We start from the raw sequence: 271,467 nt of genomic DNA on the forward strand, positions 1-271,467 counted from the left end.
AAAAAAAAAGAAAAATAATCTATTCCACGTATGTTTGGGGGCTGGGCACAGGGGCTGGCTGGAGGGAGGGAGGGAAGAGAGGGTGTTCTGGGGGTTGTACAATACTGAGTAACCCAGATGTGCAGGAGATGGTGATTTCGAGACCTGCTGAAAGTTCTGCTCTTCTATAGCCTGGTTCCAAGGCGCTTTTCTGTCAATTTTTATGGAATGCAAAAGGGGTTTTTGTTTTGATTTTTTGGTTTTTTTTTGTAAAGCTTAAATTGAATCTACATCTGATACTTGAGCCTCCATACTAAAAAATGGAAAAAAAATAAAAGGAAAAAAAAAAGACTAAAACAATAAAAACAACCAAAAAAAAAATCCCAGGAAGATGTTTGTGTGATCGTGTCCTCCTTGTTTCTCTTTCCTTCCTTGCAGGGTAACTTGGGGTTTGTTTTTTGTCCCACTCCAGAAATGTTTGTGTGGAAGGGGGTGTGATGTCCCCTTCCACGTGATGTTTATATTTATATATAAATATAAATGTATATATAAACAAATTCTTCCTTATGGCAGAGGTTCTTTGCCCAGGTTTAGGAAAAGCCAGTGTGACAATTATTCAGTGTTGTGAGTGGCAGAGATGAGGGATTTGCTCATGCTTTGGATTAAAACAGGATCTGAATTGTTCTACAGGACAGGAAATGCTGCTGCTTCAGGATGAGGTGGGCAGCCCCTGTGCCTGTGGATCTGGAGGGGCAGAATTGTGAATTCTTTCCTATTGCCAGAGCAAAACTATCCTGCAAACCCACTTTCAGTTTCAGCCAACTGAGTTACCTTGCTGCACTTTCTTGCTTTGATTTTCAGTAATTTATGTGAATAATTGGAAGAAGAATTAAAGGGGAGAGGTCCTACAAATTTCCTCAACACAGGAACCACATTTTGTTGTCCATCCTATGCAGGTACCTGAGATAAAGTCTGTTTGCAGAGATATGGGATTTGTGAGGTTTGCTGACTCTTGAGCAGGCCCATAGAAGTGCTTGAAGTTTCAAATGAAAATGCCCTGAAATGTCTGAAATCCTGCAGCAAACTGCTCCTGAATTTTAGAAGAATCTTTGGAAAAGTTCTCTTTGTAGTGCCACCTTCCTAGACTCTATCAGTGTCCTGGAGAACAATTTGGCCCTAAAACAGGAACAGCCCCTAACCCCAAAACACATGCTGGGGTGCAGGGTGGATTTTTGGGATCACAGCACCCAGCAGGGCATCCCCACCCAGACCTCTCTCCCATCTCCCAGGTTTAGGAGCTGGCTCACCTTTGCTCCAAGCTCATCCCCAGGAGCTGTGAATTAACCCAGTAAAAGCTCACTCACTTGTTTCAAAGGGCTCAGAGAGTGTAAAATACATTTCCTTTCTGAAGGCAGCTGGGTCAGCCCCACGAACTGCCCAGTTTGTGTCCCCATGAACCTGCAGCTGAAATCCCATTTATGTGAGATCCATGGATTGGTGTCCTCAGTGTGAGGACAAGGCAGAGGAACTTCCTTGGGAAGCACAAATGGCATGGACTGGCTGAGGAATCATAAATTAATGATAAAGCCAAAAGGGACACAATGCTGGATATCAGGAGGGGAACTGGAGAGGGGTAAGGGAAGCAAAAGGAAGAGCTGATAGGAACTGCAGGAAAAGGAAAGCTCTGGTTTTCACAAGGCCAAGCTGTGAACATTTTCCTGAAGGGTCTCCAAGCTTTGGTTGCTTTTCCTCATTTTCCCAGGGAGACTGAGCTGCTCATCCCCAGCAGAGGAGCTCAGCCCAAGGGAGGGAGCCTGGCTACAGCTCCACTCTCTCCTGCTGGGCACACAGCTTCTCCCAACCCAGCCCTGATTCCTGACCTTCCCTGCTCCAGGAGGGAGCACTGGCTGAGCTCAGGGCCCCCAGAGGGGATAAACCCATCAGTGTTGCAGATACACTCAACAGGTTAAAGATAAATTCATCAGAATAAGGATAAATTCATCACACTGAGGATAAATTTGTCAGGTTGATAAATTCATCAAGGACAGAGGGCAGGAACTGAAAAGCAGAGTGAGCAGCTCTGCTCTTCTGCTGGGGAACAGCAATGGAGCAACTTCCCCAAGGAATCCATGCAATTAAAACATGGGTGAGGCAACAATGAGAAGTCAGAGAATGGGACTGTGAGACTCATTAGGAAAGAGGCAGGAGCTGCCAAGTAAAGCAGCAAAATGAAACCAAGGCAGGCAGGTGGGGAAAGATGTGTTTTATAGATGGGTGAGCCATGCTAATTAAAACAGGTGTGGATTGAAGACTTTGGTTCTGCTGCTCCTTCCCCAATGGATCCAGCCCTGTGTGTTTGCAGAAGGAGCTGAGGGGGCAGCTGTGAGGCCACAGGGCTGTGTCTGTGGCAGGTCAGTCTTCTGTCCCCTCCCCACATTTTCCAGCACCAAGGAAGCTCCAGATCGCCCCTGGCAGACACAGCAGTGCCCAGGCTCAGCTGTGGGGCACTGGAGCAGTGAAGAGCAGCTGAGGTATCCAAAAATTCCCTTTTATCCTGAAAGCATCATTGGTATCAAAGAGGCACCAGGTGTCCCAGCAGCATCCTCTGCCACCGCCTTGGCAGCACAACGTGTCACCCACGGGCTCAGAGCCTCTTCTGCCAGGAGCCACCAGGATGGAGGGGCTGGTCTGGCCAGCCCTAAGGCACGTGCCTTCCTCATGTGCATCCTCCTCCTCCTCCTCTCCGGGCAGGGCAGGTCTCTCTGTCAGCTCTCTGGGCTCTCCTCTGGCTCCCCCAGGAGAGCCCCCCTCTCCTCGAGGCTGCCAGGCCGTCCTTTCCTGTAGGCCAGGAACTGGAAGGAGATCTGGGGAGGGGTCAAGGCTCTGCACACTCACAGGGGGAGCTGGGGATCACTGGGGGTCAGCACCCCGAGATTGTGCCAGGAGAGGTGGGAACAGCACAGGGAGCTCAGTGCAAAGCAGGGGCTGAGCATTTCCCAGGCAGAGCAGCAGCACACATCCCCAGGAGCAGCACCACCCTCCCTCCTGCCCAGCCCTAAATCCCACTCCCTGCAGGCCCTGCAGGATGGATCCAGCCCAGGGGAAAGGATACAGCCACATCCAGGGCCAGCACGCCCAGGCTGCCCACCAGCCAGGGCAGGTGGTGCAGGATGTAATCACCTTGGCCCTGGCCTGGCTCTGGGTTCTTCAGGAGCACACTGAGCCCATACAGGGAATTGCCCAGCATCACCAGGGCAAAGAGAGAGTAGGAGACGCCACTGGTGGATTTCCTCTTGTACTGGGAAAAGAGGGAGAGGAGAGGAGCTTGAGTGCAGCTCTCCTAAATCTCTCTACAACTATTAATTTAATCATGCTATTAATCATGCTCATCCCCAGCAGTAAAAAAGAGAAGTGGTGACGCACTGGGAGTCATTTAGTTCCCCTTTGGCTTGTAAATGAGACAAAATGAAAGCCCCACCCTCAAAACATTGGTAGGTTAAAGGGAGGGGAGAAAAATAAATACAGAGAAGTGGTCCCTTATGGAATGATCAGAGATGGGGCCTGGGACCTCCGAGCAGAGGAAAAAGGAGAACTTCCCCCGGGGAGAAAGGAGAGTCCCCAGCCCCCAGGGTGAGGAGCCCCAGGCTGGGCACTCACGTTGGTGCAGATCTGGGGCACTCGGGAGCACAGGTAGAGCACGGAGGAGACGGAGCCGATGGTAAATCCGATGATTTCGGTCCTGGAGAAAGGCTGCAAGGGGCGGGGACAGGGACAGGGACAGCCCCCAGCTCAGAGCCCAGCACGGCCACTCCCACCCCGCGTGTACCCCGCTCCCCTCCTCTGACAGCCGCTGATAATTACAGCTGCTAATTAACATTTCACCCTGCCACAGGAAAACACCCAGGGCAGTCTGTTATAACGGGAATTCGCTTTATTTGCTTTGCTCAGAGATCCTTTTCTATTACCAGAGCAAAACTATCCTGCAAACCCACTTTCAGTTTCAGCCAACTGAGTTACCTTGCTGCACTTTCTTGCTTGTTTGATTTTCAGTAATTTATATAAATGTGGATAATTGGAAAAATAATTAAAGGGGAGAAATCTTACAAATTTCCTCAACACAGGAACCACATTTTGTTGTCCATCCTATGCAGGTACCTGAGACAAAGTCTGTTTGCAGAGATATGGGATTTGTGAGGTTTGCTGACTCTTGAGCAGGCCCATAGAAGTGCTTGAAGTTTCAAATGAAAATGCCCTGAAATGTCTGAAATCCTGCAGCAAACTGCTCCTGAATTTTGGAGAAATCTTTGAAAAAGTTCACTCTCCAGTGCCACCTTCCTAGACTCTATCAGTCTCCTGGAGAACAATTTGGCCCTAAAACAGGAACAGCCCCTAACCCGAAAACATGGTGGGGTGCAGGGTGGATTTTTGGGATCACAGCACCCAGCAGGGCATCCCCACCCAGACCTCTCTCCCATCTCCCAGGTTTAGGAGCTGGCTCACCTTTGCTCCAAGCTCATCCCCAGGAGCTGACAGCAGAGATCTCCCCTTGAAAGCCCCTGGAGCCTCGGGGCTGGCACTGCCCAGGAGGGAGAGGCTGGGCAGGGCCCCCACGGAGAGGAACACAAAGGCTGCATTGATGGGAGCAGGGACTGCAGAGGGCAAACAGAGCCTGGTCAGGGACTGCAGAGGGCACACAGAGCCTGGTCAGGGACTGCAGAGGGCAAACAGAGCCTGGTCAGGGACTGCAGAGGGCACACAGAGCCTGGTCAGGGACTGCAGAGGGCACACAGAGCCTGGTCAGGGACTGCAGAGGGCACACAGAGCCTGGTCAGGGACTGCAGAGGGCACACAGAGCCTGGTCAGGGACTGCAGAGGGCAAACAGAGCCTGGTCAGGGACTGCAGAGGGCACACAGAGCCTGGTCAGGGAGAGCCCAGCAACCCCAACAGCCCTGGGGCTCCCAGAACCCTCCTGGGGTGAAGAAACCTCCAAGCTCCCCCTTATCTCACCAAGGGACTGAGCAACCTCTGATCTCTCCCTTATCTCACCAGGGGATGGGGCAGTGGCTGCTGTGGGTGCTGGTGTGATTTATCTGCCAGGGATGTGCCCAGTTTGTGCCTTATCAGGGAGGAAGCTGCTCCTATCTCGGTTTCTTTGGGTTTAAGGCTCTATAGAATCATCCCCACTAGAAGATTTCACTGTCTTAAGTCACTCTCAAATCCTTGCAGGGATTCATACTCCTAACCCTAGCAACAAATAAGCCCTGCTGTGGCTTATTTGTTAGTAGTAATTTGCTATTTTTCAGTAATTTTTAGTGATTATATTCAGTAAGCAAGCTCTCCAGCTTAACAAAACCATGGATCTGATGGGTCAAATACCAACTGGCAATAACTTTACATGTCTTTTCTAAGTTAAACAATCACCCCAGTTTCAAGGAGCCTGTTTGGGGTTCAGCAGTGCTGGAAAGGGGATTTTCTCTGTCTGTTTAAACCCTGCAAGAATTGCTCAGGTTCCCTTTTCACTCCAGTTGAACAGAGAGGAAATTCCCTGTCAAGTTTTGGCCTGAAACAGTGGGCAAAACTTCCCCCTTTCCCTTCCAGCACTGCCTGAGTCAGGAGCTCTGTGATTCCCAGCTCTGAGGTGGAATCACCACGTAACTGTGGGGGATTTATTTGTTTCTGTGCCCCCTGAGGCTCATGGGGGGGTTGTTTGCAGTGGGGGTTGCAGGGCCTGCAGAAGCCCCAGGCCCAGCCTGTAGGGGTTTGTTGGCTTTGCCTCTCCTAGGGGCTCAAATTATCCAAGGAAAAAAAGGAAAAAAACCAAACCACCAACCCAGAAGCAACAAGAGGCATCATCTGCTGACTGTGCCTGGAATCTCCCAGGCTCCCAGAGAATTCCCCCTCTCTGCTCCCAGTGCCCAGGGGAACAGAGCCCTCCCCTGTGCCCCAACTCACAGGCTCTGCCCCTGTTCTTCACCCGGTAGTAGCAGTACAGGGACAGCATGGCCAGGTCTGCCAGCACGTAGTAAATGGCTGTGTACACCTGTGGGGAGGGGAGGGGACAGGCTGGGGACACCCATGGGGACATGGGGGGCTCCCACAGGGCTGCTCCCTCCCCCCTGGGGGAGAGGGGAGTGTCCTGGGGTGAAGGGAGAAACCCTGTGAGAGAAAGGGGTCCTGGGGTGGAGGGAACACCCCAGAGGGAGGGAAAGGAGGAACTCGGGGGTGAAGAAGGGAGAATCCCTAGGACAGAAGGGAAAACACCAAGAAGGGAAGGAAGGAGCATCCCCAGGGAGGAAGAAGGGAGCATCCCCAGGGAGAGAAGGGGGGAGCAACCCCAGGGAGAGAAGGGAAAACCAAGAGGGGAAAAAGAGAGCATCCCCAGGGAGGAAGGAGGGAGCATATCCACAGGGGAAGGAAAGAGGGAGCAACTCCATGGGGGAAGAAAGGAGGGAGCATCCCTGGGAGAAAAAGGAAAACACCAAGAAGGGAAGCAGGGAGCATCCCCAGGGAGGAAAAAGGGAGCAACCCCAGGGAGAGAAGGGAAAACACCAAGAGGGGGAAAAGGGAGCATCCCTGGGGAGGAAGGAGGGAGCAACCCCACAGGGAAAGGAGAGAGCATCCCTGGGAGAAAAGAGAAAATAAGAGGGAAAGAAGGGAGCATCCCCGGGGAGGAAGGAGGGAGCATTCCCACAGGGAGGAAGGAGGGAGCACCCATGGGAGAACAGGGAAAACACCAAGAGGAAAAGAAGGGAGCATCCCCGGGGAGGAAGGAGGGAGCATTCCCACAGGGAGGAAGGAGGGAGCATCCATGGGAGAAAAGGGAAAACACCAAGAAGGGAAGCAGGGAGCATCCCCAGGGAGGAAAAAGGGAGCAACCCCAGGGAGAAAAGGGAAAACACCAAGAGGGGAAGGAGGGAGCATCCCCAAAGAGGGAGGAGGGAGCATCCCTGGGAGAGAATGGACCACACCCGAGGGGAGAAGGGAGCAAGCCCAGCATGGGAGAGGGGAGCATTTCTAGGGGGCAGAGGGAGCATCCCCGGCAGTTTTGGCTCTGCTCGGGATACAGCAGCTGCCAGCCCCTCCCTCCTCCCCGGAGCTGGGCTGTTTGAGAGCCAGCCCGGTACCTGCAGGGGCAGCTGATCGGCCAGGAAGGAGCCGATGAGGTTGAGGAGGTCTCCGCCCAGCCATCCCAGCAGGAAATAGATGGAGAGAGCCTGGTCCATGATGCCCGTTCGGCAGGCCTGGTAGAACTGCCTGCAGGGGAACAAACATCACCTCAGAGCGCTACTGGGGAGCCATGCCCAGGATTCTGCGCATCCCCAAGCAGTCACGGGAGGAAAGGCAAGGCCACACGCTGCCCTGGCCCCAGGGACAACTCCCGAGCCCCACCGGCGCTCACTGAGAGCCCAGTGGGAGGAGCAGGAGGATGATCCCAGGGACGGGAGGATGATCCCAGCTGCAGGATCCTCCCCTCCGCTTGCGAAAGAGCCGTGACTCCTCACGTGCCTGTCTGCCACCCCTGTGTCAGCACTTCCACGTACCCTAGGGCTCCTGGGGACGGGACATTCCTCCTGCAGCGTGACCTGTCCTGCCGGCCCTGCACGTGCCTGACGTGGGACATTCGGGCACGGCGACAACACCGCGGCCACCGCCGGGCTCCGGGGCTGCGCTGCTCCGGGGCTGTGCTCCCCTCACCCTGCCGAGCCCTCGCTGCTTGTGCCGCGGGGATTTGAGGATTCTGGCACCTTGTGCTTGCCAGAGGGTGTCTGCCATCCCCGGGAAGGGCTGCCCGGGATGAGGGGGCGATACTCGGGGATTTGGGAGCGGCACTCGGGGATTTGGGAGCCTTACCCAGGGATCTGGGAGCGGTCCCCATAAATTCGGGAGCGGTACTCAGGGATTCGGGAGCGGTATCCAGGGGTTCGGGAGTGGTACCCGAGGATTCGGGAGCAGTTCCCCATAAATTCGGGAGTGGTCCCCATAAATTCGGGAGTGATACTCAGGGATTTGGGAGCGGAACCCAGGGGATTCGGGAGCCTTACCCAGGGATTTGAGAGCGGTCCCCAGAAATTCGGGAGCGGTACTGAGGGATTCGGGACTGACACTCAGGGATTTGGGAGCGGTCCCCGGGGATTCGGGAGCAGTACTCGGGGATTTGGGAGCAGTCTCCATAAATTCGGGAGAGGTATCCAAGGGTTTGAGAGCGGCAACCATAAATTCGGGAGCGGTCCCCAGAAATTCGGGACTGATACTCAGGGATTTGGGAGCAGTACCCAGGGGATTCGGGAGCCTTACCCAGGGATTTGAGAGCGGTCCCCATAAATTCGGGAGAGGTACTCAGGGATTCGGGAGCGGCACCCATAAATTCGGGACTGATACTCAGGGATTTGGGAGCAGTCCCCAGAAATTCAGGAGCAGCACTCCGGGGATTCGGGAGCCTTACCCAGGGATTTGGGAGCGGCACCCGGGGATTTGGGATCGGTACTCACGGGAAGGCTGCGGCGATGAAGCAGCCGATGGAGCCCAGCCCCAGGACGATGCTGGCGACATCCCGGCTGTCCTGGGCACACTCATGGAACACATCCATGATCCAGCGGGAGCCATTGGGACAATCGGAGAGATTCCCCGAGGGGAGACCCCTCCAGCGCCGCGCAGCCATGGAACTGCCGGGATAACGCTGGGGAAAAGGGAATAACACAGGGAAAAATTAATAACAATGGGGAACGAAAGATCTGCGGGAGGGACAGGTCTGGGGATGCCCCGGGTACTGGCTCATGTTGGAAAAATGCATCGTTAGTGGATAATTCACCTTTATTGGGTTTGATGCCAGCCTAGCAGCGTCTGGCCTCAAAGGAGAAATTAAGGAAGAGGAAGAAATAAAGACGAGAAGGGAGAAAAAAAGAGGAAAAGGAGGGGGGAAGGGGAAAAAAATAATAAAAAAGAAACAAAAAAGAAAAGAAAAAAAGGATAGGAGAAAAGGAAATGGAAGGGGGAAAAAAAAAGAAGCAGAAGAAAAGGAGAAGTGAAAAAAAAGTGGGGGGAGAAAAATAAAAGAAGCCGAAATCGACCCAACCTGTCCCCGCAGCACCGGCACTCGCCTCTTCACCGACGCGGTTCGGAACTGTATTTTTCCTTGAAAACCCGCTCTTTTTGAAACTTGGGCTGTTTTTCTTTGCGAATCCACAACTCCTCAGACACCGCCGGGTTTCCTTCGCCGCTGTCCCAAACCCTGCCCAGTTTCCTTCGCTGCTCTCGCAAACCCTGCCGGGTTTCCTTTAACGCTGTCCCAGACCCGCCGCTCCTCTGCTGCTTTCTCAAGAAGTTGCTGCACATCGGCAATTTTTCACAGCGTGAAATCAGCGAGCCTTTGCACAAAGTCGCTGCATTCCCCCGCGGTTTCCCAGCGCTGCCTTTCCCAAAGTTGCTGTTTCTTCCCGATCTCGGTGAGCCGGGTCCCGGCCCCGCCGTGTGAGGGGCCGGGCGGGGCGGGGCCGCGCAGGCGCGATGGCGGTGCGGGCGGCGCGGGCAGCGATGGCGGCAGTGGCGGGCGGCGGGGCCCGGCCCGCGGTGGTGCTGGGCGCAATGGAGATGGGCCGGCGAGCCGGGCCCGAGGCGAGCGCTGAGCTGCTCCGCGCCTTCCTGCGTCGCCGGTACCGCCTCGTCGACACTGCCTTCATGTACGCGGGCGGAGAGTCCGAGCGCATCCTGGGCACGCTGCTGGCCGGCGGCACCGAGCCCGGTAGGGCGGCGGGGGGTGGGCTGCCCTCGGGGGAGAGGGGCTGCCCTGAGGAGAAGGGGCTGCTGTGCCAGGCTGACACTGTCCTTGAGGAGAAGGGACTGCTGTGCCACGCTGACACTGTCCTTGAGGAGAAGGGACTTAGCCAGGGGTCTCCATCTGTGAGGAGAGGGGTCTTTCCTGAGGAGAAGGGATTTCCCTGAGGAGAGGGGACTTGCTGGGAACCGTGCCCTGAGGAGAGGGTGCTCCCTTGAGGAGAAGGGCTCATCTCTTCTGCCAGGCTGACACTGTCCTTGAGGAGACGAGCCTTGCCCAGGACTCGTTCCCTGAGGAGCAGGGTGTTCCCTGTTAGGCTGTGCCCTCCCTGAGGAGATGGGATGATGGGGCTTCCCTGTGTCTTCCCTGTTAGGCTATGCCCTCCCTGAGGAGATGGCACTTCCCTGGGGAAGGAAAAAGGGAAGGGTCTTCCCTGCCAGTCTGAGGCCGTTCCCAGGGACAAGGGCCCTCCCCAGAGTCCATTCCCTGAGGACAGGGATCTTCCCTGCCTGGCTGACTCCCTCCTTGAGGAAAATGGAGTTGCCCCAGGCCCATCCCCTTAGGACAAGAGTTTTCCCTGCTGATTCCATGCCTGAGGGAAAGGGACCCCTGTGCTAGTGCTGAATCCCAAAACCTTGAGGAGCAGATCTTCCCTGCCTGGGGCAGACCCTCAGTCCTGCAGAGAAGAGCCCCTTTCAGAGAAGAATCCCCTGATGGGATTCCTGAGCAAAGGCTCCTTCCCTGAAACACCTCAAACACTTATGTCACTTATCCCCACTCTCCTCCTCAAGGTAGAAAGATCCTTGCTCATTCCTCCTCTCTCTGCCAGTGGAAGTGGCCACCAAGGCCAACCCGTGGGACGGGAAGACGCTGAAGGCGGAGAGCGTGCGCTCCCAGCTGGACACGTCCCTGGAGAGGCTGCAGAGGACGAGTGTGGAGCTCTTCTACCTCCACGCTCCTGACCACGGCACCCCGGTGGAGGAAACCCTGCGTGCCTGCAACGAGCTGCACAAAGAGGTGAAGTGCAGAGTCCAAGCCTGGACAATCCTTGATTCCCTCCTTCCCACTGCTTTTTTTAAACCAGGGCTGCTTGTTGTGCCCGTCTGCAGCTCTGGGTTTGTCCAGCTCTGAGAAGGGGAGCAGAGCTGAGCAGCCACTGCTCTCTGTGTGCTCACGTGGTGCACTTTGTTCCCAAGAGCTCTTGGAACATCTGGACTTTGCTTCCAGCCCTGTTAACAGTCTGGGTTAAAATTAGTGCTGGTAATGGGTAGAGAATTGCTGAGTTTCATTTATCTGGTTATATCATTTCAACTAGAAGGTGTGAATTCCAAATGAACAGAAAATGGGGAATATTTTTGTCATGTCTTAATAATTCATAGTCTGTCAGAAAAGGTGGACAGGAATTAACCCTTCTGGACTAAAATTTGTGTCCTTTTCACTGTACCCATCTTGTGCTGTCTGGGTCCAGATGAACTTTGAAACACTGGCTGTGAATTCCCTTTTATTCCTCTGCAGGGGAAGTTTAAAGAGCTTGGCCTGTCAAACTACGCCTCATGGGAGGTGGCAGAAATCTGCACCATCTGCAAGTACAACAACTGGGTGATGCCAACTGTGTACCAGGTGAGGGAGCAGGGAGGCTTGGATCTGGGCTTCCCAAATCTGGCCCCAGTGTGTCAGATATAAACACAGAAGGAATCTGCTGCAGTTAGTCTGGGAAGTCAGAGAGTCACTGAGGCTGGGAACAACCTCCAATCCCAACTGTGCCCAGTGCCCACCTTGTCACCCAACCCAGAGCTCTGAGTGCCACATCCAGGCCTTCCTTTGACACCTCCAGGGATGGGGACTCCACTACCTCCCTGGGCAGCCCCTTCAAGGCCTGAGCACCCTTTCAGTGAGGAAGTGCAGGAAGCTGAGGGAGGTCACTGCTCAGAAACAGCTCAGTGTGTTCATTGCTGGAGCCAGCGACTCCCCTGCCATGGAATTTCAGTTATTTACAGTCCTTCAGCGAGTCTGTTCCTAAACAAATCATCACCTTGTGTGACCTGAGGCCGCTCTCTGGGATGGGCATTGCCAGGGAAGGGTGGGAAGGGGCAGCTGCTGTGCCCTGAGCTCTGTGTGAGGCCTTTCCCACCCCGTGCAGGGAATGTACAACGCGACCACGCGCCAGGTGGAGGCCGAGCTGTTCCCCTGCCTCAGGCACTTCGGGCTGCGCTTCTACGCCTACAACCCGCTGGCAGGTACAGGGCCAAGGCTTGGGACAGAGCTCTGAGGAGTGGGGGCTCTGCAGAGCCAGCCCAACCCCGAATCTGCTGCTCGCTTCCCTCCCAGGGGGGCTGCTGACCGGCAAGTACAAGTACGAGGACAAGGACACGCGCCAGCCCACCGGCAGGTTTTTTGGGAATGACTGGGCTCAGGCCTACAGGGACAGGTATGTCCTGAGCTGACAGACAAGCAGGAGTGGCTGCATGAAAAAAACACTCCGATAGTCAGCTGAGAGGGAGCAGAATTGACCAGAGCTTGGGGTTGTGTCAGCACACGTGGTTGGGGCTGTGGTGTGTGACTGAGCTTTGCAGGGTGAGTTTTAGGCTCAGCTTCCTCACAGCTCCCAAGGGAGCCTGCAGAAGTCCTCAGAGGCTACAAAGAGTTGTATGAGGCTTCCTGAAAGCCCTTTGATTGGAATATAGATGTACCACTGACTGGAGATCCCAAGGGCAGTTACAATGATTATTTTTTTTTTGGCAGGTACTGGAAAAAACACAATTTTGAGGGAATTGCACTGGTAGAAAAAGCTCTGAAAGAGGCTTATGGCTCCACTGCACCCAGCCTGGCCTCTGCTGCTCTGCGCTGGCTCTACCACCACTCCAAACTGCAGGTGAGAGCTTGGCTGGGCACTGCTGCCATGACCCACAAACAGGGAAATTTCAGCATAGGTGTCTTTTAATCCCATGGCATTGTGGCATTCCAAAGTGAATATTGCTGTACAGACTCTGCCAGGCAGCAGGAGAGAGGCAGCTCTGCCTTCTCCCATGTGGTCAGAGCTGGAAGCTTCAAGTGGAAGATTTTAGATGCCAGTTACTGGGGTCTTGGCTTCCCTGCAAGGAGAGGACTGACCTTTCACTGGACTAGGAACCTCATGCTTAGAGTTCCTGATGTTCCCCAAATGTTCCTCCAGCCCATCATAAAGTAGGATTTGGCAGCTTCTGAGGATTTGGGGTGCCTTGGGAATGTCCTGGCCTAGTGAGCAGAATTTGTGGTGTCAGTTGCTTAATTCCTGGAGCAACTGTTTGCTTAATTCCATCAGAGCACTCCAAGGAGATGGGTGAGATCAGCTCCAAAACCCCACACCTGGTTCCTCAGTGGGTTAATCTGAGCTGTTTCCAGTGGAAAGGGAAGGCATTCTGCACAAATCTGGGGGCTTTACTCGGCCTCTGACACGAGCTTGGGAACAACAGCACAAGGACAGAAGGAGTTCTAGCCCCAGCCCAACAAGGACAAAGGTGTCCCTCAGGTTTTCTCCAGCCCCAAATGCTGCTCTGTGTGTAGCACTGTCCCTCAGGGATCCCAGCTGCACAGCCACCCACCCCAGCCTGGCCCTGCTGTACCTTTCTTCAGGAGTTCTTTAGTGGAAAGAAATGCTTTGTTTGGCCCACGGTATTCAGGAGGTGAACTTCCTTTTGGGATCAGCAACCCTTCCCATGTGTTCCTATCAGAATATGAATCCCAATATTACCATTTAGATGGTGCCTGGGCCAGTCTGACCCTCACTGCTGGGCCAAAGGCAGCAACTGTTGTGTACCACCCCAGAGACACCTTTGGCTTGCTGGAGATTGCAGCTGGGCACTCAACGAGTCCAGGCTTGGTAGGAACTCCGTTTACCTCAGGAGGAAAGCTTCAGGTGATGGTGAAGAGAAAAGGAGATGGATTCTGCTGGAGGGTTTATATCCAGAGGTTTATTCCATGGTTACAGAGGGCTGAACGTGAGCAACAGCTCCAACAGAATCCCGGCCGCATGGCCTGATTCACCTTTTAAGCTCAGGGACAGGGGCAGGGGAGGGGACAGGTGAGCACCAACCAGATGGAAGGGGCAGGGTCTCAAGGGACGAGGGACACCCAGACAGGCCAACGACCCCCAGGCCTGAGGGGCATCCTTTGAACTTGACCAACCACACATTCCTTGCTGGAATGTTGAGCCTGATTGACAGGACTCACTCAGCAAGGGGCGAGGGGGAAGGGAGAGGGGGGTGTTGGCACACCTGGGGAAGGGACCCGGGAGTTCAAAAGAGGCTGTTATAACACACTGCAACATGTTCCCAGGGCTCTCTCGGAGATGCAGTGATCATTGGCATGTCCAACATGGAGCAGCTGGAGCAGAACCTCAACTACAGCGAGGAGGGGCCCCTGCTGCCGGCCGTGGTGCAGGCGTTTGACCAGGCCTGGAACCTGAGCGCCCACGACTGCCCCAACTACTTCCGCTAGGGAGGGAGGGAGGCACGCCTGGCACAGGCTCAGGACAGGTCCTGCCCACCCTGCCCTCCCACCCACGGCTGGAGGGCTCTGGGGGTTTCCTGAATCAGTGAAGCTTTGTAGGATCCACGCCCGTGCCTTTTCCCTGCCAGCCCCTCACTCAGCTCCCCCAGCACAGCCCGTGATTCAGGATGCAGCTGATCAGGAAAATGAACATCAGAACGAGGTGAAGCCCCTGTTCTGCTTTAATGTGAAATCTTAAATGATTACATAGAAGAATAAAATCTCTTTCTAGTGCAGAGCCCATGTCTGACCTGTGCCTGGAACATGGCATCTCTTTGGCAGCACTTGGGGACTTTGAATCACAGAATATCAGGATGGATTGGGTTGGACAGTCCTTAAATCCCATCTTGTTCCACCCCCACACCTTCCACTATCCCAGGGTGCTCCAAGCCCACCCAGCCTGGCCTTGGGCACTGCCAGGGATAAGGCAAAATTCCAAGGGTTGAGCTAAGGATCTTCTTCTGTCTCAGAATAACAAACCTCAGCATCTTTCCCTTTGTGCTCTATCAAAATTCCATTTCATTTACACCCTTCCTGCCCAGTTTTCATGTTTGAGCTGGCATTTCTTCAGATCCCAGGATCCACCATCACTAACAGAAGCAACAGCAGCAACAACTGTCTGAAGTTTCACATAGATATTTATATAAATATAAAAAAAGCATAGCTAGGTCATTTTCTATAAAGATCATGCCAGTCCAGGTGTACCCAGGGAAGGGAAATATCCTCCTTTTTTTGTCCCTAAAATAGAACTGTCTGGTGGCCAAGCTGTTAGTCCTCATTGCTGTCATCATCATCATCATCATCATCCTCCTCTTCCTCCTCCTCTGCTGCATCTCCCACGAGCTTCTGGAAGTCTCCTGTCTCAGAATTCCACAGAAACTTCATGGTGACTTTAAATTCTGCCATCTCATAGCCAAAGAGTTTCTAGGAGAGGACACAAATCCATCATTCCTGCTTTACTGTCTCTGTGCCCAGCCCAGCAAAACAGTAAATTCTGCTTCCAGGGGGGAAGTGAAGCAAAGCAGGAACCAAAATAATTGCTGCTGGGTTTTAGGAGATGTGTTAATGAGTTATTTTGTGTCAGGGCTGCTGTTACTCACCAGCACTCGGGCCTGTTCTGGGGTGAGAACATCCCCTTCCTTGCACACTTCATAATCCGACAGCAGTGTCACCACTCCTGCAAGCAACACCCTGAAATGGGATCCCAGGCACTGGGGGACCCCTGGAAATGGCATTCCAGGCACTGGGGCTGCCCTGGAATGGGATCCCAGGCACTGGGGGACCCCTGGAAATGGGAACCCCTGAAAATGGCATTCCAGGCACTGGGGCTCCCCTGGAAATGGGATCCCAGGCACTGGGGGACCCCTGAAATGGGATCCAGGCACTGGGGCACCCCTGAAATGGGACCCTAGGCACTGGGGCACCCCTGGAAATGGGGTCCCAGGCCCTGGGGGCTCCACAGGAAATGGGATCTCCTGGAAATGGGGTCCCAAGCACTGGGGGCTGCCCTGGAAATGGGATCCCCTGGAAATGGATCCCAGGCACTGGGGGACCCCTGAAATGGGATCCAGACACTGGGGCTCCCCTGAAATGGGACCCCAGACACTGGGGGTCCCCTGGAATGTGGGGGCAGAGCCAGCACTCCCTCCACCACCCCTTGGAGCTGACACCTTCCCATGCAGCCTCAGAGCACCCCAAGGAGAGAGATCAGCTCCAAAGCCCCACACTTGGTTCCTGAGTGGGTCTTGAGCTGTTTCTGCTGGAATGGGAAGGCATTCTGCAGAAATCTGGGGGCTTTACTCAGCCTTTGACACGAGTTTGGGAACAACAGCACAAGGACAGAAGGAGTTCTAGCCCCACCCCACAAGGACAAAGGTGTCCCTCAGGTTTCTCCAGCCCCAAAGCTGCTGTGTGTGTAGCAGTGCCCCTCAGTGTCCCCAGGAGCACAGCCACCCCAGCCTGGCCCTGCTGTACCTTTCTTCAGCGCCGTGGGCAGCCCCAGCTGCCGCAGCTGCGGCTCCATGGAGTGGGGGAACTGCTCCAGGGGCCCCGTGTCCAGGCTGACCCCGTAGGGAGCCTTGTTCCCAGCACGGGCAAAGTCCAGCTCCCGGAACCTGGAGAACCACCTGGGACACAGGGGGGCAACAGGAGCTTCAGCTGGGGCAGGAACAGCCCTGGGCTCACACAGGGACTGGGGCACAGCCTCCTGTGACAGTCTGTCTCAATTTTCCCTCATCTGCCTCACAATCGTCCTTGGGAGACCAATGAAGAGAAGACCCCCCCGTCTAGAATATCTGGCTCTGAAGGAGAAAAGTCACACACCAACAAGGCCCTGAGATCTGAAAGCTCAGTGTTAAGCTATTGTTTTCACAGGAGTGTTTGCTGTATGCTAACAAGGGGGCACCGTGCCCCGTTTGCAACAACAGCAGCTCTGGAAGCTGTCCCAGCTCTCGGCCTGGCTGGACTTCTCCTGAGTTTCAGGTGTGTCCCACAGAAGGCCCTCACCTGTTTTACAACCACCATCACAGACAGACTGGGATGTAAGGAGCTTCTCCATCAAGGACTGAGACATGAAACTCCCAAAAGACCCCTCTGCTCCTTCCAAGGACTGGGACTGAGACCCCAAACCTGGGGGAGGTGTGTGGAGAGGCAAGCTGACCGAAGCGAGATGTTTGCCTGCAGGTTGTGACCACTGGACCAGGAAAACAATGGCTCTCATTTACTGCTGAGAACATGGACTACCTGTTACATCTGTTCCCTATTGTATCTGTTTCCTCTCCCTCACAATTTTCAGTAATAAAACCCTCTGAGTTAGCTAGAGCCTTTGAGATCTCCCCAGCGCAACAGGCGGACTCTCGGCTGGACTGGACCAAAGGACTTCATCTCTGCATTGGTAGCTATATCCTCTCCCTCCCTCTCTCTCTTTATCTTTTCCTCTCCCTTAATCCCTCTATTGCATTTCTGCTGTGGTTATTTCAGTAAAACTGCATTTGTTTTGATTATCACTGCAAACCCCCTTGTACCATGTTGGTTTTTGCACTCTGAGATCATTCCTACGAACCATCAGGTCATGTGTTCACTAGGACGGACCCTGACACCTCCCCAGGGTCTGCTGCTGCTTAGGGAGGTTGTGGCTGCCCCTGCATCCCTGGAAGTGCCCAAGGGGGTGGAATGAGGTGGGCCTGAAGGTCCCTCCCAACCCAAACCCTCCCATGGTTTCTGCTGTCACAGGTGGGGCTGGGAAAGGCCCATGAGAGCATCCCTGCTGTAAGGGAAGCAGCAGGGCCTGCTGGGGTTGTGTGGCAATGAAAAGGCTGTGCCAGGCTGGTACTCACTCATCCACCTCGTCCCTGGTGCGGTTGGTGAAGAGCAGCCCGACCTCCCCTCTGAGGTGTTTGCTGACCTGGAGGAAAGGAGCATCCATGGGGACAGGGGAACAGAAGGGACTCACTGCAGGGCTCAGCCTGCACTGCTGCACCCAACAGAGCCCTCCTGGCAGGGCATGGATGGACCCAGTTAGCACCTCCACAGAAAGGTGACCCCAGGATGTTCCCCAGGATGGGGAATGCACCAGGTGAAGCTTTGGGGCACCCAGAGGAGCTCAGCAGGTACCTTGTGCAGGTTCTCCTTGTACTCGCTGCTCGGCTCCCGGCCCAGCGCCACCATCATCACCTTGTTCTTCCCAAAGAAAATCCTGCCCGGGAGGAGGAGGAGGAGGAAGATCAGCCCTGGAGCTCCCCCCTTGGCCATCCCCACCCCGCAGCACCCCTGCCCACCTGCTGTGCTTCCAGGCGTTCCGCACATCCTTCAGCTTGTTGTTCCTCATGTTGGCCACCGAGAACACGAAGATGTACTTGTAGGTGTCCACACAGCGCCGCAGCTGCGGGGGAGCCGTTACCGGGACGGGCACAGGGCACGGGGGGAACGGGCAGGGCAGGGGGAAGGGGACAGAGACCCGGGCTCGGGGCCAGACTCACCTCGGCGATCAGCGCCTGCTTGGCTTCCAGCCCCTTGCGGGGCGTCCGCGTCAGGGACACTGCGGGGACAGGAGGGAGAGAGCGTCAGGGATGGAGGGGGAATGGAGGGGGAATGGAGGATGGGAGAGGGGATGGAGGGGGGAATGCAGGATGGAAGAAGGGATGGTGATGGAGAAGGGAACGGAGATGGGCAAGGAGATAGCGATGGGGTAAAGGACAAGGGAAGGGGACGGGGAGAGGGAAGGCGGCGATGGATGGGGCCGAGACATGAGAAAACGACGGAGAAGGGGACAGGAGTAGGGAAGGGGACGGCGAAGGGGGCGATGAGGGATGTGATCCAGGAATGAGAAAGCGACAGGAAAGGGGGCAGGAGTAGGGTATGGAACAGGAATGGGGAGGACAAGGATGCGCCCCTCAGGGGCTCGGCACAGCCCCGCTCCGGCCCCGCTCGCACCTTTGCGGTCCCGCTTGGACTTGGGCATGGCTCCGCCGTGCTCCGAGGCCCCCGCGCCGCGCGCGGGCTGCCGGGAGCGGCCGGGGCTGTTCCGCGCGCTGCCTGCGCCCTCCTCGCTGCGCTGACGCCCTTTCCCCGCTCAGGCGGCGGCGCGGGCGGCCCCGAAGCGCAGAAGGCCCCCGGGCGCCGGGGCCGCTGTCATGGCGGCAGTGCTGCAGCCCGTCCTGCTCCTCTTACCTTTCCTGCTCCTGCTGCCCTTGGCCGCCGCCGTCTATGAGGACCAAGTGGGCAAGTTCGACTGGTGAGTGTCGGGGTCCCGCTGGGTTCGCTCCCCGCTCCCGCGGACAGGCCCCGCGCCCGCCCCGCCGCTCCCGCCCCTGTCCCATTTCAGCGTTGCTGCCGTTCCCTCTCGCAGGAGGCAGCAGTACGTGGGGAAACTCAAGTTCGCCTCCTTGGAGGCCTCGCAGGGCTCGAAGAAGCTCGTTGTGGCTACGGAGGAGAACGTGGTGGCCGCCCTGAACTCGCGGAGCGGCGAAATCCGTGAGTGGCCGCTTTGAGGGTCCCTGAGGGGTGCCGGTGTTTAACTCAGGGTCACTGAGAGGTGCCGGGGTTTAACTCTGAGGGTCCCTGAGAGGTGCCGGTGTTAAACTCAGGGTCCCTGCGGGTGCCTTTGGTTTAACGCTGCCGTGCGGCCCCGGCGGGCGGGAGGGCTCGGCCGGCGGGCTCACAGCCCCGTCTGAGGGCTGGCTCCGTGAGCAGCCCGGTTTAACCCGTGTCTGAGGGCCGGCTCCGTGAGCAGCCCGGTTTAACCCCTGTCTGAGGGCCGGCTCTGTGGGCAGCCCGGGTTTAACCCCTGTCGGTAAGGCAGGAACGCCTCTGCCGGCACAAACGCCCTCCCCTTGCTCTGCCTCCCGCAGTGTGGCGCCATGTGGACAAGGGCACTGCGGAAGGAGCCATCGATGCCATGCTGATCCACGGGCAGGGTAAGGCTGTGACAGATGAGTAATGCCGTGATTGACGCTCACAATTAGCAGACAAATAACATGTATACATGCTAAGAAAAGTTTTATAGATTTATAGTTATGATTTACCCCTTTGTGTAACAAGAGGGACAGCCAGGGTTGGGACATTTGGGGGGGTTGTCACTATGGAGCACCTGAGCTCAGTCAGGATTTGAGGGTGATCTCCACCGCTGGACAGCAAGGAAGGGGTCAATGAACAGAACTTTGGGAGGGGTAAAAGGGTTAAAAGGCCAAACCCCCATTGTATGGGTGAGCACACTGTGGGGAAAATCCTCTGCTCCAAGCGCTGTAACCTTTTCTCTATTCAGCCTTCTCTTGTATTTTTGATAAGGTTTAATGAACCTTTCTCAATTTCTGCAAAGTGAGTGTCTGTTTCTCACAGTGCCAGGGCTGGGGGGGCTCCTGGGGTGTGGAGCCAGCCTTGGAGCACAGGCTGGGTGTGCAGAGCCCATCCATTTGCTGGTCCCTGCTGGGTGCCAGCCCCTGTTTGTCCCTCCCCTCCTGTCCAGATGCCATCACCGTGTCCAACGCTGGGCGGATTCTGCGCTCCTGGGAGACCAACATTGGGGGCTTGAACTGGGAAACCTCCCTGGACACTGGCAGGTGGGAGCTCCTGTCTGCAGGGTTTGCTCTCCTTGGAAGGCTGCTCTGGGAAGGGAAAAATGGGTCATGGACTCAGTCTGGGTTTGCATTAGTCAGATGTAAAGGTTCCAGAACAAATTTTGGGTGAATTCTTTGTGAATGGCTGAACCTTGCAGAGAATCACTGAGGTGGGAAAAGCCCTCCCAGACCATTGAGTCCAAGCTGTGACAATCCCCACCTTGTCCCCAGCCCAGAGCACTGAGTGCCACATCTGGGACACCTCCAGGGATGGGCACTCCAGACCTCCCCAGGCAGCCCCTTCTAATGCTTGACAGCCCTTTCCATGCAAAAATTCCTCCTGATGCCCACCCTGAGCTCCCCTGGCCCAGCCTGAGGCCGTTCCCTCTCCTCCTGTCCCTGTTCCCTGGAGCACAGCCCGACGCCCCCGGCTGTCCCCTCCTGTCAGGAGCTGTGCAGAGCCACAAGGGCCCCCTGAGCCTCCTTTGCTCCAGGCTCAGCCCCTTCCCAGCTCCCTCAGCCCCTCCTGGTGCTCCAGCCCCTTCCCCAGGGTAAAATAGGAAAAGAATTCCCTAACTGCTGGTGCCTGTGCTCAGTTTCCAGGGGGCTGCCCTGGTGGGGCTCCCTGAGGCAGTGAAGTACGTGGCAGTGCTGAAGAAGGCAGCCCTGTCCCTGCACTACCTGTCCAACGGGCACCAGAAGTGGGTGGAACACCTGCCTGAAAGGTGAGAACAGCTCCAAGGAGAGCTGTGAGCCCCTGGCACAGGGCTGCACCTGCCTTGTGCTGCTGCAATGTGAGTGGGAGGGTGATGCTTCCTGCCTACTCCTGTGTTGCAGTGAGAGCACTCAGTACGAGCTGCTGTACTCCCGTGGCACCGGGGTGATCCACGTGGTTGGCATCGTCCCCCAGAGCCACCTGAGCGTGCTGACCTTCAGTGTGGAGGATGGGGAAATCACCAGACAGGTAGGGGAGCCAGAATGCTTGATGTAGGGGGATAGAATATAGTAAATAAAGGTAGTATAGAAAGTAATCTCACGCTCTAAAGAGTTGCAGCTGGGTTAATTATTGAGGATTAGGAGCAGGCCTGATGTTAACAGGCCACAGCTGTAGCCAATAAGAAGAGTGTTGTAAAAGAGTGGATTGGTTGGTTGAGGGGCCTGGAATCAGTTTACTGCAGGGATAAGGAAGAGTCAGTGCCTAGAGGAGCTGCTTACAGGAAACATCAAAACTCTGGCAATATGGCACCCTTGCAATGTAATGACAATAGAACTCTTGCACTATCGTGACAACAGCTGGATTTGATGTGAACAAATGCACTTCCAACCCTGTGGTGTGGTGGGCAGAGAAATCAATTGTTGTGCCACAGAGACCCCTCCCTTTCCCTGAGGCATTGCCTCCACACCAGGGATTCCGTGGCTGACTGCCCTGGAAGCCAAACTGAGCCAGGCTGGCAGCTGTTAGCCAAGATTATCCACAACCCTCAGGCTGACGGGTGGCTTTTCTCAGCTGTGGCTAAAAATAACTGACTTGCCTTGCCTGTGTGTGCCCGTGGGTGCTGTGCAGGCTGTGTGCTCTGTGCCGGCTGTGTGCTCTGTGCCGGCTGCGTGCTCTGTGCCGGCTGCGTGCTCTGTGCCGGCTGCGTGCTCTGTGCCGGCTGCGTGCTCTGTGCCGGCTGCGTGCTCTGTGCCGGCTGTGTGCTCTGAGCCGGCTGTGTGCTCTGAGCCGGCTGTGTGCTCTGTGCCGGCTGTGTGCTCTGAGCTGGCTGTGTCTCTCTGCAGGTGAGGGTGGCAGCCCCGTGGCTGGGGGCTCTGCAGGGCCCCTGTGCCGTGGTGGGGGAGGCTGTGCTGGTGTGTGTGGACACAGCCACACATTCCCTGCACGTCTGTGCCCTGGACACGGAGCAGGACATGAGGAGCATCCCCCTGCAGGTGAGCACTGCTGGCATTCCTCACCCAGCTGGAGCTGGTTCCCTGTGGTGACAGCCTGGTCACAGAGAGACAAAGCTAGATAAACAAATATCCCCAGAATCAGCCTGGGAAACAGGAGGGAGCTGGAGAGAGAGAATTCTAAACAATCTGCACCCGGTGTTTGTAATGAGCTGTATTAATAAGGTGTAATAAGGTGTTTGTAATAAGTTTCTTTACCAAAGGGTGGCTTCTTAATTAGGCAATGGGATGATGTTTTAATTAAAGGCCCAATCAGGTCCACCTGTAGTGAATTAGGGTATAAAAAGCACTGGGTTTCTTAATAAAGTGAATTAGCCTTCTGGGTTTCTTAATAAAGTGAATTAGCTTTTTGAGAATGTCTTGGGAGTCTCTGTCACTCATTACCTGGTCCTGGCCCATTATGGTGACATCTCCCCAGTCTGTTGATGAATTGAGGGGTGATTGGAGGTGGGGGATCATGCTCTGTAAATTGAGGGAGAGTGGGAAAGCTTTTTGTCTGTTCTTCCTTTTGGATCAATGTCTTCTGAGCTTTGCTCCAGTGGAGCCTCAGCCTTCCCTGCTCCTGCTCTGCCCCCTGACTCAGGGGCTCTCTGGCTGCTGCTGAGGGGAGGGAGCTGTTGGTCCCACTGCAGGATGGCTCCCCAGCACGTGTGCTTGTCTCCCCTGCAGTCCCTGGAGCTGGAGTTTGCAGATGACTTCCAGGCCAGGATCTTGGCCACTCAGCCCAGCGTCAGCGGCGCCTCACGGACTCAGTTCTTCCTGCAGCTGTCCCCAAGCCACTTCTCCCTGCTGCAGTACAAGCAGGGGCTGCTCAGCCACCTCCGGGACTTCCAGCAGGTGAGAGATGGCACAGGGGCAGCTGAGCGTCCTTCACCCTGCTGGGCCAGCTGGCAGCTTCTGCAAGGCTCAGGAACTCTGGGCACTATGGCTCAAAAACTTTTAGCAGCTCAACTGCTCCCATCTTTAGGAGAAGTAGGATTTTTCCTGTATATACAATTTTAAATTTGGCTGTGACAGTTCACCTGCTTTTAATTTCACTGTGGTTTTACTTACTTCACAAGCAAGTACTTTTTGGTGAGGTTTAGGGGTTTCTTGACGGTGTTTTTAATGATTTCTTACTATTTCTTTTTCCTTTTCCAGGCAGCTCTAGTGAGTTTTGCAACGACTGGGGAGAAGACAGTGGCTGCTGTGCTGACATGCAGAAATGAGCTGGTGAGCACAATTCCTGTCCTCTGGGAGCAGCCCAGCTCTGGGGCTGGGCTCCACTGGAGTTTCACAGGCCCAGGGATGGGGAGCCCCTTGGGGAAGAGGAGGATTTGATAAGTTTCAGTGATAACACAAGCAGGGCTTGATTATGTCCAGCTCAGGCTGTGCCTGGCTCAGTGAATATCCTGTTTCAGCCCTGTGGAAGGTGGGTATGTGCCAAGGAATTGGCTTTCCTGATCCACAGAGGATTTCAGTTCTTGGGGATATCAAACATACTTTATTTTTATCAGAACAGGGCAGAGCTGTTTCCTGCCTGATATCACAGGCAAGCTGAGATTTGTCAGGCAGTTAAAATCCTAATTTTTTTATCCTTTACTGGTGTCTGAAGCCATGTTACAATCTCCTCTCATCCTCACTTCAGAAACCTGGAATCTCTGATGGGCTCCAAGCTGGCAGCACTCTGGAGGATGCCCGCAGGCAGGTATGGGCTGCTCTTGTTCCCAACTTCTTGTAAGTCCATTTTATTCCTTCACCTGCAGGAGCAGAATGACAGAGCTCTTACACCAGGTCTACAACCTAAAAGCACAGCCTAAAAATATCCTGAAGCCCCAGTTTTTGGTGGGCATGGAATCCTGCTGCAGGATTTGGTGTGGTGTGGGTGTAACCCCTGTTTTCTGCCCACTGCTACAGGATTCCTTAACCTGCTCCAATCAAACCTACAACATAAACCTCTACCTGGTTGAGACTGGGCAAAGATTGTTGGACACCACAATCACCTTCACCCTGGAGCAAGGAGGGGCCAAGCCACAGCAGGTGAGCAGGGAGGGGTTATTTCAGTGCTCCTCCTTCCCTGGCTTGGCAGCCAAGGGGAAAAGCATTCCAGGGATCTTGGAATTTTTCCAAGGGGAAAAGATTCCAGCATTACAGCATCTCTTTGCTCTGGTTTCACCTGATTTCTGCTGTCTTCAAGAAGATGATGTGATCATTAATTTTGCTGTTTCCTTGCCTTTGTTTTGTTTTTTTCCCAGCTGTACATCCAGGTTTTCCTGAAGAAGGATGACTCCGTGGGCTATCGAGCCTTGGTGCAGACAGAGGACCACATGCTCATGTTCCTCCAGCAGCCAGGTGACTCCCAAAAACAGCTTCCTCTCTTTGTAACCAGGAGAAAATTCTGTGTTCTCAAGGGTTGTATTTTATCATTACTTTCCTTGGAAACTGAAAAAATTAATTTGACTCTCCTGAGTCCCATAAAAGACACAGGAGACTCTTTCACCCTCACCTGGACAGACAATTCTGCCCTGCTTTGTGTGGGCAGAGCCTTTGGATTTCAGAGGCTTTCTGCAAATTTCAAAACTCCTTTTGTAGGATGAGAGTGTAAGTTCTGTTGTGGATCTTCCTCAGAGATTTTCAGAAATCTCATGGCAAAAATGTTAATTTGCAGAAAGGGTTGAAAGTCTCATCTCAGCAACAGGAATTTTGTGGGGCTCTAAAGGAATCCAGGGGTTCACACTGTGAATCTCTTGTTCTAAGTAGACTTAATGACTGGAACCCTTTTAAAGCACCAGATTGCTTTAAAATCCTGAGGTTTTCTTCCTAGAGGTGGCTCCTGTTGCATGAAGTATTTATCTTTTATGAAATAATTAAGTTAATTATAGTAGGTATTTGTATACTGTTTTACATTTCATTTAGAGGTGATTGCATTTCAGGATTGCACTGAAAGATACTCTTATACTGAGTGAGTTAGTTCCCAAATATTGAGTTGATTTTTTTCAATATTCTGCTCTTATTTCTTTGCAGGAAAAGTTGTGTGGAGTAGAGAGGAGTCACTGTCAGAGGTGGTGAGCTTGGAGATGGTGGATCTGCCTCTGACAGGAGCACAGGCTGAGCTGGAGGGAGAATTTGGAAAAAAAGCAGGTGAGTTTAACAGAATTATCTCTGTGAGTTTGCTTTCCTTCCTAAATAAATGTGTTTATTGTTTTTTGTTTACTCTGAGCTGAGAGATTAATTTAAATCTCTACTGATGCCAATTAAAATGAGCAGAAATAAACCCTTTTCTGTCTAAACTTTGGAAATCCAACCCAGATAACATGAATATATTACATTGTTACATTAAAAAAAAAAATCAGCAGCAGTAGGAGGGATTTTTGGTCATGTCTCCTGACTGTTTTCTGTGGCTCTTTCTGGAAGACTCGTTTCCAATAGGTTTTTTTTTGCTTTCTTTTGTCTTTCCTTGCTATCCTGGATGCAGCCATCCAAGGTAACCCCACCCTGCATGGAGTGTGCTCTGCTCCTGCCCAAAGCTTCTGGTGCCACTGCTCCCCTCTGCTTGCTCTCCTCAGGGGTGAAACAGAGTTGAAATCCGGTGTTTTGGTTACTTTAAGAATTTGAATACAAACCCTGATTGGGCCGAATTAAGGATTTTTAATTGCTCTGAGGGATTTTTGTAGAGGTGGGGGAGCTGTGGGTGGGCACAGTGAGAAGGAACACAAAATCCTCTGCATGAAGGTTTGCTTTCAGTTGATCAGGGCATATTTTGCAATGAGTGTGGAGTGGGAAAGGTTGGGAAATGCTAGAATCTGTGACAGAAATGGGAACTGTAACTCACTGCAGAGGGGGAGGCAGGGAGCCAGCGCAGGTTTGTGCATGGCAGCGTTTGACAGCACAGTTTCAGCTCTGGGGTGGGGTGGGTGTGATTTCCCTCCTGCTCTCACTGTGGTGCCCCTTGCAGATGGTTTGCTGGGAATGTTCCTGAAAAGGCTCTCATCCCAGCTCATCCTGCTGCAAGCCTGGACTGCCCATCTCTGGAAGATGTTCTATGATGCCAGGAAGCCCCGGAGCCAGATTAAAAATGAGATTAACATTGACAATTTGGCCAGAGATGAGTTCAACCTCCAGAAGATGATGGTGATGGTCACTGCCTCGGGCAAGGTGAGGAGGCCAGGGCAGGAATCTGTTTCCAGGCTGGAGCAAAGAGTCTCAGCTCTGAATTCTCAGCCAGGCTTGGGCAGAAATGATGGGGAGATGCACAGGATGTTTGTGGTGGCTTTAAAGGGGGACTAAGACTCAGCTTTCTTTGGGATGTGACAGAGAAGGATGTCATGCTTGAATGGGAGAGACGTTTCCTAAAATTTGGCTTTCCTATGTTTCCCATGTGTTTTTCCTCAGCTTTTTGGCATTGAGAGCAGTTCTGGCACCATCCTGTGGAAGCAATACCTGAGGAATGTGAGACCAGGCTCCTCCTTCAAGCTGATGGTGCAGAGAACAACAGCCCATTTCCCACACCCTCCACAGTGCACTCTGCTTGTCAAGGACAAGGTGAGGCCCTTTCCTGCCCCTCCATGGGCATGGACAGGGCAATAAAACCATCTTCTTAGGCATCATCTCCTTGTCACTGATGTGGGGATGGCAGGGGAGAAAGATCTGGAGGGAAGCAGACACAGAAGCCTTGGTATGATTGTGGTTGTTGTGGACAAATACAGGATAAATGTTTGGACAAATGTGTGTTTCCAAACAGAATATTTTCAGGATGGAGTAGCTCAACACAGAGTATGAATAGTCAACAACACTAGCAAGTAACAGTTAAAGAACTACTCTTTTTTTGGTCTTAAAAAGAGGCAAAACTTGCCCTGTTTTTCAGGAAACCAAGATGAGTTTTCTGTACGTCTTTAACCCCATCTTTGGCAAGAGAAGCCAGGTAGCTCCTCCTATTCTGAAACGTCCCATCCTCCAGACTTTGCTTCTGCCTATTATGGATCAAGACTATGCCAAAGTGCTGCTGCTGATTGATGATGAGTACAAGGTAAATTGCTTTGCCTGGAGGCAATTTTCTTTACATTCAGGTTAATTATTCCCCTCCCTTTTGGAACAAGATGGAAAAAATGCCATTGAGCCACATTTCACGCAAAACTATGAGGTTATTCTGGTAAGACTGACCTTATCTTGATAAACACATTAGAAATGATCTTTCTGGTTCATTCTGGGGTGGAGGTTTTGTCTGTATCAGTTGTTTTTAACTTATTTTTTCTTTTCCAGGTTACACCTTTCCCAGCCACTAAAAATGTCCTTCGCCAGCTAGAAGAAATAGCCCATTCCATCTATTTTTACCTAGTTGATGCTGAGCAAGGAAAACTCTCTGGATTCAGGCTGAAAAAGGTATGGAAGGCCCATTGCACTTCCCTCAATGCCCTGTGGATAATGGCAGATCTCAGTTCCCTTCGTGGAGCTTTGCTCAGCTGAACCTTCAGCCTCAAAACGCAGCAAAGGAATTGGGAAATCCCAAAGCAAGGGGAAATCTGCATCCTGCTGGTGGAGATGGTGTCCTTGGAAGGTGAGATCCAAGCTCCCACATGCTTTTCCCCTGCAGGACCTGAGCACAGAGGAGAGCTGGGAGGTGGCCATCCCCACGGAGGTGCAGAGGATTGTGGCTGTCAAGGGGAAGAGATCCAACGAGCACGTGCACTCCCAGGGCCGCGTCATGGGCGACCGCAGCGTCCTCTACAAGGTGCTGGTGGCTTTTTATTGAGGGTTTATCCCATGGGAGGATCCCAGTATACCATTCCCTACATTGGGATGAGCTGCCCTGTGGTGCCAGTTTTCTTTCTGGGCAGCAATGTCTCTGTGGAAGAACGCTCACTTTGATATTTTAATGCAGCAGTTAAGTCAGTCAAAGTCTGAAATTGTGGAAATAGCAGCTTGATTTCTCGAGGTGATTTACCCTAATTGGTTCACAACATGCCCAATGCCAGATGAAGAGAAGGAGGGAGGTGTCTGTGGCACTGACAGGGGGTCTCAGCTGTTTCTCCTCCATCCCTAGTCCCTGAACCCCAACCTGCTGGCCGTGGTGACCGAGAGCACGGACACGCACCACGAGCGCACCTTCATCGGGATCTACCTCATGGACGGGGTCACGGGCAGGATCATCCACTCCTCCGTGCAGAAAAAGGCCAAGGGGCCCGTGCACATGGTGCACTCTGAGAACTGGGTGGTGGTAAGCTGCTGCTTCTTTGGGGTACCCCTAAAATCACCTGCTGGAGAATGGTAAGGTGGTAAAAAGCAGTGACCTGTAATGAAGGTCCTTCATGGTGCAAATATGACAAAATACACCTGTAATGGCAGATCTGACAGTTTTGTAAATTTAACAAATTAGCATACTGCCACTGACACTGGCATAATGCCAGTGCCCCCATGGAAATACATTCTCCCTGGTGTCTGCTGTGAGATGTGACCAGGAATAGAGCAAAGCAGGCTCCAGCTTAGGAATAAAGAAAAAAACTTTTTTAACCTACAACTATATGTAAAAAGCAACACACAGAAGAATATTCAAATCTGAGCACCTGTTGGTTTGACTACAGCATCCCAAAAAACTCACTTCCTCTCAAACCAGGACACATACTTAAAAATCATCCAGTTAGAGGGTCAGTGAATGAAGTAATCCCCCCTTTCAATTCTGCCTCCACTGAAGCCCCCCCAGCTTCTAGCTCCTCATTTATTATGGCTGTGATAGAGAAAATGAGATGTCCTTGGCTCACTATGTAGCAAAGACTAAATAAGATTCCAGCAAGATTTGCTTATTGTTCTAAAATCTAAGGGAGGGGTAGGAAGGTGCTACAGTTGCTTAAGGAGCTGTGTAACTATATAATAGTAATCTACAGAGCTACAAATGTATGGAAAACGGATAAAAAGCAAAAATCTTTGTGGCATGGAGGCAGTTTTTATTGGGATTATTGGATGCTCCCTGATCCCCCTGAACTCCTGCTTGCAGTACCAGTACTGGAACACCAAGGCCCGGCGCAACGAGTTCACGGTGCTGGAGCTCTACGAGGGCACAGAGCAGTACAACGCCACAGCCTTCAGCTCCCTGGACCGCCCCATCCTGCCCCAGGTGCTGCAGCAATCCTACATTTTCCCCTCTGCCATCAGTGCCATGGAGGCCACCATCACTGAGAGGGGCATCACCAGCCGCCACCTGCTCGGTGAGTGCCTGCTCGGGGAAAGGGGAGCTCTGAAACACAACCAAATGCTGCCCAAAAGTCCTGCCTGGGGTTGTGCTGGACTCCTGCAAGTGCAGGGATGAGCACCAGGAGTGTGTCTGTGTTGGCTGTCAGAAGATGCTGGCAGGAATGGCCATGAGGTGCTCCTTCCAGAGCAGCAATGGCCATAAACTAAAACCCAATGAGCTTCACCCCAACACAAGGAACAGCTTTTCCTTGAGGGTGGCAGAGCAGTGGCACAGGTGCCCAGGGAGGGTCTGGAGCCATCCCAAACCCACCTGGATGCATTCCTGAGTCACCTGCTCCTGGTCCACCCTGCCTGGGTGATCCCTAGAAGACCCTTCCAACCCTGGCTTTTCTGGCGTTCTGTGATTTTTGAGATGCTTTTCCTTTAATACACAGTTGGGCTTCCCTCTGGGGCCATCCTGTCCCTTCCCAAGGCCCTGCTGGACCCTCGGCGCCCAGAGATCCCCACGGAGCAGAGCAGGTAGGGAGGGATGAGAACCTTCTGGGCTCTGGGGAGGGATGAGAACCTTCTGGGCTCTGGGGAGGGATGAGAACCTTCTGGGCTCTGGGGAGGGATGAGATCCTTCTGGGCTCTGGGGAGGGATGAGAACCTTCTGGGCTCTGGAGGGGGATGAGAACCTTCTGGGCTCTGGAGGGGGATGAGAACCTTCTGGGCTCTGGGGAGGGATATGAGAACCTCTGGCTCTGGAGAGGGATGAGAACCTTCTGGGCTCTAGAAAGGGCTGGATTTGTGTGAAAAGGAACAACCTGTCCTGCCTGGACTCAGAGGAGTCTTGGCACAGAATGAAGGGAAGCTCCTTCAGCTCAGAGGTTGGACTCGATGATCTTGGAGGTCTTTTCCAGCCTGAAGGATTCTGTGCTTCTGTTCCCAGTCTGTGGTGATGGGATGCATTTGTCTGTGTTACAGCAGGTCAGTGGTTAAACCAGCCTGGTGTCTGTATTCTCAGGGAAGAGCACTCAGAGGAAATGGATTTTTGAGTTACACTTACTTGTAAAACTTTCCCTGATACATCTGATTTTCATCATGCAGCACTAATGAACCTGTACTGGGAAAAGCTCCCAGATTTGCTGGTTCAGGGTAGCTTTTGGTAATCAGGAGACAGTGGTGGCCTAGCTGGGGTTTGATGTCTGGTGGTGCCTTGCAGGGAGGAGAACCTGATCCCCTACTCACCAGATGTGCAGATCCACGCTGAGAGGTTCATCAACTACAACCAGACCATCTCCAGGATGAGGGGCATTTACACAGCCCCCTCTGGCCTGGAGTCCACCTGCTTGGTGAGTGCAGGGGGAGGGAAGGTGCAATTTGGGGGTGGATCTGAATTCTGTAACTCCCATAACAGCTGCTCCCAGTGTAACCATCACTCCTTCCTGTTCTAACTGTCACCCTGAGGGGATCATTTGGGGTTTTATGCTCCAAGCTGTATCCCCAGCTCCTGCTCTCCCCCTGCAGGTTGTAGCCTATGGGCTGGACATCTTCCAGACCCGGGTGTACCCCTCCAAGCAGTTTGATGTGCTCAAGGATGACTATGACTACGTGCTCATCAGCAGTGTCCTCTTCGGGCTGGTTTTTGCCACCATGATCACCAAGAGACTGGCCCAGGTGAAGCTGCTCAACAGGGCCTGGCGCTGAGGGAGGGATCCCAGCCTCCCCAGGGATGGACCCACAGGCCTCTGTTCCACTGGGCTGGAAGAGATTTGTGAGGAAAAGAGATTTGTGAGGAAAAGCTGCTGGAGGAACGAAACCCGCGCTGCCCACGTGTGTCCTGCGAGGAGAAACGGATGAAAAATAGAGACTTTTTTAATCTGGTCTGACTGAAAAAGGAGCTCCCAAACCTCCCTGAAAGCCCCTAAATCAGTGTCTCCCTGGTGTTGGTGAAGAGAACCCTGAGGATGTGTGTCCTGCTCATGCTCAGCTCTCCCTTGCTGCCAGCTGTGCCCCACATCTGACAGAGAGAGGAGAGTTGTTTGTGCCAGCTGTGCCCCACATCTGGCAGCAAGGAGAGTTTCTCCTGCTGTGAGGAACAGACCTTGGGTGATTTCTATAGGAAAATGTTGGGATTTGGGTGGCTGGCAGTGGGAAAGGGTCTCATGGAGCCACTGACAAAGCTGCAGAGCGAGGGGAAGATTTTGTAAAAGCCTTTCCATGTTCTTTATTTATTATGACAACATCAGCTCCTTGCCATTTGTTTCTAAGTTTTCCTGCCTTTTTTTGTGTCCAGAAATGATGTTAAGGTGGGATGGTTCAGGGGGAGGAGCCTCTCAGCGTTTCCACCGGGCTCACAGCTCTGAGCACTGTGGGTTTGAATTGTTCAGGTCCAGTTTAACATCGAGTTTGTCCCCGGGAGTGGCCGTGTCCCCCACACCCCCAGGGTCCAGATCTCCAAATAAAGCTGAGGAGCAGGGAGCAGGTTTGGGCTGCTGAAGTGTTTCTTGGACTATTTGAGGGGCTTGGGGGCTATTGAAGGGGCTCGGGGGGGTATTTAAGTGGGCATTTGTGGCTTTTTGAGTGGGTTTGGGGGGATATTTAGGTGTTTTTTAGGGGTTACTTAGGTGAGATTTCGTGGGGATTTTTAGGTGGGTTTTTTGGGGCTGTTTAGGTGGGGGTTGGGGCTATTTAGGTGGATTTTGGGGCTATTCAGGTGGGTCTTGGGGAGCTGTTGAGGTGTTTTTTGGGGAGCATTGAGGTGGGTTTTGGGGCTGTTTAAGTGGTTTTATGGCGCTATTTCGGTGGGTTTTGAGCTACTTGAGTGGGGACTTTTGGCTGTTTAAGTGAGGTTTTATAGGTATTTACGTGGGGATGGCGTTGTTTCCTTATTTAAGTGTTCTGGGGGGCTCTTGAAGCGGTTTTTTTCGCTATTCGCTGTTTTTGGGGTTTTTGGCCGATCCCTCGGGCCGCTCCGAGCCCTCCCTGCCCCGGAGCAGTCGCGGGGGCGGGACGCGCGCACTGCGCATGCGCAGAGCCCAACCCCGCCTTCCCCGCGCCGCGCACGCGCCGCGCGCCAAAAGTTGCTGACTCACGCAGTGCGCACGCGCCCGCGCCGCGGGCCAATGGGGCGGCGCGACGTTGCGCGGTCGCCGCCCCGCCGGCAGGGGGCGCTGTGCGCGCCGCGGCCCCCGGCCCAGCGCAGCCCAAGATGGCGGCGGGCGGCGCGGGGGCCGCGGCCGGGCCCGGCTGGGACGTGGCCGTGCGGCCGCTGCTCTCCGCGTCCTACTCGGCCTTCGACATGAAGGAGCTGCCGCAGCTGCTCGCCTCGGTCATCGAGAGGTGAGCGAGCGCTGGCGGGGGCTGCCGCCCCTCGGGGTCGCCCGCTCGGGGGCAGCGCCGGGGGTGCCGCTGCGGGAGCGGCTGAGGGGCGGCTGAGGCGGGGCCCGGCCGGTGTGAGGGGCTCGGTGCTCGGTGCCCGGCGGGGCTGCGGCTGCCCGGGCAGAGCCCCGAGCTCGGTCCCCGGCTCCTGCCGCTGTCCCGGGGCCGGTGTTCCCGGAGGTGCCCTCGGGCCCCATAACGGGCTCAGGGTGCTCGCCCGGCCGCAGCACCTCGGACCGGCGCCCGCCGAGAGGCTTCGGGACTGTTCTTGCGGTTTTGCTTTTGTCCAGGCGTGTCACGGTTTGCCCGCTTGGGCCGTGGGAAGTGTTGGCTCACCGGGCTCGGGGCTGACCAGACTTCCCTCTGAGTCTTTTCCACTGCAGTGCTTCTCCTGTTTTAAGTCGAAATAAAGCAGAACCAAATCAAGTCTGCCTTGTCTTAACCGCACAGGTTGGAGTCAGTGCATAAGAGTACCCACTGCAGCTCCTTAATTCAACTTACAGCTTGTTTCATGAGCTAAAACACGAGATGTGAATGCCACAGCACCATGCTCAGTTACAGAGATATAACCCCGGCCACAAGAAGTTGTTAGAAAACATAAAATAACCAGTGCACTGAGGAAGGTGGTAAAATAATGCCTTGAGGTGTTTCGTTTAATGTCCAATGGCTGAGTGTGCAGTGGGTGATGCTTCAGGTTCAGAGTGAATTGCAGGATTTCTGTGCCTGCACACAGAGCAGTTGTTCCCCCGGGAGCTGCACCCTCGGGGTCGATGGTTTGGGCAGTTCTTTGGCCACTCTTTGCTTTAGGGACCGTTCCAGTGTCACTTTTCCCCAGCAGCTCTGCTGTCCCTGTGCCTGAAGCTCATCAGTGGAGTGTTCCATCCGAGTATCCTAGGGACACTGGAGTGGATCCACTTGAGTTCTGGGAGAGGGGAGAGGGCTGTTTCCTCCTGCAGAGGCAACCTTGGCTCTGATTTCCACTTGAGACAGCAGTGTGTTCCTCCAGGCAGCTCTGCCTGGGGCTGTGGTTGTGTGTGTGGTGGTCTGGCAGGATTTGGATGGTATTTTCTGTTTCATGCCTCGGTGGGGTGTGCTAAATGACAAAGGAATAAATACAACTTGTGTGTCTGGAGCTCTGCCTTTCTGTGCTGAACGAGAATCTATCTTTAGGTTTCTCACAGAAAATCTTTTATGTGCTCAAGTTATTTTTAGGAGGCAGTTGTTCAGCTCTTGATGGTGTCAGCCAACCCCAAAGTGGCTGGATTTCCCCTTAAATAAACTTGGTGCAATGACAGGGAAATCACCAGTATTACTCTTTTCAAAATAAACAATAAACTCCTTTTTTAACTACTCTGGTATTTCATTTATAAGTTTAAGCACCATGGAGTTACCAGTTAGCAGGTGTTATCAAGGAGTTACCAGTTAGAAGTTGTTACCAACTGACACAAATTGGGCCTTTATTTGACATAAATGATGGAAATGCTGGCTTGGTGAGGTGCAGTGGAGGGGAACTCCAGGTCTGTGAAGTCTCTCCAGGCTGGTTTTTGGGGAAGGGGTTTCCACAGGGGGAATTCACCTGGAGCAGTGCCTTCCCCAGAAGGAGGAGGAGGCTTTGTGTCCCCAAGGACAGGCTGTGTGTGGGGCTGTCAGGATTTGGGACAGGCTGTGTGTGGGGCTGTGTGTGGGGCTGTCCGGGCTGGGGAGCAGAGCTGGGGTTTGGTGCTGATTAACGTGTGCAGTGACACTCAGACCTCTCTCACTTCTTCCCTGGGAAGCAAAACCCCTCCAAGCAATAAAGCACAGTCCAGAGGCCGAGAAGTCATCATTAAAGCTCACTGTGTGCTCAGAATAACGCTCCAGCACATCCCAGATTGAGCTGTTACCTTCTGTCCGTGGTTATTTGCAAGGATTGATGGTGACTTGACTGCTGCCTTCCACTTTGCATTATCATAACATCCACAGTGTGTTTAACTCCAGCCTCCCATTGCCCAATCCCTATCTGGTGCTGGATTCTGCACCTCTGTGTTCTTTACACCCTCTGGGCACTGTGTGGTGCACAGCTTGACCTGTGCAGTAATTGAGGAGCTGTCAGCCTCTGCTGTACTCTGTTATTCCCAAATTGTTCTCATTTGTTCTCCTAACAATGCTTACATACCTCTGCTGCTGCCTTGGAGCTGGGCAGGGAGGAGGGTGAGCAGAATGAGAGTGTGAACAGAGGGAGCAGAGGCTGCTGTGCATGAGCAGAGCCTGGGCTCCTTCCTCACCAGGGAGGGTGAGCTCAGGCCTCAGGTGTTGGAACTCATGTGTGACTCTGTGAATATATTCCACTAAATATATTCCATTCTCTTCATTTTTTATTTTTCTGTTTGTATTTCAGCTTTTTAGGCAGACTAAATAAAACCTCAGACCTAAGAAATCAAGCTAAAGCTGACAAGTATTTATTTCTGCTCGTTTTTGCGGAGCAGTGGTTCTGTTCCAGAGTTGTTTCTGTTGTAGCTGCACCTCCTGTTCCAGCTGGGAACCGTGGCTTAGGGTGCATGAAGGGAAGGTGACTGGGCATGAACTGGGCTTTGTTCAGGTCAGCAGGGAATGGTGAAATCGTGGCTGGAGCTGGGTACAGCCTGTGCCAGGGGCTGCTGCCCTCCAGCAATCACCTCTGGCCTGAGGGAGAGCAGCCTGGCTGGGCTTGGAGAGGCAGAGTGACTCTGATAGTCTCTTCTTGCAGCCTGCTTGTTTCACTGTGTGGAAAAGGTGAAAGAAAGTAAATTTAATTGATTGATTAGGAGGCAGATATGCACATCCCTTTGACTTGTCACAGGAAAAACAAGAGAAAAAGTGGGTGAGGGGGCAGAGCAGTTTGTGTTGTGTGTCTGTGCAGCTGGGATGTGCTGGGACACCTTAAGGTGTCACCTCTGCCATAGAGGGCTGATCTCTGAGGGCAGTGGGTGTGGCTGAGAAGCCTCAGGGGCTGTGCCCTACCTGCCCACACCCCCCAGGTGGTGCCAGGTGGTGCCAGGTGCTGTGGCTGTGTGTGCTGTATGTGCTGTGTGTGTGCTGTGTGTGTGAGTGTGTGTGTGTGTGTGCTGTGTGTGCCTGTGTGTGTGCTGTGTGCTCTGTGTGTGTGTGTGCTGTGTGTGTGTGTTGTGTGTGTGCTGTGTGTGCTCTGTGTGTACCTGTGCGTGCTGTGTGTGTGCTGTGCGTGCTGTGTGTGTGTGCTGTGTGTGTGTGTTGTGTGTGTGCTGTGTGTGCTCTGTGTGTACCTGTGCGTGCTGTGTGTGTGCTGTGCGTGCTGTGTGTGCGTGCTGTGTGTGTGTGCTGTGTGTGTGTGCTGTGTGTGTGCTGTGTGTGCTCTGTGTGTGAGTGTGCTGTGTGTGCTCTGTGTGTGTGTTGTGTGTGTGCTGTGTGTGTGTGCGTGCTGTGTGTGTGCTGTGCGTGCTGTGTGCTCTGTGTGTGTGCTGTGTGCTCTGTGTGTGTGTGTGTGTGCTGTGCGTGTGCTGTGCGTGCTGTGTGCTCTGTGTGTGTGTGTGCTCTGTGTGTGCTGTGTGTGCCTGTGTGTGCTGTGTGTGTGTGTGTGTGTGCCTGTGTGTGCTGTGTGTGTGCTGTGTGTGTGCTGTGTGTGTGCCTGTGTGTGCTGTGTGTGTGCTGTGTGTGTGCTGTGTGTGTGTGTGTGTGTGTGCTGTGTGTGTGTGTTCTGTGCTGTGTGTTCTGTGCTGTGTGTGCCTGTGTGTGTGTGCGTGCTGTGTGTGTGTGCTGTGTGTGTGTGCTGTGTGTGTGCTGTGTGTGCTCTGTGTGTGAGTGTGCTGTGTGTGCTCTGTGTGTGTGTTGTGTGTGTGCTGTGTGTGTGTGCGTGCTGTGTGTGTGCTGTGCGTGCTGTGTGCTCTGTGTGTGTGCTGTGTGCTCTGTGTGTGTGTGTGTGTGCTGTGCGTGTGCTGTGCGTGCTGTGTGCTCTGTGTGTGTGTGTGTGCTCTGTGTGTGCTGTGTGTGCCTGTGTGTGCTGTGTGTGTGCTGTGTGTGTGCTGTGTGTGTGCCTGTGTGTGCTGTGTGTGTGCTGTGTGTGTGCTGTGTGTGTGTGTGTGTGTGTGCTGTGTGTGTGTGTTCTGTGCTGTGTGTGTGCTGTGTGTGCCTGTGTGTGCTGTGTGTGTGCTGTGTGTGTGCTGTGTGTGTGCCTGTGTGTGCTGTGTGTGTGCTGTGTGTGTGCTGTGTGTGTGCCTGTGTGTGCTGTGTGTGTGCTGTGTGTGTGCTGTGTGTGTGCTGTGTGTGTGTGTGTGCTGTGTGTGTGTGTTCTGTGCTGTGTGTTCTGTGCTGTGTGTGCCTCTGTGTGTGTGCGTGCTGTGTGTGTGCTGTGCCTGTTAGTGCTGTGGTTCTGCTCTGGCCCCTCTGCTCTGCAGCCCTGCTCGGGCTGCAGTTGGTGCCATGCTGGGGAGGGCATGCCCGTGCTCCAGGCCTGGCAGATCCTGCCAGCCTGAGCAGAACACACAGTCCAGGCTCTCTGGGCAGCTGAGTTTAGAACAACTTAAAGGTTAATGAGCCTCTGGCAGGGAGTGTGGCTGGTGGAGCCTGACCTGTCGGTGCTGTGGAGGAGAAGCACTGGCAGCACAATATTTCCTTCCAGTTCCTGTGTGGGCAGGGGTGCAGATGCCATGGTGTGGCTGCTGATGGAGCACTCAGCCCTGGGGACATGAGATTGTGTTCCCAGAGCTGTCACCTTGCCCTGCCCCTGTCATGGGGCACATTGGGGTGCTGGGTGGTGCTGCTGCTGTGCTGGGTCTGGCTGACCTCTGTCCCCTTCTCCCTTGCAGTGAATCTGAGATCCTGCACCATGACAAGCAGTATGAGCCTTTCTACTCCTCCTTCGTTGCACTTTCCACACACTACATCACTACTGTGTGTGGCCTCAGTAAGTGTTCCTTTGCTTCTCTTGCTCCTGTGGAATGACTGGATGCAGTAAAAGTAAATCAGATCTGTTGATTTTTGTATTTGTTTTTTACCCTCTTGCTGAATCAGACTTTAGGGCCAACATTGCTGCCTTTTGTACCATGAAATGTCAGCTCTGATGGAGAGGGAAGCTTGTTGATGGGAGTGTTTGGCCACCAACTCCTGGACAGCTTTGCCTTTTTGGCTGCTTATTCATTGACCTGACTGAATTTTTGGCCAAGGGTTTGAATCAGTGTTCAGGCATTTTAGATTATCCTTCAGCAGTTAGAACACTGCCATGGTTATTTGCAATCCCTGGAAATGTCCAAGGCCGGGTTGGATGGGGCTTGGGGCAACCTGATCAAGTGGAAGGTGGCCCTGGCCATGGCAGGGGGTGGGACAGGCTGGGATTTAAGGTCCCTTCCAACCCAAACCATTCAGGGCTTCTGTAGTTACGTTACTGTGTTGGAGTTAATGATCAAAACATTGTGACTCCAAATATTTTCTGTTATTTTGGCTGACAATTTAGCAATTTCAACAAAAAAATGGGCTTTGTGAACTTGTTTCATGTTCTTCAGAGCTGTCAGCATTAAATAATGTTGCTGGGGAAACTGCTTTATCTGTCTGCATTCCCCTGTCTGGCAGAAGGAATTATCCTCGCTTTGCTGACATTTCTTGGGTTACATTGTAATGAGGCTGAGTTTGTATTGCATCTGTGTTAGGCAGGAGAGATTGAGTGTGTACCCACACTGCAGAGCATCCTGCTTTACTGACACCATTGGGAGCTTATTACACTGGGCTGTTTTACAACTTACTCTGACTACAAGGATGTGCTTTTTTCAGTACCCAGGAACCAGCTGCAGTCAGTGGCAGCTGCCTGTAAAGTCCTGATTGAATTCTCCCTGCTGCGGCTTGAGAACCCGGACGAAGCATGTGCTGTTTCACAGGTGAGACAAGGCTGGGCCTCCTGGGCAGCCTCAGTGGCAGATGGACTTTGGGCTCCAATTCTGAAATACCTGCTCTGATGTTGAATGCATAGAGCAAAATTAATGAAACTCTTAAAATATTTAAGGTGTACACTTTGGTAGACTCTGATTCCTGTCCCTTGGCATTCTATAGTCAGAATCAAAGCTCGCTCACAACTTGAAATAAAGGTGACCTGAAGCCTTGGTTAATTCAGTTTGTTTCCTGCACTCTGGTTTTGTGCAACAGCCTGGGTCACAGCTATCTGTAGAGTTTTTAAAGATGTTTTTTGCCTGCTTGTATTTCTGTCTTGTGGGAAAGCTTAAATATGTTTGAAAGAGGGAAGGCCAGTGAGGAGTGTTCCCATAATGTTGTGTGTCACAGCAGAGAGAGCTTTTCCAGGTGTTTTCCATGGGGAGCACAGCAGTGTCAGTGACCTGGATTACCTGCATTCAGGGATGTGTGTCCATCCTTGGGGGAGATCAGAGTGGCTCAGAGCTGTTGCAGTGGCCTCACCAGCTGAAGTTGCTTTACTTTTAATCCATCTGCTTAGAGTAAACAATATGGAGGAGGGATTGGAATTGGGAGAGTTTGAATGGTCTTTGATGTCTGTGTTTTCTGCAGAAACACCTCATTCTGCTGATCAAGGGGCTGTGCACGGGCTGCAGCCGCCTGGACCGCACAGAAATCATCACCTTCACAGCGATGATGAAATCAGCCAAGCTGCCTCAGACTGTCAAAACCCTCTCTGATGGTAGGGAGGGGCCTCAGCTGTGTGTGTTTCACTGCAGCACTGGAGTGGGGCACAGAAAATCTGAGGTTTGCTCTCTTAAATGGGGGTTGTTGTTTTCCCTGCAGTTGAGGACCAGAAGGAATTGGCCTCCCCGGTGAGCCCAGAGCTGAGACAGAAGGAAGTGCAGATGAACTTCCTCAACCAATTGACATCAGTCTTTAACCCCAGAGTCTCTTCATCACCATCAATCGCAACAGAGACACAGGTGAAAAACCTTCTAAAACAGAAACAGCCTGAGTTTCAACATTATTAACACAGTGCAGGGAAGGACAGAGGGCTCTAAGTGGTACTTTTTGATACAGGTGTAAAGAGAACCTTCCTTAAGTACATAAATCCTGCTTGCATGGGATAAATGGCAAACAGCCAAATACTGATTGTGCTGCATTGGCAATACTGGATTTGTTTCCTCATGGAATGCAGCATTCAGTGACATCCATGGCTGTTTGGAGTTGTGCTGCTGATACATCTTGTTTCTGTATCAGAGACTTAGAGAAATACTTAGAGAAATTAGGATTACTTAAAGAAATGCTGTGTATTTTTAGTGCTTCCATAATATATTTAGTATGTTCTTGCTTTAGGTGGAAGGAGAGAGCGAGGATCAATCTGCCACAGATCAAACCTCTGCAACAAAGACCAAGAGCATATTCATTGCTCAGAATGTGGCCAGCCTGCAAGAACTTGGTGAGAATCAGCTTTCTAGCTTGGGGCCAAAAATGTACTGGAAAAATGTCTCTCCAGTGTTACATCTCACAGCTCTGAGTGGGAATAAACTCTGACCTGAAGGGTTCCCTGAGTTGCCTGTTCAGTCACTAAGGGACGTTGTGGCTGGAAGGGAGTTTTTATTGCAGTGTATTTGTGTTGGGAGGGGTAAATTAGGTGGACAGTATGAAATACCTTGTGGGATGGATTGAGTAGATGTGGATTAGAATCCCAGGATTCTTAGTGTTGGAAGAGACCTTTGGGATCGTCAAGTCCCGCCAGCTGCACCTGGTGTGTCCTGTAACATGGACACAGAGCTTGGTGACCCCCGTTTACAAGTGTGGGCTACAAACTTCAGCAGCAGCTGTCGCAAAGCACTCTATCCTATTCCCTCACCTCCAATGGCATTTTCTCACCCCCAAGAGCAATTAAGTCAATGTCTGAGGGCCCTTAGGGCTGGCTGAAGCAGTGACACAGCCCCTGTGCTTGGCAGGTGGTTCTGAGAAGCTGCTGCGCGTGTGCCTGAACCTGCCCTACTTCCTGCGCTACATCAACCGCTTCCAGGACGCCGTGTCCGCCAACTCCTTCTTCATCATGCCGGCCACCGTGGCTGATGCCACGGCCGTGCGCAACGGGTCAGTGCCACCCTGTCCCCTCATGCCAGGGGGAGCTCACTGGGTCTGCCCAGGGCTCACCCTGTGTCCTGCCCGCAGGTTCCACTCGCTGGTCATTGATGTCACCATGGCTCTGGATACGCTGTCCCTGCCCGTGCTGGAGCCCCTGACGCCCACACGTCTTCAGGATGTGACTGTTCTTGCTCTTAGCTGTCTCTATGCAGGTGAGTGGATCTCCAGAAGTTTTTTGGAGCTTTTGTTGCATGTTCAAGGCTCAGCCCACAAGCAGCCTTTATTTCTCATGAGTTTGAAGCTCTGCAGCACAGTGTGGTGATCAGGTTAATAGTGAAGTTGTCACTGATGTGTTCTGCCCCTGTTCCTGTCAGTATCTAAGAAATGACTGAAAGAGTGACTGTTCCTGTCAGTATCTAAGAAAGACTGACTCAACATTTTCTTAACAGCCTGTAATTTCTGCTCTTTCTTATTATATTCAGAGCATAATACATTTTTACTTTAGGCTTCAGCTTAATTTGTCATAGCCCCAAATCAGCCTTGTTTCCCAGGAGTGGTTTAAGCACACCAGAATCCTGAGTGTTTAATTGGTACGGGGGAGACTTTAAGGAGCTGTGGCACTCGAGTCTAACAATTGTCTTAAAAATGATATTGAATTACATGGTAAAACATTACCTCCTTTAACTGCTCCCATGTGTTTCTGTAGGGGAAAACTTCACTCTTTTGAGGGTACTAAAGATTTTTTAATCTTTCGCTGTAATACTGAGCATTCCCTACTCCATCAAGTTGATAGACATGTTCAATACACATGTCTTAATGTGCTAAATAGGAACATTTTGTGCCAAGACTGGCTCTTCCTAAGAATGTCCCTGCACTTGTTTTCCCTGAGGTGTGAGTGTGGCCACCTGCATGGCCATCCTGCACGTGGGCAGCACCCAGCAGGTACGAACTGGGTCAACGAGCTCTAAAGAAGAAGATTATGAAAATGATGCTGCTACTATTGTACAGAAATGTGTAAGTGAACCACAGAGTGTTCATTGTTTTCCTCCTCAGCAAGCGAAGAGCACAGAATTTGTGTTTATTTGCATTGCAATACACAGCTATGATTTTGGGACGTAGCCATTGCTGGTAAAGGAGTTAAAGGGATAGAGGGTAAAATACAATTGCATTTGGAGTTTTTATTTTTGCTGCTGTCTGGTGGGGTGCCTTACTACGGTTTTGGCTTTATTTGCAGCTTGAAATCTATGAAATGATTGGACAAGCCATCAGCAATTCACGCCGTGCAGGGGGGGAGGTAAGATTTCCATCTCAGTACCCTTTTCACCCTTTTTGCACCGCTGCCCTTTGGCTTTTGGATTGACGGTGTTTTGTCTTTTTGGTGCTTTTTTCTTCCCACTTCCCCACGACTTTGGGCACGATAGCATTATCAGAACTTCCAGCTGCTCGGGGCTTGGTGTTTGCTGAACAGCCTCTTCCTCATCTTGAACCTCAGCCCCACGGCCTTGGCTGATAAGGGGAAGGAGAAGGATCCCTTGGCTGCTCTTCGAGTCAGAGACATCATTGCTCGCACTAAGGAGGGCGTGGGGTCTCCCAAGCTGGGACCTGGCAAAGGGTAAGAGACACCCCTGCAGGGGGCACTGGCCAGGGGTCTGACCAGCCCCAGCAAACAGCTGCTGCAGGGTCTTGTTGGTCTTGTGAAATTTTACCTCTGTTTGCAATTCAAGTGCCGTGTCTTGGAAAGAAGAGAAGTTCTTGTCTCCAGTTTAGCAAAACAGTCACTTTATTGAATATTTATTATTTTCCCCCTGAAATGACATTCTGTCCTCTCTGTCTCTGCAGGCATCAAGGGTTTGGGGTGCTGTCAGTGGTGCTGGCAAATCATGCCATCAAATTGCTGTCATCTCTTTTCCAAGATCTGCAGGTGGAGGCGTTGCACAAGGTATGCAGGTAGCACAGACATTGTCCTGAGGCGTTCTGCCTTCTCCTCTGATGCACACTTGGAATTCTCCTACCAATTTATTTTTCTGTCAATTCAATTTGAAATTCTATCCTCCAGGGCTGGGAGAGTGATGGCCCTCCAGCAGTGCTGGATATCATGGCTCAGAGCACGTCCATCCAGAGGATCCAGCGGCTCATAGACTCTGTGCCACTCACTAATCTGCTGCTGACTCTGCTCTCCACTTCCTACAGAAAGGTAGGAACTGGCACACAGCTAGAGAACTTCTGGAGCTGAGCCACTCCCGATGGTCAGCACTTAACAAATGGGCTGTGCTGAGAACATACAATTCTGCTTTCAAAAGTCATCAGCCAGGGCCTTTCTCTTTCCTCTTTTCAGAAATGTAAATTTGACAAACTTGTGCTAATGGAAATGCAGTTTTTTGTAAGTTCAGTGGTACTTGTGATTTTAGTGGGAAGATGAAAAGGCTGCATTGGTAACAGATGATTTTATATTGGAACTGTTACTTCAAGTGTTGCTTACAAGCTTGGCATAGATTGTTTATTTTCAACCATCCTGTGTATTTTTTAGTACAACTTAAACCTTGAAAAACTGTTAATAAACTAGTTGAGACAAATTGTTAGAAGACAATTAAAAGGCACGAGGAAGTTACTCTTATTTTCAAATTATTCTGTTTTATAATCCCAGACTTTTCCTGGTTGTGCTGTTCTTTAGGCCTGTGTCCTGCAGCGCCAGAGGAAGGGCTCCATGAGCAGCGATGCCAGTGCCTCCACTGACTCCAACACTTACTATGAGGATGATTTCAGCAGCACTGAGGAGGACAGCAGCCAAGGTAGGAGAGTTTGCAGCAGCTCAGGATTTTACACTGCTTTTCACAGTTAATGGAAACCTGGCTACTGTGCTGTTGCCTTCTCAGACTATGGCTTGTAACACTGAGAATACAGAGCAGTTTGTAAGGTCTGTGTGGCAGGAGTAGTGCTGACTGCTCTTGTGTGTAAACTGAAGCCTGAGTGGCTGGGATTGACAATATTTGCTTAAGAGGAGAGTGGTAATAATTTCATTGTGTAAATTCCTGCTGGACCTCTGTGAAAGGGCTTTGCCTTGTGATTTGGACAGAAGAAATGTAGCTAGCTGACACCTTTAGGCTGCTCAGTGAAATTCTGTTTTAGGCCTTTCTCAGGCTGAGTAGTTTTGTGAAATGTTTGTTTATAACAGTATGGGTTTGTTGTTCCTGCCCTGTGTGCTAGATGACGACAGTGAGCCAATCCTGGGGCAGTGGTTTGAAGAGACAATCTCTCCCAGCAAGGAGAAAGTGGCACCACCACCACCCCCTCCACCCCCTCCTTTGGAGAGCTCGCCGAGGGTGAAGAGCCCCAACAAGCAGAGTGCTGGGGAGAACGGGAACATCCTGGCCAGCCGCAAGGACCCCGAGCTGGTACGGCCACAGCCTGCCCTGGGGGCTGGGGGGCACTGCTGGGCTGGGCACCCTGCTCCTGCCAGGGACTGCCCCTGGCACCCTGCTCCTGCCAGGGACTGACTGCCCCTGGCACCCTGCTCCTGCCAGGCACTGCCTGCCCCTGGCACCCTGCTCCTGCCAGGGACTGCCCCTGGCACCCTGCTCCTGCCAGGCACTGCCCCTGGCACCCTGCTCCTGCCAGGGATTGCCCCTGGCACCCTGCTCCTGCCAGGGACTGCCCCTGGCACCCTGCTCCTGCCAGGCACTGCCCCTGGCACCCTGCTCCTGCCAGGCACTGCCTGCCCCTGGCACCCTGCTCCTGCCAGGGATTGCCCCTGGCACCCTGCTCCTGCCAGGGACTGACTGCCCCTGACACCCTGCTCCTGCCAGGCACTGCCCCTGGCACCCTGCTCCTGCCAGGGACTGACTGCCCCTGGCACCCTGCTCCTGCCAGGCACTGCCCCTGGCACCCTGCTCCTGCCAGGCACTGCTGGGCTGGAAACAGCAGGGGCTTCTGCACTGCTCAGGGGAATCAGGGAGCGTTGTGGCTATGGAGAAGGATCCCTCTCCCTCTCCCTCTCCTCTGGAGTGTCTCAGGAGTTTTGCTGCCAGGGAAGCAGAGGCTGGAGATTGTCTCTGTTTGGGTTACAGAGGGAGAGGGAAAATGGGGGCAGAGCTGCAAGTGAATAATTTGCTGATAGAATGCCTTTAGCTCCAACTCCATTGTGTAAAGACAAAAATAAGAACTGCAGTGGAGAAGTTGGAGGCCTCCAACCCTCTCAGAGAGTTCTGGAATCAGTCCTGGTGCAGACCACAGTGCAGGGAGCTGGCTTGCCACCTTTCCTCCACTGCAGGGGGGTGAGGTTTAAGGGACTTGATTTATTTTGCTGGTGGTTTAGTTTAATGTTGTCCCTCTGCTTTTGTTGTTTCTATAGTGTGTTTCTCTTTTCTTTTCAGTTTTTGAGCCTAGCTTCAAACATTTTGAACTTTATCACTTCTTCTATGCTGAACTCCAGGAATAACTTCATTCGCAACTACCTGAGCGTGTCCCTGTCGGAGCAGCACATGGCCACGCTGGCCAGCATCATCAAGGAGGTGGACAAGGATGGCCTGAAGGGTGAGTGAGCACACCTAGCTCTGCTATAGCCCACAGGTGTCTCTGTTTTTTAATTTCAAGTCAAAGTTTTAGGTACTGGAGAGCAAAGGTGGTAAGGGCTCTCGATCCCTGTGTTACAGGCACGTCAGATGAGGAGTTTGCTGCTGCTCTGTATCACTTCAACCATTCCTTGGTGACCTCAGATCTTCAGTCCCCTGCCCTGCAGGTGAGCTGGGATTGAATGCATAAATAAAATGAAGAAGTGTTGGTGTCTGTTTATGCCTCTATATGGGTTCTCCACACCCTGAGTAGTGTGTTGGTTGTTCCATTTGGCCTTGAGTATATTCTGCAAAAGCAGGCTGGAATATCTTGAGTCCCATGATTTGAATGACCTTTGCAGTCATCCAGCACAAAACATCCTGCACAGTGTAAACTTAACATTTAGAATTCAGACTAATCCACTGGACTTTGAAGGTGATGAGAGCTGAGAAGGAAATGAGTTTATGTATTTTGATTGGAGAGTTGCCTCTATCCATGAGTTTATCAAGAGACATTCCTACAGATTTGCTCTGATGTCAGGACTCATGCCAAAAGGCCTTGGATTTTCTCAGGAGAGAATCAACTTAATCCTTTTGCTTTCATGTCCTAACTTTGTAGCCTCTAGGTTTCTTTGCTGGGTCATAGGCTGACCTGAGTTAACCCTGTCATGGAGGTTATGAATCTGCTTCACCCATCACTGAATTCAACTCCTATACTTTGTGGGCTGTTTTCTACTATATTAAAAACCACTCTGTTGTTTGTTAATTTTTAAAAGCAGTTGGACTTTTCATCCATGAGTCTTTTTATTACATTTGAAAAGAAGCAAATGTTGCTGTGATCAGCCAAAGGGCTGTTCTTGCAGATTCACAGGTTCTGAACACATTAGCATAGTCCCTCCTGCTCTGATATTGCAGTGAATGAGAAAAACTCATTAATGCCATTTTTTCTGCCTTGGTGTTGAGACTTTGTTGTGTTTAGGTGGTGAAGTGACAGCTTTGGGTGTCTCTCAGTAGCTCTGCCCTGTGTCTGAGACAGGAGAGGCATTGCTGTGTGAGCAGAGCTGAGAGCCCTGCTGGTTACTGTCAGCTGTATGCTCAGATCATACTTGTAATTAATTAAAGCATCAGACAAGACTTGGCCCTTTCCAACAAGCCTGTTTTGTTCCAGAACACCCTTCTCCAGCAGCTGGGAGTTGCTCCTTTTTCTGAAGGTCCATGGCCTCTCTACATCCACCCTCAAAGTCTGTCTGTGCTGTCCCGACTGCTCCTGATCTGGCAGCATAAAGCCACTGCCCAGGGAGATCCTGATGTTCCAGAGTGCCTTAAAGTCTGGGAAAGGTGAGATCATTTCATGTTAAGCTGGAAATCACTCATCTCTTACCTCTCATTTCCTGTCAAGTGAGAATTCTCTGGCCCCAGCATTCCAAGTGAGTGTGTTCACTGATCTGGGATCCCTGGGGGGAGCAGAGGGTCAGTCTGCTATGCTGGGAATCCTTCACTCAGAGCCCAGGAAATGATTCCTGCACTCAGGAGTTAGAGGGGAGGAGGCTGAATTGCAGCAAGGCTGGCTGTAAAAAGGGAAGGAGGATCTCTTATTTTTCAGCAGGTTTCTGATAGGTCCTGTTAGGATGGTGCTAAGATTGTTCCCCTCTGCCATTACCTGGCTTTCACTGATAGGGTTTAGGTGGTTTAAAGCTCTAATGAACAGGTTTGAATCACCACTTCTCCATTTGAATGATTGTTCCTGTTTTCCACTAAATATATTTGCCACTGATTTAATTTCTGTAGGTTTTACTGCTCATACAGTCTCATTCCAATACATAATTTGTGAAATTGCCAGTATTAGAACAGTAAGCAGACAAACAAAATTATTTCTAGTTAAAGAGATTTTAAAGAGGGATCTAAACTTGGCAAACTTCCTCTCCTGTTGCCAGGTTTGTGGGCACCCTGAAGCAGAACGCCTTGCAGGGCACTCTCCCCAGTGACACAGAGGATCTGAATGTGGAGCATCTCCAGCTGCTGCTGCTCATTTTCCACAATTTCTCCGAGAGGGGCCGCAGATCCATCATGATGCTCTGTATCCAGACCATCGTGGAGCTGACAGCAAACATGGAGACCCAGCAGTGCTCTGTGCCCCTCATCGTGGCACGGCTGCTGCTGGTGTTTGACTACCTGCTGCACCAGTACTCCAAGGCCCCTGTGTACCTGTTTGAGCAGGTAAGGCTTTGACAGTGGGATATTGAACTGGTCACCCAGCAGGAATCTGTGATGGGCACTCATTTGGTGTGTTCCTTCCATGACCCTTGTGGGTAAATCAGTTTTGATTTACCTCAGAGTTCCAAGGAATGATTAATTAAGTTCCTAGCAGCAGGTTCAGTTGAAGTGTAAATTCCTGGTGTGACTGGTGTCTTAATGCATCCTAGCAAGGACAAGATGATTGTCCCACCATATCTTTAATATTTGGCTGTTTATTTCTTGAATACCTTTTGTACTTCCTTTGATTTAATGTTTGACCATGGAGGTTTTTGGGACTGTCCTCATTAATGGGACAATATGGTGCTTTGTGCCTGGCTTTTCCAACTGTGGGAAGCTTGGCCATGGATTTAAACTGCTCAGTCCAGAATAAAAACCATCAGGGAGGGTCCAGGGCTTCCCCCAGAAGTGGGGAATACTGTGTTTTGAGTAGGACTGTTTCTATTTTGTGTTTCTTTCCCTGTGGGTGGTATTTTCCCCCCACTCCTCAGTGACAAGGATGCCATGGGTGGATTTTTGTTTGTTTTTTTAATTCAGGTACAATATAATTTGCTGACTCCACCCATTGGCTGGGTGAGTGGATCCCAGGACAGCAGCAGACGAACATCTGTCCCACTTTATCATGGCTTTAAAGAAGTGGAAGAAAACTGGACCAAACACTGTTCATCAGGTAAGAAAGAAAATGTAAGGAATTTTTTATTGCAAGATTTGCTTTTATAAATAAATGAGAGCCTTTTCTGTGCTTTGGTTTGGGCATCTTTTCCTGCTTTTAATGGCCATAGTTAAAATAGGTAAAAATGCATCTAATAATGCAAGAATTATTTTATTAAACAAAATTCAAAGTTTAGGAGTATGCAACAAGTAATTAAAAATAATTGTGTGTTCATTTTGCCAGGATTGTAGGAGTAGGAAAGCTTTGGCTGCCTGTCCCACAGCTTAGAGCACCTGTAATGGGTCATGGAGCTGGCTTGGGATCTGCTAGGGGTCATACAGTGCACGAGGTTGTGGGGATGGAGGAGAGGATGTAACACAGTTTAAACTGCCACTTGAAGGTTAATTTTTGTTCTCACATTGCAGACTCTGCTCCACAGCCCAGGTTCTACTGCATCCTGTCTCCAGAAGCTTCTGAGGATGATCTGAACCGTCTGGACGGCACGGTATGGCACTGCTGGTAGAGACTTTCTACAGGGCCATGGGGGTTTGCCAAGTGCCAGGGAAAGCAGACAAGAAGGGAAGACTTGGTTAAAAAGAGGGACCAGGAATCTTTCACTGAATGGGTAAAAGAAAAGTGGCCACATAAGATAACATGGGATTCCTTCTTACCCCTAGTTGGATGTCAGAGCAGTCACTGTGCAAAATCTGTGAAGATCTGTTGTAGTACTTGCAGGAATGCTTGGGATTCAGACAAAGGCACATTTAGAGTTGTTTTCTCATCACTTTGCTCTAGCTTCTCCCTGGGTTTTGTTGCCATCAGGGTTCTGGGCTCTCCTGCCTGCTCCTTATCCCCAGTCCATTGATCCTCAGTCCCAACAGAACCTCTCTCTGAACTTTATTTTGCAAGGTTTTGGGCTGTGGGTATTCTGAATGCTTAAAGAGCTTTGCAAAGCAGGGTCCTGGTTTCTCATCTCCTGCAGGTGTGTGAGGTCCTTTTCTCCAGGGCTACAAAGTACGACGAGCTCTACGCAGCCCTCACCTCATTACTGGCTGCTGGCTCCCAGTTTGATACACTCAGGAGGAGGGAGAACAAAAATGTCACTGCACTGGTAAGACTGTCTGGCTGCCTGTGTGGAAGAATAACAAGTTTTTAAACTTTGTATTTTCAAGCAAAGTATTTAACCAAAGTATTTTGGACTGTGCTTGGAGTAATGAGGAATTTAAAAATCTCATAGCTGACCATAGTGTTTGTGGTGCCTGCACATCTCTTGAGCTTTTAATTCATAATGTGCTTCAGACTTGCTTTAAGTCCATGGTAATTCCAAGAGGTGTGGCTCGAACACTATTAAACAGGAGAAAATTGTATCATTTTTCCTTTTTCTTTTCTCACTCCTGTGTTGCATATTTTATTGTTTAACATGACAGAAACTCAGTCCAGAATGTGTTCATGTGATTTGGCACATCTGCAGGAGTGTGGAGCCCCTGAGGAGATATTTCAGTAGCTGTAATGATGCAGACTGCAATCTTTCTGTACTAATTTTTCCACCTGTTCTTGCTCTGTTTAGGAAGCCTGTGCTCTTCAGTACTACTTCCTGATCCTGTGGCGTATCCTGGGGATTTTGCCTCCCTCCAGAAACTACATGCACCATTTGGCCATGAACACCCCTGAGATGAGTGACTGTGACCTCCTGCACACCCTGCGCTGGTCCTCCCGCCTGCAGATCCCCTCCTATGTCGTGTGGATCAAGGTACAGCCTCAGCTCTGGGGGTGGTGACAGTGACAGTGACACTGACTGCACGTGGGATTTGTTTTGGGGGCACTTGTTCCTGTCTTTTCTAAGCTGTTAGTTCCAGAGCACTGTTCAGGTGTGATGGATCTGGATTTTGGCATTTGTAGGATCACCTTATCAAGCAGGGCATGAAGGCTGAGCATGCTACTCCTCTCATTGAGCTGACCTCCAGCAAGTGCATCTCAGTGAAGTACGATGTGGAAATAGCAGAGGAATACTTTGCTCGACAGGTGAGGTGTGGGAGTGCAGCTGGACCTGCAAACTTCTGTTTCTGTGGGATGATTGCACTTACTGCTCCATCTTCTGTGTTTGCAGATCTCTTCTTTCTGTGCTGTCGACTGCACAACCATTCTCCAGCTGCACGAAGTCCCCAGTTTACAATCCATTTACACCCTTGATGCTGCCATCTCCAAGATCCAGGTTTCTCTAGATGAGCACTTTTCCAAGTCAGCTGCAGAAACTGATCCCCAGAAGTCCTCAGAGATAACCAAGAACCTCCTCCCTGCTACCCTGCAGCTCATTGACACTTATGCTACTTTTACCAGGTACAGTCCTTGGGATTTCCAGCAGCAACACAATTTCCTGCTGTGCTTTGTGTGCATTTTGTGTGTTGTTTTCTTAGAAGTGCCTGGGAGTTTTATGGTGTGAATTAATTACTTTGTGTCCTCTAGAGGGTCCATTGCTTTAAAAGAAGAATAGCAAGTAGCTTCTCAAGCCATGCATGGGACTTTGTTATTTCTGAGCAGCCTCCTTGTCTGATCTTCCAAAGCTTCCTTGCAAGTTTGCAAAACCAGCTTTTCCTCCAAAGATAAAACCACCCTCAAGGATAGTGCTACTTAGGGTTATTTCTCTGAGGGCTGTCAGACCATCAAGAAAGAGAAGGGGGAGTTAATTCTTACATTAAAAAATCTAAATTCTTCCAAACTCTCGTTAGAACCTGTGTAGAAGAAAGCAAAAGTAAATCAGCTTTTTCTTTTTGGGCACTTCTCCTGCTAAGTAGCTTAGAGGGGATAAAAGCCCACAAGTCCCTTAGTGGTGTGAGATGAAGTGTGGGGCAGAACTTCAGAAATTTGTGTTTTATCTGTCACTCCAGTGACACACTGAGCTGTGAGCTGCAGAGCTGAGGTGAATCCCCTCTCTCCCTCCCTCCTGCAGGTCGTACCTGCTGCGGAGCCTCTCGGAGGAGGCGAGCTCGGACAGCAGAGGCTGCGAGGAGAAGCTGCGGGGCTACGCCGCCGTGCTGGCCATCGGCTCCGGCCGCTGCAAGGCCAACACTCTGGGTGAGGGCAGGGCACTGCTGGCCTCAGGGTGCATCTTCCCACAATGCTTCCATCACTCCACAACCTCCCCCAAACAGACATAGAATTAATCCCAGAACTACCCCCCCCCCCCCCCCCCGCCCCAAAAACCAAACAAAAATACAAACCATGATGATAAATCATCGACCAGCCACCCACCAAATTTAACGTTTTGTTGCTTATAGAAAGCGTGACACTGAAGATGTCAAGATGGCTGCCACATGCACCCAAGGACAAAAGGCTTAGTCCTAATCTTACTGTTAGTTTTTGCTAGGTATATACAAAGCACACTGCAAAGTCTCTTCAGTACCCTACCAGCTGAAACAGTTGGGCAAACCTTGAAAGGATCATGATCTTGTGAGCTCCTCTGGATCAGTGAAATGTTTTTGTAACCATATTGGAGCTTGTGGCATGGAATAAGGGGAACTAGGAAATGTTGGCATTAGGATTTATGCCATGTTTTCTGCAGTTTTAATTAAGTGAATGAAGCTGGGATGCTCTTAAACACTTAGGGATGATTTTTACTTGTAGACATTTGAATTTATTCAGTGCCTGATTGTTCTGTGTAACTGCAGGTCCAACCCTTGTCCAGAACTTGCCATCAGCTGTGCAGACCCTGTGTGAGTCCTGGAACAACATCCACACCAACGAGTTCCCCAACATCGGTTCGTGGGTGAGTCCATGCTCAGGGCCTGCTGTGGTGTGAGTGCAGCTGCAGGCACTGCTGGGATTGGGGGCAGTGTGTGCCTCTGTCCCAGCTCCAGGCTCTGATATGTGTGTGTGTGTGTGTGTGTGTGTGTGTGTCCCTCCCCAGCGCAACGCCTTTGCCAACGACACCATCCCTGCAGAGAGCTACATCAGCGCCGTGCAGGCTGCTCACCTGGGCACCCTCTGCAGCCAGAGCCTGCCCCTGGCAGCCTCCCTCAAGCACACCCTGCTGTCCCTGGTCAGGCTCACCGGGGATCTCATCATGTAAGTCAGGCCTTGTGTTACCCTGGGTGTTCCTCACTCTGCTGGCTGCTTTGCTCTGTGTCTGTGCAACACTTACTGACCTGCTGCTGGTTCTGACCTAAACCTTCCAGTTCACAGCTCCAAATACCAAATGAATGACAGTCAGTCTTTTTGTCTTCTGTGGTATCTCCAAAAGTAAAGCTCTCTGAGGGAAACCTTTTTGTCAGATATGGACTTGAAGAAAAGGGGATATAAACAGACACGATAGGAATCTAACTAATTCATTTGTGTTTTGTTATCATTCACTTGTGTGAAGTTTTTCATGTTCAAGGGAAAGTGGAATGCCATTTTTTTCAGGGACTTAGTCTAAAGTACTCTGAAACCAAAAAGTAGTTGTTGACACTGCAGACAAGCCCCCAGGATATATGATAGTGGGACTGTCTAGGCAGATGCTGTGACTGTATATATGCAAAAGTAACATGTAAAATTTTCCAAAGGGTGACTTTTTTTCTGAGGGCGAAAATGGCTGGGCCAGTGTTTTTATCCCACCTTTCATCACCAGCTTCCATCCAGAGTTGTGCCTCACCTAATGTGAATTCTGGTTTCCAGCAGGGATGATCTATGCTACATCATGCAGAGAATTAACTTGTGTCCTTTTCTTTTCAAGCTGGTCAGATGATCCCAACCCACCCCAGGTGATCCATTCCCTGCTGCCCCTCCTTCTGGAGAGCAGCACAGAGAGTGTGGCAGAAATCAGCAGCAACTCCCTGGAAAGGATCCTGGGCCCAGCAGACTCTGATGAGTTCCTGGCACGTGTTTATGAGAAGTTGATCACGGGGTGCTATAACATACTGGCCCATCACTCTGACCCAAACAGGTAACAAAGCTGTGTGCAAAGATTGGCTACAGCAGGGATGCTTCTGGAACAGAAAAAATCAGCTGATTTTTATCTGTTGAAAGCTTCTGTACTTGGATACTATAAATATGAGATATTTATTTCACGTTACCAAAATTGTGGTGTGGGGGTGAAAGCAAGATAGAATGGGGAGGAGTAACAGTAGAAGAGACTTAAAGTGTAAAAGGAGCAGCTCTTTATAGGAATTTGTGTGAGAGGTGTCTGAAAGGTCTGGGTTATTTTAGGTTTCTGGCTGGGACTTGCCTTACAGCATCATGTGTCCCTCTGTTCTAACTTGGTGGATTTGTTGGTGTTTATGTAAAGTTGTTCATCAAATGTTTTTCTCCTGTCTGTTGGAAGAAGAGCTGCTTTCAATTAGGAAAAATTACTGGAATTGTAATGGCAAATGGATCACTTCTGGCCTCTCAGAACTGTTGCGATTGTTGAAATTGTTTTTAAATGTTCTTATTTCATCCTCATGTATTTGATCCTTGTCTATTCCTCTTTTAATCCTCAGTGGCCTGGATGAGTCCATCTTGGAGGAATGTTTGCAGCACCTGGAGAAACAGCTGGAGAGCAGCCAGGCCAGAAAAGCCATGGAGGAATTCTTTTCAGAAAGGTGAAGTCACCATGGAAGTTGTATTCCAAGGACTTTATTTCTCATCCTTGTTCTGTTAGCTTGTCAGTGTAGACACCAAGGTGATGTTAATGCCATTGTGCAGGAAAATACAGACTCTGTAGAGCCAGGATATCCTTCAGGCAGTTCAGGAGAGTGGGAAGAGACTCTGAGGGGGTGAGGACTTGGATCTTTGTCCAAATCAAATACTCAGTGAGACCTCACGTTAGTGATCAGTGGGGAATCTTGCAGGATGGTTGTTCTGTCAGAGCAGGTTTCTGAGAGATGCTGCTCCAAGCTGCAAAATCCCAAATTCTCTCAGTGCTTCTGTGGGGACACAGGTTGATAATTTTAAGAGTGGGGAGGAGGGGTCAGAACCATAAAGATAAATTGTGCTGGCAGCAGCCTAGAACAGCTAGAAGAACTGTGATAGAAACAGCCTAGCACAACCACAGAGTTCTGAATGTGAGGTGAACAAGAGGAAAGGCTTTCTCCATCAGAAAGGTGACCATTGCGTGGTTTTTCTCTCTACCTGTTGAACAGTTCAGAATGAAAGCAGCCTGGTGGCTGTACATTGTTAGTATGGAAGGGAAAGATAAGCAAGAAGGTCTTTTGAAGCCAGTTCTTTTGTGACTGGATATGTAGAGAACACTGAGATGCTACTGAGGAGCCCATTTATGAGTTTTGATCTGGGCTGGGTTTGCTGTTTGCCTGAAAGCAGTTTCTGTGGTTTGGCTGCTGAGCAGTGCTAACACAAACTCCTGCCAGCCTGAAACGTGAGGGTGGAGAGAAGTGGAGCCAGTGGGAAAGGGGAATGGGCTGCTCTTTACAAAGCTGATTTAATCCTCCCCTCTGTACAGTGGAGAGCTGGTGCAGATCATGATGGCGACGGCCAACGAGAACCTCTCGGCCAAGTTCTGTAACAGGGTGCTGAAATTCTTCACCAAGCTCTTCCAGCTGAGTAAGTGCCAGTGGGATCCCCTCCCTCCTGCCTTTCCACTTCACACTGTTCTTATGTTGCCTGAGATTGGAAGCTGCTTGGAAGAAAATCTGTGGGAGGGAGTGGGATCACAGCTTCATGCTTTCAAGGAAAGCCATTTCCACACGTGTTCCTTGGAGCATCTGTCAGTGACAGTCCCTTTCCCCCCAGCTGAGAAGAGCCCCAACCCCAGCCTGCTGCGCCTCTGCGGCTCCCTGGCCCAGCTGGCCTGTGTGGAGCCCGTCAGGCTGCAGGCCTGGCTGACCAGGATGACCATGTCCCCACCCAAGGACTCGGACCAGCTGGACGTGGTGCAGGAGAACAGGCAGCTGCTGCAGCTCCTCACCACGTACATTGTGCGGGAGAACAGGTAAAGCACAGCCCTGGTCCTGTCCTGTGTGTGCTCTGCGTTCCTCTTGCTCTCCAGAACAATCTGGTGTGAGTTGTGCTGGTTCTTAGTGGTACCTGTGTGAAACTCTCCTGTTTTTGCTCAGCCAAGTGGGGGAAGGCGTGTGCACTGTTCTGCTCAGCACTCTGATTCCAATGGCAACGGAGATGTTGGCCAATGGGGACGGCACGGGCTTTCCTGAGCTGATGGTCGTCATGGCAACTTTGGCCAGTGCAGGACAAGGGGCAGGACACCTCCAGCTTCATGGTGCTGCTGTGGACTGGCTGGGCAGATGGTAAGGGTGAGCTCTGTACTGCTGAGGCTTCATTTGTGGGAGTTTTTTAACATTGTGGTGTTTTGGGGACAGAAATTTATGTTTACAGATAATCCCTTCTCTCTTAGTTTATTGTTTGTTGTTTGGGATACAAAGTGTCTGAGGGAGGCAGTTCTGTGTCCATGTGTTCCAAACAATCATGTTTTGTTTCTTTACTCTGGATGGTTTAGTTACTGCAATTATGCATTCCCTGTTGTTAATCTAAAGCAAACTGAATGCTTGAAGTAGTTGGTCAGGACTGAGTTTATACTTCCCAAAGGCTGTCAGCTGGAGTGAGGGGTTTTGGACTCCCCATCCCAGGAAGTGTTCCAGGCCAGCTGGATGGGGTTTGGTCCAGCCTGACATAGTGGAAGGTGTCCCTGCCCATGGCAGGGGTTGGGATGAGATGGGCTTTAGTCCAGCCTGGGATAGTGGAAGCTGTCCTGGCCCATGGCAGGGGTGGGATGAGATGGGCTTTAGTCCAGCCTGGGATAGTGGAAGCTGTCCTGGCCCATGGCAGGGGTGGGATGAGATGGGCTTTAGTCCAGCCTGGGATAGTGGAAGCTGTCCTGGCCCATGGCAGGGGTGGGATGAGATGGGCTTTAGTCCAGCCTGGGATAGTGGAAGCTGTCCTGGCCCATGGCAGGGGTTGGGATGAGATGGGCTTTAGTCCAGCCTGGGATAGTGGAAGCTGTCCTGGCCCATGGCAGGGGTTGGGATGAGATGGGCTTTAGTCCAGCCTGGGATAGTGGATGGTGTCCTAGCCCATGGCAGGGGTTGGGATGAGATGGGCTTTAGGGTCCCTTCCATCCTGAACCATTCTGTAGTAATTCCCAGTGTTGTGTGTTGCAGCAAGAAATACCTGTCTCAAAAGAACGTGGTAGAGAAAATGAATGCCAACGTCATGCAAGGCAAGGTAAGGCCTGTGCTGGTGCTGTGCTTGCAGGAATGACTCCCAGGCCTGGGTTCAGCTATCCTGGTTTGGTGGGACAAAACCTGGTGGGAATTTTAAACCAATTTGCCCAGGGGGTGTCTGTCCTGTATTCATGCCCTGTAGCAGCTGTTGTGAGCTGTGAGCTCTGTGGGCTCTGATTTTCCTTGCCTTTGCTCCCCAGCACGTGACAATCCTGGAGTGCACGTGCCACATCGTGTCCTACCTGGCCGATGTCACCAACGCCCTGAGCCAGAGCAGCGGGCAGGGCCCCAGCCACCTGTCTGTGGACGGCGAGGAGCGCGCCATCGAGGTGGACTCGGACTGGGTGGAGGAGCTGGCCGTGGAGGAGGAGGACTCCCAGGCTGAGGACTCGGTAGGCAGCAGGCACAGTGGTGTGGGATCTCAGCACAACATTCCTGATGTGCAGAGTCACCGAGACAACCCTTGGGGGGCTCGGAGGTCCTGGAACGTTGCCAGAAGTGTCTGGTGGCTGAACTTTGATCCTGCACAGGAGACGACACCTGTATGAGGATGAGAGGATCACAAGAGGATAAATGGTGAAGGGTTAGGTGAATTATAGTGTGAAACACAGGTTTTAGAATTTCAGGACAGGGGGTTTCTAGAGAAACAAGATGGAGGAATTAGGGCGTGTCCTGTCCTTCTTCTTCTTCTTCTTCTTGGCCTCCATCTTCTGTGGTGGTGGTGGCACTTTGGGATTGGTTCTTACTAAAAGTGCACTTGACAATAAGGGTGAAAGGCATTGGGGAAAATAGGTAAATATCTTATACGTAGTTTTGGGTATAAAGATAAGTGACCGCCCCGAGGGCTCTCAGTGTGCTCATGGCTGACGTGCTGTGCAGACCTCTGTCGGGCCGAGAGAAAATCTTGTAGATAAAAACTAATAAACACTGAAGAGCGAGAAAAAACCTGAAGACTCCTTTGGTCCTTTGGAGCGCGGGCTGTCCCAAGGCCATCCCGAGCCTTTCCAGGCCATCAAAAACAGCCGAGAACGGGACACAGTGGGTGCTGCAGAGGACAGGAGAGCTTGGTTTACACCTCCCAAATCACTCAGCTTATCAGCTGAGAGTTTGTGTTCACTGAGTGAAGGACCCAACGTGTCAGGTCTGGAGGAGAGGATCTGTCCTTCCTGACTAGATGTGTTGGCTTTGTGATGTCAACAAAAATTTAATATTTATTTTATAAATATTATATATCTTATTTTAACAATATATTATTTATTTTATATATAATAAACATATATATTTTAATAATTTATATTATATTATATTATATATCTAATATTATATAATATATAAATTATAATATAATATAATATAATATAATATAATATAATATAATATAATATAATATAATATAATATATATAACACATATATTTATAAAGATTTTTTATTTATTTTCAATAATATTTATAAAGATTATTTATTTAATTTTTAATTAACTGGAAGAAATTTAATAAAATGGGTTTGTTCCTACTGGTTGGCTGGCAGTTAGTAGTTTTTCTATCAGCAAGCTGCTTGGATTAATACTTTAAGCACTGTTGGGTGGTGAAAAAAAGCTCTTAGGGAGTATTCTTTATTTTTTATCAATATTTTTGTTACTGTTTCTTTTTCTTGTTAACCATTTCACATTACTACAATGTGTCTCCTCTCTCCATGTGGTTTGATACAGCTGCCTTCTAGTTCACTGTTGCTAAAATTTGCTGTTAAAATGTACCTTTGGTTTCTTGGGAATTTATTCTGTACATGTACTTCACTGTAGCTGCCGTTATGACACCTTCCTAAAACAATTTTCTTTTGGATAGGATGAAGATTCTCTCTGTAACAAACTGTGTACCTTCACCATCACACAGAAAGAATTCATGAATCAACACTGGTAAGAATCTTAAGCTTGTGTTCAGAGTTTCATCCTGGTATTTCTGGCCATTGGGAAGGAAACCAGTGTGGTTTGTGAGCCTCAGGGCACTGCCTGTCAAAACTCACCTGGCTTATTTTGGGCAGGTACCACTGTCACACTTGCAAGATGGTTGATGGGGTTGGTGTTTGCACAGTTTGTGCTAAAGTTTGTCACAAGGATCATGAGATTTCTTACGCCAAGTACGGATCCTTCTTCTGTGACTGTGGAGCCAAGGAGGATGGCAGCTGCCTGGTAAATTCTTTATGTCTTCAGATTTTCAAGTCCTTTGCAATTTTCTGTTCTGCAGTAAGTTATGTCAGGATTTATGTATGCAGCAGTGCTAAGACTTGAAGGCTTTGACTTTATAATGAACCCTCAGAATTTACAGCTTGCCTGGAAATTAATTTTTTTTATACCAAATAAGAGCATTGGTAAATCTGTGTCCTAGTGACCCCTGGGATTCCACCTGCCTTTACAGAATTTGCTGCACAGCAAAGAACACATTTTCCCGTGATTTCCACTAGCAGCAAATGAAATAATTATACCTTAAATATGGAAAGTTTTTAATCCTTGGGTGGAGAGTCACATGCAGGATGATATTTCTTTAGAACTGTGCTCGAATTGCTGCTCTTACAATCTGTGTTCACTTCATCAGTAGCCAGGTTGAGCCTGGTTTGGGGTTTTAGTGCTACTCTGTCATTCTCAGGCACTGGTGAAGAGAACTCCCAGCAGTGGGATGAGCTCCACCATGAAGGAATCAGCGTTCCAGAGCGAGCCCCGTGTGCCCGAGAGCGTCATCCGCCACGCGAGCACGTCCCCAGCTGAGAAGGCCAAGGTCACCATCAGCGAGGGCAAGGGCCCTGATGAGGAGAAGCCCAAGAAGAGCAGCCTGTGCAGAAACGTGGAGGGCTGTCGAGAGGAGCTGCAGTCCCAGGTATGATTGTCAGCTGCTAAACACAGATGGGTTATCATGAGCATCTTGGGCAGGCTGGGTTGGCTGTGAGCTGAGATGAGAGGGTCAAAAAGGGGTGTCAGGCTTTAAAAAAGCAGTTTTTGGTTTTTGTGCCGCTCCCATCAGGAAATCTTGTTCCTCATTTGCCTGATCTGTTTCTTGTAGGCCAACTTCTCCTTTGCACCTTTGGTGCTGGAGATGCTGAATTTCCTGATGGATGCCATCCAGGTGAACTTCCAGCAGGCTTCAGCCATGGGGAGCAGCAGCCGTGCCCAGCAGGCTCTCAGCGAGCTTCACACCTTGGACAAATCAGTAGAAATGACAGATCAGCTGATGGTATGTACAAAAGGAATTAACAGAGTGTGGATGGGGGGAGTGGCTTTGGAACAGAGACACTGCAGTGACACCCTGTGGATGCTTTCCCTGGCTCAGGTCCCCACGCTGGGCTCGCAGGAAGGCGCCTTTGAGAACGTGCGCATGAACTACAGCGGGGACCAGGGCCAGACCATCCGGCAGCTGATCAGCGCGCACGTGCTGCGCCGCGTGGCCATGTGCGTGCTGTCCTCGCCCCACGGCCGCCGCCAGCACCTGGCTGTCAGCCACGAGAAGGGCAAGGTGAGCCAAGGGAGCCCTGGGCTCCTCGTGAGGGAGGGGGAACCATGCTGGAGCTGCTGGGCTCCCACAGGGAATGGAGCAGCGCTGGAGCTGCTGGGCTCCCACAGGGAATGGAGCAGCGCTGGAGCTGCTGGGCTCCTGAGCGCAGGGGAACGGTGCTGGGGCTGCTGGGCTCCCACGGGACGTGGAGCAGTGCTGGATGCACCAGATTCCCAGGGGAAATGAAGCAGGGCTGGAGCTGCTGGGCTCCTGAGGGAAGGGGAGTGGTGCTGGAGCTGCTGGGCTCCCACAAGGAATGGAGCTGTGCTGAATGCACCAGGTTCCCAGGGGAAATGGAGCAGTGCTGGAGTTCCTGAGAGAAGGGGAACAGTGCTGGATCCACTGGGTTCCCAGGGAAAGGGATCAGTGCTGGGTTCCCAAGAGAAATGGAGCAGTGCTGGATCCCAGGGTTCCCAAGAAAAAATGGAACAATGCTGGATCCTGGGGTTCCCAAGGGAAATGGAACAGAGCTGGATCCGCTGAGCTCTCAGGGAAATGGAACAGCGCTGGGTTCCCAGTGAAATGGAAAAGTGCAGGATCCTGGGGTTCCTCAGGGAATTGGAGCAGTGCTGGAGCTGCTGGGGTCCCAGGGAAATGGAACAAGTGCTGGAGCCACTGGGCTCCTGAGGGAAGGGGAACAGTGCTGGAGCCACTGGGTTCCCAAGGGACGTGGAACAGTGCTTGGAGCCACTGGGGTCTCAGGGAAATGGAACAATGCTGGATCCTGGGGTTCCCAAGGGAAATGGAACAGGGCTGGATCCACTGGGCTCTCAGGGAAATGGAACAACGCTGGGTTCCCAGGGAAATGAAGCAGTGCTGGATCCTGGGGTTCCCAGGAGACATGGAACAGTGCTGAGGAACAGGCAGGGCTGTGGTTTGTTCTGCCCATCTTGAAATCTGGTGTGAAGTGTTGTGTAGCTATGGGGAACCTCTTGTAGGGAAAATCGTTAAAGAAAAAGAGTTGCTGCAGCAGGAACAGTGAGAACAGCTCAGTGCCATCACCCACCTCACTGCACCACCTGAGAGGAGGCTGGAGTCAGGTGGGGGGCCATGATTCAGCGAAAGGACAAGAGGAAATGACCTTAAGGTGCACCAAGGGAGCTTCAAATTAGTTACTAGAAACAAAAATTTGTCTGCAGGAGTGGTTGGTTAGACATTGGAATAAGTTCCCCAGACAGGTGGTAGAGTCACCAACTCTGGAAGTGTTCAGGAGGTGTCTGGACATGGCACTTGGGGATGTGGTTCAGGGATGATTATGGTGGTGCTGGGGTGATGGTTGGACTCAGTGTTCTCATGGATCCCTTCCAGCCTTGATGATTCTGGGGTTCTGATTCAGGATCAACTGAATAACTGTGGGATCTGGAACTGGAATGCCTGACTCCCCCCAGTTACAGACAGATAACCAAGTTCAGTCTGTGGTTCTGTAACTGGGATCTGGAACTGAAATGCCTGACCCCCCCAGTTGCAGTCAGGTAACTGAGCTCATTCTGTGGTGCAGATCACAGTGCTCCAGCTCTCAGCCCTGCTGAAACAAGCTGACTCCAGCAAAAGGAAGCTGACCCTCACCCGCCTGGCATCGGCGCCCGTCCCGTTCACTGTGCTGAGCCTGACTGGGAATCCCTGCAAGGAGGATTACCTGGCTGTGTGTGGGCTGAAGGTGAGTGCCTGCCAAACCCTGTTCCAGGGAGCTGCAAACATCAGCTGAAAGCCAGCTGTGTGTGTTTTCTCTGAGGAGTTAGCACAGAGCTGCCTCCAAAGTTCTGTCACTAATTTGGCTCCTGATCCACTTTCCTACTAGACAGATAAGGTAAAAGAAGCAGGACCTGGATGAACAATATAATTGATGAGACAGTGCCTTGAAATAGTATTTCTTAATGTATTTAAGAATGTTTGGCTCTTGTCTTAAAACAAAACACCCCCAAACTTAGTGTGTTAAAACTAGTCTGTAACAATTAGTGTTCTTTGGCAAGGACTCCTCTTTTTTGTATTCCCCCAATTTTAGATTCAGTTTTCCCAGTGTAGAATCTACAGATGTGTTATTTAGCTGAGAAAAAACTGGGCTCTCTGTGGCTTTTTCTTTTCAAATCATGTTATTTATCTTCACTGCAGGAAATTGAGATTTAAATTCTCTGAATCATTATTTGCTGTAAGAGAAATGCTGAGTTTTAACTCCATTCTTGGCTTCAAATATTTGTGAACATTTTGTATTAATATTTAACCAATTTTCTCCATTACTCCAGGATTGCCATGTGCTAACATTCAGCAGCTCTGGATCAGTCTCTGATCATTTGGTGCTTCATCCCCAACTGGCCACTGGGAATTTCATCATCAAAGCCGTGTGGCTGCCAGGATCCCAAACAGAGCTGGCCATTGTCACTGCAGACTTTGTGAAGGTATGTCTGGCCATGAGCTGGTGATTATACAGCTTCTGGCAGGCATCAGAGTCTGGATCCTCAGGGAGTTGCATGTGGGAGAATGTGGTAATATTCTTAGAAATGAATTTGAAGTACAAATTTGGGATGTTTCTTGCAAGGAAAAGCAAACCCAAAGAACTTAGGAAAAAAGCTCCAAACTATAACATGTCATGGGGATTCCCTCATCTCAGCTCTTGTTCATTTGCAGTGTTTTGTATCATAGCAGTTAATTACTGCCTTGATAATCATTGTGGTTAATTATTTCCTTGGTTCTTCCCACAGATTTACGACCTCTCAGTAGACGCCTTGAGTCCAACTTTCTACTTCCTCCTGCCGAGTTCCAAAATCAGGGATGTCACGTTCCTGTTCAACGAGGAGGGGAAGAACATCATTGTGATCATGTCCTCTGCTGGCTACATCTACACACAGCTCATGGAGGAGGCCAGCAGTGCCCAGCATGGGCCCTTCTATGTCACCAATGTGCTTGAAGTCAACCATGAGGACCTGAAGGTGCTGGTGACTTCCCTTTCTCTCTTTTTTTGCATCTTCCATTTGGAGGCAGAAGTTTCCTTCTTTTTTTCCTTCTCCTTTTAAGCCCCCTGATCTAGATCAAGGAGCTTTCTCATTCCTCTAAAGAGAGAAATATCCTTACAGTAAAAGGAGGTGGGGGTGAAAATTAAACCCCTTGATCCTTTCATCTAGAAAATGGAGCATGTTTTCCATGGCTGGCTCTGAAGTCATGCCCAGCAGGATTTCTCAGCAGGGAGATGGCTTCAGAGCAGTGCTGTTCTCAGAGCAAGGCACTCCAAAGATGCAGGAGCAGAAGGGATAAATCACCATGGCTGGGGCTGGAGAGCTGCAGTCAGCCTTTGTTTCTTCTCTTGAGGATGACCTTTAAAATCTCTCCAGTGTTTTTACCCTAGCCTGCTTCAAAACAGGAATAGATGAGAAGGAGGCTCTCAGGAAGGTCTTTTATGAGCTGGGCATCCAGGGGATGCTCCATGTGACACTGTGACACAGAGCTGAGGCTCACAGCTGCGGGAGCTCAGGGTGTTACCTACAGCCTCCGGGTGTGCAGGCTCAGCATCCCCTCCCAGAGCCTTTGAAGTGTCTGATGGATGAGTTCACCCAGGAGTTCAGCTTAGAAAATTGTCATTTAGGGCTCTGTTCTCTCACTGCTGGGGAGGAGGGGCGGCTTTGGGAGTAATTCCATCGCAAATGTAAAAGCCTGACAGAGTGTGTGGGGATATTTGTGTTTGTGTTAAATGTTGGCATTTCTCTGCATCCCCCAGGACAGCAATGGCCAGGTGGCAGGAGGGGGGGTGTCAGTCTATTACTCCCACGTGCTGCAGATGTTGTTCTTCAGCTACTGCCAAGGCAAATCCTTCGCAGCCACCATCAGCCGGGCCAGCCTGGAAGTGCAGCGCCTCTTTCCAATTAACATCAAGAGGTGAGGATCCTGGGAGACACTCCCTGCATTTTTATTGCTTTCTTTTTATAATAAATATTGCTTATTATTAAACATCCCAGCTCTGAATGGCCAAACTGTGTGGTGAAAATTCCCTGTTGGCTGATGATTTCTTGCTACTTTTCATGGTCCTTGTGTCCTAATGGACTTGGATGATCCTTGTGGGTCAGGAATTCCATGATATCCCAGTTGCAGGATGATTAGAAACCAAAGCTGGCTGTTTCAGCAGTGGGCCACGCATGCATTTTGTCCTGCCAGCAGGATTTCAGAGCAGAAAGGTGTCTGCAGAGCAGTGGAGCTGCCCAGAGTGAGCTGCCCGAGGTGCAGCCGCTGGAACCGATGGGATTATCCGCCCTCACCCGGGCGGCCGAGGAGGGAGCCTTTGTTTCCTTTCAGCACCACTGCTGCAGTGGACCTTGTGCATTGTGCATGTTAAGGCTGATTTTCAGACTCCCTTGAGGGAAACCAATCTCTTACTCTATGAATGTGGCAAGAAAAAGACAGTTCTATTGTGTGTTCTGCTACACAGTGCTGGGCACTCAGGCCACAGACTCTTCACTGGCCTGGCACAAAGCCATTGTCACGAGTGGACTCTGAAGGAGGTCAGGTTCCAAGAGCTCCTGAACTCCAGTTGAGTTTGGCTTAGTCTTTTTGCAGCTCTGTTTCCACTTTTTCCAGTGAGCAGACACTTACTCTCCTGCACTGATCTTTGCTTATTGCTGCTGGGTGTGTTGAAACAGGAAACTGTTCATCCATTCAGATAAAAACATTGCTGAAAGCCATTTATAAATTGCCTCCTTGATTTGGAGCATAAAATGCAACATTAAGCCAGTTTTTCCTTGAGTTTGCAGGGTAGGGATCAGTGCTGAGGACTGGGTGCTTGTGGTTTCTGCCCACTGTGGCGACTGTTTCAGGTTGCTCACCTGTAAACCAGACACTGTTCATTGATGCAGTGCTTGAACCCCTGCTCAGAACAAAGCTTTAACTGATTTGAGCACAATGAAATTTGTGTGGTTTTCCTTGTGCTGCTCCTAAAATGAGTGCCCTTTGTCTCTCACAGTTCCAATGGTGGCAGTAAGACTTCTCCAGCCCTGTGTCAGTGGTCTGAGGTGATGAACCACCCTGGCCTGGTGTGCTGTGTCCAGCAGACCACGGGTGTCCCACTGGTGGTGATGGTGAAGCCAGACACCTTCCTCATCCAGGAGATCAAGACCTTGCCAGCCAAAGCAAAGGTTAGTCAGGGTTCCCTGTGTTTTTGACTCTTAAAATTTGGTTTCTTGTTCTTGTCAACCAGATCTCCAGTCTTGGCAGCTTTTCTAATACAAAGAGTTTGTTCCTCCAAGCGAGAGTTGCCAAGCCCTTCCCTTGCCTTGCCTTGCAGATCCAGGACATGGTGGCCATCCGTCACACGGCCTGCAACGAGCAGCAGAGGACCACCATGATCCTGCTGTGTGAGGATGGCAGCCTGAGGATCTACATGGCCAACGTGGAGAACACGTCCTACTGGCTGCAGCCCTCCCTGCAGCCCAGCAGCGTCATCAGCATCATGAAACCCGTGCGCAAGCGCAAGGCGGCCGCCATCAGTAAGGGCTCCTCACATCACCTCACCTTTGTCACTCACTGTCCTGGACTGCAGGATAAGTGTGTGCTCTGTCTGCCATCTGTTAGAGGTGTGGCAGTTATCTCCTGGTAATAGAACAGGATCAAGGCACCAAAATCTGTCTTGGTTTGAAAAGACAGATGTGTGCTGAGGAAGGCAGGAGCCTCCCCTGAAATGGAAAATGTGAACCCTCCCCATCTGAATTGTTATAATTTTGAAATTAAGCAAATAATTAAATTTGCTCTCAGGCAAAGATTTGGGAGCAGGAATAGCAGTTCTTTATTAGGGAAGAAAATAATAAAATAAACAATACAGTAATACAAACCACCACTGACGAGTCAGAATAGGCCTTGACACCCCACGGGTCAGGCTGTTGGCAGCAGTCCCATTCCATGGTGGCTCAGCCCTCCTGCAGTGCCAGCTGTTGTTCTGTTGGAGCATGGATCCTGTAGAAGGGTGGAGTTTTCCTCTGAAGATTCAGTGATTAGATTAGATGGACCTGGTTCCTCTGAAGATTAGATGGGCCTGGTCTTCCTCTGGGAATCCAGTGGGAAAAGGCTGCTCCTCTGGGAAAGCAGTGAGAAAAGTCTGCTCTGGTGTCCCAAAATCTCAGATTATATCCAGGAAGGAATGCTTGACTCCTCCCCTGGGTGGAGCATCTCCCCATGGGATGGTGGAATTGGATCAGCCATGCAGGGACACTCAGTGGCCATGAACAGAAGATATTTCCTGGAGGGAGGATTGGCTGTGGGAGAGATAAAGAAAACTGCCCCATGAACAGAACTGTTCCACCTCTAACAGATGGCAAATAGAATACACACTTATCTTGCAATCCAGGGCACTAATGGAGATGTAAAGATTGATCTACATCATCTAAATACTTACAACACTCATTCTGACTATTACATAGATACTGGCTAAGTGGATAAAATGTTTCCATAGATGGATGTTGGAACCCTGGTTACCGAGAATTTTAGGCTTTCTGCACTGATAGTCACTGACCCTCAAGAGAACACTACATTTGACCTGAAATCATAGAGTAAGCTTCCAAAATTAAATAATAAAATTAAGATTATTAGTGCATAGTTTAAGTAAAAGTGTGTTATTCGTATAGTAGAAAATTTAGAGTTTCAAGTTTTAAAATTCAGTAATATATATAAAACAAGATAGAAGTTTTAAGACAGAGACTAGCCCTTCTTTTTCACCTTCTTCTTCATAAGTTTGAGTAGTGAAAAATCCAACAGATGCATACAGAAATACTTTCCAGAGGAGGCAAGTTGTTTCTGCAGGTTTTTTACCACAACTTTGCCTGTTCAAAACATCTTTTGTCATAAAGATCTCTTTCCCCTTCCAGCAACTCGCACATCCAGCCAGGTGAATTTCCCCATTGACTTCTTTGAGCACAACCAGCAGCTGACAGACGTGGAGTTCGGGGGCAATGACCTGCTGCAGGTGTACAATGCCCAGCAGATCAAGCACCGCCTCAACTCCACGGGCATGTACGTGGCCAACACGAAGGTGAGTGGGGCAGTCTTGGGACTCTCTTGGGCTTCTGGTGACATTACTGTTCATGTTGTCACCATGCCTTGCCTTAAGGAGTCTGCTTTGTTCAAGTGACCCCGCACAAGTGCTGTACCTGGGGGTGTTGGGTGACAACAGACTGAACATGGGCCAGCAGTGTGCCCTGGTGGCCAAGAAGGCCAGTGGCTCCTGGCCTGGATCAGGATTGGTGTGGCCAGCAGGAGCAGGGAGCTCATTCTGCCCCTCTACTTGGCACTGGTGAGGGCACACCTGGAGTGCTGTGTCCAGTTCTGTCCCCTCAGTTTGGGAAGGATGTTGAGACACATCCAGAGGAGGCAACGAGGCTGGAGAGGGGCTTGGAACACAAACCCCTGAGGAACAACTGAGGGAGCTGGGGGTGCTCAGCCTGGAGAAAAGGAGACTCAGGATAAGGAGACCTTATCACTCTCTACAGCTCCCTGAAAGGTGGTTGTAGTCAGGTGGATGTCAGTCTCTTTCTCCAGGCAGCACTGACAGAAGCAGAGGACACAGCCTCAAGCTGTGTTGGGGAAATATAGGTCGGATATTAGGAAGAAGTTTTTCACAGAAAGAGTGATAAAATATTGGAATGGTCTGCCTGGTGAGGTGGTGGAGTCACCATCTCTGGATGTGTTGAAAAAAAGTCTGGATGTGGCACTGGGTGCCAGGGTTTAGTTAAGGTGTTTAAGGCATGGGTTTGACTTGATGATCTGAAAGAGATCTTGAAGGTCTCTTCCAACCTAGTGATTCTGTAATTGAGTAAATAGTGGAGTCACCTCTGTACAGTGTCTTTGGCTTCAGAGGCAGTTTTTGAGCTGTGCTTTGTTCTCTGCAGCCCGGGGGTTTCACCATCGAGGTGACCAACAACAACAGCACGATGGTGATGACGGGCATGCGCATCCAGATCGGCACGCAGGCCATCGAGCGAGCGCCCTCCTACCTGGAGATCTTCGGCCGCACCATGCAGCTCAACATGACCCGTGCCCGCTGGTTCGACTTCCCCTTCACCCGCGAGGAGGCCCTGCAGGCTGACAAGAAGCTCACCATCTTCAGTAAGGCTGGCTGCCCTGCTTGCTCTGAGCAGCTGGGGGCTGCTTTGGGTGGGATGGAGCTGCTGCACCTCACAGCTGGGAGCTGCCACAATCCATTCGTTTGTCCTGACTGTGAAAACTGTCTGAGGGGGGAGCCCTGAGCATTTGGTAACTTTATTTATGGCCCAGTTTTGTGCTGCTGTGAGTGAGCGTTCTGTAGTTCAGCTCAATGATTTTTGCTGAGGTGAGAGAAGGAAAGTGGCCTTGCAAAGGAGATGGCACTGTCTGTGATGGTGTTCACAGGGGTCTGAGGATGAGGGAAGAGACAAGGATCTGACTCCATTTCTCAGAAGGCTTCATTAAAATTATTAAATTATTAATATAACATATATAATATATAATTATATTAATATATAGTTATTAAAATATTAATATTGTTAAAATAGAATATATATTTTATTATATATATTATATTAAAACTATACTAAAAGAATAGAAGAAAGGATTTCATCAGAAGACTGGCTAAGAATAGAAAAAGAAGGAATGATAACAAAGGTTTGTGTCTCAGACAAAGAGTCCGAGCCAGCTGACTGTGATTGGCCATTAATTAGAAACAATCACATGAGACCAATCCCAGTTGCACCTGTTGCATTCCACAGCAGCAGATAACCATTGCTTACATTTTGTTCTTGAGGCCTCTCAGCTTCTCAGAAGGAAAAATCCTAAGGAAAGGATTTTTCATGAAATGTGTCTGTGACAACTGTCAGTGGCTGTGTATTAATGACAGTGTAATTGCTGTCCTGGTCCTGTGAAACGAGGCTGGTTTGTATCCCAAAGCAACAGTTCTCTCAGTTTTTAAGAAATGTCTCTCATCACTACAGTTGGAGCTTCTGTGGATCCTGCTGGAGTCACCATGATGGATTCTATCAAAATCTATGGCAAAACCAAGGAGCAGTTTGGCTGGCCTGACGAGCCCCCTGAGGATTTCCCATCTGCTTCCGTGAGCAACGTGTGTCCCCCAAACCTCAACCAGGGCAATGGCACTGGGGACACCGAGTCAGCTGCCCCTGCTGCTGCCAGTGGGACTGTGCTGGAGAGGTATTTCCACACTCTTTCCCTTATTTCTCCTTGGAAATGGGATCTTGTTGTTGTTGTTGTGGTGGGCACTTGGGTGCACTTGTGTGCTTTTCCTGACTTGGAGAACTGGAGGGAATTTGTGAGTTGTTCTCACTGCCTTCCACAGCAACAGCTGCAAACAGGGGTTGATTATCTTGGTAGGAGGGTTTGTGGTGGCTCTTGGTTGATCTGGTGCAGTAGCTGGGTAGATCTGTGTGCTTGCTTGTGCTGCCTAGTTCATGTTTCAGCAGTGTTGATGAGCTCAAAGCAATTCCTGCTGCCCTGGGACATACTCTCATTTCAACTTGGCCCTTTTTTGGTCTCTGGAGCTCACAAAGGTCAGGCCTCTCTGAAGCTGAGCTCAGTTTTGAGGAGGGCTGTGAGTGTGACCCTGCTTTAGGCTTGTGGCTCCCACAACTTGCCTTGTAGCCCACGTCCCTCAGGCTGAGCTCTTGTGCTGGGGAAGGTTTTGGGTTTTCCCCATATCCCTGCTGAGAACCAAACCCCAAGGGTGACCTGGACATAAATGTAGAGAATAAACAGAACTAGTGTTCTTTCTGATGTCCATGCTGTGTTTTCCTTTGAACTCATACAGTCTGTATCATAAGGGTTATGAAAACAGCAAGGACAGGAGGGAAACAGCTCAAAGAGGAACTGGTACTGCTGAAAAATGAGCATTTCAGAGGAAACAATCACTGCTCAGCTGTGAGGAAGTGCTGGTTAAGTTTGTCTGACTGAAATTCTCTGGTAGAGACTCAGGGCTTGAAGTGCCACTTAGGCCCAGTTGAAGGACCTGTTCAGCCATCCTTTAATATTTTAGTAGTTCATGGGATTTTTCCCTGTGTTTATTTCCCTCTCCTTCCCTCCTCTGCTGTGACATCCCCACAAGATGTCCCTCTCAGCACAGACATGCTCTCTGGTTTTTCAGAGCAGTGGGATTATATTCTAAAAATTCAGATACAAAAAAAAATATTCTTCCTATTTGGTGTTACCTTCTGAAGGGCCTCTGGAGTAGGAACAGCTGATGGCAGGCAGGAGGCAGCTTTCCTATCCAAATGTGGTGTCTGCACTCCAATTTAAGCCTGGGTGGTGCTTTAAGTGGTGCTTGGCTTCTCTGTGTGAGGTGCCCTGGCTCATCTGTGTCTTTGTTTTGCTCCAGACCAGTGTGTGCTGCCCAGGTAGAGACCCTGCTTAGACTGACGCTCCCCCGGCTTCCTGATTTCCCCATTTAATTTGCCTTTTGCTTAGAATGTGTTCTAGGGAGTTTTTCTGTGAGCTTTACACATTTTTTTTTTTTTTCCTTTTTCTTTGCTCCCCCAAAGTTCTGACACTGAGTCCCTAACCACCCTGGACCGGTTAGTATGGCATCCTTTTCTCTGCACGAGTGAGTGTGTGTCAGAGACAGAGCACATGGTGTGGCTTTTGGTGACTGGGGGTTTTTTTTTGTTTTCCAAGTGACATTTGCTTCTTTACATTCTGGTCATTGCATGGCAGATGGTTTAGCAAATGTAAAGCTGAGGTGGTTTGCAGATTTTTGCTGTACACAGCATAACTGTTGCTTATTTGACAGACTCCTCTCTGCTTTGTTCCTTCCTTGTGCCTTCTTATCCCACTTCTGTTCCCTCCAAGCTTTGTGAGGGTGCCTGTGGGGAGGGGGATGTTATTTATCACCACCAGACCAGACAATTGTTCCTTCTGCCTTCCAATCCTACACTGCTATTTTTCCCCTTAATGCTCTCTTTTCCCTGCTTTTTCCTGTATCTTCCTGCTCCTTCTGGTGTGTCAGATGGCATTTCAGGTAGTTCCACCTGGGGGCATGGAGTGCTGCTGCAGGGACTTTGCTGCCACTTGTAAATGAGGTTTTCCCTGGGGACAAGTGTTTTCCCAGCCTGCTTGAAACCTCAGCATCCCTCGCTTGGGGGTCACACCCAGTGCTCTGAGTTAATTCTCCTCTGGAATATTTTGTGCTGAAACTCCAAATTGGAAAGAGCAACCTGTGTGAAAATAGCAAGCGAGTAGAACGTTGCTCCCTGAGCAAAGTCGGTTCCGCTTTTTCCCATGTGTCATAGCCAGCCTTGATCTGCAGTCATCTGTACGTCTGGGGGCCATGGTGAATTGGGACTGTCAAGACAATCCAAGTTATCCCTGCTGCAGGCTGCGTAAGGAAATGTTTTATCCTCTTTGGGAGAGAAAAGCCCCTGTCTTTCAGCTGTGGATTATTAAAGCAGTCCTAAGTTTGTCTGTGAGCGTGAGCCAGGTTTAACTCTGGTCTGTAACACAATGAAATGATATGCATGGTGCCTGTGGCAGGTTTTATCATGCTTTGATTTTGTACTTGGCATTCGTTAGCTGTCTCTGAGCTACTCATGACTGTAGCCCGCATAAAGCAAAGTGCTAAGGAGAGAGAAGGGTTGCTGTACTCAAGCCTGCTTTCCTCTCTCCCTCCAGGCTAGTTGTGAGTTCTTTAGAAGCGCTGGAAAGCTGCTTTGCTGTGGGACCAGTCAACGAGAAGGCAAGTAACTTTCTGAATCCATTGCTGAGCTTTGGAGCCGGGGGAGGAGGGGCCAGCTCAGCAGTGCCTCCTGCAGCCCCGGGGGCCTGATAGGAGCAGAGCCGCATCCCTTTTGCTCAGAGCACTGATCTGAAAGTTGTCTTAGCCAAAAGCGTTTGAAACTAGTTTAGAATGACAATTGGCATTTGCATTTAGCGCTGGTGGGCTTTTTGTGCTGCGGGAGTGACCTCGTTTGCAGAAACAGCAGGGTGGGAGCCCATAAATCTCAAAGGGACTTTTCTTGTGGAGACATGTGAAGTGTTCCCTAAATGTCAATAGTAAATGGAGGGAGGCTATCAAAAGGGTATTGAGGGAAGGGGGCTGTAGGTACACTGGGTGATGGTAAATATACTGAATAATGGGGTTTGTCTGTTCTTAGGAGAAGAATAAGATTGCAGCTCAGGAACTGGCTACAGTGCTGCTGTCCATGCCAGCCCCTTCCAGCGTGCAGCAGCAGACCAAGAGCCTGCTGGCCAGCCTGCACACCAGCCGTTCAGCCTACCACAACCACAAGGTACTGCCCAGGGCATGGAACCTGCCAGGTCATGGCTGAGGTGCAGCAGAGCCCTGGAGAGCCCTTCCTCCATGCAGAACAATCCTCCTGTCTCATCTCCCTTTATCTCCTGCTGCCTGCCCTGCACCAGGGTTGTGTGATTCTGTCACCTTTTAGCATTGGTTGCCCTTCCTTAGATGAGGAGTGCTGGATTTCCCCAGGATCTGTCCTGTGGTTGTGCTTCAGCTGCTTTCAGTGCTGCAATCAGTCGTTTTTCTTTGCCTGTGTTATCTCTCACTGTACAGGATCAAGCACTGCTAAGCAAAGCCATTCAGTATTTGACCTCCTCAACCAAAGAAGGGAAGGACCTCGACCCTGAGGTGTTCCAGAGGCTGGTCATCACTGCTCGCTCCATTGCTATCATGAGACCCAACAATCTGGTCCACTACACAGAATCAAAGCTGCCACAGCTGGAAACAGGTAGATAAGCCTGTAATTTTCTCTAAGTTTCTGTTGTGGTAATTGGAGCTGTGCTGGGATGTTGGGTTCACAGTGGCAGAGACTGTATTTGACACATTTGGTAGGTGTGTGATATCCTGCTGATGAGAACATCAAAGCCTCTGGAAAAAGCCATTTCAAATAAACTTGGTGTTACCCTCATTAAGGTTTTCCCCTGCACATTTCTGAGAGGTGTTTTTTAATCTGTGCAGAGAGTGAAGAAGGGCAGGAGGCCCAGAAACACGTGGAAGGAGAGGGCTGCACCTTCATTACCCAGCTGGTGAACCACTTCTGGAAGCTCCATGCATCAAAACCCAAAAACGCCTTCCTGGCCCCTGCCTGCCTGCCAGGTGGGAGAGCTCTTCCTTTGCTGTTGGCAAGCCTGTGGCTTCTGAAGGGGCCTGTTTTAAGTTTGTAAGCAGAGAACATGACTTTTCAATGCTGCTGCTGCCCTGAGGGCTCTGTGATGTGCAGATTCTGCTTCAAAGCTTTTGTTCAGGGACACGTGTATTGTGCCAGGAAGAAGGGACTGATGATTGATTTACCCACATTGTCTTTGTGGGTGGTGTAGAGGATATTCAGTGGTGCTGGTGTATGGAGTTCACAATATTCCATCAGACAGACAAGACTGGCTCAGTCTGGATTGAAAATCAATGAATTTGTGCTGTTAACATTGTGCCTTGACGTCTGCAAACAAAAGATGCTTCCTGCAGTGCCTCACTCTGTGCTGAAATACAGAGAGAGCTGATTTCAGTCCTGCTTTTATTCCTGCTAGGTCTCACTCATGTTGAAGCCACAGTCAATGCTTTGGTGGATATTATCCACGGATACTGCACGTGTGAGCTGGACTGCATCCATACTGCATCCAAGATCTACATGCAGATGTTACTTTGCCCAGTATGTCACCTTGTTCTTCTCTGCCTCAGCCTCCAGTTGCACCAGGGGAGGTTTAGGTTGGGCATCTGGAAACATTTCTTTGTGGAAGGGGTGTTCCAGCCTGCCACAGGCTGCCCAGAGCAGTGGTTGAGTCCCCACCCCTGGAGGGATTTAAAAGTGTAGATGTGGCACTTGGGGACATGGGTTAGGGGCATTGGCAGTGTTGTGTTTATGGCTGGGCTTGATCTCAGAGGTCTTTTTCAACCTAAATGTTTCTATGATTCTATAGTGGGGAAAAAAATTAAATGTGGGCAGAATGCGAATACATGGTACAGACACAAAATACAGCCAGAAACACCCAGCCAGAAGTGAATGAAGGAGAATTCTCCCTCTCCTTGTGTTCTAGTAATGTTTGCCATGTGCTGCATGTGGAATTACAAGTGTTGTAATTACAAGTAATTGTAAAGTGTTGCTTAGTGGGAGGTGACTTGTGTCCTACGTGAACCATGACTTACAGGAGTCACAAGTGGATTTTTAGCCATTTTTCCAAATGCTGTGAAAAACGACTTGGACTTTAAGGAGTGTAATGCTGAACTGTTCACCCTGCAGGACCCAGCAGTGAGCTTTTCCTGCAAGCAAGCTTTGATCAGGGTGCTGAGACCCCGGAACAAGCGGCGCCACGTGACCCTGCCCTCGTCCCCCCGCAGCAACACCCCCATGGGTACGCCAGGGCTCCCTGCTTAAACCAGCAGGGCCTTTTGACTGCTCAGAAAGGACAGGAAAATAAAGTGGTCTTGAGAAACAGAGACTAAAAAAGACTAAAATCAGCCTTTTTCCTTTCTTTTGCTCTCCCTTGCCCCCTAAACCCCTTTTGTTTAATAAACTCTCACCTTTTTGTTGATATTTGTGAATCCCAAAAGGAAATCTCTCTGATATATTCCCCTTTCAATGACAGGAAAATCTGATCATTTTATCTAGAGAGTAGTAATCTAGAGTTAGTATTTCTCTGCATGTTTTCAGGTTCTAATAAATCAGTCAAAGATGTATGCACATCAAAATTATCAGAGCTCTATCCAAGAGAGGTTTTTCAGTATTGAAGCAAATTGTAGGTGTCAGGAGTCTCTTGGTAACTGAGGGTAGTTTGGGTTTTTTCCCAGCATTAGCAGCCTGGTTTGGGATGGGGTGAGGAGCTGTGCATTTATGAACTTGTGCTTTGCCACTCAGGAGATAAGGATGATGATGATGACGACGATGCAGAAGACAAGCTGCAGAGCTCTGGGATAGCAAATGGAGAGCACATCCGACAGGAGAGCCAGGAGCAGAGCGAGGTGGATCACGGGGACTTTGAGATGGTGGTGAGTCCTGAGCTTCTCCTTGGAGCCTTTCAAGTGTGCCAAGACTTAATTTAGGTCTGATGAACCCTGTAGTGCTCCCTTAGTGATGATGATGGTCTGGGGAAAGCTTTCACTGTGTTTCCTCTCCATAGTCTGAATCCATGGTTCTGGAGACTTCTGAGAACGTGAATAATGGGAATCCTTCTCCTCTGGAGGCTCTCCTGGCTGGGGCAGAGGGATTCCCTCCGATGCTGGATATCCCTCCAGATGCAGATGATGAGACAATGGTGGAGTTGGCTATTGCCCTGAGCCTGCAACAAGATCAGCAAGGTCAGATGTGGGCACTGTTGGGAGGCAAAAAGGGGATGGAAACTGGGAAAGAAATGAGGCAAAGCTGTTGGTGTCATCACCAGTGAACCAAAGATAGCAGAACTATGAAATGTACAGAAAATGCCAGAGTTAACTTATTCTCTCAGAGAAACATGCCCCTAAGTTGTTCTCTGCTTGCAGGGAGCAGCAGCAGTGCCCTTGGGCTGCAGAGCTTGGGGCTGTCGGGCCAAGCTCCCAGCTCCTCCTCTCTGGACGCTGGAACTCTCTCGGACACAACAGCATCAGGTAACTGTTCACTGCAAGGCAGCTTCTTTTTCACATTCTCACCTAAGTAATGCCTTAAAATTGGTTTGGAAGAGCCAGTTATTACTACTGGCTTGTTGTATATTTGAGAGTGTACTTACAGCTTTTTCCTGCTTTGATTGACTTTCACTGTAGACTTCTGAGGAAGTTATTTCCTCTCTTTAAACTAAAGCAGACAAAACAAAGCACGTGCTGTATTTCCCTTGCATTTATAAACAACCAGACATTGTTTTTTAAGTAACTGTGCATGCCTGTGTGTTTGATAGAGAAGCTTTCCTCTTGGGATATCTCCCCTGCACTGCTTTAACTGTCCTGCTGGCCACCCCAAGCTCCCTTTCCCTTTGTAGCCATCCCCAACCCCCAAACCCAATCCCTGCAGCCTTTCCCTGGTAGCGAGAGCGTCGTTTGCAGTTGTTCCCAGGCAGTGTTTTTACTTGTAACAGCTCTCTTTATTCTCTTAGCTCCAGCCTCCGACGACGAGGGCAGCACGGCGGCCACGGACGGCTCCACGCTGCGGACATCGCCCGCGGAGCACGGCGGCAGCGTGGGCTCCGAGAGCGGCGGCAGCGCCGTGGACTCGGTGGCCGGGGAGCACAGCGGTGAGTGAGCCCTGCTGCAGCCTTCCTGCTGCATTCCCTGCTGCAGCCTTCCTGCTGCATTCCCTGCTGCACCCCCTGCTGCACCCCCTGCTGCACCCCCTGCTGCAGCCTTCCTGCTGCAGCCTTCCTGCTGCACCCCCTGCTGCACCCTTCCTGCTGCACCCCCTGCTGCACCTCGTACTCCCTCTCTGCTGCACCTCCTGCTCCTTCCCTGCTGCAGCCCCTGCTGCACCCTTCCTGCTGCATTCCCTGCTCCCTCCCTGCTGCACCCTTCCTGCTGCATTCCCTGCTGCACCCCCTGCTGCATTCCCTGCTGTAGCCCTGCTGCAGCCTTCCTGCTGCACCCTTCCTGCTGAACCCTTCCTGCTGCATTCCCTGCTGCACCCCCTGCTGTAGCCCTGCTGCACCCCCTGCTGCACCCTTCCTGCTGCATTCCCTGCTGCAGCCCATCCTGCAGCCCCTGCTGCACCCCTGCCATAGCTATGCTGCACCCCATCCTGCACCCTCTGCTCCTTCCCTGCTGCACCCCCTCCTGTAGCCATGCTGCACCCCTTGCTGCACCCCTGCTCCCTCCCTGCTGCATCCCCTTCCTGCTGCATCCCCTGCTCCTTCTCTACTGCACCCCTTCTGCAACCCCTCTGGCACCCCCTGCTCCCTCTCTGCTGCATCCCCTGCTGCATCCCCTGCTCCTTCCCTACTGCAGCCCTGCTGCACCTGTGTGACCGTGTTCACAGGGGTTCTTGGATGAGGGAAGAGACGAGCATCTGACTCCATGTTTCAGAAGGCTTGATTTATTATTTTATGATATATATTACATTAAAACTATACTAAAAGAATAGAAGAAAGGGTTTTGTCAGAAGACTGGCTAAGCTAAGAATAGAAAGGAATGATAACAAAGGTTTGTGTCTGAGACAGAGAGCCTGAGCCAGCTGACTGTGACTGGCCATTAATTAGAAACAACTCTATGAGACCAATCACAGATGCACCTGTTGCATTCCACAGCAGCAGATAACCATTGTTTACATTTTGCTCCTGAGGCCTCTGAGCTTCTCAGGAGGAAAAATGCTAAGGAAAGGATTTTTCATGGAAAGATGTCTGCAACTCCCCCACTGCACCCTCTGTTCCTGCCCTGCTGCAGCCCCTGCTCCCTCCCTGCTGCCACAGCCTTGCCCACCATGTTTGTGTGTGGGTGATCCCTGGCACACAGAGAATCTCAGTTCCCAGTGGCTGCTGCCATCTGTCATTTCGTGGGTTTTGCCCCAGTGCCCACAGATGGAATGTTGTCTGCTTTTCATGGTTCTCTGGAAGTGTGGAATCTGCAGCAGATTTTGCTGGGCTGTAATAACAGAATCATTGAATCCCAGAATGGTTTGGGTGGGAAAGGACCTTAAAGATCATCCTGTACTGACCCCAAGGCAGGGACACCTTCCACGACCCCAGCTTGCTCCAAGCCCTGTCCAACCTGGCCTTGGACACTTCCAGGGATCCAGGGGCAGCCACAGCTTCTCTGGACAACCTGTGCCAGGGCTTCATCACCCTCTGAGTAAAGAATTTCTTCCTTATATCCCATCTAATGCTGCCCTTGTTCAGCTTAAAGCCACTGCCCTGGTCCTGTCAGTCTCTCCCCATATAACAAGTCCCTCTCCCTGCTTTTCATAAGTACCATAGGTACCCAGTACTCTGTAAGGTATGGGAGGCCACAGCAAGGTCTCCCCAGAGAATGCCTAGAGCAAACTGAGACAATTCACCATGCTGCTGGTTAAGTTTGAATGAGATAGCATTAATTACTCTCTTTTTAGTTTGGGACTGATACCCAGGTAAAATAATCACAGACTCTTATTTAAAAAATTGTCTGATTGTCTGCCCTGCCCATCCAAGCATTGTCTGACTGAGTTTGAATTACTGCTGTGGGACCAGTTCAGTTTGGGCCACAAAGATGAGGGTGTCAAAGAAAAGATTTCTACAAAAGCACCTTCAGCCTCTCTGTGGCTTTCAGAAGAGAACCAAAGCCAGCATCTCCTTTGAACCACAATTCATTCCAAAGTGCAGCTCAGCTGTGCTGGTGGATATGAAGGAGGCAGGGTGCTTGCTGAGTTGCTGAGGTTGTGTGTGTTTCCCTGTTGAGTTGTTGAGATTTTGTTTCCCTGTTGAGTTGCTGAGGCTGTGTGTGTTTCCCTGTTGAATTACTGAGGTTCTGTGTGTGTTTCCCTGTTGAATTACTGAGGTTCTGTGTGTGTTTCCCTGTTGAATCACTGAGGTGCTGTGTGTGTTTCCCTGTCGGGTTGCTGAGGTTGTGTGTGTTTCCCTGTTGAATTACTGAGGCTGTGTGTGTTTCCCTGTTGAATTACTGAGGCTCTGTGTGTGTTTCTCTGTTGAATTACTGAGGCTGTGTGTGTTTCCCTGTTGAATCACTGAGGTTTTGTGTTTCCCTGTTCCCCTCTCTCCCCAGTGTCCGGCCGGAGCAGCGCCTACGGGGACACGGCGGCCGAGGGCCACGCGGCGGGGCCGGGCAGCGTCAGCTCCAGCACGGGAGCCATCAGCACCACCACGGGCCAGCAGGAGGGAGAGGGCTCCGAGGGGGAAGGGGAGGCAGAGGGGGACGTCCACACCAGCAACAGGCAAGAGACTTTGTTTCCTCTTGAGGAAGAGCAGCTCTGTGCTCTCGGGATGGTTGCAAAGGAGGGGGGCTGCAGTGTGGGAGTGGGATTTGTGACTGCTGGGTAAGAGTGGGAGGTCAGAAACACAGCCTAGAGCAAACTGCCATTGCAAAATCATGGAGTGTCCTGAGGTGGAAGGGACCCACAAATGGCATCCAGTCCAAACAGTCCTGGGGCTCTGGCAAGCCTCAGGGCTGTGCCCATTTCCTGGGGAGCCTGGGCAGTGCACCCTCTGTGCAATCATCATGTGGTGTGATAAACACATCCACTGTGTGTGCCACAAAACTGCTGCCTCTAGGAAGTGATGAAAAAATGCTGCCTGAGTCTAGTTAACATGGAATCACTGAAGTCTTGGGAGCCCCACTGTTAGGACAAATTCACTGTTAGGACAAAAGCATATGCAAGTGTCCTTTGGGAACATGGGCACTTTTCATTGTGTGGGAGCAGGTGCTCAGTCCCTTCTCCAGAGCAGTGTGGAGCTGATTTGCAGAATGTTCCCATGCAGTTGCAATCCCAGGTGGCCAGGCCTGGGCAGTGTGGCTCCATTGTCAGAGGTGCTCTGCATCTTTGGCTTCTCTCCCCTGTGAGGATTTGATGGCTTAGGGTTTGTGGGGCAGGTTGCAGTGCTCTCCTGGGGACCCTGCTGGGTGTGGGGTGTTGTGGGCTGGGTCTGATTGCTGATCACTGAATCCCCAGGCTGCACATGGTCAGGCTGATGCTGCTGGAGAGGCTGCTGCAGAACCTGCCCCAGCTGAGGAACGTGGGGGGGGTCCGGGCCATCCCTTACATGCAGGTGAGTGAGGAGGGCTCAGAGTTTAGCCCAAATCAAACAGTTCAATCACTGATTTCTGTTTGCATGTGCTTTTCTCCTTCCTGCCCAGTCACAGTGTGAGTCCATCTGTTGCACAGCATTCCTTACCACAGGTTTTTTGGACTTGTGCCCTTTCTCAGTGTGACTTTACAGCTGACTGAGGAGCCTGAGGGCTCCAATCCTTGAGCTCCACTGTGCTTGGGAAGGTCTTGTGGGTTTATGCTGAATGTTCATATTAGGATGTGAGGCACAGGCTGGATTTGGGAAAGAACACATAAAATCAAGATAAAATCAGTGCTGTTTCCTGAAAGATAAATAGTTATCTTGATATTGTGGAACCTGCCCTCTAATAATTCTCTGACTGCTCTTCCCAGGTTATTCTGATGCTCACAACAGACCTGGATGGGGAGGATGAGAAAGACAAGGGAGCTTTGGATAACCTTCTGTCCCAGCTGATTGCAGAGCTGGGCATGGACAAAAAGGTAAAGTGCAGTGTGGGCTCATACTCTCAATTTGCTCCTTCTAGGCAGGGTTTCTTTCTTTGGAGGAATTAAATGCTTGGGAGTCACAGAAACATTGCTGAGTGCATGTGGTCAGGCAGTTCATTCCTCTTGCCTCCTTTCACATAAGGTGGAAAATAACATGAGTGGAACTCCCACTGTTTCCTGGGTCTGACATCCACAAGTGAGCATGAAAATTTGTTTTGCTGGAATTAAACTCTGAGAAGAGCCATGATCAGTAAATGCGTGATTGGCATATGTAGCTTTTCATTTGTGTGGGACTGTTCTCTGGCAGCCAGGCCACTGCCTACCCTCCTGTTGAGGCATTTGTGCTGCTTTTTCAGTCTTACTGCTTGAGCTTAAATTAGAAATGCTTCCTGAGGATCAGAGCACTGAACTTGAGAGGCTTGGGCACTGCTCAGCTCTGGATTGAGCAGCAGGATGTGTCTTTGCCTGCAGGATGTGTCCAAGAAGAACGAGCGCTCCCCTGTGAATGAGGTGCACCTGGTGGTGATGAGGCTGCTCAGTGTCTTCATGTCCAGGACCAAGTCAGGATCCAAGACTTCCATTTGTGAGGTACATTCTCCAATTTGCTTTGTCAGGGGATGATTTTCTCCCCCTTTACTCAGCTCTCACGAGATCACACATGAAGCACTCACACACAATTCCAACTCATGGAATTGTTGGAGCAAGGGCAGAGGAGGCCACAGAGGGGACTGGAGCACCTCCCCTATGGAGACAGGCTGGGAGAGTTGGGAATGTTCAGCCTGGAGAGGAGAAGGTTGTGAGAGACCCCACAACACCTTCCAGGGTCTGAAGGGGCTACAGGAAAGCCAAAGAGGGACTTTTCATCAGGAGCTGGAGTGACAGGACAAGGGGGAAAGAATTTTCCCAATATCTGATCTAAATTTTCCCTGAAAGAGGGGAAATTTAGATCAGATATTGGGAAGAAATTCTTCCCTGTGAGGATGTGGAGGCCCTGGCACAGGGTGCTCAGAGAAGCTGTGGCTGGCCCTGGATTCCTGGCAGTGTCCAAGGCCAGGTTGGACAGGGCTTGGAGCAAAGTGGGACAGTGGAAGGTGTCCCTGCCCATGGCAGAGGGTGGAATGGGTTGAACTCTAAGGTCTCTTCCAACCCAAACCATTCTGGGATTCCATGATATGCTTGGAGGGCTTTTGTTCATCAAAAACAAAGCTGCTCACTGAAATAACAGGCGTAAAACTGAAACATCCTTGAGAGTGCTTTGGAAATATTTATAGGGAACCTGTAGTGTTACTGAACTCTTGTGGAAAAAGAGTTTTGAAACTAGGGCTGGGGGAAGCAGCCGTGGAAAGACAATTGGATGCTCTTGTTTTGTGCATGGTTCCAGACTGAGCTCAGGGCAGCACATTAATGATGGTGCTTAAAACGGTCTGGCAGATTTTTCCCTTGCATCTCACCAGTGCTGAAGGGGTTAAAGAGGATTTGTAATGTGATTATTGGGAAGCAATATGCTGCTGTGTCAACGTAAAAGTCGCTAAGAGGATTCCTTAGATATTTGTTGCTAAAAGGTACAGTAATAAGGCATAAAAAGCAGTATGTGTGGTGGGAAGGAGATTAATAAAAAAGCATAGAGGTTAAAAAATTTAGTCTGAACTGCATCAAATTTTAATGAGCTTATGAGCTGTGGGGTTTGTTTGGATTTACAGGGCTGCTTTAATAGTTTTATTTACAGTAGCTTTTTCTCCAGCCTTTGTTACTCACTTGAGCTTCCCACAGAAATCAAAGCTCCTCGTCTTGCAGAATGCAGGTGGAGCAATACCTGGGTGGAGCAGAGCCTGTGAGAGGCAGCTGCAACAGGGACTCTTTCTCTACCAGGATTCACGCCCAGCTGGCCAAATCCCAGATAAACAAATAGAAATCCCAACTTAAAAACAAAAAAAAGAAGGAGGAAAAAAACAAGGGAAGAAAGCCCTAGTCGTCTAATCCACAGCAGAGTGGCCTCTGGCACATGTGTCGAGGGGAGATTAGACTTAAGAGGAGATTTTATTTGTTTTCCTTTACTAAGCACTTGTTCAAAAGAGTCTCTGTAAATATTTGAGTTGCTTTTCATAAACACAAAAAAAAACCAAACAAAAAACCCCCAACCTCAAACAAACCCCAAACTTAAAAGCTGCCTGCAAAGTTTCATCCAGACCTGCTCTCTTGCCCACACTGTCAGCAGGTGCTCAGGGCTGCCCCAGCTCTCCAGGTGTGTTCCTGATCCAGCTCCTTCCCTCTGTTCCAGGCTTCCTCCCTGATCTCCAGTGCCACAGCAGCTGCCTTGCTGAGCTCTGGTGCTGTTGATTACTGTCTGCACGTGCTCAAGTCCCTGCTGGAGTACTGGAAGAGCCAGCAGAACGATGAGGAGCCCGTGGCCACCAGCCAGCTGCTGAAGCCTCACACCACCTCCTCTCCCCCTGACATGAGCCCCTTTTTCCTCCGCCAGTACGTGAAGGTGAGTCCTGCCCTGTGCTGGGAGCTGGGCAGGGCCTGCACTCAGGGAGGGCTGCATGGAAAGCAGCCCTGCACCACGAGTTTGCCCTTAGAAGAGCAACCAAAATCCATCTTGTGGCACAGAGTTACAACTGGGAGTGCTCTGAGTGCTCTGGGCAGCCCAGCTCCTCTCCCATCTCTCCCTGCATCCCTTGGTGCACTCCTCACCAGGAGTTCTCTGGAGCTGTTCCTGGAGGAATTGTTAATCATCCTGAAGGGAAGCTGCTCCAGCCCATGACTCCTGTGCTTGGCAGGCAGAATTCCTGTACTTAGTGTGCCAGGGAAGTGGAATGGTGGATGGGAATTTCCACAGTAATTCCCAGGCTTGTGGTGCCATAATGCCATGGTTTGGTGTTGGTACAGGTGCAGTGCAAAAAGCCTGATTAAATGTAAGAATGTCTCCTGAGTTGAGCTGCATTATCACTCCAGACTAGCTTAGTGCATCCTCACAGCTGCCATCCAGTTCAAGGCCTTTGCAGGTTCTTATTCATCATCTGGGGGCATTCTTTGTGCTGCAAAGGGGCAGAAATCCCTTGTTCTTGAAAAATCAGCAAAAGCACCCTGTCATTCATCATGGCACCACGCTGGGTGTGCTCAGAGCCTGAGGGATTGATTTCTCTTGCTGCCAGGGTCATGCTGCAGATGTTTTTGAGGCCTACACTCAGCTCCTGACAGAGATGGTGCTGCGCCTGCCCTACCAGATCAAGAAGATTGCAGACACCAACTCCCGCATCCCCCCGCCCATCTTTGATCACTCCTGGTTCTACTTTTTGTCTGAGGTAAGCAAGAACATGATACACCTGCAGATTTCCACAAGAAAACTGCAATAATGATTTCTTGCATGGGAGAGATGAGCTTTTGCAGAGCTGATCTCAGCTCCATCTTGTATTTTTAATCCCCTTGAAAGAAGGTGAACTGTTGGCTTTGTGCATTCCTGTTGAACAGGAATCCGTAGGAAAACATACATGAAAAATGAGGTTGCTGTTATTTCTTGGAACTCAGTGGTTGCTGCCACAAAGCTTAGAGAGAAAACCTGCTGTGAGATGGAAAATAATGTAACATCATGCTCAGCTGTTGGTACTTGGGCCTTAAAAAAGAAATCAGGAAGATATTTGGTGTTTGTCTTCTCAATTTGCTTCCTACTTTACATAACAAGTTATCTTACATTTACACAAATATGAGTTAGGATTTCTTAATTAGCCTTGCTCGGGTGTTTATTTGAGGTTGGAGATGGTTTCCAGCAAGCGGTGCAGTGCTGCTGTGCAGTGTCTGTTCTGCCTGGGACTACAGGATTAAAGCTGGGTGAACTCATCTCCTATCTGTTTACCTTTTGGAAGAAAACTCTCATTTTTGGTGGTGATCTCACTGTGCCCTGCAGTACCTGATGATCCAGCAGACGCCGTTCGTGCGGCGCCAGGTGCGCAAGCTGCTGCTGTTCATCTGCGGCTCCAAGGACAAGTACCGGCAGCTGCGGGACCTGCACACGCTGGACTCGCACGTGAGAGGCATCAAGAAGCTCCTGGAGGAGCAGGGCATCTTCCTCAGGGCCAGTGTGGTGACAGCCAGCTCAGGCTCTGCCCTGCAGTACGACACCCTGATCTCCCTGGTAAGGGCAGCAGCAGGGAAAGGCCTCGGGGCGGTGTTGGTGTGACAGGAGCGCTCTCATCCCATCCCTTTGTGCCTGCAGATGGAGCATTTGAAGGCTTGTGCAGAGATTGCCACGCAGAGAACAGTGAACTGGCAGAAATTCTGCATCAAGGATGACTGTGAGTTCTGTCTCACAGGGTTTGGGGAGCAGTGGTGTCGTGGTTGGGATGGAGGTGGCTCAGATAGGGAAGCTCAGCACAGATGAGGGTTTTGATAGGACTGAACTGTTTCCAGTACTCATTATCCCAGTGCCCTAATTGCATCTGGTCCTTGGCTAAAGAGCAAAATGTGGTGTCATGGATAACTTAGAGGAACAGGAGATCTGTGTTCTCTTGCTTGTGCTGCCATTGTGCCAGGGAGTCATTTGGGATGTGCCACTGTACCTGGTGTACTCCAGTGTTAGGCTTCTGTGGTCCAGGGACAGGACAGTCCTGGAAGTTTGGGTCTTGTGTACAAAGGCTTTTGGTTTGGGCTGGGTTTTTTTTTAATTTTTTTTTTCTTTTCTTTTTTAATTCAGGCTTTAGTGGCATGATGGAGCAGTGTCAGGGCAGGGTTAGGTTGGATATCAGGGAAAGGTTCTTCCCCAGAGGGTGCTGGCCCTGCCCAGGCTCCCCAGGGAATGGGCACAGCCCTGAGGCTGCCAGAGCTCCAGGAGCGTTTGGACAATGCTCCCAGGGATGCCCAGGGTGGGATTGTTGGGGTGTGTGTGCAGGACCTGGGTTGGATTCAATCCCTGTGGGCCTTTTCCAGCTCAGGACATTCCATGATTGTGTGATTCAAACATTTTCCCCTTTCCTCCACAGCCGTTCTCTATTTCCTGCTCCAAGTCAGCTTCTTGGTAGACGAAGGAGTGTCCCCAGTTCTCCTGCAGCTGTTGTCTTGTGCTCTGTGTGGCAGCAAAGTGCTGTCTGTGGCTTCCTCCTCTGGAGCTTCCAGCACCTCATCCAGCTCTGCTCCTGCAGCATCAGGCTCGGGGCAGGCGGCGGCGCAGAGCAAATCCTCCACCAAAAAGAGCAAGAAGGAGGAGAAGGAGAAGGAGCGAGAGGGTGAGGGGCAGCTGGGCCCTGGCCTGTGGTTTAAGGAGCAAGTTTGCTCCTCACATGTTGGAGTGTCAGGGGTGGGATGGTGGGGATGGATGGAGAGCAGAGATCTCTGCAGCCAGGTCTGGAACTTGGGGTTCATTGCAAAGGGCCAAGTGCAGGAACCTGCTGGGAGCTGCCAAACACAGCTCAGAGCAGGGTTGAGAAGAGAGCGGCAGAGAGGGTGAGAGTGTAAGAGGGTAAAAAAGGTAAGAGAGTAAAAGGGGTAAGAGAGCGAGGTTCCCATCACAATACAATAAATCTTCTGTGTTGAATATTCTGATTCTCACTCACCAATCTAGCACAAGATACAAATCCTACAGCATTTACATACAGCCTATAAGAATCATTACATTACCACACTGTGTTACATTTTAAACCCTAAAAACTCCTCTTTGGGCCCCTTCTGCCAAGCTGCAGGGTCTGCTCTGACCCTTGGGCCTGTCTGCAAGCAGAGGGTGTTTTTCCATCAAAAGGGGATTACCTCCAGCTGGCCATGCCGTTGTTTTCCAGTTGTTCAGTAACTGAGGGATCTCAAAGCTTGCTTTCATTTCAATTTTGCTTATAGTTTCTATATTCTCAAACTCTTTTGTCAGGCAATCATATTTATAAGGCTTTCCTGTTTCATCTTCCCCAACACTCACAGCCTTTTTTACTCTGTTCAGAAAGAGCTGGATGATAAATCCTGCTGTTGGGAAAGGGTCATGGCTCGTGGCAAGAGCACCCACAGCCAGTCAGGGGAGAGGAGCAGTTTTCCCATGTGCAGAGGGGACTCAGGTGAAGCAGAGTGTCTTGAGAGTTGGGCTGAAGCCACGTGCTGAGAACATCCCAAACCCACTGTGTTTATTGCCTTGAGTGGCTTTGAAGTTGTCTAATGGTGTTACCTAACCTAGTGATGAAGCAGCTTCCACTTAACTTGCCTGTCCTGGGTTGTAGGAGGCTGAAAGGCTCACGAGGATTAAAACAAGTCCTGGGGATGCACACCCAGTTAGCTGTGCTCTGCAGTGATTGTGTTCAGACTTGTTTCCTCTGGCTGCCTTGGAAGCTCTGCTGGAGCCAGGGCTGCTGCTTAATGAATATCCACAGTCCTGGGAAAGCAATTAAGCTTCCCTATAAAAGTCACGGGCATAAATTCTCTCTTGGCTTTCCTTCAAGGAGCCGCTTTGGCTTTCACCATCAGATGGTTCTCTGTGAGGCTTTTCATTGCCTCATGGTCAGTCCTTTCTTTTTATCAGGATGTGTAGCACATTTCTCACGTCCTCACTGGCAAGTTTTCCTGCAGGTTTTTTCCTGTTAGTCAGGAGTGCTGGGTTATATTTTTGAAAAAGACAGGAATATTAAACGTCCTTGTTACCTGAAACCTAATAATTTGTCCCCATTATCCTGACTCTTTGAAATAGCAGAGTGGCCTGCCTGTGAGGTGCTGCATTTATCTTCCCCCTAAAGCCTTGCCTGTGTCCCTAGGTGAGGGCTCAGGCAGCCAGGAGGACCAGCTGTGCACGGCCCTGGTGAACCAGCTGAACAAGTTTGCTGACAAGGAGACCCTCATCCAGTTCCTGCGCTGCTTCCTGCTGGAATCCAACTCCTCCTCAGTGAGGTGGCAGGCCCACTGCCTGGCCCTGCACATCTACAGGTGAGCCTGGGCTGCCCCAGGCCCAGAGCCCCTCTCTGAAGGATGCTGGAGCCTGCAGGTGTTGGGTTCCTCTGGAATTGCCCTCGTGGGTTGCAGTTACTGGGGCTGGAGGTGAAGTTGTGACTTACCCATGGTCCATCTCACTTGTCACCTGCAAGGAGCTCTGTATTTCTGCCTGCAAAATCTGACTCCTGTCATGGCCAGGAGCAGGTGTTTGTGGGCAAAGTGAATTTCTGAGGCAGATCCAGACTCCCACTGTGAAAAGTTGGGAGCTGTGTGGGGAAAGGAGTGCTTTAGGGGGCTGGACTCCTTCAGAGCTCTGTTCAGTTGTTGCAGGACAGCTGCTTTTGATTTGGAGTGCTGGAAAACAGATGGGTTCAGGGGATGGTGGTGGGATTTAGCTCTGTGAGCTCTGCAAGATGATTGTTTCCCACTTTGGTGGACTGGAGCTTATGTTCTCCTTCTGCACAAGAGCCCTGATTGTTTGTAATCCACCCGACAGGAACTCCAACAAGTCCCAGCAGGAGCTACTGCTGGATCTCATGTGGTCCATCTGGCCAGAGCTCCCAGCCTATGGAAGGAAGGCTGCCCAGTTTGTGGATCTCCTGGGATACTTCTCCCTGAAAACACAGCAGACTGAGAAAAAGGTACAGTGACATTCCAGAAGGGAGGCACAGCATCCCAGGTGCTCATTTATGACACAGCTGGCACAGATTTTCTGTCAGAAGAGCTTCTGCTGGAAATTTTTCATGTTATTAGAACTTTAATGTTAAAAAAAAAGCAGGATCCTTAAAGAATTTGGAAGTGTGGATTTTTGTTTTATTGTTTTGGGGGTGAAATTGTGCTGATGAGTTTTTTATTTATTGAGAAAAAATACCTCTTTCCCACAGGAGGCTTTGTGGATCTGGCAGCTCCAGTTTTTAGATTTTTGATATTGCAACTCCTAGAAATCTTTTGTAACCATGATTTTTGAACAAAGGAAGCTGTGGCCTCTTTTAGGGGATCAGTGGGATTGAGAACAAATAATTCAGACCCATTGATACTTGCATGAGTATGTTTAGAGAGTGGGGAATGCTGTACAAATCTTGGCAGACACCTGCAGGGATTGACTGACAAACAGCACTTACTGTGTCAATCTCAAATTTTAGGATCAATTACAGTCCTGGTTAATGATTTAACACATAAATTCCTGTGGGTGTGGTGTGTACTTCTTTTGGGGCACCTGGAACACCACAAGATGAGGATATTTGTGTCTGTGTAGCAATAAAAGCATTGTTTTGAAGACTGTCCCTGGTTTTATTTCAGCTGAAGGAATATTCCCAAAAGGCCGTGGAGATCCTCCGGACCCAAAACCACATTCTCACCAACCACCCCAACTCCAACATCTACAAGTGAGTCTTTGTGCCTTGGATCCAGGTCCCTGCAGGGCTCTCCAGCTGAGCTCCATCCATGGGGAGCACCCAGGGCAGGTGGTGGGGATGGGCCCTGCTGAGGTTTGTGCCTGCTGGGCTTGGGAGAGCAGCAGAATCCTTCTGCCACATGCAAACCTGACATTGTGCCCTGCCAGCAGAGCTTGGCTTGAGCTCTTCTGCTTTCACTGTCAGTAAATGTTGTAAAATCTTAGGCCCAGCTGGAGAATAGAGCTTGGCTTGAGCTCTTCTGCTCAATAAATGTGTAAAATCTTAGGCCCAGCTGGAGAATAGAGATTTGCACTTTTGAGTGTTCTTGGTCCCACCTTGGCCATTGATAATTACAATAAAAATCCTTAGTTAAAAGCTGTTATTTCCAGTGTGATATACACTATAACAGTTCTGTTACACACTGGGACTGGGAAATGGGGGAAGTTAAAGTGATTCTGGTTGAATGGCCTGGGTTTAAAGCAGCAAGTGCCCAGGTCCACGTGTCAGTGTTGTTCCCTCATTCCAGCACATTGTCTGGGCTTGTGGAATTTGATGGCTACTACCTGGAGAGTGATCCTTGCCTTGTCTGCAACAACCCCGAGGTGCCTTTCTGTGTAAGTAACCCTGGAGTCACACAGCCATGGAATGTCCTGGGCTGGAAAGGGCCCACAGGGATCAAATCCAACCCTGGCTCTGCACAGACACCCCAACAATGTCCTGGGCATCCCTGGGAGTGGTGTCCAAATGCTCCTGGAGCTCTGGCAGTGCTGTGCCCATGCCCTGGGGAGCCTGGGCAGTGCCTGCACCCTCTGGGGGAAGAACCTTGCCCTGATCTCCAGCCTAAACCCCCCTGACACAGCTCCAGCTGTGCATGGCACCAACATTAACTGCTGTTATTAAATCCTTTCCAGTGGTGGGGATCCCAACCCTTTCCAGGTGTGGTTTCCTGTGTCCCTGAGGTTTTGGGGTGCCCTCAGACAGGCAGTGTGTCCTTGCTTTGTCTCCCCAGTACATCAGGGATCCCAGTCCTTGGTTTTCCCTGTCCCTGAGGTTTTGGGGTGCCCTCAGACAGGCAGTGTGTCCTTGCTTTGTCTCCCCAGTACATCAGGGATCCCAACCCTTGCTTTCTTGTGCCCCTGAGGCTTTGGGGTGCCCTCAGACAGGCAGTGTGCCCTTGCTTTGTCTCCCCAGTACATCAAGCTGTCGTCCATCAAAGTGGACACGCGCTACACGACCACGCAGCAGGTGGTGAAGCTCATTGGCAGCCACACCATCAGCAAGGTGACAGTGAAGATTGGGGACCTGAAACGAACCAAGATGGTGAGAACCATCAACCTCTACTACAACAACAGGACCGTGCAGGCCATCGTGGAGCTGAAGAACAAGTATGTTCATCGAGTTTTCTGTGCAGTCTCTGAATCAGATTCATTCCCTTGGCTTCTTGTTTTTCCCCAAGGTTCCTCCTTAGACTGTTACTCATCACTCTCAGCCCACATTGGATGGGATTGTTCTGAATCCCCTACAATTGTTGAAGCAAAGATCCAGATTTCCTCTGAAGCTTGAAGAATGTCTATAAAATTAGTGGATTCTGATTTTGTCCAGGCTTGCTTTAAAGCACCTGACTTAATTGTGTGGGAACCAGCAGTAATACTGAGAGCACTTCATGGGTAGTTTGACTCCAAAAGGGATTTGGACTTTGCAGCATGTCCAGGAATGCTGAAAGCATTAACATTGTTTCTTTGAAGCCATAGAGTAGAATTAAAATTAGAAGTTGGATGGTCTCACTCTCAGCTCTGCTTTACCTACCAGAAATGGCTCCTTTTCAACACACTGCTCAGTCTGGAGCCAGTCCTGCTTATGTGCTTCCCCTTCTTACTTCTTGAGATGTTCTCACCAGAATCAGATCTCTCTGGCTTAGGGATTAATCTGTGCCCGCCGCTTATTGCTTATTTGAAGTCTTAATCCTCTGTGACATCACAAGTGGCTGCTGTGGAGAGGATTATGATGTCACAAAGAGAGGATTCTGACTTCAGGTTGAGAATAAGCAGTGGGAGCAGATGAGATCTTTAAGAAATAAATATCCTGTTTTCATGCAAATGTCCTTACTAATAAAAAAATGGAGGTGAAAATCCCTAGAAAATGTCTGTAGAATTAAAGTTTTTCCATGAGGCATCAACAGCTCTTTAATCCCAAACAGTCTCTCTCTATGAAGAGGATAAAGGCTTAAAATGTATTTCTGGCTACATATCATGTCAATACAGAAGCTAAGGAAACGAATCCTAGAACTGCTCCCCATTCATCCCAGTTAAAGGAGATTTAGAGCCGAGACGGTTGCATTTGGCTTTTCCTCACACGTGGGTGGGGAGGGAACTTCCCTCTGGAAAACCTTTCTTTCCTTTGGTTTCCTTTCCCTTCCTTTGCTTCCCTTCCTTTGCTTCCCTTTGCTTCCCTTTTCTTCCCTTTGCTTCCCTTCCCTTTGCTTCCCTTCCCTTTGCTTCCCTTCCCTTCCCTTCGCTTCCCAAACCTTCCCATCCCATCCCATCCCATCCCATCCCATCCCATCCCATCCCATCCCATCCCAAACCTTCCCTTCCCAAACCTTCCCAAACCTTCCCTTCCCAAACCTTCCCCTCCCTTTCCCAACCTTCCCCTCCATCCCTGCTGCAGGCCGGCTCGCTGGCACAAGGCCAAGAAGGTGCAGCTGACGCCGGGGCAGACGGAGGTGAAGATCGATCTGCCCCTGCCCATCGTGGCCTCCAACCTGATGATCGAGTTCGCCGACTTCTACGAGAACTACCAGGCATCGACCGAGACCCTGCAGTGCCCGCGCTGCAGCGCCTCGGTGCCCGCCAACCCCGGCGTGTGCGGCAACTGCGGCGAGAACGTCTACCAGTGCCACAAGTGCAGGTCAGGCTGTCCCCAGTGTCCCCAAAATCACTGTGTGTGCCCCAGAGTCACTGTGTGTGCCCAGAACGTCTACCAGTGCCACAAGTGCAGGTCAGGCTGTCCCCAGTGTCCCCACAACCACTGTGTGTGTGCCCAGAACGGCTACCAGTGCCACAAGTGCAGGTCAGGCTGTCCCCAGTGTCCCCAAAATCACTGTGTGTGTGCCCAGAACGTCTACCAGTGCCACAAGTGCAGGTGTGTGTCACTGTGTGTGTCCCCAGAGTCACTGAGTGTGTCCCCAGTGTCACTGTGTGTCCCCAGAACGTCTACCAGTGCCACAAGTGCAGGTCTGTGTGTCCCCAATGTCCCCAAAATCACTGTGTGTGTGCCCAGAGTCACTGAGTGTGTCCCCAGAGTCACTGAGTGTACCCCCAGAATGTCTACCAGTGCCACAAGTGCAGGTCAAGGTGTCACTGTGTGTGTCCCCAGTGTCACTGTGTCACTGTGTGTGCCCCCAGAATGGCTACCAGTGCCACAAGTGCAGATCGGGGTGTCACTGAGTGTCAGTGTGTGTGTCCCCAGTGTCACTGTGTCATTGTGTGTGCCCCCAGAGCATCTACCAGTGCCACAAGTGCAGGTCGGGGTGTTACTGTGTCACTGTGTGTGCCCTCACTGCCACTGTGTGTCCCCAGAACATGTAACAGTGCTACAAGTGCAGCTCTGTGGGTGTCCCCAGTGTCACTGTGTGTGCCCCCAGAGTCCCTGTGTGTCCCCAGAACATCTGCTAGTGCCCCAAGTGCAGCTCTGTGTGTGTCCCCCTGTGTCCCCAGTGTGCAGCAGTGCCCCAAGTGCAGCTCTGTGTGTGTCCCCCTGTGTCCCCAGTGTGCAGCAGTGCCCCAAGTGCAGCTCTGTGTGTGTTCCCCTGTGTCCCCAGTGTGTGGCAGTGCCCCAAGTGCAGCTCTGTGCGTGTCCCTGTGTGTCCCCAGTGTGTGGCAGTGCCCCAAGTGCAGCTCTGTGCATGTCCCTGTGTGTCCCCAGTGTGCGGCAGTGCCCCAATGCAGCTCTGTGGGTGTCCCTGTGTGTCCCCAGTGTGTGGCAGTGCCCCAAGTGCAGGTGTGAGTGTCCCCCAGAGCCCTCCCTGGTGCCCCACACCCCCTGCCATGTAAATCTCCCATTCTGGTTAATACAAGCACACAATCAAATTAGTGGGGAAGTATAAAACAGGCTTACAGGGATTTAATGTAATGCAGGCTAACAAAGGGAGCCTGGGAGCACAATTCTCAGCCAGCTGAAGTTTCACATCCAGCCTCGAAGTTCACAGCACAGAATTCCCTGGAGCAGGTTATTTTTGGCCTGTCTGGGCTGGAGGCTGGAGTTCAGCTGGGGGATTGCAGGGCTTCCCCCAGGATCCCTGCCTGGGCTGGACAGACAGTTCCATTCATGGCTTTTGTTGTGCTCTGCTCATTCAGAGCAGGCTCAGGGGTAATTTACTGTGTGCTATTCACACTTCTACTACAGCCTTAGAAATCCTGCTCTTTTGTCACTTTTGTCTCCTTATCTGATATCTCTTTCCCCTTATTGTTGTCCCTATTCCTCTCTAATTCTCATGGGATTTGAGGTGTTTGGGAGGCTCTTTCCTGGTGATTGCTGGTGTGTGGAAAGGTTTCCACATCCCTTCTGGAGCTCTGGGAGCCATAAATCAGTTCTGTCTGCTGCCCTGCTCTGCAGTGGGGAGAAGTGCAGTCAATCCCAGTGCAAAGGCCAAACCCTGCAAACCAGAGCAGTTCCTTCATCTGTGTTCTCCTAAAGGACACAGTGCCCCAGCCTGACTTTCTACCGGGAATTACTGTCATTAAAGTGGAATTGTTAGGAACAATTTGCTGCTTTTTCCAGCCAGAACCTGGCACTGCTGGGAGGACTTTTTTGTTGCCTGATGTGTAGGTTTTGATTCTCCAGTATTTCCCTTCCCCAGAGCAGTCTGGTCACCGAGGTGTTGTAAGTCACCCAGTCTGTTCAGTTTGTTCCATTGCCTTGAGCTGCAGGTTTTGAGCTGCTGCCTTCCTTGCAGGTCCATCAATTATGATGAGAAGGATCCTTTCCTGTGCAATGCCTGTGGCTTCTGTAAATACGCTCGCTTCGACTTCATGCTCTACGCCAAGCCCTGCTGCGCCGTGGACCCCATCGAGAACGAGGAGGATCGCAAGAAGGTGGGGCTGGCAGGGGATCCTGGGGCTCTGGGACACTGTGGGGACAGCAGGGCTCCATCCCCTCTGTGGGCACAGCAGGGCTCCATCCCCTGTCAAAATCAGGGCTCCATCCCCTGTCAAAGTCAGGGCTCCATCCCCTGTCAAAGTCAGGGCTCCATCCCCTGTTAAAATCAGAGCTCCATCCCCTGTTAAAATCAGAGCTCCATCCCCTGTTAAAATCAGGGCTCCATCCCCTGTTGAAATTAGGGCTCCATCCCCTGTTGAAATCAGGGCTCCATCCCCTGTTAAAATCAGTGTTCCTTCAAGGCTCCTCACTGACCAATGCATTCTGAGTTTGTGTCTTGCTCCACCAGACAAGTAATTCTACAAAAGGTTCATTCAGTGCCTCACAAATGAGCTGACTGCATCTCCTTGCCTTGCTGTACAAGGGGATGGATTTGGCTTCTTCTGTTGGCTTCCCATCCCACCTGAGCAGCCCTGCTAATGAATGAAGAGCCCTGTGCACTCTGTGTCCTGTCCCAAAGGACCAGGGTGCTCAGTGTAGTACCACAGGGTGTGCTCGGTGTAGTACCACAGGGTGTGCTCGGTGTAGTACCACAGGGTGTGCTCGGTGTAGTGTCACAGAGTGTGCTCAGTGTAGTACCACAGGATGTGCTCGGTGTAGTACCACAGGGTGTGCTCGGTGTAGTGTCACAGAGTGTGCTCGGTGTAGTACCACAGGATGTGCTCGGTGTAGTACCACAGGGTGTGCTCAGTGTAGTACCACAGGATGTGCTCGGTGTAGTACCACAGGGTGTGCTCAGTGTAGTGTCACAGGATGTGCTCGGTGTAGTACCACAGGATGTGCTCAGTGTAGTGTCACAGGGTGTGCTCGGTGTAGTACCATAGGGTATGCTCAGTGTAGTACCACAGGGTCTGCTCGGTGTAGTACCACAGGATGTGCTCAGTGTAGTGTCACAGGTTGTGCTCATTGTAGTGTCACAGAGTGTGCTCATTAGTGTCACCACACTGCTCCTCAGGGCAGAACCAGGCTGCAGGGTCACAATTTAGTGATTTAGTGATTTCCCCCCCCAAAAGAAAAGCAGAAGACTTGGAGCTTGGTGGTTGTGGTTCTGAAAATGAAATAAGAGTTTCCTTTCCTTTTCCCTGGCTAGGCAGTGACAAACATCAACACTCTGCTGGACAAGGCTGACAGGGTGTATCACCAGCTGATGGGACACCGACCACAGCTGGAGAACCTCCTGTGCAAGGTGAACGAGGCAGCCCCTGAGAAGCCCCAGGTAAGCAGGGCCAGGTGCAGCTGGCACAGAGCTCAGGCTGGGCACACTCTGCCCTTGGCTCTGCTGTTGTTATTTTGTGTGGAGCCTCCCTTTGTGATTCCTCTTTGCTTTCCCCGTTCCAGGATGAGTCTGGCAGCAGTGGAGGGATCAGTTCTACCTCAGCCAGTGTGAACAGGTACATCCTGCAGTTAGCCCAGGAGTACTGTGGGGACTGCAAGAACTCCTTCGATGAGCTGTCCAAAATCATCCAGGTACAATGGCTTTGGTTTGGATTTGGGCCAGGCCTTTATTAGGGAAAAAACCCCCCAAGATGTTCCCATTCTTCATTTAATGATATCATTAACAGCAGGTGATCAGCTGCATGTTTTCAGGGAAATAATAATAATTTCTAGAAGCTATGTATTAATTACTAAAATTTCAGCTAGCTTGTGAAACTCTTTTTCTCAGCAGCTCCATCATGAAGAGCAGGAGACTGAACAGATGGTTAATTAAGGAGAATTGAATTTTTGCATGTATCAAGTGTTTGAAAACACACCAGTCTGAAGGGTGACCTACAGAAGTGTTTTATAAATTAAATATGTTTATTTGTGCTCAACAAATCACATAAACACTGGAAAACCTGCTACATCATGAATGTCCTTTTGGCTGTGATATTTAAGCATATTAAATAATTGGTTCTCTCTGTAATAATAATCTACTATGACTTCCTCTGCCACTATTAATAGTAGTTAATACTATGGATTTGTCACATTTCCAGCATTATATTGCATGTAGTGTAAACAGCAGAGAGGATGAAGTTATAAAGTTCTGGAATGTTCTGCCTGGGGAGGTGGTGGAGTCCCCATCCCTGGGTGTGTTTAACAAAGCCTGGATGTGGCACTGGGTACCAGGGTTTAGTTGAGGTGTTGGGGCTGAGTTGGACTCAATGGTCTTTAAGGTCTCTTCCAACCTGGTGATTCTGTGAATTCTGTGATAAATGAGAGTTAGGCTGATATTCCTCATGGATTTCCCAAGTCTTCTCTTGCCATGAAGGATCTAAAGTTTGGAAACACTTGGTTAAAAATGTCAGGAAAATTAATCCACAAACACCAGAGGTTTATGCCATTGTTTCTTTCATCTTTCAATATCCAACTTCATTGGATAAAGTTTATTTGTAAAAGCAAATATCTTTTTCCAATCAGTAGAATCCTTCTCATTGTTTCTTTTATCTCTCAGTGCTAGTTTTATCTACCACCTTGCTTGTAAAGACAAATCCCTCATTCCTCTCCAGAATATTTCTCCCCAAAATACTTAGTGAAAATGTTAGGGAAATTAATCCACAAACACCAGAAGTTGATGTCCAAAAAGGAGACAGAGGAGTCCTTTCTGGCTTTATTTGAATAAAGGGGGAGGCCATGGGGCATTCCCAGGGGTCTCTCGGATTTTTGGAGGATGCAGCCTCCTTTTTATCCCAATTTCCCTTCTCTCTTTCCCCATTTCTGAGGTACTTGAGAGGTTCAGACTTCCCAGAATGCCTGATACCAGAGATTTCCCTCTAATGTATAACCCTCCCTTTTATTTTTAATTCTTATGGAATTCAGGGGTTTTCCCCATTGTTTCTTTCATCTTTCAGTATCCAGTTTCATTTATCAGCAAACCTAAAGTTTATTTGTAAAAGCAAATATGTTTTACCATTGATAAATCAGTGGAATCCTTCCCATTGTTTCCATGATGTCTCAGTGCTAGTTTTACCTACCACCTTGCTTGTAAAGACAAATCCCTCATTCCTCTCAAAAACATTTCTCCCCGAAATACTCAGTGATGATAACCTGTGCCTGGGGGTGGCATCGGGCTGGCTGACAGTGGCTCCTGTGTGTCCCCAGAAAGTGTTTGCCTCTCGGAAGGAGCTGCTGGAGTACGACCTGCAGCAGCGCGAGGCGGCCACCAAGTCGTCGCGGAGCTCGGCGCTGCCCACGTTCACGGCCAGCCAGTACCGGGCGCTGTCGGTGCTGGGCTGCGGCCACACCTCGTCCACCAAGTGCTACGGCTGCGCCTCGGCCGTCACCGAGCACTGCATCACCCTGCTGCGGGCCCTGGCCACCAACGGCGCCATCCGCCACATCCTGGTGGCGCAGGGGCTCATCCGCGAGCTCTTCGACTACAACCTGCGCCGCGGCGCGGCCGCCATGCGCGAGGAGGTGCGGCAGCTCATGTGCCTGCTGACCAGGTGAGGGCTGCTCTGGGGGGCGTCGTGCTCGGGGTGGTGCCTGAGGGCTTCAGCTTTTGTATTTTCTCTGTATTTTCCGTGTATTTGTGACCTCCAAACTCCACGGGAGAGCATGCAGTGCCAGCTGCTGTTCTCCCGTTTTGAGCACACACAACAATTCCTCTCCATCCTGGCAATGAAGGACACCTCACTGCCTCAGGATTTCATATTTTCACTTGATATATTCTTTATTATTTGTATTTACAATTTGTAATTTGTAATATAACCCTGCGGTTCTTTAGTGTACAGCTCCAAACCCCACACGCAGTGCCAGCTGCTGTTCTCCCATTTGAGGCACACACAGCAATTCTTCTCCAGGCCTGGCACTCAAGGGTGTGACCGTGTCACAGGGATCTGAGGATGAGTGAAGAGATGAGGATCTGACTCCATGTTTCAGAAGGCTTGATTTATTATTTTATGATATATGTTATATTGAAACTATACTAAAAGAATAGAAGAAAGGATTTCATCAGAAGGTTAGCTAAGAATGGAAAAAGAAAGAATGATAACAAAAGTTTCTGTCTCGGACAGAGAGTCCGAGCCAGCTGACTGTGATTGGCCATTAATTAGAAACAACTTTATGAGATTAATCACAGATGCATCTGTTGCATTCCACAGCAGCAGATAACCATTGTTTACATTTTGTTCCTGAGGCCTCCCAGCTTCTCAGGAGGAAAAATCGTAAGGAAAGGATTTTTCACAGAGGATGTCTTTGACACAAGGACACAGCTTCAGGATTTCATATATTCATTTGATATATTCTTTATTATTTGTATTTACAATTTCTAATTTGTAATATAACCCTGCAGTTCTTTAGTGTACAGCTCCAAACCCCACACGCAGTGCCAGCTGCTGTTTGGGCAGACACAACAATTCTGCTCCAGGCTTGGCACCCAAGGGTGTGACTGTGTCACAGGGGTTTGAGGATGAGGGAAGAGATGAGGATCTGACTCCATGTTTTAGAAGGCTTGATTTATTATTTTATAATATATATTATATTAAAACTATACTAAAAGAATAGAAGAAAGGATTTCAGCAGAAGTCTGGCTAAGAATAGAAAAAGAAAGAATGATAACAAAAGTTTGTGTCTCGGACAGAGAGTCCGAGCCAGCTGACTGTGACTGGCCATTAATTACAAACAACTTTATGAGATTAATCACAGATGCACCTGTTGCATTCCACAGCAGCAGATAACCATTGTTTACATTTTGTTCCTGAGGCCTCTCAGCTTCTCAGGAGGAAAAATCCTAAGGAAAGGATTTTCCATAAAAGATGTCTGTGATACAAGGACACCTCAGTGCCTCAGGATTTCATATATTCATTTAATATGTTATTTATTATTTGTATTTACAATTTCTAATTTGTAATATAACCCTGCAGTTCTTTAGCGTACAGCTCCAAACTCCACGCACAGTGTCAGCTGCTGTTGGGGCACACACAGCAATTCCTCTCCAGGCCTGGCACTCAAGGACACCTCACTGCCTCAGACCCCCAGAGATTAAAAGGGAGCTGGGGGAGCAAACTTGGGGTGAATGACTTCATCAGCTGAAGCTGTAATTGGAGGATTGACCCCCAATATGCAAATGGAGCAAAGTTATAAAAGTTATAAAACCCCTGACCCCATGGTTCATTTTTGGGTGCAGCCCCTGGGGGACTTAATCTGCCTGAGATATACCTGAGGGCCTTTCACTAAATACATTTTATTCCCTTAATTTTGTCTGGCCTGTATTTTAGGGTAGTCTCAAAAGGCATCAGGAAAGCCCCCTGAGGAAGGGAAAGCCTCATAGGGAGAGTTATCTTAGAATCACAAATTGGTCTGGTTTGGAAAGGACCTGAGTCCCTCCCCTGCCATGGCTGTGTTGTACAGCAGCACAGTGTAACCTCCAACTCCCTTGTTACCAGCTGAGCTGAAATCCCAGGAGCTTTTGGCATTTAGTACAAGCAGAGCATAACAGTGTTGTCTTTTTCCTCCTGGAACTAGGGACAATCCAGAGGCCACACAGCAAATGAATGATTTAATCATTGGGAAGGTTTCTGCAGCTCTGAAGGGACACTGGGCAAATCCAGACTTGGTGAGAGACTCCAGTGTTTTCCTGTTTCTTTGTTCTGCCTCTCTAATCATTGCATCTTCTCTCTTGTGGTCTGTTTGTAAGAAAAAAAATGAGTTTCAATAGAAAATTATGGGGGAGGGGGGTACCAGTCATTGGTTTTTTCTGGGTCTGGATTGAAGGCACTGGAGACAGTAATTCATGTTCAGACCCAGGTGTGAACATGTCTGTTATCAGTGAAACAGTTTCACAACCATGAGTTGTGCAGCTTTTCATTAGAAGGCACAAAATGGCCAACAATCTCTTGGTACAAGGGCTTTTAAGACTAAACTATCCAATTAAGAGCTGACACCTGGATTATTTTCCCTTTTAACTCAATAACTGATCCCAAAGAGCATCCAATGCGGACTTTTCTGCTCAATTACAAAATGCCACCCAAACCCATGAAGAAGAAGGAAGTAGTAGTATGAAGAAGAAACCGAGGACAACACCCTGTGCCCTCCATCTTGCTTCCATCCACAACATACTAAAAATCCCAAAACCTCAATTTCTCACCTAAGTGATACACTTGCACTACTCTCTATAACCTATTTCACACTTTTGTGGATTCCAGTCTATCTTGCAGTCTGGGAAACTTTCTCCATGGATGAGGGTCAGAGTCAGTGCTGCCCTGGGGGTCAGGGCACCCCAGAGCAGACACAGAAATATTCCCAGTGCTCTGGGTTTCCACAGGAAATTACATAAATGTCAAAGTACAGCACAGAATTTTGTGCACAGGTACCTGCTGAAGCTTCCTCAGGCAGTTCCCTGCCTTGGCTTTGCTTGTACCTCTCCAGCAGGTCACATCCCCCCAGTGTGCATGGCATTAAGCTAACCTAGATCCATGTGTTTGGAACCTGATTTGATGAAAACTGGGAGGGCAGCAGGGAGTGGGGCACCCCCAGGAGCTGGAGCTGTGTGTGTTGCAGGCCAGCAGCCTCCAGTACGAGATGCTGCTGCTGACAGACTCCATCTCCAAGGAGGACAGCTGCTGGGAGCTGCGCCTGCGCTGCGGTGAGTGTGGGCACCAGCAAGGGCAGCACTGCCACCTCTAAACCCACCTCAGTGCTGCCCAGAGCTCTCCCAGGATAATGGACACCCCTGTCTGCTTGCAGCTCTCAGCCTCTTCCTGATGGCAGTGAACATCAAGACCCCGGTGGTTGTTGAGAACATCACCCTCATGTGCCTGCGCATCCTGCAGAAGCTCATCAAGCCACCTGCTCCTACCAGCAAGAAGAACAAGGTACTGCCTCGAGGCTGAGCAAAACCTTGAGAATTTGCTGATTGGAGTCTGGAACGCTGATCTCAGTGAGGAATTGGTTTGTGAGGAAGGCAGGACTTGCTTTTCCTGGTCTCTGTTCCTAGGAAGCACAAGCCCTGTGACTCTTCATTACACACTGCAAATCACAGATGACTACTTTATTTTTCACTGGGTTTTGGTGACTTTGACCACAGCTGTTGAGGGTTTACTGTTTTCCCCTCAGATCTGAGGGGGGTAGGCCTACTTCAAAGCCACAGCTTGGTTATTTTGGGCAGGCTTTAGGCTTTCAGCAGCTTTGTATAATCAAGTACCTAAATTTGAAAGAATCAAGTACTTTTGACTCAGATTTTTAAATACAGAGCTACAGTTCTCATTAAAATATATTGATTGATGGCTGTTGATTTTCATTTAGGATTAGATTTGCAGAAGAGAAGGTATTTTTCTGCTTTGATCTGCCTGTCTGATAATCACAGACGGATGTCAGCGATGAGTTTATTGATATTTCAGTAGGAACTGGAATATCTCTCTTAGTTCACCATTAACAGACACTGCATTACCCTGCTGCTATCCAAGAGCTGCATTTGCCTCCTCATGTCCCAGCCCCAGGGGTTGCTCTTTGGGAGCAGACTGTGGCTTTCTGAAGAATCACTGAGCTTTTTTATTTGTTAGGATGTGCCCATGGATGCTCTCACCACTGTGAAGCCTTACAGCAATGAAATCCATGCACAGGCTCAGCTGTGGCTCAAGAAGGACCCCAAAGCATCCTATGAAGCTTGGAAGAAGTGCCTCCCTGCCAGAGGTGAGCCCTGTGCCCAGATTAAATAGGAATGTTTTAATAGGAATATTAATTTAATAAATCTGTGTGTCCCCAGATTTAATAAGGAATCTGCTTCTGTGGAGTTGTGTTGGCTGCTGTCCTGTGACATCTGATTCCATCCTCACATTTAGTCCTTAGAGTTGTAGCACTGACTTTTCTGGGCTGTGTGCCTCAAACCCTAAACAGAAAATGCTCTGTGCCCAAAGAGAATCAGGGAGTGTAAAAAATGAAACTTGTTGCTTACTTAAATTGATAGCAGCCAGCTGGAAAGCTGATGGGATTGCTTGAGAGAGGCTCTGGGATTTTCATGAGGCTTGGAACTGAGCATGGCTCTACAGGAGTGAAAATGGCAGCAGGAGGAGATGGGAAGCACTCAGTTCCCAGCTGGAGTTTGGCGAGTTCCAGTAGGAAGACTGGAATAAATAAAATAAAAATCCTCTGGCAGTTTGCAGCTCATGACTGCTGACAGCTCTCTTGGGCTCTGCTCAACATTGCAGGTGCAGATGCCAACGGGAAAACTCCCAGCAAAGCTGAGCTTCACCAGCTCTACTTGTCAGAAAAATACGTCTGGAAGTGGAAGCAGTTCATGAGCCGCCGTGGGAAGAGAACTTGTCCTCTGGATCTCAAGCTGGGACACAACAATTGGCTGAGACAGGTAAAGGTGGGGAAGCTCCAGGGCTCAGTCACACACTGTGGGTGTTTGCTGTCTGGGGAGGCTGGCACTCACTGCCTCTGATGCCAAGTCAGCTTTGCAGCTGTGCTCCCTCAGAAATGCTGCACCAACGCTGATCTGGGAGCCTGTGGGTTCCTAAACTCTGAACCTTTGATTGCCATGTGTTGAAAGCGAAGGGAGACGACCCATCTTTGTTGATCAGCATCGACTCTGATTTATTGAACCAATCAATCACCTTTTATAACAGTGTTAATTAAGTTCATGCATATTGCAAAATTTGAGCTCACGATAGGCTACAGAGAAAACTCTAACCCCTCCTTTTGTTTACAATACCTGTGGTTTGTTTATTGAAAACAGGATCAGTGTTCTCACCGTGATATGAAAAGTTCTCAAAACTTTCATATCTGTTCCCAGAGCAGCCAAGGACAGAATGTTTACCTGTTATGAGAAGATTGTCTGAGAATCTTGTTGTTTATAAAAAATTTGCTTGAGAACCTAATTATTTACAGAATCAAGCCTGGGAAATGCTGCTTTACAGCTGCCTTTTACTTTTCCATCAGCTGTATACCTTCATGGCCTCTTTCTTTAAGCCATGTTTGAACCAAGCTCTCCACAGCCATGGTGCTCCTGTGCCTGATGAGCTGCACCTCTGAGGGTCCTGCAGCAAAGCTTTGCTTCCTGTGTGTGTGCACTAGCAGCTCCATGCACTCTTTAAACACCTTGGTGCTGAGCAGAGCAGGAATTGTCACAGAACCAAGAAAACGCTGCCACCGTGTCACCCAACAGCCCCCACGTTGTGCCTTCCTGTGAGCTGTCACAAGTTCATCTGTGCCCGTGGGTCTGACCTGGCTTTTCCTGCCCCTGGCCCAGGTGCTGTTCACTCCTGCCACCCAGGCTGCCAGGCAGGCTGCCTGCACCATCGTGGAGGCCCTGGCCACCATCCCCAGCAGGAAGCAGCAGGTCCTGGATCTCCTCACCAGGTACTCCTGTGCTGCCACTCCTGGCAGCTCCACCAGTGTTTGTCTTCAATTCCCAGCAGAATCTCTCCCTTCTTGCAGCTTTTCTCACACCTCTCCCTGTATACCTGCAGTTCAGGGCTCTTTTTGAGCTGGATTTTTCAACTTAATTAACTGGGAGGGTATAGATTTAGGGAGAACTGGGGTTTGCTGCCTGGCAATGAGCTCTTGCAGTCTGTACCTTTTCCAGCAGTAAGGATCAGCTGTTCAGTTCTGTGGCCAACATTTCCCCCTCTTCAGTGACAGAATAATGAGTGAACTCTGTTCCAGCTGCTGTGGCATAACTTACCCAGCTCATGCTGATAGCTCAGTCAGCTCCTTTTGGGGACAAACACTGATTTAGCCAGCAAGTGATGAATATCAGTGATGCTGTTAGCAAGGAGACCTCACTGCCTCAGGAGGGGATGGATGGATGGGTGGATGGAAGGATGGATGGATGGATGGATGGATGGATGGATGGATGGATGGAGGGATGGATGGATGGATGGATGGATGGATGGATGGATGGATGGATGGATGGATGGATGGATTGATTTCTGGAGGCTTTTTCTTCCTTTCCACACTGTCCTTAGGCTGGAATGTCAGCTGTGTTTCTCTTTGGGTTGTCAGCTTGTGTTTCTCTCTCCCAGCTACCTGGATGAGCTGAGCATTGCTGGTGAATGTGCTGCTGAGTACCTGGCCCTGTACCAGAAGCTCATCAAACCTGCCCACTGGAAGGTCTACCTGGCAGCCAGAGGGGTTCTGCCCTACATTGGCAGCCTCATCACCAAGGTATGGGTTTGTGTGCAGGAAATGACCTGTTAGCTTGGCTTTCTTTGCCTTTGAAATTCCATCCCTTTGTTCAGTGCCCTGTTGCTGACCCTGCCGTGGTTCTCAAGTTCACACTTCAGTGCTGGTACCTCTGAACAGAGGGAGCCACGGGGGTTTTAGCCCCAGCTGGAGAATTCTTTAATTCTTTAACACTTTAATTAACTGCTGGGGCTGTCAATATTGCTGCACTGCCTTGGCACTGTTGTGCAGCTCCCAGGCTGAGCTCTGAGAGCCCCTGGGGACAGGGAGGGATCAGGTGTGCTGCCATTGCTGGAGAAATGGGAACTGCAGCCTTTGGAGGAGCAGCACTCTGTGTTTACGGTGTTCAGAATGGTGGGAGTTTTCTGTGGGGGTCCCTGCTGCACTCCAGAGGGACAGGTGGCTCTCTCCATATCAGTGGTGGCTGTGAGTGCTCCTGGAGGGCCACTAGAGCCAAGCAGTGCCAGCAGGGAGAAAATGAGAGGGATATTTGTGGGAGATTTCCTTTCCTTCTCCCCTTCCCTCCCTGCTCTTGCAGTTGTGCTTTCAGTTTCTGAGTTCTCTGCACCTTGTGTTAGACACCCCAAAGGTTATTGGCATTGCAGGGCCATCTTGGCCTAACAGGCTGTTAATGGTTTTAATTATTTTCAGGAAATAGCTCGTTTGCTGGCCTTGGAGGAAGCAACACTCAGCACGGATCTGCAGCAGGGATATGCCCTGAAGAGCCTCACAGGTATTCAGTGGGCCTGCAGCAGGGTTAGAGCTGGGGATCATTGTTCTCTAACAGCTGTGGCAGAATTTCAGCGAGATCTCATTCAGCTGTGTTGCCATTGTCAGCACTGGATTTTTGCCATCGATTTAGCATTTAATCTCTAAATGGATTTTTCCATAATTTTTTTGCGGTCAGTAAGAGTTTTTAGCTGAACTGTGGTAACACACCAGGCAAGCTTCATCATTTCACTTTATTACATAATCCCTGGCACCACTGTAAACACTGCTGCTTCATTCCTACCTGTTGTTCTTACCTCCCAATTCTATGGGAGCTTTGCTTTTATCTTCTAGGGTGTACACCCTTTTACAAAAATGTGTTGGAAATGGAAATACCTCACGAACTAGATCATTGTTTTTTGTATCCTCTCTCACATTCTTCAGCCATTAGTGGGTGAATCCATAAAGCCTGGTTTCTTGCAAGAAGCAGCATGTTGATCAGTGTGTCATGGGAAAGAATCCTTGTGTTTGCTGATTCTTTGCTTTATTGTAGGAGTGACCAGCTTGCTGATGTCACTGATAACTCATTGCACATCACCAGAGGTATTAGAAGTATGACAAGAGGAGCAGTCATCTGCTTTTGGAATAGCTTGTGACAGGAAAATGCCAAAGAGTGCAGAATTTTGCATCAAGCACACGGGAAACTCCTTAGGCCCTTTCCTCATTCCCAGACTAGTTTTCATATGTTACAATTTGCAAGCCAGGCCAAGGCTTTTGCCTGCAACCCCCCAGTTCACAGGAATGAGCTTCAAACCCCAGAGTGATGGGAGCTGGAACAAACCATTTTTATGATACTGTGCCCCGTTTGCTGCTGTGAAATTCAGAAATCAAATTCTCTCCCACCTGCCTTGTGGGGGTTCCAGTTTCAGGGTACCAGTTGTGGGTTCCCCCAGGTGTGGATTGAAAGCACTGGAGACAGTAATTCATGTTTGGACTCAGGTGTTTATTATTCCTTATCAGTGAAACAGTCTCACTTCTGTGAGTTGGGCAGCAAGGCACAAATGGCTAACTATCTATTGTTATAAGGTCTTTTAAGACTAAACTATCTAATTAAGAGCTGACACCTGGATTATTTTCCCTTTTAACTCAATAACTGATCCCACAGAGCCCACAATGGGGACTTTTCTGCCCAATTACAAAATGCCACCCAAACCCATGGAGAAGAAGGAAGAAGAAGCGTGAAAAAGAAACCCAGGACAACACCCTGTTCCCTCCATCTTGCTTCCATCCACAACATACTAAAAATCCCAAAACCTCAATTTCTCACCCAGTGACACACCTACACTGCTCTCTAGAATCTATTTCACACCTTTGTGTATTCCAGTCTGTCTTGAAGTCTTTAGGAAACTTTCTCCATGGATGAGGGTCAGAGTCAGTGCTGCCCTGGGGGTCAGGGCACCCCAGAGCAGACACAGAAATATTCTCAGTGCCCTGGGTTTCCACACTGCCTGAATTTCTGTGTCTTTCCAGGTCTCCTCTCTTCCTTTGTGGAGGTGGAGTCCATCAAGAGGCACTTCAAGAGCCGCCTGGTGGGCACGGTGCTCAATGGGTACCTGTGCCTGAGGAAGCTGGTGGTGCAGAGGACAAAGCTGATTGATGAGACCCAGGACATGCTGCTGGAGATGCTGGAGGACATGACAACAGGTAAAACCACCTCTGTTCCATAAATCCACCTTTAGGATCTACCAAGATGGAAAAGCAGAGCAGCCACACAAAGAACTTGTCTAAATGACTGCTGTGATCAGGGGGGTTTATGGCTTCCAGTATTTTCTGTTGGCACAGAGCAGTTGAACAGCATTCCTAGTCACCTCTTATCTTCCAGGAATCTCAGCGTCCTCATTTTTATGGGGCTGTTTTACTGCAACCCAGCCATGCAGAGTAACCCTACCTAAGAAATACTTTCCATCTTTCACAGAGTGGATTCACAAAAGGAGAGAGCACCAAATTGTGGGGCTGGCTGCAGAAGGATTTACTGCATGTGCTGACTTAAAGGGAAATCTATAAAATTGACTGCAGAGTCCATTTTAAAGCTTCCTTTTGTTGGCAGGCACAGAGTCAGAGACCAAGGCATTCATGGCTGTGTGCATAGAGACTGCCAAGCGTTACAGCCTCGATGACTACAGGACCCCAGTGTTCATCTTTGAGAGGCTCTGCAGCATCATCTACCCTGTGAGTGGGGCAGGGCCACACTGCCTGAACACAGCCCTGAAATGCTTTGGGAAGGGACTTAAAGATTGTCCATCCCAGCCTCTGCCATGGCAGGGACACCTTCCATGATCCCAGGCTGCTTCCAGCCCAGCCTTGGGCATTGCAGGGGTCCAGGGGCAGCCACAGCTGCTCTGGGCACTTGTGCCAGGGCCTGCCCACTCTTCCCAATGTCTGACCTAAATTTCTCCTTTTTCAGTTTGAACCCTTTCCCCTTTGTCCTGTCACTCCAGCTCCTGATGAAAAGTCCCTCTCTGGCTTTCCTGCAGTCAGTTTTACACCATGGAAGGTGTTGTGGTGTCTCCACACAACCTTCCCCTCTCCAGGCTGAACATTCCCAATGTCCCAGCCTGTCTCCATAGGGGAGGTGCTCCAGTCCCCTCCATGGCCTCCTCTGCCCTTGCTCCAACAATTCCCTGAGTTCTCATGTTGAGAACACCAGAGCTGTGTGCAGTGCTCCAGGTGGGGTCCCATGATAGAGGAGGAGAATCACCACCAAGCACCTCTAGCACCCTGAATTTGGTTCTTTTTTCCCAGGAGCAGCAGTGTCTGCAGTCATGATTCACCATTAGCCAGTGGAGACTGTGCCCCAGTGTATCCCTCTGGGGCGTTCAGATTCCCTGAGGAATTTGGTTACTCAGTGATCCTGGCCATCCTCAGTGTGGCATGCAGAGCAGATGCACCAGTGGGGAAAGGACTGAAGGTTTAGGAACATTCTCCCATTAAAATGCAGCACTGGGAGCATGGCTAGGGAAAAACTTACTCACTGTGTCTCTGCTGCTGCTCTTTAGGAGGAGAATGAAGTCACTGAGTTCTTTGTCACCCTGGAGAAAGATCCCCAGCAGGAAGATTTCCTGCAGGGCAGGATGCCAGGGAATCCCTACAGCAGTAACGAGCCTGGCATCGGGCCCCTCATGAGGGACATCAAGAACAAGATCTGCCAGGACTGTGACCTGGTGGCTCTGCTGGAGGATGACAGTGGCATGGAGGTGAGAATTTCTGGAGGTGGGGATTGCTTGCACAGACCTGTGGGATGCTGGTTTTGGGCAGCTGGTGGTTGCTGGGGTGGTGATGTAACAACCTGAGCTTGTTCTTGACTTGTTCTTCTCTCCCTTTCAGCTTCTGGTGAACAACAAGATCATCAGTCTGGATCTGCCTGTGGCTGAGGTCTACAAGAAGGTGTGGTGTCCCACAAACGAGGTGTGTGTTACCTTTGTTCAAGTTAACAGCACAGAGCAGCTGTCCTTCACATCAACAAAAAAAAATGAGGAAAAATCAAAACCACACGCGTCAGGATTTATTTCCTGGCATATAATTTATTGGGTGTAACTGCTCAGCAACTTTTGGTGCTCTGTTAGGACAGATTGTGCATGGCCCTGCAACGTGAGTGATTGCAGAGCACTGCCCCAGGTGAGCTGTGTCCTGTGTCACAGTGACTCTTCCTGATGAACAGCTCTCCCTGTGCTCCCCTGGGAGAGCTGAAAGTTTCAGTGCCTTTCAGAGCACATTTCACACTCCATCTGCACACAAAAGTTTTGTGTGTGTGCACACAAGGACACCAGACTGCTCCATCAGTCTGTGCTTTGGGGGTGAGCCCAAGTTATTTATGCACAGAGCATCCAGTGCTTCTCCATATTTGCACTTCTGCACTTATGTTTTTCATCAAGATCTCAAGCACTTGGCAGATTCATCCTTTTTTTGTTTTTCATTGTATGTGTTGTGTGTTTTTCACATGAAGAAATGGACCCAGCAGTGTTAAGGGTTCAGTCCACCATGTCACACTGAGCTTGTTCCAGAGGTGGATGTGTCCAGAACAAGCTCTTCCCTTCTTTCCTTGTGACCATCCAAATCAACTCCCAATGAGACCATCAGGCTCAAGCTTGCCCACTGCAAATATATTTTTGGAGGCACTTGAGATCATAAACCAAGACTGATTTGCCCAGCATTTCTTGGTCATTCCTCATTTCCTCCTGGCCTCAAATCACCTTTGAAACTTCCATTTCTGAAGCCATTTGTGGGAACTGTTCAAACAAAGTGCCAGTTAGCAGTGAATGATGACAAAATGGGTCTCATTAAGCTTTATTTCAGGAACAAAGCCTTCAGTACTGCAAAATCAAGCCCAAACCTTGTGACAGTGGTAATTTTTAACAAGGTACCAACTTGGAAAGGGAGACGAGGTGCTGGTGTTAATCTGTGAGCTCTGATTTGAATTCTGATCGAGTCGCTGGTGCAATGTTCCCCACGCTGCCCCTGGAGGAGCTGTTCCCGTGGGATGCCGGGCGTGCAGCTCTCCCGGAGGGAGGCAGCTCAGCTGCTGAAAGGCAGAGTTTGCTCAGCATTCCTGGGGATGAACAGCTTTCATCTGTCTTCCTTTGTGAGCACCTCCTGGAGCCGCAGCTCCCGTTCCCTGGGAGCGACAGGCTCACAAGAAACGCAACCTCAGGCCCCTTTTTGTTTCCCTTGTCTCTCAGTGGCTTTTTTTGTTCATCTGCCGTTTTACCAGGGCCCCTGTGGTGTTAATTGCTGGTCGCCAGCGTGGCCTTTGAGCAGATCTTCCCCCCGGGGCTTTCCCTGTGCTTATGTATTTGCTGTGACATTAAGCACTGCTTATTCCACATTAGGCTTAGCACGATCCCTGACAGGTTTTCTCTTGCAAGGTCTCCTGCTCCCAAATCTGGGATTTTTCTTTTCTGCTTTTTATTCAGACCTATGGATTAAAAATGGAAAGTTTCATGATATGCTGTCAGTATTTCCAGCTGGAAATGCATCTGGAAAAGTGTCCCTTTCTGAGGGTAAAAGCACAGCTTCTTGGCTGTATCAGTGATGTACTGTCTTACTGAAAGCTCATTAAATTGCCTTTTACTCCTCTTCCATTTGCCATCACTGCAGATTTTATCTCTTTGAAAGCTTTCATCCAATTAGCCTGTCCTGCTTCATTTCCTGGGCTGTGCCTGTTCCCTGGATTTCCCAAGTATGCTGTGCCATACCCCAGAGGAGAGGTTGCCATGGAAAGCAGGTGAACCCATTTTCCATGGCTGCATCTTTCACTGGTGCTGAAGGAAAGCTGGAGGAGATGGAAGAGACTGTTTATCACCAGTCTGTCAATTAACTGGCAATGCCAAGAAAAGCTGGGCAGACCAAGGGATGAGTTACTGATGTTTTTGCAGGTGGCTCTGCTGTTGTTTTTAATTCATCTCAGGATGGGGAGAATGAGGGAGTGAAAGATTTCCCCTTGCTACCATCAGCAGGTGGAACAGCACGAGGGAGAGCTGGGGCTGGAGTGTCTGCACACACTGAAACCAGAACCAGGCTTGTGTCCAAGTGGCCAGAGACAGAATGAATAAAAAGCTGTGCTCTTGCAGGGGGAGCCCATGAGGATCATTTACCGCATGCGGGGGTTACTGGGAGATGCCACGGAGGAATTCATCGAGTCCCTCGACTCCACCACTGGTAATGCATTTGTCTGCTGAAAGCTGGGATTAGATTTGAAATCTGAGGTTTGCTGCAGAGCAATGACATTATTATCCTCACAGCAGTGAGCTTAAAGTTGATTGACGTTGCTTTTGCTGCATTTACCTGCTTCACCTCGAGTGAAGGAGGATTTTACCAGCGCTTTAAAGCTGTGCTTCAGATGTGAGCACTTGCTTGGCACGGGGACCATTCTGCCCAGCCCTTCTTCATATCTCTGCTCTTAATTCTTTTTGAATTCAATACAACTGAAGTGCCTGGAATTGCTGGGGAATGTGTGCTGCTCTGCTCTCCATTTCTGCGTGTCTCGCTGTGGCTGCTCCTGTCCTCACCACTGTGTCTGTCCTGCAGATGAGGAGGAGGATGAGGAGGAGGTGTATAAGATGGCGGGGGTGATGGCCCCATGTGGAGGCCTGGAGTGCATGCTCAACAGACTGACTGGCATCAAGGACTTCAAGCAGGGCCGGCACCTCTTAACCGTGAGTGTCCCTTTGGCACCGGGGTCAGGAGTCATGGGGAGGAAAATTCCACAGACATCCCTGAGGTTTAGACAATCTCCCTTGAGCTGGAGCAGCTCTTTCCCTCTCCTGTTCTTTCTGGGTAACAATTCCTTACAAAACTTGAAATGTCTAGAGCCTGAGGAGTTGGTAAGATTAAATCCTTTTTTGCTGGAAGAATTGTTTTCTGCCTTAGCCATATCTGAAAACCAAAGCTGTGCTAAGATATATATATATATATATATATATACACACATATATATTTATGTGAAAATCTGGGGTGTACTGTATCCCAGCAGTCTGGATATCAGGTCTATTATTGTATTAAACTATTACTTCAGTTTCAGCAAAATCCCCTCTCGTTGTGAAGTCCCACAGAGAATCCCTTTGTGTATTTTGCAGGTGCTGTTAAAACTCTTCAGTTACTGTGTGAAGGTGAAAATCAACCGGCAGCAGCTGGTCAAGCCAGAGATGAACACTTTGAATGTCATGCTGGGGACTCTCAACTTGGTAAGGACAGCCTTGACTTCCAGAAGTGGTTTTTCCATGGATTCCAGTGAGTTTAAGCTACTTCTGCCTGCCCTGCTGCCTTGTGACAACTACAGGAGATGGGAAATATTGATGTGCTGGCACTGCAAATTATCCTTTGGACATTCCTTATCTGTTATGGGTGGGAGTGTGGGGGCAGTTAAACCAGCTGGTGCTCCAGTGCCTCTTCCCACTTTAAACCAGTGACTGCTGGTGCTCCAGTGCCCACCTCAAACCAGTGACTGCTGGTGCTCCAGGGTCTGCTCCCACCCCAAACCAGTGACTGCTGGTGTTCCAGTGCCCCTTCCCACCTCAGACCAGTGACTGCTGCTGTTCCCCTGAGCACTCCCATGTCTTGCAGGCTCTGGTGGCTGAGCAGGAGAGCAAGGACAGCGGGGGAGCAGCAGTGGCAGAGCAGGTGCTCAGCATCATGGAGATCATTCTGGACGAATCCAACGCGGAGCCCCTGAGCGAGGACAAGGTGAGTGGCTCCTTTCCCTGGATTCAGGCCTTGCACAGCCCTGCTCACAGGGATGCTGAGCTCCAGGAGCTGGAGGGGAGTGCTGGTGGAGTCTGACCCTCGTTCCACTTCTGGCAGGTCTTGGCAGGCCCTGGGGAAGGGCTCGAGGAGGGCCCTGAACCAAAAGCACTGCGAGGCTGCGTCAGGATGAGTCTTGCATGGTTGGGTGAGGGTTGTTAGGCACTGCTTGGATCCTTTCCTGCCTGCTCTGGGCCACGGGCCAGTGAGAGACAAGAAAAGACACAGCTTGGCCTTGTTTTTTGGAGTGTTTTTGTATGTGTTGAAAACATGATTGATTTTCCAGCTAATTGAGAATAAAACTGTATCTCATCTAGACTGAGAACAAGAAGAGCTTCTCACTCATCTTTTGAAGCTGTGGGTGAACAGGAATCTGGTGTGCTTTGGGTTGGAATTATTAGACTTTTGGCTGGAAAATGCTTTAACAGCACGTGGAATAAGCCAGGGGTTGGTGCAGCCATTCCATGAGACCTCTGAGAACAAGACTAAATTTTATTTTTATCAGTGACCACCCCTTCACAACAGGAGCAGCCCACCACTATTACAGCGACCTGAGTGGGTCGCTGGGGTGGTGAGAGAAGGACGAGAATCTTGTTTCTTGATCAGAAGGCTGCATTTATTGATATATGATATATAATACATTATAACTATACTAATAAGAATAAAGAGAGAAGTTGCAGAGGTTGCTAAGCTAAGAATAGAAAGAAAGAATCTATAACAAAGTTGTGTCCAGGGCCTCTGTCCCCAGCTTACTCTTGTGATTGGCTCTTAATTATAAACATGGGAACATGAACCAATCACAGGTGCATTTTATTGCATTCTACAGCAGCTGATAATCATTGTTTACATTTTCTTCTGGGGCCCTCAGCTTCCCAGAAAATGGACAAATCTGAAAGAAAGTATTTCTGTGAAAAAATGTCTGCGACACACCACCTCCCGGAGTGAGAATTTCCTTGTAGATTTATTGACTATAAATCCTGCTGCTTTTGCTTCACAGGGCAACCTCCTCCTGACAGGGGACAAGGACCAGCTGGTGATGCTGCTGGACCAGATCAACAGCACCTTTGTGCGCTCCAACCTGAGCGTGCTGCAGGGGCTGCTGCGCATCATCCCCTACCTGAGCTTCGGGGAGATGGAGAAGATGCAGATCCTGGTGGATCGCTTCAAGCCCTACTGCAACTTTGATAAGTATGTATTACAGCGACCTGAGTGGGTCGCTGGGGGTGGGAGAAGGACGAGAATCTTGTTTCTTGATCAGAAGGCTGCATTTATTGATATATGATATATAATACATTATAACTATACTAATAAGAATAAAGAGAGAAGTTGCAGAGGCTGCTGAGCTAAGAATGGAATAGAAAGAATCTACAAACAAGAGAATTCTCTGTCCCTGTGTTCCGGAGAGCTTGCCCTGTGATTGGCTCTCAACCATAAACATGGAACATGAACCAATCACAGGTGCATCCTATTGCATTTCACAGCAGCTGATAACAATTGTTTACATTCTCCTCTGGGGCCTCTGCTTCCCAGAAAATGCAGAAATCTGAAAGAAAGGATTTCTGTGAAAAATGTCTGCGACAAGTATGTTGGCACAGCTCAGCTAAAAGCACCTGAAATGGTTTTACTGACACATCTCTGCCTTCATCTCCTCATTGGTGCTACTCCAGTCTAATGCCAGGTGTCGGGTGCAGGGAAAACTCGGGGCTTAATATGAGTTATTAGCAAGTTCTGTTTATGGAAGAGAGCATTAGACACTTAAACAGCAAGTAATAAGCTCATGATATTCTGTAATTTACACTGTTTATTGGTTACACTACAACATTAGCTCTTCTCTATTCTTTAGGGGTTACATCTCTCTTTTCTCATGTCTCCTTCACTATTTGTTATCATACTACAGCTAGGCTTAAGGACACCCTATCTAGCAAGTGCAAAACTCAAAATTAGCTACAGCTTTGTACTTTTCCAATCTCTAGTCAACTAAAATCCCAACAGCCAGGCTTCATTTCCTCTTTCACTTCTGAGCCATTTTTGAAAGAAATGTGTGAGCTCTAGCTTGAGAAATAGGTCTTCAGAGAGAGCATTTGGAGGTGACAGGGGCCTGAATAGCTTTTCTGAGCTGGGGCAGGTACATCATTCAATGAGAATTACAGGCAGAGTTACCATCTCTTCTCTTTGTTCAGGTATGATGAGGAGCACAGTGGAGATGATAAAGTCTTCCTGGATTGCTTCTGTAAAATAGCAGCAGGAATAAAGAACAACAGCAACGGCCATCAGCTGAAAGATCTCATCCTGCAGAAGGGGATTACACAGAATGCCCTGGATTACATGAAAAAGCACATTCCAAGTGCAAAGAAGTAAGAGTCACTATTTAATGTGTGTGGTTAATGTGTGTGACTGCCCTGGACATCCTCCTCATCCCATCACCACAATCTCCCAAGAAACCCATGAACAAGTGCCCATTCAGGAGCATTCAGAGCTGTGATGCAGAGTTCTGGTGAGGCAGTGCACGTATAGGGATGACCTAAAAACCCTGAAATCTTCCCATTTGATACCCATCCAAGCTGATTTCTTGGATATCTCAATCCTTGTGTTTCCTGCCTGTCCCCTCCTGTTGCACAGCAACAGAGTTTGTGCTGTTGGTAGCCAACTCATGAACACAAATCCCCAGGCTCAGAGTTGGCACCGTGGCCGTGCACAGCACGGGAGTGGGAGTGTGACTGTCCCTTCATTAATGAGCTGAGCAGGGACACGGGGGCGGGAGTGTTCCCTGCAGCCTGGAGCCATGCTGCTGTCTGGGACACTCCCCCAGCTGCTGCCTTTTGTGTTCCATGCAGTTTGGATGCAGACATATGGAAGAGGTTCTTATCTCGACCTGCACTTCCTTTTATCCTGCGCCTGCTCCGAGGCCTCGCGACGCAGCACCCTGCAACACAGGTGAGCCCAGGGCCCTGGCACTCTGCTCTGGGGCTGCAGCTCAGCAGAAACTCCTCTAAGAGTTGGTTCTACACTCATTTTTGATGGGTTTTGTTTTGCCATCCTCACCATATTGGAACAGTTTTGCTCACAACTTTTCTCTGCCGCAAGGCTTTGGTTCTAGTCTGAAGGGAATTCTGTCTGGGGGATAAAGCAGAGAGAAAATCCAGTTCTCCTGGGCTTACCTCTTATAAGAATGTGAAATTCCTATAAGAATTGTTAATTCTGTTGAGACTCTCAAAGTAGTCATAGGTGTGAAAGCTGTTCAAGTATTCCCTGGGCAAGTTCTGCCTTTGCAGAGCATCCTCTGAGTTCTGTGTGTCACATGACAAGATTGGGAACATGACTCTGTGTCTTTGTCTTGGTGCCTTGAGCCTCTGCTGGGCAGCTCAGGCATCATCTGGAAAAGTCGGAGATTCTGATTTGAATATTTCCTCCTGCTGTGTGGTGTGAGATTGACACACCAGTGTGAAGAGAAGGTAATTATTGATAAGCTCCCCGGGACGTGATTGTTGGTGTTTGAAGGCATCAATACAATGTCTTATCACAAAATAAACGTTTTATCCAACATCCCCATCTGAGCTGGTAATGACCAGTGGAGAGGCAAATTGCCCCAGACTGACACACAGTTTTTAGGGCCTTAAAAAAGGAAGGAACAGTTGTTGCAGCTCAGTGCTCTGCCCAGCTGTCCCTGTAGGATTAGAGGGGACAGTCACTGTCCCGAGTCCCCTCCTCCTGAGCAGTGCTGTGCTCCCATCCCCCAGGTGCTAATAGGAACAGACTCCATCTCCAACCTGCACAAACTGGAGCAGGTGTCGAGTGATGAAGGCATTGGGACGTTGGCAGAGAACCTCCTGGAGGCTCTGAGGGAGCACCCCGAGGTGAACAAGAAGATCGACGCTGCGCGGAAGGAGACGCGCGCCGAGAAGAAGAGGATGGCCATGGCCATGAGGCAGAAGGCCCTGGGCACCCTGGGCATGACGGTAATGGCTGGGGGCTCTGCTCCTTTCCTTCAGGGGCTTTCCTTCCTGCCCTGCTCAGGCTGCCTCAGCAGGAAATGTGTGATTTATTGATGGATATTGCACAGCTCCAGCCCCCCCATTTGCCTGGTGCTGCCAGGAGGGAACAGAGGAGATAGGATGGGCATTCCAGTGCCAGTGCTGGGCATGGTGTGGTTTGTCATTGTTTTTAACCTGCTTGAGCTTTTCTGTCTTCCAGACAAATGAGAAGGGCCAGGTGGTGACCAAGACTGCGCTGCTTAAACAGATGGAGGAGCTGATAGAGGAGCCAGGACTGACCTGCTGCATCTGCCGGGAGGGATACAAGTTCCAGGTAGTGGGAGCTAAGAGTTCCAGGTAGTGGGAGCTAAAAGTTCTGCATAGTGGGAGCTAAAAGTTCCAGGCAGTGGGAGCTAAGAGTTCTAGGTCATGGGAGCTAAGAGTTCCAGGTGGTGGGAGCTAAAACTTCCAGGTCATGGGAGCTAAGAGTTCCAGGTAATGGGAGCTAAAAGTTCTGCATAGTGGGAGCTAAAAGTTCCAGGTACTGGGAGCTAAGAGTTCCAGGTAGTGGGAGCTAAGAGTTCCAGGTATTAGGAGCTAGGAGTTCCAGGTAATGGTGATGGGAGATTGAAGTTCCGGGTGAAGGGAGACACATATTCAGAGCCCTCTCAGCTCCTAAGGGGACTTGCCAGTATCTGGTTGCACAAATGCTGGCACTGGAGGATCTGGAAGTCTCAGAGTTGGTTCTTGAGATCAGTAATTCCAGAGGTGGCTGGAAAAGGGAAGTGTGTTTTCAGTGAAAGCTGGAAAAACACAGGGCCAGTTTAAGTTTGAGGTTGGTATCAATGCAAGGAACCCCAAAATGGGGACTAGCATGCTCTGACTCTGTGATTCACTTGAACAAATGGTTTATTAAGCTATATAATACTATACTACACACTATACTAATACCATACCAAACAAAAACCTGTGAGCCTTTCCAACAGTCACGACACAGCTTTGACCTAATTGGTCAATCAGTCAAAACAACCATCACCAGTGTCCCATTAACAAATCATTTTTCAGCAAACAATCTGCATAACACATCCCACATGTGCCAAACAACAGATGCAGCAAGTGAAGATAAGAATTGTTTTCTTCGTTCTCTGAGCTTTCTCCAGCAAAAATCTTGGGATAGAGAATTATGTCTCTGTTCAAAGAATGTGTGAATAACACAAGGTTGGGACTGGGAGAGGTTCAATTCAGTGTGGTGTGGAAAGAGCAGGAGAGTTGCAGAGCTTGCTAAGGCAGCTGTGGGGTGGAAAGAGCAGGAGATGAGTAGCAGAGCTTGCTAAGGCAGCTGTGTGTCTTGCAGCCCACCAAGGTGCTGGGGATTTACACCTTCACCAAGCGCGTGGCGCTCGAGGAGTTTGAGAACAAGCCCCGCAAGCAGCAGGGCTACAGCACCGTGTCCCACTTCAACATTGTGCACTATGACTGCCACCTGGCAGCTGTCAGGTATGTGCCCACACCCACACACCCCCCCTCCAGGGCTGGAGGCCTTTCCAGGTGCTTTGGGATCACTGTGGGACTCTGGGTGGGTGGGCTGGGTTGTTGATCACTTTGCAGGGCTTCTCTGTCAGGGTCTGCTTTAACACTGCTCAGCCCTGGACTCTGCCAAGTCCAGCATTGAGAGAAGCTGTGGAATTGTCATTTTGGGGATGTTTCCTTAGACAGAAGCTTGCATCCTGCTGACTTGCCTGGTGTGCTCTGTCTGTTTGTGCAGGCTCGCTCGGGGCCGCGAGGAGTGGGAGAGTGCAGCCCTGCAGAATGCCAACACCAAGTGCAATGGGCTCCTGCCAGTGTGGGGGCCCCACGTGCCAGAGTCTGCTTTTGCCACGTGCTTGGCACGGTGAGTACAGACAGGTTCTTCCCCAGCTGGTTGCATCTGGCTGAGTCAGATGCTTGCCACACACTCCCTGAAATCCTGGGATCAGAGGTGGTGCAGCTGAATCTTGGTAAAACGGAGCCATTACAGGTTCTACCATCTCCTAAAAAGAGCAGGTGTCTGTTTGCTCCTTGGCTTCATGTAAATAATTTCAGAGCCTCCTTAGCCCCCAGTCACAGCTGAAGATGCAGTGTTGATTCATTTGTGCCCAGTGAACCCCTACTGTACAAAAGAAACCTTGTGACACCAGTGGATTCCCTGGTGTAGATTTCCAGACTTCTCTTGGATGGTACTGAGGTGCTTGGGCACCTGTCTGGAGCACATGGAGATGCTGATGTCAGGATTCTGCTTTACCTTGTGCTGGGTTTGTAATGTCACATTAGAAATTTTGAACCTGACAGGGGGTAGATTTAGATCAGATATTGGGAAGAAAGTCTTCCCTGTGAAGGGAAGGCAAGATGCCCAGAGAGGTTATGGGTGCCTCATATCTGGAAGTGTCCAAGGCCAGGGTGAGTGGGGTTTGGAACAACCTGGGACAGTGGAAGGTGTCCCTGCCCATGGAAGGGGTTGGGACTGGATAATCTTTATTGTCCCCAACCAAAACCATTCTGTGGAATCAACAGTGGCAACATCCTGGAAGCATTTCAGCCAGGAGCTGTATCCCAGGTCCCGGGCATGGGAAAACAATATTGATGTGTGGACAGATATCTGCAGCTGGAATTGGATTTGCCAGAGTGAGCTGAGAGCCTCCCTTTGGGGAGGTTACTCCAAGGTAGCAGGGCTGCCTTTGTGAGTTTCTGTGCCGTGCTTGCTGTGCTCCTGGGCTGTGCTGTGGCAGGAGCAGCTCTCTGAAATCCCCCTGCTGTTCTTCAGCCCAACACAAACCTGCAGGAGGGGCTGTGCCGTGGCAGGAGCAGCTCTCTGAAGGCCCCCTGGTGTTTTTCAGGCACAACACGTACCTGCAGGAGTGCACGGGGCAGAGGGAGCCCACGTACCAGCTGAACGTGCACGACATCAAGCTGCTGTTCCTGCGCTTCGCCATGGAGCAGTCGTTCAGCATCGACACCGGGGGCGGCGGCCGCGAGAGCAACATCCACCTCATCCCCTACATCATCCACACCGTGCTCTACGTGCTCAACACGTCAGTGCCACCCCTGCCACCCTCCCCCAGCTCTGCACGGGCCAGCACAGATGGGAAATCACATAAAGTTTTGGGAGGGTTGCGCATCCTGAGTGGGTTGTTAAGGATTTGCATTGTTGGGAGTGAAGCCTGGACATGCAGGATAACAGGGAACCTATTGAGTAAAAGCAATTGGGAATTAGCTTCTCTTTCCATTCTAGATGTAATTATTACCTCTGGGGTGAGCAACAGGGTTATTACATTAAAGAAACTCTGCTAGCTTAATTTTCTCCTGAGCAGGCAGAAGAGACACTGGGATGAAATCATTGTTAGTTGAAAACTTAACCCTGATGCAGTTTTATTCAGTGTTCAAATAACACAGGTTGGTTTCCAGATTTGACATCCTGGAGGAGGGTTCAGGTCCACCAGATTTTCCTGATATTTTCAATTTTTTGGGGAGGTTACCATTATTATTTTTGCCAATCAGCAGCAGTGCATTGGCACTGCACTGAGGCTGTGTGGCCACATCCATGGGCACCCAGATGCTTTGGAATACATGAGCTGGTTCTGATCCTGCAGAAATGGGCTGCCCATGTCTATCCTCTATTGGAGGAGTTAGATATTAGTAAGTAATACTAATTAGATGAGGGTATAAATATTAAAATACACACCAAGGTCACTCCAAATGCAGTGCAGTAAAATCCCTCTCACTTTCCCGCCTGGAACTAATCAAGGTTTTGGCTGTAATACAATTTGTCTTTTGTTTTTAATATCTATCTCCAGATCCCTGTGCTATTGTTTTCCCAATCCTTTGGGAGACAAATAAATGGAACTATTTGTTTCATCTTGTTAGGCTGCTGTTGGCACCACAGAGCCCAGAACCCGCTGGGCAGACGTGGAAAAAAAAGCCTTCTGTACTTCCCAGACAGAATTTTTAATATTAAATGGAGAAAATAAAGAGCTACTACTTGGCTCCCAGCTGCATCTTTTAGCAGATGAAAAGGTCACACAGCCCTGACAGCTTCATCTGCTGGGATGCTGCTTGATGCCTGACAGGGAGAGTTTATCTCTCTTCAGAGGCACAGGTCTGACCTGGCTGGCAGCCTCTGCCTGCTGCAGGAGAGCCACAGATGTGGCAAAGTGTGATGCAACTTCCCAAAGTCTCCTGTGACACGTGCTTTGCACTGTCACCCCTGGGCTGTCAGGACTCCTGGGACACTGGAGCTCTGAGGGAAAGGAGGAAAAGGATAAAATATTTATATAAGCTGGCAGTAAAGTGCAGTGTCTTTTAGGCTTGAATTTGGCCTGTGTCTTCCCAGGGGTTGCTTTTGCAGTAGAGGAATTTTATAAATGGATCCAGGTGTGGCTGCAGGAGCTGCAGTGGCTGTGAGGTGTCCCATGGGAGTTGGCACCACTCATCTTTTTCTCAAAAAAGGGGGAATATTCCTCTATAGTGGTGTTACCTTCCACTGGGGCACTGACAGCTGCCTGGCAAACCTTTAGTGCCACCCACAACTCCAAGGAAAATGTTTGCTTCACTGGGAGAAGGTCCTCAGCCAGGGAGGAGTTTGGGGAAAGCTGGTGGTGCCCACTGGGAGAAAATCCTCAACCAGGGGAAGAATTTGGGAAGAGCTGGTGGTGCCCACTGGGAGCAAATCCTTAACCAAGGGGTGGATTTGGGGGAAGCTGTTGGTGCCCACTGGGAACAAAGCCTTAGCCAGGGGGTGGATTTGGGGGAAGCTGGTGGTGCCCAGCTGTCTGCCTGTGCAGGGGCAGCACCCAGGGCTCCAGGGGAGCAGAGGCTGAGCCCCCTGGAGCTGAGCACAGGCTGAGCCCCTGGAGCTGTAGCTGAGGCCCCTGGAGCTGAGCAGAGGCTGAGCACAGGCTGAGCCCCCTGGAGCTGAGCCAAGGCTGAGCCCCCTGGAGCTGAGCACAGGCTGAGCCCCTGGAGCTGAGCCCCTGGAGCTGAGCAGAGCCCCTGGAGCTGGAGCTGAGGCCCTGGAGCTGGGGAGCACAGGCTGAGCCCCTGGAGCTGAGCCCAGGCTGAGCCCCTGGAGCTGAGCCCCTCTGAGGCTCTCTCTGTGTTGCAGGACCCGGGCGACGTCGCGGGAGGAGAAGAACCTGCAGAGCTTCCTGGAGCAGCCCCGGGAGAAGTGGGTGGAGAGCGCCTTCGAGGTGGACGGGCCCCACTACTACACCGTGCTGGCCCTGCACGTGTGTCCCCCCGAGCGCTGGCGCGCCATCCGCGGGGACATCCTGCGCCGCCTGCTCGTCACCGCCCACGCTCGCGTGGTGTCCCCGGGAGGGGCCAGCAGGTCAGTGCCACCCCGGCTGGGCACAGCACAGAGCACCATGGGCACTGTCACAGTCACAGAGCCACTGGGGTCACTGGCACAGAGACACTGGGGTCACTGGCACAGAGCCACTTGTGTCACTGTCACAGAGCCACTGGGGTCACTGGCACAGAGCCACTTGTGTCACTGTCACAGAGCCACTGGGGTCACTGGCACAGAGCCACTTGTGTCACTCGCACAGAGCCACTGGGGTCATTGTCACAGAGCCCCATGGGGCACAGGCACAGAGCCCCACAGGCACTGGCACAGGGCTTGTGTCACTCAGAGCCGCTCATGTCACTGGCACAGGCACAGAGCCACTCGTGTCACTGTCACAGAGCCCCACGGGCACTGGAACAGGCACAGAGCCACTGGTGTCAGTGGCACAGAGCCCCATGGGCCACTGGCACAGAGCTGCTTGTGTCACTGTCACAGAGCCCCACGGGGCACTGGCACAGAGGCACTGGGGTCACTGTCACAGAGCCCCACAGGCACTGGCACAGGGCTCGTGTCACTGTCACAGAGCTGCTTATGTCAGTCACAGAGCTCCACGGGCACTGGCACAGAACTTGTGTCACTGTCACAGAGCTGCTCATGTCACTGTCACACCCACTCGTGTCACTGTCCAGAGCCAATGGGGTCATTGTCAGGGAGCCACTTGTGTCACCATCACAGAGCCACTGGGGTCACTGTCACACCTGCTTGTGTCACTGTCACCAAGCCACTGGTGTCACTGTCACACCCACTCCTGTCACTGTCACACCCACTCCTGTCATTATCACAGAGCCACTTGTGTCATTGTCACAGAGCCACTCATGTCACTGTCAGAGAGCCACTTGTGTTACTTTCACAGAGCCACTCGTGTCACTGTCACATTCACTTGTGTCACTGTCCCACCTGCTCGTGTCACAGCCCCACTCGCAGCCAATGGAGTGTGTGTAGTTTACACCAGGTTTTAGCCCCTCTGAGTAACCTTTGCACTCAGGGTTGTGGAGCTGCACAATCCCAGCCTGGCTTGGCTTGGGAGGGACCCTGAAACCCCCTCAGTGCCACCCCCTGCCATGGCCTGGGGACACCCCGGGAGCCCAGGGACACCCCCAGAGCCCAGGGACACCCCCAGCACAGCCCAGGGACAGCCCAACAGCCCAGGGACACCCCCAGAGCCCAGGGACACCAGCACAGCCCAGGGACACCAGCACAGCCCAGGGACAGCCCAGGGACACCCCCAGAGCCCAGGGACACCAGCACAGCCCAGGGACACCAGCACAGCCCAGGGACAGCCCAGGGACACCCCCAGCACAGCCCAGGGACACCAGCACAGCCCAGGGACACCCCCAGCACAGCCCAGGGACACCCCCAGCACAGCCCAGGGACACCCCCAGAGCCCAGGGACACCAGCACAGCCCAGGGACAGCCAGCACAGCCCAGGGACAGCCCAGGGACACCCCCAGAGCCCAGGGACACCAGCACAGCCCAGGGACACCAGCACAGCCCAGGGACAGCCCAGGGACACCCCCAGAGCCCAGGGACACCAGCACAGCCCAGGGACACCAGCACAGCCCAGGGACACCAGCACAGCCCAGGGACACCCCCACAGCCCAGGGACACCCCAACAGCCCAGGGACACCCCCAGAGCCCAGGTTGCTCCCAGCCCTGCCCAGCCTGGCCCTGAGTGGCTGCAGCACCCCAGGGCTGCTCTGAGCAGGAGATTTCCTTCTGGAGTGGATCAATGAGCTGATCCATGGAAATGAAGCTTTTCCCTCTTCCTCCCCCAGCTCAGCAGTCAGCCATGAGCTGTCTGAGCTGTGCCTCATCCCTGTTTGCCTCCCTAAGGAAGCTCCTTCTGGGCCCTTTTGATCAGTGCTCCAGCCTCCCTCAAATAGAAAAATAGAAATAGAAGTCAAATGCCATTGCTTTTTAAAAAGAAAAAAAATCAATAGCAGCTGTCAGGCACTTGAAGCACAAGAATAAGTGGCTGTGCCTGCCTGACAAAGGCACAATATTGCCAGAGAGGGAAAGGGAATTCCAGTTTCTGAAAGGATGATTTGAAATAGCTGTCATAATTAGGAATCAATTCATTATTATTCTAAGTCGCCTTAAAGGGCATTTCTATGCTGATGACATTAATTAGGTGTTTGATAAAGTCATTCCATTGTAGTTGCACAAACCCAGCATGAACCAGTGCTCTTGGAAAAGGCAGAGAGCCCTGAAAGGGCTCCTCCATTGATCCCTGTGCTGCTTTCAGCCTCCCCTGGCTCCTGTTTGCTATTTCCTGGGGGTCTGACAGACCCAGGGCATGTCCTGGAGCCTCAGGGGGTGCAGCAGAGCTAAGCCCAGGGTGGGTTTGCTGCTTTTTAAACCTCCCTGGATGTTCTATTCCTTCCCCAAGCACAGGTGCTGCAATAAAAGCACTTTGGAACAGGCAGAGCCAGGAACTTCCAGCTAAAGCATCCAATGTCTGGAATTTCAGGGGAGCACACTCAGAAACTGCTCAGGAATTATGTCAAGGTTTATTCAAGGGCTTTCTTTAATCTCTGCAGACTAAGGGAGCACAAAGCCTCCCTCTGATAAAGCCTCTCAGAAACAGCAATATGGCAGTTCTGATTTCCAAGCTCTGTGCTTATTTATTCTTGTGGAAAATCAGGAAGAGGGTGATGGATGGTGAAAGGCTCTGCAGATAAGTGCCAATATCTTGAATTTGTAGGCTGAGGCAGAGAGGAAGCCACTGGCTGTGACACCAGGGAAATGTCTGCATGCAAAGCATTAAAATGAGCATTCCATGGTCAGGGTGTTGGCTGGGAGCAGCTCCATTCCCAGAGCACTGGGGTGAGGGCTGGGGACAGCCAAGGACTCACTGCTACCTGTGCATCTTAAAAAGGGACAGGAACCACTGCAGGAACCCCAGTGCACCTTAAAAAGGGACAGGAGTCACTGCAGGAACCCCAGTGCATCTCAGCAAGGGACAGGAACCACTGCAGGAACCCTCAGTGCTTCTTAAAAAGGGGCAGGAACCACTGCAGGACCCCCAGTGCTTCTTAAAAGGGGGCAGGAGTCACTGCAGGAACCCCAGAGCATCTTAAAAAGGGACAGGAACCACTGCAGGAACCCCAGTGCATCTTTAAAAAGGGACAGGAACCCCCAAGAATTTCTAAGCAAGGGACAGGAACCACTGCAGGGACCCCAGTGCACCTCTAAAAAGCTGAGGATCTGCTGCTGATCTGAACCCTCCTGTAAATCCTGGGAAGGGCAGGAGGGCTCTGCATTCCCTCATCCCAAGGCAGCAAATCCCACCCATGGGGAGGTGCCCATGCAGCTCCTCAGCTGGGCCAGCCAGGGTCACAGATTTGGGGAGAATTGAGCCAAAAAGGGCTTCTGGCTCTGCCAGGAGGGGTGGTACCACAGGAACCAGGGGGAGATGCTCAGCACCTCCCTTGTTTTGGTAACACTTCCTATTTAAACCCAAAGATGAAATTCCCAGAATGGATCTCAATTCGGAGTTTTTGTAAATACAACTTACAGATCCCAAAGAACTGAATCAAGCATTTATTGTTACTGAACCACAAATTCTGGCTAAAAAATCTTGGTTTTCAGTGTAGCTTTCACCTGGAATTTGGGAGGCAAAGCCCATTTTGATTGTTTTCCCTTTGCTCCCCACTGTGACCTCTCTGAAACACCCCAGAGGGAAGCCAGGCTTGCCCAGAGTGTGGCTTTGTCCCTGTCCAGCTGCAGGAGTGAAACCCAGCAGCTCCTGCATGGAGCAGCTGCTCCTCAAGGTAACTCCCAGCCCTAACCCACAAGGGCCATTTAGTTTTCAATTAAAGGAGCAGACTGCAATTAGATCAAACCCATTGACATGAAAGGAGAAGTCTGGCTTGCAGGATTTGGGAGGCCAGAATTAGCCTCGCTCGGAGTCTCTTCATCCCATGGAAATTTAGTCACCTTTACTAATTGGTTTTCCTTTAAATAATTAAGCTGAGCTGGCTGAGCAGGCTGCCACCTACTCAGATGTCCGTTTTAAGGGCACACACACACAAATGGAGCCTTTTAATAAAAGCAGCACAATGTTCATTTTCCCCCAGAAAAGCCCAGTTGCAGTGGGAGCCCCTGTTAGTGTTGTGACTCACAGCAGCAGCTGAGCTGCTCCTGGGTGCACAAAAAATGGATTTTTGTTTTTCCAAAGCTCTGGAGTGTTGAGCAGGAAGCAGCACATGATGGGGCAGATGTACCTGAGCAGCACAGGCACAGAAATTCCAAAGCCATGAGAGCTGCTGGCAGGAGGCTCCTCCTTGCCAGAACCTGTTTGTGATTAATCCTGCAGACTTTGGGAGCTGCTGTCCCAGCACAGCTCTGCACCTTTTAGGGCATTCCTGCTGCTCCAAACCCAGGTGTGTTGGATTTCCAGAAGTCCTTTCCTGGCAGGAGAATAACCAAGGATATATTAAATGGAAAATCCTCCATTTCTTAAAGAGATTTCCCTCAGAGTCTTGCAGAAATGCTTTTATGAGTTGGAAGCACAAAGCTGTTGTGTCATTGATACCTCCTGGATTTGGTCATTCCTTCAGGAATCTGCTGCAGTGAACACACAAACAAGGGCTGTACGTTGTTTTTCCCAAGGGCTGTACATTGTTTTTTCCCACTCTGCTGTTGATTTCCTGTGTAGTCTCAGCCCTCCAGTTCCCTCTGTGCTCGTTTCCCTCCATGGAAGGAGGTTTGGCTGGCAGAGCTGCCCTGGTCACAGCACAGCCCCAGGTGCCCAAAGCTCCCTGGAACACCCAGCCAGGCTCACTGAGAGCCCTCCCTGCTGTCACTGCTGGGCTCTGGCTGCTCCTGCTGCCATCAGGGGGGTACCAAAGCCCCATCATGTCGGGTTTGTTGTCGCTGGAATGGCTCCCAAGGTATTAGAAAGTCTCTTTTTCCCAGCCCCATGCTCAAAGAAGAAGTCGAGATTCCTCAGCTCTGCCTTTCAAGGTTGTTTATTTTCTCTTATCTGTTCCATTCCTCCTCTGACCTGCTGAGATCTGTCCAGCAGGTTGGGTTGTGGCACAGTGACACCCTTGGGGTGATGTTGGCTTTTTATACTAAGAACTACATGTACTTTATTTACAATAATTTTCCAATACCTATCACCTATGTTAGACAGTCTGTCTCTATTCCAAACCAATCAAACAGTGTCACCATCACAGCAGAAGATGGAGGACAAGAAGAAGGAGAAAGACAGGACATGCCCAGCTTCTTGAACCCCCATTCTAAAAACCCCAACATTCTACTTTTTCACCCTGTGGTAAATTCACTATCATTCTACTCAAACTCTTGTGGCTTGTAACTCCTCACACAAAGTTGGGAATTGTTTCCATGGCCTAAAATCAAAGGCACAGGTGTTTGTGACTCTGTGCCAAGGTCTCTGAGCCCCTGCCAGGGTCTGGAGTCCTGCAGGGCAGCCAGAGGGGTGCCCTGGGTTCCCCAGCATGACAGAATGATTAACTGAGTGATAACTGACCTGCTTTCCCTCCCCAGACTGACAGACAAGGCAGTGAAGGAATACGCCACGTACCGCTCGGGGCTGCTCTTCTGGGCCCTCGTGGATCTCATCTACAACATGTTCAAGGTAAGGAGAGCCCTGCAGCTGCTCTGCAGCACCTCCAGCTCAGCCCCACTTCAGCTTTCCTACCTGAGCCATGCCATGAGCTTGAAATAGAAATCAAAATTTGAAACCCCTCCCTCTCTCCAAGGTCCTTGGAAATGGAACTTCACAGGATCCCAGCATGGTTTGGGTGGGAAGGGACCTTAAAGCTCATTCAGTGCCCTCCCTGCCATGGCAGGGACACCTTCCATAGCCCAGGGTGCTCCCAGCCCTGTCCAGCCTGGCCTTGGGCACTGCCAGGGATCCAGGGGCAGCCCCAGCTGCTCTGGGCACCTGTGCCAGGCCCTGCCCACCCTCACAGGGAAGGGTTTTTCCTTCTTTTCCTTCTGCACCTTGTAAAAACCACAAGAAGCTGCCTGTGCTCATTGCAGCCCTTGCAGTTCAGTAGCTGAAGAACTGAGAGACTCCTCCAGCTGGCAGCACTCCTGTACTGTGTATTTATTTACTTTTCCTGTTCATTGTTCATGCAAAGAAGGACATTCCAGGCCGTGCCAGGGAAGTGGTTGGGTGAGGAAGGAGCCAGGGGCAGACAGAAACCTGCAGCTTGCAGAGAGGGCTCAGTGCTCAGGGTGAGAGAATGCCTGGGACCTTGTTTCATCCTGCAGAAAAGGATCATGAAGTTGCAGTCGGGGAATTTCCTCCTCTCTTGGTTGTTTGCAGGAGCCAGGGATGGAAATCCAGGAGCAATGAGAGAAGGCACCAGGGTTTCCAGTAATTTTTTTTTTTAAATAACTCATTCCTTTTGGCCTGATTTGGTGTGTTTGTGCCCTGCCAGAAGGTGCCTACCAGTAACACAGAGGGAGGCTGGTCCTTCTCTCTGGCTGAGTTCATCAGACACAACGACATGCCCATCCACGAGGCTGCAGACAAGGCCCTGAAAACCTTCCAGGAGGAGTTCATGCCAGTGGAAACCTTTTCTGAGTTTTTGGATGTGGCTGGTGAGTGTTTGCCTGACCTTTTATAGGCTGCCTTGTGCAGCTGGTGCCTGGAGCCAGCAGCATTCCTGACACTGCTGCAGCTCCTGGGGAGGGGAAGGGAGAGCAGGATCAGGATCCCAAACTGCTGGGACACTCACCTGAGGCAGGAAAACCTCCCCCTGCCCTGTGACACATCTGCAGCACAGCTGGAGGCTGGTTTGGGGGTCTGGGGCTGCTGAGCAGATGGGACCTGCAGCAGGTGGGTGCAGCCAGAGCTGCTCCCCCTGGGTTTTGGTGCCTCCAGGAGTCAGGAGATGCTGAAAACCTGCAGGGAAGCTGGAGCTGCTCTTTCCTCTCAAAATCTGCCCCCTGTCTGTCACTGCCCAGCACAGGGAGCAGAGCTGGGGAGCCCCAGAGCAGCTCCATGTGGATTCAGGGTTTGATTCAATTCACATTTCAGTCCCTCCTGCTCCTGCACCCAGCAGGGTCTGCCCTGCTCGTGTCCAGCCCTAAAATAACCCTGCAGCTGTCAGGGGCTCACACGTGGCCCAGCACAGACCCCCGGGCAGGACCAACAGGGGCTGATCCTTCTCTCTTGCCTTCTTGTGTTCAAAGGACTCTTGTCAGAAATCAATGATCCTGACAGCTTCCTCCAGGACCTCCTGAACTCCATCCCCTGAGCTGCCAGCACGGAGAAGCTTTGGGCACTGCTTGCCTTCCACCCTCTGTGTCCCTCCTCGTGCAGTCTGTCCCTTTCCCAAGGAGTGCTGCAGTTTTTTGTTGGAATATTTTTTGTTTTGTTTTCCTTTTTTTTTGTTTTTGTTTTTGTTTTTTATTTTCTACAATTTTTCTTCATGGAGTGATTTGAAATTTAGATTTGTTTTATCTTGTGTTTCAGCGCTTCTATCTGTAAAGCCTTGTGCATTCAAAGCTGTTTGAAAGAACTTGTACAGAGAGGAATCCAAACCAGTAAATCCTAATGCTTTAGTGTGCACCTCTTTGAAGTTAAATAAACAGAACAAATGGGTAAGATGGGCTTGACTAGTGCTTGAACCAGGCAGGACCTGAGTGCCGAGGTGTTCCTCACATTTCCTCACATTTCCCTGCAGAGCTGCTGCTCTGTCCAGCCCTGGGAGCCCCAGGGAGCAGCTGGGCACTGCCTGCAGCCCTGGCAGGGTCTGAGTGGGGCAACATCCCTTCCCTTCCCTTCCCTTCCCTTCCCTTCCCTTCCCTTCCCTTCCCTTCCCTTCCCTTCCCTTCCCTTCCCTTCCCTTCCCTTCCCTTCCCTTCCCTTCCCTTCCCAGAACCTTCCCAGAACCTTCCCAGAACCTTCCCAGAACCTTCCCTTCCCGCACCTTCCCTTCCCTTCCCGCACCTTCCCTTCCCAAACCTTCCCAAACCTTCCCTTCCTTCCCTTCCTCAGTTCTGCTGACGCCTGGTGAGGCTGCAATCCAATAAAGCTTCCCTGGCTTCCTCATCTCTGTTTGAACTTGAATTTCCCAGCCCAGAAATAACAATAATAATAACAATAATTTAGAGGCTGAATAACTCCCCAGCCCTTTGGTGCCTGGTGTTGCTGCTGGGATTGGCAATTAGCAGAGGGGTGAAGGTGCAGTGTTTGTGTTCTCACCTCTGGGCTGGTGTCACCCCTGGCAGCTGCAGCTGGGGCTGGGCTGGGCAGGAACTGCCCCAGGGCTCTGCTTGGTGCCCACAGGGGCTGAGCAGGGCAGGAACTGCCCCAGGGCTCTGCTTGGTGCCCACAGGGGCTGAGCAGGGCAGGAACTGCCCCAGGGCTCTGCTTGGTGCCCACAGGGGCTGAGCTGGGCAGGAACTGCCCCAGGGCTCTGCTTGGTGCCCACAGGGGCTGAGCAGGGCAGGAACTGCCCCAGGGCTCTGCTTGGTGCCCACAGGGGCTGGGCTGGGCAGGAGCTGCCCCAGGGCTCTGCTTGGTGCCCACAGGGGCAGGGCAGGGCTGATGTCTCTGCCTGGCCCTGAGAGTGCAGGAGGGGCTGCTGTGGATTTGGAGGCTCTTTGGAGCAGCAGCCCTGCACCTCTGCTGCCCTGAACCACAGCAGAGAGCAGGCCCAGCTCTGGGGAGCCCTGCAGAGCCAACAGAACCTGCTCCAGACTGAGCCGGGCTGCTCAGGGTGGCTGGCACAGAGCCACTGGGGCAGCCTGGGCAGTGCCAAAGCCCCCAGAGGTGCCCCAGTGCTGGCAGCAGCCCCCAGGCTGTGGGGCTGTGCTGCTCAGGGCTCTCAGCACGGTCAGGACTGAGCCCCCACCTGTTCTGGCTGTGCCATTTGTGGAACGGGGCTGGGGAAGGTGTGGGAGCTGCAGGAGCACCAGGCTGCCCCCCTGCCTCCCTTCCCTGCTCAGGGGCTGTGCCGGCCAGAGCAGCTCTGGTGCCCCCAGCCCTGCCCAGGGCAGCTGGGTTGGTTCCCTTGGCTCCTGCCACAGGAAAACCCCCCTGAGCAGCCCAGGGGCTTTGGCACTGCCCAGGCTGCCCCAGTGGCTCTGTGCCAGCCACCCTGAGCAGCCCAGCTCAGTCTGGAGCAGGTTCTGTTGGCTCTGCAGGGCTCCCCAGAGCTGGGCCTGCTCTCTGCTGTGGTTCAGGGCAGCAGAGGTGCAGGGCTGCTGCTCCAAAGAGCCTCCAAATCCACAGCAGCCCCTCCTGCACTCCCAGGCAGGGAGCCCAGCACAGCCCAGGCTGGGGATCCTGGTGTGCCCCTCTTGGCTGGCCCAGATCTCCTGTCAGATTCAGGAGCTGCTGGGGCTCCCAGCAGGCAAACCCTGGGTTCCTCCCTCAGCTGGGGCAGAGCCTCAGGGCTCCCAGCAGCACAACCTGGGCCCTGCTCGGCATCAGGGACACTGAGGAGGGGGCACCTCAGAGGCAGCTTTGGAACTGTTCTTGCAGAAGCTCCCCAGAGCTGTCCTGGGTGCTCAGCAGGGGCCCAGAGATGGATTTTGGAAAATAAATGGACAATAGAGGTGGTGCAAGCAGTGGCTCCCTGCCCTGGGCTGTGGTTTAGGGCTGGAGAGAAGGTGGGAACATCCTGACAGTGCTGGGGAGCAGAAGGGGCTGGGAGGGACTGAGGGTGACAATAACACCCCCAGCACAGGTGGGGAGGGACAAGAACAAAGGGAAGTGGTTTGGGAAGTTCAGCTGGTCCAGGACACACAGAGAGGCTCCAAAGTTCTCAGTGCTGCACAAAGGCTCCAAAATCCCCTGAGCTGGGGCTGGGAGGTCAGCAAAGACTTTGGGGAGTTTGTTACTTAAATTAAGAAGACTAAGGGGAAATGCCTCAGAATGGTTGAAATTACTGAAAGTGATGAGCTGAACACAGAGAGTCAACTGTCTCTCCAAAATAACTAATTTATTTGCCAGAGACATTATTTGGGGGAAAGAAGCCCTTGGTGGTGCAGGAGAGGCTGGGTGAGCTGTGGGGTTGCTTTGAACCTGACTGTGGGCAGAGCTCCCCGAATTGCTGACATCCCTGCGCTGGGTTGGGCTGCAGGATTTAATTAATGTGGGGCTTAATTAAACGTGGGGAGAGCAGGGAGCTGCTGCCCCCCCAGCTGCTGAGGTGACACAGAGCCCTGAGCTCCCCTGGCTGCTCTGTGCTGCTTTCCCTGCCCTGGAATTCCCTTTCCCAGCTCAGCTCAGGGCCTGCCCTGCCCCTCTGCCCTCCAAACTCTCCTGCTTTGTCTCTGCAATTCCCCGGAAATGTTTTCAGACAAGCAGGGCTGGAGCTGCTGCCCATAAACACAGCGAGTTCCAGTGCCACAAAACATCCCCTGGGCTTTTTCCAGTGGAGGAAAGGGAATTTCCTCCCTGGACCTGATCTGTGGCACCTTCCAGGACACAGCAGGACTCGAGGGACGTGGTGGGGACATCCTGGGGCTGCAGTGCCCCAGCCCTGGATGGAATCCCACATTTTCCTCCAGGTTCTGCAGGACTGATTGATGGTCTGGGCATGCTGCTGGAGCCTGCAGGCCCTGGGTGTACACAGGGAATTCTCATGGTAAATCCTGCAGGGTGAATGCTGTGTGGTAAATCCTGCAGGGGAAATCCTGCATGGTAAATCCTGCAGGGCTCCCTTTTCTCAGATTTTTGGTTGTTAACTGCTGCCCCCAGATGTGCAGGATGTCTCTGCTTCGGCCCATGCAATTGAAGAACGAGTCTGGACTCTTCACTTTTCTGTCTTGAAGTTGTTTATTAATTTTATCTATAAAATTTTCTTTCTGCCCAGCCAAGATCTGCTCAGCCAGGCAGCCACAGGCGCTCTGTGTTGTCCTTTTATACTACAAACTACCTATAACATATTTACACTTAATTCCCAATACCTATCACCTATGTTAGACAGTGCACTTCTACTCTAAACCAATCCCAAAGTGCCAACATCACTGCAGAAAATTGAGAGCAAGAAGAAGAAGAAAGGCTGGACATGCCCAGATTCTTCCATCTTGTCCCCATAACCCCCAGACCAAAAATCCTAAAATCTGCATTTTCACCCTGTGATCATTTTATTATTACACTATTCAAACCTGTGTGACTTTCATGTCCTCATACAAAGGTGGTAACTTTCTCCAGGGGTCATAATCAAACCCACAGGTGCTCCGGGCTGTGTGCCAGGGTCTGTGAGCCCCCAGTGGGGTCCTGGCAGCTCTGGACACCCAGAGGGATGCACTGAGCTCTGACACCTCCCTTTGGGGCAGCCCAGGGCTGGTTCCTGCTCAGGTCACAGCCCAGGGACCCTCCAGGGACACAGAGGAACTCAAAGCACCAATTCCGGGCTCCCAAATTCACTCCTGCTGTGCCCAGGCAGGTTTGGAGCTGCTCTGGGAGAGCCCCATGAGAGCCCCCCTGCAGCCCCAGGAGGCTCCCAGGGCACCCAGAGACCTCCTGAGGTTGGAAGGAGCCACCCCTGGTCACGTTTCTGTTCCCTGGTAGGAAAATCAGATTGGCCTTGACTCCGTTCCCATCCAGGTGGGGCTGAGTCACAGCTCAGGTGTGAGGGATCGAGGATCGGGGATAAACAGCTCTGAGCTCACAGGAGGGCTGGAAAAGGGTCCTGGGTGCATTGAGGACAAAATCACCTCAGGGACGTCACCCGTGGCACTCGATGTTGATGGGGAAATCCAGGGGCAGCCACCTGAACTCCAGGAATGGTCACTCCCTTCTTTCCAGGAGGGAAAAAAATAATGATTAAATCCCTATTTGCAGATTTCTGTTCAGGATTGATCCCAGCCCTTCACATCAGCAGCTGGGGAGGAAGCAGCTCCAGCCCTTTATCCAAACCCTGGGATCAGCAGGGATCCCCCTCCTCTCCCAAGGAGAAGCTTTTGGGGAAAATTCTCCATCAAATGGTACAAGGGACACGTGGAGGGGAGGCCCCTGTGCTGTGCTTTCGCCCCAGGCAGGTTGGGGACCTTCAGGCATTGTCCCCAAGGAGGTTCTGGGGTGTGTGGGGAGCTCTGGAGGTGCCTCTGGGTGGATTTTATTTTCCTTCTTGTTAAACCTTTCTGAGCAGGATCCTCCCGTGCTCAGCCCTGTTCCTGCAGGTCCCAGGTGTGCAGTGGGAATCACAACCTCCCTCCTGTCCCACAGGGATTTTCTCCCTCACCCACAGAGCCCAGGGGGGATCAGACACGTTCCTGCTCCCTGATCCTCACTCCTGGATGCTGCAGAGCCTTCCTGCCCCTTCCCTTCCCTTCCCTTCCCCCTGGGAGCACCGGGAGCTCGCAGTGCTCCAAAATTCAGAGTTTTCCTTCTGGGGAGGAGGAAAGGAATCCCCACCCCGGCGCTGCTCAGCCTTCCCTTGGGAGCTCAGCCCTGTGTGGGTGAATCGCGGCGCTGTGCAGAGCCCAGCCAAGGCTGGAGCAGCCCGGGGGGACCCAGAGATGTCCCTGGAGCTGAGGAGAGGTGGGAATGGGACAGAGCCCAGCCCTGCCTCTGCTGGGGCTGCTGCACAGGGGGAACGCGCTGGAATTGCTTTGCCACCGGAGAATCAGGATAACACTTCCCTGCAGCCCTTCTCCAGTGGGCGTGTGACATTAATCAGGGCAAATATTAAATAGAAATTGGATAAATTCAGGTGTTTGTGCTTTAAATTCAGCTTTGGCATATGGAGAGAGGCTGAGCTTTAAAAATAAATAAACAATAAAGAACATCATGTTTAGTCTTGGCTGCTCCTGCCAGGGATGTTGGGTCTGACTCCTTCCCCACCTTTCCCTGCTGTGCTTCCCCAAGGGAAAAAATTATAAAAGATTAAAACAAAAAACGATAAAAAATTATAGAAAATGAAAGCGAAAAAATGATAAAAAATGAACCCAAAACTCAGCTGGATTTTCCCAGCTGCAGACCACGGGGCTCTGCAGGAGGATGAAGGAGATGTTTGGATTTGGGGCAGGGCAGGGACAGCCTCTCATTAAAGGGCTCTGGGGCCGAGTGCCTCAGAGGGAGATCCCTGCCCTAACGAAGATAACCCGATAATTGCTGTCATTAACCACAGCCCCGCTGGTGCTTTCCCAGGTGCGGTGCCAGCAGCGCCTCAGCCACCCCAGCACCTGCCCTGGGCACAGTCAGGGCTGGGATGGGGAATTGGGATGGGGGATCGGGGATCGGGATGGGGAATTGGGATGGGGGATTGGGATTGGGGGAATGGGATGGGGAATTGGGATTGGGATGGGGAACTGGGATGGGGGATCGGGATTGGGATGGGGGATCGAGATGGGGGATCGGGATGGGAAAGGGCTCAGGGTGGAGCCTGGAGCCCTCTGGGCTCGGCCCCAGTGACAGCCCCGGGTGCATCCCGTGCTCATCCCGTGCTCAGCCCGTGCTCAGCCCGGGTGGGTTCGGGGCTGTCCCTGCGTGTCCCGGCCCGGAGCAGTTCGAGTTTCCCAGCTCGGTGTCCGCGTTTGGGACTCCCCGCGGCTCCATCCCCGCGGCTTTTCCCGGCCGCTCTTTTTAATCCCATTTAACGAGCGGACCCAGCAGCATCCTGTAATTATCGCTGACGCTTGATGGCAGCCAGCCCATGGCCAGGGGTGACACCGGGCACCGAGGGTGGCACCGGAGCCCCGCTCGCCGCCCCGGCCCCTCCTGCAGCGGCTTCGGCAGCTCCGGCCGGGGCTGCACCCGAGCTCCGACCCTGTGGAACCAGAGCGTGGAGCCGGGAAAGGCGGGAGGGAACCGCGGGAGGAACCGCTCCAAAGCGCCGGGACACACGGCAGTGACACCGCGGGGACGGGCGGAGCATCCCCGGGGCCGGGGGGAAACCGAGAGCTCCGGGGGGGATGTGTCCATGTCCCTGTGGGTGCTCCAAGTGTGCTGGAGTGTTTGTGAATTGTCCCTGTGTGTCACAGTGTCCCCGTGAGTGCTCTAGATGTGAGATGTCCCCCCTCTGGACAAACTCCAGTGTCCCTGTGAGTGCTCCAGGTGTGATGTCCCCTCCCCCGGACAAGTCTCCGTGTCCCTGTGAGTGCCCCAAATGAGATGTTCCCCCTCAGGACCACCCCCCCCGGTGTCCCTGTGGGTGCCCCAGGTGTAATGTCCCCCCTCGGGAGAAATCCCAGTGTTTGTGAATTGTCCCTGTGTGTCACAGTGTCCCTGTGAATGCTCCAGATGTGATGTCCCCGTGTCCCTGTGAGTGCTCCAGGTGAGATGTTCCCCCTCAGGACAACCCCACGTGTCCTTGTGAATGCTCCATGTGTGATGTCCCCTCCCACAGACAGGTCCTGGTGTCCCTGTGAGTGCCCCAGTGGTGCTGTCCCCTCTCAGGGCAGGTCCCCGTGTCCCTGTGAGTGCCCCAAATGAGACAGGAGTGCCCCTCAGGACAGACCCCGGTGTCACTGTGGGTGACTCAGGTGTGCTATCCTGGTGTCCCTGTGGGTGCCCCAGGGGAGATGTCCCCCCTCAGGACAGACCCTGGTGTCCCTACGTGTGCCCCAAATGATATGTCCCCCTCAGGACAAACCCCAGTGTCCCTGTGAGTGGCACAGGTAAAATGTCCTGGTGTCCCTGGGAGTGCCCCGGGTGAGATGTCCCTCATCGGGACAGGTCCCGGTGTCCCTGTGAATACTCCAGGCGTGTGTCCCCTCTCAGGGCAGCCTTCCCGGTGTCCCTGTGGGTGCCCCAGGTGTGATGTCCCCGTGTCCCCTCCCCGGGCCAGCCCCGCTGTCCCTGCCGGGGACAGGAGGGGACAGACGGAGGGGCCGGGGATGCTCGGGCAGCCCCAGCCCCGCATTCCCGATCACGCCCCGATCCCTCACGGCTCCCACCGGGGAGTTTTCCTTCTCCCCGTGTCCTGCAAAACCCGTCAGGCTAAAACCCCAAGCAAGGAACAGAACCAGCCAATGGCTTCTGGAGGGGAGGCTTGGACAGGGAGTTAAAAATAAATCCCAATTCAACTTAGTGATCGGAGCTTTGGGTGCCGCTCAATCCAGCGAAGTTTGGGGCAACAACAAGACAGGAATAATTTATTCTGATAATTTAAAACCATCCTGCAGCTGAGTTCATCCGTCCACGCTCCCGCAGAAGGCGGAGTTGGAGCGTTCGGGGCTGGGCACGCCCGGGTCCCGCAGCGCATCCCGGGCCGGTCCCGGAGCGATCCCGCCCGGGGCAGCCCCGGGCCGCCTGTCCGGGCCCGTCCCGCATATTTGCCGCGTTACTCAGGGCGGGGGAAGTGTTTGGTTCCTAAGGAAGCCGAGAGCGCTGCCAACGCCGTCTCCACGGAAACTGCGGCGCGCCCCGAGCGCGGATGCTCCGCGGCACCTTCATCTCCTCCTTCATCTCCTTCACCTCCTTCTTCACCTCCTCCTTCACCTCCTCCTTCACCCCTCCGCCCTCCGGGGCTGCACCCGCGGCTTTGTTTGCCAAACACTGACAGCTCTCCATGGAGGAGATCAGCCCGCGCATCCCCGGCCCTGGGCTGTGCCGGAGCATCCTCCCTCCTATTGCTGGGTCTGTTTGTGCTGCTGACCCCCCAAAACCCAAAAATGCGGGTAAATGAGGGTTTGTGAGTGCAGGAACCAACCTGTGGCCCTGATTTTTTAAGATTTTCTAAGCCTTCTGATATTTACATTCTTGTAACAAACTTTCTCACACATTTTCTGTAAAAAACTCGTAGTTTTGCATTCTTTTACGGAAGAAGAGAAATTTGATAGACTGTGATTATCCAGCGTCGTTGGAGAGCTGGCACTGTCACTCTCCAATCCACTGTCACTCTTGGAAAACTATAAATGTTAGAGTCAGAAAATAAACTTCCCTTTTTCTTCACCTTGCGAACAGCAGTGTGAGCTTGTGTTCTTTCATGTCCTACAGTGACACAGGAACGAACTTGTCACCCTGATTTTTAAAGATTCTCTAAGCCTTCTGATGTTCACATTATTGCAACAAACTTTCTCACACACTTTCTGCAAATAACTCATTGTCTTGCATTCTTTTACGGAAGAAGAGAAATTTGATGGGCTGTTAGATTGTCCAGTGTCATTGGAGAGGCGGCACTTTCACCCTCCAATTCACTGTCACTTTTAGAAATCTATAAATGTTAGAGTCAGAAAATAAACTTCCCTTTTTTGCCTTGAGGACAGCGGTGTGTGCCCATCGTGCTGTTTCGTGTCCTGCAGTGACAATGGCAGGAGGCGCCGGGTTTGGGTTTGGGCAGCGGCTCCTCTGTCCCTGAGCTGTCGGGACAGGGAGGGGACAAAGCCGGGGAGCAAACACGGCCTGGGGAGGAGAAACCTCCTTTAAAGGCAGAAAGGTGCGGGGAGGAGGAGAAGCTGCTGCCCTGTGGGACTCATCCCTCCCACGCACCGCCCGCGGCACAAACGCCTCCGAGCCCGGGTGGAGACCCTGGCACCATCCGCAGGTTCCTGAACGGCACCACCCGGGGCTGACCCGGGTCACCCTTCCCGGCCGGTGACACCCGGAGGGCCCGGCCCTGGTGGCACCATCGGGGTTTCGGTGCCGCTGAGTCAGCTCCGGGGCTGTGCCCGGCTCTGTGCCCACCCAGAGGCCCCAAGGCTGTGCCCAGCTCTGTGCCCACGAGCTGTGCCCATTCAAAGGCTCCGGAGCTGTGCCCAGCTCTGCCCAGGCTGTGCCCAGCTCTGCCCATCGTGCCCGGGCAGGCCAGGGCAGCTCCTGCCCCTTCCCACCGGAGCTGCTGGGCTGGGAGAGGCTTTGCTGCCAAAATCCCAACCGGGATGGGATTGATGCCACCCCCTGTGACCGTGTTCACAGAAATCCGAGGATGAGGGAAGAGATGAGGCTCTGACTCCATGTTTCAGAAGGCTTGATTTATTATTTTATGATATATATTATATTATAACTATACTAAAAGAATAGAAGAAAGGATTTCATCACAAGGCTGGCTAAGAACAGGAAAAGAAGGAATGATAACAAAGGCTTGTGTCTCGGACAGAGCCTGAGCCAGCTGACTGTGATTGGCCATTAATTAGAAACAACTTTATGAGATTAATCACAGATGCACCTGTTGCATTCCACAGCAGCAGATAACCATTGTTTACATTTTGTTCCTGAGGCCTCCCAGCCTCTCAGGAGGAAAAATCCTAAGGAAAGGATTTTTCATAAAAGATGTCTGTGATACAAGGACACCCCAGTGGCTCAGCATTTCATATATTCATTTGATATATTCTTTAGTATTTGTATTTATAATTTGTAATTTGTACTATAACCCTGCAGTTCTTTAGTGTGTAACTCCAAACCCCACACGCAGTGCCAGCTGCTGTTCTCTCCCATTTGGGGCAGACACAGCAATTCCTCTCCAGGCCTGGCACTCAAGGACACCTCACTGCCTCAGGCCCCCAGAGATTCAACAAAAGGGAGCTGGGGGAGCAAACTTGGGGTGAATGACTTCATTAGCTGAAGCTGTAATTGGAGGATTAAGCCCCAATATGCAAATGGACCAAAGTTATAAAAGTGTGAAAACCTGTGAGCCGTGGTCCATTTTTGGGTGTAGTCCCTGGGGCTTCTTGAGATGTACCTGAAACCCCTTCAATAAAAAATTAATTGAAACCCCTTCAACAAATAAATAATTTGCCTTGATTTTGTCTGGCCCTGTTTTCAGGCAGTCCCACCGGGCTGAGGGAGGGTCAGGGGCTGCAGCCTCACCTGATGTGAGAAATGAGGAAATGATGAGAAAATCCCGGCCCAGCAGGAGCCTCTGCAGTCACTGAGGGCATTCGGGGGCCTGGGGAGTTCTGTGGGTGTTGAACCAGAGGAATTTTGCTCGTTTCAGAGGGAAGTTTGTGCAAACACACAAACCAACCCTGGTGATGCCACCAGCCTCAGGAGCAGCACCCTGGGGTGGGTTTGGGTTGCTGTCCTGGTTTGGGGCAAATCTGGGGGAAAACCTCCAAAGGGGCTCCTCTAGAAAAGCAGATTCCAGCAGCCCCTCCTCCGACTGGTTTGGGAAAAGATTTCCTTGGAGAAAAGTGAAAAAAAAACCCTTTTTATTTAACAGGCAAAGCATTCACCAGCACAAAAATTGAACAATATTGAACAATAGAACCTCTCAGTGTTGTGAAGAGATGGCAAACTCAGAAAGTCCCTCAGTGGGCTGTGCCTCAGCTCACTCAGTCCCTTATCAGTCTCTTATCAATCTCTTATCAGTCCCTCCAGGCCCAGGTGGCCACAGGGGAGAGCTCCCTGTGCTCTTTGGGGCGTTCAGTCCAGAACAGGTTCAAAATGACAAAGAAAAAGAAAAATCACAGTCCAGGGAACTTCTCTGCCTCAGAGAGCTGAAAACCATCTGAAAGCAAAGGGGAGCTCTGTCCTGCTGTCTGTCTGTCTGTCTGTGCTGCAGACAGCCCAGCCCAGGACGGGGATGTGGGGGAGCAAATGCAGTTTCTGAAAAGCTCTCAGAACCAGCCTTAAAACTCATTTCTGAGCTAAACAGACAAATGGGGGCGCAAGCATCCTAAAGTCACCCCAGAACACTCGGTTGGACTGGAAAATGGTGATTTTACCAAGGAAAAAATAACTTTCCATGAGTGCCAGGCTAACAGAGCCTCAAAGGATGCAGCCAGCCCCAGGAAAATTCACATTAAAAATCAGAGCCCATTTTTAGAGAGCAGCCCTGGAAACAGTCACCGAGGCTGGGGAGTGCAGGGAGCTGCCACAGGGAAAAGAAAATGAGTGCAAAACCAAAAAAAAGAGTGCAAAAGCAAAAAAAATTAGTGCAAAACCAAATCCAAGGGCCTGGATACCCCAATCCCTGCTGCAGCCTGGGTTTGGGTGAAGCAGCTGAGAGCAAATCCATCAAACAAACAAACAGAAACCCAAAGAAACAAACAAATGTGTGTTGTTGTTAAGGTTGGCATCGTCAGGGTGGCCATTCCCACCTCCCCCTGCCAGGGTTAATTAATTAATTAATTAATTAATGTCTGTCATTAATTCAGGGGGATCCAGTGGGGTCACAGCACAGGGGGACCCTGGGGGTGGCCATGGCCATCCCATGGAGGAGCTGGAGCTCATTAGGGAAAGGAATAATTGGATTTAATGACATTGGGATGGGTGCTGGTGGATCCAGGGAGCTGCAGGATCACAGGGCAGGAACCAAACCCTTCATTGCCTGGTTTGTCCCCCCTCGGGGGCTTTCCTGCTTCCCCAAGGGAAGAAATGATAAAAAATGAAACAAAAAATGATAAAAAATGATAGAAAATTAAAGGGAAGGGGGAAAAATGATAAAAAATGAAACAAAAAATGATAAAAAAGATAAAAAATAAAGGGAAAAATGGATAAAAAATTAAAACAAAAATGATAAAAAATGATAGAAAATTAAAGGGAAGGGGAAAAAATGATTAAAAAATCAAACCAAAACTCAGCTGCTGACTGTGGGGCTCTGCAATCCCCCAGCTCCTTCCAGCACCACCAGTGAGGTGCCAAACCCAGGGAAATCCATAAAATCCTGCACAGTTTGGGCTGGAAGGGACCTTGAATCCCATCCGATCCCATCCCATTTCCAGGTGGTTCCAAGCCTTGGAATTTCCCAAATCTGGACAAACCCACCCTGGCCAGCGCTGCCCCAAACTCTGCCCCCATTCTGGGCAGTTTGAGCCAATTTCTGCCTTTTCTGGGTGTTTTTGTGACTCTGCAGGGCGGCCCAGAGCTCCTGGAACCCCCAAACCCAGCCCAGGGTTTGAGCTGGGCACAGACAAATCCTTCAGGTGCTGCTCTGAGTCACTCCCTTAATGAGGCACCTCCACCCAGCACTTTTATTTAATTTTTTTTCCAGGAGGTGCTGGCAAAACACAGGTTAGTGACACATGAAATAACAGAGCCCTTTGAAGAGCCCTGGTTTCGGTGCTGAGCGTGGCTGGAGGTGCTGCTGGGGTTTCAGCAAGCGGGGTTAAAGAAACATAAATATAAATATAAATATAAATATAAATATAAAATGTTGCAGAACTATAAACGTGTATTTATATATTAAAATATAAATCTAAAATATAAATCCAAATATAGATGGTTTTTCAAAATATAGAAATACAAAGACAAATTGAAATATTAACATATAAAATATGAAATGTAAAATATTAAATATATCTAACTATAAATCTAAATATATAAAAATATATTCTAAATATATATAAGATGTATATAAATCTAAATATATATAAGATGTATATAAATCTAAATATATATAAGATCTCAATATATAATATAAATCTAAATATAGATAAGATATATCAAAATACAGAAATCTAAATGCAAAAATTAAAAATTACATATAAAATATAAAAAATAAAAAACAAAATACGAATATATATTAGATTTATTAAAATATAGAAATATAAACATAAATGCAAAACCATATTATAAATATATAAAAATAAAAATAATTATATAAATGAAATAAATATATATAATATAGATATGAATATATAAATATAAATACAACCAGCAAGTCCCACGGTTTTATTTCAGAAATGCCATTTGGGTGTTCCTGCAGCTTTGCACCATCCTGGCAGAGCTGTCCCCGTGTTTCCCTTGCACCATTGCCAGCAGAGCAATGATCACATCATTCAATTAAACAATATCCTTTGATTGCCCAGAGGTCTGAGAGCAGCAGTTGGGAAACGTTCATTTAATAACTTAATTATTATAATATCAGCGTTATTTAGCACTTAGGCAGGGCTCTGCTGCGGGATAACAAAACCCAGGGTTTATAATTGAGTCTGATCTGACCTGAGCGTGGGATCAGAGAGCGCTGAGGGGTTGGGATGGACCCGAAAGATTTTCTGTCCCCAGCCCTGCCACGGATGGGGACAATCCCAATGCCACCCTCCCGGCTGCTCCAGGCCCTGCCCAGCCTGCCCTGAGCGCTGGCACCACAGCTGGGGCAGCCACGGCTCTGTGTGCCCCTGTGCCAGCCCTGCCACCCCACAGGCTGCCCGATAGCCACGATTGCATTGGTGCCTCAAATCCACAATTATTTTGCTGCTCGATATCCACAATTATGTTGTGCCCAATATCCAAAATTATATTGGTACCTGACATCCACCATTGTATTGCTGCCGAAAATCCAAAATTGTATTGCTGCCCGATATCCAAAATTATATTGCTGCCCAATATCCACAATTATATTTTGCCCAATATTCAAAATTATATTGGTGCCCAAAATCCACAATGATATTGTTCCCAATATCCACAATTATATTTTGCCCAATATCCAAAATTATATTTCTGCCCAATATCCACAATTACATTGCTGCCCAATATCCACAATTATATTGCTGCTCAATACTCAAAATTATATTGGTGCCCAATATCCACAATTATATTGGTGCCCAAAATCCACAATGATATTGCTCCCAATATCCACAATTACACTGCTGCTGGATATCCACAATTATGTTGTGCCCAATATCCAAAATTGTATTGCTGCCCAATATCCACAATTATATTTTGCCCAATATCCACAATTATATTGGTGCCCAATATCCAAAATTATATTGGTGCCCAATACCCACAATTGTATTGCTGCCTGATATCCAAAATTATATTGTGCCCAATATGCACAATTACATTGCTGCTCAATATGCACAATTGTATTGTTGCCTGATATCCACAATTATATTGGTGCCCAATACTCAAAATTATATTGGTGCCCAATATCCACGATTATACTGTGCCCAATACCTACAGTTATATTGTGCCCAATATCCAAAATTATATTGCTGCCCAATATCCACAATTGCATTGCTGCCCGATATCCACAATCATATTGCTGCCCAATACCCAAAATTTCTCTCCTTCCATTTTTACCCGTTCCCCCCTCTCCGGCCAGCCCCGCTCCCGGTGCAGCTCCTCCTGCGGGCTCCCTCCATGCCCTGCATCCCCGGAGGAGCTGCGGTGTCCCCGCACCCCTTCTCCTCCCCGGGGGGATCATTCATTCTCCGGGGGACATTCCCGACTCTCCCGCCCGGCCCCAGCCCAATGCGGGGACCCCGCGGGATCCCCAAAATTCAGCGAACCCGCGGACACGTGGCGGGAGCGGCTGCGGCACCGCGGGGCGGGGCCATGCAATTGTAATGGATGAGGGGCGTGGTTATGGGACTGCACAGAGATACGGCAATGGGGCGTGGTTATGGAAATGAGACGCTGCGTATGGAGATACTTGGCGTGGTTATGGAAATAACGGGGTGTATATGGAAATAGAGGGCGTGGTTTGAGGCGTGGGCGGTGCCTCGGCCGCGGAGCGGGCGGTGGAGGCGGGGCCGGTCCCGCCCCGCGCTCCCGCCCAGAGCCCTCAGAGCCCCCGGAGCGCGGCGGCGGCCGCAGAGACAGCGGCGGCACCGGCGTGGCCGCTCTGCATCGCTGGGACTGTCCATCACCGCCGGCCCCTCCGCCACCGCCGGCCCGTCCATCACCGCCGGACCCTCCGCACCGCCCCTCCGCCATGAACTCGCTGCTCTTCGGGGAGATGGCCCGCGCCTTCTCCCCTACCGCCGCCGCCGCCGCCGCCTCCTCCTGCCCGCTGGGCCCCGGCGGCGGCGGCCCCGCGGCGGCCGGGGGGGGCCCGCCGGTGACGGCGGCGCTGCGGAACGACCTGGGCTCCAACATCCACCTGCTCAAGGGGCTGAACGTGCGGTTCCGCTGCTTCCTGGCCAAGGTGCACGAGCTGGAGCGGCGGAACCGGCTGCTGGAGAAGCAGCTGGCGGCCCAGCAGAGCGAGCGCGACCGCCGGCTGCGCTACAAGACCTTCTCCCGGGACCAGGCGGTGCAGACGGACGGCGGGACCCCGCCGCTGGTGCCGCCGCCGGGCCCCGGGCACGGGCCGCTGCCGTCGCCGCCGCACTACGGGCGCCTGCCCGGCACCATCTGGAGCTACACCCAGGTGCGGCGCACCGGCGGCGGCGGCCTGGAGACCGTGCAGGGCCCCGGCGTGTCCTGGGTGCACCCGGACGGCGTCGGGGTGCAGATCGACACCATCACGCCCGAGATCCGCGCCCTCTACAACGTGCTGGCCAAAGTCAAGCGGGAGCGCGACGAGTACAAGAGGAAGTGAGTGATGGGGGATGCGGGCGGTCCGCGCTGCACTGCGGGGAAACGGGGCCGGCCCTCCCCGGGAGCGCCCGGGGACAGCGGGCACCGGCTCCCCCTGCCCGGGGCTCGCTGCGTCCCCGGGGTCCTGGGGTTTTTTTTTTTCCCCCGGGGGTTTGGGGGTTGAACCTCCTTTGATACCCAGAAAACTGAGGGATCCATCCCTGGGGGGATGGAGAGCCTGGATCTTGCAAGGAGCATTGTCAGCTTAACTTAAAAAATATATATACACATATATAACCACACACATATATACCTATATATATGTATATATTTTTTTTGTTTGTAAGGGAAATAATCCGTTATTAATATTGCATCGCATAGTTACTCCTAAATTTAGCTCGCCTTCATTTTATTTTTTTTTTTGGGTCTGATTACTCCAGTAGTCGCCGGTGTGTGCCAGCTCCCTGAAATGAGCTCAGCGCTGCAATATTTGGGTTGCAAATACTGCAGGGCAGGGTTTGCACTCCCGAGATGTTGCTCGGAATTGGCCCAAACAAAAGCCTTTGTAAGGCCGGCGGGTCTGGAGGTGTCCCCTGGCCTGTGGATGGGCTTGGAATGGTGATGGATGGCGTTCCCTTGCATCGCTGTTTGTGTGGCAGAGACGGAGGCCAGAGGGGAAAAAAAAAATGTACTTGGGCTTCTGCAGGAGATTCCTGCATTGTGTGCGGAGCTGCTGCCCTTCGCGGCTGCCGTGCGCTCTCCCGGCTGCAGTTTGGGCGGGTTTAGCCTCAAAATGCATTTCCTGCTCTCGGGGCCGGGGTTTTCCCTGCAGAGCCCCCCGGATCCGGCCTCATTTCCCGCATTATTTCCCGGCTCCGTGGCCTGCGGAGCGGGGCCGGGTCCCTCTGCCCGGCTTTGCAGACTGCAGTGAGCTCAGGGCAGCTTTTGTAACAAACAGCCTGGAATCAGCTCTAGGTGAGGTCTCCATCAATGCCATATAATGGATTTCTTGCACACTTCTGTCCCATATGCTGCTTCTCCAGACCCTTTTTCTATGTAGCCCTTACACATAGATGTAGTTTCTGTCTAACAACATTTTCAGGCCCTCTAGTTCCTTTTTTGTGACAAATCCAAACAAATTTTTCCCTGTCCCCATTTCCCAGGCCATTCAAACCTTTCACATCTATCTCCCATTTGATTCCTGGACTGAGGAATCCCATTCAGTCTTAATGTAGAAACTGCTCTATACTTAATCATTCCTTTGTCCCTTTTTTATTTGATTTGCAATGCTCCAGCTTGGTTTGTTAGATCAGAACAATATAAAATATATCCAGACTGATGTGGCTGTGGGTTTGGACAGGGAGGTGATAACATTTGGACAGGGAGGTGATAACATTTCCTGGGAGGGTTTGGTGCCCCATTTGGGCTCTGTGCCCCTGTCCTGGGCTGGTGCCTGTCCCTGGGGATGCCTCGGGTGCTCTGTCCCTGCTGTGGCTGGAGAAAAGGAGCTGCTCTCTCTTTTCCAGCCCACTGCTGTGGTGGCAAGGGCTGGTTTTGGTTTCTGTGGCCGGTCCCGAGGAATGGGAGGAGCAGGGAGCACAAAAAGTGGTGCTGGATGGGGAAAGGGGATCCCACAGCATGTGGGTTGTGTCACCAAAACTGGGGGCTGATTCTCCTTTTTCCATGGATATTTGATTTATTCCTGCTTCTGGGGGAAGAGGAGACTTGTGGGCCTTGAGGTTCAGGTTCACTGCTTTTACTCACTTGTGTAAAGCACATTTTCCCCCAGTCTTTCTTGCACACTCAGGCGTGGCGTAAACCAGATAAATTCAGCAGAGCAAAGGGGAGCCTCAGATCTTATTCCTGCCCTTGGAAGGTGTTTTCCTTGTGGGGAAAACAAGAGTAATTAACAGGAATCAACACGTCCCACCCCACGCTGGTGGTGTTGTGTCTGCAGCGTGGGTTGGATGGGTGCTGGTTTCTCTGGAGCTGGAGTTGCTTCTGTGACCTTCAGTCCCACATGGACAGCACACCCTTGTTTTTGGGGGTTTGGCTTTTCCCTCAGGGCTTTGAGGAGCCTTGGGGGAGCTCAGGGAGCAGGATTGAGCTGTGAGAATTCCTCCTGGGCTCTGGGTGCTGCAGGTTTGTCAGCCACCCTGCAGGGCTGGGCTGCCCTGGCACCTCTCTCTGTGCCTGCACTAAATGCCCTCTTTGGGGTTCCCTCACCCTGCTGGGATCCCTTGGGTGCTCTGGGTTTATTTAGGGAGCCCAAAGAGCTCCAGGTGGCACAGGAGGAGCCTTGTGCCTGTCTGGGGTTTATGGAGAGCTGGGCACCAGCACAGGCTCCCAGCCCAGGTGTGTGACCAGGGAAAGAAGGAAGGAAAAAGAAATGGAAAGAAAAGGAAAAGAACATTTTTATTGCTCAGTCTGAGAGCCAGCAGAGCCCACAGCCTCTGTGGAGCAGCCAGGCCTTGTCACCTCACCCAGCAGCCACCAGCCCATAGCCAAACACCCTTAAGCAGATATTGATAATTCCATTTATCTCCTGGGGCAAGGGAGGCTTTTCCCCCTTTCCAGGGTGGCCGCTTGGCCCAGGGGGTTGTGGCCACCAAGGGTTTGTGGTTTGAAGTATTTGGCTGTGAGGAAAAGCCAGGCAGGGATCAAAGGGACACCAGGGCAGTGCTGGGTGTGCAGGCTCACCTGGGATGTCTCACATGTCCCACCTGGGGACTGGTGCAACCCAGAGGGGAAATAATCCCTTTTGTTTCCTTTCTTTTAAGGGAAAAGCAGCCTTGCTGCTGTAAAACAACAGTGGGAGATCACCCAGGATGTTCTTGCCAATGGAATTGTGCCTGTGCAGTTTGTGGGATTAGCAATGGCTTCATTTGGGGGAAATTTGGTGAATTTCTTTGTTCTGTTCCCTCAAATAATTTTCCTTGGATGTCGTAACACAGCAAACTGGAGCTCTGAGAGGACACAGTCAGTCGAGCACACTGATCATATTTTACCCTGGCTTTTGTTTGTGTTTGAGGCAAAATGAGGAACCCAGCAGATATTTCAGTCCAAAACTGCTTTTGCTTTTTCCTCCAGGTGATGATATTTTACTCAAATGATGTATAACTTTGCACATTTTCTACTTATTGTGCTGCCTTAATCTCATTTTTTTTTTAGCAACAATCATGATTTTACACAAGATTATGGCTTCAGTGAGGGAGTCAGCAACTGGAGGAGTTTTAGAGGGAAAAGGAAGTTAAAGTAATTTTCTTTATTTTTTTTTCCAGCTATACTTGCATTTAGAAGAGCTTTTGGACATAGATCTGACTCCAAATCAGATAATTTATTGTTTATCTATCAGGTCTTTTGTAATTTTTACCTCTTGTTACCCTTTTAGCAGGAAAAAGCAAAATTGTGTTTCTGCAAGATTGCACTTTTGCAGTCAAGGCAGCTCGATAAAAAAACATTTTCAGGGACAGCTAATTGAAAACAGAGCAGAGTCACACTTTGAAATTTAAAACACTAAGGTAAAGTGATTATTTTTTTGTAGACAGAATGGTAATACTACTAATAATAATAATGATAAAAATGAAAATAATGACAATAATCATCCGTGGTGCTTCAGGTGCTCGGAGGTGAGCCCGAGCAGGGCTGGGATCCAGGCTGTATATCCCTGGGTTTGGGGTTGGTCCCCTCAGGTTATTCAGGAGAAAATTCTGTTTTTATCTTTATCTGCCTTTAGGGGAGCAGCTGGGGTGAGCCCAGCCCTGGCCCGGCGCCTTTGGGGATCTTTGTCCCCATTTGGGGACACTCGGGAGCCTCAGCAGCCCCGGGGCACCGCAGGGAGGGCCTGGGGAGAACGAGCGGGATTTTCCCCCTAATTAATTAATTATTGTTAATCACTGATGGAGGGGGCTCTGCCGTGACAGTGCAAGGTGTGGCAGTGATGGCCGGGACGTGTCCCCACCCGGCTCCCCGGGCTGAGCTGTCACCGTCCCGAGATCCTGGGGGAGCTGGCACAGCCCTGAGAGAGCACGGGGACAGCGGCGGTGACAGGGACAGTGGTGATGGTGCTGTGATGGGGACAGTGCAGGTGTGACAGTGACAGTGGTGATGGTGCTGTGATGGGGACAGTGCATGTGTGACAGTGACAATGCAGCTGTGACAGCATCAGTACTGCTGTGATGGTGACAGTAGCAGTGTAGCTGTGACAGTGGTGGTGACAGCAGCCGTGCAGGTGTGACAGTGACAGTGGCAGTGCAGGTGTGACAGTGACAGTACTGCTGTGATGGTGACAGCGGCAGTGCAGGTGTGACAGTGACAGTACTGCTGTAATGGTGACAGCAGTGGTGAAGCTGTGACAGTGGCAGTGCAGATGTCACAGTGATGGTACTGCTGTCATGGTGACAGTGGCGGTGCATCTGTGACAGCAGCTGTGCTGCTGTGACAGTGGCAATGCCCCTGTGACACCTGTGACAGTGACAATGGCAATGCCCCTGTGAGAGTGGCAGTGCAGGTGTGACAATGGCAGTGCTGCTATGAAAGTGACAGTACCCCAGTGGCAGTGCAGGTGTGACAGTGGCAGTGTCCCAGTGACAGTGAAGATGTGACAGAGTGACAGTAACAGTGCCCCTGTGACAGTGGCAGTGACAATGACAGTACTGCTGTGACAGTGGCAGTGCAGGTGTGACAATGACAGTACTGCTGTGACAGTGGCAGTGCAGGTGTGACAGTGACAGTACCCCTGTGACAGTGGCAGTGAAGGTGTGACAGTGGCAGTGCCCCTGTGCCAGTGACAGTACATGTGTGACAGTGACAGTGCCCCAGTGGCAATGTCCCTGTGACAGTGACAGTGGCAGTGCAGGTGGGACAATGACAGTACCCCAGTGGCAGTGCCCCTGTGCCAGTGACAGTGACGGTGCCCCAGTGGCAATGTCCCTGTGCCAGTGACAGTACAGGTGTGACAGTGACAGTGCCCCAGTGGCAATGTCCCTGTGACAGTGACAGTGACAGTGCAGGTGTGACAATGACAGTACTGCTATGAAAGTGGCAGCGCCCCAGTGCCAGTGGCAGCGCCCCAGTGGCAGTACAGGTGTGCCAGTGGCAGTGTCCCTGTGCCAGTGGCAGTGTCCCTGCGTGTGGCAGCCCAGCTGGCTGCAGCCATTCCCTCCTTTGGTGGCTGTCCCCAAGGCCAGCCCAGCCCACATTTGTACATTTCTGGTTCCACCATTCCCCGTCATTGCTGCCGATATTGACTCTGCCAGATGTTGCTTGTCTTTCCCAGCACGGGCTTAGCTGGCACTCGGAGCTGAACTGGAAATAATTGTTTTACCTCAGGATGGTATTTCACTGGCAAGATTAATAAAGTCCACTTGGAAAAAAGATTATCTTAAATTTGCTGCAGCTGGGAAGGACAAAGATTATCATTGTCAAAGGCAGTGCGCGTCAAAACTCGCTGCGGCTTGTTTTTTTAGAGAGGGGAACTTAATAAAAATGTGCTTAAGATAAGCCCTGGAGGAATGTCTGAGAACTTTTAAGGCTAAAATATCAGCAGTAACAAGATGCAAATGTTCTGCATAGAGCCAATCAAAAACAAATAATTTTTTTCATCCCCCTGGAGGAATGTAAGCAGCGTGGCAGACCTGTCCCTGCCTCGATTGGTCACAGGGCTGGCAGGAGCAATCTCTGTGCAAAGCCACCTCTTTAATTCTGCTATTCCTGCTTTTCTTGTTCTGTTTTAGAGGGATAATTATTTTTCAATGTGGCTTTTCACAGAAATTCCGGATTTTCCGCCGCTTCCAGAGTAGTGGAAAATCCCTGGTCTGGGGGATTTTTTGGCTGCCTCTTACAAGATGTGAAGTTTGATATTAAATGCTGGCTCTGCTGAAACCTGAGACTCAGGCTTGAAAAGCCCCTTTTTCCCTGGCCTGGGAGAACATCAGTTTTCCTTGTGGAGAAGGGATAAAATTGCCTGATGTGAAAAACCCTTGGCTGTGTGGTACAAATATCCAGTTGTAATTGCTGGGTGGAAAGTGGCTCTGCTTGGAGCTGTGCAAATGAAGCCCCATAAGAGTAAAATTTCCTTAAATAATTCCATCTTTCCTTCTGAAATGCTGCTGCAGAGACACACATTTAGGGTACACACGGTATCTCACACAAATCTCAGGTTTATTTCTTTTTTTCCAGCTGGAAACTGGGATTTCTGGGCTGTAGAGATGCAGGAGAAGGTTTGTGGGGAGGGGAGGGTGTTTCTCTTTGATCCTGATTTCTCCACAGTGGGGTTGGGGCTGTGCTTGGAAAATTTAATGGACAAAGAAACCTCTGTGTGTGCCTTCAGCTGGTTTGTGATGGGAGGGCTGAGTGTGTTATGAGTGACTTGGAGGAGCTGCTGTTATTCTGAACTTTGTCTTTAAATTAGAATTAACATAATGAGCTTGTAGATGAACTCAGCGAGGAGAAAAATCCCCCCCTCGTGTTGTGGTTGGAGTTTTAAAGGAAAAATCTTCTCCTTGTTTCTCAAGCAGCTTCCCCTGCTGCAGGAGAACCACAGGACTGTGTGTGTATTTAGAATTTACCTTTTGATTCCTGCTGTGACTCACTCTGGGCTTTCTGAAGGCAATAAAACCCCAGATTTCAGCTCAGCTCTGAGGGAGCAAACCCCTCACACAGCTCAGATTCTAAACCCAAAGAATCTCCCCAGATGCTGCAGTGTGGGCTGAGGTGGAAGCAAACACAGAATCAGTGATAACCAGTGAATTCCAGCTTTTCTCCGGGGTCTTTGGGGCAGAGATGGCTCTGGAGTGCTGAATTTGGGGCCAGGGAGGGCTCTGAGCCTCCTCAGCTCAGCAGCTGCTGTTTTGTGGCTCAGCCTTTGTGGTGCTGCTCTGCCAGCCCTCAGCTTGGTTTCCTGCATCTGCTTTTCTCTGGCTAAATTTACTTTTTTTTTTTTCTGTGCTAGAAATACTCACAGGATGTTGTGTTTTTGGTCCTGCAGGGGCCCTGTGGGTCCTTTGCTAGCCTGGGATATTCTGATTCTAAATCTCCATCTTGGTGTTTAAAACCCAGCCCTTTTAAAATCATCTCTTTTAATACCAGCTCTTTTTTTGTGTGTGGTTATATGAGAAAGGAAGAGATTTCTTCCAGGTTTTTTTGAAGTTTAAAAGCTTTCACAGTGTCTGTGTGTGCATTGTTCAGAGTGGGTGAAACTCCTGCACAGCCTTGTGACCTCTTCCTATTAAAAATTACCTTGCTCCAAGAACCCTGGAGGGATTAGTGAGAAGTGATAATAAAAGGCAATAAATGATAAGAAATGGCATGAGGCTGGGTGGGGGAACAGGGAAATAATGGAATCACAGGGTGGTTTGGGGTGGAAGGGCCCTTAAAGATCCAATTCCAAACCCTGTGCGATGGCAGGGACACCTCCCTCTGTCCCAGCCCTGTCCAGCCTGGCCCTGGGCACTGCCAGGGATCCAGGGCAGCCACAGCTGAGTTTGTTTTTCTCACATTTCTAACCTTGAACCTCCCTCCCTTACATCTGAAGGGAAGCAATTTGCCTCCACTTCGTGATAAATTTGGAATAAGGGACAAAAATATGTTTGTAGTAGGGCAGTAGTGTGGGCACAGGGAGAGCTTCTTGAATTTCAAATTTATTGTCAAAAATGCCTTAATTTGGGTCAGGCTCTTCTCCCAGGGAGCGGTGGCAGGAGAGGAAACAGCCTTGTATGGCACCAGCAGAGGTTTGGATTGGATGTAGGGAAAATTTCCTCATGGGAAAGCTCCCAAAGCCCTGGCAGAGGCTGCCCAGGAATGGTGGAGTCACCATCCATGGGGATGTTCAGAAACGGTGTGGATGTGGCACTGGGGATGTTCTGGGTGCCTGCTGGTGTGAAGGGATTGTGTGGGGTGGGGGGATCTGGTTTTGATGCCAAAGAAATCAAGAATTTGTCTGGTGTTTCCCAAGCCCTGGTGTCACCTTGTCCAGGAGCTCTTCTGGTCCTGGATCATCAGATTATCAGATTATCCTGATTATCAGATCATCCTGCTTCCGATTAAACCTGGATTTTTCCAGGTGATTTACCTGACTTCAGGGAACTTGGGAAGGGCTCCCTGACACTCTCCAGTGCAGTGGCAGCTGTGGCACACACACAGTTTTACCACCAGTGAATTACCAAGGTGCTGTGTTTGAAAATTTTAAACATTTTTAATTTTCCAGTTTTCAGGAAATTTGGGAAGGGTTCCCTGTCATTCTCCAGTACTGTGGCATGTGGGGCACACACACATTTTTACCACCACTGAATTACCAAGGTGCTGTGTTTGGAAAATTACAAATGTTAAAAATTTTTAATTTTCAGGGAACTTGGGAAGGGTTCCCTGACATTCTGCAGTGCAGTGGCAGCTGTGGCACACACACAGTTTTACCACCAGTGAATTACCAAGGTGCTGTGTTTGAAAATTTTTAACATTTTTAATTTTCCAGTTTTCAGGAAACTTGGGAAAAGTTCCCTGTCATTCTGCAGAGCTGGGGCACACACATACATTTTTACCACCAGTGGATTACCAAGGTGTTGTGTTTAAAAATTTTTAACGTTTTTAATTTTCCAATTTCAGGAAACTTGGGAAAGGTTCCCTGACACTCTGCATTGCTGTGGCAGCTGGGGCACACACATATTTTAACCAGCACTGCATTACCAAGGTGCTGTGTTTGGAAAATTAAAACTGTTAAAATTTTTAATTTTCAGGAAACTTGGGAAGGGTTCCCTGACATTCGGCAGAGCTGTGGCAGCTGGGGCACACGCATATTTTTACGAGCACTGCATTACTAAGGTGCTGTGTTTAAAAATTTTTAACATTTTTAATTTTCCAATTTTCAGGAAACTTGGAAAGGGTTCCCTGACACTCTCCAGTGCTGTGGCAGTTGGGGCACACACACATTTTTACGAGCACTGCACTACCAAGGAGCTGTGTTTGGAAAATTACAAATGTTCAAAATGAAATCCTCAGCCGTGGTTTTGCAGGCCTGGGAGCCTGTCCCGTGCCGCTGCTCCCTGTGCAGGGTGACATCAGCTGTGGCTCTGTGCTGCAGGAGGGGAGGCTGGCACAGAATGGAGCTCTGTGCCCGCTAACGAAGTGCCCAGCTCGTTAGGGAGCCAGGCCAGGCTGAAATCCCAGCAGAGTCCCTGCAGCCCTTTGTCCCTGCTCCATGTGACTCCCTGTGCCCCCCTTCCCCAGACCTGGCTCCTCTGGAGCCCTTCCCAAGGGGGTTTGGCACTCACCAGATCCCCTCAGCTCTTTGTGCTGCTCCTTCTCCCTGGGCACAGCTTCAGGGGTCCCTTTTTTGGCTTTTCCTGCCTGGGAGCAGCACCATTCCTTGCTTTGAGGTGGAATTGCCCTGTGTGTGATCAGAGCCTGGGGTTTAATCCTCAATGTGCTGCTCATTTCAGGGGGTTTGTTGTGAATTTGCACTGAAATCCAGTCAGAAACAAGGCTTGGTGTTCCAGCCTGCACCTCAGTTCCGTGTAACTTCCCAAATCTCTGCGTTCTGTGGGCAAACAACTTAAAACTTCCCACTCTTCAGCGTTTGGGAGCTTCATCCAGAGCTCTGGGGTTTGTCTCTCCCTGGGGTTTGTCTCTCTCTGGGGTTTGTCTCTCTCTGGGGTTTGTCTCTCTCTGGGGTTTGTCTCTCTCTGGGGTTTGTCTCTGGTGCTTTGGGTGCTCAGGGGTGCCTGGCTTTGTTGGCTGTGTGTGCACCGACATCAGAGCTGGAAAACCTGACAGCTCCACGATCCTGGACTAAAAAGAGGAGGAATTAACTCGCTGCTCTTCATGTGGGCAAGGGAAGTTGGTCATTTGCAGTGGCTCACTCAGGGAATGCTGAAGGAAGTGATGATTTACAGCATCCCCCTTCCCTTCAGTGCAGTGACTCAGGCTGGAGCCCCAGATCAAAGGGATCCTGCCCCAGGACTGATTCCAAATCTGGGGTTCCACTGCAGGAGTCTCTGCTGTGCATTCTTACAGGTAATATTTGTCTCTGAGGGGAGAAAATACAACTGTGCCATTTCAATTTATTTTTATAAATGCAGCTCCCTCTGCCACAGAGCACAGAGTTGAATTGAGCAGGCCCATGGCAGATCAGGCACAGAATGTGACCCTGACCAGTCACATCTGGCTAAAGAGAAAACCAGGCACCGGTGGAAATTCACTGAATTCCACACATTGGCAGGGGGGGCATTAATATTGAATCACAGTGGGGATATTTTAATATCAATATTTAATATTTCAAACAGCTGCTGTCATTAAAACTGCTACAAGAAATCCCCCCTCTCACAGCCAGAAGAGAAAAATCTTCATTTCCTTCTCTTCCATATGCTGAAGAGAATATTTTTCCCAACTCTTTTATCCAGTGTTTCCCCCAAATGTCTATGCCAGAATCATCTCACCTTTGACTCTTTCTGCATATTTATTTATTTAATTTTTTTTTTATTTTCCCCCCCTCTCTTTTTTATTATTTTGTTTCAAGAAAGGGAGCAATGGGGATACTTGAATATCAATATTAAATATTTCAAACAGCTGCTGTCATTAAAACTGCTACAAGAAATCCCCCCTCTCACAGGCAGAAGAGAAATCTTCATTTCCCTCTCTTCCATATACTGAGGCATTGGGCAGTCTGAAATATTTTCCTAACTCTTTTATCAAATGTTTCCCCGAATGTCTATGCCAGAATCATCTCACCTTTGGCTCTTTCTGCATATTTATTTGTTTATTTATTTATTTAATTTTTTTTTATTTCCCCCCCTCTCTTTTTTATTATTTTGTTTCAAGAAAGGGAGCAATGGGGATATTTAAATATCAATATTAAATATTTCAAACAGCTGCTGTCATTAAAACTGCTACAAGAAATTCCCCCCCTCACAGGCAGAAGAGAAATCTTCATTTCCTTCTCTTCTATATGCTGAAGCATTGGGCAGTCTGGAATATTTTCCTAACTCTTTTATCAAATTTTTCCCCCAAATGTCTATGCCAGAATCACTTCACCTTTGGCTCTTTCTGTAATTTTTATTTATTTATTTATTATTTAAAAAAAAAAATCTGTATTTTTTTATTTTTACATTTTTCCCCCTTTTTTAAATGATTTTGTTTCAAGAAAGGGAGAAATGGAGAGAACAGAGCAGTTAAAAATTCCCTAATGCCCTGGAAAATGTGTTGCTGCTAATCTGTATTCCCCCTGGCACAGAGCTGCTGGCTGGCAGCAGGAGAGCAGCTTTCCTTTCCTTGTCCCTGTCCAGGGACAAAGTCACCCTGGGAATGCTGTCCCACATGCAGCCTGCCCTGGGGGAGCACAGGGAAATCTCAAATAAACCTCTTTCTTTCCTCCCCCTCCCCTCCTGTTGTTATTCCATCGAGGATGGGGGAATTTGATAACTAAAAAATAAATAAAAGTGATTTAGAAAGTCTCAGAAGGTAAAACGTTGAGTTTATTAGAAACCACACGTTCTTTTATAGATAACTGTGATAAAAGTGAACTTTATTGGTCTTTAATCACTGCTTTTTACACTATTGCTTAATTAGGAGCAACACCCTTCTTGTAAATATCTTAAAATTAACAACACTTTGCCTTGGGGGTTTGCCTTGGGGGTTTGCCTTGGGGGTTTGCCTTGGGGGTCTCCCTTTGGGGTCTTTCTTTGGGGTTTCTCTTTCTTTGGGGTTTCTCTTTGGGGTTTCCCTGTGGGATTTCCCTTTGGGGTTTCCCTTGGGGCCACAGGATCCATGTATCAGTGGATGTCCAATGCAGGCAGGCCCTTCCCTGCTCCCTTTTGGTGGCTGAAAAAAGGAATTCACTGTTTTTCCCCTTATTATTTAATGGAGGGGAGGGTGGGAGCCTGGTGTGGAGCAGCACTGAGCTGCTCTGGGTTTGTTTCGGCCCTAAAAGAGGAGTTCCCCTTTACCAAAGGCAGAGCCTTTTCCTTTTCCCAGCCTTCAGTGGAGCATTCATTCCAGTTTGCTCTTCCCCCTGTAAAATTCATTGCAGTTTGCTCTTCCCCCTGTAAAATTCATTGCAGTTTGCTCTTTCTCCTGTGAAATCCCCAGTGAGCTGGAGCTGCAGGGATTGATTCCCTGTGGGAGCTGTGCTTTGCTTTGGGGGGTTGGGTCCGTGACTCAGCTCCTGTAATTGTGGGGCAGGGGAATGAGGTCACTGCCTCACTCACTGCAGCCCTGGTACAGTGGGGAAGGCTGGGAGAATCGGGATTGTTCATCCTGGAGAAGCTCTGCACTGACCTAATTGTGGCCTTTCAGTGCCCGAGGGAGCTGCAGGAAGTGTGGAGAGGGGTTATTTACAAGGGATGGAGGGGCAGGACAGGAAATGGTTCTAAACAAAGAGAGGACAGTTTAGATGGGATTTTGGGCAGGAATCCTTCCCAAAAGAGTGAGGGTGGGCAGGCCCTGGCACAGGGTGCCCAGAGCAGCTGTGGCTGCCCCTGCATCCCTGGCAGTGCCCAAGGCCAGGCTGGAACACCCTGGGTCAGGGGAAGGTGTTCCTGCCATGGCAGGGGTGACACTGGATCAGCTTTAAGCTCCCAGTGTGGTTTTCCATGAACACCAAGTCTGAACTGGAACTCTGCTGCTGCCCATCCCTTCCCCTCTACAACTCCCCCAGGGCTGCTCCTGCCCTGGCTGTTTATGTCCCCCACTGCTAAAAATTCAAAAATTCAAGTACTAAACAGCTCCAGTTCTTGGAGATCTGTGCAACTGGGGCAGCAAAAGCACCTGGTTTGTTTTTGTGAGTTGAAGACCGTTCTGCCTTTATGTAAATATTTAAAAATGCCTCATCTTGAATTTTATACTCATGCTGTCACCTTTATTCATATGCTTCCCTCTCAATGGCAGAGCACTGTGGATTAATGGTAATTCTGTAATGCCCATGGTTAACTGGAAGCCCTGGAGGTGGTGAGGGCAGCCTGAGCAGGGGCACATTCTGTTCCTGGGTGGGTGTTCAGGTGCCACTGCAGCCCCTAAGAACAGTTTGTTTGTTACCTTGTGTTAACATTTGTGTTGTTACCATTGTGGCACTGCATTTTCAATATCTTTACCTTTGTGAAGGCAGTAAAACTTTAAATAAAGATATGGGAATGGATCTATAGGAGCTGTGCAGGGGTGCTGAGTGTTCCTCAAGGCCATGGGAGCCCTTGAAGATCAGTTTATTTCTAACCCTCTGTTAACATTTGTGTTTTTACAATTGTGGCACTGCACATTCAATGTCTTTACCTTTGTGAAGGCAGTAAAAGTCTTTAAATAAGGATATGAGAATTGATCTATAGGAGTTCTGCACTATAGAGCTCCTGGGTGTTCCTCAAGGCCATGGGAGCCCTTGAATATCAGTTTATTTCTTACCTTGTGTTAACATTTGTGTTGTTACAGTCTTGGCACTGCACAGAAAATATGTTTACATTTTCAAAGGTAATCAAGCTCCTCGAATGCAGATAAGGGAATGGATCCACAGGAGCACTCTTGGGAGTGTTGTGTGTTCCTCAAGTGTCTTCGGAGCCCTTGAAGAGCTTTTTATTTCTTCCCTTGGTTAATCCTCATGTTCTTACAGCCCTGACACTGCACATGAAAGCTACCCTTCAATATATTTCCATTTTCAAAGGCAATAAAACTCTGGGAATGTAGATAATGGATCCATAGGAGCTCTGTAGGAGTGCTGTGCATTCCCTCCAGTGGCGGCGGAGCCCTTGAAGAAAAGTTTATTTCTTTTGAGGTCAGAACCTCCACACTGCACATAAAAGCTGCACTTAAATATATTTACTTTTCCAAAGGTCATAAAGCTCTTCACACAGAGATAATGTATGTGTGGGGCAGTGTTGGGGGGCTTTGCTGTGCCCTAGGTGTGTATTCCACCTGTGCTCCTGACTCCTGGGAGCAGATAAGCTTTATCTCATTGTTTTCTTTGTTCTTTGGTAGGTTCAGTACAAGTGTTTAGGGCTGGGGCAGGGATTAGGGCGAGCTGAGCTCTGAGATTTGAGTCTGGCTCTGTTTTGAGGCTGGTTCTTAAAGGATGTGGTGGAAGAGGGAGATAAACCCAAAGACAAGGTGAGGAGGGCATGGGCACTCCATTATTTTTGCTGCTTCAGGCTGAAGAGCTGCAGAGGGGAATGAAAATGAATTCCAGCAGGTTCCTTTCCACAGAAGGGTGATCCTGATCTATTATCACTTGGTCTTATCAGGGCCTTTCCCAGTGACTGAGGTGATAACAGCATTGTGGCTGGCAGGGAGGGCTATTTATAGACAGCATTTACTCAGGGAATCAGAAAGTAAATAAAGCCTTTTATGAGAGAGGATGTTGAGCCCCAGCGTTCTGAGCCTTGTGCAGGTTCCATTCTGAGGGCTGAGCTCAGCCCGTGCACATTTCATGACACAGATCAGTGCTGCACAACAGGATGGATCAGCCTTTCCCAAAAATGGGGAATTGTCTGAGTGCTGGGGGCAGGAGATGGAACATCCCTGGGTTCGGGAGCTGCTGGGTGGCTGCAGGTGGTGGGAGGGAGCCTGGCCCTGGGGGGCTTGGGTAGGGGAGCATTGGAGGGTGGGATGGATGGAGATGAGAGATCTCTGCAGCCAGGTCTGGAACTTGGGGTTCATTGCAAAGGGCCAAGTGCAGGGCCCTGCTGGGAGCTGCCAAACACAGCTGGAGCAGGAGTGAGAGAAGAGAGGGGCAGAGAGGATGAGAGAGTAAAAAAGGTAAGAGTGTATGTAGAAGGGTAAGAGAGTGAGGTTCCCATTACAGTACAATAAATCTTCTTCTGTGTTGAATATTCTAATTCTCACCAACCAATCCAGTACAATATACAAATCCAATAGTATTTACATACAGCCTATAAGAATCATTACATTATACTGTATTACATTTTAAACCCTAAAAACTCCTCTTTGGGCCCTTCTGCCAAGCTATAGGGTCTGCTCTGACCCTTGGGCCTGTCTGCAGGCAGAGGGTGTTGTTTCATCAAAAGGGGGATGTCACTATAGGACATGAAAGAACACAAGCTCACATTGCTGTTCTCAAGGTGAAGAAAAAAGGGGAGTTTATTTTCTGACTCTAACATTTATAGTTTTCCAAGAGTGACAGTGGATTGGAGGGTGACAGTGCCACCTCTCCAATGACACTGGACAGACCAACAGTCTATCAACTTTCTCTTCTTCTATAAAGGAATGCAAAACAAGGAGTTATTTACAAAAAGTGTGTGAGAAAGTTTGCTACAAGAATGTCAACATCAGAAGGCTTAGAAAATCTTAAAAGAATGGGGTGACAGGGGATGGCCATGCTATGGCCTTCAGCTGGTCATACCATTGTTTTCCAATTGTTCAGTAACTGAGGGATCTCAAAGCTTGCTTTCACTTCCATCTCACTTATAGTTTCTGTATTCTCAAAATCTTTTGCCAGGCAATCATATTTATAAGGCTTTCCTGTTTCGTCTTCTCCAACAGTCTTGTGCCATCCCAGTGTGTCACAGACATCTTTTATGAAAAATCCTTTCCTTGGGATTTTTTCTCCTGAGAAGTTGAGAGGCCTCAGGAACAAAATGTAAACAATGGTTATCTGCTGCTGTGGAATGCAACAGGTGGATCTGTGATTAATCTCATAAAGTTGTTTCTAATTAATGGCCAATCACAGTCAGCTGGCAGGGACAGAGAGTCCAAGCCACAAATCTTTGTTATGATTATTTCTTTTTCTATTCTTAGCTAGGTTTCTGATGGAATCCTTTCTTCTATTCTTTTAGTATAGTTTTAATATAATATATATCATAAAATAATAAATCAAGCCTTCTGAAACATGGAGTCAGATCCTCATCTCTTCCCTCATCACAGACCCCTGTGACACGGTCACACCAGGGATTTCTTTCCTCTCTTTCAGGTGTGTGTCCCTGAGAGCAATCCCTCAGGAAGGCTGCCAGCCTGGCTGGGATGGGTTTCCAGGCCTGGCAGACCTGGTTTGCTCCAGGGTCACACTGAGACCTGTCCTGGCTCACCCTCCTCACCACAGACCTTGGTGGGAGCAATTCCAGTGCCAGGGAATCCCAGCTCTGCCTGGAGGGCAGTGTTGAAGGCGAAGGGAGACGACCCATCTTTGTTGATCAGCATCGACTCCGATTTATTGAACCAATCAATCACCTTTTATAACAGTGTTAATTAAGTTCATGCATATTGCAAAATTCGAGCTCATGATAGGCTACAGAGAAAACTCTAACCCCTCCTTTTGTTTACAATACCTGTGGTTTGTTTATTGAAAACAGGATCAGTGTTCTCACTGTGATATGAAAAGTTCTCAAAACTTTCATATCTGTTCCCAGAGCAGCCAAGGACAGAATGTTTACCTGTTATGAGAAGACTGTCTGAGAATCCTGCTGTTTATAAAAAATGTGCCTGAGAACCTAGTTATTTACAAAATCAAGCCTGGGAACTGCTGCTTTACAGCTGCCTTTTACTTTTCCATCAGCTGTATACCTTCATGGCCTCTTTCTTTAAGCCATGTTTGAACCAGGCTCTCCACAGAGCAGGAGCCCCACAGCCCCACTCAAACATCCACCAAATGTTCCCCTCTCCACCAGCCAGCCGTGCAGTCACGAGGCAGCGAAACAAAACGAGTTGTGAAACAAAATAATCCTCACCCTACATGGGCAAGCTTTCCTGTTAGCCACAATGCTGGGAGCTGTGATGGAGGAGCCTTGCCCAGAGTCATGTGCAGCAGCTGAGGGAATGCTCTGTGCTGCCTTGGCAGCCTCCAGCACAGCTTCCACGGGCTGTTTATAGGGCAGGGAAAGGAAAAACATGCCACACAAGTTCATGCCTGGACTTTCCGACAGCTCAGACCTTATTATGGCCTGAAATCCCTGCTGGAGCTGCTTGTCTGAGCTGCCAGAGCTTTGGCCAAGTCTGCGCTGTGCTGGGAGCCCCAGTGGCAGTAGGAGGTGAGAAATGACAAAGGAAATGTCCTGAGCACCATAAAAACACAAATGTATTTTTAAAAGGGTGATGCTGTGTGTTGGAGCACGCTCTTAGGTCACCTCCTCAGAGTGGCTGCCAGGCTGGAGCTGTGTGGGATTATTCTGTTTTGTTACAGCATGTTCTTCATTAGGATTTCAGACCTGGTTTGTTGTGGGTTTTGTTTCTCTCGTTCTTAAGATCCCTCCCCTGTGCTGATGTTTGTGTCAGCTCTGGAAGTCTCCTGCATTCTGGGGATTAAAAACAAAACACAAACCAGAAAAAGGAACTGAGAATTCAGGGTAAAAGAAGAAGGGAAGGTGAGAGAAGGGGAAATACAGGTAGATGTGGAAAATTATGGGTTCTTCTCATGCTACTTAAAGAGTTGAGGGAGAGCCTTGAAAGTCAACTCAAGTTTTGTGTTCTGGATTTTATTTCAAAGCTCTTGGGCTGCTTGGCCTCTGAGGTGAGTTCTCCTGGTGCTGGCAGTGCCCCCCAGGGCCTGTGGGATTGATTATTGGGTGTTTTATGTTCCCCTAAGATTCACATTCTGAAGGGGAGGTGAAGGAAAAAGAGTTTGAAGATGGAACAGGGTGGGACCCCCTGCTCTGGAAACCTCAGGACATTGAAGTTGGTCACATCCCCAGTGCAGGGAGCTCCAGCTCATGTTTGGGGGCAGCTGGCAAAGAGCTTTTATTCCTTACAAACATTTGCTTAACACCAGGTTCCAGGGCATGGAGGGCAAGCCCTGCATCTTAGCAAATTATCAAGGCTCTGTTGAAGGCTGGGATAAGATTTTTGTATTATTTTTATTCATTTTTTTAATTGCAATTTTTTTCCTATTACATTTAGTCCAGGCATGCCTGTGCCCATCTCCTGCTGGTTTATTCCATTTCAATAACCGAGGAGCACGGGGCAGTTTCCAAGTGTCCCCAAACAAAGGATGGATTTTGCAGCCATTATCCCGTGGCTCAGCCAGATCCCCCATTCCCAGAGATCCCATTCCCAGAGATCCCATTCCCAGATCCCCCATTCCCAGAGATCCCCCATTCCCAGAGATCCCATTCCCAGAGATCCCATTCCCAGATCCCCCATTCCCAGAGATCCCCCATTCCCAGAGATCCCATTCCCAGAGATCCCATTCCCAGATCCCCCATTCCCAGAGATCCTCATTCCCAGAGATCCCCATTCCCAGAGATCCCCATTCCCAGAGATCCCTTTCCTAGAGATCCCCATTCCCAGAGATCCCCATTCCCAGAGATCCCCCATTCCCAGATCCCCCATTCCCAGAGATCCCCATTCCCAGAGATCCCTTTCCTAGAGATCCCCATTCCCAGAGATCCCCCATTCCCAGATCCCCCATTCCCAGAGATCCCCATTCCCAGAGATCCCTTTCCTAGAGATCCCCATTCCCAGAGATCCCCCATTCCCAGATCCCCAATCCCAGATCCCCCATTCCCAGATCCCCCCTTCCAAGCACTGCTCCAGTTCTGCTGGGAGCTGCCCTGTAAACAAGGTGGGCTGGGCTGGGCCATTCTGTGCCATTCTATGCCATTCTGTGCCATGCTGTACCATGCTGTGCTGTGCCATTCTGTGCTGTGCCATTCTGTGCCATTCTGGACTGTGCCATTCTGTGCCATGCTGTGCTGTGCCATTCTGTGCTGTGCCATTCTGTGCCATTCTGGACTGTGCCATTCTGTGCCATGCTGTGCTGTGCCATTCTGTGCTATGCCATTCTGTGCCATGCTGTATCATGCTGTGCTGTGCCATTCTGTGCCATGCTCTGCTGTGCCATTCTGTACCTTGCTGGGCTGTGCCATTCTGTGCCATTCTATGCCATGCTGTGCTGTACCATTCTGGGCTGTGCCATTCTGTGCCATGCCTTGCCATACTGTGCTGTGCCATTCTGTGCCATTCTGTACCTTGCTGGGCTGTGCCATTCTATGCCATTCTGTACCATGCTATTCTGTGCCATGCTGTGCTGTACCATTCTGTGCCATTCTGTACCATGCTGTGCTGGGCTGTGCCATTCTGTGCTGTGCCATGCTGTGCTGTGCCATTCTGTACCATGCTGTGCTGTACCATGCTGTGCTGGGCTGTGCCATTCTGTGCCATGCTGTGCCATGCCATGCTGTGCTGTGCTGTCAGCACCGAGGGCTGAGCCCTCTGAAGGCACCACAATGCAGTTCCACACTCCTTCCTTCCTCCCCTTTGCCTGCCCCGGCTCTCTGAACTGCTTTTCACCTTCCCCACAAGTTCCTCCCATCAGCTCTTGGACCAGGAGAGCTGCAGATGATGAATTGTCCATTCCATGCCTTAGGATTTGGCTTTTCTGTGTTTCAGCCCCTGCACTGCTTCAGTGTAGAACTCTAAAACCCCACAGCCTGTTCTCTCAGCTGCTGCTCTCCTGTTTTATTCAGACACAACAATTCCTCTGGGCCTGAAACCCAAGGACACCCTCCAGCCTCAGGGCCCAAAAGTAAAACCAAAATTACTTGGGGGGGAGCAAACCTGGGGTAAATGACTTCATCACCTGAAGCTGTAATTGGAGCATTAACCCCTGATATGCAAATGAGGATAAAAATCTATAATTTTCTAAAAAACTTGTGCCCATTGTCCATTTGGGAGTAGCCTTGGAAGCTTCTGACTGCCCAAGGTGTATCCGTGGAAGGCCTTTAATAAATATTCACTTTTATTCTCTCAATCTTGTTTAGCCTCTGTTCTAGGCAGCCATCCCAAGGATCACATGAGTGAACTGGGATTTAAAAGCAGTGGATGGGCTTCTTCTTCCTGCCCTGCTCTTCAGGGTTGGCAGAAAAAACTCCTTCAAGGCATCCAACTCCTGCCTCTGGTTTGCTCAGGGCTGCCTGGGCCTGGCTGCCAGACCCTCACAGTGAAATTTAACCCCTGCATGCCATAGAGAGAAACACAGAGCACCTTCTCAGGAGCAGGGAATAGCTGGGTTTGGAGCTTCTGCAGGAAGTTAAAAAATATTGGCTTAAATCAATGCTTTCTTCAGGCTCAGCAGAGAATAGCTGGGTTTGGGACTTCTGCAGGAAGTTTAAAAAATACTGACTTAAATCAATGCTTTCTTCAGGCTCAGCATCTCTCTCTTCTTTGCTGAAGTTTTGTAGGAGTCCAGGATCCTCTGCAGCCTTAATGATTCTAAAGCATTGCTGCTGAGGTTTGGTAGTATGTTCTTCAAGGAGCGTGGTCATCAGTGAGTTTATTCAGCTGGATTTTCCCAGCAGTTTTTGATATTTGCCAGTGCCACAGTGTTGGGATAAAAGACCTGAATGCACCCACACTAAATCCCATGGAATTGCAGCTTGTCAAGAGGCAGAGCTGTAAAAGAAATGTAAATAAATGTGTGCTGATGTGTGTTAATGCAGGGGGTTTTCTTGGGGAGAAAATGGTTTGATCAGAGTGTGGTACAGAGACTGGTGAGGCTCTGCAAAATGGGATTTCTTCCCAGCTTTAGTTGAGTTCTGTGGAACTTCCCCTCTCCTTTCTATGCAGGGTTGGAATAAATGGGTTTTTAAGGTGCCATCCAACCCAAACCATTTTCCTTTCTCTCTGTGTTCCCCAGTTGTTCCCAGCAGTGCCCTGAGACCCCTCAGGGAGCACCAGCACAGGAGAAAGCCTTGGAAATGTGATAAATGTGATGCCATCCTCCCAAACTGGACCCAGGATGTGCCCAGTTTAAATTTGCCTTTTGCTGTTAACCAAAGTCTGTATAGAGAAAGGGAAAAAATAGTTGGCTAATTCAGTTTTTGGCAGCTCATGTGTCCCTGGGGTGCTCCAAGGCTGTCTCAAACAAATGAGGGCCAGTTTCAGAAATTGGGAGTTTAGAGTTTAAAGTTCATCACCATCTTTCCTTTTTTTCTTTTTTTTTTTTTTTTTAACTTTTTAGGGGTATCTGGCTTTGGAGAGCTTCCTCTTCTCTGTGCTGCCCATTTTCCCCTTCCCCACTGATGTTTTTGTCCAGCGTTCCCATTGATGTTTTTCTCATTGTGGGCTTGTTTGTGCTTGTTCTCTTGGCTGCTTTTCCATGATTTCCCAGGGATTTCCCTCTCCCCCAAAGCAGAGGCCCTGCAGACCTTTCCCAGGCTGCTCTTTCCCGCCAGGTTCTTTTGCTGGGAGCAGTTCTGGCTTGCTGCAGTCCCAGGAAATAGCTGGGAATGGGAGGCAGAGCTGGATAAATCCCTCTCCCCTTCCCTGGCAGCTCTGCCTCCCCAAACCTGCATTTCAGCTGTCAGAAACTGCAGCAGATCCCACTGCAGAATGATTTGTTCGTGCTTAAGAGCCATGCATTTGTTCAGGGCTTGTAAACACTGTCAGCAAGGTTTTGACAGCAGTGAAAAATGGATTTAAGTCGCTGGTGCAGAGGGAAAATAAAAACCAGTCTTGGCTCTGCCTGCAGCCTGCCAGGGGTAAAATAGAGGGGAAAAGTCATTCCCTGGGAGGCCCTGGCACAGGTTCCAGAGAGGCTGAGGATTCCTGGTCCCTGAAGTGTCCAAGGCTGGGCTGAACAGGGCTTGGAGCAGCCTGGGACAGTGGGAGGTGTCCCTGCATGGCAAAGGGATTGGAGCTGCATCGGCTCTCAGGTCCCATGTCACAGACATCTTTTCATTAAAATCCTTTCTTTAAGATTTTTTTCCCCCTTCTGAGAAGCTGAGAGGCCTCAGCAACAAAATGTGAATAATGGTTATCTGCTGCTGTGGAATGCAGCAGGTGGATCTGGGATTGGTCTTGAGTGAATTTTAGATTTACTGACCACTCACGGCAGAGCTGGGTCTCACTCTCTGCTGAGACACAGACCTTTGTTATTCGTCCTTTTCTATTCTTAGCTTAGCTAGCTTCTGAGAGCTTTCCTTCTATTCCTTTTAGCATAGTAATAATGTAATATATATCATAAAATAATAAATCAAGCCTTCTGAACATGAAGTCAACATTCTCACCTCTCTCTTCATGCTGCAACCCTTGCAAGCTCTGTGACAGTCCCTCCCAGCCCAAACCATGCTGGGATTCTGGGAAATCCAATCCAGCTTGGTCTGTTCCTTCTTGTGGCTCAGGCTGGGACAGGCTGGGCACAGATGTGCAGGGAAGAGACAGAAAGCAGAGTTCAGTTCTCATTGTGTCTCTGTTCTGTGTCCCTTATCTCATCACAAATTACAGCCTGAGCCTTTTTGCACACCTGGTGGTGCCTTATCAGCCAGAGCAGTTTGTGACTAACCCCAGATCCTCTCTCTGCAGGAAACTCTGTGTTCCTGCCATGGCACAACAGTGGGAGGTGTGATAAAATGTACTTTTAATTACATTCCAATTTCTTGAGCGTGGATATTTTATTTATAAAGACTGCACAGGCAGAGGCCTTTTGTGGTTTTGCTCCTCAGGATGGAGCAGCTCTGATTTCCTGAGCTCAGGAGCAGCACAAGGGCCAGGCTGCAGTGCACAGGTGCTGTGAGCTTCCATGAAACCTTGGGAAGGAATGAACTGAGGAATTCATATCCATGGTTCTCCTCAGGAATGTGCACTCCTGGCCATCGTGGGTAGGAGTTGTGGCTTTGGACAATCCTCATGGGTTTCACCTGGCAAACAATGTTAAAAATCATTTACAGCTGTGGAAAGGCACATCAGTGATGATAATCAGGCTGGGTTCTGCTGCCTTCAGCCTGAGCTTTCTCTCCAGGAGAGTAAGGAATGGGATTGGGAAGGGAAGAAAGAGGAATCACAGAATCACAGAAATTCTAGGCTGGAAGAGACCTGTAAGATCATCGAGTCCAACCCATGTTCTAACACCTCAACTAGATCATGGCACCAAGTGCCACATCCAGTCTTTTTTTAAACTCTTCGATGATGACTCCACCACCTCCCTGGGTAGATGATTCCAGTATTTGACCACTCTTTCTGTAAAATACCTCCTCCTTAATTCTAGCCTGTATCTCCCTTGGTGCAGCTGAAATGAACAAAACTTTTCTGTCCAGACTTCTCTTACTTGCAGAAGCTCTGGACTCTCCTGTGGAATGGCTTTGAAACCAGGACAGTGATCAGATTTTCCTTCCCTTGGCTGGGTGTGAGACTGAGCAAACCTCAATTCCCCGTCAGCAGCTCTGTGCAAGGCCAGGGGATCTCCTGGGGGTTTCCTCCCTTGTGTGGTGTCAGAACTCAGTGCATCCCTCTGAGTGTCCAGAGCTGCCAGGACCCCACTGGGGGGCTCACAGACCCTGGCACACAGCCCAGAGCACCTGTGTTGAATATTCTGATTCTCACTAACCAATCTAGTACAATATACAAATCTTACAGTATTTCTATACAGCCTATAAGAATCACTACATTACCACACTGTGTTACATTTTAAACCCTAAAAACTCCTCTTTGGGCCCCTTCTGCCAAGCTGCAGGGTCTGCTCTGACCCTTGGGCCTGTCTGCAAGCAGAGGGAATTGTTTCATCAAAAGGGGATCACCTTCAGCTGGCCATGCCGTTGTTTTCCAGTTGTTCAGTAACTGAGGGATCTCAAAGCTTGCTTTCATTTCAATCTCTCTTACAGTTTCTATATTCTCAAACTCTTTTCCCAGACACTCATTTATAAGGCTTTCCTGTTCCATGTTCCCCAGCAGCCTCGCAGAGCTCTGTGGTGCAGGGATGGCTCACACAGGAGCGGTGACTCTGCAGGGTGTCACAGCCCCCGTGGCTCCTCCTGCCCTGCTCAGAGCCCCATAATTTCCCCTCTGAAGGAATGCAGGCACAGCTGCTGCTTTTACTTGATGTTGTTGACCTGTGGTGTCATTAAAGGTGGGTTTGTTTGAACAGCCCGTGTGGGCAGGAGGAGACACAAAGGAACCTGCAGAGGATTTTTATTGTGGTTCCACTGACAGGCTGCAGCATCTGCCTCGCTGGCTGTAGTCAGGGGCTGTAATTAGGCAATGTTTTCCTGCAGAGTAACTCCTTTTCGCAATTTTCTTCACAAGGAATTGCTGTTCAAAGGTCTGCTCGCTGCTTTAAGTAGAGCCCAGCTCTGGAGTAAGGCTTTAATATTAAACCTCTGCTTTATGGGGAAACACCCCACAGGAGCAGTGCAAAGGGGGCAGGTCCTGCTCTGCAGAGATTTGGTGTCTCACCACAGAGAGTCAGGAATGAACTCTGCCATGGCTCTGGTGTTTGGGAAGTTCTGCTGGGCAGAGATTTGGTGTCCCACAGTAAAGACTCAGGGACAAACTCCCCCATGGCTCTGCTGTTTGGGAATTTTTGCTCTGCAGAGATTTGATGTCTCAGACTCAGGATAAATTCCCCCATGACTCTGATATTTGGAAAGTTCTGCTGTGCAGAGATTTAATGTCCCACAGTTAAGACTCAGGGATGAACTATCCCATGGCTCTGGTGTTTGGGGAGTTCTGCTGGGCAGAGATTTGGTGTCTCACCACAGAGAGTCAGGGACAAACGCCACCATGGCTCTGATGTTTGGGAAGTTGGGCAGAGATTTAACGACCCACAGTAAAGACTGAGGGACGAACTCTCCCATGGCCGTGATGTTTGGGAAGTTTTACTCTGCAGAGATTTGATTTCTCTGCAGAGATAGATTCAATAGATTCAGGATAAACTTCCCCATGGCTCTGATATTTGGGAAATTTTACTCTGCAGAGATTTGGTGTCTCACAGTAAAGACTGAGGGATGAACTCTCACATGGCTGTTTAGGAAGTTTTGCTCTGCAGAGATTTAATGTCCCACAGTAAAGATTCAGGGATCAACTCTCCCATGGCTGTGATGTTTAGGAAGTTCTGCTCTGCAGAGATTTGATTTCTCACAATAAGACTCAGGATAAACTTCCCCATGGCTCTGATATTTGGGAAGTTTTACTCTGCAGAGATTTGGTGTCCCACAGTAAAGATTCAGGGATGAACTCCTCCATTGCTCTGATGTTTGGGAAGTTCTGCTCTGCAGAGATTTGGCGTCTCACAGTAAAGACTGAGGGATGAACTCTCCCATGGCTCTGGTGTTTGAGAATTTTTGCTCTGCAGAGATTTGGTGTCTCACCACAGAGACTCAGGGACAAACTTCCCCATGGCTCTGATGTTTGGGAAGTTCTGCTCTGCAGAGATTTGATGTCCCACAGTAAAGACTCAGGGATAAATTCCCCCGTGGCTCTGATGTTTGGGAAGTTTTGCTCTGCAAAGATTTGATGTCTGACAATAAAGATTCAGGGATGAAATCCCCCATGGCCCTGATATTTGGGAAGTTCTGCTGTGCAGAGATTTGATTTCTCTCAGTAGGTTCAGGATAAACTTCCCCATGGCTCTGGTATTTGGGAAGTTCTGCTCAGCAGAGATTTGATGTCTCACCACAAACTCAGGGATAAACTCCACCATGGCTCTGGTGTTTGGGAATTTTTGCTCTGCAGAGATTTGGTGTCCCACAGTAAAGACTCAGGGATGAACTCCTCCATTGCTCTGATGTTTGGGAAGTTCTGCTGGGCACAGATTTGGTGTCTCACCACAAACTCAGGGGTAAACTCCTCCATGGCTCTGATTTTTGGGAAGTTCTGCTCTGCAGAGATTTGGTGTCCCACAGTAAAGACTCAGGGATGAGATCCCCCATGGCTCTGCTGTTTGGGAAGTTTTGCTCTGCAAAGATTTGATTTCTCACGATAAACTCAGGATAAACTCTCCCATGGCTCTGATGTTTGGGAAGTTCTGCTGTGCAGAGATTTAATGTCCCACAGTAAAGACTCAGGGATGAAATCCCCCATGGCTCTGATGTTTGGGAATTTCTACTCTGTAGAAATTTGATGTCTCACAATAAAGATTCAGGATGAACTCTCCCATGGCTCTAGTTTTTGAGAATTTTTGCTCTGCAGAGATTTGGTGTCTCACAATAAACTCAGGGACAAACTTCCCCATGGCTCTGATGTTTGGGAAGTTCTGCTCTGTAGAAATTTGATGTCCCACAGTAAAGTTTCAGGGATGAACTCTCCTATGGCTCTGATATTTGGTAAGTTTTGCTCGGCAGAGATTTGATTTCTCACCACAGAGACTCAGGAAAAAACTCCCCCATGGCTCTGATGTTTGGGAAGTTCTGCTGTGCAGAGATTTGATTTCTCACAATAAGACTCAGGGATAAACTCCACCATGGCTCTGATTTTTGGGATGTTTTGCTCTGCAGAGATTTGATGCCTCACAATAAAGATTCAGGGATGAAATCTCCCATATCTCTGATGTTTGGGAAGTTTACTCTGCAGAGATTTGAGTCTCACCACAAACTCAAGGACAAACTCCCCCATGGCTCTGATATTTGGGAATTTTTGCTCTGCAAAGATTTGCGTCTCACCACAGACTCAGGATAAACTCCCCCATAGCTCTGATATTTTTGAATTTTGATGCTGGCATGGTTTTTGGCAAAAGATCTTGGGTGAGAGGGTGTTGCAACAGGCAGCAACACAACTTCCCTGAGTGCTGCATCCTCTGTTGCAGCCAGGCTCTAATGGAATCAGCCCTTCCCATTCAATTAATATGTTCTCCATGGAGCCCATCAAGCAACATTTAATTTGCCTCAATGAGGTTGGGCATGTGGGATCAGCGTGATCAACGCTGGGGATAATCAGGAGCAATCCCTGTGCTGTGCAGCATCCTCAAAATGCTCATTTAGACAGAGGTAGCAATTGGGAAGGATCTAATTGGTTGGTGCAATTTTATGTTTAATTTAGTGCAAAATGAAAACTGGGAGGAAAATGGTCTTTTGGGCTAGGATTCCAAAATCAGAGAATGGTGAATTGTTCATTTATTTTGATTTTTTTTTGTTGTTTATTGGTGGTTTTAGGGTTTTTTTGGCGTGTTTTTTTGGGGCGTTTTTTATTTTTTTCTTTTGGTCTCTTGTTTTATTTAACAAGAGCCAGAAGTTTGTGGTTGCCCTGTGCCTGGCAGTGCCCAATGCCTGGCAGTGCCCAATGCCAGCTGGACAGGGCATGGAGCACCCTGGGGTGATGGAAGGTGTCCCTGCCCATGGCAGGGGGTGCAATCTTTGAGCTCCTTCCAACCCAAACCACTCTGGGATTCCATGGAAAGTAAAGAAGCCTTCAGAGAGTTCTTTATTTAAAATGAAATCCAGCGTGGGTCACACAGTGCCACGGTGGGTCACACAGTGCCAACATGGGTCACACAATGCCAATTCAGGTCACACAGTGCCAACGTGGGTCCCACAGTGCCAGTGTGGGTCCCACAGTGCCAACATGGGTCACACAGTGCCAGTGTGGGTCCCACAGTGCCAACATGGGTCACACAGTGCCAGCGTGGGTCACACAGTGCCAACGTGCGTCACTCAGTGCCAGGGTGGGTCACACAGTGCTAGTTCAGGTCACACTGTGCCAGTGTGGGTCACACAGTGCCATGTGGGTCACACAGTGCCAACATGGGTCACACAGTGCCAGTTCAGGTCACACTGTGCCAGTTCAGGTCACACAGTGCCAGTGTGGGTCACTCAGTCCCAACATGGGTCACTCAGTGCCAGTGTGGGTCACACAGTGCCAACATGGGTCACATGCTGCCAGCGTGGGTCACTCAGTGCCAGTTCAGGTCACACAGTGCCATGTGGGTCACACAGTGCCAACATGGGTCACACAATGCCAATTCAGGTCACACAGTGCCAGCGTGGGTCACTCAGTGCCAGGGTGGGTCACACAGTGCCAGGGTGGGTCACACAGTGCCAGTGTGGGTCACACGGTGCCAGCACAGCATAGGGTCAGGTGGTGCCAGCGTGGGCACAGCTTCATGCTCGGGGCTCCTGTGAGTGCCATGTGGTGCCAGCACAGAGAGGGCTTTGTGCTCAGGGTGCTGTGGGTGCCACACAGTGCCAGTGCAGGCACGGCCTCGTGTGGGCATGGCCTCACGGGGCTCCTATGAGTGCCATGTGGTGCCAGCACGGACGTGGCCTCATGTTCAGGCTCCTATGAGTGCCACCCGGTGCCATTGTGGGCACAGCCTCGTGCTCATGGGTGCCATGTGGTGCCAGCGCAGATGTGCCCTCGTGCTCAGGCTGCTGTGGGTGCCCCCCGGGCCCTGGAGCAGCCCAGCCCTGCTGTGGGAGGGTGGGAGCACCAGGCTGGTCCTGGAACGGGGCACGGCCTTGGGGGATTCGGTGCTGGGGCATCCCTGGCAGCTGTGCTGTGCCAGGGGAGGGGAGGGGCTGCTGTGCCCAGGAGAGCAGGGCTGGGGGCAGCTGGTGCCACACTGGGGTGGGCAGGGACATGCAATGGTTCTGTTCTGGGGTGCTCAATGATCTGGGGGTTGGTGTTTGGGAAACTGTTCCTGTCCCCATGGGCATTTTATGGGTACTGCTCAAACCAACGCTTCAGTTTCCCCTTGTGGACTTAAACGTGAAAGCTCTGGAGCCCTTCCCTTCCCTTCCCTTCCCTTCCCTTCCCATCCCATCCCATCCCATCCCATCCCATCCCATCCCATCCCTCTTTCTGGGGATTTTCTTCCCTCCACAACCCTACAAAAAAGGGTTTTCCTGAAGAGTTTTGCTTCTGGAATAAATCCTTTGTTATTAGTATGACTTGCTGAATGTTGTATTCCTTGAGGGAGGGATATTTTTAATGAAGGGATAATCCAGCTGATAGCATCAGCCGTCATTAACGATCAGCTGCTCTGTTTGTGCTTTTCTGCCTGGAGCAAAACCATTCTGAGGCCGGCATGTTTGTACCTGGTGCCTCCTGTGAGCACCTTGTTCCTTGGTTAAATCAACCCAGGCATCTCAGATCCCTGCAAAAGGCAATTGTTGCAGTGTGTTATAACAGCCTCTTTTGAACTCCCGGGTCCCTTCCCCAGGTGTGCCAACACCCCCCTCTCCCTTCCCCCTCGCCCCTCGCTGAGTGAGTCCTGTCAATCAGGCTCAACATTCCAGCAAGGAATGTGTGGTTGGTCAAGTTCAAAGGATGCCCCTCAGGCCTGGGGGTCGTTGGCCTGTCTGGGTGTCCCTCATCCCTTGAGACCCTGCCCCTTCCACCTGGTTGGTGCTCAGCTGTCCCCTCCCCTGCCCCTGTCCCTGAGCTTAAAAGGTGAATCAGGCCATGCGGCCGGGATTCTGTTGGAGCTGTTGCTCACGTTCAGCCCTCTGTAACCATGGAATAAACCTCTGGATTTAAACCCTCCAGCAGAATCCATCTCCTTTTCTCTTCACCATCACCTGAAGCTTTCCTCCTGAGGTAAACGGAGTTCCTAACAAGCCTGGACTCGTTGAGTGCCCAGCTGCAATCTCCAGCAAGCCAAAGGTGTCTCTGGGGTGGTACACAACAGTTGCTGCCTTTGGCCCAGCAGCGAGGGTCAGACTGGCCCAGGCACCATCTAACTGGTAATATTGGGATTCATATTCCAATAGGCAATTACTGAGCAGCTCTCTGCAAGGCAGACTTGTCTGGAGCTGATCTGCTGTTCCACAGGGGTGTTTGGGAATCTGCTGCCCTTCCCTGGTCTGTGTTCCTGAGCTGCCCATGGCACTGGGTCTCAAGGAATGAAGAGAAGTCTGTTCCTTGAGAGGGGATTTGAGGCAGTGCTGATGCCTTGGGAAGGCTGAGCTGGAACAGAGACTGGACAGAGCTAAAGAATAAAATAGGGATTTATTGAAAGGATCTCTGTCGCAGACATCTTTTATGAACAATCCTTTCTTTAGGATTTTTCCTCTTGAGAAGCTGAGAGGCCTCAGGAACAAAATGTAAACAATGGTTATCTGCTGCTGTGGAATGCAACAAGTAGATCTTTGATTAGCCCATGTTAATTGTTTCTAATTAATGGCCAATCACAGCCCAGCTGGCTTGGACAGAGAGTCCGAGCCACAAACCTTTGTTATCATTCCTTCTTATTCTATTCTTAGCCAGCCTTCTGAAGAAATCCTTTCTTCTATGCTTTTAGTAGAGTTTTAATATAATATATATCATAAAATAATAAATCAGCCTTCTGAAACATGGGGTCAGATCCTCGTCCCTTCCCTCATCCTCAGACCCCTGTGACACTGTCACAGATCTCCTCAAAGGATCCACCTTGGGCAGCACAAGAGCCCAGCCAGGGCTGCACCCAAGATGAACCAAAATGGCACAAAATGAACCCAAAATGGTCACAAAATGCATGACCGCTCACAGGGTCTCTCACTTTTATAAGTTCTGCTCCATTTGCATCTTGCCGTTCATTGCCCAATTCCAGCTTTACCCCATGCAGTCCCATCCTTGTTTTTCTCTCTCCATTCCACATTGTTTGTGCTCCTGGGCTGAGATTTGGATCATTTGTCCTTGGTCCCAGCAGAGCAGGAATTGTTTTGTCTCCCTGCTTTGTGCAGAGCTCACCGTGCCCTGATGTGAGCCCAGACCCGCACACTAAAGCAGCTCAGAATGTGAAAAATAGAAAATCTAAAACTTGAGATATCAGCACAGAATCTGAAAAATAGAAAAGCTGAACCTGAGATATCAGCACAGAATCTGAAAAATGGAAAAGCTGAACCTGAGATATCAGCACAGAATCTGAAAACCAGAAAATCTAAACCTGAGGCATCGGTGGCAAAGCGTTTTGGGGCTGGTGCCAGCTCAGAGCTCGGTGCAATTCCATGAACACCGAGGCTGGAAAAGCTGGGGAAGATTTCAGGGCTGTTATCCCGAGGTGTGTCCATCTCTTTGCAGAGCTGAGCTGTGACTCAGCTGTACAAGGGCACTGCTCGGAGCCCTGCTGATCCTGGCTGCTCCGGGGGTTTGCTTGCCCCGTGTCCTTCCCGGGCTCCCTTTGTTCTGCTCTCAGACAGCGAGGCAGGGCTGAAGGAGTGACGGAATGGCCCTGGAATGTGAGAATGTGATGTGTCACATCTGGGAAAAAAAGGGCTTCAGAGAAAAGTCAGGCTTGCCCTTTATTTGCGGCTGGATGGGACTGACACGTCCTTGGAAGGTGGGAAAGAAGGGGAAAAAAAAATAAAAAAGCCTGGCTTAGGCATGAACAAATTCATGTCGCTGAGCTTTTTTTAGAAGAAAGAACTAAAAATGTAATAAAAAGCCCCAAAGTCTGGGAGCTTTGGACGGCAGCGTTTGTGAGTCAGAAGAGGATTTTTGGATGCAGCTGGAAACCATTGCAATTGCTGCATGTGAGCCAAGAAATGAAGCGTGCTTGGGGAGCAGCAGCTCAGCCCCTGCTGCAGTGGGGAGGCTGCTGCTTTCCCAGCAGTTTGGCTGTTGCAGAATTGTGGGATCTGGGGTCTCCTGGGCTGGAAGGGACCCTCAGGGATCAGGGAGCTCCTGCTCCCCTTGTGCTGTGCAGAGCTGGAGGTGCTCCCCTTTTCCTTGGAACTGGAGGTGCTCCCCTCTCCCTTGGCATTGGAAGTGCTCCCCTCCCCTCTCCTTTGGAATTGGGGGTGCTCCTCTCTCCCTTGGAACTGGAGGTGCTCCCCTCTCCCTTGGGATTGGGGGTGCTCCCTTGGGATGGAGATGCTCCTTTGGGATGGAGGTGCTCCTCTCTCTCTTGGGATGGAAGTGCTCCCCTTTCCCTTGGGATGGAGGCAGCTCCTGGAGATTGGGGCTGCTCCCCTCTCCCTTGGAATTGGAGGTGCTCCCCTCTCCTTTGGGATGGGGGTGCTCCCCAATCCCTTGGGATGGAGGTGCACCCCTTTTCCTTGGGATGGAGGAGCTCCTGGAGATTGGAGGTTCTCCCCTCTCCCTTGGGATGGAGGTGCTCTCTTTTTCCTTGGGACGGATTTGCTCTCCTCTCCCTTGGAATTGGGGGTCTCCCCTCTCCCTTGGGATGGAGGTGCTCCCCTCCCTTGGTATTGGAGATGCTCCCCTCTCCCTTTGGAATTGTGGGTGCTCCCCTCTCTCTTGGAATTGGAGGTGCTCCCCTTTCCCTTGGAACTGGAGGTGCTCTACTCTCCTTTGGAACTGGAGGTGCTCCCCTTTCCCTTGGGATTGGAGGTGCTCCCTTAGGATGGAGGTGCTCCCCTCTCCTTTGGAATTGGGGGTGCTCCCTTGGGATGGAGATGCTCCTTTGGGATGGAGGTGCTCCCCTGTCCCTTGAGATTGGGGGTGCTCCCTTCTCCCTTGGAATTGGAGGTGCTCCCTTGGGATGGAGATGCTCCCCTCTCCTTTGGGATGGAGGTGGTCCCCTCCCTTGGGATTGGAGGTGCTCCTCTCTCCTTTGGGATGGATTTGCTCCCCTTTTCCTTGGGATTGGAGGTGCTCCCCTCTCCCTTGGAATTGGAGATGCTCCCTTGGGATGGATTTGCTTCCCTCTCCCTTTGGGATGGAGGTGCTCCTCTCTCCCCTGGAACTGGAGGTGCTCCCCAATCCCTTGGGATGGAGGTGCTCCCCAATCCCTTGGGTTGAAGGTGCTCCCCAATCCCTTGGGTTGAAGGCAGCTCCTGAGCTGTTGGGTCCCTCTGTGGCATTTTTGGGCTGCACCCCCTGGTTCTGTGTGCCAGGGAGCAGCACAGGGGCACCCACAGCCTGCTGGGGTTACAGTCTGACCTCAGATGGTAGCTGAGGAGAGAAATACTGATTAATGTAAATGACCAGGGGAATAATGGAGTGTGGTGAATAATAAAGGCAGCAGAGCCATAATTAGCATCCTCTCAGTGCCCTGGCTCCTGGATTTTGGGAATGTGCAGCAGCACAGCTGCCAAGGTCCCTTTAAAGTCGGCTGTGCTGCAGCAAACACAGGATGATCACAGAATGAGCAATCTTCTTATTGTCTCACCTCCCTGGAAGTTGAGATGCACAATTAATCCTCCTCTCCATTGTCACCCCCTGCCTGGCTGTGTCCTCTCCTCACTGGGAATATTCTCCCGAGGTTTAAGTGTGAGGGCAAAGTAAGATTGGCATTTTGAGCTGGTAAATGAGGTTAATCAGCTTGGTGGTGGGTGGGAGGAATGTGCTCTGGGGTTAAGAATTTGATGTTAATGGTTAGCAGGACCCTCCTTGCCAGACCTGTGAAAATTCCCTTCAGTCAGGCAGGAACTTTTTTAAAAAATGGTTAAAAGTTGGTTGGAACTGATTAAAAATCACCGATGGTTTTGTTGTTGCTGTAATTAAGAGAAACACAGGGATTGGGGTGTGTGGATGGTGGCACTTTCCCCTTCTCCTGAAGAAGACCCTGCTTTGGGTTTGCTGGGCAGGAATTAGGGTTGTAAATCTCTGCAAAAAGCACCAAGCAAAAAAATGGAGCTGCTGGGCTGCCTGCAGGATGGGGGAGGTTGGTCTGAGCAGGCTGGGATGTGTAATTCTGGCAGCTGGCCTGCTGGGGAGGAACTCAAATCCCTTCTCCTTGTCACACCTGTGAAAATTCCCTTCAGTCAGGCAGGAACTTTTTAAAAATCAGGTTAAAAATTGGTTGGAACTGATTAAAAATCACTGACAGTTTTATTGTGGCTGTAATTAAGAGAAACACAGGGACTGTGGGAGGGGGTATGGAAGGTGCCCCCTTTCCTCTTCCCTTGAAGAAGACACAGGTTTGGGCTTGCTGGGCAGGAATTAGGGCTGTAAACCTCTACAAAAAGCACCAAGCAAGGAAATGGAGCTGCTGGGCTGCCTGCAGGATGAGGGAGGTTGGTCTGAGCGGGCTGGGATGTGTAATTCTGGCAGCTGCCCTGGCTGGCCTGCTGGGGAGGAACTCAAATCCCTTCTGCTGCCTTTTGGCAGAGTCAGGGAAAACACAGAGGTGACGTTCTCCAAAAATCCCTCCCTGCCTCTGCAGAAGGCAGGGTGAGGAGGCAGGAATTCAGCAGGAGGGCTGCATGCAGCCAGCATCCCTCCCTCCTGCCAGCAGTTCAGCCCTTGAGAAGCAGCAGATCAATTTTTGCAGTGTCTGCTCCACTCCCATCCACCACTGGCAGCAGAGGCAGGAGGGATGATTGCCCTGGAACAGGAGAGGCAGCTCACTCATTGCCAATATAATTGCCTGCTTTAATTAATTTCACCTTCTTGCCTCTGATATTAGAAAGGCAAAGCTGCTATTTTTATAGCAATGCACATTAATTAGTACAAACCCACCCAGGGCACGGAAATCCGAGCTGCAACGTTTGGTGACAAATGCAAATTGCAGCCTAAATATTTTCCCCTGCTTGGCAGTGAATCCATGCTGGTAAAAAGATGCACAACAAGTCCTGCTCTGTAAGAGCCTAAATGAGAGATGCAGGACTCCAGGTGGGTGTCCAAAATGCAGTTTATTGTATTCAAAATGCAGTTTATTGTATCCAAGAGGTTACAGCAGTCCAGGGTCGGGGTGACAGAGCTGTGCCTACAGCTGTCAGCTCCAGCTGCAGGCAGGCCTGGACACCTTAATTTTAATTTAAACTTTAAAGTTTAATTTAAACTTAATTTTAGTTACAATCAATTATATACTTTGCTGAGCATCTTAGTACAGTAGAACCAATCTATACCTCAACTGTTATCTATAGCCCATCATAACTACTGTAATTACCATATTCATGTTACTGTTCTCCAGTCACTAAAAGTCATTAGATTATAGTCTAAGCTAGAAGTTGTTTTTCAGTTTTCTTGCAGTGGAAAATTCTGAGACCTTTTTTCTACTTGCAACATTGGCAGATTTGTTTGCCTGTGCTATCTTCCTGCTTGGTAAAAATATCTTCTTGTTTGGGGTGGGCTTATCCTTTGCTCTAAGTCATTAAAAGCCTTTCTAACTAACACACCCTCTGCCTCCTTGGTTAGCCACTAAGACTGGCTCAGCCATTCTTTTCTTCTATATCAAAACTTGCTCCTATCTCTATTCTTTCATCAGACTCAACATTTAAAAATCTTTCTGCCAAGCACACATATCTGTGAGACTTCTTTGTCAAACTTTCATCCTTCCCAGCACTCCTGCACGAGTGCAGCTCTCCCAGGCTGCTGTGCTGGATGTTCTGCCCCCCAGCAGCAGGGAAGAGTGGCTGGGGTGGGGATGTCCTCAGGGATTCCCTCCCTGCCCCAACATCCCCTGTGGTCCTTGCAGGGATGAGCTCTGTGCCCAGGTATTACAGCGACCTGATGAGGTTGCTGGGGTGAGGGAAGGATGAGAATCTTGTTTGATGATCAGAAGGCTGCATTTATTGATATATGATATATAATACATTATAACTATACTAAAAAGAATATGGAGAGAAGTTGCAGAGGCTGCTAAGCTAAGAATAGAACAGAAAAGAATCTATAACAAAGTTCTGTGTCCAGGGAATCTTCCCCCGAGCTTGCTCCTGTGATTGGCCCTTAATTGTACACGTGGAACATGAACCAATCACAGGTGCATCCTATTGCATTTCACAGCAGCTGATAATCATTGTTTACATTCTCTTTCTGGGGCCTCAGCTTCCCAGAAGATGCACAAATCCCAAAGAAAGGATTTCTATGAAAAAATGTCTGCGACACCCAGGGGCACCAGATCAGCCTCCATGGGCTCATCCTGCTTTCAGCCATCCATCCATCCCCAGTGCTCTGTGCCTTGGAAATGGGCTGAATCTCTGCATTTTGGTGGATTTAACCACTGTGTTTGCTTTGATTTCTGGCCTCACAGTTCCAGCTGAGCTCTGAGAAGTGTTGAGGTAGCAACAGTAATAATGTTGTGATGGCACGTGGAGAGTTTGGCTGCCACAAATCAAAAAGAATCCTGTTCACAGGATTCTCTTTGATTTGAGGTGTCCAAAGTTTCTTTTCCAGGAGGGTAATTCCTGTGGTCCCAACAGACAGGTAGGTCTGGGCTGGCACTGGTGCCTGTTCAAAGAGGGGCACACGCTTGGCTTTCCCTCTCCTGCCAGACTCAAACCATGCCCATGTCTGTGGGTGTGTATCAGCGTTTTTCCAGAATGTTTCCAGTTAAAATTGTCAGATTTGGGGTTTGCTATAAAGGGTTTCAGTGCTTAAAAACAGAATTAAAAAAACCCCAAACAATACAATACAATACAATACAATACAGTACAATACAATACAATACAATATGAAAATACAATATAAGATACAATACAATATAAAATACAATACAATATAAAATACAATTATAAAAATAATTGTAGGACCCCAGAACGATTTGGGTTGGCAACAGCCTCAAAGTAATTTTATTTCACTCCCTTTCATAGACCAGGCTGCTCAGAGCCCCATAATGACCTCAGCCACTTTAATTAAACAATTTCAGCTCTGTCTCCTTCCCTGGCACCCCCAGCACTTGGGGACTTGTTGAAGTGTTCTCCTGGCAGCTGGAGGGCTGAGACATGGAGATCAGTGAGGATTTGGATACAGAAGGTACAGAAACACATGGACTGAACTGGGAAATTGTAACATTTTTGATTGACATATCTTCCCTGATTCTTTCTGGACCAAAAACTTCCCACCCCGTTTGCAGCCAAATATCAAATGAACTGAAAGAAGGGAAATTTAGGCTGGAAATGAGGGAGGAATTGTTCCTGTGAGGGTGGGGTTGGCACAGGCTGCCCAGAGGCTGCCCCTGAGTCCCTGGCAGTGTCCAAGGCCAGGCTGGAACACCCTGGGACAGTGGAAGGTGATTTTTGAGGGGTTGGATCCCTGGGATGGGATCTTGGAGCTCCCTCCCAGCCCAAAGCTCTGCTGGAGGAATGCTGGTCCCAGTAAAAGTGGAGACAGCTTTGCTTCCCTCACAGACTCCCTGCTCTGTCTGAGGGAGCCCATCTGCTCTGCATTTCCAGAAACTGTCACATCTCCTCCCACAGCCATCAGAACTTGTCATTCTGAGGGGAAAAGCTGCTTTTCTCCGTAATTAACCCTTTGCACCTCTTGTCTTTCAGATGGGAAGAGGAGCTGACCAGAAGGATGAGCCTGGAATCCATGGTGGAAACCTTGAGAGAGGTGAGGTGTGGGCAGTGTGGGGGGAAAGGTGCAGGGCTTTCTGCAGCTCTCCTCATGCTGTTCAGCATTTTGTTTGTCTTTTAATTAAAAATTTGCCCTCTGGCTGGAGCAGCTGTGCTGCTGTAAAGGATAGTGCTAATGCTGGGAAGCTGGAGCAGGAAATGACGAAGTTTGTGACGAAGTTTGTGCCAAACTTTGTCACAAAGTGGGAGGAGGGAGTGGAATTTACAACAGAGGGTAACAATTAAATTCCATTAAAGAATGAAGTTCCATTCTAACCCCCTTTTTCAGCAGCCTGCTCAGCTGAGTGGGGATCAGGGCTGGGCTCTCACCCCCGGGTGTTTCCCTTGCAGGAGGCTCAGGAGGCAGAAGCTCTGCAGGAGGAGCTGAATGAGAAGATCGAGAGGCTGAAGGCAGAGCTGGTGGTGTTTAAGGGTCTGATGAGTGATGTAAGTACAGAGGGCCCTCTGAGGGAGCGTGTCCTGCACATGGCTGCACCCCCAGCCAGGTGATTAGCGAGTGCTGCTGTGTAATTAGCCAGTGCTGCTGTGTAATTAGCGATGGCTGCTGGGATCAATGCATCAGACAGATCCCCCTCCCCTGCTTCCTGTCTGGTCTGTGTGGAGATGCATTAACTGCTGCTTACCCATCACCAGGACTCTGCCCTCCCTCCCTCCCCACAGCTGCTGGGAGAAAAGGGCTGGAAAAGTCCCAGCCTGGGGAGCAGCTCCAGGAGCTGCTGGCACAGGGGCTTTGCCTGGAGCCATGCAGGAACACATCCTGTTCCAAATCCTGTTCCTAAAGGAACACATTGTGTGGAATCATGGGCTGCTTTGGGTTGGAAGGAGCTTAAAGATCATCCTGTTCCAGCCCTGGCATGGCAGGGACACCTTCCCCTGCCCCAGGCTGCTCCAGGGGTCCAGGGCTTCCCTGGGCACCTCTGCCAGGGCCTGCCCACCCTCACAGGGAGGAATAAGTGTTTCCATCTCCCTCAATGAACGATGTTCAGGTATTGGCTTTGCTTCCAGGGCTGGTTCAACCAACTCATATTTTCAGAGTTCATTAAGGGAGATGGGAAGCAGTTATTCCTCCCTGGGAGGGTTTGCAGACCCAGGCAGCCACAGCTTCCCTGGGCACCTCTGCCAGGGCCTCAGCACCCTCACAGGGAGGAATAAGTGTTTCCATCTCCCTCAATGAACTCTGAAAAGATAAATCCTGGTCAAGGTATTGGCTTTGCTTCCAGGGCTGGTTCAACCTCATGGCTTATTAAAAAAAACCAAAAAAACAAAAAAGTGTTGTTTTCTCAGGAATTTCCTCATGTCTCATTAGATACTGAGCTCTCTTCAAAGCCAGAGGATCTTTTAGGCCCTGAATGCATAAAATTCTTTTATTTAGAAGTGAGATCATGCAGGTATCTGGAAAGATAAGCCAGGTGAATATTAAAGTGCCTTTCTCAGTAAGTCTGAGGCAGTGCTGAAGCCATTTGTGTGAGGAATAAACCCTGCTACGCTGATTTATTCTGTAATTTTTGCACACAAACAGCCTTCTCCTGACTTCACAGAAACCTGCAGAACCCGCTCCCAGGTGTCACATCCATTCTCTCAGGGCCACTAGATCTGCTCATGGGAAATTTGGCAATTAGCTATGTGTCCTTGTGTGGTTAATCAGGGTGGCTGTGCTGGGTTAGAGCCTGCAGGGGCTGGGGCCCGGCTCCATTCACCAGGAGCTGCTGTGTGTGCACAGAGGGAGGTGCTGCTGCAGGCAAACATCCTCCGGGCCAGGGAAAGTGCTCTGGGCAGGCTCTGAGGGATCAGGGAGCCCAGGGAAAGCACTGGGAGTGCTTCCTCTGAGCCTCACTGGGCAAATATTTAGAATAGAGAAGTGCAGAATGTTGGCACGTGGCTCCTTCCTTCCTGCAGATAAGGATCAGCAGCTCAGCAAGTGAGATGGTGTCAGTGTTGAGAGATTTATTTTGCTCTGAGTGTCTGGAAAACACAAATCTCCAGAGGTGGTTCACAGAGGCTGGAGAAGACTCTGTGTAAAAATTAAACCAAAAAACCTCAAACTCTAAAGGTGCTTCACAGGAGCTGTAGAAGACTCTGTGTGAAAATTTAAATCAAAAAAATCTCAAACTCTAAAGGTGCTTCACGGGGGCTGGAGAAAACTTGTGTAAAGATTTAAAACAACAATATCAGACTTTAATGGTGGTTCACAGGGGCTGGAGAAGACTCTATGTAAAAAATTAAACCAAAAAACCTCAGACTGTAAAGGTGGTTCACAGGGCCTGGAGAAGTAAAAGTGTGTAAAAATTTAATCCAAAAAACCTCAAACTCTAAAGGTGCTTTACAGGAGCTGTAGAAGACTCTGTGTAAAAATTTAAATCAAAAAAATCTCAAACTCTAAAGGTGCTTCACAGGAGCTGGAGAAAACTTGTGTAAAGATTTAAAACAACAATATCAGACTTTAATGGTGGTTCACAGGGGCTAGAGAAGAGTCTGTGTAAAAATTTAATCCAAAAAACCTCAAATTCTAAAGGTGGTTCACAGGGGCTGGAGAAGACTCTATGTAAAAAATTAATCCAAAAAACCTCAAACTCTAAAGGTGGTTTACAAGGGCTGGAGAAGACAGTGTAAAAAATTAAACCAAAAAAACTCAGACTGTAAAGGTCGTTCACAAGGGCTGGAGAAGAGTATGTGTAAAAATTTAAACCAAAAAAATCCCAAACTCTAAAGGTGGTTTACAAGGGCTGGAGAAGATTGTGTAAAAAATTAAACCAAAAAACCTCAAATTCTAAAGGTGGTTCATGAGGCTGGAGAAGAGTCTGTGTAAAAATTTAAACCAAAAAAATCTCAAAATCTAAAGAGCCTGGAGAGGACTCTGTGTAAAAATTTAAAACAACAATATCAGATTTTGAAGGTGGTTCACAGGGCCTGGAGAAGATTCTGTAATAATTTAAAACTAAAAATGGTGGGGAAAAGCAAATCAAACCAACAAAAAGCCCAAAGTTTTCTCTTAGAAAGGGGATTTGTGTTTAAGAATGGTCTGCAAAGGGTTTTTGCACTTTTGTGTCCCAGGTGGAAGCATTGCTGAGGAGTGGAGCTGTCCAGGAGAGCAAGTCTCAGCTAGGATGGAAAATATGCTTTGGGTTTTTTTTGATGTTTCTCCCTTCACAAGGAGCCAGATTTCTGTCTGAGTGGGAGGATCTCAGAAATTAGAGCTACTACCAGGCAGTGTTTTTACACAGAAATTTTCATGCAGAACTTTAGCTGGGCTAGAAGCCAGGGAGTGCCAGTGAGGAGTGTTCTCTGTGCCAAGGTTTTCATGGATCTCTTTGGATCCACTCAGGATTTGCTGTCCCATGCTCTGTGTGCAGTTCCTGTGGAACCTGTGGATTCTGGTTTTTCAGCAGCTCCTCTGTGCAGGCACAACTTTTGTGTCTGCAAGAGGGGAAGCGTTGCATCCTCACCAGGATTCACATTTCACTCTGCTCTGCTACACAGGGGGGCGATTTCCTTTTTTAAAGGGTTGTTTATGGAATCCCAGAGTGGTTTGGGATGGAAGGAACCTTCAGGACAATGCACCCTCACCCCCTGGCCTGGGCAGGGTCTCCTTCCACTGTCCCAGGTGCTCCAAGCCCAGCTTGAGCATTTCCAGGGCTGGGGCAGCCTCATTTCTCTGGGCATTGCATTGTCCTGCCCTGTTCCTGACCCACTGAGGCTCCCCTTGCCTCACTGAGCAGTTTTGGGGTGGGTTACAGGTATTTTTCTTTGGTGGCAAATTCCTCTGAGTTGGAACTTTGTTAGACTCAGGGGCGAGCTTCCTCAGACTGCCCCAATGGGAGATTTGTTCCCTGGAACAAAGGTTCTGTGGAAATTCCTTCATGGAATAAATGCTCTGTGGAAATTCCTCCATGGAATAAAGGCTCTCTGGAAATTCCTTCATGGAATAAAGGCTCTGGAAATTCCTCCATGGAATAAAGGTTCTGTGGAAATTCCTTCATGGAATAAAAGCTCTGTGGAAATTCCTCCATGGAATAAAGGTTCTCTGGAAATTCCTCCATGGAATAAAGGTTCTGTGGAAATTCCTTCATGGAATAAAAGCTCTGTGGAAATTCCTTCATGGAATAAAGGTTTTCTGGAAATTCCTCCCTAGAACAAAGGCTCTGTGTAAATTCCTTCATGGAATAAAGGTTCTCTAAAAGTTCCTCCATGGAATAGAGGCTCTCTGGAAAGGTTTCCTGTCAGTTCCTTGCTGGGGTTCTGTTCTGGAGGCCGCCCCTGTGGTGGTGGCAGGAGAGGCAGAGTTCTGTCCCTGCCCTGTGCCCCAGAGCAGGGTGTGAGGTTTAGCACTGGGGTTCCAGAGATACTGTGGGGTATCTCCTCTTGCCTGAACTGTCTAATAATAGAAGATAATCCCTGCTGTCCTTCCTGCAGCCCATGACAGACCTGGACACAAAGATCCAAGAAAAGGCCATGAAGGTGGACATGGACATCTGCCGCCGAATCGATATCACGGCCAAGCTGTGCGATGTCGCGCAGCAGCGCAACTCGGAAGACGTTTCCAAGATTTTCCAGGTGATTAGGCCCTGAATTTCCCACAGGGCAGGGCAGGAGGGAGCAGTGCTGAGCAGTGTGGTCCAGCTCATTTGCCTTTTCTTGATCTCTCTCTCTCTGTGGCTGTGTTTCCCCCGCTGTGTGTCAGGGTAGCTCTGCTGCAGCACCAGGAGCACAAAGTGCAGAGAGTTGGACAAAAAAACAGTCCCAGGACGATCTTTAAGCTGTGCTGTGAGCCTGATGTTAGTCTGTACTGAATGTAGAGGAAAAAAAGCAGTGTTACAGGTTTAGGTTTGTGTAATTCCTCCCTCCCATTTGTTCCCTTCACAAGTGACAGGTTTTAAGCTCATGGAGCTGTCATCTGCATGTTCTTATTTCTGGCTCGAGCTCTGTGGCCAGAAATAACATTTGTGTGATGGTGAGCTCTGGCTGCTCCAGTTGCTTTCCTTGGAGCTCCTTGGGGCTCGAAGGAAAGTCCTTTAATTTGCTCCCAAAGGAGCAGTGACAGCTCTGCTGGATCAGGGCTGTCACTCCCAGTGCAGCTGGTCTTGTCACAACTGCAGTTCCAGCTCTGACTAACCCACCTTCCTTCTGCTTCCATCTCAACGTGTCTTGCTCAGGCTTGCAGTAAATCTGATGCTTTTTCTGTGTGCAGTGATAGCACACAGTGTGCTAAGTGCTGTCAGAAACACTGTAAAAGATCCTTGTGGGCTCTGCTGGTGAAGCTGTGAAATGTTTGATGGTTTTTTCCCCCTTGTGTTCCCCAAAAGACTCAAACCTCCTCAGAGGAGAATTACTTCTCTGGCAAGTTGAGCCACTGTATGGTGCCAGTGCCTCTTTCTTGTTTCTGAGGGGAATTGCTGAGTCTTTGTGCTCAGAGGAGAGTGCAGAGCACACTCCTGCTCAGGCCTGCAGGGGTTAAAATGACCAGGAGAATGACCAGGAGAACAAGGCCAGCAAGGGATGGTCTGTGTGCCAAGGAGAGGGAAAACTGCTGTAGGGTGGGAGTGGATTGTGTGTTTGAGGTTCTGGCACCAGCTGTGCATCCTGTGTGTTCCCAGACCTCTGGGATCCTCTGGGATCATCCTGTGTGTTCCCATTCCTCTGGGATCCTCTGGGATCATCCTGTGTGTTCCCATCCCTTTAGGATCTGGGAGCATCCTGTGTTCCCATCCTTTTGGGATCTGGGATCATCCTGTGTGTTCCCATTCCTCTGGGATTCTCTGGGATCATCCTGTGTGTTCCCAACCCTTTGGGATCTGGGAACATCCTGTGGGTTCCCAACCCTCTGGGATCATCCTGTGTGTTCTCATCCCTCTGGGATCCTTTGGGATCATTCTGTGCGTTCCCATCCCTTTGGGAACATCCTGTGTGTTCCCATCCCTCTGAGATCCTCTGGGATCTGGGATCATCCTGTGTTCCCATCCCTTTGGGATCTGGGATCATCCTGTGTGTTCCCATCCCTCTGGGATCCTCTGGGATCTGGGATCATCCTGTGTTCCCATCCCTTTGGGATCTGGGATCATCCTGTGTGTTCCCATCCCTCTGGGATCCTCTGGGATCTGGGATCATCCTGTGTTCCCATCCCTTTGGGATCTGGGATCATCCTGTGTGTTCCCATCCCTCTGGGATCCTCTGGGATCTGGGATCATCCTGTGTTCCCATCCCTTTGGGATCTGGGATCATCCTGTGTGTTCCCATCCCTCTGGGATCCTCTGGGATCTGGGATCATTCTGTGTGTTCCCAACCCTCTGGGATCCTCTGGGATCATCCTGTGTGTCCCCCTTTCTCTGGGATCATCCTGTGTGTTCCCTCTGTGCCCCTTGCAGGGCTGTCCCTCGAGTTCCCTGAATTTCATTTCTTGGGGGCTCTCCAGGCTTTTCCATGTCTCAGCCAACCCTTCTTGTGTGCTGAGGATCCTCAGTCTGCTGCTGCTGCTGCTGCTGGGGTGGGAAATTCATTCCCTGGAACAAAGGGTTCTCTGGAAATTCCTCTGTGGAAGTTCCTCCCTGGAATAGAGGCTCTCTGGAAATTCCTCTCTGGGAATTCCTCCATGGAATAAAGGCTCTGTGGAAATTCCTCCCTGGAAATTCCTGTCTGGGTGTTCCTCTCTGGAATTAAGGCTCTCTGGGTGTTCCTCTCTGGAATTAAGGCTCTCTCAGAGGTTTCCTGTCTGTTCCTTGCTGGGGTTCTGCTCTGGAGGCCACCCCTGTGGCGGTGGCAGGAGAGGGAGAGTTCTGTCCCTGCTCTGTGCCCGGGCACTGCTGCCCCTCGTGCTTTGCCCTGGCTCATCCCAGCCTCTCCCTGGCTCCCCCCAGGCTGTGCATGGCCCCTGGCAGGTGCCAGCAGGTGCCAGGCTGGCTCAGTGCCACCCCCAGAGCTCTGGCAGCCCCCACAGCTCGCTTTGCTCTCCTCAGCCGCTTCCTGCGCTCCGTGCGCGCCGCTCAGGCCGGGCAGGGGATCGGCCACACCCCAGGCTCAGCCCTCACCCCTCTGCTCTCCCTGCACCCCAATTCCCTCCCAGCCCTGCAGTCAGTGCTGTCTGTGCCCCCCAGGTGGCTTCCAAGAAGAAGGAGAGGAAGCTGCCGTCGGACGAGGAGCTGTCGGAGCAGGACGCCGATAACGGGCGGTTCTCGGATGACGAGGTCAGCTGCTCCCTCAACATCACAGATGAGATGAAGAGGATGTTCAACCAGCTGTGAGTACCCCTGAGAACTGCTCCTGGCAGCAGCCTGAGCCTGCAGTCTCTGAGCTGGCAGCATGGAGGTTTTGGGGAAGCTCAAATGAAATTATCGGATTTCTGCTCCTCCCTCGAGCGGGAGGAACGACAGAGATATAAAAAATACAAACTGGTTTTGCTGCTCTGGGTTGCTGCAAAAGAGGAAAAAATGCAACGAAAAAAAGTCAAAACCAGGAGTCCCTTCTGCATCTTAGGCTGAATATTTGATTTCTGCAGTTTGCTGCTGCTTGGCTGGGTAGAATTTGAACTGAAAGCTCAGCTCGGGGTGGTACAAACCTCTCAGGTTTTTTGGGAGGTTTTTCAGTTGGGCTGCAGGCAAAAGGGAGTGGTGGATGTGTCTGGAAGACCAGTGGACAACAATTTATAGATGTCAGGAATGTTGGTGCTGTCAGCTGTCGCTGCAAAGTCCAGTCTCCCACACTGGAGTTTATTTTGCCTAAGAAGAACTGGAGTTTATTTCACTTAAAGCTTTACCCCTGAACTAAATCTTTTTGCCTAAAGCTTTACCCCAAACCACATTCCTGCCCGGAAGGAGGTTTGGAGCAGCCCAGGAGGGACTCTGAGCACGTGGTGCTGTCTGAGCAGTTCAGGGAGGTGGCAGGAGGTTTGCCTTGTGTCCCCTTCTCCCATCAGGGCCAGGGTAGAGACCTCCAAACCCCCCAAAATACTCCTAAAACCCCCCAGAATATCCTCTAACCCCACCCTGGGACCCCCAAACCTCCTGGGAGCCTCAAAATGCAGGTGGGGACCCCCAAAATACTCCTCAAATATGCCCAAATACTCCCAAATATCCCCAAATTCCATCCTGGGAGCCTCAAAATGCAGGTGGGGACCCCCAAACCCTCCCAAAATACTCCTCAAATATCCCCAAAAACCCCCAAATATCCCTTAATTCCATCTTGGGAGCCCCAAAATGCAGGTGGGGACCCCCAAAACCCCCAAAAAATACTCCTCAAATACCCCCAAATATCCTCAAATATCCCCTAACCCCAGCCTGGGATCTCCTGGGACCCCCAAAACCCCCCAAAATCCTTCTCAAACACCCACAAATGTTCCAAAATTCCACCCTGGAAGCCTCAAAACACAGGTGAGGACCCCCAAAACCCCCAAAATACTCCTAAAACACCCCAAAATATCCACAAATAGAGCCTGGTGAGGCTTTTTGGAGTTCTGGTTCAGGGGAGCATTTCCTCCTTTCTGCCTGAATCCCCTGTGTGTGAGGGATGGGTTTTTGCCAAAGCTCTGATGATTCCCCTTGTTAGGGCTCCTTTCAGGGTTAGGGTTAGTGTTAGGGTAATAATCAGTGTAATAAATACAGAATTTTGACTTTTCCACTGCTAAATTCAGTGTAACAGCAGGCAGTGTGTGGATTTAAAAAAAAAGCAAGAAGTTAAATGTACCTGCCAGGTTGGTCATGCATTTAAGTTTTAATTTTGTTCCCAACCCTGCCCTGTGACACCCAGTTGGTTTTGGTCCTCCTAATGAAATTCTTGTCTCCATGCCCTATTACCTGTGGCACAAAGTGCTGCAGGAGCCTGGTTCTGTCAAGCTGGGATGAAAATATTGGTGAGGATGGACCTGGGGTTTTTGTGAAGCTTAGAAATAGATTGAGGAGCTGGTATCCTTAACAGAAACAAACCAACTTGCTTTTTAGCTGTAATGAACTGAATTTTTAACAATTAAGTAGCACAAAATCAGAACTGAAGTGGATCTTGGAAAAAGAGAACAATTTGAAAAGGTGGAATGGCAAAAGGCACAATCAGGAGTGTCCAAGTGTTTAAAATGACATTTTTACAGTGCTGCTGATCCAGACAAACCTCCTGGCCCTTGGGACAGCATCAGGCTCCTTCCTGAGATGTTACCAGCTCAGAGGAAGTGAGCTAAAGCCATAAAAATGCTTCAGCCTGGAATCCAGGCTGCTCAGGGAGGAATTCCAGCTCTTTGTCAAGGCTCCTTAACCCCCATGGGAGCAGCTACTGCTGTGTGCTCTGTGTGCAGCTTTCCTTCATTGCACAAGGTTAGAGATGAGGAGCAGCTGCTGCTGTGTGCTCTGCAGCTTTCCTTCATTGCACAAGGCTGAGCAGATAAGGGTGTGAAAGGCCACTCCTGCCCGGTGCTCTGCCCTCAGTGGCTGCAGCAGTGGCTGTGCTGCTCTGCACATCTCAGGGGCTCAGCCTTTTCATCCTTGTTCCTTCCACCTCTTGTTCCTTCCAGCTTTTGTTTCTTCCATCCCTGATTCTTTCCAGTCCTGGCTCCTTTAGCCTTGGTTCCTTCCAGCTCTCGTTCCTTCCAGCCCTGGTTCCTTCCATCCCTTGTTCCTTCAGCCCTGCTTCCTTCAGCTCTTGCTCCTTCCAGCTCTTGTTCTGTCCATCCCTGGTTCCTTCCATCCCTTGTTCCTTCCATCCTTTGTTCCTTCCATCCCTTGTTCCTTCCAGCCCTGGTTCCATCCAGCCCTGGTTCCATCCAGCCCTGGTTCCATCCAGCCCTTGTTCCTTCCATCCCTTGTTCCTTCCAGATCTTGTTCCTTCCAGCCCTGCTTCCTTAAGCTCTTGTTCCTTCCAGCCCTGCTTCCTTCTATCCCTTGTTCCTTCCAGCTTTTGTTCCTTCCATCCCTTGTTCCTTCCATCCCTTGTTCCTTCCACCCCTGATTCATTCCATCCCTTGTTCCTTCCATCCCTTGTTCCTTCCATCCCTGATTCATTCCATCCCTGGTTCCTTCCATCCCTTGTTCCTTCCAGCCCTTGTTCCTTCCATCCCTGGTTCCTTCCATCCCTTGTTCCTTCCATCCCTGGTTCCTTCCATCCCTTGTTCCTTCCATCCCTGGTTCCTTCCATCCCTTGTTCCTTCCATCCCTTGTTCCTTCCATCCCTTGTTCCTTCAGCCCTGGTTCCTTCCAGCCCTGCTGTGTTCCAAGGCTGCAGGGGAGCCCTTGGCTGAGCTCCCCCATGAAATCCTTGTGGGTTCTGAGCCCTGTGACACCCCCTGAGCTGTGTTTGGGCTCCTTTCCTGTGGAGGACAGAACAGCTCCAGACATTTCTGTGCTTTTGCAGGCAGGGGAAGCTCCTGTGCAGCTCCATCTGCAGGGCAGAGCCAGGCCTGGAGCTCCAACAAGGAGCTTTTACTGAGCCCTGGGGTGGCAGAGAGCCCAGCAGAGAGGCCCTGGCAGTGCCACAGGCTGTTGGTAAAAGCTGTGAGGATTTCCAGGCTGCATTGTGCCCCATTCAGCTCTCATAGCCCATTTTCTAGACAATTAATTAGAGGACTGAGGCGGTGGGGCTGCAGTGATGGCTCTTTGTTCTCCCAGCCGCGAGACCTTTGATTTCGATGATGACTGTGACAGTTTAACGTGGGAGGAGAACGAGGAGACGCTGCTGCTCTGGGAGGACTTCACCAACTGCAACCCCTCCATCGACCTCCAAGGAGAGGTGAGTTCATTCTCGTTGTTTGCTCCAACTCTTCCCTGCACAAACTCCCCCTCAGCCACTCCTTCACAGCCATTTGAGCCTGCGGGTGTTGCACTGGTGAGCTAGTTTGCCACACAGACTGACTTTGATTTTAAAATCCTCTTAGTGCTTCCTCTCTGTGGCTGATTTGCAGTCCGTGCACTTTTATTGGCCAGACTTTACTTCCTTGGCTCCTTCAGAGTGAGTGTTTAAAATACTGAGGGAGAGGTGATGGATCCAAGGTGTCTGTTCCAGGCCCATCAGGGAATTTGTCACCCTTTAGAGCACCTCTAAAGCTCTGGGCTGACAGGAGGGAGGTTTAAATTTGATTTTAGGGAAAAATCCTTCCCTGTGAGGGTGGAGAGGCCCTGCACAGGGTGCCCAGAGAAATTGTGTCCAAGGCCAGGCTGGATGGGCTTGGGAGCAGCCTGGGACAGTGGAAAGTGTCCCTGCCCATTGATGGGGTGGAATTAGGTGAACTTTAAGCTCCTTCCAGCCCAAACCAGTCTGGGATTCTGTGATCTTCCACAGCTCCTCACTTTCTCTGTGAATTATCATTCACGCTTTATGATGATAACCTGTGCAGTGCAGGGCATGGGGTTGCACAGTTGTTCCTGTGGGGAGCTGAGCAACCTCGGCCTGGGGTCTGGGGAGGTGTTGAGGGGTGTAAATCCCATCCCAGACACAGAACCTGTGGATGCAGGACCACAAAAAGCCCCAGGGATCCTCTGTGCCTGTGAATCTTGGGCTTCCCTCTGCCCAGGCAGTGGGGATCTGCTGGCAGTGCTGGATAATGAACAGCTTCCTTTTAATCCTGAAATCCCAGGGAAAGGCAGCTAATCCAGCCACTGCAGAGCCTCCTTAAACCAGCCTGGAGAGGGCTGGGGATGGGCTGGGAATGACAGGGAGTGGCTGGGAATGACAGGGAATGGCTGAGGATGGCTGGGAACAGGCTGAGGATGGGCTGGGGATGACAGGGAATGGCTGAGGATGGGTGGGAATGGGCTGGGGATGGCTGGGGATGGGTTGGGGATGGCTGGGGATGGCTGGGAATGGGCTGAGAATGGCAGGAAATGGCTGGGAATGGGCTGGGAATGGGCTGGGGATGGCTGGGAATGGGCTGGGAATGGGCTGGCAATGACAGGGAATGGCTGAGGATGGCTGGGGATGTCTGGGAATGGGCTGGGGATGGGCTGGGAATGGCTGAGAATGGCAGGAAATGGCTGGGGATGGGCTGGGAATGGCAGGGAACAATCTGGGAATAGCTGGGAAAGGATGGGAATGGGCTGGGAGTGGCAGGGAATGGGGCTGGGAATGGGAATAGCTGGGAATGATGGAATGGCTGGGAATGGCAGGGAACAGCCTGGGAATGGCAGAGAATGGCAGGGAACAGCGTGGGGATGATGGAATGGCTGGGAATGGCAGGGAACAGCCTGGGAATGGCAGAGAATGGCAGGGAACAGCCTGGGAATGGCTGGGAATGATGGAATGGCCGTGTTACTGCATCCTGAGCAGCACAGGGTAGGGGTGGGAGATGATCCCTCCCAGGCAGGGAAGATGCTGAGGCAGCAGCCTGGGGATGTCTGGCTGTGTTCCTGTTCCACCTCCCGCTCCTGATCATCCATCCAGAGCTCAGGGAGCCTCTGGGGATTACTGGGAACTGCTGGGGCTGCAGAAACCACGGGGAGTGGCACAGGGATAACAGAGAGTGGCACAGGGATAACAGGGACAGCAGAGTGGCACAGGGATAACAGAGTGGCACAGGGATAACAGGAGCAGAGTGGCACAGGGATAACAGGGAGACAATGGCACAGGGGTAACAGGGGGACAGAGTGGCACAGGGATAACAGGGACAGAGAATGGCACAGGGATAACAGAGTGGCACAGGGATAATGGGAGCAGGAGAGTGGTACAGGGATAATAGGGGCACAGAGTAGCACAGGGATAACAGGGACAGAGAGTGGCACAGGGATAACAGGAGCAGGAGAGTGGCACAGGGACAGAGAGTGGCACGGGGATAACAGGGACAGCAGAATTGCACAGGGACAACAGGAGCAGGAGAGTGGCACAGGGATAACAGGGACAGAGAATGGCACAGGGATAACAGAGTGAGACAGGGATAACAGAGCGTGGCACAGGGATAACAGAGTGGCACAGGGATAACGAGAGCACAGAGTGGCACAGGGATAACAGGGACAGAGAGTGGCATAGGGATAACAGAAGCAGAGAGTGGCACAGGGATAACGGGAGCACAGAGTGGCACAGGGATAACGGGCACAGAGTGGCACAGGGATAACAGGAGCAGGAGAGTGGCACAGGGATAACAGGAGCAGAATGGCACAGGGATAATGGCTGGACAGTGGCACAGGGATAACAGGAGCACAGAGTGGCACACAGTGGCACAAGGATAACAGGAGCAGCAGAGTGGCACAGGGATAACAGGGACAGAGAGTGGCACCATAGGGATAACAGGAGCAGAGTGGCACAGGGATAACAGAGTGGCACCATAGGGATAACAGGAGCAGAGTGGCACAGGGATAATGGCTGGACAGTGGCATAGGGATAACAGGAGCACAGAGTGGCACAGAGTGGCACCGGGATAACAGAGTGGCACCATAGGGATAACAGGAGCAGAGTGGCACAGGGATAACAGAGTGGCACCATAGGGATAACAGGAGCACAGAGTGGCACAGGGATAACAGAGTGGCACCATAGGGATAACAGGAGCAGAGTGGCACAGGGATAACGAGCAGAGGGAGGGTGGCAGGGTGATAACGAGCAGCCTCGTGCAGGAATTAATGACAGCTGATTTGCATAGCCGGGCGTGCCTGCCTAAGCGCTGCAATAGCGCCGAGCCTGGGCCCCGCGCGGGGGAAACGCTAAAGATTTTAAGAAGCTTAAATCCTTCTAAATGAAAATTATACAAGGAAAGGGTAGATTTGGCTTGTAGATGGAGGTTCAGAATAAAGGCTGCTCCGGCTGTGCCTGCTCTTTAACATGTGCTTTACATGCCTGAATCTTCCTTCCGTGGGTTTTATTCCTTTCAAGTTCTTACACGCTGCCCTCACCACCTTCTTTTATGACCTTCCTCCTTAAAGCTCTTCTGCATATAAAAGGATCAGAGGGATGATTCTTGTAACTCCAGGCTGGATAGCCTGGTGTGAGTGCCAGCAATGAGCTCTGTAAATCTGCCACAGATGTGGCCAGAGCATGGAAGCCCCTGTAACACTCATTGCTGCAGTTGTGCTAAATTTGGGATCATTTTTTAATGGAAAACTGAGGTGGTTGAAGGCTTGAAAGAGGGAGCAGTGACATGGTGGTGCCTTTTTGGGCAGCACCAAGGAGCCCAGGCTGTGCTGTCAGTCCAAAGGAGGAGCTTCCCTGTGGGACAGCATCTGTTCCTGCTTTATCCAGCAGTGCAGGAATTCCAGTGCATGCACTGGAGAGTGATGGTATGGAGCAGGAAAATGAGAATTCCAGTGCAAAGCTGGGAGTAACAGCATGGTCAATGCAGGGAAAATTAAAAGTTTCATGGCTGGAGAGCAATTCCAGTCTGTCCAAGTGAGATCAGACTGTGAAAGGCTCAGGAAAATCCAGGGGGTTGGTGCTTTGGAATGCATCAGGTGCATGGGTTTAATTGCTGGAGCCTTGATCAGACCTTGCCTTTGTGTGTCCAGAGCTGTGGTCATGGCACAGAAATGTGTTTTCCTGGTGTTCCAGATTGAAGAATATTCCTAGTCTGTGAAACAGCACCTTTAAAAAATCAGTGCAGGAAGGAACATAATAACCTGCATTTCCAGGGAGGTTAAATAAAATCTTCAGTTCTCTCCTGAATTCCTTTATTTCCTTGCTGATTTTTGTGTCCTTCTCTCCCCTGCAGGAAGAAAACCTGGGAAACTTGAGAATTCCTTTATTCCTGAATTATTCCTTTATTTCCTTGCTGATTTTTCGTGTCCTCCTCACCCCTGCAGGAAGGAAACTTGAGAATTCCTTTATTCCTGAATTATTCCTTTATTTCCTTACTGATTTTTTGTGTCCTCCTCTCCCCTGCAGGAAGGAAACTTGAGAATTCCTTTATTCCTGAATTATTCCTTTATTTCCTTGCTGATTTTTTGTGTCCTCCTCTCCCCTGCAGGAAGGAAACCTGGGAAACTTGAGAATTCCTGAATTCCCGAGTTCCTTTATTTCCTTGCTGATTTTTTATGTCCTTCTCTCCCCTGCAGGAAGAAAACCTGGGAAACTTGATCCACGAGACAGAGTCTTTCTTCAAAACGAGAGACAAGGAATACCAGGAGACAATAGGGCAGATAGAGGTGAGGGAGCTGTTCCTGATGGATGGACACAGCACAGAGCTGTCCCAGAGGGAAGCAGGAATGTCCATACATCCAGCAATGCAAAGGCATTTCCCTCTGGCTTGCCCTGGGGATTTTCCTAAATGCCATTCTCTGGGTTATTATTGCTCCGTGCTTCAGCACTGAGCATAAATCTGAGGCTGGTGGAGAGAGAACCTGCAGAACAAAGGGAATAAAAGACATTATTTTTCTTTTTCCTCCTTTGTTCTGCGTGTCCACCCTCACCCTGGGAAATGCTTCCCCTGATGTGGCCTCACAGGTGGCCAGAAACAGCAGCTGGAGCTTCTCAAAATTTCTGTCCTGCCTGGAGCTGCTTTCATTAATTGCCTGTTGACAAACAAAGTGCAGGAAAAGCCCTCCAGGGTGATACATGGTTTTTTGAGCTAGGTCTTATAAGCTCTTGGAGATTTATATTGCACTTAAGATAGTTCAGCTACTTTAAAAGCAATAAAATCAGCAGGATGGCTTTTGTGGTAGTGTTAGAAACAGAAAATTTTTAATAAAAAGCCAAACCAGGGCTGTTCAGAGCCAGTGTGGAGCTGTGATTGCCTGTCCTGAGCTCACGGGTGCATTGGCAGCCAGGGGCAGTGAGTGAAATGGGCACTGTGGGGCGTGCGGGTGGGCTCTGGGCAGCTGAGGCAGTGTGAGGAGTGCAGGAAAACAGGAAAAGTGGGATTGCTCCTGCCCTGAAGCCGATTCTTTGCCCTTCAGCTGGAGCTGGCCACGGCCAAGAGCGACATGAACCGGCACCTGCACGAGTACATGGAGATGTGCAGCATGAAACGGGGCCTGGACGTGCAGATGGAAACCTGCAGGAGGCTCATCAAGGGCTCAGCTGACAGGTGAGGGCTCCTCTGGTCCCCCAGCAGCTCCTTCCTGCTCCCTCCTGCTCCCTCCTGCTCCCTCCTTCCCCTTCCTGCTCCCTCCTTCCCCTTCCTGCTCCCTCCTGCTCCCTCCTGCTCCCTCCTTCCCCTTCCTGCTCCCTCCTGCTCCCTCCTGCTCCCTCCTGCTCCCTCCTGCTCCTTCCTGCTCCTTCCTGCTCCTTCCTGCTCCCTTCTGCTCCCTCCTGCTCCCTCCTGCTCCTTCCTGCTCCTTCCTTCTCCTTCCTGCTCCCTTCTGCTCCCTCCTGCTCCCTCCTGCTCCCTCCTTCCCCTTCCTGCTCCTTCCTTCTCCTTCCTTCTCCTTCCTTCCTTCTCCTTCCTGTTCCCTCCTGCTCCTTCCTGCTCCCTCCTGCTCCCTCCTGCTCCTTCCTGCATGCTGAGAGTTTCAGCCTTTCTGTGCTGCCAGGCACTGCCCCCAAGAGAACCCTGCATTGGCCTGAGGTTGTGGAGAAGGTTCCAGAATTGATTGATAACACTGGGATTGTGGGTGTGGAGTTGATTAGAAGTGTGTAATATCACAGGGTGGAAAACTCAGAGTTTGGGGTTTTAGAATGTAATAATAAATATAGAGCAAGATGGAGGTTTTAGGGTGGAGGCTGCTCCTTCTTCTTCAGCTTCTTCACCTTCTTCTTCAGCTGCTTCTTCACCTTCTTCTTCACCTTCTTCACCTTCTTCTTCACCTTCTTCTTCACCTTCTTCTTTACCTTCTCCACCTTCTCCACCTTCTCCACCTTCTCCACCTTCTCCACCTTCTTCACCTTCTTTACCTTCTTCACCTTCTTCACCTTCTTCCTTCTTCTCCATGTGTTTCAGTGATATTTTGAAACTGGACAGAAAAGTCTGCATTGCAGACTTTGAGGGATCAATTATTGGCTTAAAAGTAAAAATAATTCAGGTGTCATTTCTTACTTGGATAGTTTAGCCTTAAAAGACCTTGTAGCAAAAGTTTGTTGGCCTTTTAGAGCCTTGTTGGTGAAGAGCTGCAGAACTCACTGCTGTGAGTCTGTAACAGTGATGAGAAATAATAAACACCTAAATCTGAGCACAAACTGTCAGCTCCAGTGCCTTCCATCCTGACCTCAGAGGTAGGAAAAGAAGCTGAAAACCAGCACGGCCTTCCTAGGTCTGATGCTGGAGAGGGCACCTAGAGCAGAGGCTGTTACAGGAATAAAGTAGGGATTTATTAAATATATTAAAAAGTATAGGGATTAATTAAAAATATAAAAAATATTAAAAATTTAAAAAGTAGGGATTAATTAAATATATGAAGGTCTTTTAATAAATTCCTACTTCATTTAAATAAAGTAGGGATTTATTAAAAGGCCTTCAAAGATACACCTTGGGCAGTGCAAGAGCCTGGCCATGGCTACATCCAGGATGGACCATGGGGGATCAGTTTTCACACTTTTATAAGTTTATTCCATTTGCATATTGAGGGTTAATTGTTCAATTACAGCTGCAGGTAATGAAATCACATTCTCTCAGTTTGCTTCCCCCCAATTCACTTCTGTTTACACATTTTGGGCCTGAAGCTGCAAAAGTTCCCCTTGGTTCTGGGGCTGGAAAATGATTGTTTTGTGTGACTAAACTGTGAGGAGAACTTGGTAACACTCTGTGTGAAATTCAGAGTTATACATGAACACAGCACAGAATCTGAGAAATATTAAAGCTAAAACCTAAAGCATCAATTCCTGCCAGCCTGGGCTAAAGGCAGCACTGTCACTTGCTGGCCTTGTCCTTTGGAGGATGTTGTGTCCCAGCTCAGCCCTGGAAGGGGGAATTTGGGGTCCCCAAGGGCTCAGCAGCTGCTCCTGAGCACAGGGAGCTCCAGCTCAGCTGGACTTCCAGCCTTTAACATCTCAGATTTACAATTCTTAAAACCCCAAATTAAATCTCGACTCTGGACTTACATGAAGAACTTGTTTTTTAATCTTCTCATGTGTTAAGAACCTTACACTATGAGGGATTTCTCTTATCTCTTGCTCAACCCCAGTAGAACAAGATGATAAAGTTTCAATTTTCAGGGCTCTGGGTATTAGGGCTGCTGAGAGTCTTTGCTCTCCATTTCCCCATCAGCAAACCTGGGACAGCCTCTGTGTTTGAGCTGGGCATGGCTGGGGTGGCACCTTGATTTTTGTACTGATATTTGCTGTTTAACCAAAAGTTTAATGTTATTAAAGGGGTTTTTGAATAGCTTGGGGAGATTCCAATGTTTAATGTTATTAAAGGGGGTTTTTGAATAGCTTGGGGAAATCCCAATGTTTAATATTAATAAAGAGGTTTTTCAATAGTATTGGGAAGGGAAAGTGACTGTTTTCTTGTAAGACTTTTTTTTCTTCCTTCAGTCATGGATATTTAACTTTTTGGCTGCACCTTTCCCTGTGTTTCCCTGCAGGAATTCTCCATCCCCCAGCTCTGTAGCCAGCAGTGACTCAGGAAACACAGATGAAATTCAGGACGATTTGGACAGAGAGACGGACGTGGAGCCCATGGTCAGCTGATAGCAAGAGGGAGCATTCCAGCCAAGGGGGAGATGGAGAGACAAGAAAAATTCCAAACCAATTGCTGGGGGAAAGGTGAAAGACTCGAGAGCCCCTGCAGGGGGACTCTGAGGACTCATTCCTACACGCATCCCCTCCCAGCCAAGGATTGGTGCTGTACATTTCTATTGTTCTACAAACCATAAATGCAGAGTCCTGTAGGAAAACACGGTGTTTTAATTGTGCCTTTGCCCCAAGCTGAGCCACTTTGAGCTCCAGTGGAATATTAATAGCAGGTGTTTTTATAAAATATATTATTTTAAAAAAAAAAAACCACAACCAAAGCTGTTGGCAGCAGAGGATGGTGCTGCAGAGGCTCTGGGTACTTCAATAAGCTGCTGGATTTATTGAGCTGCTGCACTGATTGGCAAAAGCAACATTGGCAAAAAGAGCAGCAAAACCAAGACAATTGTGGTGCAATTACAAATGTCTGGCACAAGAAAAACAAAAAAAAGAATTGCCTCCAAATTGAACTGCAAATGTTTAAAAACAACAGCGGGTTTGGAGACAGCTTGTGGTAAAATTCAGAGGGTTTTCTCCATCCCACCTTCTGGGGTGAGGGAGCCTTTGGGATGTGTCCAAGGTTTCTTCTGGACTCCAGGAGCTGGAGGAGCAGGACTCAGCTCGGTGGCAAAGCAGGGGGGCACAGGAGGGGGCACTGGGGGGGGACTATCACTGAGTAACTTCTATGCAAAAACAAAAAAAAAAGCTCGCCTTATTTATATGGAATGTTTGGTCCCTGCTGGGCTACAGTTATCCCTTGGGAAAAGGAAAGCTAAACCCACATTTGCACACTTAGATGTCTGTAGAGCTTCTTTTGAGGTGGAATGTTGTATCACAATGCCTTTGTTTCCAGTGGTTGGGTTAGGAGGGGAGTCAGCCCTGGTTTGTGTTTTTTTTCAGGGTTTGTTTTTTTTTTTTTAGTGTTTGCAGATTTTCCTTTGCAGACAGAGATAAGTCCATTTTATGCTGCTTCCATGATGTGCAGGTGAAGCATCAGGATAAACTGACCTAGGTGTAGGCTGCAGACAGGACTTGAGAGAGCTCCTGCCCACGGTTCTTGGGGAAAGCTGAGCGCTGGGAAATGCTGTCACCCTTTGTAGGGTGTAGCAAACTGAACCCCAAAGTGCTGCTGCCCTGGAACTGGGGAGGAACAGCCACGTGCTTTCTCTGTGAGAAAGTGGCAGGACCTTGGCTTTGCCCATCTTTCTGCATTTTTACCCAGGAGAAGCAGCATCAAAGCTGGATCACAGAGTGGTGGCTGAGGAAACTCCAGCCCCACTGAGCTCTTCACAGTTAGAATGGCAATTGTAGCACCTCAGCCAGGTAAAAACAGGGTATAAACCTCAGCCAATAACTTTCTGTTTGTTTTTAAACCAAGATTGAGAGCGTAGCTGGTACTGCCCAAAGCCAGCTGTGGGGTTAAGCAGTGCTTGGAACTCAGAGTAAATTCCAGATGTGTTTGTTCTGCCTGCCAGGATGTGCTGTGCAGGAGCAGTGCTGGGGCTGGGCAGGGAAAATCCTGATTTCTGCGGCCTCTCAGTGTTAGGGAAAGGCAAAGTGGCCACTCCTGTGAGCTTCCAGAGTGCTGTGCCCAAGCCTCTGCACCTCTGGAGCTGCAGATGCTGCTGCTCCATTCCAGAGAGCACAGGTGTCCTGGAAAATGGCTCATTCGTGGCTGGAGCCCCTCAGTCTGGCATGGCCATGGAGTGGGGCAGGGCCTGGGGTGTTCCTGGGGGAACTGTGGGCACAGGAATGTTCCCCTCCTCTGCTGCTGGACATGGACATGGAGCAGCTTTGAGGCCATGTGGGTCAGAGGAGCTCCCTGAGGTTTCCAGGCTGGGAAAGAGAGACCAGGCTGATCCATCAGGATCTACAGAGTGCAGGACCACAGGTGATGGATTCTGTCCAGGCCCAAGGATATTCCTGTTGGGGAAGATGAAACAGGAAAGCCTTATAAACGTGATTGTTGTGGTGGATCCAAGGTTATTCCTGTGGTGGATCCAGGGATATCCCTGTGGTGAATCCAAGGATATCCCTGAGGTGGATTCAAGGTTATTCCTGTGGTGGATCCAAGGATATTCCTGTGGTGGATCCAGGGATATCCCTGTGGTGGATCCAAGGATATCCCTGTGGTGGATCCAAGGATATTCCTGTGGTAGATCCAAGGATATTCCTGTGGTGGATCCAGGGATATCCCTGTGGTGGATGCAGGGATATCCCTGTGGTGGATCCAAGGATATCCCTGTGGTGGATCCAAGGATATTCCTGTGGTAGATCCAAGGATATTCCTGTGGTGGATCCAAGGTTATCCCTGTGGTGGATCCAGGGATATCCCTGTGGTGAATCCAAGGATATCCCTGTGGTAGATCCAGGGATATCCCTGTGGTGGATCCAAGGATATTCCTGTGCTGTCCTTTCTGGTGGCAATGCTCAGTGCAGAGTAGGTGACAACTCCTTGGCTCCTGGGGTGAGGGGCTTTCCAAAGCCTGGTCTGTCCTGTAAATAACTTTTCTCTGGAAGAGAAACCTCATTCCAAAGTGCTCATTCCTGTTATTTCTTAGGTGGCCAAAGTGGTAAATGTGATGTTCCCTAGGGCTGCGAGCTGGGGGGGTGGGTAGGGGGGGGATTTGGGGTATTTTTTGGGCTGGGACTGCATGTTTGAAAAGGGTTTTGGAGGGTTTTGAACTTCAGCTGCTCCCGAGGAGCCTCTCCCGAGGCTGAGGGAGCGCCTGCCAAGTCTGGATGTCTGTGATGCTTCAGTGGCTGGGGCAGGCATTGCTCAGCACAGTGAATCAGCTCCTGGAGCCTGCCCCGGCTCCTTTCCTGGCTCCTTTCCTGGCTCCCTTCCTGCCGGGAATGCTCCTGGAGCTGCCCCTGGCTCTGCCTCACCCGGGAATGCTCCTGGAGCTCCCACTGCCACCTCTCACCCTGGGAATGCTCCTGGAGCTGCCCCTGGCTCTGCCCTCACCCGGGAATGCTCCTGGAGCTGCCCCTGGCTCTGCCCTCACCCGGGAATGCTCCTGGAGCTGCCCCTGGCTGTCCCCTCCCGGCCCTGCCCTCACCCCAAAACGCTCCAGGCCCCACAGCCCCAGCAGTTGAGGTTGTGCTTCCCTTCCACTCTGAGTTTGTTGTTTTTCTCTAAAACTGAATGTTCTGGTAGGAAAAAGGCTGAGTGTTCCCAAAGGCAGGAGCTGCTGTGCTGAGGGCAGGGAATTCCCAAACAGGAATTGGGGTGTGGGGTGGGCAGGAGCACCCACAGTGGGAATTCCCATACAGAAATTGGGGTGTAGGGTGGGCACTGGGTGCTGAGGGAATTCCCACAACAGGAATTGGGGTGTGGGATAGGCAGGAGCACCCACAGTGGGAATTCCCAAGCAGGAATTGGGGTGTGGGATGGGCAGTGGATGCTGAGGGAATTCCCACAACAGGAATTGGGGTGTGGGGTGGGCAGCAGCACCCACACTGGAAATTCCCTTATCAGGAATTGGGGTGTGGGGTGGACAGGAGGGTGCTGAGGGAATTCCCACAACAGGAATTGGGCTGTAGGGTGGGGAAGGGGCACCCACAGTGGGAATTCCCTTATCAGGAATTGGGGTGTGGGGTGGACAGGAGCACCCACAGTGGGAATTCCCTTATCAGGAATTGGGGTGTAGGGTGGACAGGATGGTGCTGAGGGAATTCCCTTATCAGGAATTGGGGTGTGGGGTGGGCAGTGGGTGCTGAGGGAATTCCCTTACAGGAATTGGGGTGTGGGGTGGGGAGCAGCACCCACAGTGGGAATTCCCAAGCAGGAATTGGGGTGTGGGGTGAGGAGCAGCACCCACATTGGGGTGGCTGAGGGGGCAGTGGGTGTAGCGGAGGGTGTAGAGCTCACGTGCACGGGGGTGATGTGTGTAGGACAGTAGAGGTTCCCATGGGTGTCGGTGTCTTTCTGTAACCACATTTAATCCATTTCTAAAGCAGAAAAGGTGTTTTCATGCTCGGGGTTTATGTTCATTTAGGCTGGGCCAGCCCTTTGGGGCAGCTGGGGTTGGTCCTTGGGGGTTTTGGGAGGTTGTTGTGTCCAAGTCCAGCCGTGCTGCTGCTCCTGCTCTGTATGTGTGGCACCAGATCAAAGCTTGCCAGAGGAAAAAAAAAAAAAAATTTAAAAAAAGGAATTTAATTGTAAAAATGCTGGAAATGATTTTGATGACCTCTTTCTTTTTTTCCTTTGTAAAGCTGTAAATACTTTATTTTTGTTTTCTATTCTTAATGCGGTGTCATATTGACACTTTTTTAGATTTCCAGTCAGAAAATCCTCCTCATCGTTTCTCATTTTTTAAAAGGGGATTTCAAGGAAGCAAATTTTTTGCTCGCTAGCAGTGTAATAATAGATCAAATTCCTAAACTGGGTTTGTACAAAAAAATGTTTTCAGTAAACAAATGGCAGTTTGTGGATGCACGTTGTTCAAAAATGTCCAAAGAATAATGTGGTACAAATGTTTTAAAGAATAATGTGGTACAAACATGTTTTTCAAAGATTTAGTGATGATCATCTTAGTTCACACAAGGAAAAAAAGCAAAATTCTTTAAAAAAAAAAAAGTTTGGGGGGGAATGTAATGAAACTCATGTAAGCTAAATGTGTAATCTATTTATAAAAACACAGTATATATTCTATTTTTATCAGAGGTTTTTAAAGTGCAAACAGATTTCTGTTGGCAGATGCAATTGTTCCCTTGTAAAGTCTCTCCTGCTCTCATGGGACCCCCAAATCCTCTGATGGTTCCAGGAATCAACGTGGAAATAACCAGGGCAGGTTTGGCTGTGGAGCACTCACAGTGGTGTCCTGCAGGGGAGGCTGCAGCTCCAACATCTCCTCTGTGATTTTATTCCCTTCCCTGCGATTTTATTCCCTTCCCCTGACTGGGAGGATGCTCCTGGAAAGGGTCAGCACCTCCTGGATCGCTGCAGCGTGGCAGGACAGGGGTTAAACTCTGCCTGGGTAATAAAAAATTAAATTATAAATTCAATTTGTACCTATAGAAATCGGGATTAACTCGACAAAACAGAACAACAGATGGGAATCGTGCCTGAATCCGCATCCAGAGCTGCTTCTAAAGTGAGATTATATTAATTTTCCTTTCCATGATCATTCCTGCCAGCAAAAACAGGAGCTGGCTGTGGCGGGGCCGTGGGTGCTCCCAGAGCTGTTCCTGGTGTTTCCCTTGGCTCTGGGAACAGGGGAAGGATGTTTGTGTTGGAAGAGCTGCAGAGCTGGGAGGTTTCACGTTGGAGTGCCTCATTTTAGAGCTGAGTGTTTAAGGAATGATTTCTCCTGGTTAAATTGAGACATCCCAGCGCTTGCGTGAGGCGGGGACGCTCAGTGAGGATTTCCCACCCCTGGCTTCAGGAATTTTGGGGTTTTTGTCCTCCTGCTGGGCTGCAGGGGAGCACACAGCCCTTAGAGCTCTTTGCCTCTGGGGCTGCCACCCTACTGAAGTGAAGGGAGACGACCCATCTTTGTTGACCAGCATCGACTCCGATTTATTGATCAAATCAGCCACTTTTTATAACAGTGTTAATTAACTTCATGCATATTGCAAAATTCGAGCTCACCATAGGTCAGAGATTACACATCAACCCCTCCTTTTGTTTTCAATACCAAGATTTGTGTTCTCAAAACTTACTTTTACTTTCCCAAAACAGCCAAAGATGGAATGTTCACCTGTTATGAGAAAACTGCCTGAGAACCCTGGTATGAAAGGTTCTCAAGGCCTTCATGTTTGTCACTTTTGCTTTCCCATACCTTATCCAAGGACAAGGTATTTACTTGTTATTAAAAACAACCTGAGTTTACATAAACATGCCTGAGAATCTTGTTGTTTACAGAAACAGGCTGTGAGAATTAGCTGCTTACAGCAGCCTTTTACTTTTCCATCAGCTGTATATTTTCATGGCCTTTTTCCTTCAAGCCATATCCGAGCAAAAATCTCCAACACCACCCAAACCTGGATTTTGGGGTTTTTGGTGGGATGTGATTTGTGTTTTAACCGAGAAATAAAATTACCAGGGAGGCAGCAGGCGCTGTCCTGGTGGGAATAATGGCAGCAGAGGGGAGCTGGGGGCACTGCTGGGAATTCTCCATGGGAGTGGGACCCCAGCCCCTCTCCCTGCACAGGGAACGCTCAGGGCCGGGCCAGGCCCTTGGCAGAGCACGAGGAAACACCTGAGCCTTCCCTCCTGTGTGTTCTGGGGTGAATTCAGTGTCCTCAGACCCTTCTGCGCTTGCAGGAGCCTTTCAGAGCTTCTCTTTTGAAGGAGCAACAAATTGTGTTTAAATGTGGGTGTTTGGTTGCAGAAATCACCATTCCCCCTAATCTGAGGCACTCCAACAGTGAGAGGGTGCTTGTGGGTCTGGCCAGCTCCTTTTTTTGGGAAATAATGATGTTAATGCCTAAAACACCCCTGCGGTGGCTTCAGGCCGGTGCCATCTCTGTGGCAGCACAGCCCAGAGCACCACGGTGCCACCAACCCGGCGGAGCTGCCAGACTGCCACCCCAAAACCCCAAATTTCTGTTTCATTGGAGAGGGTTTGAGGGCGGTCCAACCTCACTAAACACACTCCTTTGTGTTTCACCAAAAAACTCACAAACCGGTCCCTAAAACACCTTCCTGTGGTTAAAGTAAATGTAGCGACCTTCTGCCAAAAAAGATTATTTATTATTTATCGTGTTCGAGCGGGAGGCATTGATGCCTCTTCCCTCCTGCTGTGTCACTTCTTGTCGGTTCCTCTTTAGGTCACCCGAGATTTTCTGTTATCCCCGTGACAATGAACTACTGATGGTGTGGGAACGCCCCTGGTTACCGTCTCCTGTAAATACCGTGCTTTATATTCTGTATATTAGCTCATTTGAACAGAAAAGACTGCACTGATAATGCTGTTGGGTGGGGAAAGGCCGGAGGATTCCCCTGGGGCTGGAATGGGACACCACCAGTGGATTTGGGACCACGAAAACGCTTCGAGAATCCAATCCGCGGCAGGAGGAGCCCCGAGAACATCCCAATCTCCTCTGAGCTCGGCGGATTTGCTCCATTTTTCCTTTTTTTAGTGCCAAAACCGAGCCCACCGTCCCCTCCCAGGTGTGCTGGTGTCCATCCCATGTCCAGCCGGTGTCCATCGTGTCCATCCCATCCCTCCGTCCGGCCCGGGCCGGGGCTCAGCCCTCGGTACCGGCCCTGCCCATGGAACAGGTCCCAGTCGGTCTCTGGTGACGATGAAAAACCACAAAAAACTATAAAATAAACACCAAACTCCTGGTTGAACGGCTCCGCGTGTTCATTCTTGGGGTGGAGAACGCCTCCACAGCAGAAGGATTTGGGTCTGGGGAGGGAGGAGAATCCTCGGGTCTGGAAATCCGCCCAGCCCAGGTGATTTGGGAACGTAAAATAGCTCGAAATCTCCTCAAAATTACAGTCCTTCAGCTGCAGCTCTTGAAACACGGCTCTGCATGGAAATTAAAGCATCCCACAGCCTCCTCCTGGCCCTGTGCCCCGGCCAGGCCCCTCTTTTGGGTTAAAATCATCAAATTTTCGGTAATTTTCAGTTCCCAAAGGGATCCTCAGTTGCTTTTCTCTTTCTCCCCGCCCATGTCCTCTCGGGCGGCTCGGACCCGCTGAGCTCCGGGCACAGTCCCAGCCGCTGCCTCTCCTCGGGCCGCTTTTGTTGTTGTTTTTTTCGAATTTCCCTTTTTTAAAGGATTTTTGGCTCCTTCCCGCGCCCCGCCCCCTCCCACGTGCCGCGCGCGCCACCGCCCCCCGCTTCGGCCGCAACCATCCCCGCGCGGGGGGGAGGGGACACACCCCAGTGGGGACACCCCACGGGCACCCCACGGGTAGAGGGGGGACAGGGCCAGCACCCTCACATACAGCGAGCGGCGGGCGCGGGGCAGCCCCTCCAGACCGCCGCCCTCGGGGGTTTATTAATTTATTAATTAATCGATGGTTGCGTCTCCTCCCCGCCCCTCCCTCCCCCCGCGCGGTGGGTGGTGGCGGCCACGGGCCGGGAGCGCGGCGGGGCCGGGATGTGGCGGCGGCTGCGGGCGCTGAGGGGCTGCGGGTGAGTGAGGGCTTCTTCCCTTCCCTTCCCTTCCCTTCCCTTCCCTTCCCTTCCCTTCCCTTCCCTTCCCTTCCCGCACCGTCCCCACGCGTGGGGCGGGCTCGGGCTCCGCTGCCGCTCCTGCCATCCCCGGGCATTCTCCCGCTGCCAGCTGCGGGCACTGCCAGCCCTCAGTTCCCCTTGTTCCCCGCTCCTTCCTCCTTTTTCTGCCCTTGTTTCCCTCGTTTTTCCCCTTTGTTTTCTCCTTTCCCACCCGCTTTCCACAGTTTAGCCCTTGTTTTCCCTTTTACCCTTGTTTCCACCTGTTTTCCGCTGCTTCCTATTGGTTTTCCTCCTTTACCCCCCTTGCTTTCCCCCTTTTCTCCCGTCTTCTCCTTTTCTCCTTGTTTGCTCTTTTTCCTCCCCCTTTCCCCCTCGTTTCTCCCCTTTCCCCCTCGTTTTCCCCCTCATTTCCCCTCTTTTCCCTTCGTTTTTCCCCTTTTCCCCCTCGTTTTTCCCCTTTTCCCCCTCGTTTTCCCCTTTTCCCCGTCGTTTCTCCCCTTTCCCTCTCGTTTCCCACCTTGTCACTCTCATTTCCCCCCTTGTCACTCTCGTTTCTCCCCTTTCCCCTTCGTTTTTGCCCTTTCCCTCTCGTTTCTCCCCTTTTCCCTTCGTTTTTCCCTCTTTCCCCTTCGTTTTCCCCCTTTTCCCTCACGTTTCCCCCCGTTTCACTCTCATTTCTCCCCTTTCCCTCTCGTTTCCCCCCTTCCCCTCTCGTTTTCTCCCCTTTTCCCTTCATTTCCCCCTCCTTTTCCTCCCATTTCCCCCTTTTCCCGGGCATTATCGCTGATCTGGTCAGCGTATCCCGTTCCTGTGGCTGGTCAGTGCCAAGGTCCGGTGACCCGGGGCAGCTCAGGGTGCCTGTCCGGCTTTTGGCCCCTGGACTTCGGCAGGAGCCGCCGGAGCGCTGGAGCAGCCCGGGTCGATCCGCAGCTTAAAAATCGATCCTGTGCCTCGGTCCTTAAAAATCCATCCTGTTCCTTTTTCCTTAAAAATCAACCCCGTGCCTCGTTCCTTTAAAACACCTGTCCCAGCGCTTTTTGCTGAGCGAGGGAAGGGTGCTGGGCTGAGGGTGAGGGCCGGGCTCGGTTCCCGGATCTGGCATCGCCATCCAGCGGGAGGGATGGAGCAGGGGCTGGTTTGGGGGGCAGCCCGGGATCGAGGTGTCCCCTGGGGATTAAGGTGTCCCTGGGACCGTGGTGTCTCCTGCAATGGAGGTGTCCCTGGGGACCGAGGTGTCCCCCAGCACTGAGGTCTGAGGTGTCCCTCGGGATGCGGGTGTCCCCTGTGACTGAGGTGTCCCCCTGGTGTCGAGGTGTCCCCCGTGATTGAGGTGTCCTCGGGGTGGAGATGTTCCCTGTGACTGAAGTGTCCCCAGGACCAAGGTGTTCCCTGGATCAAGGTGTTCCCCAGGACCAAGGTGTCCCTGGCACTGAGGTGTCCCCCAGGACCGAGGTGTCCCTCAAGATGGAGGTGTCCCCCTTGACCGAAGTGTCCCTGGCACTGAGGTGTTCCCCGTGGTGGAGCTGTCCCTGGGACCAAGGTGTCCCTCGGGGATTGAGATGTCTCCCGTGATTGAAGTGTCCCTGGGTTGAGGTGTCCCCTAGGACTGAGGTGTCCCCTGGCACTGAGGTGTTCCCCGTGATGGAGGTGTCCCCTGGGGATTGAGATGTCCCCCGTGATTGAAGTGTCCCTGGGTTGAGGTGTCCCTGGCACTGAGGTGTTCCCTGGGATCGAGGTGTCCCCCGGGACTGAGGTGTCCCCAGCACCAAGATGTCCCCAGAGGTTGATATGTCCCCCGTGATGGAGGTGTCCCCAGGACCGAGGTGTCCCCTGGGGATTGAGATGTCCCCCATGATGGAGGTGTCCCCAGGACCGAGGTGTCCCCTGGGGATTGAGATGTCCCCCGTGATGGAGGTGTCCCCGGGGCCGAGCTGTCCCCCAATGCTGGGGAAGGAGGGAACGGCAGGGTTGCAGCGGTTCCTGTCCTGCCCTGTCGCAGGTGGCGATGGCAGCACGGCCCGGCCATCCAGGTGACCAACGAGCCCATCCTGGAGTTCAAGCCGGGGAGCCCCGAGCGAGAGGCGCTCCAGAAGGTACCAGTGCCGGAGTTTGGGGGCTGGGGGGGCCCTGGGCTGTGCTGCAGGTGCTGCAGGGCACCCCAGGCTCTCCCTGGTGTGACAGCCCCATCCTGCCCTGCCCCGTGCCCACAGCCTGTTCCCAGTTCCCAGTGCCCCTGGGGAGGGGCATGGAGGGCAGCTGGAGGGGCTGGGAGCTGCTCCCCCCATGTTCTGCTCTCTGCCAGGCCCTGGCTGACCTGAAGGACAAGACCGAGAACATCCCGTGTGTGATTGGGGGGGAGGAGGTGTGGACCCCCACGGTGAGGTACCAGGTCTCGGTGAGTCAGGGGGGTCTCACTGAATGGGGGAGAACAGAGCAGGGGAGGCCCTGCAGGAGAACCCTGGGACTGGTTCCTACAGAGCCCCTTGTTCTCTCCCCAGCCCTTTAACCATGCACACAAGGTGGCCAAGTACTGCTATGCCAACAAGGTGAGTGCTCTTCTCTGTCCCCCTTCTTCCTGGCTGTTTCCTTGCCCTTGGTTTAACAAGTGCAATGCATTTTGTGAGCAGGGAGCTTCCAGGAGCCTTTCCAAGCCCCAGGGATCCTGGAACAAACCCACCTTGGGGTTGTGATGGCACCAGTGGTCTGTGCCTGGAGTGGGTGACCCCTCGTTTTCCCTGTGAGCTGGTGGTGGGCAGTGTTGTTCTGGTTTATTAAGATTTTCTAAGCCTTCTGATGTTGACATTCTTGTAGCAAACTTTCTCACACACTTCCTGTAAATAACTCATTGTTTTATGTTCCTTTATAGGAGAAGAAAAAGTTGATAGACTATTGGTCTGTCCAGTGTCATTAGGGAGGTGGCACTGTCACCCTCCAATCCACTGTCACTCTTAGAAAACTATAAATGTTAGAGTCAGAAAATAAACTTCGGGTTTTTTTCATCACCTTGAGAACAGCAGTGTGAGCTTGTGTTCTGTCACAGAAATATTTTTATGAAAAATCCTTTCCTTAAGATTTTTCCTCCAAGAGGCCTCAGGAACAAAATGTAAACAATGGTTATCTGCTGCTGTGGAATGCAACAGGTGGCTCTGTGATTAATCTCATAAAGTTGTTTCTAATTAATGGCCAATCACAGTCAGCTGGCTCGAGCTCTCTGTCCCAGCCACAAACCTTTGTTATCATTCTTTTCTGTTCTTAGCTTAGCTGGCCTTCTGATGTAACCTTTTCTTCTATTTTTTGAGTATAGTTTAATGTAATATATATCATAAAACAATAAATCAAGCCTTCTGAAACATGGAGTCAGATCCTCATCTCTTCCCTCATCCTGAGACCCCTGTGAACACCACCACAGTGTTCTTTCATGCCCTGTGAAAGCCTGCAGAGGCTCCTCCTTGCTGTCTTTTCCCCTTTGCCTCCACAGGAGCTCATTAACAAGGCCATTAACGCTGCCCTGGCAGCCAGGAAGGAGTGGGACCTGAAGCCTGTGCAGGATCGAGCCCAGATCTTCCTGAAGGCAGCTGACATGCTGAGCGGCCCCAGGAGAGCTGAAGTGCTGGCCAAGACCATGGTGGGACAGGTAGGGATGGGCTGGTGACAAGCCAGGCGTCTGCTGAGGAAGGCAGGAGCCTCCCCTGAAATGGAAAATGTGAACCCCCTCCCTCTGAATTGTTATAATTTTGAAATTAAGAGGCTCTTAGGTAAAGATATGGGGGTAGGAATAACAGCTCTTTACTAGGAAAATTAAAAATACAAATGTAGTAGTACAAAAAAAAAAAAAAGCCAACAAAAAAACTATTGTCAGAGTCAGAATCTGATCTGACCCCCTGTGTGTCAGGGGGTGTCCCAGCCCCATGCCATGGGGGCTCAGCCCTCCTGCAGTGCCAGCTGTGGCTCTGCTGCAGCAGGGATCCTGCACAAGGGGGGAGTTTTCCTCTGCAGCTCCAGGGCTGCTGCAGATGGGCCTGGGCTCCCTCTGGCCATGCAGGGCAGCAGAAAGCTGCTCCTCTGGCCATGCAGGGCAGCAGAAAGCTGCTCCTCTGGCCATGCAGGGCAGCAGAAAGCTGCTCCTCTGGCCATGCAGGGGGCAGAGGCTGCCCTGGTGTCCCAAAGCTCAGATTGGATCCAGGTAGGAATGCTTGGCTCCTCCCCTGGGCGCAGCATCTCCCCGTGGGATGCTGGAATTGGATCAGCCCTGCAGGGACACTCAGTGGCCATGGACAGAAGGTGTTTCCTAGAGGGAAGATTGGTTGTGGAAGAGATGAAGAAAACTGCCCAGTGAACAGAATATCCTGAATATCCCTCAGACCTCCCGTGGATGGGAGAGGGAGCTGGGAACGCTCCCAGCTCATCCCTGTGTCATAGGTCAGAAATGGGAGTGTGTGTTCTGTTCCTATCTGTGGAGCTGTTATCTCCTGTTCCTTGGGCAGTTATCTGTGAGGTTTTGCCCCACCTCTGACAGTTGGGAACAGAACACACACCCCCATTTCCAGGCTAAGACAGGGGTGCTGGAGAAGCTGGGCTGGGCAGGAGGGGCTGCCAGGGTGGTTTTTGGCAGTGGGAATGGCTGGAGGTGCTCTGGGGGGGGATCCAGGCTGATCCTCACTCCCTGCTGCTCCTGGGAGCAGGATCAGCCTGAGGCAGTGCAGGAGGCCCCACCCTTGGGAGCTGAGCTCAGGAGGTGCTGCCACATTTCTCTTCACAGGGAAAAGCAAGGCACAGCTCTTCCCAAGAATATTTCTGGGTTTCACATTCTCTGAACCTCAGAGAAAGGAAGAGTAATTCTTATCACTTGCTGTGCCTGTGTTTGGTTAAAAGTAGAATGCAATATGGAGATTGTTCACCCAAAGTGAGGATGTTTTGTTTCCTTGGCCTGTCAGGGCCAGGTGTGTGTGTTTGTGTCGAGACTGTTGGGTGACAGTCACGATATTCAGAGCAGGGTGTGCAGAGTTGAGTGCTTGGCAGATTCAGTTTAGATGTAATGTAATACAGTGTAATATAATACAGATAATATAGTATAATAAAGTAATTAATTAGCCTTTTGATATCAGTAGAGTCAGATACATAATTTCCTCTCCCCTCACTGGGGGGGTGTCCTGATTCAATAGAGAGGGGCACCCACGGCCAGCACTGCACCATTGCTGCATTCCCTCCCCCATGCACCATTGCTGCATTCCCTGTGTGCCATTGCTGCACCCCCATGCACCATTGCTGCATTCTCTGTGTGCCATTGCTGCATTCCCCCATGCACCATGGCTACATTCCCCATGCGCCATTGCTGCATTCCCCGTGCACCTGTTCCCCCATGCACCATTGCTGCATTCCCCACGCCCCATTGCTGCATTCCCCACGCCCCATTGCTGCATTCCCCATGCACCCATTGCTGCATTCCCCTGTGCACCCATTCCCCCATGTGCCCCTGCTGCATCCCCCATTCACCGTTGCTGCATTCCCCATGCACTCTTGCCACATCCCCTGTGTGCCATTGCTGCATCCCCCCATGCACCCATTCCCCATGCCCCATTGCTGCACCCCCCATGCTCTATTGCTGCATTGCTCCGTGCCCCATTGCTGCATTCCCCTGTGCACCGTTGCCGCATTCCCCCATGCACCCATTCCCCCATGCCCCATTGCTGCATTCCCCATGCACCTATTCCCCATGCCCCATTGCTGCATCCCCCATTCACCCTTGCTGCATTCTCCATGCCCCATTGCTGCATTCCCCCATGCACCCTGGCTACATTCCCCCGTGCACTCTTGCCACATCCCCTGTGTGCCATTGCTGCATCCCCCCACGCCTCATTGCTGCATTCCCCGTGCCCCATTGCTGCATTCCCCCCCATGCACCACTGCTGCACCCCCCATTCCCCATTGCTGCACCCCCTCCCTGTCCCCGCAGGCCAAGACCGTGATCCAGGCCGAGATCGACGCCGCGGGCGAGCTCATCGACTTCTTCCGCTTCAACGCCAAGTACGCGCTGGAGCTGGAGCAGAGCCAGCCCCTGAGCGTGGACATCAGCACCAACTCCATGGTCTACCGGGGGCTGGAGGTGAGCTGGGGCCCTGGGGGACAGCAGGGTCCCCATGTCCCTGTGCTCCATGGGGGCTGGAGGTGAGATGGGGCCCTGGGGGACAGCAGGGTCCCCATGTCCCTGTGCTCCATGGGGGCTGGAGGTGAGCTGGGCACCCTGGGGGACAGCAAGGTCCCCATGTCCCTGTGCTCCATGGTCTACCGGGGGCTGGAGGTGAGTGGGGCCCCCTGCCCCACCGGGTTACCCTGGGGGACAGCAAGGTCCCCATGTCCCTGTCCCTGTGTCCCTGCAGGGCTTTGTGGCTGCCGTGTCCCCCTTCAACTTCACAGCCATTGGCGGCAACCTGGCGGGGGCTCCTGCACTGATGGTGAGTGCTGGGGGACAGGGGACAGGGGGACAAGGGGCAGGACAGGGTGATGGGGCAGGACATGGGGATAGGGCAGGGGGACAAGGGGACAGGACAGGGGAGCAGGGGGACAGGACATGGGGACGGGACAGGGGGACAGGACAGGGGGGCAGGACAGGGAGACGAGGGGACAGGACATGGGGACAAGGGGACAGGACAGGGGAACAGGATAGGGGGACAAGGGGACAGGGCGGGGGGGCAGGACAGGGGACAGAGGGACAGGGTTACAGGATGGGGGGACAGGACAGGGGGGCAGGGTGGCAGGACACAGGGACAGGACACAGGGACAGGGCAGGACAGGACAGTCCAAGGAAAGGTTGGGACGAGGGTCCCAGCCCTGAGGTTCAGCTGGGCTGGGGTGGGCAGGGAGGGAGCTGAGCCCCCCTGGGGCTGTTCCCCAGACACTCCTGGGGCTGTCGGACCCCTTGACCCAGTCAGCATTCAGGCTTTAGTTAAACACCCAGGGTCTGGATTGCCAGTGTGGTGGAGGAAGTGCTGGAAAAGCACAAACTGCCCAAACCTGCCCTCCTGGGGTTTTTGCTCTGAACCAAGGAATCTTTTCCTTCCCAGCTGGGTTTGGGATCTGGGAATTACCACAGCAGGGTTTGATTCCTACCTGGGCTCGGGGTGCTGTCGGGACATGACAGTGTAACCAGTTTGGAGCTGCCCACATTCCTCTGGGATGACAGTTCTGGGGGCAGTGGGTGTGTTTGGGGCATGGCTCTGCCATTTAGCTCTGAACTGGCACACAGGAGAGCACAGAAGGTCTGAAAATATATATATATATAAAAAAGTATTGGTAAAAAGCATTTCTGCACATTCCCATTTGTGTCCCAGCCCATGGAGCACAGCTGCTCCTTCCTCTGCAGGGTGGATTTTGGGGAGAGACTGTAATAACCTGGTGAATTTGGGCCAGCAATAATTAATTTATTGCTGTACTGGGAAAGAATAAACAACAAGAAGTAGTCCTCAGCTCTTTGCTAATCAGGCTCAGGTTTCCTGCTGGCCACAAAGAGGCTGGGGAGAAATTTTAATTTGGGAACATCACATTTAAAGCTGTATTTGAGTGAAACATTTGAAGGGGTGGAGGGACAAGGAGAGGGTGAAGCCACCACGGAACTGGGAGGATTTTTGGGGAGAGAGGACCCCAAAACCTGGGCAGAGAGGTGCCCAGGACCTGAAGGACACCCTTGGCTTTGGGGAATTTGGGCATGAGCTCATCCCAGAGAGGCTGAGCCCTGCTGGGATGGCACAAACCCCTGCTGGCAGCTCTGAGTGACACTGGGGACATCCCATGGCAGTGAATTCCCCCGGGGTGCTGCAGGGGGATGGGATCCCTGCCCTGGGCTGGGGACAGGAGGCAGCAGGACACCAGCAGTGCCTTGGGAATCAGCAGCAGGGGGCACCTGCAGTTACAGAGAGGAGAAAAAACGCTGATTAATAGGGGAATGTTAATTACAGCCCCAGTGAAAACAATGCTTAATAGGGGAATGTTAATTAGAGTCCCAGAGTTTCTGTCCCCACAGGGGGTTGAACACTGGAGAGGTGCAGCAGTCATGGGAATCCCATGGGAATGGGATTTCCTTGGGATCAGAGCAATCCAGGCTGCTGGGGATGCTGTGCCCAGCCTGGCCTGGATTTCCCAACTGCTGCAGGGCTCTGGCAGTGTTGGGAGTGGGGGATTGGAGGGGCTGTGCCCAGGGGCAGCTGTGCCCAGGCAGGAGCTGTGCCCAGGGGCAGCTGTGCCCATGAGCTGTGCCCAGGGGAGTTTTCCTGCCCAGCAAATCCCTGGGAAGCAGCAGCCAGGAGTGCAAAGCTGTGACCGTGTCACAGGGGTTTGAGGGTGAGGGAAGAGATGAGGCTCTGACTCCATGTTTCAGAAGGCTGATTTATTATTTTATGATATATATTACATTAAAACTGTACTAAAAGAATAGAAGAAAGGATTTCATCAGAAGGCTGGCTAAGAATAGAATAGGAAAGAATGATAACAAAGGTTTGTGGCTCAGACAGAGAGTCCGAGCCAGCTGACTGTGATTGGCCATTAATTAGAAACAACCACACGAGCCCAATCCCAGATGCACCTGTTGCATTCCACAGCAGCAGATAACCATTGTTTACATTTTGTTCCTGAGGCCTCTCAGGAGGAAAGGATTTTTCATGAAAAGATGTCTGTGACACAAAGCTCCTGTGCAGGGCTGTGACCCCGTGCAGGGAGGCTGAGGCATGTGACACGGGGGCAGGGGACACGGGGCAGTCACAGGGAGCCTGTGGGGCCCAGGGCTGGGGTGGCACAGGGCCAAGGGGGTGGCGCCAGGGGAGTTCTCCAGCTCCTTGTGCTGTTTGTGTCTGGTTAATCCAGCAGGAGCCTTGGTTTCACTGCCCTGCCTGGCACAAACACCCGTGCCCGGGGCTGGTGGCAGTGCTGGTGACAGTGCTGGTGACATTCCTGTGTCCTGAGGCAGGAACAGGGCCTGGTTTCCAGCTCCTCTTGGGGAAGGCTGGCACAGGCACCTGGTGAGAGGAAAGGGGAGGATTTGTGCCCTCAGCTGAGCAGGGCACACCCAGCCCTGCCCACACAGTGCTGGGGTGGAGGTGGTGCTGCCACCCTGGAAATGAAACTGGGGATGATTTCAGTAAAAGAGCAGATCTTTATCTGAAGGCCTTCAGGGGCACTGATGGAAAGATGTCCAAAAGAGCCCACCCCACAGGGATGAGAACATTTTTAAAGGTTTTAGGAAATCAGCATCATTGATAAAAAGCACTAATTGGGAGGATGAGTGGTGATGGAGTCCCCCCCCACCCTGGTCTGGAGTCCCCCCTCAGCACTGGCTGTGCTCTGTCCATGAAATAATATCATATTTATATATAAATAATATCCCAAGAGTTGTTCTCACCTTTGGTTCCCTGGAATAACCAAGGCAACACTGGGGCCCTGTACCCCTGGGGCTTGGAGTTTTGGGATTTTTGTCTTTCTGCCTTGGAAAAGTACTGGGAAGTGCAGTCACTAATCCAACAGAGCCGCATGTGTGTGTGGAGAATATATGGGATAATAGGGAGCACAGAAAAGAAATAAAGGCTGAGTGTCCATGAAATATCCCAGGAGTTGTTCTCACCTTTGGTTCCCATGAAGAACCAAGACAGCTCTGGGGCCTTGTACCCCTGGGGCTTTGGGATTTTTGTCTTTCTGCCTCAGGAAAGGCCATGGAAAAGTACTGGGAGATGCAGTCACTAATCCAACAGAGCCACACATGAGTGTGTGGAGAATATATGGAATAATATGGAACACAGAAAAGAAGTAAAGGCTGTGTGTCCCCGAGGTGCCACCGCTCTGAGACAGCTTCCAGGGAGTTCAGCCATCCCTGCTGAGGTGTTTGTGGTGTGTCCCCAGGGGAACGTGGTGCTCTGGAAGCCCAGTGACACAGTGTCATGGCCCTGTGAGGTGTTTGCTGTGTGTCCCCAGTGACATGGCCCTGTTCAGAATTCTGTGTGTCCCCAGGGGGATGTGGTGCTCTGGAAGCCCAGTGACACAGTGACACTGCTGAGGTGTTTTTGGTGTGTCTCCAGTGACACAGCCCTGTGAGGAGTTGTGTATTGTCCCCAGGGTAAAGTGGTGCTCTGGAAGCCCAGTGACACAGTGACATGGCCATGCTCAGTGTTCTCTGTGTCCCCAGGGTAACGTGGTGCTCTGGAAGCCCAGTGACACAGTGACATGGCCATGCTCAGTGTTCTCTGTGTCCCCAGGGTAACGTGGTGCTCTGGAAGCCCAGTGACACAGTGACATGGCCCTGTTGAGGTGTTTGCTGTGTGTCCCCAGGGTAACGTGGTGCTCTGGAAGCCCAGTGACACAGTGACATGGCCCTGTTGAGGTGTTTGCTGTGTGTCCCCAGGGTAACGTGGTGCTCTGGAAGCCCAGTGACACAGTGACATGGCCATGCTCAGTGTTCTCTGTGTCCCCAGGGTAACGTGGTGCTCTGGAAGCCCAGTGACACGGCCATGCTCTCCAGCTACGCCGTGTACAAGATCCTGCTGGAGGCGGGGCTGCCGCCCAACGTGGTGCAGTTCGTGCCCTCGGACGGGCCCGAGTTTGGGGACACCGTCACCAGCTCCGAGCACTTCTGCGGCCTCAACTTCACCGGCAGCGTGCCGTAGGTTGGGGACAGGGGGACAGGGAGGGGCTGGGGGGGACAGCGAGGGGCTGGGGGCTCCAATAGAGACATTGGGGACAGGGAGGGCAGGGAGGGGCTGGGGGCTCCATTGGGGACAGGGAGGGGCTGGGGGCTCCATTGGGGACAGGGGCAGGGAGGGGCTGGGGGCTCCAGTGGGGACAAGAGGAGGGCAGGGAGGGGATGGGGGGGACAGGGAGGGGCTGGGGGCACCAATGGGAACTGGGGACATTGGGGACGGGGGGGACTGGGGGCTCCACTGGGGACAGGGGGACACAGAGAAGGGCTGGGGTGACAGGGGGAGGGCAGGGAGGGGCTGGTGGCTCCAATGGGGACAGGGGGGACAGGGAGGAGCTGGGGGGCTCCACTGGGGACTGGGGACACAGGGAAGGGCTGGGGGGACAGGGGGAGGGCAGGGAGGGACTGGGAGCTGCTCTGGGGACAGGGGACATTTGGGACAGCGATGGGCTGGGGGCTCCTCTTGGATCTCGGGACAGGGAGGGGCTGGGGGCTCCAATGGAGGCAGGGAGGGACTGGGGGCTCCTCCTGGCCCTGGGAAGGGCTGCAGCAGCTGGCAGGGCGTGGTTGCACAGTTACATCCAAACAGGGGGTTCAAAGTGGTGACAAAAAGGGGCTGAGCAGGGTTTTGGTGCTGGGGGAGGAGTGGTTTTAGCTCTGGGGCTGAGTCTGGGACACAGGGACAGCCAGAGGGGCAGGGACACTCCCAGGGGTGCTGTGGGTGGGTTTGCACCCCAGGTGGGTTTGGTTTGCCCCCTGGTGGGCTTTTTACCCCTGGTGGGTTTGGTTTGCCCCCGGGATGGGTTTTGTACCCCAATTGGGTTTGGTTTGCCCCCCAGGTAGGTTTGGTTTGCCCCTTGGTGGGTTTTGTATCCCAGGTGGGTTTGGTTTGTGCTCCAGGTGGGTTTTGTACCCCAGTTATGTTTGATTTGTACCCCAAGTGGGTTTGTACCCCAGGTGGGTTTGGTTTGCACCCCAGGTGGGTTTTGTACCCCAGTTATGTTTGATTTGCCCCCAGGTGGGTTTGGTTTGCCCCTTGGTGGGTTTATACCCCAGGTGGGTTTGGTTTTTCCCCCAGGTGGGTGTGTACCCCAGTTATGTTTGATTTGCCCCCAGGTGGGTTTGATTTGCCCCCAGGTGGGTTTGGTTTGCCCCTTAGTGGGTTTGTACCCCAGTTATGTTTGATTTGCCCTCAGGTGGGTTTGATTTGCCCCCAGGTGGGTTTGTACCCCAGTTATGTTTGGTTTGCCCCCAGGTGGGTTTGATTTGCCCCCAGGTGGGTTTGATTTGCCCCCAGGTGGGTTTGTACCCCAGTTATGTTTGGTTTGCCCCCAGGTGGGTTCCCCCTGGCTGGCTTTGCTCCCTGGGCTCTGCTGTGTCCCATGGGCTCTCAGAGGAGCTGGGGGGGTCCCTGCAGGGGCTCTCAGAGCCCGGGACCCCTCCCCAGGCCGGGCCACGCTCGGGTGAGCAGGGGCTGCCCAGCTGGGGGCTCACAGCTCTGCTGTGTGATGGCTGAGCCTCCTGCTGCGAGCCCATTTCCATTTTTATTGTTTTCCAGCCCAAGGGTTTGTCACAGTGAGGCCTGGAGGGAAGGGGGGAGAGGGGAGGAACAGAAACTTCTCCGTGCTCATTGCTGCCCTTCCCTGCAACAGTTCATTGATAGAGCTGTGGAGCTGCTGTGTGCAGCCTTTGTTTGATACCTGTGCTCCAGTCCCACTGCCCTGTGCAGGGCAGCCTTTTTTGGGGGAGCTTTCCCATCGGAGCATCCCTTTTATTAGGGGTTTCCCATCAGAACATCCCTTTTTTAGGAGATTTTCCATCAGGGCATCCCTTTTATTAGGGGGTTTCCATCAGGGCATCCCTTTTTTGGGTGATTTTCCATCACAGCACCCCTTTTTTTAGGACAGCATCCTTTTTTTGGAGGGTTTCCCATTAAGGCATCCCTTTTATTAGGGGGTTTCCTATTAGGGCTTCACTTTTTCTGGATGGTTTCCCATTAGGGCATCCCTTTTCTGGGTGATTTCCCATTGAGGCATCCCTTTTTTTAGATGGGTGAGGGTTCCATCCTTCTTTTTTATGGAGTTTCCCATCAGAGCATCCCTTTTTGGAGGGTTTCCCATCAGGGCATCCCATCCCTCTTTTTGGGGGATTTCCCATCCTTTTTTTTGGGGGGGTTTTGGGGGGGATTTTCCCATCCCTCTTTTTTTTGTGGAGTTTCCCATCAGAGCATCCCTTTTTTAGGAGATTTCCCATTAGGGCATTCCTTTTTTTGGAGGGTTTCCCATTAGGAGATCCCTTTTCTGGGTGATTTCCCATTGAGGCATCCCTTTTTTTAGAGTGGGTGGGGGTTCCCATCCTTCTTTTTTATGGATTTTCCCATCAGGGCATCCATTTTTTGGGGGATTTCCCATCCCTTTTCTTGGAGCGTTTCCCATCGGAGCATCCCTTTTTTAGATTTCCCATGAGGGCATCCCTTTTTGGGGGAGCTTCCCCATTGGGGCATCCCTTTTTTGGGGGGGATTTCCCATCCCGTTTTGGGGGACTTCCCATCCCTTTTTTCAGAGCGTTTCCCATCAGGGCATCCCTTTTTGAGGGATTTCAGTTAGAGCATCCTTTTTTGTGGAGTTTCCCATCAGGGCATCCCTTTTTGGGGGGCTTTCCCATCAGAGCATCCCTTTTTATTGGGAGGGGTTCTCATCAGGGCATCGCTCTTTTTGAGGGATTTCCCATCCCTTTTCTTGCAGCGTTTCCCATTGGAGCATCCCTTTTTTAGGATGTATCCCATCAAGGCATCACTTTTTTTGGGGGGATTTCCCATCAGGGCATCCCTCTTTTTGGGAGACTTCCCATCCCTTTTTTTTGGAGGGTTTCCCATTGGAGCATCCCTTTTTTAGAGAATTTCCCATCAGGGCATTCTTTTTGGGGGGGGGGTTCTCATCAGGACATCCTTCTTTTTGGGGGACTTCCCATCCCTCTTTTTTTTGTGGAGTTTCTCATCAGGGCATCCCTTTTTTGGGGGGATTTCCAATCCCTTTTCTTGGAGGGTTTCCCATTGGAGCATCCCTTTTTTAGGAGATTTCCCATCAGGGCATCCCTTTTTCTGGAGGATTTCCCATCTCTTTTTTGGAGGGCTTTCCCATCACAGCTTCCTTTTTTTAGGAGATTTCCCATCAGGGCATCCTTTTCTGTGGGGGTTTCTCATCAGGGCATCCCCTTTTGGGGGGGCTTTCCCATCAGGGCATCCTTTTTTTGGGGGACTTCGCCATTGGGGCATCCCTCTTTTTGGGTGATTATCCATCCCTCTTTTTGGAGGGTTTCCCATTGGAGCATCCCTTTTTTATGAAATACCCCATCAAGGCATCCCTTTTTTGGGGGGATTTCCCATCAGGGCATCCCTCTTTTTGGGAGACTTTCCATCCCTTTTTTTTGTGGAGTTTCCCATCAGAGCATCCCTTTTTTAGGAGATTTCCCATTAGGGCATTCCTTTTTTTGGAGGGTTTCCCATTAGGGGATCCCTTTTCTGGGTGATTTCCCATTGAGGCATCCCTTTTTTTAGAGTGGGTGGGGGTTCCCATCCTTCTTTTTTATGGAGTTTCCCATCAGAGCATCCCTTTTTTGGGACGATTTTCCATCAGGGCATCCTTCTTTTGGGGGGCTTCCCATCCCTCTTTTTTGTGGAGTTTCCCATCAGGGCATCCCTTTATTGGGGGGCTTTCACATCAGGGGATCCTTTTTATTAGGGAGTTTCCCATTAGGGAATCCCTTTTTTTAGTGGGCTTTCCCATCGGGCCATCCCTCTTTTCGGGGAATTTCCCATCCCTTTTTTCAGGAGATTTCCCATCCCTTTTTTCAGGAGATTTCCCATCAGAGCATCCCTTCTTTTGGGCGGATTTCCCATTTGTTTTAGAGGGTTTCCCATCACCCTGTGTGCAGCAGAGCCCTGAGCACTCCTCCCCCTCTGTGTTCCAGAACGTTCCGGCGGCTCTGGAAGCAGGTCTCGGAGAACCTGGAGCGCTACCGCAACTTCCCGCGCCTGGCCGGAGGTACCAGCCCCCCCTGCCCCCTTTTTTTGTGTTTCTTTGCTTCACAGAATCACAGAATATTTTGGAAGGGACCCACAAGGATCATTGAACTCCTGTCTCTGTCCAGGCCAGTCCCAAGAACCCACCCTGTTCCTGAGAGCAGCCTCCAAACCCTTCCTGAGCTCTGCCAGGCTCCGTGCTGTGCCCATCCCCTGGGGTGCCCCCAGCCACCCTCTGGGTGAAAAACCTTTAAAATCCAACCCAAACCTCCCCTGGTACAGCTCCAGGCCATTCCCTTGGGTCACCAGAGAGGGGATCAGGCTCAGTGCCTGCCCCTCCTGTTGCCCTCATGGGGAAGCTGCAGAATGCAGTGAGGTCTCCTTCAGTCTCCTCCAGACTGAACAATCCAGGTGACCTCAGCCTCTCCTCATCCAGATTCCCCTTTAGAGCTTTCACTCCTCATCAGCTTCCCCTTCAGAGCTTTCACTACCTTTGCAGCCCTCCTTGGGATGCTATCTTATAGATTTATATTCTTTTGGGGCACCCAAATCTGCCCCCAGGATTCAAATGCTGCCCCTCTCCTGTGCCTGGGGAGGAGAGGGGCAGCATTCCCATCCCTGAGGGCAGGGGGTGCAGGAAATCCCTGGATATTCAGAGCTGTGGGGGTGGGGTTTTAGGGTGGGGAGGTGGTGGTTGGACCCCAACGTTTGGGGTGCCAAAGTTTGGGAATTGAGGTTGGTCCCTTTGGGAACTGAGGTTGGTCCCTTTGTTCCCTTTTCCATGGGTTTTATCCACCTGCTCCAGGGTTGTGTCCCTGTGGTCACAGCTCTCCCTGTCCTGATGCCTTTTGGGGCTGCCTAAAAACAGAGCCAGACAAATGAAGGGAATTAAAAGCAGGTGGATTTGTTTATTGAAGGGCCCTCAGGTACATCCCAGGCAGGGCTGTACCCAAAAATGAACCACGGCTCACTCACGGGTTTTCACACTTTTATAACTTTGGTCCATTTGCATATTGGGGGTCAATCCTCCAATTACAGCTTCAGCTAATGAAGTCATTCACCCCAAGTTTGCTCCCCCAGCTCCCTTTTGTTGAATCTCTGGGGGTCTGAGGCAGTGAGGTGTCCTTGGTTGCCAGGCCTGGAGAGGAATTGCTGTGTCTGCCCCAAACGGGAGAACAGCAGCTGGCACTGCGTGTGGGGTTTGGAGTTACACACTAAAGAACTGCAGGGTCACAAATACATGGAAAATATAAAATATATTTAATATAGAATATATTTTATTATATATAAGCATCATTTTATATATATATTTATATTTATATATATATCATTATATAAAACATATATAGGTATCCGTTTCCCTTCTAATTATATATATTTTACATATACAATATATATTGTATTATATATAAACATCATTATATATATGTATATGTTTATATGTATCATTATATAGAAACATATATGTAGAGAGCAGTTCACTTCTAATTATAGATATAGATATAAAATATATATCAAATATAAACATTGTTATTTATATCTATATTATATATGAACATCAATATATATATCGTTATATATTTATAGATAGCATTATATATAAACATATATATAGACATATATATATTACTTCCCCTCTAATTATACATATAAAAATATATTTATAGTATCATATATATATTATTATATATAAACATCATTATACATCATTATGTACTTATATATTTATAGATAGCATTATATATAACCATATATAAAAGATATAATATTATATATAGACACAATTATATATTTATATATAATATTATATAAAACATCGTTATATATACTTATAGATATCATTATATATAAACATATATAGACATCAGTTCCCCTCTAAAATATAAAATATAGAATATAGAATATAAACATCATTATATGTTTATATATAATATTATATTGTATATAGACATCATGATATATTTATGTATTTATAGATAGCATTAGATATAAACATATATAGAGACATCCATTATGTTATAATAACATGCTCATATTTATATTTCTATTTCTATATAATCATATGAATATATATACATCAGTTCCTATTATATTATATTATATTAGTATTTATGTTTAATTATATATAAACCTATATAGACATCAGTTTCCCTCTAATTATATGATATATAGTATATAATATATAATATGTAATATATACATCATTATATGATTATATATAATATTATGTAGTAAATATACATCATTATATATTTATATATATACTATATATTTATAGATAGCATTATATATTAACATATATATAGACATCTGTTATGTTATATTATAATAACATATTTATATTTGTATTTAGATTTGTATTTGTATTCTTTATTTATATTTAATTATATTTAATTTATATTTAATTATATATAAACATATATAGACATTGGTTATGTTATAATAACATATTTATATATAATTATATAAGCTTATATAAGTTCCTAATATAATATAATATAATATAATATAATATAATATAATATATTTGTATTTATATTTAATTAAATATAAACATATATAGACATCCGTTTCCCTCTAATTATATATTATATATATTATATATTATATGTAATATAATATAGAATATATAATTTATTATATAAAGACTATAATATATAGAATATAATATAAACATAAATATATGTTTATATATAATATATTGTATATAGACATCATTATATATTTATATATTTATACATAGCATTAGATATAAACATATATACACATCGGTTATGTTATAATAACATCTTTATATTTATATTATTTTTATATTTAATTATATATAAACATATATATACATCAGTTCTTATATTATATTATATTATATTATGTCATATCATATAATCATATCCTATTATATCATATTATATTCGTATTTATGTTTAATTAGATGTAAACCTGTATAGACATCAGTTTCCCTCTAATTATATATACATATATATAATATTACATATAAACATCATTATATGTGTATAGATAGCATTACATATAAACATTGGATATGCTATAATATAATATATGGATATGCTATAATATAATATGTTTATATTTATATTCTTTGTTTATGTTTAGTTATATGTAAATATATATATACATCAGATATATTATATTACATTATATTATATGATGTTATGTTACGTTATGTTCTATTATCATTTATAGCTACATTTATAGTTACATTTATATTTATGCTCTTAATGTATATATAATTATATACAAACACATATGTAGCCATCAGTTCCCGTGTACATCATATATAACTGATGTATATATACATCAGTTCCTAATATCATATCATATCATATATTCGTATTTATATTTAATTAAATTTAAACATATATAGACATCCGTTTCCCTCTAATTATATAATATATAATACATAATTAATATATAATATATAGTGTATAATATATAATATAATATAATATAAAGACTATAATATATAGAATATACTATAAACATAATTATATGTTTATATATAATATTATATTGTATCTAGACGTCATTATATATTTATAGATAGCAGTAGATATAAACATATATACACATCAGTTCCTATTATATTATATTTATATTTATAGTCACATTTATATTATTTATATTTATATTAATATTTATGTTCTTTTTTTATATTTAATTACATACAAACACATATGTAGCCATCAGTTCCCGTGTACATCATACATAACTGATGTATATATACATCAGTTCCTAATATCATATCATATAATATCATATATTCGTATTTATATTTAATTAAATATAAACATATATAGACATCCGTTTCCCTCTAATTATATATTATATATTATATAATATATAATATATTATTAATATATAATATATAGTATATAATATAAAGACTATAATATATAGAATGTAATATAGACACAATTATATGTTCATATATAATATTATATTGTATATAGACGTCATTATATATTTATAGATAGCATTAGATATAAACATATATACACATCAGTTCCTATTATATTATAAGTATATTTATATTTATAGTCACATTTGTATCATTTATATTTATATTAATATTTATGTTCTTTATTTATATTTAATTATATAAAAACATTTATAGACATCCGTTTCCCTCTAATTATATAATATAATATATAATATATAATTAGTAAATATAATATAATATAATATAATATAATATAATATAATATAATATAATATAATGACTATAATATATAGAATATAATATAAACCTAATTATATGTTTATATATAATATATTGTATATAGACGTCATTATATATTTATAGATAGTATTAGATATAAACATATATACACATCAGTTCCTATTATATTACAAGTATATTTATATTTATAGTCACATTTATATCATTTATATTTATATTAATATTTATCTTCTTTATTTATATTTAATTATATAAAAACACATCAGTTCCCGTGTACCCCCCGAGGCGGGCGCAGCCCCCAGCCCCGTTCCGGGCTCTGCCCCGCCCCGGCAGCTCCTCCCGTTTCCTTTCGGTCCCGCAGAGTGCGGCGGGAAGAACTTCCACGTGCTGCACCGCTCGGCGGACGTGGGCAGCGCGGTGAACGGGACGCTGCGCTCGGCCTTCGAGTACGGCGGGCAGAAATGCTCCGCCTGCTCGCGGCTCTACGCGCCCGCCTCGCTGTGGCCCCACATCAAAGAGAAGCTGCTGGAGGAGCACGGCAAGATCAAAGTGGGAGATGTGAGCCGAGCTGCCGGGCTGCTGAAGGGCTTTGCGGCTCAGCGGGAGCCTGATGGGATTAGGGGCTGCGGGGACCGGCTGCTAATTCCCATTGAAGCCGGCTTTTCATCCCCCCTCCGCCCCGCAGCTCCTGGCCCTGATTAGAAATTAACTTGTAGCCGCTCCTAGGGGAGGGCTGGGCCGGCTCTGCCCGAGCTCCCGGGACGGGTTTGGGGAGCTGAGGGAGCTCTGGGGTGCAGGGTGAGCTCTCATCCCTTTCCTCCTTTCTGCCTGCCCCTGGTGCTCTGGGGTGCAGGGTCTGCTTCATCCCCTCCTTTCTGCCTGCCCCTGGTGCTCTGGGGTGCAGGGTCTGCTTCATCCCCTCCTTTCTGCCTGTCCCCGGTGCTCAGGGAGCTCTGGGGTGCAGGGTGAGCTCTCATCCCCTCCTTTCTGCCTCCCACAGCCCACCCAGGACTTTGGGACATTCTTCTCGGCCGTGATCGATGACAAGGTGAGCTCAGAGCAGCCCCAGGTGGGGTTTGGTGCAGAAATGGGGACAGGGTGAGCCCAGAGCAGCCCCAGGTTGGGACAAAAGTGGGGACAGGGATCAGGGTGAGCAGCCCCAGGTGGGATTTGCTGCAGAAATGGGGATCAGGGTGAGCCCAGAGTAGCCCCAGGTTGGGTTTGCTGCACAGGTGGGGACAGGGATCAGGTGGAACTGCCTGTGGCTGAGTGTTGGGTGCCCTGCTGGTGAAAATCTGGGAATTTCCCCCAGAAATCGTCCTGGCCTGAGGGTTTTGTGTGCATTCCCTGCTCCTGAGCCAGGAGGGCACTGAGAGTGGAGTGTCCTGAGAGGAGTGACCCAGACCCCCTGACAGACCCCAAAACCCCCTTTTAAATCCCCAAAGGTCCTTCCACACCCCTAAATATGTTCTTTTCCTGTAATTCCTTACCCAGACCCCCTTCCAGACCCACAAAGCCCCTTTCAGCCCCCCAAACCATCTTCCAGACCCCAAAACCCACTCATTTCCTGTCATCCTGTCTTCCAGACGCCCTTTCAGACCCCCAAATCCCCCTTTCAGACCTTAAACCCCCCAAACTCCCTTTTAAACCCCCAAACCTTCTTGCAAACCCCCAAACCCCCTCATTTCCTGTCAGTCCCAACCCAGACCCTAAACCCCCTTTTAAACCCTAAAACCACCTTGCAGACCCCAAACCCCTCTTCCAGACCCCCAAACCCCTCTTCCAGACCCCCAAACCACCCTTTTAAACCCCCAGACCCCCAAACCCCTCATTTCCTGTCGTTCCTAACCCAAACCCCCTTCCAGACCCCAAACTCCCTTTTAAACCCTAAAACTGCCTTGCAGACACCAAACCCCTCTTCCAGACCCCAAACCCCCCTTTTAAACCCCCAGGTGCCCCTTTTAAGCCCCCAAACCCCCCTTTAAAACCCCCAGACTCCCTTTTTAATCCCCCAACCCCCCCCTTTAAGCTCTCAGACCCCCCCCTTGCAGACCCCAAACCCCCCCTTTTAAGCCCCCAGACCCCCAAACCCCCTTTAAAACTTCCAGCTGCCCCTTTAAAACCCCCAAACCCCTGTTATTAGCCCGCAGACCCCAAACCCCCTTTTAAGCCCACAAACCCCCCTTTTAAGCCCCCAAACTCCCCTTTTACACCCCCAGACCACCTTCCAAACCCCAAACCCCCCTTTTTAAGCCCCCAAACCCCCCTTTTTAAGCCCCCAAACTCCCCTTTTAAGCCCCCAAACTCCCCTTTTAAGCCCCCAAACCTCTCTTTTAAGCCCCCAAATCCCCTTGCAGACCCCAAACCCCCCTTTTAAGCCCCCCAACCCTGTCCTGTCCGTCCCCAGTCCTTTGCCAGGATCAAGAGCTGGCTCCAGCACGCCCACAGCTCCCCCAACCTGACGGTGCTGGCGGGCGGCGGCTGCGACGACAGCGTGGGCTTCTACGTGGAGCCCTGCATCGTGGAGAGCAGGGACCCCCGGGACCCCATCATGAGAGAGGTGAGGGGCACCCACCTCAAATCCCTGTGGGGAAACCTGGGACCCCATCCCAAGTCCCTCTGAGACCCCCAGGACCCCATCGTGAGAGAGGTGAGGGAGACCCACCCCAAATCCCTGTGGGGAAACCTGGGACCCCATCAGGAGAGAGGTGAGGGGGACCCACCCCAAACCCCTGTGGGAAAACCTGGGACCCCACCCCAAATCCCTACAGGGACCCCCAGGACCCCATCATGAGAGAGGTGGGCACCTAACCCCGACCCTAACCCTAACCCCATCCCAAATCCCTGTGGGGAAACCTGGGACCCCATCCCAAGTCCCTGTGAGACCCCCGGGACCCCATAATGAGAGAGGTGAGGGGGATCCCTGTCCCAGATCCCTGTGGGGAAACCTGGGACCCCATCCCAAATCCCTGGGACCCCATCATGAGAGAGGTGGGCACCTGACCCTAACCCCATCCCAAATCCCCCTGGGACCCCATCCCAAATCCCTGTGGGATCCCCAGGACCCCATCATGAGAGAGGTGTGGGGGATCCCCATCTCAAATCCCTGCAGGGATCGCAACCCAAATCCTTGTGGGAACCCCAGGACCCCATAATGAGGGAGGTGTATGGGACCCCATCCCAAATCCCTGCAGACCCCATAATGAGAGAGGTGTGGGGGGATCCCCATCCCAAATCCCTGTGGGGAAACCTGGGACCCCACTCCAAATCCCTGTGGGATCCTATCCTAAATTTCTGTGGGACCGCATCCCAAATCCTTGTAGGAACCCCTGGGACCCCATCATGAGAGAGGTATAGGGGGATCCCCATCCCCAATCCCTGTGGGGCATCCTGGGACCCCACCCCAAATCCCAGATCCCATCACATGAGAGGTAGGAATCTCACCCCAAATCCCTGTGGGGCAACATGGGACCCCATAATGAGGGAGGTGTGGGGGATCCCACCCCAAATCCCTGTGGGACCCCATAATGAGGGAGGTGGGGGATCCCACCCCAAATCCCTGTGGGATCCCAGCCCCAATCCCTGCTCTGGGGGGCTCCCCCAGGAATGGGTTCCTGCGTTGGGGTTGGGCTCTTTGGGGTGGGGCAGCTCCTGCTCCTTCCTGGACTGATCCCAAACTTTGGGCTGAGATTTTGGGGTTGACCCTCATGGGGTGTTTTGGTTTTTTGGGGCTGATCCTGATGGCTTGTGGTGTTTTCTGCACACCCAGGAAATTTTTGAGCCCATCCTTATGGGGTGTGTGGGCTTTTGGGGCCAATCCTGATGGTGTGTATGGGTTTTTTGAGGCTGATCCTGATGGTTTGTGGTATTTTCTGGGCTCCAGGAGATTTTGGGGCCAATCCTGAGAGTGTCAGTTTATTGGGGCCAATCCTCATGGTTTGTGTTGTTCTTTGGGTTCCAGGAGATTTTGGGGCCAATCCTGTCAGGGTAGGTGGGTTTTGAGGTTGTTCCTAATGGTTTGTATGGCTTTTTTTGGGGCCAATCCTCAGGATTTGTGTCATTCTTTAGGTTCCAGGAGATTTTGGGGCCAGTCCTGACAGTGTGTGGGGGTTTTTTGGGGTCGATCCTGACAGTTTTTGGTACTTTGTACATTCCCAGGAGATTTTCAGGCCCATCTTGACAGGGTGTGTGGCTTTTTTGGGGCTCATCCTCATGGTGTGTGTGGGTTTTTTGGGGTCAGTCCTGATGGATTGTGTCATTCTTTGGGCTCCAATCTCTTTGGGAGATTTTGGGGCCGATCCTGACAATTTGTGGGATTTTCTGAACTCCCAGGAAATTTTTGGGCCCATTCTTACGGGGTGTGTGGATTTTTGGGGCCAATCCTGATGGTTTGTGGTACTTTCTGGGCTCCAGGAGATTTTGGGGCCCATCCTGATGGTTTTTATGGGATTTTTGGGGCCAATCCTGACAGTTTGTGGTGCTTCCTGCATTCCCAGGAGATTTTCAGGCTCATCCTGATGGTTTTTATGTTTTTTTGGGGGCCAATTCTGATGGGTTTTGGTACTTCCTGCATTCCCAGGAGATTTTTGGGTCCATCCTGACAGGGTGTGTGGGTTTTGGGGTTGATCCTAATGGTTTGTATGGCTTTTTTGGGGCCAATCCTCATGGTTTGTGTTGTTCTTTGGGTTCCCAGGAGATTTTGGGGTCAATCCTGACAGTGTGTATGGGTTTTTTGGGGCCAGTCCTGATGGTTTTTATGGTTTTTTGGGGGCCAATTCTGACGGGTTTTGGTACTTTTCTGCATGCCCAGGAGATTTTCAGGCTGATCCTGACAGGGTGTGTAGCTTTTGGGGCCCATCCTGACAGCGTGTATGGGTTTTTTGGGGCCAATCCAGAGGGTTTTTGGTACTTTCTGCATTCCCAGGAGATTTTCAGGCCAACCCTAACAGTGTGTATGGGGATTTTGGGGTCAGTTCTGACGGTTTGTGGTGTTTCCTGCCTCCCCAGGAGATTTTGGGGCCCATCCTGACGTGGTGTAGGGGTTTTTTGGGGCCAGTCCTGATGGTTTTTATGGTTTTTTTGGGGCCAGTTCTGACGGGTTTTGGTACTTTTCTGCATGCCCAGGAGATTTTCAGGCTGATCCTGACTGTGTGTGGGTTTTGGGACCCATCCTGACAGCGTGTATGGGGTTTTTGGGGTCGGTTCTGACGGTTTGTGGCGTTTCCTGCCTCCCCAGGAGATCTTCGGGCCCATCCTGACGGTGTTCGTGTACCCCGAGTATCAGTACCGGGAGGTGCTGGAGCTCATCGACAGCTCCACCCCCTACGGCCTCACGGGGGCGATCTTTGCTCAGGATAAGTGAGTCCCAAAACTGCCGAAAATTCCCCCAAAAAGCGGCTGGGGGTGCTTTTCCCATCTGCACTGAGCCACGGATCTTCCTTCTTATCTTCCTATATCTTATCTATCTATCTTCCTATTCCTTCCTTCCTATTCCTTCCTATTCCTTCCTTCCTATTCCTTCCTTCCTATTCCTTCCTTCCTTCCTTCCTTCCTTCCTTCCTATTCCTTCCTTCCTATTCCTTCCTATTCCTTCCTTCCTATTCCTTCCTTCCTATTCCTTCCTTCCTATTCCTTCCTTCCTATTCCTTCCTTCCTTCCTTCCTTCCTTCCTTCCTTCCTTCCTTCCTTCCTTCCTTCCTATTCCTTCCTTCCTTCCTTCCTATTCCTTCCTTCCTTCCTTCCTTCCTTCCTTCCTTCCTTCCTTCCTTCCTTCCTTCCTTCCTATTCCTTCCTTCCTTCCTTCCTTCCTTCCTTCCTTCCTTCATGCCTTCATGCCTTCCTTCCTTCCTTCCGCCCCTTCCTTCCGCCCCTTCCTTCCTTCCGCCCCTTCCTTCCTCTTCCTTCCTTCCTTTCTTCCTTCCTTCCCCCTTTTCCTTCCCCCTTTTCCTTCCCCCTTTTCCTTCCTTCCCCCTTTTCCTTCCTTCCCCCTTTTCCTTCCTTCCCCCTTTTCCTTCCTTTTCCTGCTCCTCCTGCAAGAAGGGAAAGGGATGGTTTGGAAGTTAGTTAGTTAGTGTTTTTGGGGGGTTTCTTAGCCCAAAAAAAGATTTTTTTTTTTTTTTTCAGTAAGGAATTATCCCAAAGGAATGTTTGGAGCACGTGGGGGTGAACCCCTGGTGTCACCTCAGAGACAATGACCCAAAATTGTCACAGAATTCTGGGCTGGAGAGACCTTGGAGCTGATCCAGGGCCACCTCCCACTGTCCCAGGGAGCTCCAAACCCTCCAGCCCGGCCTGGGGCACTGCCAGGGGTGGGGCAGCCACAGCTGCTCTGGATGGTGAGGGAGAACAACCCATGAAATGCAAACAGAGAAAGAAACTGTAAAAAAACCTCAAAGGAGGGAAAATGCAGGGGCTGTGTGTGTGAAACCCCTGAGGGCAGGAACTGAGCACGAGGGGACCCAGACCCCTCTGGAGGGAGCACAAACCCCTGGAAGGGACCCAAACCCCTGTGGAGGGAGCACAGACCCTGATGGAAGGCTCAAAACCCCTCTGGAGGTGGCACAGACCCATCTGGACGAGGAACAAATCCTGATGGAGGGGACACCACTCCCTCTGGAGGGGACCCAAACCCCTTTGGAGGGGGACAAACCCCCCTGGAGGGAACACAAACTCCTCTAGAGGAGACTCAAACCCTTCTGGAGGGGACCCAAGCCCCTCTTTGTGCAGTCTGGTAGCTCTGCAGCCTCTGGGCTGTGCTCAGGTGTGACAGTGTCACAGGGGTTTGAGGGTGAGGGGAGAGATGAGGATCTGACTCCGTGTTTCAGAAGGCTGATTTATTATTTTGTGATATATATTACATTAAAACTGTAATATATACTATGTATATATTACTAATACTATATGTATATATATATGCATATACATATATATATGTGTGTATATATATATATACATATATATATATATATAACTAATACTATATATATACTATACTAATACTATAATGTACTAAAAGAATAGAAGAACGGATTTCAGCAGAAGTCTGGCTAAGAATAGAAGAAGAAGGAATGATAACAAAGGTTTGTGGCTCAGACAGAGAGTCCGAGCCAGCTGACTGTGATTGGCCATTAATTAAAAACAACTTTATGAGACCAATCATAAAGATCCACCCATTGCATTCCACAGCAGCAGATAACCATTGTTTACATTTTGTTCCTGAGGCTTCTCAGCTTCTCAGGAGGAAAAATCCTAAGGAAAGGATTTTCCATGAAAAGATGTCTGTGACACTCAGCCTGTCCCTGTCCCTGCCAGGGCTGCCATCGAGGAGTCCCTGAGGCTGCTGCGCCACGCCGCCGGCAACGTCTACATCAACGACAAATCCACGGGGGCTGTGGTGGCCCAGCAGCCCTTCGGGGGAGCCCGCATCTCAGGTGACACCAGCGCTGCTGGACAGCCCCCCTGTGTCCCCCCTGTGTCACTCCTGCCCCCTGTGTCCCCCCTGTGTCACTCCTGTCCTCTGTGTCCCCCCTGTGTCTCCCCGTGTCCCTCCTGTCCCCTGTGTCCCCCCGTGTCCCTCCTGTGCTCTGTGTCCCCCCTGTGTCACTCCTGTCCCCTGTGTCCCCCCGTGTCCCTCCTGTGCTCTGTCCCTTGTCCTCCTGTTCCTCCATGTCCTTCCTTGTCCCCATCCTTCTGTGTCCCTCCTGTCCCTCCCATCCTCCTTGTCTCTCCATGTCCCTCCTGTTCCTCCATGTCCTTCCTTGTCCCCATCCTCTGTGTCCATCCTGTCCCTCCATGTCCCTTCTGTCCTCTGTGTCCTGTCCCTGTCATCCTCCATGTCCTTCCATGTCCATCCTGTCCCTCCTTGTCCTTCCATGTCCCTGTCCCGTATCCCTCCCATCCCTGTGTCCTTCCATGTCCTTCCTGTCCTCCATATCCCTGTGTGTCCCTTCCGTTGCTCTGCATCCCTCCGTGTCCCCATCCCTGCCTGTCCCTCCCATCCCTTGTGTCCCACCATGTCCCTCCTATCCCGTGTCCCTTCCACCCCTCCACATTCCTCCTGTGCTCCGTGTCCCTTGTCCCGTGTCCCTCCCATCTCTCTCCATCCCTCCTGTGTCCTTCCCTTCCCTCTGTGTCCCTCCATGTCCCTCCCGTTCCTTGTGTCCCTCCCATCCTCCATGTCCCCCATGTCCCTCTGTGTCCTTCCCATCCTTCCATGTCCCTCCCATCTCTCTGTATCCCTTCTGTGCTCTGTACCCCTTGTTCTCTGTGTCCCTCCTGTCCCGCCTGCACCCTCTGTCCCTCTGTGTCCGTCCTGTCCCTGTGTACCTTCTGTACCCCATGTCCCTCCATGTCCCTCCTGTACCTCCTGTCCTTCTGTGTCTCTCCCATCCCTCCCTGTCCCTCCTGTTTCCTATGTGTCCCTCCTGTCCCTCTGTGTCCCTCTTGTGTCTCATGTCCCCATCCTCTGTGTCCCTCCTGTCCCTCTGTGTCCCTCTTGTGCCCTGTGTCCCTCCATGTCCCCATCCTCTGCGTCCCTCCTGTGTCCCTCCCATCCCTCCCTGTCCCTCTTTGTCCCTTCTGTACCCCATGTCCCTCCATGTCCCTCTTGTGCCCCTCCAGGTCCCTCCTGTCATTCCATGTCCCTCCTGTCCCTGGTGTCCTTCCGTGTCCCCATCCCTCCGTGTCCCTCTGTGTCCTTCCCATCCCTCTGTGTCCCTCCATGTCCCTCCTGTTCCTGTGTCCCTCCTGTCCCTCCTGTCTTTCTGTGTCTCTCCCATCCCTCCCTGTCCCTCCTGTTCCCTATATGTCCCTCCATGTCCCTTGTGTCCCTCCATGTCCCTCCTGTATCTCCCATCCTTCTGTGTCCCTCCTGTCCCTGTGTCCCCGTGTCCCTCCCATCTCTCCCTGTCCCTCCTGTGCCCTATGTCCTTCCATGTCCCCATCCTTTATGTCCCTCCCATCCCTCTGTGTCCCTCCTGTACCCCATGTCCTGCTGTCCCCCGTGTCCCTCCATGTCCCCCGCCACCCCCCTGGTGTCACCACCCCTCTGTGTGTCCCCACAGGCACCAATGACAAGCCCGGGGGTCCCCATTACCTGCTGCGCTGGACGTCCCCCCAGGCCATCAAGGAGACGCACGTGCCGCTGGGGGACTGGCGCTACGCCTACATGCAGTGACCTGGGGACAGCCTGGGGACACTGCCACCCCTCCACAGCACTCACACTACTGACCCCCACCCCCCCTCCCCTCCTGAGACGTCTTTAAAAAAGAAAAAAAAAAAGAAAAAAGAAAGTGTTGTTTAATGGTGAAGCTCCGAGCTCCTGTGTGTCCTGGGTCGGGTGGCACTTGGGGACACGAGGCTGAGTGTGGCAGTGGTTGGATTTGGTGGCTTTAAAGGTCTTGTCCAACCTCAGTGGTTCTGTGTGAGCATGCTTAATTAGCTCATTAATTAAGGGGTGGCTGCAGAAGCACAGCTGGACCCGGCTCCCTTTTCCTCCCTTTTCCTCCTGGTCTCCCATCCCCAGGGCACTGAGCAGGGTCAGAGCAGGAGCTGGGATTGTCCCTGTCACCTGTCCCCAGCAGCCCCAATCCCTGGGTGTGCAGGGCAGCCAGGCTGGTTCTGTCCCCTGGGCTGGGCTTTGTCCCCAGCCTGAGCCCCCTGGGCTGGGCAGGAGCCTCGAGCCAGGAGAGGGCAGCTCTGAGAGAGCAGCTCTGGTGCTGCCTGGAATGAGCCCCAGTGCCTTAGCCCAGCCTTATCCCAGCCCCTTCCCAGCCTAACCCCATTCCCAGTCCCATTCCCATCCCATCCCAGCCCCATCCCCATCCCAGCCCCATTCCCATCCCCACCCCAGCCTTATCTCATCCCATCCCCATCCCAGCATTACCCCATCGCCATCCCAGCCCCATTCCCATCCCCATCCCCATCCCAGCCCCATTTCCATCCCCATTCCCAGCCCTGTCCCAGCCCCATCCCATCCCTCAGCCCCCCCAGCTGGGCTCAGGCTGGCCCAGGGCAGCCTCACCCCCCCTTTGTGCCCAGCTTTGCCCCTGGTGCCAAGGCCAGGCTGGCCCTGCTGCCCCATCCCTGGGTGTGCCCTGGCAGGAGGGGAGAGCTGCTGGCATTGGGGGATCAGGGAATGTGCAGGGAATGTCCTGCTCCGAGCTGCTGGGGAGGGGGGACCTTCTCTGCCCCCTTGTGAGGGGCTGGGGCTGCAGGGAATTGCAGGGGCTGCAGGAAATGCAGGGGCTGCAGGGCCTCTGGGAGCTGCAGGAAATGCAGAGGGTTGCAGGAAATGCAGGGGCTGCAGAGAATTGGAGGGAGGTGCAGCCCTCCCACCATGGGAGCTGTTGTCCCACCCCACCCCAGCCCAGCCCCAGGGCTCTGCCAGCTGCCAAGACCAAGCCTTAAACCAGCCCTCATACCAGGCCTTAAACCAGGAGTTAAAATTAAACCAGGCCTTAAAGCAAGTGTTAAATCAGGTGTTAAACCAGGAAATAAATCAAGCCTTAAACGAGGAGTTAAAATTAAGCCAGGCCTTAAACCAGGAGATAAATCAGATGTTAAACCAGGAGTTAAATCAGGCCTAAAATCAGGACTTAAAGTTAAACCAGGAGATAAGCCAATAGATAAACCAGGAGATAAAATTAAATCAGTCCTTAAATCAGGCCTAAAATCAGGACTTAAACCAGGATATAAACCAGGTGTTAAACTAGGAGTTAAAATTAAATCAGGCCTTAAACCAGGAGTGAAATCAGGCCTAAAATCAGGACTTAAAATTAAACCAGGAGATAAACCAATAGATAAATGAGGCGTTAAACCAGGAGATAAACCAGGACTTAAACTAGGAGTAGAAATTAAACCAGTCCTTAAGTCAGGCCTAAAATCAAGAGTTAAACCAGGCCTTAAATGAGCAGGCCTTAAATGAGGAGATAGACTGGGCCTTAAATGTGGAGTTAGACCAGGCCTTAAATGAGGAGTTAAAATTAAACCAGGCCTTAAATGAGGAGTTAGACTGGGCCTTGAATTAGGAGTTGAAATTAAACCAGGCCTTAAATGAGCAGGCCTTAAAAGTGGAGTTAAACCAGGCCTTAAATGAGGAGATAAACCAGGCCTTAAATGTGGAGTTAGACCAGGCCTTAAATGAGGAGTTAAAATTAAACCAGGCCTTAAATGAGGAGTTAGACTGGGCCTTGAATTAGGAGTTGAAATTAAACCAGGCCTTAAATGAGCAGGCCTTAAAAATGGAGTTAAACCAGGCCTTAAATGAGGAGATAAACCAGGCCTTAAATGTGGAGTTAGACCAGGCCTTAAATGAGGAGTTAAAATTAAACCAGGCCTTAAATGAGGAGTTAGACTGGGCCTTAAATTAGGAGTTGAAATTAAACCAGGCCTTAAATGAGGAGTTAGACTGGGCCTTAAATTAGGAGTTGAAATTAAACCAGGCCTTAAATGAGGAGATAAACCAGGCCTTAAATGAGGAGTTAGACCGGGCCTTAAATGAGGATTTAAAATTAAACCAGGCCTAAATGCGGAGTTAGACCAGGCCTGACCCGGCTCGGCTGGGAGCTGCAGTGAGAGCAGGAGGCTCTGGACCCGGCCCTGCTCCTCCAGCTCAGCCCTAATTCCCAGAACTGTTTGTTTCTAACCCCCGGCATTAATTACCCGCCCAATTAACTGCTCAATTAGCGCAGCCCTGACAGGTGAGCCCTGGCTGTGCAGGGCTGCAGGAGCGGCTGGGGCTGCTCTGCATCCTGGCTCAGCTGCAACAACGTGCAATAAATTCATTTTCAAGGCTCTTTGTGCTGATTTGTGAGTGATTTCTGCGGGTTGCTGTCAGATAAAGAGCGAGGGGGGGGGGTCGGAATTTGGGACTTTTCAATAAACCCAACCCAGGTTTGCATTTCTGCTGAAATGGGGCTCCCCTGCCTGCGGAGAGAGGCAGGAAAAGGAGGGGCCTCGTTCAGAATCCGGGATGGTTTGGGTGGGAAGGGACCTCAGATCCATCCAGTGCCACCCCTGCCATGGCAGGGACACCTCCCACTGTCCCAGGCTGCTCCCAGCCCCATCCAGCCTGGCCTTGGGCACTGCCAGGGATCCAGGGGCAGCCACAGCTGCTCTGGGCACTCTGTGCCAGGGCCTGCCCACCCTCCCAGAGAACAATTCCTAATTCCCAATGTCCCATCCAGCCCTGCCCCAAATCCCATCCTACCCTGCCCCTTTCAGCTTGAACCACCCCCCTTTTTTCTCATTGGTGTCACTCCAAATCTGGGCACTGCCTGCTGAGGGGGGCACAAGAGAGCCCCAAACCCACCCCAAATGCACCCCAAAACCTGGCAGGGAGAGAGAATCCCACACCCCTGGGAGGGAGAAGAATGCCCCAAATCCTCAGCAGGCAGGAGAGAGCCCCAAACCCACCCCAAACCCTGGAAGAGAGAATTCCAAGACCCACCCCAAAGCCACAGGAGGGAGGAGAGAGCCCCAAATCGACTCCAAAACCTGGCAGGGAGGAGAGAGCCCCAAACCTGCCCCAAACCACAGCAGGGTGGAGAGAGAGCCCCAAATCCTGTCAGAGAGGAGAGAGAGTGCCAAATCTACCCTAAACCCCCAGAAGGGGGGAGAGAGAGCCTCTAATCCACCCCGAACCCTGTCAGGGAGGAGAGAACCCCAAACTCCAGGCAGGGAGAGAGAATCCCACACCCTGAGACGGAGGAGAACACCCCAAATCCTCAGCAGGCAGGAGAGAGCCCCAAACCCACCCCACAGCCCAGCAGTGTGGAGAGAGAGCCCGAAATCCACCAAAAACCCTGGAAGAGAGAACCCCAAACCACAGCAGGGTGGAGAGACTCCAGATCCACTCCAAACCCATGTCAGGGAGGAGAGAGAGCCCTAAATCCACCCTAACCCCTGGAGGGAGAGCCCAAAACCCACCCCAAACTCTGGCAGGGAAGAGAGAATCCCACACCCTGAGAGGGAGAAGAACACCCCAAATCCTCCGCAGGCAGGAGAGAGCCCCAAACCCACCCCAAAGCCACAGGAGGGAGGAGAGAACCTGAAACCCACCCCAAACCCTGGAAGGGAGAACCCCAAATCCACCCCAAACCCCAGGAGGGAGGAGAGAACCCCAAATTCACCCTAAACCCCAGAAAGGAGAGCCCCAAACCCACCCTAAACCCCAGCAGGGTGGAGAGAGCCCCAAACCAACCCCAAACCCTGGAAGAGAGAATTCCAGACCCACCCCAAAGCCACAGGACGGAGGAGAGAGCCCCAAACCCCAGCAGGGCAGAGAGAGAGCCCCAAATCCACCCCAAACTCTGGAAAGGAGAACCCCAAATTCACCCCAAACCCCTGGAGGTAGGAGAGAGAACCCCAAATCCACCCCAAACACTGGCAGAGAGGAAAGAGTGTTCCAAACCCACCCCAAACCCTGGAAGCGAGAACCCCAAATCCACCCCAAACCCCTGGAGGTAGGAGAGAACCCCAAATCCACCCCAAACCTCCAGCAGTGTGGAGAGAGAACCCCAAACCTCAGAAAGGAGAGCCCCAAACCCACACCAAACCCCGGCAGGGAGGAGAAAATGTTCTAAACCCACCCCAAACCCTGGGAAGAAGAACCCCAAACCCACCCTAAATCAGGGCAGGGAGGAGAGAGAGCCCCAAACCCCAGAAAGGAGAGCCCCAAACCCACCTCAAACCCCGGCAGGGGGGGCAGAGCCCTGCCCTGGCTGCTGGGATTGTCCCCAAACCATCACCCAGGTGGGGTCCCAGCCCTGTCCCCTCCCGTCCCCCACTTTGGGACCGGCCCCTCCCGGCCCTTCCCAGCTCCTTTCACGCCTCAGGCCCGGGTGTCAAGTGGATTTTTGAGCCTGAACTCTGAATTTCACGGCTTTTGTGGCTCCGCATCAGCCCCTGGTGCCGTTCAAACCTCGGCTTTTCCAGGCTGGCAAACGCCAGGGTGGGTGTGGGGACCTGGGGGGGCTCGGGGGGCTCCCGGGACCCCAAAAATGAGCAGCGGCAGCAGGGTTGGGGTGCCCAGCAGGGCTCCAGCCCCATTCCCTGGCTCTCAGCATTCCTGGGCACATCCCAGAGCTGGGAGAGGGCAGGAGGCTGAGCCAGGCTTGGCTGGGGAGGGGCAGGATTTCTCTGGAATAGTGGCAGATTTTCCCTGGGAAAGTGGCAAATTTTCCATGTATGAGTGGCAGATTTTCCCTCAAAAACTGTCAGATTTTTCCCTGGATGAGTGGAAGGTTTTCCCTGGATGAATGGCAGATTTTCCCAGGAAAACTGGCAATTTTTCCCTGAAAAAGTGGCAGGTTTTCCCCTGGAAGTGGCAGATTTTCCCTGGAAAAAGGGCAGGTTTTCCTGGGATAAAGGGCAGGTTTTCCCTGGGAAGTGGGCAAATTTTCTTTGGAAAACTGGCAATTTTTCCCTGGAAAAGTGTCAGGTTTTCCCTCGATAAAGAGCAAATTTTCCCTGGATGAGTGGCAGATTTTCCCTCAAAAACTGCCAGATTTTTCCCTGGATAAATTAAAGACTTTCCCAGGATAAAGGACAAGTTTTCCCTGGGAAGGGGCAGATTTCCCCAGGAAAACTGGCAAATTTCCCCTGATAAATGGCAGATTTTCCCTGGATGTGTTGGGTTTTCCCTGGAAAAGTGCTAAGTTTTTTCCTGGGATAAAGGGCAGATTTTCCCTGGAAAAGTGGCAAAATTTCTGCATATGAGTGGCAGATTTTCCCAGGATAAAGGGCAGGTTTTCCCTCAAAAACTGGCAGATTTTCCCCTGGAAAAGTGATAGATTTTCCCAGGATAAAGGCAAGTTTTCCCTGGAAAAGTGTCAGGTTTCCCCTGGATAAGGAGCAGATTTCCCTGGATGAAAGGGCAGGTTTTCCCTGGATGAGTGGCAGATTTTCCCAGGAAAACTGGCAAATTTTCCCTAGAAAAGTGGCAAATTTACTCTGGGTAAATGGCAGATTTTCCCTGGATAAGCAACAGATTTTCCCTGGGAAGTGGCAGATTTTCCCTCAAAAACTGGCAGATTTTCCCTGGATGTGTTCATTTTTTCCTGGGTAAGTGCCAGGTTTTTTTCTTGGATAAAGGGCAGATTTTCCCTGGGATAAGTGGCAGATTTTCCCTGGATTTTTTAAATTTACATTTTACAGTTTTAAATTTTTAATTTTATATATTTTCAAGGAAATGTTCAACTTTAAGGGGAATTCCTGCAGCTCAGGCCGGGCCATGGGGCTGGGAAACCCCTGGGGTGTGGGGACAACCCTGGGCACAGGGCAGGGACACCAAAGCAGGGGGGGGACAGGGGGGTCCCCAAATGTGACAGGGGGTCCCCAGTGGGACAAGGGGTTCCCAAATGAGACAGGGTGACCACCACTGGGTGTCCCCAATGGGCAGGGGTGTCACCAGTGGGACAGAGGGGTCCCTGATGGGGCAGGGGTGTCCTTGATGGAGCAGGGGGGGTGTTTCAATGGGGCAGGGGAGGTCCTTGATGGGGCAAGGGGGGTCCCCAGTGGGACAGGGGGTCCCCAATGAGGATGAGGGGGGGCCCAATTGAATGGGGGGTTCCTGATGGAGCAGGGGGTGTCCCTGATGGGACAGGAGGATCCCAAATGGGGTAGAGGGGTGTCCCTGATGGGGCAGGGAGTGACCTCGATGGGGCAGGGGTGTCCCAATGGGCAGAGGGGTTCCTGATGGAGCAGGGAGTGTTCCAATGGGACAGAGGGGTCCCTCAGGGGACAGGGGTGTCCCCAGTGGAGCAGGGGTGTCCCTGATGGGGCAGGGGCGTCCCCAATGGGACTGGGGGGTCTCCAATGGAGCAGGGGTGTCCCGGATGGGACAGGGGTGTGATGGAGCAGGGGGTGTTCCAATGGGGCAGGGTGTTCCCCAATGGGACCGGAGTGTGTCCCCAATGGGGCAGGGGTGTCACCACTTGGACAAGGGGGTCCCTGATGGGACAGAGGGTGTTCCAATGGATAGGGGATGTCCCTGATGGAGCAGGGGGGTCCCCAGTGAGGCAGGGGGGCCCCAAATGGATGAGGGGGTCCCTGATGGAGCCGGGATGTCCTTAATAGGACAGGTGTGTCCCCAATGGGCAGTAGGGTCCTGATGGAGAAGGGGGGTCCCTGATGGGACAGAGGAGTCCCCAGTGGGACAGGGGGGTGTCCCCAAAGGGCAGTGGGATCCCAAACGGGGTAGGGGGCATCCCAATGGGGGCAGGGGGTGTCCTCGATGTGACATGGGTGTCTCCAATGGGACAAAGGGTGTCCCCGATGGCTTTTGGCTCAGGGGTGTCAGAGGAGTCCCCTGAGGGGTCACTAAATGAGCTCTCAATCCCTGCCCTGACACCAGAGGCACCCAGATGGGAGCTGGCACCAATTTTGGGGTGGATTCAGTAAAAAGGGAACATCCCAGAGGATGGGGAAAAAAGGGAATGTCCCACAATATGCGGGAAGGGCTGGGCTGCGGGATAAAGGGAATATTCCACAGGATGCCGGAAAAGAGAACATCCCAGAAAAACGGGAACATCCACAGGATATGGGAAAAGGGGAATATCCCAGAGGATTCCAGATAAGGAACACCTCAGAGGATTTGGGATGAAGGGAACATCCCACAAGATGCAGGATGAGGAATATCCCAGAGGATGTGGGAGAAGGGAGCATCCCATAGGATTTGGGATAAAGAACACTCCAGAGGATTCAGGATGAAGGGAACATCCCACAGGATTTGGGGGAAAAGGAACATTCCCGAGGACTGGGGATAAGCAACATCCCACAAGATGTGGGATAAGGAATATCCCACAGGATTTGGGGAAAAGGAACATCCCACAGGATTTGGAATGAAGGGAACACCCCAGAGGATTCAGGATAAGGAGCATCCCCCAGGATGCAGCTCCCGCTGCTGGGCACGGGGGGCACAGAGTGAGACCCCGCAAAATCCATCCCCCAATCCATCCCTCTGTCCCTTCCCAGCTCTGCCAGGAATTTCTGGGATATTTTATTAAAGGATGATGAGGAGCAAAGAGCCACGGAGGGAGGGAAGGCACAGCAGAGGGAAAAACGCGGGGGGATCCAGGAACGCTGAGCTCATCCCGGGGTTTCCAGGGATAAAATCCCCCCCGGGCTGGATTTCCTCCCTTTCTGCCCCGTTTTGTTTCTGCTCTCGCCGTTTCTGCCCGGGGCTCTCCCCTCTGGGGGGGTTTGGGGAGCGGAGCGGCGCCGGAGCGGCGGCAGAGGGAGATCGGGATCCCGATCTGAGCGGGGAAATAGGGCAAAAAAGGGGGAAAAAATGCGGGGAAGAAGCGGGGGAAAAAAACTGGGAAAAGCGGGGGGGAAACAGGGGAAAACTGGGGTAAAAGCAGGGAAAAACTGGGAAAAGCGGGGGAAAAAAACAGGGGAAAAAACGAGGGGGGGAAAAAGGGAAAAGAGTGGAAAAAAACGGGAAAAGAGGGAAAAGCAGCGGCTCCCTCCGAGCTCATTTGAGACATTTTGGGTTCATTTTGTGCCATTTTGGGTTCATCTTGGGCTCATTTTGTGACCATTTTGGGTTCACTTTGGGACTATTTTGGGCTCATCATCCCTGTGTCTCCTTGCTGACTGCAGAGCCTCCAGCCCTTCCCAGGCTCGCTCCCGGTGATCCAAACGCCCCCAGGTCCCGGGGCATTCCCAGTAGGAGCAGGGATCTCTCCCCGAGGTTTCCAAGGCTTGGATGGTAAAAGACTCAGGGGATGCTTGAGGTGCTCCCACCCCTCATTTTCCAGGTTTTCCCCTGCCCCGAGGTGGGGTCACGGCTCCTCGCCGCTCAGCCCGGGGATGTGAATCCCTCTTTATTTGTTTTAGCTGGAAGCTGACATCCTGCTGCATTCTCATGACTCCGGGACCCGCGCTTTAACAAAAATGTTAAATATTAACAGCCTTTTAGTGATTTCGCAGCGTTTCTGGAGGGGAAGGGGAGTGCAGGCACTTGCTCCTAAACCCCCGATTTGTTTGTGGAGCGGGGACGACGCCCCCAAAGCCGCTCCCCTGTCCCGGCCTCCTCCCACCCTCCCTGTGGGAAAATCGGGCTCCGAAACTGAACCCTGCGGCTCTTCCTTCCCTTCCCTTCCTCCCTTCCCTTCCCTTCCCTTCCCTTCCCTTCCCTTCCCTTCCCTTCCCTTCCCTTCCCTTCCCTTCCCAAACCTTCCCAAACATTCCCAAACCTTCCCTTCCCTTCCCAAACCTTCCCTTCCCTTCCCTTCCCAAACCTTCCCTTCCCTTCCCTTCCCAAACCTTCCCTTCCCAAACCTTCCCAAACCTTCCCTTCCAAACCTTCCCTTCCCTTCCCAAACCTTCCCAAACCTTCCAGCCTGTTTAAGATGTATCAGCGCTCCCATCTCAGCTCTGGTTTCCATCCCTTCCCGATAAGGGATCTGCGCGTTCCCGGCTCCGCTCCTTCCCTCCGGGCCCGATTTTCCGCACCCTCCCAGCGGCGGCCCCGCTCTGCCCTTGTTGGTTTTGGGGGGATTTTTCTCCCTCCCCTCACGCCCACCCCTCGGTTCCGAGCCCGGGGCTGGCAGAGCTGAGATGACATTGGGGCATGGGGGACAATCAGGGATAATCGGGGACAATCGGGGACAATGGGGGACAATTGATTGTCCCCGCTCCGAACCATCCCAGCCACGGGAGATCAGCCCCGGCCACGGCTCCTGCCCCGCTGGGGGGAACGGGGTACCCCCAAAACCGGGAATGAACGGGGCACCCCAAAACCCGGGAATGCTTCTGGAATGGGGAACCCCAAAAGCCGGGAACGGGGCACCCCAAAACCCGGGAATAGTCCTGGAACGGGGCGCCCCCAAAAAATCCGGAATGCTCCTGGAACGGGGCACCCCAAAAATCGGGAATGAACGGGGCACCAGAAACACTGGGAATGTTTCTGGAACGGGGCACCCCAAAAACCGGGAATGCTCCTGGAATGAGGCACCCCAAAAACCCCAAAAACTGGGAATGGTCCCGGAACGGGGCACCCCAAAACTGGGAACGCTCCTGGAGCCCGGCAGGAGGAGCCGGGAAGGGAGGGAAGGAAAAGGGAAAAAGGAAAAGGAAAAAGGGAAAAGGGAAAAGAAGGAGAAGGAGAAGGAGAAGGAGAAGGAGAAGGAGAAGGAGAAGGAGAAGGAGAAGGAGAAGGAAAGGGGGAAAGGGGAAAGGGGAACTGGTGCAGCCCAGAGCAGGGAAAGCCGTGCCCTCTGCAGGGCAAACTGGGCCGCGCTGGGATGGCAAACTGGGACCAGTCTAGAGCAGGAATTGTTTTGTCTCCCTGCTCTGCGCAGAGCTCACCGTGCCCTGATGTGAAGCCCAGACCCGCACACAAAAGCAGCACAGAGTGTGAAAAACAGCAAAGCTAAAACCTGAGATATCAGCACAGAATCTGAAAAATAGGAAAGCTAAATCTGAGCTATCAGAATCAGCCACAAATCAGAGATCCATGGGATGGTTTGGGATGGAGGGACCTCAGATCCCAAGTGCCCCCTCTGCCACGGCAGGGACACCTCCCACTGTCCCAGGGTGCCCCAATCCCTGCCCAGCCTGGCCTTGGCTGGGATCCAGGGGGCATTCCCGGGGTGAGGGTGGCATGGGAGCTCTGGGAACAGCCGGAACGCCGGGGGTGCCACCTCCCCGCGCTGGTGGCACCTCAGTGCCCGCCCTGCTCTGCCCCTCGGGCTCCGGAGCAGCTGCGGGAGGCGGGGAGGGCTCAGAGCCCACCCTGGGCCAGGAATGCGGGGCCAGCTGTGCCCGGTGACATCGCCCGGGAGCTCCGGGGAAAGGAGGGGAGGGAGCCCCCGATGCCCTTAACCCTCCCCATGCCGGGATCCGGGCAGCGCTGGGGTGGCTGATCCAGCCCCTGGAGGGATCACTGGGATTGCTGGGATCACTGATCCCCCCCCTGGAAAGGACCCACTGGGATCACTGATCCAAGCCTTGGGAGGATCACTGGGATGGCGGATCCAGCCCCTGGAGAGATCTCTGGGATCACTGATCCATCCCTGGAAGGATCATTGGGATTTCTGGGATCACTGATCCCCCCTCGGAAGGAATGTCCCGAATGGGTTTGAGCCCGTTGGAAGACCCGGAGCGCCCACCCAGCCCCTCGGGGAGCCGCTCCCTGTCCCATTCCCGGAGCGAGCCCTGTCCCCTCCCTGTCCCCGAGGGTGAGGAGGGGCGATGCGGAGCCGCGACAATTCCCCGCTCATTCCCACCCGCACTCCCAGCCCGCCCTGCCCCTGTCAGCTCCTTCGGGGCGCTGAGAGCTCGCCAGGGCCGGGCAGTGCGGGGAGCGGCTGCTGCCGGCCAGGGCGGCTCTCGGCTCTCATCTTTGTGCTCCAGCCTGGAACCTTCCCTGGCTCCCGATTGCAGCGGGAGCGCCGCGGCTGCGGCACCGCCTCAGCCCCGGCCGGGGGCACCGGTGCGGCTCCTGCTCAGCCTGGGAAAGCGTCCAGGGCTCCGGTTTGCCCCCAGAGAGCTGAAATGCAAGCGGCCGCAGCTCCGCTCCCACCCCTCCACCCTTCTCCGGCTCATTTTCCATCCTCCTTTTCTCAGCCCAAACTCATGGACCTCGTGGAAAATCCAGAGCTCGTCCCGGCTTTCCACACATCACATCCCATCCCATCCCATCCCATCCCATCCCATCCCATCCCAGAACCCCGACTGATCCCACCCTCCCCTCCCTAAAAGAATTAACCCCTTCCCTCCCTGTCGGGTGATTCTATGACGGTGTTCACAGGGGTCTGAGGATGAGGAAAGAGATGAGGATCTGACTCCATGTTTCAGACAGCTGATTTATTATTTTATGATATATATTATATTAAAACTATACTAAAAGAATAGAAAAAAGGATTTCATCAGAAGGCTGGCTAAGAATAGAAAAGGAAGAGTGATAACAAAAGCTTGTGTCTCAGAGAGTCCGAGCCAGCTGACTGTGATTGGCCATTAATTAGAAACAACCACATGAGACCAACCACAGATGCACCTGTTGCATTCCACAGCAGCAGATAACCATTGTTTACATTTTGTTCCTGAGGCCTCTCAGCTTCTCAGGAGGAAAAATCCTAAGGGAAGGATTTTTCATAAAAGATGTCTGTGACATTGATTTCACCCAGTAATTCCCTCCCAGTACTTCCAGCCATTCCAAGATACTCCCTGCATCCACACCGTCGTTTTCCAGCTTCCTCTGCTCAGTGAGGGAATATTTTCCTGTGCTTTTCCAGCTCCCAGACACAGAACCTGCAGGAGGAACCTCTCAGTAAATGATGAGCTCCCCATGTGCCCCTCACCCTGCAGCTGGGAATGTGCTGATCCCTGTTTGACAGGAGGAATTCAGACCCAAAAGGATTCTGCAGATTCCCATCCGTGTTTGACAGAGCAGGAATTCAGATCCAAAGGGGTTTCCCAAATTCCCAGCCCAGGTTCCCATCCCTGTCTGACAGGACGAATTCAGATCCAATTCTAAAGCGGTCCTGCAGATTCCCACCCTGGATTCCCATCCCTGTTTGACAGAGGAGGAATTCACATCCAAATTCAAAGGGGTTCTGCAGATTCCCAGCCCAGATTCCCATCCATGTTTGACAGGACGAATTCAGATCCCAAAGGGTTCCAGAGATTCCCATGCTGTTTGATAGAGGAGGAACTCAAATCCAAATCCAAAGGGGTTCTGCAGATTCCCACCCTGTTTGATAGATCAGGAATTCACACCTAGAGGGGTTCTGCAGATTCCCACCCTAGATTTCCATCCCTGTTTTACAGGAGGAATTCTGATCCAAAGGGGTTCCCCAGATTCCCATCCCTGTTTCGTCGAGCCAGAATTCAGATCCAAATCCAAAGGGGTTCTGCAGATTCCCAGCCCAGATTCCTGTTTGATAGAGAAGGAATTCAGACCCAGAGGGGTTCTGCAGATTTCCATCCCTGTTTGATAAAGGACGAATTCAGATTTAAGGGGTTCTGCAGATTCCCACCCTGGATTCCCATCCCTGTTTGACAGGAGGAATTCAGATCCAAAGGTGTTCCAGAAATTCCCAGCCCAGATTCCCATCCCTGTTTGATAGAGCAGGAATTCAGATTCAAATCCAAAGGATTCCTGCAGATTCCTAGCCCAGGTTCCCATCCATGTTTGACAGGGGGAATTCAGATCCCAAGGGGTTCCAGGGATCCCATACTGTTTGATAGGAGAGGAATTCAAATAAAAATCCAAAGGGATTTTGCAGATTCCTATCCCTGTTTGACAGGAGGAATTCAGATCCAAAGGGGTTCCAGAGATTCTTATCCCTGTTTGATAGAGGAGGAATTCAGACCCAGAGGGGTTCTGCAGATTCCCACCCTGGATTCCCATTCCTGTTTGATAGAGCAGGAATTCAGATCCAAAACTGTTTGATAGAGGAGGAATTCAGATCCAAATCCAAAGGGGCTCCACAGATTACCATCCCTGTTTGACAGGAGGAATTCAGATCCCAGGGTGTTCTGCAGATTCCCAGCCCAGCAGAGTGGACAAGGACAGAATTCCCACAGATCTCCTGTTTTGGGAAGTTTACCCCAGTTTGACCAGGAGGAGCTCCCCAGCAGCAATTCCTGCAAAGAGCCACCAATTTTCCCCAGCAGGGAGCTGGGGCACAACCAGAGCTGCTGGATTTTCAGCGGATGTCTCGGGGGTCTGGGTGCAGCCTGGTGTCCCCATTCCCATTCCATCCCCATCCCAGGGGGTTTGGGTGTACCTTGGTGCCCCATCTTCATGCTCGGGGAGTTTGGGTGCAATCTGGTGTCCCCCACCTCCATCCCCATCCCATCCCCATCCCAGGGGGTTTGGGTGCAATCTGATGTCCCTGTTTCCATCTCCATCTCCATCCCAGGGGTTTGAGTGGAGCCTGGTGTCCCCATCCCCATCACCATCTGGGATGGAGTTTGGTGTCCCCATCCTGGGGGTTTGGGTGCAGCCTGGTGTCCCTGTCCCCATCTCCATCTGGGGTGGGTTGGGTACAGCTTGGTGTTCCCATCCCAGGCGTTTGAGTGTACCTTGGTGCCCCCATCCCCGTCCTGGGGGTTTTAGGTTCAGCCTGTTGCTCCCATCCCCATCTCCATCCCGGGGATCTGGGTGCAGCCTGGTGTCCCCATCTTCATCTCTATCGCCATTCCTATCTCCGTCCCCATCCCAGGACTTTGCATGCAGCCTGGTGCCCCCACCCCCATTTCCATCTCCATCCTCGTCCCAGGGGGTTTGGGTGCAATCTGATGTCCCTGTCCCCATTCCCATCTCCATCCCCATCCTGGGGAGTTTGGGTGCAGCCTGGTGCCCCCATCCCCATCCTCATCCCAGGGAATTCGGGTACAGTCTGGTGTCCCTGTCCCCATCCCCATCCCAAGGGTCTGAGCGCAGCCTGGTGCTCCCATACCCATCGCCATCCTCATCTCAAGGGGTTTGGGTACAGCCTGGTATCCCCGTCCCTTTCCCCATCCCTGTCCCCATCCCCATCCTGGAGGTTTGGGTGCAGCCTGGTGTCCTTGTCCCCATTTTCATCTCCATCTCCATCCCAGGGGTCTGGGTACAGCCTGGTGTCCCCATCTCCATCCCCATCTCCATCTGCGGTGGGTTGGGTTCAGCCTGGTGCCCCCATCCCGGGGGTTTGGGTGCAGCCTGGTGTTACCCATCCCCATCCCAGGGGGTCTGGGTTCAACCTGGTGCCCCCATCCCCATCTCCATCCCCATCTCCATCCCCATCTCCATCCCTGTCTTCATTCCCATCTCCATCCCAGGGGGTTTGGGTTCAGCCTGGTGTCCCCATCTCCATCCCCATCCCCATCTCCATCCTCATCCCTGGGGTCTGGGTTCAGCCTGGTGTCCCCATCCCTGGGGTTTGGGTTCATCCTGGTGTCCCCATCCCCACCCCGGGATCTCTCCCAGCCCCCGGAGCGCGGGGACAGGCGGCAGCGGTGACAAACAAGGCAGAACAGCGCTTGTGACGCTCCTGAATTAATCAGCAGCGGGGCCGCGGGCTGGGCAAACAAGGCTGGAATCGCGTCCCGGCCTTGATTAAATTAGAGCCGAGCCCTGACACAAACAGCCGCGGTAAACAGGGAACGGACGGGGCGGGAACCGGGCCGGGAGAGGCGGGGAGGGACCGGCAGGGACGGGGGATGGGACTGGGGAAGGGACTGGGGATGGGATTGGGGAAGGGACTGGGATTGGGGAAGGGATTGGGATTGGGGCAGAGATTGGGGCTGGAATTGGGGCAGGGACTGGGGAAGGGATTGGGGCTGGGATTGGGGTAGGGACTGGGGCTGGATTGGGGAAGGATTTGGGGCAGGGATTGGGGCTGGGATTGGGGCTGGGATTGGGGCTGGGATTGGAGCTGGGACTGGGACAGGGATTGGAGAAGGTATTGGGGCAAGGGCAGGGATTGGAGCAAGGATTGGGGCAGGGATTGGGGCAGGGATTGGGGCAAGGGCAGGGATTGGGGCAGGGATTGAGGCAAGGGAACGGATTTTGTCCTGGGGCAGTGATTTGGGCAAGGATATGGGCAGGGAATTGGGCAGGGGCAGGGTTTTGAGCCAGGATTTGGGCAGCAATTTGGGCAAGGGCACAGATTTGGGCAGGGGTATGGGCGGGGAATTGGGCAGGGATTTGGGCAAGGGCAGGGATTTGAGCAGGGATCTGGGCAGAGATTTGGGCAGGGGCAAGGAATATGGCAGGGGCAGGGAACTGGGCAGGGATTTGGGCAGCAATTTGGGCTGGGATCTGGGCTGGGGCAGGGATTTGGGCAGGATGAAAGGGAGAGGGAGGCACGGCCAGACAGGAACAGGGACAGAGACATGGAAGGGCTGGAGGGGAACAAGGGGAAGGCGATTTCCATCCCTGAAAAGCCGTGGTGCAAAGGAAGGGTTTTCTGTGAATGAGGAGAGAACGGGACAGCTTCAAAAGTCACCAGTGAGGGCACTGGGGGAGGGCAGCATGACAGCTTTTCCTGCCTGAGGAAGGTGCAGGAACCCACGAGGCTGTGATGGATCTGAGCCAGCTCCAGAACAGCTCCAGAACAGCTCCAGGACAGATCCAGGACAGATCCAGAATAGATCCAGGACAGTTCTACAACTGATCCAGAACAGCTCCAGGACAGATCCAGGCGCAGATTCAGGAACAGCTGCAGAACAGCTCCAGGACAGTTCCAGAACTGATCCAGAACAGCTCCAGGAGAGATCCAGCACAGATCCAGGCACAGCTCCAGAACTGATCCAGGCACAGATCCAGAACAGCTCCAGAAAAGCTCCAGGCACAGATCCAGGAAAAGCTCCATGAACAGCTCCAGAACTGATCCAAAACTGATCCAGGACCAGCTTCTTGACCAGCTCCAGACCAGCTCCAGGAACAGCTCCAGGAGAGATCCAGAACTGATCCAGAACAGCTCCAGGACCAGCTCCAGCCTGGCTGAGCTCCAGAGGGGCCAAGCCCAGCCCTGACCTGGCTGAGCTATGGATGGAACCTGAGGAGCTGGGATTTGGCACCAGGCTGGTTCTGCTGCCCTGGCAGTGCCAGGCTCCCTCCTCACACCCTGCCCTGCCCCTCGTGGGCAGCCCGTCCCCAGCATCTCATTTCCCTCACTGGGATGGAATCCTGGGGTCAATCAGGAATGAGCTGAGGGTGCTGGAGGTGCATGGAGGGTGTGGGAGCAGAACCCACCCAGATAAAATCAATCATTTCTGAAAGCCTGGGCCCTCCCCAGAGCTCAGCCCAAACGTGACCCGAATGAGGATGCCCCAAAAATTAGGAAATCTTGGAGAAAACCTCCAAGAGCAGCTCCAGTACAGCTGGGAGTGAGGAAGGGACTGGGCAGAAGTGAACGAGGTGGGCCTGTCCCATTGAGGGAGGGTGGGAGGGATGAGGATTTCCATAGGAAACGTGGCTGTGGCAGGGATCCTGCAGCACTGCAAAAACTGCTCACTGCAAACTGCTCACCAGCCCCAGGGAGCTGAAGGGGCACCCCAAAACCTGCCCAGGGGCTGGGGTGGGATTGGGGATGAGGCAAAGGAGGTTCTCTGCACACACCTGGTGAAGAACCAGGAGCGAGAGAGCTGTGAGATAGAGTAGAACCCAGCCCATGAATCCCTGTGCCTGCTCGCTCCTTCCTTCCTTCCTTCCTTCCTTCCTTCCTTCCTTCCTTCCTTCCTTCCTTCCTTCCTTCCTTCCTTCCTTCCCTCTGTCTTCCTTTTTCTCTTTTTCAGTCTCTCTCTTTCCTTCTTGCTTCTCTTTCATTCTTTTTCTTTCTCTCTTTTAATCTCTTTCTCTCTCCATCCCTTCATCTCTTTTTTTCTCTCATTTTTTCTCTCTATTTCTCTCTCCCTTCCTCCTTTTTTCTCTCTCTTATCTTTCTCTTTCTTTCTCCCTTTTTCTCTCCCTTCTCTCTCTCTCTCCCTGTTTCTCCTTTTTTTTCTCTCTTTCTCTCTCCCTTCCTCTCTCCCTTCCTCTCTTTCTCTCTTCTCTTTCTCTCTCATTCTTTTTCTTTCTTTCTCTCTCTTTTATTCACTTTCTCCCTCCATCCCTTCATATCTTTTTTCTCTCATTTTTTCTCTCTACTTCTCTCTCCCTTCCTCCTTTTCTCTTTTTCTTTCTCTTTCTCCCTTTTTCTCTCCCTTCTCTCCCCGTTTCTCCCTTTTTTTTCTCTCTTTCTCTCTCTCTCCCTTCCCTCTCTCTCGCAGCCCGCAGAGCCGGAGCCGGTCCGGTCCCTTCCCCGCCCTCCCAGCCGGGCTGCGGCAGCGAATTTCCAATTTTCAGCTCATCTCAAGGTCGTGCCAAGAGGCGCAGAGGCCCTGGTAGGACATAATGGCAGAAGAATTGTAAATGTCGCTTTTAGTGAATGCGGAATGAGGCAGGGCCAAGGAGGGGAAATTTTCCATCCGGAGAAGGGAATGCATTTTCTGCCGCCCGCGCCGCATTAGATTTCCAGAGGTGCCCGGCACCAGGTACATGTCATTAGTAACACTTTGCGTGGTAATGAATCCTTTTATTTCCCTTCCACACAGCTCATGAATACATAAAGAGCCGCTCTGAGCCGCATCTGCCTCAGCTGCGGGAGCCTCTCAGAACTTAATTCCGCATCCTCTGCAGCGAGCGCAGCTGGGGCCGCCCTTAAAGGCGCAGGTGATGCCTTTGGGGCCGCCTAAAAACAGACCCGGACGGAATTTGGGGGTTAAAAGCGTTTCTATTTATTGTATGTATTTATTGCCTCGGGTACATCCCAGGCAGGGGCTGCACACAAAAAGGGACCACGGCTCACTCACGGGTTTTCACACTTTTATAACTTTGGTCCATTTGCATATTGGGGCTTAATCCTCCAATTACAGCTTCAGCTAATGAAGTCATTCACCCCAAGTTTGCTCCCCCAGCTCCCTTTTGTTGAATCTCTGGGGGCCTGAGGCAGTGAGGTGTCCTTGAGTGCCAGGCCTGGAGAGGAATTGCTGTGTCTGCCCCAAACGGGAGAACAGCAGCTGGCACTGCGTGTGGGGTTTGGAGTTACACACTAAAGAACTGCAGGGTTATAGTACAAATTACAAACTGCAAATATTACAAATAATAAAAAATATCTTAAATGAATATATGAAATGCTGAGGCAGTGAGGTGTCCTTGTGTTACAGACATCTTTAATGAAAAATCCTTTTCTTGGGATTTTTCCTCCTGAGAAGCTGGGAGGCCTCAGGAACAAAATGTAAACAATGGTTATCTGCTGCTGTGGAATGCAACAGGTGCATCTGGGATTAATCTCATAAAGTTGTTTCTAATTAATGACCAGTCACAGTCAGCTGGCTCGGACTCTCTGTCCGAGCCTTTGTTATCATTCTTTCTTTTTCTATTCTTAGACAGCCTTCTGATGAAATCCCTTACTCTTTTAGTATAGTTTTAATATAATATATGTGATAACATAATAAATCAAGCCTTCTGAAACATGGAGTCAGATCCTCATCTCTTTCCTCATCCTCAAACCTCTGTGACATGGTCACACCCTTGAGTGCCAGGCCTGGAGAGGAATTGCTGTGTGTGCCCCAAACGGGAGAACAGCAGCTGGCACTGCGTGCGGGGTTTGGAGTTACACACTAAAGAACTGCAGGGTCACAAATACAAGGAAAATATAAAAGTTAAAACCCTGAGACACCACGAGGAGTTCAGAAAACCTCCCAGAAATCCCGGCCTGGAGCGGGGAGCGATCCCTGGGTCCCTCCCCAGGGAGGAGCTTCCCTTGGCCGGGCCTGGCCCGGGATGGCCAAAATGGGCTCGGGGTGGGACTTTGGGGACCTGGAGCGGGGCCGAGGCCGGTTCCAGAGGAAAAATCCTTCCAGGCAGGGAGGAGGTGATGGCCGGGGCCTTCCTGGGCATCCCGGCAGGAATCTCGGCAGGAATCCCGGCAGGAATCCCAGCGGCACAGAACCCCTGGGTCTGCAGGGAAGGGCTCGGCTTCCCTTTGGAGGCTTCGGATTCCCTAATGACAGGAAATTAATGGGAAGGAATGATAAAAATAAAATTAATAATTAATAAATAATAAAATTAAAATTTGAAAGAATAATAAAAGAATTAAAATTTAAAATAAAAAATTAAAAATAAAATAATAAAAATGAAAATAAAATTAATAAATAATACAAAGGTAGTGGTGATTATGGTGATGGTGGTGATGATGATGATAATGGTGATGGTGATGACGATGATGATGGTGATGGTGGTGATAATGATGATGATGATGATGGTGATAATGATATGATGATGATGATAATACCTCAACCTCCAGTGCCTTTGGAGATGGGAAATTGATGGGAAGTAATAATTAAAGTAAAAATAAAATTAATAAATTATACAAAGACAGTGATGATGGTGATGGTGATGATGATGATGGTGGTGATGATGATGGTGGTGATGATGGTGATGACGATGATGATGGCGATGGTGGTGATGATGATGATGGTAATGGTATGATGATGATATTATCCCAACCTCCAGTGCTTTTGGAGACAGGAAATTGATGGGAAGTAAAAATTAAAATAAGAATAAAATTAATAAATGATAAAAAGACAGTGATGATGATGATGATGGTATGATGATGATGGTGGTGATGGTGATGATGATAATGGTGGTGCTGATGATGGTATGATGATGATGATGATAATAGCCCAACCTCCAGTGCTTTGGTGCTTTTGGAGACAGGAAATTGACGGGAAGAAATAATTAAAATAAAAATAAAATTAATAAATAATACAAAGACAGTGATGATAACGATGATGATGGTGATGATGATAGTAATGGTGGTGGTGATGACGATGGTGATGATGATAGTGATGGTGGTGGTGATGATGATGGTGATGGTGATGATGATAGTGATGGTGGTGGTGATGATGATGGTGATGATGGTTATAGTGATGATGGTGGTGATGATGTTGGTGATGATGATAATGGTTGTGAGCATGATAGTGGTGATGGTGATGATGATGATGATGATGATGATGATGATGATGATGATGATGATGATACCTCAACCCCCAGTGCTTTTGGCTCTCTGTGTCCCCTCCCCTCGGGGCCCAGCCCCTGCAGGATCTGTCAGAGCATTCCCGACCATCCCGGGCACCCGGGGCTGTGCCTGGAGATGAAATCCAGCCCTGAGCCCCAGCCCAGCCCGGCTCGGTCCCAGGGACCCTCCCGAGCTCCCTCCAGCCCTCCCTGGGGCTCCAGAGGCTCCCTGCAAAGCCATTCCCACCCCGGGGCAGCCCCGGAGCATTCCCGGCTGGGAGGACAGGCTGGGAAGGGTTTGGAGATTCCCAGGTGGGGACCAGAGAGCTGCAGGCACCCTGGAAATGGGGATTTGGGAAATGGAAATTGGAGGGCTGGGAAATGAAGGTTCAGGAAATGGGAGGGTTGGAAATGGGAGGGTTGGGAAATTGGAAGGGTTGAGAAATGGGAGATTTGGGAAATGGGAGGGTCAGGAAATGGAAGGGTTGGGAAATGGAGGATTTGGGAAATGGGAGATTTGGGATATGGGGGATTTGGGAAATGGAAGGATTGGGAAATGGGGGATTTGGGAAATGGAGGATTTGGGAAATGGGAGATTTGGGAAATGAAGGTTCAGGAAATGGGAGGGTTGGAAATGGGAGAGTTGGGAAATGGGAGGGCTGGGAAATGGGGGATTTTGGGGAATGGGAGATTTGGGAAATGGCGGGCTTGGGAAATTGAAGGTTCAGGAAATGGGAGGGTTGGGAAATGGGAGGGTTGGGAAATGGGAGATTTGGGAAATGGGAGATTTGGGATATGGGGGATTTGGGAAATGGAAGGATTGGGAAATGGGGGATTTGGGAAATGGAGGATTTGGGAAATGGGAGATTTGGGAAATGAAGGTTCAGGAAATGGGAGGGTTGGAAATGGGAGAGTTGGGAAATGGGAGGGCTGGGAAATGGGGGATTTTGGGGAATGGGAGATTTGGGAAATGGCGGGCTTGGGAAATTGAAGGTTCAGGAAATGGGAGGGTTGGGAAATGGGAGGGTTGGGAAATGGGAGATTTGGGAAATGGAAGGGTCAGGAAATGGAAGGGTCGGGAAATGGAGGATTTGGGAAAGGGGGGATTTGGGAAATGGGGGATTTGGGAAACGGGAGAGTTGGGAAATTGGAAGGGTTGGGAAATGGATGGGTTATGAAATGAAGGTTCAGGAAATGGGAGATTTGGGAAATGAGAGGGTTAGGAAATGGGAGATTTGGGAAATGGAGGATTTGGGAAATGGAAGGTTCAGGAAATGGGAGGGTTGGGAAATGGGATGTTCAGGAAGGAGCTGGCTCTGGGAAGCCCCAGCTCTGCCCAGCCTGGCCAGGAGTGAGCTCCAGGGATCATTGCCCACCTGGAGCATGGACTGACACCCGGCATTCCTGGCCTTCCCAGACCCTGAGGGCTCAGCAGGGTCAGGATGGATCCTCCCAGCCCTGGGAATCCCTTGGGAAGCGTTCAGAGGGTCCTGAGTGGGGCTGGGGGTGGCTCTGAGCTCCAGAGCCGTTTGGGAAGGGCTCTGGAATGGGGACAGATCTGGGACTGGGGACAGGGACAGCCCAACAGGGGACAGGGACAGCCTGGCTGGGGACAGCTCTGGCATTTGGGACAGCTCTGGGGCCAGGCAGGGAGGAGCAGCTCCCAAAAGGTCCAACAACCAAAGTGAAAGCGAAATCCACGCTAAAACAAACATAACATTTGAAACAAGAAACCCAGCAGAAAATGGACGGCCAATCCGGGATGCAGCAGAGTATCTCAAAAAGAAAGGAAATCAGATTGCAAACACTAGTCCCAACCCAGAGTGGAACCGGATCTGCTTTTCCTGTGTCCCATCCCAAAGGGAGTCTGGGTCCTGGGAGTAACTCAATGGAGACACATCTGAGTTCATTTGGGTCAAAGTCTGGTGAGAATGGGAGTGGGAATGGGAAATGTTCCTGGTGAGGCCCCTTCATCTGCAGTTTGGGTTAAAGGAACAAACTCTGGGGAAATAAACCCCAAACACCAATAAAACACCAAACCCCGATAAAAACCCCAAAGCTGAGCCCCAGCCCCACCCACGGCCCCAGGGAGGGCTGCCCTGGGGCCAGAGCTACCTCGGGGATGCTCTCAGTGTGCTCCAGCCTCTCCTGGAACTCATTCCCAGATTCCCAGCATGGAGAAGGAAGGGTCCTCACATCCCCATCCCCATCCCCATCCCCATCCCCATCCCCATCCCCATCCCCATCCTGATCCCCATCCCATCCCATCCCATTCCCATTCCCATCCCCATCCCCATCCCCATCCCACTGCCCTGCCCTCTCCTCCTTCCCTGCCTGACTCCTCCTCTCCTCCTTTTTCAGAAAAAACCCCACAATTTTCTTTATATTTTATTTACTCAGTGCAGACCAAGCAGCTCCAGCTCTGCTAAAAAACCTTTTTTCTTCCCAAATTCTGAATAATTTCTCAGCTGAAATTATCGATCGCCTTAAAGGCGCTGCTCAGCTCTGCTGTGCCCTGTGCAGCTCTCCAGCCCAAAATCAATATCTGTTACTGGATACCAGGAGCTGAGAGGCTTTCGAGATGAAGGTTGAAAGAATATGTAAATAAAAAATGAAATTATCTATAGTGGGGGCCGATAAATAAAATTATTTATATAACTTTATATATATATATATATATATATATGATAAAATTTTATATTTAATAAATAATTATTTTAAAATGAAAGAATTATTTATAGCAGGGACTGATTCCAAGGCTGCTCCATTGCTCCTGTCTATTTATATCTAATATTATATAATTCAATATATTATTATTAATATATAATATTATTATATATAAAATATATTTTAAATTATTTATAGTGGGGACTGATAAATAAAATTATTTAAATAATTTATATATATATATATAAAAGATATAATTTTATATTTAATAAATAATTATTTAAATATTATACATAAAATTTTAAAATTATTTATAGCGGGGGCTGATTCCAAGGCTGCTCCATTGCTCCTGTCCAGCGCTGTGAGAATCCACAGGAAATCATTCCCTGACAGCCTCCAAGCACTGAACACCAGGATTTCCTCATGGACAGCTCACAAGAATTCCAGATTTTGGTGAACCAGCCCAGCAGCCACAGGTGCCACTCAAAGCCACGAAAAAATGGATTTTTTCCCCACAAAGCCACGAAAAAATGGATTTTTTCCCCACAAAACTCCTCAAAATTCCCAAACTAGAATGGGATTCATCCTTCCACATCCCTGCTTGGTGTGCTGCTCAGCAGGACACGGATCCCAGAGCACGAATTTGGAGTGAAAGCTGCGAATTTTGGGAGTAGAAGCTCAGGAATGGGGATGGAGGTCAATAAACCTCGAGGGAGCCAAGGCTGGAGCCATCCCAGTGAAATCCCCAATTCCTGCAGGGACACGGCAGGCAGGGACAGGTTTGGGGAGGAGGAGGAGGGATGGAAATCATGGGAAAAGGGATTTTATCCCATGGAAAACAAGGATTGGGAGCTGCTGCTCAGGAGAAACCTGCCTGAACATCCCTGGATTCCTGGAGGAGGATGGGACCCAGCCAGGAGGAATCGACCAAACCCCACCTGAGCTTTCCCAAATCCAGCACAAAAACCTGGGAATGTTGGAGCTGGGACAAATGGGACAAACCCCACCTGAGCTTTCCCAAAACACACACAAAAATCTGGGAATGTGGAAGCCAGGAGGAAAGGGACAAATCTCACCTTTCCCAAAATCCAGCACAAAAACCTGGGAATGTTGGAGCCAGGAGAAAAGCGATAAACACAATCTGAGCTTTTCCAAAATCCAAGAAAAAAACCTGGGAATGTTGGAGCCAGGAGAAAAGGGATAAACACAATCTGAGCTTTCCCAAATTTGGCACAAAAACCTGGGAATGTTGGAGCCGGGAGGAATCAACCAGACCTCACCTGATCTTCCCAAATCCAGCACAAAAACACGGGAATGTTGGAGCCAGGAGAAAAGGGCCAAACATAACCTGAGATTTCCCATATTTGGCCCAAAAACCTGGGAATCTTGGAACCAGGAGGAAAGGGATAAACACCAGCTGAGCTTCCCCAAAATGCTCACAAAAACCTGGGAATGTTGGAGCTAAGAGGAAAGGGACAAACCCCACCTGAGCTTTCTCAAAATCCACACAAAAACCCAGGAATGTTGGAGCCAGGAGGAATGGGCCAAACACAGTCTGAGCTTTCCCAAATCTAGCACAAAAACCTGGGAATGTGGGAGTCAGGAGAAAATGGACAAACCTCACCTGAGCTTTTCCAAAATCCAGCACAAAAACTGGAGCTGGGCCCAAAATCCGGGATTATCCCACCCCACTCCAGGAGAATGGATTGGAACGGAGGGAGGTTTTAAAGTCAGGCTCACCCCAGAGGGAAAAATAAACTCCCCAGGCCCATCCTCCCACTCTGGAATCCCAGGGAAAACACAGAAAATCCTGGAAAAGTCCTGGAAGAATCCTGGAAAAATCCTGGAAAAATCCTGGAATGTCTTGGCTTGGAAGGGCCTGGAAGCCCATCCAGTGCCACCCTCGGGCAAGGCCACCAAGCCTGTCCCAAACTGTCCCGTGGACACTGCCAGGGATCCAGGGGCTTCTCTGGGAATTCCAGAGAATTCCCATGCTCTGGGAATTCCAGCCCAGCCGGGAATTCCATCCCAAAATCCCACCCAAACCCCTCTACCCAGGTGTTTTATGGAGGAGCTGGAAAAGGCCAAGTTTGCACCACCAGATCCTGCCTGTCCTCCTGATCCAGGTTTGTTTTTAAGATTTCCTAAAAAAAAGGGGAGACAAAGGACCAGAGCCATCCTGGGATGTGCAACCAGGATGGGCTGGGGAAAACTCACTGGAGGGTTCTCAAAAATGATGTTTTACCCCAAAAATTCCCCCTCTAATTTCTATATTTTACCCTGAAAATCCCCCCAATTATTTCTGTATTTACTCTCCAAATTCCCCTTCCAATTTCTGTATTTTACCCCGAAAATTCCCCCTGCCATTTCTGTATTTTACTTCCAAAATTGCCCCTATAATTAATGTATTTTAGCCACAAAAGTCACCTTATATTTTACATATTTTACCCCCAAAATTCCTCCAATAATTTCCATATTTCCCCCCAAAAAACACCCCCTATTATTTCTGTATTTTACCCTGAAATTTCCCCCTATTATTTCTGCATATTACCTCAAATTCCTCCTATAATTTCTCTATTTTCCCCTGAAAATTCCCCTTATTATTTCCATACATTACCCCAAATTCCCCCTATTATTTCTGTATTTTCTCCCGAAATTGCCCTTGCCATTTCTGTATTTTCCCCTGAAATTTCACCCTATTATTTCTATATTTTCCCTTAAAATCCCCCCAATCATTTCTATATTTCCCCTGAAAATCCCCTCTGTAATTTCTGTATATTCCCCCAAATTCCCCCTTTTATTTCTATATTTTCCCCTGGAATTCCCCCTGTCATTTCTATGTTTTACCCCCAAATTCCCCCTTTAATTTCTGCATATTCCCCAAAATTCCCCAAATAATTTCTATATTTTACCCCCAAAACACCCCATATAATTTCCATATTTCCCCCCAAGATTCCCCCTATCATTTCCATATTTTCCCCCCAAAATTCCCCCTCTCCCTCCTTTCCATGCCTCACTCATCCCAGTGGATTTTCCTGGATAACCATGGGGGTCAAACCCCCCTCCTTTCCCTGCCGTTCCCCCCCAAATTCCATCTCCTCCCGCATTTCCCAACCCCATCCTTCCCCTCCATCCCTCCCTGCCCAGCTCGGGGTCAGCGCCCCTCTGATCCCCCCTTGTAGCAGCACCCGGGCCAGAGGAGCATAATGGAAAAATAATTAAAAAATAAAAGGATCGGGATCGGGGAGGGGCGGGGGGCGATGCGCGGAGCCGGCAGATAACGGGCAGATGTGATTTTTGCAGATAAGCGTAGTAATTTAGATAAATCTCGAGGCTTTGGAGCCTTTCGCTTGCGTCCCTTTTCTTTCTGTCTGATTTTTTTATTTTTCAATTTTATCTCGCGAGTCAAGAGGAGGAGGGAGAGGAGGAGGAGGAGGAGGAGGAGGGGGGTAGGTTTAATCTTTGGGGAGTTTTTCTTTTCTTTTTAATGTGTTTTTCCCCAGAAGGTGGGATAATGGGAGCCGCTCTCCCCCCCACGCACGCTCACACACACACACGCGCGAGCGTGAGCCCGGGCTGTGTTGTTTTTTTTTTTAAAGCAGCGGACAAAAATCAAAATATTTGAAAATGTATTTCATGGTAATTATGTCATATTTCATGGGCTGATGCCACTACTGAAAGAGAGCCTGAATGCCTTAATTTGTATAGAAATTGTAATCATTTGTTCATTTCAAGGTGAAAATTGCATTTTTTAATTTAAATTGTATCCTGCGTGATAGTCTATTATCTAGTAAAATTGTCTCCATGTCTGAATGCCTTATATGCAGCTGCAATGCTTGTTACAAATCCAGTTATATTCATAAAAGCTTTGTCCATGTCTCGGGAAATGTGAACAGTTTCTTCTGGGTTTCTTCTCTCCCTTTTTTCCTTTTTTCCCCCCCTCTCCCCTCCCATCCTCATCCTCCCCCTTCTTCCCCCTCGGATTTTTTTTTAAAGTTTTTATTTTTTTTTTGGTGTCCTGGTTGAAATAAACCCAAATCTGCCATTAATAATAATTAGCCTGGCTCTGTACAAAAGGCAGTCCTGGGTGGAATTCGGGGTGAGGGACATGCAGGAATCAGCCAGCATTCCTGGATATTTTATTTATTTATTTATTTATCTTTATTTATTTATTTCCCAATCAGGAAAAAAACCAGGGATGAGAGGAGGGAAAAGTGAGAGGAGGGAAAAGTGAGAGGAGAGAAAGGTGGGGATGAGGGGAGAGATCCAGCACGGGGAACTCGATCCCAAAGGAGCCGAGAGAGGGATTGCAGTCAAATTTTGGGATTTGTGAGGGAGAAGGGAGCTTTGCTTCCAGCTCCTGCCTGCAGGAGAATATTCCCGATATTTGCCTCTCCTGCCCCTGGATCTGTTCCCTGGTGGGTTTTTGGGGATGCCCAAGGGGTGCTGAGGGAAAGCAGAGCCTGGGGAGGGAATTGGGGTGTCAGGGATCCCCCAGCCCCAGGAAAATGGGATTTCCTTCCCTCCAGGGTCCTGTCCCGCTCCCAGGGAATTCCGAGGGGGAATTGGGATGGAGGGAAGCACAGACACCCCAAACTGGGCCTGCTGCACCCCTGAGGGGAACCTGGGGGGGAATTTCTGCTCCCCCAGGATTCTTTTTGCCAGAAATGTGGATTTGGGAATGTTACACTTTACTCTGTCCCCCCCCCCCCCCCCCCAGACTGTTTGTTCCCAGAAATGTGGGTTTGGGAATGCTGTACCTCAACCTGCTTCACCCCAGGCTGTTTATTTCCAGAAATGTGGATTTGGGAATGCTGCACTTTACCCTGCCCCCCCAGGCTGTTTATTTCCAGAAATGTGGATTTGGGAATCCTGCACCTCACCATGCTCCCCCCAGGCCATTTCTTCCCAAAAATGTGGATTTGGGAATGCTGCACCTCACCCTGCTCCCCCAGGCTGTTTCTTCCCAAAAATGTGGATTTGGGAATGTTACACTTTACCCTGCCCCCCGCCCAGGCTGTTTATTTCCAGAAATGTTGATTTGGGAACTCTGCACCTCACCCTGCTCCCCTAGGCTGGTTATTCCTGGGAATGTTGCACCTCACCCTACTCCCCGAGGCTGTTTATTTCCAGAAATGTGGATTTGGGATCTCTGCACCTCACCCTGCTTCCCCCCAGGGTGCTTTTTCCCACTAAATGTGGATTTGGGAAGGCTGCACTTTACCCTGCTGCCCCCAGGCTGTTTATTCCCAGAAATTGAGATTTGGGAATGCTGCACCTCACCCTGCTCCCCTAGGCTGTTTTTTCCTGGGAATGTGAATTTGGGAATGCTGCACCTCACCCTGCTGCCCTCCCCTAGCACCCCTTTCCCAGGAAAACTCTCCCAAAAGGAATTTGCCCAGCCTGCAGCAGAAAATGGGGATGCTGGCACGGGGGATGAGGGAAGGGAATGCTCTGGGAATGCAGGATGAGCCGAGCTGAGCTCCCACGCTGGAATTGTTAAAATTGTTAAAATTCCGAGCTGCTCTGCCCCAGGTGAGCGCGAGCCCGGGCCGGGATCTTAATTACAATTAATCCCGAAAAAAGAAAGGAGCGGGGCTGGCGTGGAAATCCTCCCTGAGGGACTTAATTCCCTCCCGTGTCCCTGGCCCTGCTCGGAACTCCCTGATTTTATGCAGGGCCACAGCCCGGTTTAATCAGCCCAGAGCTGGAACCGCTCGGGGAGCGCCGAGAGCTCCACACGGGGGGAGCAGAATCCTTGGGATCAGGAATGGGATGTGGGGCAGGAGCTGGATGTGGGGCAGGGAAACATCCCTGGGATCAGGAATGGGTATATGGGGCAGGAGCTGGATGTGGGGCAAGGAAACATCCATGGGATTGGGGACCTGGATATGGGGACAGGGAAACATCCCTGGGAACAGGAACCTGGATATGGGGCAGGGAAAAATTCCTGGGATTAGGGACCTGGATATGGGGCAGGGAAACATTCCTGGGATCAGCCATGGGATATGGGGCAGGATCTGGATATGTGGCAGGGAACTATCCCTGGGATCAGCCACAGGGAATATGGGGCAGGAAAACATCCCTGGGATTAGGGACCTGGATATGGGACAGGACCTGGATATGGGGCAGGGAAACATCCCTGGGATCAGGAATGGGATCTGGGGCAGGACCTGGATGTGGGGCAAGGAAACATCCCTGGGATCTGGAATGGGGATGTGGGGCAGGACCTGGATGTGGGGCAGGAAAACATCCCTGGGATCAGGAACAGGGGATACGGGGCAGGGAAACATCCATGGGATTGGAGACCTGGATATGGGACAGGAAAACATCCCTGGGAACAGGAACTTGGATGTGGGGCAGGGAAACATCCTGGGATGGGGGACCTGGATATGGGGCAGGGAAACATCCCTGGGATCAGCCATGAGGATATGGGCAGGACCTGGATATGGGGCAGAAAAACATCCCTGGGATCAGCAACCTGGATATGGGGCAGGAAAGCAACTCAGGGACTGGGGATGTGGACATGGGGCAGGGAAACATCCCTGGGATCAGCCATGGGGAATATGGGATCAGCAACCTGGGTTATATGGGATATGGCACAGGAAAACATCCTGGGATGAAGAACGGGGAATATGGGGCAGGGAAACATTCCTGGGGCTGGGGACCTTGATGTGGGACAGGAAAACATCCCCGGGATCAGCAACCTGGATATGGGGCAGGGAAACATCCCCAGGATCAGCCATGGCATATGGGACAGGACCTGGATATGGGGCAGGAAAACATCCCTGGGAACAGGAATGGGGATCAGGATATGGGACAGGAGCTGGGAATGACCCTGGCTGTGGGATCATTGGGATCATTGGGATCAGTGGGATCAGGAACAAGGAGCTGGATATGGGGCAGGAAAACATCCCTGGGATCAGGAGCAGGGATTGAGATATGGGGCAGGAGCTGGGAATGACCCTGGGCTGTGGGATCAGTGGGATCAGTGGGATCAGTGGGATCAGTGGATCAGTGGGATCAGGAACAGGGAGTGGGACATGGGGCAGGAGCTGGGAATGGCTCTGGGCTGCCATAAACACCCCCAGGATCAGGGATTGGGAACAGGATCTGGCCTGGGCTGGGTGTGTTCCCAGTGGATTTGCTGGAATGTGGCTCCACTCAGAACCAGAGGTTTGGGAGCTGGGAGTGGCTGGGTTTGGGGTTATTGACCCAAAATGTTTACCTACAACAATATTGAGAAAATACCTAAAATAATACCCACAATAATACCTAAATATCTAAACAACAACCTAGCTAAAATACCTAAATGACACATCTAAAATAATACCTAAATAAAATACATCGATAAAATAACTAAACAACAAACCTAAAATAACACTTAAATAAGTACTGAAAAAACCCTTGAAAACCCCTAAAATAATACCTAAATAAAATACATCAATAAAATACCTAAATAAAGTATCTAGATAAAATGCCTGAGTAACATATCTAAAATTATACCTGGATAAATTACCTGAAGTAATATGTAAATAAATTACCAAAATAAAATACCTAAAAAAAACCCCTAAATAAAATACATTAAAAACTCTAAATAACATTCCTAAAATAATATTAAAATAAGTACTGAAAACCCCTAAAAATCTGTAAAATAATACCTAAATAAAATATTTCATGCCTAAAAAATCTAAATAAAATACCTAAACATGTAACTAAAAAGACCACTAAAAATACCTAAAATAATACCTAAATAAAATCCCTGAATAAAATCCCCGAGAAAATACCTACATAAAACAGCTAAAAACCACCCAAAATGAGTTTTTACCCCTCTTCCACTCCTGAAGAGTTGCGATCCCAAAAAGGGGCTCCAGGCATTCCCAAAGGTTGCCCCTGATCCACACAAAACTTTGGGATTAATTCTGCTCAGGTACCTGAGCCAGGGGGAAAAGGCTTTAGCCAGGGGTTGGGATTCCCACTGGGATGGGAATGGGAATGTGGATGGGAATGGGAATGGAAATGGGGACAGGGAACGGAAATGGGGATGGGGATGGGAATGGGAATGGGAATGGGGACAGGGAATGGGAATGGGGACTGGGAATGGGAATGGGAATGGGAATGGGAATGGGGAGGGGAATGGGAATGGACCCCTTCCAGCCAGCATATTCCGTGGTTTATAACCCTGCAAATCCATGATTCCATAATCCTACAATTCCATGATTTTATAATCCTATAGTTCCATGATTCTATAAACCCCCAATTCCTACAATTCAGGGAATTGTGGAGTTATAGAATCGTGGAATTGTAGGATTATGGAATCATGGATTTGCAGGGTTATAGAATCACAGAAATATAGGATTATAGAATCATGAAACTGTGGGTTTATGGAATCATAGAACAATAGGATTATAGAATCAGGGAATTGTAGGATTATGGAATCATGGCATTGCAGGGTTATGGAATAATGGAATTGTAGGATTGGGGAATCATGGAATTGTGGGTTTATAGAATCACAGAACTACAGGATTATAGGGGGTTGTAGGATTATGGAATCATGGTATTGCAGGACTGTAGAATCATGGAACTGTAGGATTATGGAATCATGGAATTATAGGATTATAAACCACGGAATCATGGAGTCGTACGGTCATGGAATCATAGACTTTCAGGTTTATAGAATCACAGAAATATTGGATTATGGAATAATGAAATTGTGGGTTTATAGAAGCACAGCGATAGAGGATTATGGGGGACTGTAGGATTATGGAATAATGGAATTGTAGGGTTATGGAATTATGGAATAATGGAATTGCAGGTTTATAGAATTATGAAATTGCAAGATTATACAATCATGGAATCATGGAACTGTAGGATCAGGGAATTGTAAGCTTATAGAATCACAGAATTATAGGATTACAGAATCATGGAATTGCAGGGTTGGACAATCATGGCACTGTAGGATTACAGAGGCATGGAATTGTAGGATTCTAGAATCACGGAATCATGGAAATCTAGGATCAGAGAAACAAGGATTTGCAGGATTATAAAATCACAGAATCATGGAATTGCAGGATTGTAGAGTCATAGAATTGTGGGATTATGGAATAATCTAATTATAGGATTATAGAATCAGAGACTCACGTAATTGTAGGATGATGGAATCACGTAAGTGGAGGATTAAAGAGTGACAGAATTATAGGATTATAGAATTCTGGAATTGTAGGATCAGAGAATCATGGCATTGTTGGATGATAGGATCATGGAAATGTAGGATCAGAGAACCAAGGATTTGCATGATTATAAAATCACAGAATCATGGAATCATGGAATTGTAGGATCAGGGAATCACAGAAATATAGGATTATGGAATAATGGAATTGTAGGTTTATAGAATCGTAGAACTAATGGATTAGAGAATCATGGGATTGTAGGATTATGGAGTCATGGAATTGCAGGGTTATGGAATCATGGAATTGTAGGATTATAAATAATTGAATTGTAGGATTATAAATCATGGAGTCATGGAATATGTGGGGCTGGAAGGGATCCATCAGGATCATCGAGTCCAAGAATGAGAATATCCAGGAAAACAATGGGAATATTCAACTCTTTTTGGATGTGAAGTTGAAAAGGGAAGTGTGAGCTGCTCCTCTGGGCGTTTGTGCCCTGCAGAACTGCAGACCCAGGATGTCATTGTTGGTATTTGGGGATTTTCCTGTGCTTGGGGTCTCTCAGGCTTGGAATTCCTCTGGCAAGGGCAGCAAATAATGGGATTCCAGAGAAATATCGGGATTCCAGGGTAACTTCTAGTGGGAGGGTCAGAGGAGGCTGCAGGGGGCACAGAGGTCCTGGGGACTAGAGGGAAGAGCTGTGACTCCCAGACAATAATAAACAAATAAACAAACAAACAACAAAAATATGAACAGTAAATTAATTTAAATAAATAAATAAAATAATATAAAATTATAAATAAAAATAATAAATTAATACATAATATAGTATTAATTAATAAATAGGAATAATAAATAATTAAAAATTAATTTTAAAAAAAGGCAGGAAAGGAGCAGATTTTGCCCCCCAGGACACAGGGACAGACCCTGCCTTGGCCTCGGATCTCTCGCAGGAGCCGGGTTGTCACCGCCGCCTGTGCCAGGGCCAGCAGAGCTGTCACCCGGGCTGGGAGCTGATTTAGAGGCACCTTATCAGCTCCTTATCAGAGCCTTATCAGTGTCTTATCAGCGGATTAACGCCGCCCGGCTCCCCCGGGGCTCCGGGAACGCGGGGCTGGAGCGAAGGCTCGGGGAAGGGCCGGGATGGGGCTGGGAGCCGGGACCGGGCAGCGGAGAGGGTCTGAAAACAGGGATGGGGCCGGGAATAATGGGGCCGTGTTCATAATGGTACCGTGTTCTGGCGTCACCGTGTTCCTAATGTCACCCCGTTTTGGTGTCACCATGGTTACAGTGTCACCGTGTTTGTAATGTCACCCTGTTTTTAACGTCACCCTGTTTTGATGTCACCGTGGTTATAGTGTCACTGTGTTTTTAATGTCACCCCATTTTAGTGTCACCAGGTTTACAGTGCTACCGTGATTTTTATGTCACCCTGTTTTGGTGTCACCATGGTTAGTGTCACCCTGATTTTGATGTCACCTCATTTTAGTGTCACCCCATTTTAGTATCACTGTGTTTATAGGGTCAACATGTTTATAGTGTCACCATGATTTTAATGTCACCCCATTTTAGTGTCACCCTGTTTTGGTGTCACCGTGTTTATAGTGTCACCATGTTTATGGTGTCTCCATAATTTTAATGTCACCATGTTTTGATGTCACTATATTTATAGTGTCACTGTGATTTTAATGTCACCACGTTTTGGTGTCACCGAGGTTATGGTGCCACCATGATTTTAATGTCACCCCCGTTTTGGTGTCACCGATTTTTAGTGTCACCACCTTTATAGGTCAACGTATTTTGCATAACTGTGTTTATAGTATCATCATGCTTTTAATGTCACCTCATTTTAATGTCGTTTTAGTGTTTTGGTGTCACCATGTTTATGGGGTCACCATGTTTTTAGGGTCAATGTGTTTTTAATATCATCCCATTTCAGTGTCACCATATTTACAGTGTCACCATGTTTTAAATGTCACCCCATTTTAGTCTCACCATGTTTGTGGTTCCTGTACAAACGAGGTCCCTTCCCTGACACCCCAGGTGTGACCCCATGGTGCGGAGGACTCAGAGCTGCCCTCAGCAGCAGCTCCTGATTTTCCCACCTGGAAAAATCCAGCAGGTCCTGGTGGGACACATCTCCTGAAATGTGCTCAGCTGGGGCTGGGCTCTTTCTCCAGCAGCACTGGCAGAACCACAGGACACAGCCTCAAGCATCAAGGGAAATATAGGTTGGATATTAGGAAAAGTTTTTCACAGAAAGAGTGATAAGGTTCTGGAATGTTCTGCCTGGGGAGGTGGTGGAGTCACCATCCCTGGGTGTGTTTAACAAAGCCTGGATGTGACTCTTGGTGCCACGGTTCAGTTGAGGTGTTGGGCTGGGTTGGACTCCATGATCTTGTAGGTCTCTTCCAACCTTTGGGATTCTGTGAACACTGTGTGATTCTGTGAAATTGGGAATTCTGTGGATTCTGTGTGATTCTGTGAATTCTGTGATTCTGTGAATGTGTTTCCAATCCCACAGCTGGTGTTCCCCACACCACATTTGGTGTTTCCCACCCCACACTTCGTTTTTCCCACCCCACAGTTGATGTTTCCTACCCCACATTTGATGTTTCCAGTCCTACATTTAATGTTTCCCATCCCACAATTGGTGTTTCCCACCCCACAACTGGTGTTTCCTGTCCCACAGTTGGTGTTTCCAATCCCACATTTGGTATTTGCAATTCCATATTTGCTGTTTCCCATCCCACATTTGGTGTTTTCAATCCCACATTTGATGTTTCCAATTCCACATTTGATATTTCCCATCCCACAATTGGTGTTTCCCACCCCGCACTTGGTGTTTCCAATCCCACACTTGGTACTTCCCACTCGACATTCGGTGTTTCCAGTCCTGCACTTGGTGATTCCCATCCCATATTTGGTGTTTCCCATCCCATATTTGATTTTTCCAATCCCACATCTGTTATTTCCCACCCCACAGCTGGCGTTTCCCGTCCCACATCTGGTGTTTCCCACCCCACATTTCATGTTTCCCATCCCACACTTGGTGTTTCCAATCCAACAGTTGATGATTCCCACCCCAAATTTGATGTTTCCAATCCCACAGTTGATGTTCTCCACCCCACAGTTGGTGTTTCCCATCCCACATTTGATGTTTCCAATTCCACTTTGATGTTTCCCATCCTGCAGTTGATGTTTCCCACCCCACAGCGGGCATTTCCCATCTCACAGTTGATGTTCTCCACCCCACAGTTGGTGTTTCCCATCCCACATTTGATGTTTCCAATTCCACATTTGATCTTTCCCATCCCACAGTTGGTGTTTTCCATCCCACAGTTGATGTTTCTCATCCTGGAGTTGATGTTTCCCACCCTGCACTTGGTGTTTCCAGTCCCACACTTGATGTTTCCCACTCCGCTCTTGGTGTTTCCAATCCAACAGTTGATGTTTCCCATCCCACATTTGATGTTTCCAATTCCACATTTGATGTTTCCAATTCCACATTTGACGTTTCCCATCCCACACTTGGTGTTTCCCATCCCGGGGTGACCCCTCTGAGGTGGGACAGCCCCAAACGCCCCCAGGGCCACTCGTGTCCCCTTCACCCGCGGGGCCCGGCTGGAGATCAGCTCCTGTTCCCGGAATCCAGAACCTCTCTGGGCTCGCTCCTGACCCCAGGGCTTTGTTCCCAAGGTCTGTTCCCAGCCCTGAACCCCGTCTGCACTTTGGGAAAATTTTTCTGCTTGTTGGCCCCCGTGTTTACCCCGAGCCAGATGCCC

The 271,467-nt window shown here is 50.4% G+C and overlaps 7 protein-coding genes across 7 annotated transcripts; 5 read left to right on the plus strand and 2 right to left on the minus strand.

The window, feature by feature from the left end:
* Positions 1 to 2,269: 2,269 nt before the first annotated feature.
* Positions 2,270 to 8,639, minus strand: SLC66A1 (solute carrier family 66 member 1). Its single transcript, XM_054294475.1, has 7 exons — positions 8,470 to 8,639; positions 7,105 to 7,234; positions 5,933 to 6,020; positions 4,480 to 4,628; positions 3,637 to 3,729; positions 3,092 to 3,277; positions 2,270 to 2,843 (listed from the first exon to the last, which is right to left on the minus strand). Exons 1-7 carry the CDS (start codon positions 8,637 to 8,639, stop codon positions 2,745 to 2,747), a joined length of 915 nt encoding a protein of 304 aa, XP_054150450.1. The 3' UTR covers positions 2,270 to 2,744.
* An 863-nt stretch (positions 8,640 to 9,502) lies between these two features.
* On the plus strand, positions 9,503 to 14,806 carry AKR7A2 (aldo-keto reductase family 7 member A2). The gene is made up of 7 exons (XM_054294485.1): positions 9,503 to 9,719; positions 10,582 to 10,769; positions 11,268 to 11,372; positions 11,893 to 11,989; positions 12,081 to 12,180; positions 12,495 to 12,624; positions 14,067 to 14,806. Exons 1-7 carry the CDS (start codon positions 9,512 to 9,514, stop codon positions 14,226 to 14,228), a joined length of 990 nt encoding a protein of 329 aa, XP_054150460.1. The 5' UTR covers positions 9,503 to 9,511; the 3' UTR covers positions 14,229 to 14,806.
* A 93-nt stretch (positions 14,807 to 14,899) lies between these two features.
* MRTO4 (MRT4 homolog, ribosome maturation factor) lies at positions 14,900 to 18,777 on the minus strand. The gene is made up of 8 exons (XM_054294480.1): positions 18,711 to 18,777; positions 18,257 to 18,315; positions 18,056 to 18,159; positions 17,892 to 17,973; positions 17,615 to 17,682; positions 16,254 to 16,405; positions 15,380 to 15,456; positions 14,900 to 15,203 (listed from the first exon to the last, which is right to left on the minus strand). Exons 1-8 carry the CDS (start codon positions 18,736 to 18,738, stop codon positions 15,048 to 15,050), a joined length of 726 nt encoding a protein of 241 aa, XP_054150455.1. The 5' UTR covers positions 18,739 to 18,777; the 3' UTR covers positions 14,900 to 15,047.
* Positions 18,778 to 18,893: 116 nt separating this feature from the next.
* EMC1 (ER membrane protein complex subunit 1) lies at positions 18,894 to 31,801 on the plus strand. Its single transcript, XM_054294468.1, has 23 exons — positions 18,894 to 19,011; positions 19,126 to 19,250; positions 19,628 to 19,693; positions 20,242 to 20,335; positions 20,929 to 21,057; positions 21,170 to 21,296; positions 22,112 to 22,261; positions 22,949 to 23,116; positions 23,420 to 23,491; positions 23,907 to 23,966; positions 24,176 to 24,298; positions 24,514 to 24,610; positions 25,283 to 25,399; positions 26,214 to 26,413; positions 26,651 to 26,800; positions 27,123 to 27,284; positions 27,518 to 27,637; positions 27,849 to 27,986; positions 28,299 to 28,472; positions 29,247 to 29,457; positions 29,878 to 29,962; positions 30,648 to 30,777; positions 30,953 to 31,801. The coding sequence occupies exons 1-23, from the start codon at positions 18,911 to 18,913 to the stop codon at positions 31,130 to 31,132; spliced, it is 2,979 nt and encodes a 992-aa protein (XP_054150443.1). The 5' UTR covers positions 18,894 to 18,910; the 3' UTR covers positions 31,133 to 31,801.
* Positions 31,802 to 32,636: 835 nt separating this feature from the next.
* UBR4 (ubiquitin protein ligase E3 component n-recognin 4) lies at positions 32,637 to 128,540 on the plus strand. Its single transcript, XM_054294488.1, has 107 exons — positions 32,637 to 32,767; positions 37,606 to 37,703; positions 38,564 to 38,667; positions 39,308 to 39,437; positions 39,542 to 39,681; positions 40,055 to 40,157; positions 40,669 to 40,810; positions 40,889 to 41,013; positions 41,691 to 41,815; positions 42,036 to 42,095; positions 42,223 to 42,413; positions 42,641 to 42,740; positions 42,858 to 42,995; positions 43,473 to 43,590; positions 44,006 to 44,193; positions 45,172 to 45,331; positions 45,451 to 45,536; positions 46,517 to 46,686; positions 47,283 to 47,565; positions 48,139 to 48,271; positions 48,679 to 48,758; positions 49,236 to 49,364; positions 49,821 to 50,003; positions 50,153 to 50,275; positions 50,361 to 50,590; positions 51,201 to 51,325; positions 51,919 to 52,016; positions 52,158 to 52,315; positions 52,962 to 53,171; positions 53,707 to 53,808; positions 54,666 to 54,766; positions 54,956 to 55,154; positions 55,279 to 55,467; positions 56,338 to 56,401; positions 56,601 to 56,792; positions 58,244 to 58,314; positions 58,440 to 58,587; positions 59,042 to 59,269; positions 59,453 to 59,623; positions 59,720 to 59,902; positions 61,440 to 61,598; positions 62,182 to 62,334; positions 62,638 to 62,865; positions 63,648 to 63,805; positions 64,884 to 65,055; positions 65,205 to 65,406; positions 66,778 to 66,941; positions 67,798 to 68,014; positions 68,875 to 69,091; positions 70,432 to 70,464; positions 71,558 to 71,621; positions 72,040 to 72,174; positions 72,459 to 72,633; positions 72,864 to 73,001; positions 73,427 to 73,548; positions 74,137 to 74,248; positions 74,752 to 74,882; positions 75,014 to 75,191; positions 75,372 to 75,476; positions 75,938 to 76,093; positions 78,543 to 78,711; positions 79,447 to 79,543; positions 79,936 to 80,043; positions 80,521 to 80,637; positions 82,328 to 82,537; positions 83,205 to 83,354; positions 83,954 to 84,181; positions 84,263 to 84,341; positions 85,026 to 85,268; positions 86,766 to 86,934; positions 87,437 to 87,581; positions 88,240 to 88,325; positions 88,861 to 88,948; positions 89,526 to 89,719; positions 91,002 to 91,241; positions 93,289 to 93,427; positions 94,582 to 94,707; positions 94,830 to 94,958; positions 96,570 to 96,913; positions 98,934 to 99,024; positions 99,969 to 100,053; positions 100,155 to 100,282; positions 100,970 to 101,099; positions 101,615 to 101,772; positions 102,661 to 102,770; positions 103,436 to 103,577; positions 104,247 to 104,328; positions 105,834 to 106,007; positions 106,411 to 106,532; positions 107,360 to 107,557; positions 107,688 to 107,768; positions 109,931 to 110,018; positions 110,388 to 110,515; positions 110,936 to 111,043; positions 111,423 to 111,542; positions 112,597 to 112,787; positions 113,780 to 113,953; positions 114,434 to 114,533; positions 115,337 to 115,555; positions 115,791 to 115,904; positions 116,925 to 117,067; positions 117,336 to 117,461; positions 118,444 to 118,638; positions 120,708 to 120,932; positions 126,465 to 126,555; positions 127,367 to 127,529; positions 128,124 to 128,540. Exons 1-107 carry the CDS (start codon positions 32,637 to 32,639, stop codon positions 128,186 to 128,188), a joined length of 15,540 nt encoding a protein of 5,179 aa, XP_054150463.1. The 3' UTR covers positions 128,189 to 128,540.
* A 14,888-nt stretch (positions 128,541 to 143,428) lies between these two features.
* Positions 143,429 to 199,941, plus strand: IFFO2 (intermediate filament family orphan 2). The gene is made up of 9 exons (XM_054294470.1): positions 143,429 to 144,033; positions 180,738 to 180,798; positions 181,152 to 181,247; positions 185,232 to 185,372; positions 187,907 to 188,049; positions 191,396 to 191,516; positions 195,758 to 195,847; positions 196,598 to 196,728; positions 199,163 to 199,941. The coding sequence occupies exons 1-9, from the start codon at positions 143,429 to 143,431 to the stop codon at positions 199,266 to 199,268; spliced, it is 1,494 nt and encodes a 497-aa protein (XP_054150445.1). The 3' UTR covers positions 199,269 to 199,941.
* Positions 199,942 to 207,351: 7,410 nt separating this feature from the next.
* On the plus strand, positions 207,352 to 235,606 carry ALDH4A1 (aldehyde dehydrogenase 4 family member A1). Its single transcript, XM_054294445.1, has 15 exons — positions 207,352 to 207,406; positions 209,448 to 209,541; positions 209,751 to 209,843; positions 209,947 to 209,994; positions 210,927 to 211,082; positions 213,402 to 213,551; positions 213,826 to 213,900; positions 217,900 to 218,087; positions 222,093 to 222,166; positions 226,707 to 226,903; positions 227,346 to 227,393; positions 228,753 to 228,905; positions 231,582 to 231,703; positions 233,657 to 233,775; positions 235,408 to 235,606. The coding sequence occupies exons 1-15, from the start codon at positions 207,372 to 207,374 to the stop codon at positions 235,518 to 235,520; spliced, it is 1,665 nt and encodes a 554-aa protein (XP_054150420.1). The 5' UTR covers positions 207,352 to 207,371; the 3' UTR covers positions 235,521 to 235,606.
* The last annotated feature ends 35,861 nt before the right edge of the window (positions 235,607 to 271,467 follow it).

Source organism: Melozone crissalis, unplaced genomic scaffold (genome assembly GCF_028551555.1).
Source record: "Melozone crissalis strain CALT ecotype California unplaced genomic scaffold, PUWL_Pcris_2 ptg000251l_1, whole genome shotgun sequence".
In the NCBI taxonomy this organism is placed as follows: Eukaryota; Metazoa; Chordata; class Aves; order Passeriformes; family Passerellidae; genus Melozone; species Melozone crissalis.

Excerpts from the sequence above, each read along its gene's own strand:
- SLC66A1 (XM_054294475.1), bottom strand. The coding sequence starts at position 8,639 with ATGGCTGCGCGGCGCTGGAGGGGTCTCCCCTCGGGGAATCTCTCCGAT. Across the intron at positions 6,021-7,104 it reads CCGATCAGCTGCCCCTGCAG|GTGTACACAGCCATTTACTA; the intron begins GTACCGGGCTGG and ends CCCTCCCCACAG. Across the intron at positions 3,730-4,479 it reads GGGATGAGCTTGGAGCAAAG|CCTTTCTCCAGGACCGAAAT; the intron begins GTGAGCCAGCTC and ends CGCCCCTTGCAG.
- AKR7A2 (XM_054294485.1), top strand. The coding sequence starts at position 9,512 with ATGGCGGCAGTGGCGGGCGGCGGGGCCCGGCCCGCGGTGGTGCTGGGC. Across the intron at positions 9,720-10,581 it reads GGCCGGCGGCACCGAGCCCG|TGGAAGTGGCCACCAAGGCC; the intron begins GTAGGGCGGCGG and ends TCTCTCTGCCAG. Across the intron at positions 12,181-12,494 it reads GCTCAGGCCTACAGGGACAG|GTACTGGAAAAAACACAATT; the intron begins GTATGTCCTGAG and ends TTTTTTTGGCAG.
- MRTO4 (XM_054294480.1), bottom strand. The coding sequence starts at position 18,738 with ATGCCCAAGTCCAAGCGGGACCGCAAAG. Across the intron at positions 18,316-18,710 it reads GTCCAAGCGGGACCGCAAAG|TGTCCCTGACGCGGACGCCC; the intron begins GTGCGAGCGGGG and ends CTGTCCCCGCAG. Across the intron at positions 15,204-15,379 it reads CAGAACAGGCCCGAGTGCTG|AAACTCTTTGGCTATGAGAT; the intron begins GTGAGTAACAGC and ends GTCCTCTCCTAG.
- EMC1 (XM_054294468.1), top strand. The coding sequence starts at position 18,911 with ATGGCGGCAGTGCTGCAGCCCGTCCTGCTCCTCTTACCTTTCCTGCTC. Across the intron at positions 24,299-24,513 it reads GAGGGGCCAAGCCACAGCAG|CTGTACATCCAGGTTTTCCT; the intron begins GTGAGCAGGGAG and ends TTTTTTTCCCAG. Across the intron at positions 27,987-28,298 it reads ACCGCAGCGTCCTCTACAAG|TCCCTGAACCCCAACCTGCT; the intron begins GTGCTGGTGGCT and ends CTCCATCCCTAG.
- UBR4 (XM_054294488.1), top strand. The coding sequence starts at position 32,637 with ATGGCGGCGGGCGGCGCGGGGGCCGCGGCCGGGCCCGGCTGGGACGTG. Across the intron at positions 55,468-56,337 it reads GTGGACTGGCTGGGCAGATG|CAAGAAATACCTGTCTCAAA; the intron begins GTAAGGGTGAGC and ends TGTGTGTTGCAG. Across the intron at positions 111,543-112,596 it reads AGCCCCTGAGCGAGGACAAG|GGCAACCTCCTCCTGACAGG; the intron begins GTGAGTGGCTCC and ends TTTGCTTCACAG.
- IFFO2 (XM_054294470.1), top strand. The coding sequence starts at position 143,429 with ATGAACTCGCTGCTCTTCGGGGAGATGGCCCGCGCCTTCTCCCCTACC. Across the intron at positions 185,373-187,906 it reads ACGTTTCCAAGATTTTCCAG|GTGGCTTCCAAGAAGAAGGA; the intron begins GTGATTAGGCCC and ends TGTGCCCCCCAG. Across the intron at positions 196,729-199,162 it reads ATCAAGGGCTCAGCTGACAG|GAATTCTCCATCCCCCAGCT; the intron begins GTGAGGGCTCCT and ends GTTTCCCTGCAG.
- ALDH4A1 (XM_054294445.1), top strand. The coding sequence starts at position 207,372 with ATGTGGCGGCGGCTGCGGGCGCTGAGGGGCTGCGG. Across the intron at positions 213,901-217,899 it reads CGGGGGCTCCTGCACTGATG|GGTAACGTGGTGCTCTGGAA; the intron begins GTGAGTGCTGGG and ends CTGTGTCCCCAG. Across the intron at positions 231,704-233,656 it reads GCGATCTTTGCTCAGGATAA|GGCTGCCATCGAGGAGTCCC; the intron begins GTGAGTCCCAAA and ends TGTCCCTGCCAG.